Source organism: Rhinoderma darwinii, chromosome 2, assembly GCF_050947455.1.
Source record: "Rhinoderma darwinii isolate aRhiDar2 chromosome 2, aRhiDar2.hap1, whole genome shotgun sequence".
Taxonomy (NCBI): domain Eukaryota; kingdom Metazoa; phylum Chordata; class Amphibia; order Anura; family Rhinodermatidae; genus Rhinoderma; species Rhinoderma darwinii.
The window spans coordinates 78,755,518-79,043,875 of NC_134688.1; the positions used below are offsets into that span (position 1 = coordinate 78,755,518).

The 288,358-nt window shown below is 41.6% G+C and overlaps 1 protein-coding gene across 3 annotated transcripts; it reads right to left on the reverse strand.

Annotated features, from left to right (window-relative positions):
• Window positions 1–9,374: 9,374 nt before the first annotated feature.
• ASIC1 (acid sensing ion channel subunit 1) lies at window positions 9,375–232,654 on the reverse strand. 3 transcript variants are annotated; one of them, XM_075851808.1, is made up of 12 exons: window positions 232,571–232,654; window positions 209,116–209,481; window positions 176,410–176,605; window positions 46,439–46,589; window positions 46,224–46,351; window positions 43,938–44,088; window positions 36,336–36,392; window positions 32,826–32,979; window positions 19,855–19,946; window positions 18,523–18,602; window positions 18,323–18,427; window positions 9,375–15,861 (listed from the first exon to the last, which is right to left on the reverse strand). In XM_075851808.1, exons 2-12 carry the CDS (start codon window positions 209,472–209,474, stop codon window positions 15,757–15,759), a joined length of 1,578 nt encoding a protein of 525 aa, XP_075707923.1. In that variant the 5' UTR covers window positions 209,475–209,481; window positions 232,571–232,654; the 3' UTR covers window positions 9,375–15,756. The 3 variants fall into 3 exon arrangements, with proteins under 3 accessions (XP_075707923.1, XP_075707922.1, XP_075707921.1); XM_075851807.1 differs by lacking the exon at window positions 232,571–232,654 and adding an exon at window positions 231,928–232,551; XM_075851806.1 differs by lacking the exons at window positions 176,410–176,605; window positions 209,116–209,481; window positions 232,571–232,654 and adding an exon at window positions 66,083–66,670.
• Window positions 232,655–288,358: the final 55,704 nt, after the last annotated feature.

Consider the following 288,358-nt stretch of genomic DNA (forward strand, 5'->3'; position numbering starts at 1 on the left):
TTAACCCCTTTAGGACCGAGCTCATTTTGGCCTTCAGCCCCATTGTCACGGTTTGTGGGTATGTGAACCCACTAGGCCACATCGCCGTAGCACAGAGGCAGCTGGCCAAACAACAGGGAACCCCAACAATACAAAGTCCCGCACAAGGGTACCTGGATAGTCCAGACAGTGGCCGCAGCTCTGACACGGGTGCAGCAGGTAACGCCAGACGTGGCGGATGACAGCAGGTGCCACAGGTTGCGCCAGACGTGGCAAATCCCACTGGATGTGGCAGATGACACAGGACATGGCGGCTGACACAGGACGTGGCAAACAACAGCAGGTGCAGTAGACACGACTCCAACTAGTAGGCACAGGAACAAGAACACAGCACGGGATACAGGAACAGGTAACAGGGCACGGGTAACAACTGGAACGGGAAACACTAAGGGACCATTTGCAAGACAGACTTGGGATATACTAACAACGCTCAGGCAAGGATCAGAAGGGCTGGGGCCTTCTTATAGTCCAGGAAATCATGTGAGTTGATGATGATGATTGTCTTCATGTGCGCACGCTGGCCCTTTAAGAGCAGACACGAGCGTGCGTGCGCACCCTACGGGACACAGTGGACCAGAGCAGAAGTAAGCGCTGGCGTCTCCTAGGAAGGAGATGGAGACCAGCGCTCACAGATCCATGGCTGCGGGCGTCAGGAGGTGAGTAGACCCGACGGCCCGTGGCCATGGACGATACTCCCATTTTGTCATATCTGACGTGTCACTTTACGTGGTAATAACTCTGGAATGCTTTTACCTATACAAGCGATTCTGAGACTGTTTTCTCGTGACATATTGTACTTTATGTCAGTGGAAAAAAATGGTTGATAAATTCATTACTCATTTGTGAAAAATACCAAAATGTAAAGAAAATATGCAAAAATTATGATTTTTCTAATTTTAAATGTTTCTGCTTGTAAAACAGATAGTGATACCACACAAAATAGTTACTATTTCACATATTCCATATGGCATCATTTTTTGAACGTCCTTTTTTTTTTCTGGGACGTTACAAGGCTTAGAACTTTAGCAGCAATTTCACACATTTTCAAGAAAATTTCAAAAGGCTATGTTTTCAGGGGCCAGTTCAGTTCTGAAGTGGCTTTGAGGGGCCCCTATATTAGAAAGCCCCATAAAATGCCCCATTTTGAATACTGCACCCCTCAAAGTATTCAGAGTTCAGAGTGTTTTAACCCTTTAAGCGTTTCACAGGAATTGAAGCAAAGTAGAGGTGAAATTTACAGATTTCATTTTGTTTTTGCCAAAATTAATTTGTAATACATGTATTTCTGTAACACAGAAGGTTTTATCCAAGAAATGCAATTCAATATTTATTTCCAAGATTCTGCCGTTTTTAGAAATATCCGACATGTGGCCCTAGTGTGCTAATGGACTGAAACACAGGCCTCAGAATCAAAGGCGCACCTAGAGGATTTTGGGGCCTTCTTTTTATTATAATACATTTTAGGCACCCTGTCCGGTTTGAAGAGGTCTTGTGATGCCGGAACAGTGGAAACGACAAAAAAGTACCCCGTTTTGGAAACTACAACCCTCAGGGAATTTATCTAGGGGTTTAGTTAGCATTTTGACCCCACAGGTTTTTTGCTGAAATTATTAGAATTAGTCTATGAAGATGAAAATCTACTCTTTTTCTGGAAAAACATAGAATTTTCACATTTTTTCAATAAATAAAGGAGAAAAAGCACCCCAACATTTGTAAAGCAATTTCTCCCGATTATGGCAATACCCCATATGTGGTAATAAACTGCTGTTTAGACCCACGGCAGGGCTCAGAAGGGAAGGAGCGACATTTGGATTTTGGAGCACAGATTTTGCTGGAATGGTTTTCGGTGCCATGTCACGTTTGCAACGCACTGGAGGGACCAAAACAGTGGAAACCCTCCAAAAGTGACCCCATTTTGGAAACTACACCCCTCAAGGAATTTTACTAGTGGTATAGTTTGACATTTTGACCCCACAGGTTTTTTTACTGAATTTATTGGAATTAAGCTATATAGATGAAAATCTACTTTTTTTTCTGAAAAAAACATAGAATTTTCAAATTTTACAAGGTATAAAATAAAAAAATCACCCCAATATTTGTCAAGTAATTTCTACTGTTTGCGGCAATACCCCATATGTGGTAATAAACTGCTGTTTGGACCCTCGGCAGGGCTCAGAAGGGAAGGAGCGCCATTTGGATTTTGCTGTGCAGATTTTGCTGAATTGGTTTCTGGGAGCCATGTCGCATTTGCAGAGCCCCTGAAGTGCCAGTACAGTAGAAATGCCCCATGTCTGATCCCATTTTGGAGACTATACCCCTCAAATAATTAAATTAGGGGTGTAGTGAGCATTTTGATCCCTCAGGTGTTTTATAGATTTTATTAGAATTAGGCAGAGAAAATGAAAAAATATTTTTTTTCCAATATGTAGATTTAGCTAATTTCCATAAAGAATACAGGAGAAAAAGCACCCCAACATTTGTTACACAATTTCTCCTGAGTAAGGAAATACCCCATATGTGGTTGTAAACTGCTATTTGGACACACGGCAAGGGTCGAACGGGAAAAGGCACAATTTAGTTTTTAGAGTGGAGATTCTACAAAATAGTTTTTTGACGCCATGTTGCATTGCGCTGAGGTACCAGTACAGTGGAAACCCCCGAGACGTGACCCTATTTGGGAAACTAGACCCCTTTAATGAGTTTATCATGAGGTGTAGTGAGCATTTTGACCCCACAGGTTTTGCAGAAATTACTACACAATAGATGTTGCAGATTGAAAATTGCCATTTTTCCACAAATGTGCTATTTCAGTGCCCAATATGTTGTGCACAGCTTGTGCCACTTTAGACACACACCCCATAAATTGTTAAGCGGGTTATCCAGAGTACAGTAATACCTCATATGTGATCATAAACTGCTGTTTGGGCACACTGTCAGGCTCAGAAGGACCGTCATTTGGCTTTTGGAGAGCATGTTGCTTGGCAGTAGTTTTGTTTAGTGTTTTACTGGTGTTTCAGTTTATAATGTGGCGGCATATGTAATCTGTGCGGAGTACATCAGGGTATATGCAAGGCTTTGTTCACATCTGCATCAGGGCTCCGTTCCATCGGAGCTTTCCGTCCGAACGGAGCCCTGACTGACACAAACGGAAACCAGAGGTCGACTACGCTATTGATTCCGTCAAAATGACGGAACACCTACACAACTGAGACAAACAGAAACCATTGGCACCGGGTCCATCACCATTGAAATCAATGGTGATGGAAACGGAAACCTCTGGTTTCCGTTTGTGTCAGTCAGGGCTCCGTTCCGACAGAAAGCTCAGACGGAACGTCAGAACGGAGCCCTGACGCAGATGTGAACAAAGCCTAAGCTGGGCGTAGTACAACAGGGTATATGTAAGCTGTGCGGAGTACATCAGGGTATATGTAAGCTGGGTGGAGTACATCAGGGTATATGTAAGCTGTGCGGAGTACATCAGGGTATATATAAGCTGTGCGGAGTATATCAGGGTATATGTAAACTGTGCGGAGTACATCAGGTTATATGTAAGTTGTGCGGAGTACATCAGGGTATATGTAAGCTGGGCGGAGTACATCAGGGTATATGTAAGCTGGGCGGAGTGCATCAGGTCATATTATGATGATGATGTAATGGGGTAAATTAATAATAAAATTAATTATCCATGGATAGCGACGTACGCTTTCAACCAATCCTTTATGCACAGGCCAGTTTTTTGGGGGCATGAGTCGCACTTCTAAAGGGTGTCCGTGGTAATGTGCAAAATATCCGCACTCCAGCATTGCCTAATCTTTGACTTCACTAGCCCCATATGTAGAGGCGTAGCTAGGTTCTCCAGCACCCGGGGCAAAGATTCAGTTTGGCGCCCCCCCCCCCCGACATCTCCTTCCCCCTCACCGTGTTTGTTTTCTCTACCAATCTACCAATTCTTTTTATGTAACGCGAGCATAAAAACATTTGTACATTTTACAAGCAATATGGTTCTATACACAACACCAGAACCAAGCTCAGTACATATATACAGCCCCAGAACAAAGCTCAGTACATAAATACAGCACCAGCACAAATACAGCTCAATTTAGTGCAACCACTGCCGTATAGGTATGTACGGCGTAAAACTACAGCTCCCAGCATGGCCCGAACAATGATAAGGATATGCTGGGAGTTGCTGTTTCACAAAAAATAAATCCTATCAATCATACCACCCATCATCTCCCTGCTGATCATACAGTGACTACATTACTGATTAGAGGCAGAATGAACATTTACATTAAGTGACTCACCGGTGACGTCTCAGATTCTAGTTCTTTTTCTCCATCCGGTCCAGACCTCTATGATGACTTCTCCCGGTCACAGCCCATCTCTGCAGTTTGCCGCTCAGATGTCTTCAGCTTCTCACTTTTCCAACATTTCTACACCTATAAATAAAAATAAAGTTATCATTATAACACACATTACGCGCCTAAATATAATAGCGCCATACACTGCACCTCTAATTATAATAGCACCATACACTGTGTCCCTCACACACACTGTGCCCCCTGTAGATAGTGCCTGCCATAGAGCCCCCTGTAGATAGTGCCTGCCATAGAGCCCCCTGTAGATAGTGCCCCCATATAGCCCACCCCTGTATATAGTGTCCCACAAATAACTCCCCCTATAGTGCTCTACAGATAGCCCACCCCTGTATATAGCCCCCTGTAGATATAGCCCAGCCCTGTATATAGTGCTCCACGTATAGCCCAACCCTGTATATATCCCCCTGTAGATATAGCCCACCCCTGTATATAGTACTCCACAGATAGCCCACCCCTGTATATAGCCCCCCTGTAGATATAGCCTACCCCTGTATATAGTGCTCCACAGATAGCCCAACCCTGTATGTAGCCCCCCTGTAGATATAGCCCACCCCTGTATATAGTGCTCCACATATAGTCCACCCCTGTATATAGTGCTCCACATATAGCCCACCCCTGTACATAGTGCTCCACATATAGCCTACCCCTGTATATAGCCCCCTGTACATATAGTCCACCCCTGTATATAGTGCTCCACTAGATAGTCCACCCCTGTATATAGTGCTCCACAGATAGCCCATCCCTGTATATACTATATACAGGGGTGGGCTATCTGTAGAGCACTATATACAGGGGTGGACTATATGTACACGGGGGCTATATACAAGGGTGGGCTTTCTGTGGAGCACTATAGGGGGAGCTATTTGTGGGATACTATATACAGGGGTGGGCTATATCTACAGGGGGACTATATGTACAGGGGAACTATATACAGGGGTGGGCTATATCTACAGGGGGACTATACAGGGGGACTATATCTACAGGGGTGGGCTATATCTACAGGGGTGGGCTATATCTACAGGGGGACTATATCTACAGGGGTGGGCTATATCTACAGGGGTGGGCTATATCTACAGGGGTGGGCTATATCTACAGGGGTGGGCTATATCTACAGGGGTGGACTATATCTACAGGGGTGGACTATATCTACAGGGGGGGCTATATCTACAGGGGTGGGCTATATACAGGGGTGGGCTATATACAGGGGGGACTATATCTACAGGGGGGGCTATATACAGGGGGGGCTATATACAGGGGGGACTATATCTACAGGGGGTCTATATACTATATAGCCCCCCCTGTAGCTATAGCTCACCCCTGTATATGGTGCTCCATAGATAGCCCACCCCAGTATATAGCCCCCCCTGTAGATAGACACCCCCCGTGTGTAGATAAAGACCCCCCCGTATATAAAGTCCCCTCGTCGATTAAGCCCCCCCTGTAGACAAAGTCCCCCCTCCGTAGATAAAGCCCTCCGTGTAGATAAAGTCCCCCTTGTAAATACAGCCACACACTTTTATTACAATTAAAAAAAAACAAAAAACGATTCAAACCTTAATCCCGCTCCCATGCCGTCCGGCAGCCATGGAGACCTGCTCTCTTCTGCGCAGGTCTCCTGGGGGTTGAATGCAGCGTCTATGAAAGGCGCTGATTGGCTAGGCAGGATGACTTTCCCAGTCAGTCAGCGCCTTTCAGCGCCTTTCATCGACGGAAGCTTCACTGGTACAAAAGGTACCAGTCGCTACACTCGTGGAAAGGCGCTGAATGGCCGGGCATGTTCCGGTCATTCATTGCTTCTAATTGTACCTGTGTCCTATAGACACAGGTACAATTATAGTGCAGGAGGAGGTGGCGCTGGCGCCCCCTCTAAGTTGCGCCCGGGGCACATGCCCCGCCTGCCCCCCTAGCTACGCCCCTGCCATATGTAGCACAAGCCCCCAAAATGTCATAGTTTCCACTGCATTTACAGGGTCACCAGTGGGGGCTGCAAATGATGACATGGGGTTTTAGGTGAAGAACTGCTGCACATATAAATTAGTCTAGGTCGTGCTTTTGCATTATTGCGTACCGACAGTCATAACTTTTTATTTTTCAGTTGACGAGCTGTGTGAGTGATTTTCATGGGACGAGCTGTAGTTTTTATTAGTATCATTTTGGGGTACATGCGATTTTTTGATCACTTTTTAATGTGCGGTGAGGAGACCAAAAAGCAGAAGTTCTCTCACTGTTTTTTTTATAATTTTTTAACGGTGTTCTCTGTGCAGTATAAACAACATGTTTACCTTATTTTGCGGTTCGATATGATTACGGCAATATCAAATTTATATAGTTTTTAACTATTTTACTGCCTTTACACAGTAAAAACACTTTTTTCTAAATAAAATAATGTTTTAGCGTCACCATCTCCTGAGAGCCATAACTTTTTTATTTTTTTGTCGACGGTGCAAAGTGAGGGCTTGTTTTTTGCCTGACAAACTGTAGTTTTTATTGGTACCATTTTGGGGTACTTGCGACTTTTTGATCACTTTTTATTACTTTTTTTTTGGAAACAATGTGACCAAAAAAGGAAATTCTACCTTTGTTTTTTGTTTAAGTTGTTTTTTACGGTGTTCACCTTGCGGGATATATAATATGATATTTTTAAAGTTCAAGCCGACCCGAACGCAGCAATACCTATTATGTAGCTTTTTTTATTTTTTCATTTTTTTCTAACTTTATCAGGGAAACTGGGCAATCAGGGCAATTATTGATCTTCAGATCCCCAGTACAATACACTGCACTATACACTTGTGTAGTGCAGTGTATTGCAACTGTTATTTTACAACAGACAGACAGTCTATTAGGTCTTGCCTTTGTCCGGACCTAATAGACTTCCATACCTGGCTGACCTGGAAGCCGTTGCTAGGCTTCTTGGTTGCCATAGCAACCATCGACACCCCACAATTTTTTGCGGGGGGCCAATGAGGTACAGAGGGAGCCCCTCACTCTGTGTCAATTACTTCAATGCCGCTGTCGCTATTGACAGCGGCCTTTAAGGGGTTAAACGGCGACGATCTGAGAACTTTGATCGCCGCCATAGCACTGGGATGTCGGCTGTATATTACCATCTCCATCGTCAATTTGCGGGAAGGGGTTAAATAATTTGGTATATTTTATGCAATTTCATTAGAACCAGTAGAGTATGTTCCAGTAGTGCAGAATGAACCAGTGATTTATTGACAAAAACGTGTCATATCTATAGTATCAAAATTGCAGGGGTGCTGCTAGGATCACTAAACACCTAGGGCTCCAAGGGGACAAAAGCATGGCACACAATTTTTAATTTTATTTTAGTGTTAGCCCTACACTGTTTTATCCATCCCCTGACTGCCAATATTCAAGAAACATGACATGAGTTGTTTGGATGGTTCTTTTGTGTCACTTTGGGTAGAAAACTGACTCTTTAGATTGAGTTCACCTGTTGTGTTTTTGTTGTGAAACACAAAGTGTTTCAGCTGTAATCTCGTTTTAAATTGACTAGTCATAGCCGTAGGGTGTGCTCACATCAGCGTCACCCTTCCGTTCATGGGTTCCGCTTGACCTTTCCGTTGGAGGAACCCATGAACGGAAAGGCATAACCATAGCTTCGATTTGAGAATAGTTTCTGCTATTGTTTCTGCCCAGAAAACTGAAACCTTACGGAACAGAGACAAATGGAAACCATTTGCAATGGAAGCATTACCAATGAAATCAATGGTAATACAAACAGAAGCTATGGTTTTCGTTTGCCTTTCTGTTCATGTGTTCCTCCGACGGAAAGGTCTAGCAGAACCCATGAACGGAAGGGTGACGCTGATGTGAACAGGCCCTTACAGCTGAAACACTTTGTAAAACGCATGCATAATTTAAAAAAACGCATGTGGTTATTGGATGCGGTTTTCTCCCCAACACTTCAAAAACGCAACATAAACACAACATGGGATCCGAGCTTTAGCAGTTCTACATTTCAGATTCAGGTGTAGTTATTCTGCATTTACTTGGAACACATTCATAAATATGGGGCCCCTTACTTTTTCTAACATACATTTAGCCACTTTTCTGCCATATAATATGTTTAATTGAGAATTCAAAAATTAAATAACTGTTCCAGTGAAGGTTTTTGGTGTATTATAGTAAAAAGTGGTGAATAGTTATGCCCTCAATTATTTTTTTTTAGTATGGATATATCACCTTGTAGATATTTGCTCTCATCGGGACAAAAATGTCAAAAAGTCTAATTTATTCCACTGTGATTCAATGTTGAATGTCAATAAAAAGAAATGTAAAAAAGTCTTATGGGTCGATTAATATTTTTAGCCATTGTATTTCTTGTACGGCTCTGTACAAGTTCTGAGTTGTACTAAGCTATAATATGCCACCTACAGAAGTCAATACTGTATGTCCGCATGCTTCCGAGGTTTTTTCTTTTGGATTTCCAGAGGGACAAAAAAAACAACATGCCATGTTTCATCAGATTCTATATTACTGAGATATTCAACATTATAAGCTATGCAACGTGTGATGGCACGTGACGCCCTACGGCTCTGTACTACTCAACCAAAGTATACCATAATAATAGGTTTAGAACTAGTCAGAACGGAAGATATTTGAATTAGTGTGATTATAGAGAGACATGTTTTCTTACATACACAGATGCCGCCTCTGTAGAAATATTACAATTCCCAGATATAAGTGAGTTAAATATTCGGTGCAAGGGACAATGAGTACTGTATATACTTTTTAATAATTTTTTTCATTTTCTTTGATGCTCCTACTCAAGTTCCCCAAAGAGAATTGCCTTTTAAAACTGGGGAGAAATGGCATCTCTAATAATGGCGACTGAAAGTTTTTTCTGTAACATTTAAACACTAATGTGCAGGATTTCCTCTTATACAACAAAGGATTATTTGGCTGCGTAGAATAAAAAAATGACACACGTTTTCCATAGTAATCATTCTTTATATCAGTTCTGAGGAGTATACATTACTTTGCCATTTTGTGCTCTGTATGTAATATACATATACCTGTGTAGTTAACATTCTTCACAGGGAAACACGGAACAGCGCCCCCTATCCCATCCCAAGATTATATACACTGAATTTTATACATATATATATATACATATACACTAATTTTATCTATTCATATATTTATAGATGATGGAAAAATATAAAAAAGAATTATAAAATAATGAACTAAAAACAGACTCCTCTTTAAATTACCCCAAATGACACACTCTCACATGCATAAACACATACTTTTTTTCTCATTTACACAGTTTTGTTTTCTCCAGAAATTGTTTGTGTTAGGCCACGTGGAAAAGAAGAAAAAAATAATAAGAATAAAACAATTTTAACAGCTTTTCCTGTACGGTTATACCGAATGACAACAGGGTGAATGTCTTTGTATGGGTATAGGCTGTCTGTACAGTAGATGATTTACTGTAGGATTGTTTGTTTCGCTCATCTCTTCTGTACCATGTGATTTTTTTAGATTCATTTTGAAGGTATTTTATCCACTTCCTCCATCTTATTCCGGTATAGTGAGAGGTAGAAAAAACAAGTTGCCTACATGAGGTGATTTTTTTTTCATCAACATTTTCAAACATTTCACATGAATTGTTATATATTTGTATGGTCTAAGCCTTACTGACAGATGGATGCTTAGGGCAACTTTATGTAGTAGTTGGAGCCTTTGGTAAAACACACAGGATGAAGCACTAAGAGCCATATTGAGAGTAGATCCTGCTTTAGGCATTGTGTCTGAATGCACCATCCACTATAATAGACTGTACATGTTTACTTACAGAATAGGTGGTTGGTAAAGATCAAGTCATTAAAAATTAATACTAACATTATTATAAAATATTTAACGCCTGTCTCTGTTTTTAGGTTGTCTACATGCCAAAATGGGTCTTCTAAGGGCACGATGAGAGTGTTGGCTTATTTTGTGTTATATAATAGGTAAGGGTGCATTGTTTTGTATGAGGGATAATTTTTTTTCACCTATAGACTAGAGAACAGTTAATATTTTTTTTGTGAATTCAGGAAGATTAAAGTAAATTACTGAAATATTTAACGTTAAATTTGTTGGAAATGAGAAGCAGGGCTGAACTGAGATGATAAAGAATATAAATCAAATCAGTTTATATTCATGTATGAGTTTAAATCTACTCCCAAAATGTATTCCCAAAATGGGACCCCAACTGATCATCAGAACGGGGGTCCTGAACTCCCCAGTTCTCCTCACAACTGGACCGCAGTGAGGAGGACATTGAATAAAGCGATGGTCAAGCATGCACACTGCCGCACCATTCAAAGTCTTTGGTAACAGCCAATTACAGCGCTCAGTTATTTCAGTAAGTCCCATAGACATTGAATGGAGTGGCTGGTGCATGCTCAACTGCCACTCCATTTAAGCTCCTCCTCACTGCAGGGGGGGAGGGCAGTGAGGAAAAATGGGGGGTTCGGGACTCTTGCAATTGGTGGGAGTCCCAGTGATCAAACAATTATCACCTACCCTGTGGAAAGGGGCTAAATGTTCATTCTGGGACAACACCTTTAAATCTCTAGATAGAGATGTGGAGACCCACAGTTCTATGGAACTGCTGTAATTAAAGTGAAATTCCATGCATATTTTCATAATTAGTAAAAATGGAACTACTAGAGTCATTTTGAGAGTTTTTCCGAGTTCAGGAAAGAAAAGACTAAGAGCAGGTCCCTGTCAGTCTGTTTACTTCACTGCAGTGATGACGTAGCCGTCTACACATGTGACCGCTGCAGTCAATCACCGTTATTGGTTATTTTATTATTTTGAACACATTTCCTGTGCTTAGCCCATTTTTTCCTGATCTCTGAAAAAAAAAACCTTTAATGTACCAGAGCCAATTACATACTGATAGCACTTAGGGTATGTTCACACGGCCTATTTACGGACGTAATTCGGGCGTTTTTGCCCCGAATTACGTCTGAAAATAGCGCCTCAATAGCGCTGACAAACATCTGCCCATTGAAAGCAATGGGCAGACGTTTGTCTGTTCACACGAGGCGTATATTACGCGCCGCTGTCAAATGACGGCGCGTAATAAAGACGCCCGCGTAGAAGAAGTGACCTGTCACTTCTTTGGCCGTAATTGGAGCCGCTATTCATTGACTCCAATGAATAGCAGCGCTAATTACGGCCGTAATTGACGCGGCGTTCAAGCGCCTGCACATGCCGGTACGGCTGAAATTACGGGGATGTTTTCAGGCTGAAACATCCCCGTAATTTCAGCCGTTACGGACGCCCTCGTGTGAACATACCCTTAGGGTTAGTTCACACTGAGTTTTTTTTTACGCGGAAACCGCGTCGGAAAACGCGCCAAAAAACGTCCGAAAATGCCTCCCATTGATTTCAATGGGAGGCGGAGGCGTTTCTTTCCCGCGAGCGGAAAAACCGGCTCGCAGGAAAAAGAAGGGACATGCCCTATCTTCGGACATTTGCGCTTCTGACCTCCCATTGACATTAATAGGTGGCAGAAGAAACGGATTTCGCTGCGTTTTTTTTTCCGGGGCACTCAATGAGGCAGATTTTCTGCCTGCAAAAAACTCAGTGTGAACCCAGTCTTATTATTATCTCACATACAGCTTCAATCAATAGCTGAACAGCAGGAAGTGACATCAGATAAAGGGACGCCATTTTGGCAACTACTCCTGTACATTCCAGTAACATGTAGTATTGGTATTGCCTGTGGTGTATAGGAACCTAAAATGTATACAGCTCTTTGGAAACTTGCATTAGAGGTACCATAATGAAAGAAATAACAATATTGGTATGTTATATGAAAGGAGTCGGTCTATTTTAATTATTATTAAAATTTGCCTGGAGTTTCACTTTAACAAAGCATTCAACAACTGGAAATTACCGATTTCCTAAGAACAAGTTCTGTAATGGTTCGTGCAAGTAGCAAAGCTTATGTTTTCACATTACAGAGCAGTAGGCACACTGTGTGCCACATCATGGTTTCTCCATGAGGCACTGTGTTCTCCTCCAGAGGCATTGAATGCCTCCTTAATACGGCATATGTTGGCACATGCCACAATTTTTTTTCTCAAGGATTCCGTATACATACAGAGGTACAGTATGGGGCCATAGCAAGCAGTGGGCGCCATAGTACATAACTGTACAACACGGAATTGTAATATGGTCATTTGCATGGGCCCTTATGCTAACCTGGTCTGAGCAGTTAATTTTAACAAACATTCCAATTAATTAATTTACATAAGTAATTCTACCATTCCTATTAAACAGTTTATTTCAAATGGAGGATATGTGCAGTCCCTGACATACGTACAGTCATTATATATCATTTTTATTCTGGTCTTATTGTATTTTAGTGTGTTACAAATACAATAGTAATAATTTAAGACATGGCACCAGACTAGGCTCAGACAACCTCTTTGTTTCTGATGAATAGTCATACTGTGATATGTTTCAATTGTTTTTTTTTCCTTATTTTGCACTAAAAAAAAATTCATCCTGTGATACGTGATTGTGGAAAGGTTTAACAATCAGATATATAAAGAATATATGTAAATTCTGTTTTTTCTTTTCATTGTATATGGGGTGAGGAGGTACCAGTGATGATAATGATATAAATAAAGGCAAATAGAAGATTCCTGGTCACAGGAGAAGTTCCAGGTTTCCCAAGGATCATTTTTGAGTCCACTGAGCATCAGCAATTGAAAGCTGTAGACGCTGGTCCACATATCCACATTATTCCAGCACGTTCAGCGCCTCTTCACATTATGGTCACAGTGATTAGTCCTCCAAGGTCGAATATTTAGTTCAGCTTTCTGGGAGTTCAAAAAAATCTGGTCTCCAGCAAGGTACACAATGACTTATCATAGTACAATCAATGTGACCAAGGATAGTAAACACATAGAAAGGTATGCTGTCTCCCATCTTTAAGTCTATTAAAATAATAAAGTGATTTTTTTTGTAGCACCCGAAGGTCAGGCTCAAAGGCCGCCATGTACAACAATCATCTGCTCTTGCCATGGATTTGGAGAATTGGAAGAGATTCACTTCTTAAAATAAAAGAACACTCCCTATCTCCGTTCATATAGTGTGTTGTTTTAAATGTTCTTAGATTGCCCTAAACTAAAAGTTCACATTCACAGAAATCCTATAACTTCTTTCGAGAGTGAACCTCAAATATCACATCCACAAAATAGGGAAATCAGGAGAAAGAGAGCAAGGCAAGAGAGAAATCTCACACAACTAGAAAGAGCACTGACTATCTAAATAACAGGAGCCACTGATGCCAGTCTAATAAGCCAACTGAGATAATATCCATGGTAATAAAGCAGTAGGTTTTGAAATCTGTGGGGAGATTCTAATATTTAACCGCTCTGCTTATCTTTTTGGACAGAAATAAATATCGGCTTATTTAAAGAGAATTAGACACACACACAAATGACATTTCAACCTCACAATAGACAATCTAAATAAGAATGAGAAACATTTATCTAATTTGGGGCAACTGGGTTTGGTAATAATAAAAAAAATTACATGTTCTAATTAAGAGCCTAAGCTCTGATATAATGTATCAGACCCCAGATATAGCCTTTATACGCCTTATGTAGGGAGAAGTATACAACATGTCTGCCCCCTGTTTAATATAGGAGGAAATACAATTTTATGTAGGAATTTTAAATTTTTATTGTTATTATAATGCTTTTTGATAGAATCTAAATGAGAAAAAGATATCTGCAATGCATTATGGTATGTTTACCTGTTAAAAGGCTTATTCTTATTCGAGTCTTAAAGGGTCATTCTCATCTCACACATTTATGGCATATCCACAGTAGAGGTGGATGCTTGCCGTCGCATCATGGTGGAGAATGAAAGCAAAGCGGGTCGCTTATGCGCGCGGCTATCTCCATTCTGTTCTATATGAATTCAGAAACTCCCGCAACTCCCATAGCACAGAATGGAGAGAGACGTGCTCATGCGTGTACATCTCTCCACTTAGTCTAAGCCTGGAATCGGCGGCCAGCGGCAGCCTTTACCAGCCAGACTGAGGATCGGGTAACCCCTGTTCTTGATATAGGTATGGGTCCCAGAAGTGGACATGCCATAATTGTCTGAGGTGTGAGTAACCTTTTAAGCCAGCCAAACACTTAAGATATCTATCTCCCCTGACCTCCCCATATATATGAATGCTAAGCTTTCATGACAATTTTAATGTGGAGAGGGGAATAATAGAGTTGTCTGGCAGCAGAAAATGTCCAGTAGAACAAAGGATCCTTGTTTCCCCCGACATCTGCCATTGTAAGACAGTCAGGAGGCCCTTCATACACATTACAAATTTGTTAGAATCACAGAAGTTGGCAGGATAGTCTGTCAATTTTGGCAGCTTTTAAGCGCCATGTTCCTTTCTTCGTTTAATAAAAGGTATGGATCCAGTAGAGGAAAAATTAAAACTTTCCGAAAAGAAAGCTTTATCCTCATCTCAGCTAGGATCTGTTCCCATTTAATACAAAAATAAAGGAAAATAGAGCTTTATGGGAGTGTTAAGATGTACTATTATAAAGTGCCTTATTTTACTAGCATGGGGACTGCCCAAGTGGACTTTACTGTCCACTTTGGATCTGTTCACGATGTACAACATAGCACTCTCTGGAATTTTAAGATAAAAATAATAATCACAGTTTCTGTATGCTTTGTGTGGATTACATTATCATTGCAGTTTCATTTCTTATTTCTCTTCACTTCAGTTAGACTATACATGTACTGCTCGAAAAGTCTGTTGGCTACTGATATGGCATCCTGTATTGTCGTATGAGAGATCCTATGGAGTTTATTTCCACTTATGTATAATGTACCTTTCCCCGTCTTTTAGATGTGGTTTCCTTTGGAGGACAGAGTGCCTGTTTCTTGTATTTAGTGGTCTCCTTCATGTTGAGTAGTCACTGGTCTGCAGATATTTGTATTTGATAAACTTTGAATTTGTCTAACTTTCAATTACTGGATCCCAAGTAAATGGGTATATTTATATAGGGGTTTTATTCTGCTCACAAAGTCCCTGCTGTCATAAGTAGAACTTGTCTTCTTTGTCGTAAGTACCAGGAGGTTGATGTGGTCTTCTCATTCATCCTCACATTGCCCATTAGGTCATGTTCTCTCACACAGATTTACACTCTTTATAGTTAAGGTGATGCTGTTTTTAGTCATGTCGATTTTCTTCCAGGCTCTTGTGCTCTCTTCTTCGCTTCTCATAAACTCTTGCTACTTTCAGATGATGATTTTGCTCTCTTGGCTGTTTCAGGACATGGTCTCAGCATGTGAAGTCTTCAAATGCTCCACGTACCGCATGGTGGGGGAGAATGTTAGCTGTATAGCTCATACCTGCTGGGTGCCCTCTCACACCCTCACATGGAGCCTGTAATAAAACAGAGTATTCATTATAACAAAGCACGATTGAGAAAATATGTCAAATATTAAAAAATATACTTTATATATATATGTTGCTATAGCCATTGTATAATAGCTTTGTCGAAACACTGTGTACAGATCTTTATGCCCAGCAACCAGCAACCTTTATTGAACTTTTGTACTAGTTAGCTATGTGCCAATAGAATAGGATAATGAGCAAGACAAGGAAAAAAAAAAACGGAAATGTATTCATGAGATAACATGCTGACTTTTTTTTTATAGCTTCTATGTTTTGTTTTGGGTTTTTGCACCTTTTTTGTGGGGGGGGGGGGGGCAATAGTCCCTAGCATCTCTCTTTATATAGAGTATATATTGTATTTGGAAATGAGAAATACTTATTGTTATATTTTTAACTATGTTATTTGGAAATGAACAAGGTAAAAACTGGATCTAATGACAACTCTCCTGCAGCCAGACTAGTATTTATTTGAATAATTAAATCCGATTCAACTTATTGCATATGAAAAAAGTATGGAATCATATGAAACTGGATGCCAGGCCTTGACTGGCAATGTCACAAGTCTGGCATTTGCTCAACAATCTTTAAAAAAGTCATTCTTGTGCCCATACTGCTTATGGTAAAATATATGTAGCTTGTTCTCAATGGGCAATCGGCAAAAACAAATAAATTACTCCAGAAGTGATCTTCCCACCAAGACGAAAGAAGACTTAAGGACAATTATAAGTATTTCTTTTGGAGAAGGAAAAAATGGTCCCATCGTCTTGATATAAGAATAATTATAACATGTTTTAATCACGTTGTAAAATCTAAGATTTAAAAACTAGATGACTGCGTGGATGTTCTGTAAAAACTCACTAAAATGGGACCAAAACTAAGGTCTACACATATAATACAATCAGGGGTGTAACTAAAATTCATAGGGTTCCTTAGTAATTGGCCCCCACCGTGTTGTCAGTAACTTGGACTGTGGTAACGCAAACAGCAATTTCAGAAGGATGGACAGTAGGGTCATATATAAGATATTCTGCACAAAGGAGAAGTGGAGTAGTCTTGGAGAAAAATTTGATATGGGCAAATACTACAGTTTTCCCTTTCACTATTTTTGATAAAGCCCCCCCAATGTTTCTTCATATGAGTGGACCATCCTTACCCTCACGATTTGTAGAAGCTTCTATGGCCGATATGGCTGTACTTGTGCACATTAACTGGTTAATGACCATTTATATACTGTTTATATACAGCGGGCAGTCCAGGTCCTTAAAACCCACGCCATAGTATATCTATAGTGCAGGCTTTAGCTGGCTGCCCGAGTGATAGGGCAGCTGAATATTGGGTTCCTGGCAGTGTGAGACAGCAGGGGTCCCTGCAGAAAGCACAGAAGAGGACTTCTCTGTTCTCAGGTATACTGCGCTCAATAAGCGCTGTGTATAGAATAGAGGCAGCAGCATGACGTTAGTGGGAGGCTGCTGCTGGGTCTAACTAGACGCAGCAGAGCCCTAATAGTGACAATAGTCACTATAAAAGGGCTAATTTCCCCTGTAACTAGGACTTCTGTGCAGCCTCAGTTAGAGTGAAAAGTATAGTTAAAAGAATAGTGTCCAAAAATAAAAATAAATAAAAATAAAATCCCTTTGAGGGACAGACCATAATAAAAAAAAAAGTAAAAAGCAAAAATAAATTAAATAGAAAAATACACATAAAATACCCTTTTAAAAAAACGTCCCCCTGACAATTATTGTCGTAACGATATCCCTGACCCAATTACCCTAAAATATACATGTAATATATCAAAATTTATTGTAGACAATGACGATCCAAAACAAACAGTCTATTTTAGGGTAACACTATATTATTATCAGAAAAAAATTAGCTACAAAGTAAAAAAGCTGATTTTTTTTTACAATATTTTTCTAACTATAAGTTTAAAAATTTGGATGAAAAAAACAAAAAAAAATGAAAAAAGAAATCTGTATTGTTTACAAAATTTTTTACAAAAATCATATTGCTAGCCCAACAAGAAAACAATTATAGCCATTTAACTCACATGTGCTAAAAATGGCTAAACAGTGCCTGGTCCTGAAGGCTGAAAATAGCCCGGTTCTGAACTGTGTACAGTATATCATGCTTTTTATTCGTTGCGGGTCATTGGACGTCAAACACTGCTATATTATTGTATCTTTAATATATGTGATTATTGCATGATATGTGTAGAACCCATTTTTAGTGAACTTTTACAGTACAGTATTTAATTGAATAGTCCTAAGATTTAATTCCTGTATTGTGATGAATCATTTTTATGATTATTCTTATTTATTATATAGCTCAGTCATCGTCTCGTACTTGCGGCAGTTATGATTTATGTGCTGTGGGATCTTATACTTGCTAAAAGTTAGGGAATCCCCCATGATTTCAGAGTTTTGAATATTAGAATATTAGTTTAACTTACATGGCGCTTTACATCGTCCATACTTAGCGTTGCTCCTTTGTCATTGTTGTTACGTTTTGAATCTTTCCCACATTTTGCACCCCCGCACAGCTTGTATTTCAAAACCTAAAGAAAACCATCAGCATTAATTCTGTCATTACCATAGGGCCAGCATACAGGATACAGCTTCAGCTTTCAGTTAGAGTTCCTCTGTCACCTACCTCATAGGCATAGTCAAAGAGCTCGAGAACTGTTAGGATACTCGCTCCAATAAACAGACCCATCTGTCCCCCAATGTCCCCTATAGGAAAAAAATCATACCACCAATAAGACAAGAGGACAAACAGACTTCAATGAGATTGCGCTGTAATCATGTCAGGAATTTTTGCCTATAAAAGTGGAGAACGAATTAAAAATGGAGAAGATGAGACCTAGAAAATAAAAGCCAAAAGGGTCAGAGCTGTTAACATTTTCAAAAAAATATCCCTGGAGACGGAGTGAAGACTGTACAATAATCGTGGTCAAGACACAGAACAAATTCTACTGCAATGAATCCGAGCCTCATCAACTGATGATGTCCGACATAATCACTTGGAGAACCGCAGGTTGTCTAAAGGGCTCAATCACATTCAGTGGCTGACATTTTTCTATTTTTTTTAAAGATAAGATTAGAAACGGAAAAAGGACAGTACTTTCTTTTGGGAAAACTCTTGTTTACTCCTAGCACTAGGGAACACTGGATTTAAAGTGAACATGTAACATTGGCAATGCAGCCCATTTTTCCGGCAGCATGTTACAGAGCAAGAGGAGCAGAGCAGACTAATGTAGAGCTGTGGGTCTAACAAGTACTATATATATATATATATATATATATATATATATATATATATATACACATATATATCCCTGCTCTTCCTGGACTTATGGGTCCTCTTTCAGCCCCACTTGGTGATTGACAGCTTGCTCTCTATGCAGACTGATACAGAGAACTTGAATGGTGAGATGTTGAAACATAAATTATTTTAGAAAGTTGCAGAACTTTGAATTAATTTGATCTTATTAAATTGCAGCCCTAGTCAAGATGGATGCCATCATACTTCTAATGAGATGCACATGACGCATCTACAGAATATTCTTCAGAAAACGGAATTCTATCTATCTATCTATCTATCTATCTATCTATCTATCTATCTATCTATCTATCTATCTATCTATCTATCTATCTATCTATCTATCTATCTATCATCTATCTATCTATCTATCTATCTATCTATCTATCTATCTATCTATCTATCTATCTATCTATCTATCTATCTATCTATCTATCTATCTATCTATCTATCTATTATATCTATCTTGAAAAGAGTGCTTTTGATGTGGGCCACGTTGTTACAGTTTCATGCTGTCGTCACATTTTCCATCTACCAAATATGAGCTCATTATTTCCTATGCCCTGCATTGGCTGATGTAAAACATGTAGTAGGCAGTCATACAGAATGAATGGACACTATTGCGAGAATGGAAGCTAGTATTTGGTTGATGAGATATCTCACCGAGAAGTCCAGCCACCTCATATGCCTTCTTCTGTTCTATAGTTTCATAGTTCAATGCTTCAAAAAAGATATCCAGTACCAAAATGTTCTCCCTGTTAAAGAGAGCGTAAAGAGATAAGAATTTGTAGACTTATGTGGTGACAAAGCAGAAAAACTCCACCAGAAAGACCAAGGCTGGCCATACACATGAGATAACCCTGTTAAGGGGTTAAAGAGGCTCTGTCACCAGATATTGCAGCCCCTATCTGCTATTGCAGCAGATAGGCGCTGCAATGTAGATTACAGTAACGTTTTTATTTTTAAAAAACGAGCATTTTTGGCCAAGTTATGACCATTTTTGTAGTTATGCAAATGAGGCTTGCAAAAGTCCAAGTGGGTGTGTTTAAAAGTAAAAGTCCAAGTGGGCGTGTATTGTGTGCGTACATCGGGGCGTTTTTAATACTTTTACTAGCTGGCCGTTCTGATGAGAAGTATCATCCACTTCTCTTCAGAACGCCCAGCTTCTGGCAGTGCAGACACAGCGTGTTCTCGAGAGATCACGCTGTGTCGTCACTCACAGGTCCTGCATCGTGTCAGACGAGCGGGGACACATCGGCACCAGAGGCTACAGATGATTCTGCAGCAGCATCGGCGTTTGCAGGTAAGTAGCTACATCGACTTACCTGCTAACGCCGATGCTGCTGCAGAATCAACTGAAGCCTCTGGTGCCGATGTGGCCGACACGATGCAGGACCTGTGAGTGACGTCACAGATCTGCACTGCCAGAAGCTGGGCGTTCTGAAGAGAAGTGGATGATACTTCTCGTCAGAGCGCCCAGCTAGTAAAAGTATTAAAAACGCCCCGATGTACGCACATAATACACGCCCACTTGGACTTTTACTTTTAAACACACCCACTTGGACTTTTGCAAGCCTCATTTGCATAACTACAAAAATGGTCATAACTTGGCCAAAAATGCTCGTTTTTTTTAAAATAAAAACGTTACTGTAATCTACATTGCAGCGCCTATCTGCTGCAATAGCAGATAGGGGCTGCAAAATCTGGTGACAGAGCCTCTTTAAGGAGAGTGGTAAGCCAAGCAACTATAACATTTTTATAAAAAGAAATACAATTACCTTAAACTGTTTTTGATGTTCATACAATCCAGAACTTGGGATGTGTCCAGCCCATCAATTAACATGTTATAATTAAAATACATAAAATCTATTCAGACTGTAATTTGTTTGAGAATTTATTTCAGAACTGTATTAAAATGTAAAGAGAATCAGTCACAGCATTATCTGAAGGTCTGTCTGCACGCCAACCAGGAGCTTTATCATCCAACTCGAATCTTCACAGCGTTGTGTAGAACAAAAAGTAACTTCATACAGAGATGCCACAAGGACTATTAGTTCTGGATACTATAATTAGGCTATTCATATCTGCATATGATGTTAGTTACGCCTGTATGAAAAGTAAAAAAATACACAAAAATAATAACCCTATTAGCTAACCAGAGACAAATTATAATTACAATCTTTCGGGGCACAGCGGCCTTTTCTACGCACATATTTGCACTGAAGATTTTCCACTGAGAGAATCATTTTGGATAATGAGACCATAAAATAAAATTCCTGCTTGATAGAAGTGCCTAGAAATTTACATCTAGCTATATCGCGACTTACACTTTGAATAAACTATTCAAAGTTTTTTCCCCAGGTCCAGTACACCAGAGCCTACACTATGGAAAAAAAAAATCATCCACCAACCACAAACCACTAACGTGGTTATTTTACTTTTGTGAGGGTACATACCTACTGTGTATGAGAAGGATGTGCCAAGGACGGTAAGTAAAATGTTGTTGTAATTTGCCAACGTCTTAAGGCCAAATAAGAAAAAAACGTAAATAATGTCGACATCAATGATCTGACAATAATTTGGAGAGGTTCCTTTCCCAAAAATAACTGATGAAGTAACAACTTTATCAAGTTTCATCCAACACCTAAACTCACAATTATGCAGTATCCTGGACACTTCAATCTACCTTGACTTGATATTACACAAATATTATTATATCATTAACCCACATGTCACCCTGCGTATCTCAGTTGGAAAAGATTTCATCCAACTACAGCCAAGCTCTAAAATGTGTTTCAATTTATTTAGCAACTAGTGAAAACTGCCACCGACTTCAAACCTATTTCATGAACAAAATATTCACATCTTCTCAAACAAACAGCCACCGAACCTAAGGAACATGATTGACCGAAGTACACAATCACATCCATGAGAAATTGATACTATCCCCAGCAACAATAAAAGATGTGAGACAAAAAAATAATAGGCATAGCCAACTTGCAAAACTCAATGTATTATTTAGTCCATCCTAAAATGGGATGTATATGGTGCTATTCCAAAAACGCCTCAATAGAGGGAACTACATTAGGCAAATGAAGGAGATACTGCAAGTAAACACATATATCTTGAAGTCTATCTTCATGCTGCAATTTTGTAACACAACCGATTAGGGATAATTGACCCTCAAAATTGTTAAGACCACAAGATCGATGCCTACACTTTTATAATTGTGTATATTACTGTTTGATTTTATTTGTATTACAGTACAGTATGGAAAAGTTAGACTCTCTTCCCATAGCGTTTGAGTCCTATGTTTGGCATATGCACCTGGAAAGCTCCTGGCGCATACGCCAAATGCATCTATAGGACTGTATTCACCTGATGGATGGCAAAAGAATGTGCTTTTGGCATCCCTCGGGCTAGTATACATTGGTAAGCCTTTAGAAAAACACTGACTACGCTTTTCTATATAGAGGCATCCAGCAAAAAAAAAGTATAAAGCGTGATATTAGCCAATGACATATGCCATTGTATGCCTATACATTGACATACATCTCAGCCTTCCATTGGAGGTACAAGCAGGGAAATCCTCCTGATGTATACCTTCAAAGTAAGGCTCAAATACATTGGGAACAGAGCCTAAGAGGACAACTATTGCCATGTTACAAACAAGAATGATCATTTTATCTATATATAATTATTGGACATTAATAGAGAAAAAAAATATAGAAGAAAAAAAAAAGCCAACAATACAATTTCCTTTGATATTGAGATGATATTCCAGAACACCTACAGTCTTTCATTTGGCCAACATATACTGTGTGTAAATATAGTACGATACTATATTTTTATTTAACAAGTCATTTTGCAGTATTAACAATTATTATATCTGCCAATGCAGATAATTACAGCTACTTGCCAAGAATTCCACACTTCTTGTAAAAGCCAGTAAACATAAAAATAGCACATCACTACAGCAGATCAGTAAAAAGCAATTCCTCTCATGACTGATTTTTTTCAGGGGAAAAACAATAGCAAACCAATAAAACAAAACCACAACAACAATGAAGACAGAGGGTCAGAGGCTTTTTTGAATGTATGGTCTAGCAGTTTTATGGAACACGCTGTTTCGGCTGAAGAGGATAGATCTTGTTTTCTGCAATACCAACAAAAATATAAAAAAAAGTCTGAAGCTTGACTTTACATATGAAGATTTACTCAAGATTGAACACATTGTGAATAAGTTGTCCTTCACTGAACTCTCCAACAACAAGGGGGTCCTTGTCAGTGTCTATCCACTTCTCAACATCTTCTTACACCCTCCTGATTAGATTACCCCCTGGTCCATCTGTAAGATTTAGCAAATTGTTGTCAGAACAACTTTGGCCTATGTCAAAACCTTCCAACTCCTCGTCTGATGGACTGTCATAAAAACACAGAGGCAGACCACAACTTAACGTCTGCTTTATTGCCTTCCATTCCAAGTATCATCTTAGATAGCAGACCTGTAGGGCTAGAAGTCACAGTACAGCTGTCAGAATTCATCAGTTTCCGTACAGTAGTTCCTGTTTGAATTCCTAGACGAATCCATTCCTTATCCATCGGTTTCAATAAAAATGTTCTATTTGAAGGAAGGTTGTGAAGATTTACCAGTTTGGAAGTTCTCAAGCTGGTGAACTTGTGCCTTGAAGTTATTCAAAAGTAGGGTGACCTTAAACTCCTCTGGCTATCTTTGACTTCCATGGTTTTCTTCTTCCGATGGCTCAAAATGCTTTCTAGTGATCTGTAGACATCCATGTGTTGTCCTCACAGTTTACCCTGCCGTCCAACCACCTCCTCTCATTATAAGTATTAGTTGACATATTGTTTTTAGTATTTGGATGTAGAGAATACATTGTCTAGTTTAGAATGATGTGTTGTCATTCTGGGTTTAATCTGTAGATTAGACATTTCATCCAAATGTAAATGTATGTATCTATCTTGATCTACACAGGTCAGCTTTTTTTTACAAGAATTGCAAAGCAGTAGTGATAAATAAAATGCAAGTGTGGGCATCACATGTAGATGAAAACGCATCCATTACCTCTGAGGTGAAACCTCCATCAGTCACATATTCCATGGAATTACAAAGTAGATAGACGGCTTCTAATTGATGGGAGAGGAGCAGCAGTTTCCGAAATTGGAACTGTAATCTCTACCCATTTTTTCTTTGACCAGACGTCTATAAGTGTCTTAGATAATTCTCTTTGTGTTTTGAGTTTTTCCCATAAGGCCTCATTCACAAAAAAGCATGAAAAATCTGTACCACTTTATACCATATTTATACTACATGTTTTCATTTGGTTATCGAATGAGTTCCATGTACTTCCGTAGGAGTCCCATATTGTGTTCTGAAATATTTACCGATTCAAAACCAATACTCCTTGCCACTAGATTATGGGAAAAGTCTGGTACCAGCGTAAAGGTTTTTGCATAGATACACAAATGTGATTTTAAAGTTTTCTATGGACTTCTATGAAGTCAAAATTGGCATACATACGACACGATGGAGCACAGGACTTTTACACACGACATCACATGGAGTGCACACAAAGAAAAACAGACGACAACACACAGCGGTTTGGAAGCTTCATGTGTATTACGACTCTTTACCACTTAGAAATGGTGTGGAACTGTAATAAAGTTGTCCAAAGTCTGTTTACTAAAGTCGAGCTACTCCATGAAGTCAAAACAGTTACTGTATGTCATGATCAAAGACTTTTAGCTTCGAGTACAGGGCACACAGATCAACAACTATTTTTTTTCTTCGTTCTGCTTTGCCTATGTGAATCTGTACTGCATGGCCCGGATGATGAAAGTGCATATCTTAAAAGCTTGCCCTTTAAAATGTATCAAATACATGATTTATATACTCCCCCTGTCTGCGCATTTAATCCTTACTTCAATATCTGATTAAAAGTGTAGTGAGGCTGAATTGATAAAAATATGCTTTAAAGGAAAAGAAATAGCTGACCTTTTCCTCTGTGTGCACGCTTACAGCGGAACAGCAAACATCCGAGAAGGGATGCTGAATTACTACTTCCCATATAGCTGAGACACATTTTATTTTACTGCAGAACTCATTTTATATAACAATGTCACACACCCGTCTACATCGAAATATCTGTGCTTAGTTCCTGAAAAATTCATGGCAGACATTCCGGTTTCTTCAAATATCACACATTTGGGTGCATGTGTATTGAAGCCAATCCAGAGCCATTTCATTTCCAATGAGTCTGCTGTGCTATAAACTGCATTGTCTGAACTTTAACACATTGGATTTGGTCTCTGTTCACATCTGCGTTATTTCCGTTTTCTCTGTTCCGTCATAGGAACAAAACAAAACGCTAAAATAATGGAAGTTCCGGATTTGTCACATAAAAAACACAATGGTGCCCAATGGAACCCATTAACTTTAATGGGTTCTGTTGGGTTTCTGTCATGGCTTCCGTCATTTTACTGGACAAAATAGTTCTGCATGCTGCGCTGTTTTGTCTGGGATTTTTGACGGAATCTGTGATGGAGGATTCTAACGGAGAATCCAACGCAGATGTAAACACAGATTAAACCGTCCGGTGGTTACTCTTCTGTTTCTTTTGTTTATTGAAGGTGTTGTCCCTTTATATATCCTATTATATGGAGATCCCATGATTTGGATGTCCCTCTATTAGCTATATGATCATATTCACATGCGGCAGATGTTGCAGAAATTTCTGAGACTGCAAATCAGTTCAGTTTCTTTGAATGAGGTTTTTCGGTGGCAAGTGCATGGATTTCTGCAAGCCACATTCAGATAAATGGGACAGTCACAGAGATGTTTCTAACAAATCTGCCGTCTGTGAATATACAATATCAATAAAGCATTGGAGTGAAGGATTGCTGGGGTCTGATCATGGATTTCACTAGATGATGTTTAATGCCTCACGTCTGACATGTAGAAATTAAAAACGACTCATTTAGATTCCAGGAGAATGTTTATATCTGGGACTATCCTTGGATATTGTATTACATGGCCATTCATTTATTCAGCTGTGGCTTTCCCTGGTGATAACAGCAGATTGATGGGGGTTAGAAAATCTGGACCCGCAGAGATCAGCTGATCACCAGGCCGGCATCATAAGACACCCACTGTTCCCTCTAAGCAGTGTGATCTGGAAATATTAGAGTTAAGAAATCCACACACTGCAGACAGGTAGATCTGTTATTAGGCCTTGTTCACACAGTGCAAATTTGATGCAGATTCTGTATGTGTTTTTTAAGTCAAAACCATGAAGAGAACCTAAGCAGAAGAAATATATAAAGGAAGACCTTGAAGTGTCTCCTTTTCTAGATCCAATTCTGGTTTTGGTTTAAAAAATGCATGCAAAATCTGCATCAAATTAGCATTGTGTGTACAAGGCCTTTAAACTTGTTAATCTTAGTAGAATGTTATTTTAACTCTTTATTTTCCAGAGTGCACAGCTTAGAGAGATAATCACTGGAGACAAACCTTTTAGGGGTATGTTTACACAGGTCAGATACGCTGCGGAAATGTACACAGCGTATCCAACCTAGAACCTGCAAAGAATTCCGGCCGGAAGACCGCATAAAATTGTGGTGCAATTTTTTGGCTGGGAAATGAGTCAATACTTACGTTCGCTAACGTTGCCATAGAGACACGTTCCTGCTCGCCCCCTCTGTTCTCCGTGCAGCCCGGCCTCCTGTGATGATGATGCAGCCCGGCCTCCTTTTATGATGATGCAGCCCATGTGACCGCTACACCCTGTGATTGGCTGCAGCAGTTACATAAGATGAAACGTCATCCCAGGAGGCCGGCAGCTTGAGAACAGCCAGGGGAACAAGGAGCCATTGCTATGGCACTGCCAGGGAACTAAGTATAGACTTTTTAAATCAAATTTAAATTATTTTAAAGAAAAAGGTGGTTTTTTTTCAATTTGCGATTATTGTGGCGGAATTGTAGCTATTGCTCCTCAAAAATCATAACATTTACTATTTAATGTGGCTCTTACCTCCCCATTAAACCCAATGTGGAAAAGTCGCAACTAAAATGCAACGATTCCACAGGATAAATTGACATGGTGCGGATTAAAAATCTGCACTGCAGGTCAATAGATGCATGTTTTCTTTGCAGATTTTTTTCTGTAGCGTGCGGATGAGATTTTTTCAAATCTCATCCACTTTGCTGCTACAGTAATACGCTGCGGATTTTCCGCAATGAAATCTGTTGTGAATAATACACAGCTAATCCACCCCGTGTGCACATACCCTAAGGGATCTTGAAAGCTGTATTCCGTTAATAGACAGAATGTTGTAATCTCAATCATCTCGGAACAAACTCAAGTGTTCCTTAATGGCATGATAATAAATTTTTCCGAAATGGATGATATTCCATAGAAATGCACATTAATCATGAGAAAAGAAGTCATTTTCTGAAGGATCCATCACAAGTCACAAGTATAACCTGTTGGTGGTGCTGTTGAATATGTCAGTGGAAATAAGTAAGAAATTGTAAGGAAAGTTCAGATGACTCAGTGATTCTACTCTCGAAACTGTTACTACAGAGGTAAAGAGCCAATAGATAGGCTCTGTGCACACTACATTTTGGTACCTCCTTTAGCGTGTACTATGGGAAAGCTCCCGACGTAAACAATAAAAGTGTCCATAGAGCCCATCAAGCCGACGAGGCCAAAAGTGTATGCTTTTGGCCTCCGTCAGGCTGTTAAACGTCAGAATAACTTTTTTTTGGAGGATGGAATAATGTAGTAGGCTACGCTTTTCTATCCCCAGGGATCCAGAAGAAAAAACTTACACCACACAGTTTTTAGGTATAGGCTTTTCAATAGCCTTTCATGACATATGTGTTAAAACGAATACCATTTTAGTCTATGGGTGACGTTTGGGTAAACAGATGCCTATACCAATATACTCTATGGTGACAGAAGCCACAGCCACAGCCTAAATGAAGTATACACTTTTACCGTTGTATACATTAACATAGGCCAAAAACATGATGTGCACATAGTCTTAGAGGCATGGCTACATGTTAAACTGTATGTTCAACCTCGGTGAATGTATACACATATTAGGAAGCTGTGTAATTAGAAATTATACTTATGGGAATTGCTCTCTTTTTTACCACTATTGCCCTGAAAAAGTCTTCGGTGAAATACAGGCTACAAATGTAGCTGTACCTGTAGCTACCGGCTCTCTTATTGAATGACTATTGCTTGTACATAGAGAAATTCTCACAATAAGGGTATATTAGGGCACTACTGTTCATCCAATTTCCTAATATATAAGTATTGCTTCACCAAAGTTCAAATTCTGTAAGTTACACATGCATGGTCACCTCTCCAGTCAAAGGTCCTCTGTTCTCAAGATCCTGGGACCTGGACCTATCAGACATTTTTGGTATATCCTGTGGATTTGCCATAATTGTCTATTATGGGAATAACCTCTTAATGTTCACACTGAGTATTTTGGGGGAGGAATATCTGCCTCAAAATTCCGTTTGGAACTTTGAGGCAGATATTCCTCTCCCTGCACGCCGATTTTCGCAGCAATTATGGCGCCGTTTTTCGCCCGCGGCCATTGAGCGCCGCGGGCATAAAACAGCGAGATATACGCTTTCTCCTGCCTCCCATTGAAGTCAATGGGAGGTCGGAGGCGGAAGCGCCCGAAGATAGGGCATGTCGCTTCTTTTTCCCGCGAGGCAGTTTTACTGCTCGCGGGAAAAAGACGCCGACGCCTCCCATTGAAATCAATGGGAGGCGTTCTCGGGCCATTTCTGCCGAGTTTTGCGACGCGGTTTCCGCGTCAAAAAACTCGGCAAAATACCCCGTGTGAACATAGCCCAAGGATCCAAAATAACCAGTGTCATGCTGGGCTTTTACAGCTTTCAGAGCTCTACTTAAAGAGGTATTCCCATTTTATAAAGTTTCATAGGTAGACGACAGATAGCTGGCACTGCTCAATACCAGAAAAGTAACTGCGCATGTACAGAGTTTCTCCACGGTAAGTCCACCCAAAAAGCAGACTCAGCTGCGATATTTGTCAACGGGGTGCTCAACGACTAGGACAGCACAAACGCATGTAAATAACTTTGATAATAGAATAAATGTTGCGGCACTTACCGATAATGCAAAAAAGTTCCTTTATCCAACAATCCTGGTTAGTAGGAATATGAAAAAGACTGGCCTATAGCCGTTTCGCATGACCCCACGCTTTGCCAAGGCCTTGACAAAGCGTGGGAACACGCGAAACTGCCGTAGGCCAGTCTTTTCTACATCCTACTGACCATCTTATAAAGTGATGGCATATCACTAGGATATTCCATCACTATATGATTGGTGGAGGTCAGACCTCTGGGACCCCCACAATCATGAGAATAAAGGGGCAGAAGTGCTGATTTGGTGCTGCATCCCAGACACCCGCTGTGCAGGGAACTGCAACACGGCTCCAATCAAGTGAATAACCCTTTAATTCTATAGCAATAGAACTTATGATTTATAAAACCTTCCCTACCAAAGACTTGATGGCAGAGTCACACTATGTGTAGGACATTGCTAACGAAAATGTGTTAAGGCCCTTTTACACGGGCCAATTATAATACGTTCGTACAAATGCTCATTCCCGATTCTTGCCATGTGTAATGAGGGCAGCAAGCTGCCGACAAATGAACAGACGCTCGCTTATTGGCTGATCGGATCTATTATGCGGTCCAAAAAATTGTCACTTGTGTCGACAGCACATCTCCCCGTCTAAACAGAGGATGTGCTGCCGACAAGATGCGAAATGTATGAGGATGAACGATCGTATTAACGATCGTTCGTCCCCATTTATTCCAATCGTTGCTCCATTTAAATGGAGCAAACGAGCGCCGATTGACATGCTGCATCGTCAATCGGTGCTCATATACCGGGCGAAAATCTGGCAGTGTAATAGCAGCTTTAGGTCCTGTTTAAACATGAAATATACTGGACATTTAATTATGGTATGGGTCATATTCTGATATTCCACCTTTCATGAAAGGTACATTTTAACAAGGAGACATACGATATGACCGTAAAGGGATAACCTATTTGGCATTGAGCATGCCCACTGTAAAGCTGTAATGATCTTATGGACAGTATAATATAAGAAAGCCCGGTGGCTCTTGGCCAATCAGCATCATAAGAATCGAGGGAGTCTTTACAGTGGTCTTTGTCGGTGCCCAATAGGTCATCCTCAGTGCCCAGTCAGAAGTTACCGTTTTGCGTAAATCTGATACATTATTAATCTATAATGCTGTTTTTTTTAATACAGAGCCCCAATCTTCTGAATCTGGCTCCTGTAGACGTGACAATGTATAGCTCTGCTTCCTATTTGCCTGTCACTATCTGTATTCAGGAGGGTGCTAGATTATTCTACACTCCTGTTAGCTTGAATAGCATCAGAACATTTCTGATCTGTATTAAAGAAACGGAGCAGCACAGCTTGAATGCTCACTGACACATGGGTAATGGTTAAAGTTTGCTGGATTTGAGTTTAATGTAGGAATGGAATGTATACTTTAAGAAAAAGGACATAATTCTACAATTCCTTTTTTTAAGGCTTTCTCACGTTTTTAGAATTTAATAAAACATGCGATAAAAAGATCTTTTGTACATAGTATTTCCACTGTCTATACCCATGCTAGTTATCTGACAGATGAATGATTTATGGATTTACTTAAGAAAATTGAGGCTTTTTTTATTCTACCAACAATGCACATCTGCCAACAATAAAATCACAAAACCACTACAATGTCTATCTTACATAGTTTTACAGCACAGCTGATTGAAAGGCTATTCCTGCCACCCAGAGCAGACTTGGATCTTTTCCTATGCGATGGTTTATTAATTCACAATAGTTTATTCATGGGAAATTCATATTGAGCACTGAGCGTGCGGTAACTCTGCACTTTGAGTTTCTCATTGTCAAGAGAAGATGAAATGTCCTATAAGTTAAATCTTTAGCGGCAGATTAATAATGGATGGCTTCTTTCAGCATTTTACAGAAAAGGGGTTTATTCAGTTCCAGCTGGACATGAAGTGTCAATCTGAACATGAAGCACTCGGAAAATATTTATTTTAAACTTGTCAATCGATTTTAAGATCCATACTGCGGAGAATAATCCCCCTCTTGGACTTCAGTAGTTCTAAAGTTACAGTCTGTTATGGAGATGTTAGGCTGCTTTCCATAAAGAAAGTCTTCAGTCACAAGTGGCCATTAGTATGGTACTCGTGTTTCGAGAGATTCTAAATATTCTACAAAAAAAATCATTTTGAAGAGTTGGTTAGACAAATAAAATGAGACTTTGCATGTGTCTTAAAAGCCAGATTAAAAGCAATTGAGAATTAGGAATTATATTTGAGCTCATGACTGATCCATTGAATGCCACAGCATGGGTTCATGAAATGGTAACACTCATTTTACTTCTATACAAAATCTATCATAGGTCTGCAGAGACATAAACGGCAGCAAAATTGTCATTCATAAGCTCAGCTTGGATGTTCTATAATGGGCACACCATCCAGCTACCAATGAATTCACATGCCACTGTATCTAATGTGGGGTGTACATAGAGTTAAGAGGCCCCATAGTAATTAAAAAAATGATGCTCCTTTTAAGTACTGTTTCACACCACCTACCTCACCCCTAACAGCATGGACAGGAGAACTTGATTCTTGTGCAATGCAGAATCTTTATACATTATAAAATATGTGCAGTTGTCTATTAAAATAGATCTTTCTGGCATGATTACATTAAAGGGATTTTCCCATTTTGGACATTAAAGGCAGGATATGCCATAAATGTCTGAAAGATGCGGGTCTCACCGCAGGGACCAGAATCTATCTCTAGAACGGGGCCCCATGACACCCGCCTTACCTTTCCCGGCTCCCACTGCTCCCAGGCCTCTATCTGACTAGGTGGTCGGGAGCACTGGAACAGCCGGGCCCGCTGAGATACACTGTTTTTGTAACACCTATCCAAGTGAATAGAAGTTATAGAAACAATGCAGCACGGCTAGCTACGCTGTTTCCGTAGATTCCTATTTCCCGGAAACAGCGTAGCTCGTCGTTGTATGATTTTTACATAACTTCAATTCACTTCTATAGGAGTTACGGAAACAGCGTAGCTCTGCAAGCAAGGGCTGTTTCCGTACTCCCGAACACACCGTCAAACAGTTTCCGGGGAGCAGCAGGAGCCAGACAATGTAGGACAGGGTTCAGGGGGCCCAATTCTCGAGATAGCTGAGAGTCCCCAAAGCATCTATGGGGCATTTATGGCATATACTGTGGATCTGTGCCATTAATTTCCGAGATGGGAAAACCTCTTTAATGTGCATTGAGTAGAAGGCATTCCACTACCAAATCATCTTCTTATAAACCGGCTTTCTTATGTGGCTGGGTGGACTATATGCCCCATAGTGTTGGTGGGCCACTTGCAATTATTTGCTCTGCAATCTCTAAAACACTGTTGGAAACATATGACATTCATCACCAGTACATGGATTAAATACTGCATATATAAAATACACACATAGAGCGAGTTATATGGTATAGTATACTTACGCTATGTATTGCTCGCTTTTGTTGTACTTCTTAGCCAGATATCGTGCTGAAGCTTTGCTGGGGATTTTCACCATGGACATTTCCTTCCCATACCGTGTCATGTTACATGGAGTCTCACATACACAGTAGTCATTATCCTTTTCTACTAGGAAATCTGAGGGAGTAAATAAAATAGTAAGAACAATTAAGCAAACTCTTTTAATGGGGTTATCACACAGTATATGCTATAAATGTCTAGGTCTCTTACCGCTCACCAATCTCTGGCTTACTAAGGACATTGGGGGTCAGACGATCCACGTTCTTCTGATAGTAGACATTTATGGCATATCTTATGTATATGCCATTAATGTGGGAAAACTCCTTTAAAGGGGTTATCCGGGATGTGAACATTTTTTATTAGGCGCTGGAAATGAAATAAACCAAAAATGCAATACTTACCTTTTGTTGCTCCGGCGGTCCAGCGCTTATGCGCCAGTGGTACTCCTGGTGGTTGTCTACATGCACGTAGCATATGACTGCTGCAGCCAATCAGAGAACTTAGCGGCCATATGTTGTATTTCTGGCATTATGCCAGAAATATGATTGGTCAATTGTGAGCCCTGCTAAGCCCTCTTATTGGCTGTAACGGTTACATGCTACGTGCATTCAAAGAACCACCGGGTGTGTTGTTAGAGCGACAGCGCTGGATCGCCAGGGGCAAGCATAGGTAAGTTTTGCTTTTTTGGTTTATTTATTTCATTTCCAGCCCCATATAAAAAAAATTCACATCCTGGATATCCCCTTTAATGAAGAAGAAAGAAAGAAATCAATAACATATCAAAATGTTAAAACAATAGAGAAATTCACTGTGGAATATGTTGTTTCTAATGATAATACTGCTGTTGGCATCAAGGGGAAAGTTAAACATCTGTTTGTGTTTGTGTTTTACAAAACTAATGATATTCTTGAAATCAGTTCATCCACTTTCTCAAGCTGCACACAGAATAATTTTATTTTATGACCCACAAAACTGCCAAGGTACAATGCAATATTTTTCTTATTTTCTGCTGAAGATTTCAGTTGCACAGAGATCTACACTGTAGATGGAGGAAGTAAGGATGTTCGCTTATAATTGTGTTATATTTAACAACAGCGGACCTGATTTTCAGATCCCAGAGAAAGAAGTCCATTTGTAGAATAAAATGATTAAAGGAGATGAAAATATGTCAAAAGCAAAACATCGCCATTCAAACACTTGAGCTTTGGACCAGCTTATAAGTGGTGATTGGGTCTTATTTCTACATGTAGAAGCAATTTTTTTTTTAAAGAAGCCAGGTAGGCTGGCAGGTATATCTATGATCAATAGTACTAACAATTTGCCAGAAGGCAACTAAATACCCTTTTCTCACTCTACTTACAGAGTATATTTTTTTTAAATTAATAAATCATAACTTTTATTACATTTTTGTCAGATGAATTTAAAAATTAATTGCCTATAGCTCAATGTAAATGTAATAAATCCAAGTATAAATGATACAACAAGGTAGCGGATTCGGATTCACTGCTACACATATGATAATACCAATCGCTGGATGCGTCTGCAAATCACATCTTGTAACTATATAGAGTTAATAGACAGTGATTTAAAAAAAATAAAAAATATGCCTCCTGACATGTTTCGCCATATATACGGCATCCCCAGGGGTATATGGGGCAATGGAGAAGAACAAATAGAGACACAGATGCTGCAGGCCATAGAAGTCTACGAAGAGAGGAGAGGGGAGAGAAGAGTGGGGAGCAGGAGTAGAGATGCTTCAGCCCATAGAAATCTTTGGTAGAGAGAGAGGGAAAGTGAGAGACACTGCTGCCCATAGATGTCTATGGAGAGATAAGAGGGAGGGGGAACAGGAACCAAGAGACACAGACACTGCTACTCCAAAGTAGTCTATGGAGAGGAGAGGGGGAAGTAGGAGAAGAGTGACAAAGGTACAAACTCTGCAGCCCATAGAAGTCTATGGATAGGGGAGGGGGAGCAGGAGGAGGGAGCAGAAGCACAGAGAGAGACACACGGCTGCTGCCACTAAAAGTTTATGGAAAGGGGAGGGGGAGCAGGAATAGAGAGAGAGAGAGAGAGAGAGAGAGATAGACACACAGGCACAGACACACTACCCATAGAAACTTATGAATAGGGGAGGGAGAGCAGGAGGTGCGAGCAGGATAAGAGAGAATAGACACAGGCTGCTACTAAGAGTTATATGTCCCTCCAGTGGTGGATTCTCAGCTACACTGCTTCTTATTGCTGTATGATGTCCTCCATGCTCATAGTTGCACAAAAATTGACAGGGAAATTTAGAGTGTGGCATCTTTGGTGGGTGTGTCTTATGGGGTGTGACTTATCTGTTGGATGTGGCTAGCGGGGCGTGGCTTTCTTTCCAGAATTTCTGCATACAAATAAACGGACAAAAATTACTGCACTAGTTTGGCTGACAACTACTATGGTGGCCAGTATCTCTCTCTGGTTATCCGGTTGTTTACAGGCAGGTGATGTCCTACTTTATCACTAGGGCTTCACAATATGTGCTGACCTCTTCTGGTAGTGTAAAAACCAGCATATATAGTGTCACACTCAATGCCTCTTGTAGATGGTGCTCCACACTGCACCCAGTAGATAGTGCCATGCACTGCTTCCTGTAGATAATGCCACATGCCCCCCCTGTAGATAGTGCCACACAGCCCCCTCTGTAGCTGGTGCCACGCTCTTCCAGTAGCGGAATCCACGACCAGAGCATCGGCAACACTCTGGTCAAGAAATTCCGCTGCAGGAAGAGCCCCTGACTTCACTGTCCATACATGGACAGTGACGTTGTCAGGGGTTTCCTCTATGAGCAGAATCCCCGGCCAGAGCATTGCCGACGCTTTGACCAGGGATTTTGCTCATAGAGGGAACCCCTGATGACATCACAGTCCATTTATGGACAGTGAAGTCAGGGGCTCCTCCTAGAGCGCCGGTGTCCCCGGCCAGAGCGTTGCTGATGCTCTGGCTGGAGATTACGCTCCAGGAGGAGTGAATGGCAGAGCAGGAAGCGGATAGTTTACTGCTTTGCCATAGTATTCAATTGTATCTGCGTCCTGACTCCTGAGGATGCAGATACAATTAAATCTGGCAGTTGCCGGGACCCATCCCGGGACAGTAATTTGCCGCGACAGTCTCTGTAAATTCGGGACAGTCTCGGCAAATTTGGGACTGTTGGCAGCTATGCATGCTGCTTCTGCTTCTAAGGGTGTGCTACAGAGGGAAGGTGGACCTGGGTGTTCTCTGCTTTGTGTGTGCCAGTTATGCCAGCAGTTAGGCTCTACCCTACAAAAATGCCATATAAAAGTTATTTAAAGTATTCTGTTATTCATCATGTACACACATATGACAGATTATTCTGAAAAGTCATCTGAAAAGTTAGGTACGTGTTAACATTAAATATTTACTAATGATCAGCAATTCGATTCAGAAAAGCACAGAATAGAATTAAGACTCACCTAGTGCAGGATCGGCACATTCCTTGTACAGCTCTGGCGTACAGTATGCAGCATCTCCTGATTAGTATAAAATGCATGAAGTCACTTTTTTGTATTGTAATTATTATGTTACTCAGAAAGCATTATTACAAGCTTTATAGAAACAATATCATGGTATAATTTCCCAGTCATGTCAAGTTCTCTATTTTAAAATGTTGTGGGAAATGCAGTTATTACTTTAACTCTTTACATTTGATGGAAAATGAGAAACAATGACAATATTGCTTTCTGTTAAATATGGGCTGCGTAGTTTATATAAGCAGAATACAAGAGTAGATAGATTTTACTATTTCTTTCTTTTGGGCACGGTGATTTCAATGAACGTGCCATCACCAAAGTTATCCTACGTACTATTAAAACTAAAAGTCTAGACTCATTTCCAATTCTTATTGACCTCTCCTTAGCCTTTGACATTGTTATATCTTTATTACTGTAACTTTGCTTCTTCTTTGGTATCAAAGGTATAGGATATTCTTCTCTACTTGCCCTACAGTATGTCTGGTTGGTGAGCTTAAAGGGGTTATGTGGAGACCGAAAAGTATTAGCAGTGTACTCACTGCAGTATGTGAGTACACTTGCTAATGTACATTCAAGTCCCCCGTCACGCTGATTATGAGACTTTGATAGATTTTTACAGCGCTGGCGGGGGACCGGAAGTTTTGTGGCACAGTCTTCCTTCATGACCTCATGACTCGTCATCATGTGATTGGCCCTGCTCTACACTATGTAATTGCTGTACTACTGCTACAGCGATTACAGCGGGGCCGGTCACATCCTCCCAGGTGCCCCCTGCCAACCTGGCCCGTAGAAGATGGCAGTGGCACATGCAGTGACCCGGACTCAATTGTATCCGCGTCCTTAAGACGAGGCAAGGGAACCATCATTTCCCTTCTGGTAAATTCTAGAGTGTTTGTCTCCTTGGAGGTTCTCACATCATGAGGTCACATGTCGCTCTCATACTTCTTCCTGCTTCTTCCAGAGCGCACAGAGAGCAGGTGGGAGACACTGTGAATGGCCTGTCTGTGCTGGAGGGGGGTCTGCTCTGGGGTCTGCTCTGGGGTCTGATTGGGAGGGTTTGGTCTGGGGTCTGTGTTGGAAGGATGGTCTGCTCTGGGGTCTGTGTTGTTGGCCGGGTCTGCTCTGGGGTCTGTTGGAGGGTGGTCTGCTCTGGGGTCTGTTGGAGAGGGGGGTTTGCTATGGGTTCTGTTGGAGAGGTGGGTGTGCTCTGGGGTCTGTTGGAGAGGGGTGTGTGTTCTGGGGGTCTGTTGCAGAGGGGGGTCTGCTCTGGGGTCTGTTGGAGAGGGGGGTCTGCTCTGGGGTCTGTTGGAGAGGGGGGTCTGCTCTGGGATCTGTTGAAGAGGGGGGTCTGCTCTGCACTCAGTTGGAGAGGGGTCTGCTTTGGGGTCTATTGGAGAGGGGGTCTGCCCTGGGGTTTGTTGGAAAGGGGGATCTGTTCTGAGGTCTGTTGGAAAGGGGGATCTGCTCTGGGAACTGTTGGAAAGGGCGGGGACTGCTCTGGGGTCAAGACCCCAATTAGGACTAAAATAAAAGCTACAAAAAACGTTTAAAAATGTTAATTAATTTTTTCATCATTAAAAACATTTATTACGTCCAAATAAGAAGCATAACTAGTATTGTCACATCTGTAACAACCTGTGCTCTAAAATAATTTCTAGTTTTTGTTCAGCAGGCCCAATAAAAAGGTATATGTACTTCGAATTGGTACCAATTAAAATGTCAACTCATCCTGCAAAAAACAGTCGCACCACCACACAACATAAAAAAAGTTATGGCTCACTGAATATGGTGAGACAAAGAAGGGGGCATCTTGTGCAAAATAGTAAACCATGAGACTTTAGAGATTTGATATGACTGATTTCTAGCACACTCCTGGATGTGCTAGATATCACAGATGCAGTTCTCTACACACCGCTTTCTGAATTGACTGCATTATTGACACAATAATTCATCATTAACTTTGCCCAGGGCCACACTTTGTCTAAACCGGCCGTGGTGCTAGAGGGGCAAACTGATCAGGTTTATTAAAGTAAAGCCGGCCATACACATAAGCTAGGTGTCGACCTAAAACACATTTGGCCAACAGCTATCTCTGCTGACCTCCTTAAACACATATACGCTCACTGACTGTGCATCTTTATTCAATAGGAGAGAGGAGACAGACTGCTGCCAGCAAAACAAAGAATCGGTCTTATTGAAATTCAACATGCCTAATCCTTGGTTCCCCTACATATGCCATGGAGAAACAGGGTAGGCCCATATTCATATTAGCTTGTCAGCGGATGGGCAGCTTTATTCTGCAATGGTTATGCTTATAAACTATAATATGTGAATCAATAAAAAAAAGACTGGTTCTAACCATTATTTTTTTTATTTTTTTTTACCGAATAGAATTGCAATGACTTAAGGCACCTGTTTCCTAGGGGCCCCCCAAGGGTGGAACACCTTAGAAGCAAACGGAGAGTTGTGCAGAAAAACATGCTGCTCTACTTCCAGTTCCAGTATTCTGCAGATTGCTCATTTTAACTGAGCGACGTGCCCAACAATTTAATTACAACTGCACAGTCTCTGTGTTCTGCTCTGCACTGATATATATGACGGCATTATTTGGGCTGTATATGCAGTATTATGTGGACACTGCAAGGCAGTTTTATTTGGGCATTCAATGGCAGTTTTGTGTGTGCAATATATGACTGTGTTATAAAGGTATTATATAATAACATCTGGATACCATTTGGAGGTAATTTTCAGGCATTGTATGGTGGTATAATTTTATACATTCAGCTTATTAAATCACATGAAAAACTGTCTCCGTGTAGTGAGCAGGGTGGAGGGGTTTACTTTGCTTGCTGCTCAAGGCCAGAATTTCTGTAAAGTCAGCCCTGTGTGGTGCAGTCTTGAAGCAGAACAAATTTGATCATAGGCAAATAGAAACACATTTTACATTAAATCAGACTTCATTGTATATACATACAGAAACGATGGTTTGGTACAGGTGCTTGGCATAGGTGTGATATATATCGCCCAGAAATTGGTGACAACATTGTTGGCGCATCCAGTTATTCATTCAGAAAATTTTTACTTTTCATAAAAAATCCCGTCAATAATTGTATTTTAGTTTGTGAAATTATTGAATATATTGCGCTGTAATTTTATTTTAGTTTTTTCCTTACTTATGTATGAAGCATGGACCACTATTCTAGAATTAGAATCCTTAGCTATTACATTACACGCTTTTCAATCAAATCTTTTATGTAGCATGTTAGTTGGAATAGCTCAAACCTATGATTAGCAAATATTAATCTCATCATTAAGCTGCCAAGACAAATGCACCCTGGTTCTTGTATTGATTCATTAAGAATTCTTTGCACTTTCCAAATTCTATTATTATAATTCATGAAATTGCTATATTCAGAATCATTTTTCAGCTTCTTATAAATGCTCCTTCCATTAGTTTCAAATTCCTCCCATTTCATCCTAAAATAAAGGTAAACAGCTGTATTTTTTTTCAGAGGTTATGAGAAAACCATAATTCAGCTGAAATAATTAAAATTTAGTATTTTCCATTTACTCAGACTATATAGCAGCCTAATAATTTTGTGGTATCTCATAGTGATAAAGGGTCACTTAAAGTTTGCAATGTAGATATTAATCGAAAATGTAATAGACAACAGATCATAACGTAATAAAGCAGAACAGTTTTATTTCTATGTTTAGCCTCTACACTTCAATATGAAGTTAGCTACTCACGAGTAAACAGCCCAGCTAGAAGGACATGCTCACTGTGTCCCAAGCAAGACCTGAAGAAGCCATCAGCATATTGGTTCTGAATGACTATGTTATAACTAGGGTTGGTTTGTGCCAAGATCATCCACTGGCCTTAGGTTACGACATGTTGAGTGGCCTTAGTACAACAATGCCCATAAGATCCAGATCCCTTTATTAGCTAAAAGTCAGAGCTATAATTACCCTGTATTCTCAAATTTCAGTTTGGTGACAGGCATGAGTATGACATTTAAGATTCTTATATGTTTAAATATAGATATGTAAAGTTATTACCTTACATCACAAACACTATATTACTAAAGTTGCACTATTAGGGCTCAAGCTAAATGTACACCACAATTTAACCGTTAACATGATATGTTATGCAAAATTGTAATTTATTAAAAGAGTTGTCTCAGGGACTCATTTCTATGTTCCAGATGGAGGGACCACCCTGTAACAATATCTCCCGCTCTACTGGAGCCTATACTACCATGCATTGCATGGATGGCTTTTCATTTGAAATGCAGGGAAAATGTATACCTGGATGTCACTTTCCCTGTTGATAACAGCTGATCGCCGAGGGAGGGTGAAGCCGGACTGCCTGCCTAATTTTAAAAAAGTGTTCTCTTCTTGACAATCCTTTTAAACATATACTTAAAGGGGTATTCCCATCTTAGACATTTATGCCATTAGCACAGGACATGGCAATAATGTCTGATAGATGTAGGTTTTTCCTCTGGGAACCATACCTATCTTCAAAATTGGGGTCCCCCGACTAGAGCTGCTGTCTGCCGCATATAGTCAGGGAATCAGTGGAAAGGTGGTTTTGGAATTACGGAAGCAGCTGAGTTCACTGTGATAAATTGTTCCGTAACTCCCATAGATTATTTTATCACTGATTGCGATCTTTTAGGGATATAATGTTTTTCAAATATCGGTGTTACTGTATATTGGTTAGTAAGTCATCTCTGCATGTATTGATAGATGATGCAGATGTGATAATATTTGTTACTAGTGCATTGTGCACTTACATTGTCACTATCACCTCGGTAATATAATGGTCGAGATATATATACAGAGTCTGCCTATTATTGCTCTTATCTCTATATAGTTGTGATATCCTGATGTGGTATTATTTTATATTGTTTTTGTTATTTTTATATATTTATGTTTGTATTTTTGTATATTTTTTATGCAAGTTATTTTTAATAAATATGATATTTTATTATTTTATTATCCACATCAGATATGTTTAGGCACTTCCGTTTCCAAGGGTCACCCCCTCGTTTATAAGTTTGTTTTCAAGTTCACAGTGCATAGAGGGAATGTACCCTGTGCACTGCCATTTGTAACTTGAGCAATTGTGTTCATTCCGCAACCCAAGATAGCCGTGCTGCATTTGTTGCAGGGGAATTGATATTTGCTATATAGCACGGTCGGTGGTGTGATTTCCAGGTTGTTGTGCTGAAGTACTCTCGGTCTCAGGGCATGACCACACGTGGCGGATTTCCTCCGCAACTGTCCGCATCAATGCCGCACAGAATCTGCGTTGCAGATTCTGCTGCGGATCTGCACAAAATGTGCAGTACATTGATGCGGACTAGCTGCTGCGGACTGCGGGAAAAGTGCTTCCCTTCTCCCTATCAGTGCAGGATAGAGAGAAGGGACAGCACTTTCCCTAGTGAAAGTAAACGATTTTCATACTTACCGGCCGTTGTCTTGGTGACGCGTCCCTCTTTCGGCATCCAGCCCGACCTCCCTGGATGACGCGCCAGTCCATGTGACCGCTGCAGCCTGTGCTTGGCCTGTGATTGGCTGCAGCCGTCACTTACACTGAAACGTCATCCTGGGAGGCCGGACTGGAGACAGACGCAGGGAGTTCTCGGTAAGTATGAACTTATATGTTTTTTTACAGATACATGTATATTGAGATCGGTAGTCACTGTCCCGGGTGCAGAAACAGTTACTGCCGATCGCTTAACTCTTTCAGCACCCTGGACAGTGACTATTTACAGACGTCTCCTAGCAACGCTCCCGTCATTACGGGAGCCCCATTGACTTCCTCAGTCTGGCTGTAGACCTAGAAATACATAGGTCCAGCCAGAATGAAGAAATGTCATGGTAGTAAAACCAATACGCTCCGCAGCACACATAAGATCTGCGGACTTCATTGCGGAATTTTGACTCTCCATTGAAGTCAATGGAGAAATTCCGCCATGAGTCCGCCACTGCTCCGCAACAGACAGAGCATGCTGCGGACACCAAATTCCGCTCCGCAGCCTATGCTCCGCAGCGGAATTGTACGCATCGTCTAAACGAACACTGCTAAATTAAAGTGAAAGTCAATGGAGAAACGGCTCTGCTGCGGATTAACGCTGCGGAGTGTCCGCAGCAGAATTTAAGTGAAATTCCGCCACGTGTGAACCCGCCCTAAAAGGTGTTTCCTACAGCACACTTGATAGTGCAGTTGCCGTAGGAGCCCTAATAAGGGCTATTAGCTCATACCAGTTACCAAGTATAAAGCCCTAAGAGGCATCTATTCATGCCTAATGTGGGTCCAGATTGCTAACTGGTACTTGGCGAAAGCTGTAAAAAATAAGATAAAAAACAATGCCAGAATTGCTGTTTTCTGTGCATCCTGCCTTTAAAAAAATGTGATAAAAAGTGATCAAAAAGTCGCATGTATTCCAAAATGGTACCGATGAAAACTAGAAGTCGTCCCGCAAAAAAAAAGCCCTCATACAGCTGTATCGGCGTAAAAATAAAAAAGTGGAGACACAAAAATAAATAATTTTGAAACTGTGTTTTTACTGTGTAAAAGTAGTAAAACATATAAAATCAATATAAATTTGGTATCGACGCAATCGTAACGTCCCGCTGAATAAAGTTATTATGTTATTTATACCACACGGTAAATGGCATAAATTAAGGATGCAAAAAAAGAATGGTGAAATTACTGGGTTTTTTTTCTATTACCCCCAAAAAAAGTTAATAAAAGTTAATCAATAAATTATATGTACCCCAAAATGGTGCTATTAAAAAAATACAACTTGTCCCGCAAAGAATAAGTCCTTATACAGCTATGTTGATGCAAAAAAAAAATTTTTATAGCTCTTGGAATGCGACCATGGAAAAACGTAAAAAATAGCTTTGTCATTAAGGTTTAAAATAGGCTGGTCATTAAGTGGTTGAAGACCTAATTTTTCCAATGATTTCAAGTTCTATCATATCACTTAGATGTGCCATTACTTCCTGATTGATGGGGGTGCAAATCGGATACCCATGAGCATTAGAACAAAGTCGCCACGGCCTAGCTCATGTCTTATCAACGGGTCACAATACTAAAACAAGCTCGCATTCAGATGGATGGGGCTGAGTTGCAGGTATTTGTAAAGTGCCAGGTTGGGAGCAGTAATGCAAAGTGCTGTTGGGGGTCTTAGCCCCTTGTTAAAGGGATTGGTGGGGGTCCCAGTGGTTAAACCTCACCAGTCATGAAATTCCCCTTTAAAGGAAAACACATTCCAAATATTTCAACAAATGACAACATTGGTTTGAAAGAAATAGAGGGAGTAACTAACATTTGGGTATTGTATTATTCTATTTTTGTCAGAATCTTAGTGTTGCTGTTTACTTTAGGGTATCTCTCCATCATCCAGAATATGTACGGTTTGTTAGCTTCATTTTTTCAGCATTGATTTGGTGGAAACAGACAATGAATAACGCCAACATTTCTAATTCCAATTTCTAATAATGAAAGAAAGCGATAAGATACAGTACCTGGCATGTGCACCATGCGACAATTACAGTTCTCCACCAGATACCGTGTCTCACAGTCAATCCGACATGCAGATATACTGTATGTATCAAAGAACTCTGAATCTATGGCACTAGATTTGCAGTCTCCCCATGGTGGAGGCAGGTATGTTAGCTGAGGAATAATATGTATGAAAACGTTAGAGAAATTCTGAGATAAGGACTGATGAAAAGAGATAAGCTGGTAAAATAATCTAATAAAATCTGCCCAATGATACATACAGTACATGCAACGTAACTCATGAAATATTACAAAAAGTACATAACTTATGGAGGAGAGTAAATGTATATTAATCCAGCTGGGCAATACCACAATCCTGGCATTCTGTATGTTTTAAAAAAAAAAGGTTTATCTGGAATGTCAATAAGTTCTGTATGGGCTTAAAACTAAGAAATACTAAAACTATTGACATATACTTTACCAATTTTCCCCTGTTCCACAGAATAGTCTCTTTGGTGCCCCACCACTCCCTTGTTTAAAATCCAGTGTCAGAACGTGTCATCCATAGGATTACATTTATGTGGCGACTAATGGAATCTTTGTCAATTAGGATATCTGCCTTCCCCCACAAAATACTATACAGTATATTTACAATATTGTGCAAAAGTTTTAGGCGGCTGTGAAAAAATGCTGCAAAGTAAGAAAGCTTTCAAAAATAGAATTGTTAATAATCTAATTATCAATTAACAAAATACAAATTGAATGAACAGAAGAGAAATCTAAATCAAATCAATATTTGGTGTGACCACCCTTTGCCTTCAAAACATCATCAATTCTTCTAGAGACTTGCACACAGTTTTTGAAGAAACTTGGCAGGGAGGTTGTTCCAAACATTTTAGAGAACTAACTACAGATAATCTGTGGATGTAGGTTTCCTCAAATCTGCCTCTTCATGTAATCCCTGACAGACTCGATAAAGTTTAGATCAGAGCTCTGTGGGGGCCATATCATAATTTCAAGGGCTCATTGTTCTTCTTTACGCTGAAGATAGCTCTTAATGACATTAGCTATATGTTTGGGGTCATTGTCCTGCTGCAGAATAAATTTGGAGCCGGTCAGACGCCTCCATGATGGTATTGCATGATGGATAAGTATCTGCCTGTATTTCTCAGCATTTAAAATCTTTGCCTGCGAGAGACCTTGCTGATGCAGTATAACTACCTTGTTGCTGTGTGGACCTGTGACATGAAACGGTCTTCGACAACCTCACCTTTGTAGCAAAGTTTGGCTGTTTCTCACCGTTTAAAGCCTCCTACATATCTGTTTCTATTACAGTTAATGACTGTGTTTCAACCTACATATGAAAATAATGATCATTATCACCTGTTTGGTATAATTGGTTAATCATACACCTGACTATAATCCTACAATATCCATGAATTTGTGCAAGTGTACCTAGAACAATCAATGCTGCTTTGAAGGCAAAGTATGGTCACACCAAATATTGGTTTGATTTAGATTTTTCTTCTGTTCATTTCCTTTGCATTTTGTTAACTGATAAAAACAACTATTAACATTTCTATATTTGAAAGCATTCTTACTTTGCAGTATTTTTCCACAACTGCCTAAAATATACACAGTAGTATTTTGTTAATAAATATTTTGTTAACCAATATCAAATATATTTAATACTTAGGATTATGAAGTAGATGTTAGGGGCTATTTACATCTGCCTCAGAGACTCCGTTAGGTGCTTCCATTACAGATTCCATTTTTGCTGGATAAAATAGCGCAGCATGCCTACTTTTATGTCAGGCAAAATGGCGAAAACCACGATGGAGACCCGACTGAAACCATTAAAGTCAATGGGTTGGTTTCCGTCATGCAACAGATCCCGAGCTTCCGGTGTTCTCATTGTTCTGCTCCTACGATGGATGTGAACGCAGATGTGAACGAACCCTTACTATATAAACATGTATACAGTACAGATATATGCTATAATATGCCTCCATCGAAAGCCTAAATACGATTTATAACTTGCATATGATGCTTTTAACCAAGAAGTAATGTTTTTTTTAGGTGTCCAATTAAAACATTTACACATGTTAATAGGAAATATAAAATCAAACAGAAACTCTAATACATACTCCTATAGTACTATATGATATTATAGAATAATATGCTTCAGTCCATCTGTGTTGACATAAATTTGCCAACCCATTGCCTCAAACACTGTCTGGAAGGCACCAGTCCACTTATATAAGGACTATTTAAGGGTATGTACAATGTAATACAAATGATGTACTCACTCGCTGTTCCTGACAAGACACAAATGTCTGGAATCCAGGAGCCACACCAAACCCCAACTGGTCAATGAAAGGAGGTTCATCCTGACTATGAATCTGAACCTTGATTCCAGCCTCAAACGAGGTCTCATCTGCAGAATAGATAAACAGAATATAATCTGCTTCTCTATGAAAATTCATCATGTCAACAGAAAGAAAAACACATGAGATTTACTGACCTGTTTCTCCCCAAACGGGCAAATATTCATCTTGTTGGATATCCAGCATTAACTCCAGACCATTTCCTGTGCCACCTTTGGTAGTGATTAATGGCGTACGTCCATTCTGTCCCGAGTTAAAAGTGTAGCACTTCCCATACCTTGTAAAAACCTGAGAAAGAAATAAAAATGAAAAATAAATAAATCATAAAACAGGCTGAAGAATGGCCCTTCTGGGATTCTTCTCACAGTGTTTAGGAATTGAATCAGTGATATATTTTTTGGCAAAATCATGACTTTATTATTCTCTCAAGTTTAATAATCCATGTTCCTCCTGATACTCAGAAAAGAGATATGTCAATCTTTCACAAGACAAGAAGAAAAATCTACTACTAAGTAACAAGAGGGGAAGTAAAACAGGGGCCTACAAAATCCTAAATATCATATAACACTGAAAAACGACAATTCACGTGCCACAAGCCAAATTGACAAGCAATTCATGGAATTTTCAGATGTAATCTTCTTGTCCTGAAGAGTTAACATTCAGCCTCGGAGGCATTGAAAGATAAAGTGGCCAGTCCAGGTTCACAAAGAGAGCCAAGTCATATTATTAAAGCACAAATAATAGAAAACACTTCTTTACTGTTTGTGCTCAGTTAATCCATTGCATTCATTACCAGGGCTTATTGGGATTGAAGGGGTCATTAATGGGTTTTAAATAGAATCAGACATATTCTTGCAAGTCAAGTGTATAAATAGCTGTTTGCAAGATGGAAGAATTCCAGCCCTCATACAGTCGACTATGCACAATTACCAATATTTGTACCAAGAAACAGATAGCAGGGTAATATAGCTCAACATATATTGCTCCACACATTACTTACAAAGCTATCCGTTTAAGGGGACATTAAAACCATAAAAAAACAATCATTGGGAAATTGCTACACAGTAAAATTAAATGCCTTCCATATGCTTTGCTTGTGCAACGCTTCTGTTATTTGAAAAGGAAAAAAAAAATTTCCTTTTTTTTATGAAGATCGCAAGTAGGTGGTGGTATTGGTGCATTTGCTTATAAACAATTTGCCTCCACATAGTAAGAGAAATGTGCTCATACTATATTTCACATGTTGTATAGATACAATAGATATACACTGAACTCCATGCACCATTGAGGCCTACAATTGAATGTCCCTACATCAAGCATGCCCACATAGCGATATTCATGGGAGGATAGGATGTATTAGACATAACATGTGTTTTTTTATGCATTGTCACACATATGGATAACAGGTAACATTGATTTAATGGTTTCTGTTCATTTGAATATTATTAGTGATGTATATATATTTCCAGAAATGCAAGGAAGACACAAATTGTGTCTCTCTTTATTCCCCATCTGCTTTTTAATAACGATAGTAGCAATTGATTAGAATTTTTTTGGGGTTGTAAAGTGCACCACTGCTGACACCCATCTTGGTCTTTGTTGAGTAATAGCATTGAATCGCAGAATTTTTTTTATCAATAACAACATATTGTACAAAGTAAGGCCCCCACACACTACCGAATTCAGTATCTGGGTCACAGGGATAGACTTCTATGGGCTCATACTAAAGCGGTGTGCCTCACGGAGGTACAGAAAGCCTTTTTCGTCATGGATTTCTTTAGAATCTGTGAGTAACTAAATCATAATATGCTGCAATGTATGTTGTATTAAGAAGGTACTCATGGTCCCGTGAAGAACAATGGGAAAAAGTTGGAGTGTACACAGGGCTGAGCCTATCACACAGAATAAAGGTTGTAATTGATTCCAGAGTTACCTTTACCAAATACTGACTTGACAGGTTATGAATAGTTATACATTCAGCTATTTTATGTTTATTAATTGTAATGAAAGTAGATGAATTCATAGAGGGGCTTTTTTACTTTGACATTAAAGAGGGTCCCTGCTAATTTTAAACAGTTACAAAATGTATCTTCACACCATATATCTTGTTAACATCTTGCTGCTGAAAGCGGCTACACAAAAGCAGGTGTGAGGAGCGAACAGGTATACAATGTATTGCTGCATCCGTGCTAGAAGCTTGCTGACATAAGCAGGTCCACCCATACCAGTATGGGTGCCGCTATAGAATGCACCACTTCCCATTCTCTCTTAACACCCACTCCCTTATAGATTCTCTGAGCAAAATAGTGCAAAATATGGGCTTTCTTCAGATAACCATGTAGCTATATGTATCCAGTTCATAAATTGTATCTGCATATAATTGATGATGCAGATGTAACAATGGGGGCTCGTCCCGGACTTTTCAGCATTTTGTGCTACAGTGGCTCTTCTGTGGGATCAAACCAGACAGACTAACATTCTGTCCCCACGCGCATCAAGGAGCCCGGGGCGCCCATGACCCTGTCGCCGGTTCACTAGTTGACTTTCCTTGAAGCACTTTGTATTATCCAACTTGTACTGTATGTGTGAGATTTTAGCCTTATGTGGTGGAGGAGGGGCACTGACAGGAGCTTATCAGCTATAGATGGGCAGAGATTAAGTTTAGCTCATGAATACACTTGGACTCTCTCAGTCTCTAACGACTCCTAAAATGCTTATTATAATATTGGGCAGGAAAACTTTCGAAAAGCATTATACAGCCATTCTGACATGAATTTTCAAAGTAAGTACACAAGCTTTATCAGGTCTAGAGATCTATTTAATAATGTATGAAGTTTATATTGTGAAATCTGACAGACCCTCTTTAATTATTAAATAATGAAAAGTTATGTAACTTTCTAATATAATTTGTACTTTAATTCCTCACCATTTTCAATATGTCAGTTTGCTGTCAATGAATAGGAACATTCTTGTTTATATCCAGAGGCTCAAATAGATTTAATAGTACAGCTGATATTTTTCTGTCCTTATAATTTTTCTAGCGACACATTCCCTTTAACCCCTTCAGGACCCAGCATGTTTTGGCCTTCAGAACACAGCCGATTTTTTTAAAATCTGACATGTGTTATTTTATGTGGTAATAACTTCGGAATGCTTTTACCTATCCAAGCTATTCTGAGATTGTTTTCTCGTGACATGTGGTACTTTATGTTAGTGAAAAAATTTGGTCGGTAAATTTGGTATTTATTTCTGAAAAACACCAAAATGTAGAGAAAATGTGCAAAAATTAGCATTTTTCTAAATTTAAACGTATCTGCTTGTAAAACAGATAGTAATACCACACAAAATAGTTACTAATTAACATTTCCCATATGTCTACTTTATGTTTGCATAGTTTTTTGAACGTCCTTTTATTTTTCTAGGATGTTACAAGGATTAGAACATTAGCAGCAATTTCTCATATTTTAAATCAAATTATAAAAGGCCATATTTTTTCAGAGACCAGTTCAGTTCTGAAGTGGCTTTGAGGGCCTTATATATTAGAAAATCCACATAAATCACCCCATTTTGAAAACGGCACCCTCAAGGTATTCGAATCAGCATTCACAAAGTGTTTTAACAATTTAGGCGTTTCACAGGAATTAAAGCAAAGTAGAGGTGAAATTTACAAATAATTTTTTTTTTGCCGAAATTCATTTCTAATAAAAAAAAAATTGTAAAGCAGAAGGTTTTACCAGAGAAATGCAACTCAATATTTTATTTTCCAGATGCTGCAGTTTTTAGAAATATCCCACATGTGGCCCTAGTGTGCTAATGGACTGAAACACAGGCCTAAGAAGCAACGGAGCACCTAGTGGATTTTTTTAGGCACCTTGTCAGGTTTAAAGAGGTCTTGTGGTGCCAAAACAGTGGAAACACCCCAAAAGTTACCCCATTTTGGAAACAACACCTCTCAAGGAATTTATCTAAGGGTATAGTTAGTATTTGACCACACAGGTTTTTCGCTAAATATATTGGAATTAGTCTGTAACAATGAAAATCTACTATTTTTTCTGAAAAAACATGACATTTTTAATATTTACAAGGAATAACGAAGAAGATGCACCCCAACATTTGTAAAGCAATATCTCCCGATTACGGCAATACCCCACATGTGATAATAAACTGCTGATTGAACCCACAGCACAGATTTTGCTGGAATGGTTTTCGGTGCCATGTCGCATTTGCAACGGCCAGGAGGTACCAAAACAGTGGAAACACCCCAAAAGTTACCCCATTTTGGAAACTACACCTCTCAAGGAATTTATCTAAGGGTATAGTTAGCATTTAACCACACAGGTTTTTCGCTAAATTTATTGGAATTAGTCTGTAAAAATGAAAATCTACTATTTTTTCTGAAAAAACATGACATTTTTAATATTTACAAGGAATAACGAAGAAAATGCACCCCAACATTTATAAAGCAATGTCTCCCGATTACGGCAATACCCCACATGTGATAATAAACTGCTGATTGAACCAACAGCACAGATTTTGCTGCAATGGTTTTCGGTGCCATGTCATGTTTGCAACGCCCTGGAGGGACCAAAACAGTGGAAATCCCCCAAAAGTTACCCCATTTTGGAAACTACACCTCTCAAGGAATTTTTCTAGGGGTATAGTTAGCATTTAGACCCCCCAGGCTTTTTGCAGAATTTATTAGAATTAGTGTAAAGGATCTGCCAGACACAGCTTCTGTGTCGACGCCCGTGGGTAATCAGTCTACACCTGCTCCTATGTCTGTGAGACTGATTCCATCTTCCACCACTCAGGATGGCAGGCTTAGGAGTGGGAGAGCATATCACAGCCTGGTCAGACGGAGCTAGCTCCCGCCCACTGTCTATTTATACCTGCCTTTCCTGTTCCTCCTTTGCCTGTTATTCTTCTCTGCTTGTTTCCTGGCTCTGCTGCTGCTGCTTGAACTACTAATCCTCTGCTTGTTATTGACCTTGGCTTACTGACCACTCTCCTGCTCAGCGTTTTGTACCTCGTGCACTCCTGGTTTGACTCGGCTCGTTCACTACTCTCGTTGCTCACGGTGTCTCCGTGGGCAGCTGCCCCGTTTCCCTAGCTTCTGTGTACCCTTGTCTGTTTGTCTGTCGTGCACTTACTGAGCGTAGGGACCGTCGCCCAGTTGTACCCCGTCGCCTAGGACGGGTCGTTGCAAGTAGGCAGGGACTGAGTGGCGGGTAGATTAGGGCTCACCTGTCTGTCTCCCTACCCCGTCATTACAATTAGGCCGCGAAAAGGAATATCACAATTTTTTTCCACTAAAATGTTGAATTTTCTCATTTTCACAAGGGATAAAAAAACAAACAATTTTTGTAAAGCAATATTTCCCGAGTACGGAAATACCCCACATGTGGTCATAAATTTTTTCATTAGAAATTAATTAACCCTTTCTGGACTGATCCATTTTTTGCTTTCTTATTTTCGTTTTTCACTCTCCGCCTTCCAAGAGCCATAACTTTTTTTTTTTTCCATCAGTAGAGTGTTGTGAGGGCTTATTTCTTGCGGGAGGAGTTGTAGTTTCTATTGACACCATTTATAGTACCATAAAATGGGAACCTGAAAAAAAATTATTTGCGGGCTGAAATTGGAAAAAAATCTGATTCCATTTTTTGGGGGTTTTGTTTTTACAGTTTTCGCCGTGCGTTAAAAATGAAAACTTTACTTTATTCTGCGGCTCAATACAGTTACGGTGATACCAAATTTATATAGTTTTTTTTTAATATTGTACTACTTTTACAAAGAAAAATCTAATTGTTAAAATAAAAATTGTTTTGTTTCACCACATTCTGAGAACCGTAACTTTTTTATTTTTCGGTTGATAGAGCGGTGGGAGGTCTTATTTTTTTCAGGACGAGCTGTAGTTTTTATTGGTACCATTTTTTGGTACATATAAATTGATCAAAAAGTTGTATTACATTTTTTTTGAGAGCTAAGGTGACAAAAAAAATTTGATTTTGGCGATTTAAATTATTTACGTTTTTAGGGTGTTCATCGTGCGAGTTAAATAATGGTATATTGTAATAGTTCGGCCTTTTACGGACGTAGCGATACCAATTTTGTTTCTTTTTTTTACATTACTTTAGAAGAAAAATGGAAAAAGGTTTTTTTTAACTTAAAGAGGCTCTGTCACCAGATTATAAGTGCCCTATCTTCTACATAATCTGATCGGCACTGTAATGTACATAACAGCAGTGGTTTTTATTTTGAAAAACGATCATTTTTGAGCAAGTTATGAGCTAGTTTAGATTTATGCTAATGAGTTTCTCAATGGACAACTGGGCGTGTTTTTACTTTTTACCAACTGGGTGTTGTACAGAGGAGTGTATGAGGCTGACCAATCAGTGACTAATCAGTGTCCTACACTTCTCATTGTTCCAGCCCAGCATGATCCACAGCACAGTGTGCCACCGGAGCTGTGTGAGGGCTTATTTGTTGCGGGACAATCTGTACTTTTCATTGGTACCATTTTGGGGTATATGTGATTTTTTGATCACTTTTTATTCAATCTTTTTGCAAGCCAGATGACCAAAAACAAGCAATTCTGACAATGTTTTTTAGTTTATTTTTTTGCGGCGTTCACCGTGCGCTATAAATGTCAATTTTACTTTATTTGCGGGTCGATACGATTACGGCGATACCATATCTATATTGGTTTCTTTATGTTTTGCAGCGTTTGCGCAATAAAATCACTTTTTTATAAAATTATTTATTTTCTGTGTCACCATATTCTGAGAGCCGAAACTTTTTTAGTCAAAAAAGCGGTGTAAGGGCTTATTTTTTGTGGGACGGGTTGTAGTTTTTATCGGTACTATTCGGGTACATGTGACTTTTTGATCACTTGTTATTCTCTATTTTGGGAGGGGTGGTGACCAAAAAATAGCGATTCTGATGTAGTTTTTTACTGGGTCCAGGGTGACAGTACCATGCTCGGCGCGCGGAAAATAAAATGTTAATGTAATAAAAAATTTTTTTTTAAAATAAGTGCATACTTACATTCCTCCTGTCCGGCCTCCAGCGATGACGTTCAATCCATGTCGCCGCTGCAGCCAATCACAGGCTGCCGCGGCCGCTGCAGCCAATCACAGGCTGCCGCGGCCGCTGCAGCCAATCACAGGCTGCCGCGGCCGCTGCAGCCAATCACAGGCTGCCGCGGCCTCTGCAGCCAATCACAGACTGCCGCGTCACAAAAGAAGGTCGGACTGGAGGAAGAAGAGGGACTCGTCACCAAGACAACGACCGGGTACGTATGAAATGCTTTTTATTTTATTTTTAATCAGCAGCCTCTTTTCTCTATTAGTTATTGATAGAGACAAGTGGCTGCCGATTAGTGTAATATTTTTCTAATGTTTTTCTGCCCGCCCGGCGGTTGCTAGGCAATGGCTCCGTCACACACGGACAGCAAACGGATGCCTTTCGTGTGCCTTCAGTTTTTTTGACGGCCCCATTTACTTGCATGGGCCTCACGGTCACGGAATCGCGGACCAAAGTAGGACATGCTCTACTTTGGATCGGAAAGGAGCAACGGACCGTCAAAAAAACTGACGTGTGCATGGCCCCATTGAAATGAATGGGTTCAGGGTGCTATCAGTGACAAAAACGGATAGCACCCTGAAGGAAAAAACTGAAGTGTGCATGAGGCCTAAGACTCCACCTAACCATAAGAAAACATAAAATGTAATGTTACCCATCTAAGTAAGACACTTCTCATTGCTGTTAATATTTATTTACATATTATAATCAGGATGACTACTTGCCGTGTACAAGCCAACTCATATTCAATACATTTATATGAAACCTCTCCCAGTTTGCTTCCAGATACCCAAAATGCTCTCATAACAGTATACCATTATACCTATGTGCCGACTTACACAACAGATGTGTCACATAATAGTGATCTTTTTAGCACGTTATCTCATAATAGTACAATATTCCTCACACAATGGTGCAACATAGGTTTTTACAATATAAGTGCCCATACATTAGTTTCAAGCACAAAGAGTCTATAGAGCCTATAGGCACAAAATGTTCAGCACCTTAGGCCCCTTCAATTAATAAAGTCACACCAATACCAGACCCAATATACAGATAAACACACAATTTTAGCCTGAAATACATTTATATTATTGTACAAGCTCCATACCTAGTACATACTTGCATAATAGCACATGACCAAACAGTGCAACTAGGTTTTTTCACAGTATACAGGTACTACACATCTATAAGTATTGAATGGTCACTACTGCACTAATTCCCACTGCATGAACTACAATTCGGCACTGAACCCGAAGACCCGGTGCTCTTAACCACAGGGGCTCCCCTATGAATGAGCCTATTGTACCGAATGGGAAATCCGACCCTTTAGTTTCCGTTAAATAGCTGTGGCTGCACAGCAGTACCCATATATGAGTGTCATGTAGTTAATGCCCACAAAATAATGCTTAGACTTTCACATAATACCATCTTGTATTTAGAGGCAAGTAAACGTATATAAGCTGGATTAATGCCCCTATTATTTTTCTGCCAGGTAATTCATTTCTTTACCTACCAGTAGTATCCATTGCCACCTCTTTTCCTACATTCTTGCCCAACCCTGTTTGAGGATTTTTGATAAGGAGCAGGAAAGTTAGAAGATAGATATATTAGTCGAGAGATTGGAAAACAAGAACAGCTTGTTTTATCCTCATTTTGACTTTCTATGACTCACAAAAATTAGGGTACTTTAGGTGTTTTTATTACACTTGGCACCAGGGGCGTAGCTAAATAATCATGGGCCCCAATGCAAAAGTTCTTATTGGCCCCCCCCACAAACTTCTTATGGCCCGACAGCCCGCAGCTTTCAGTTGCATCGCTGGGTCTCCTAAGTGACCCAACAATGCAGCACTAGCAGCCAAGGGCGTCACTAAGGTCTTAAAATGTCAGGGGAAATAGCCCAAATACATATGTCCCCCCCCCAAGAAAATGTGTGCGTGTATATGTGTGTGTGTGTGTGTATGTGTGTATAGGAGACAGCATATCTATAGCACTACGACCCTATAAACTATGGATAGGATTAGATACAGTAGCTCAGCAGACAGTATCACACATTATAGGATTAGATACAGTGGTTCAGCTGACATTGCGGCTCCAGCGCTGGACCCAGGAAATGTAAGAATAATAATTGTTTTGCTTCTTTATGTGTTACTAATTATTTTTGTGTGTTTGTGTTATTTTACAGGTTCAGTTGTTGGACTACGTCGGATTCGAGGACTACTTGAATGACAGCGTTTTTTTTATTCTCAATAAAGTGGTTAATGAGGGTTGTGTGTTTTTTTTTCAATAAAATATTTTTTCTATGTCCTTGTATTTTTTTAAACTTTATTATTACCACCTTAGTAATAGCTGCTGGCTGATTGACAGCGTCCATTACTAAGGCGGGGCTTAATGTTATGCTGGTGCAGAGGCTAACACTAACCCCCATAATTACCCCGGTACCCACCGCTACCAGGGGTACTGGGAAGAGCCGGGTACGAACCAGTACGCAACCATCTGTAGTGATGGGCGGCCATTGGGGTGACCGCAGGCTGGTAGTTTTAGGCTGGGGAAGGCCAAAAACGGTGGCCCTTTCCACCCTGGTAATGCTAGGCTGCTGCTGCTGTGTTGTGTCTGGCCGGTTATGAAAATTGCAGGCTAGCATTACCAGGGGGGGGGGGGGTGCTTTTTCTGGTCTTTTCCAGCCTGATAATACCAGCCTGTGGCCGCCCCGGTATCCGACCATCACTACAGATGGTCAAGTACTGGATCAAACCAGGCTCTTCCCGGCACCCCTGGTGGCTGTGGGTACCAGGGTAATAATGGGGGTTAGTGTTAGCCTCTGCACAGGCTAACACTAAGCCCCGCCTTAGTAATGGATGCTGTCAATCAGCCGGTGACCATTACTAAGGCGGTAGTAATAAACACACATAGAAAAAATATTTTTTTTTAAATAAAAAATGCCCACACAACCCTCATTAACCATTTTATTGATTAAAAAAAGTCGTCATCGAAGTAGTCCTCGAATCCGACGTAGTCCAATGACCGAACCTACAAAAAAACCGATTAGTAACACATGTGGTAGACTTAGATACAGGGCCCATGTGTGATACACTCTGTTGGACCCTGTATCTAAGCCTACCACAAGTAGGCTTAGATACAGAGTCCAGAAGACAGTAATCTTATACAGTATAAGATTACTATCTGCTGGAGCCTTGTATCTAAGCCTACCATGTGGTATTCTTAGATACAGGGTCCAACAGACAGTATCACATATGGGCCCTGTATCTAAGCTTACCATGTGGTTATGTAAGATGCTTAGGCTACAGGGCCCCAACAGAGAGTATACTCATACAGTATAAGATTACTGTCTGCTGGGGCCCTGTATATAAGCCCTGTATATAAGTGTGGTAGGCTTATATACAGGGCCCATCAGACAGGATCACACATGGGCCCTGTATCTAAGCCTACCATGTGATTGGCTTAGATACAGGGCCCAGCAGACAGCATCACACAATCTGTGATCCTGTCTCATGGACCCTCTAAGCCTGCTACATTGTAAGCTTAAAGGAGTTGTCCACTCCCTAAACATTGATGGCCTATCCTGAGGATAGGCCATCAAGAGCTGATGGTTCGGGGTCAGACTGCCGGGACCTGCGCAAAGCAGCTGTTTTGAAGGGGCCGCAGCGCCCGTACGAGAGCTGCTTCCCCTTCATTTCCCTTACTTGCTCACACTGTGAGTCTCCGACACGGATTCACTGTAAAGGATCTGCCAGGCACAGCTTCGGGGTTAACTCCCAGAACTAATCAGTCAGCACCTGAGAATACATCCCTGAGACTGACTCCTGCTTCCACCATTCAGGCTGGCAAGCTTAGGAGTGGGAGAGCCTATCGTAACCTGGCCAGACTCAGCTAGCTCCCGCCCTCGGTCTATTTAAGCCTGCACTTCCTGTCCCTCTGTGCTTGTTATTGCTTGTGTTTCTTTCCTTGTGGTTTCCTGGCCCAGCTACAGCTCCTGCTATTTTTGATCCTGCTCCATACAGACCCTGGCTTACCGACTACTCTTCTGCTTTTCGTTTTGTACCTCGCACACTCCTGGCTTGACTCGGCTCGTTCACCACTCTGGTTGCTCACGGTGTTGCCGTGGGCAACGGCCCCTTTTCCTTGCTTGTGTTCCTTGTATGTTTGTCGTGTTTGTCGTGCTCTTACTGAGCGCAGGGACCGCCGCCCAGTTGTACCCCGTCGCCTAGGGCGGGTCGTTGCAAGTAGGCAGGGACAGAGTGGCGGGTAGATTAGGGCTCACTTGTCCGTCTCCCTACCCCCTGCCATTACATAATAACAAGCCCATACCTACTCTACCCCTGCTCCCTGACACCACTATGGATCCCCGTGAGACCCTGGCTCAGCAAATGCAGGGTCTCTCCCTACAGGTCCAGGCCCTGGCTCAGAGGGTCAACCAGCCTGATGCTACCCTGGTAGTTCCCCTCACCGCACCTCTTGAACCCCACCTCAAGTTGCCCGACCGGTTCTCAGGGGACCAGAGGGCTTTTCTCTCCTTTCGGGAGAGTTGTAGGCTTTACTTTCGTTTAAAGCCTCATTCCTCAGGTTCTGAGAGCCAGCGAGTGGGTATAATTATGTCCCGGCTCCAGGAAGGGCCCCAAGAGTGGGCCTTCTCCTTGGCTCCTGACGCCCCTGAACTTTCCTCCGTTGATTGTTTCTTTTCTGCTCTCGGACTTATTTATGACGAGACTGACAGGACTGCCTTTGCCGAGAGTCAGCTGGTGACCTTAAGTCAGGGTAAGAGACCTGTTGAGGAGTATTGCTCTGACTTTCGGAAGTGGTGCGTAGCTTCTCGGTGGAATGACCCTGCCTTAAGGTGCCAGTTTAGGTTGGGTCTGTCGAATGCCCTGAGAGACCTGCTAGTTAGCTATCCCTCTTCTGACTCCCTAGACCAGGTTATGGCTTTAGCGATACGACTTGACCGACGTCTCAGGGAACGACAACGTGAACATTTATGTGTTTTCTCCTCCGACTCCCCCATGATGCCTCCCGAAGCTCCGTTGCTTCGTTCCTCCCCGAAAGATTCAGAGATACCTATGCAACTCGGGGCCTCCATGTCCCCCCAACAACGTAGAGAATTCCGCAGGAAGAATGGTCTCTGCTTCTACTGTGGGGACGACAAGCATCAAGTGAACAACTGTCCTAAGCGTAAGATTGCAGCCAGAGAACTTCCGCGTCTAAGTGATCATCGGGGAGGTCACTTGGGCGCACAGGTATTTCCCGTAAATATGAAACATACTAAGATCTTGCTTCCCTTTCAGGTCTCTTTTGGTGGTAGGTCTGCTACCGGCAGTGCCTTCGTGGATTCAGGGTCCTCTACTAATATCATGTCTGTGGAATTTGCTATGTCCCTTGCTATGCCTCTTATTGATTTGCCTAAACCTGTCCCGGTAGTGGGTATCGACTCCACTCCTCTTGCTAATGGTTATTTTACACAGCATACCCCTGTTTTTGAACTCCTTGTTGGCTCCATGCATTTGGAGCAATGCTCTGTACCGTTGATGCAGGGATTATCGTACGATTTGGTTCTAGGTCTTCCCTGGTTGCAGTTGCATAATCCTACGTTTGACTGGAATACTGGGGAGCTAACCAAATGGGGTAATGAATGTTGTACGTCATGTTTTTCTGTTAATTCTATTTCTCCCCCTAAGGAGGCGAATACGCTACCCGAGTTTGTTCAGGACTTCGCTGATGTTTTCTCTAGGGAGGCCTCCGAAGTGTTACCTCCTCATAGAGAATACGATTGCGCTATCGAATTGGTACCAGGAGCTAAGCTTCCTAAGGGTAGGATATTTAATCTTTCTTGTCCCGAACGTGAAGCTATGAGAGTGTATATCCAGGAATCCCTGGCCAAGGGTTACATTCGTCCCTCTTCTTCTCCGGTAGGTGCTGGCTTCTTCTTCGTGGGGAAGAAGGATGGTGGTCTTAGGCCATGCATTGACTACCGTAGCCTGAATAAGGTCACGGTAAGGAACCAGTATCCCCTTCCTTTGATTCCTGATCTCTTTAATCAGGTTCAGGGGGCCCAATGGTTTTCTAAATTGGATCTACGGGGGGCGTATAACCTTATTCGCATCAAAGAGGGGGATGAGTGGAAGACTGCGTTTAACACGCCCGAAGGCCATTTTCGAATACCTCGTCATGCCCTTTGGGTTGTGTAATGCCCCTGCGGTCTTCCAGAATTTCATAAATGAGATTTTGAGAAATTACCTGGGGATTTTTCTGGTAGTGTACCTTGATGGCATACTGGTGTTTTCCAAGGACTGGTCCTCCCACATTGAGCATGTCAGGAAGGTGCTCCAGGTCCTTCGGGAAAATAAACTGTTTGCCAAAACCGAAAAATGTGTGTTTGGGGTACAGGAGATTCCATTTTTGGGTCAAATCCTCACTCCTCATGAATTCCGCATGGACCCCGCCAAGGTTCAGGCTGTGGCGGAATGGGTCCAACCTGCCTCCCTGAAGGCGTTACAGTGTTTTTTGGGGTTCGCTAATTATTACAGGAGATTTATTGCTAACTTCTCGGTCATCGCTAAGCCCCTTACGGACCTCACTCGCAAAGGTGCTGATCTCCTCCACTGGCCTCCTGAGGCTGTCCAGGCTTTTGAGGTCCTTAAGAAGTGCTTTGTCTCGGCCCCGGTGCTGGTTCAGCCCAACCAAATGGAGCCATTTATCGTGGAAGTTGACGCATCTGAGGTGGGAGTGGGGGCTGTCTTGTCCCAGGGTACCAGGTCCCTCACCCATCTCCGCCCCTGTGCCTACTTCTCCAGGAAGTTTACGCCAACTGAAAGTAACTATGATATTGGCAACCGCGAACTCTTAGCCATTAAATGGGCATTTGAAGAGTGGCGCCACTTCCTGGAGGGGGCTAGGCACCAGGTAACGGTCCTTACCGACCACAAGAATCTGGTTTTCCTAGAATCTGCCCGGAGGCTAAACCCGAGACAAGCTCGATGGGCGTTATTTTTTACCAGATTCAATTTTTTGGTTACCTATAGGGCTGGGTCTAAAAATATTAAGGCTGATGCACTGTCGCGTAGCTTCATGGCCAGCCCTCCTTCGGAGGAAGATCCTGCTTGTATTTTGCCTCCAGGTATAATCATTTCCTCGATCGATTCTGATTTAGTCTCTGATATTGCTGCTGATCAAGGTGCAGCTCCCGGGAACCTTCCTGAGAACAAGCTGTTTGTTCCCCTGCAATTCCGGCTAAGGGTACTTAGGGAAAATCATGACTCCGCACTATCTGGCCATCCAGGCATCCTGGGTACCAAACACCTCATTACCAGAAATTATTGGTGGCCTGGGTTGCCTAAAGACGTTAAGGCCTACGTCGCCGCTTGTGAGGTTTGTGCTAGGTCCAAGACTCCCAGGTCCCGACCAGCGGGCTTACTGCGTTCGTTGCCCATTCCCCAGAGACCTTGGACACATATCTCCATGGATTTTATCACCGATTTGCCTCCATCCCAAGGCAAGTCGGTGGTGTGGGTGGTGGTGGACCGCTTCAGTAAGATGTGCCACTTTGTGCCCCTCAAGAAATTACCCAACGCCAAAACGTTGGCTACCTTGTTTGTCAAACACATCCTGCGTCTCCATGGGGTCCCTGTCAATATTGTTTCGGACAGAGGGGTACAATTTGTTTCATTGTTTTGGAGAGCCTTCTGTATGAAGTTGGGGATTGATCTGTCCTTCTCCTCTGCCTTCCATCCTGAAACCAATGGCCAAACGGAGAGGACTAATCAATCTCTAGAACAATACTTAAGGTGTTTTGTCTCTGACTGTCAATTTGATTGGGTCTCTTTCATTCCCCTCGCCGAATTTTCCCTTAATAACCGGGTCAGTAACTCGTCAGGGGTCTCTCCTTTTTTTTGTAATTTTGGGTTTAATCCACGGTTCTCCTCCGTTTCACCTGGTAGTTCCAACAATCCTGAGGTAGAGGTCGTTCATCGGGAACTGTGCACAGTCTGGGCCCAGGTTCAGAAAAACCTAGAGGTGTCCCAGAGCGTACAAAAAACTCAGGCTGATAAAAAACGTTCTGCTAACCCCCTGTTTATGGTCGGGGATCTGGTGTGGTTGTCGTCTAGGAACTTGCGTCTCAAGGTTCCGTCCAAGAAGTTTGCTCCCCGGTTTATTGGGCCGTATAAGGTCATTGAGGTCCTCAATCCTGTCTCCTTCCGGCTGGAGTTACCCCCGTCTTTTCGGATACACGACGTGTTTCATGCCTCCCTCCTCAAACGCTGCTCCCCGTCCTTGGCTCCCTCGAGGAGACCTCCTGTTCCCATCCTCACCCCGGAGGGGGTGGAATTCGAGGTGGCCAGGATTGTGGACAGCAAGATTGTCCAAGGCTCCCTCCAGTACCTGGTCCATTGGAGAGGATACGGGCCCGAGGAGAGGACTTGGGTACCCGCCCGGGATGTTCACGCTGGGGTATTGGTCAGGAGGTTCCACCTGCGTTTCCCCAGTAAGCCAGGTCCACTTAAAAAGGGTCCGGTGGCCCCTCATAAAAGGGGGGGGTACTGTAAAGGATCTGCCAGGCACAGCTTCGGGGTTAACTCCCAGAACTAATCAGTCAGCACCAGAGAATACATCCCTGAGACTGACTCCTGCTTCCACCATTCAGGCTGGCAGGCTTAGGAGTGGGAGAGCCTATCGTAACCTGGCCAGACTCAGCTAGCTCCCGCCCTCGGTCTATTTAACCCTGCACTTCCTGTCCCTCTGTGCTTGTTATTGCTTGTGTTTCTTTCCTTGTGGTTTCCTGGCCCAGCTACAGCTCCTGCTATTTTTGATCCTGCTCCATACAGACCCTGGCTTACCGACTACTCTTCTGCTTTTCGTTTTGTACCTCGCACACTCCTGGCTTGACTCGGCTCGTTCACCACTCTGGTTGCTCACGGTGTTGCCGTGGGCAACGGCCCCTTTTCCTTGCTTGTGTTCCTTGTATGTTTGTCGTGTTTGTCGTGCACTTACTGAGCGCAGGGACCGCCGCCCAGTTGTACCCCGTCGCCTAGGGCGGGTCGTTGCAAGTAGGCAGGGACAGAGTGGCGGGTAGATTAGGGCTCACTTGTCCGTCTCCCTACCCCCTGCCATTACATTCACAGTGTGAGCAAGTAACCGGAACGAAGGGGAAGCAGCTCTCGTATGAGCCTTTCAAACAGCAGATTGTCGCAATCCCGGGAGTCGGACCCCGACCTATCAGCTTCAGCAGACAGGGATATTAATCTTACCCTCCTCTTCAGCAGCAGTGGAGGTCCTGACTCTATCCAGGGTCGGGATGTTGTGTGTGGCGCACAGCGCTGTGACGTCAGGACCTCCGCTGCGCTCCCGAACAAGGTGGGTAAGTACTGTCAGTTACTATAGTAACAGGGGCCCGCGGACCCAGTTACTATAGTAACTTTTTATTGATGTGGGCCGTGGGCCCCTCTGGCATCGGGGCCCGGTCGCAATTGCGACCCCTATAGCTACGCCACTGCTTGGCACCTTTGTTTTCTTAAGTCTTTTAATTAATCTAATTGGAACATCCCCATGAATGTAACCTCCTTTATAGTGCAAAGGAAAGCAATTTAATATTATTAAAAGTAGAGGATACAAACCAAACACCTTAGGCCCTGTTCACACTGAGTTTTTTTACACGTTTTTTGACGCGGAAACCGCGTCGGAAAATGCGGCAAAAAACGGCTGATAACACCTTCAATTTATTTCAATAGGAGGCAGAGGTGTTTTTTTCCCCACGATTGGTAAAACCAGCTCGTGGGAAAAAAACGACATGCCCTATATTCGGGCGTTTACGTCTCTGACCTACCATTGACATCAATAGGAGGCAGAGAAAGTGTTTTTCGCAGCATTATTTGCCCGCGGCGCTCAATGGCTGCGGGCGAAAAATGCTGTGGAAAACGTGGCAAATGGCGTGCAGACAGATCAGACATTGACACAAAATCTGACACAATCTGACACAAAATTCAGAATTTTCTGCCTGCAAAAAACTCAGTGTGAACAGGGCCTAAGAAGTCCAAGGACGAGCAAAGAAGTCTCATAAAATGTGCCCTGATTTCTATTCTATGTGAATGATTTTCAACTGGAAACTATGCAGTGCTCTTAAAGAACCTCCACTACTCCTAACCTCTAATTCACTGGGTTTGCTGCCCTCTCATCAATCTCCTCTCATCATCCTAAGGACTTACATTTTACTGAGTACCTCATATTACAGAACATTTATTTTGCCCTGGAATATATTAAAGGTCTTTGCTACATAACTCGTTTCGTAACCTTTCCCTGCTACTTATACTTTTAGTTCTCTGCATTAAAATTCCTCAGAAAAAGATATACTGTATAAAAGCATTCCCAATATCCTATAACAGGTGAATAGACAGATACTGTAATTACCCTAGGTCGATAAATAAATATCATTTGTTGTGGAAAGTGAATGGGGACTATACTGAGAATTTATGAATCGTTCCACAATTGCTGCAACTATAGGTACTGGCATTTTCAAAATGATTATGGTTTATTAATAATTTATAAGTAAGTGGTTGAGAAGTGTTAAGGTAGGTGTGATCTCGATTTCATAATTTGTACTTCTCTAAACCGATCTGACATTAAACATGTTTTCCTGTGATGCTATGACTGCATAGGATATGAAATACTTAAAAGTACAAGACACCTGGAGGTGTGTGGGCATGGAGGGGCTCAGGCATTCAAATATTTCTATGAGCTACATAAAAATGTTTTAGCTAATTCCATCTTAATTGAAATTTTCAAATTGTATCTTTACTGTCTATCTATCTATCTATCTATCTATCTATCTATCTATCTATCTATCTATCTATCTATCTATCTATCTATCTATCTATCTATCTCATATCTATCTATCTATCTATCTATCTATCTATCTATCTATCTATCTATCTATCTATCTATCTATCTATCTATCTATCTATCTATCTATCTATCTATCTATCTATCTATCTATCTATCTCTCTATCTATCTATCTATCTCTCTATCTATCTATCTATCTATCTATCTATCTATCTCATATCTATCTATCTATCTATCTATCTATCTATCTATCTATCTATCTATCTATCTATCTATCTATCTATCTCATATCTATCTATCTATCTATCTATCTATCTATCTATCTATCTATCTATCTATCTATCTATCTATCTATCTATCTATCTATCTATCTATCTATCTCATATCTATCTATCTATCTATCTATCTATCTATCTATCTATCTATCTATCTATCTATCTATCTATCTATCTATCTATCTATCTATCTATCTATCTATCTATCTATCTATCTATCTATCCAAATTTAAAACACCTTGATGTATAACATGAGGCAGAGGCTTGATTTGAATCTTCTGGGCCTAATACAAAATCTGTAACAGGGTCCTCCAACGATCACATATGATTTCTAGTGCTGGCCTCCTAATATAGGGTCATGCCTTGAGGCTCTGGGGCATGGCTGCAACTGCAACCTCTACACCCCCTAAAGTTACGTCCCTCTCCATACTATATATATATATATATATATATATATATATATATATATAAAATAAAAAAACAGATAGCGATAGATAGATGATAGATAGATAGATAGATGACAGATAGATAGATAGATAGATAGATAGATAGATAGATATGAGTTAGATAGATAGATAGATAGATAGATAGATAGATAGATAGATAGATAGATAGATAGATAGATGACAGATAGATAGATAGATAGATAGATGGATGGATGCATAGATAGATAGATAGATAGATAGATAGATAGATAGATAGATAGATAGATAGATATGAGATAGATAGATAGATAGATAGATAGATGATAGATAGATAGATAGATAGAAAGAGAGGGGAGAGAGAGAAAGAGAAAGAGAGAGAGAGAGAGAGAGAGAGAGAGAGAGAGAGAGAGAGAGAAATAACTGATGGCTGGGCAAAGTTTGTATTACAAAAATTCTGCATTAAAGCAATGAAAATCAACCATAAGGCAACATCATTCCTCTGCCATCATCCTTCACATTTGGGAATTATACCTCAGGAATGTTATTTGTGTAATAACGTCTCTGTGCACAACTGAGTCTAATGTGGAAACATCCCCATTTATAATACAACAGTTAATTAGATTACTTCTATTCCATGTACTGAAAGTGCGAAGCCACATACTGTTACCACTGAGTAATAACAGCAGAAGCGCAAAGCTTCAAATAATGATATTCTCCCATGAATTAGCACAGGATAAATAAATGTCTCATGGAAATAAATCCTAAAATGTGAACTTTCATCTTGCACACTCTATCAGGACTTGTCTCTTCTTGATATTTTGTTAAGCATGGGGCCCTGCGCACCCTACGGTACTATTCTCTGATCTTGCCAATTGCTACAGACGTCTTTACAAAAATTCTTTACTTGTTAAAGTGTTACTGTAATAGACTAAGATTCAGGTGAATGTATTCAATACACAATTGAGTCATTCCTTCTCAAGTTTCCACCCGCAAATATTCTAAATGTGAATAGAACTATTCTCGCTATATTATTATTTGTAATCCCAACCCCCCATTCTGCTATAAATGATACTGCCCCCACAAGAGACAAGTTTCACTATTTGGCATTTTGCTCCTCCAACCATTTTGTCCATTGGGGAGTATGTATTATCTTACCGGGATAAAGTCGTCAATGTCACAATCTCTTCCTTGATACGTGCAGTCCAGCATCATTTCATTGAGCTGGTGAGAGGAGCGCTCAGTGATCTGGTACAAATCAGATGTACCAGCACCAGTTTCCCGAGATGGTTCAGAAACCAATTCTATATCCCCATCCTCTGGAAAGTCTAACAGAGGAGATAGGTAGAATATCTCAGAATTAGAGAGTTGAGAAGATCGGAAGCGATTGCAGTTGCATAAAGTAATTGCTGGGAAATCCATTTTGGTTGCAACCATCTCATCGATTGCGGTAAGATGAGGATATGCTCTATAGTAAGCCACACGCTCCCAGACCTGAGATAGGAACAGAAAAAGGGAAACTAAAAAGGCTCCGGCCCAGACAAAACGCCGGACTCCCCAAGGTCCTTCAGTGATAATGTGACTCAGTCCATGGAGAGTGCAGCTGCCGGCAAAGGAAACAGCATCCATAATATCGCCATTCTCCTCAGCTATGTCTATCTGTTCACATTCCACTTTGTCTTCTCTCTTGATTTTAGGTCCTTTGTCTGTAGTCACAGACAATGTGCAGAATATCTGCACTGGCATTGCTTAAGTTTGGATATGTAAGAAGTCTTCGTCTGAACTTCACGGAAAAAAACTAAAAGAGATCTGTGAGATTATTAATGTAGAGATAGATGAAAGGATAACCACTTGGCTCACCGGGTTCTTCCCATGAAAAAGTAAAACTACGTATTCTACTCCACGGAAACAAATGTCTCCCCCCTTCACACACTAATATTTAGTTGTATGATCCTCGGGAAGTCTCGATTAGTTCTTGCCACATTGAAGTTTCCGTTTCTATTCTTTCTGTTCTTAAATGATCTAAGATGCCGGAGCGACTCGAGGAGCACATCTCATATTCCTCTGAGGTGGGATGGTAGACATACAACTGTACGCTAACACTGTGGGATTCCAGTCTAGCTCTGCAACTGCAAGAGGCAGCAAACTGATCCAAGAGAGCAGTCATCAATAATATATCAAGATGCCAGCAGAAAGGGTGGTGCTGTGCAGGACTGGAAGGAACAAGGGCACAGGAATTTGAAAACATGGGACATTTATTTGGTATGTCCGGTTAGAATTGTCATTGCCTTCCATGAGAAATATCATTTGTTGTATTATGGGTGAGAAACGGCATCAAGGACAAGGGAATTCATCCCTCCCTTCTCGCAGGCAGCTCTTAACATAAGTTGTGAAGGTCATTTAGGTCATTTTACACAGGCCCTGGGGACTGATCAAATCTCAGCTTTGCTACTGCATTAGTAAGACTAAATCTAATATCTGAGCTATAGAGATGCATGTACAAAATCCAGACAGCATTATCACAGATAATGTCTAAAAGACAAAGAAAATATGAACACACTAAAGTGGTGTTATAGATTCTTAAAAATAGAAAAGGTGTGATAAAGTGATGACGGCCATTTTGTTATCTAATCTCAGGGATAAACTTATCTCAGGAGCCAGACAGATAGACAGATTTAATGTACAGTGCTTAATAATTTATAGCTGTCACCTAACTTTTAGGAGCTATAAAAAACGTAGGAGACATACTATCACAAATGTAAAAAATAAAATTCCTTATGTTCTCCAAAATATCCAATTGCAAAAAAAAGTCAATAATAAAGGCTACGTAAAGATTTGAGCACATTTTCATTTTATTCAACCACCTATTAGTGGATTTCAGACAACTTTTTAATTGTTGTTTTTTTTTAATTAAAAAATGTTTTACTTTTTGAGATACATCTTCTATTTATTCTGGATACATAGAAGCTGTCTCTTGCACTCAAACCCGAATCTGTCAGGTCAGCGGGACTGACGACGTCTGTGACAGCAGGTCTTGTGTGTCTCCGACAGGCAGGATCCACCTGTTATCGATCACATCTGTCATTATTAATTTGATCTTTTTTTCTAATGGATCCTGTATTCATAGTTTTGAGTAAAGTTTATCAGCAGAGTGATTATTTAAGCATACATATATAGATGGGACTTTAAAGGAGTGCTCCAGAATAGGTGGAATATTTTTTTTTATCTTTACCCTCTACCACCTCCGAAGCAACATTTAAAATTTTTGAATTTCAGGCCTCCATTAGTATGAAAATTTTGGGAGTAGAGGCGTATTTAAAGCTCTTAGATCCCAATGCAGAATATGTAGTAGGGCCCCCCTTGACCATGTATAAATATTGGTACTTGTCTCCTCATATGGGACAGAAGACCCCATATGAGGTTTTTGGTCCCAACAGTCTACGGCAACACAGCGAATTTGTCCGCAACACTGCTGTTTCGCGCAGCCGGCATCACAGGTAATGAAAGTGAATGTAGTTGCTTTCCGACCTGCAAGATGCCGCGACACCACAGTCACAAGGTATCCAAACGTTTGGATAAAATGTCTGCATCAGCAAACCAAATTTAAACCTCAATTTCAGTGACAATACATGCCATGTAAAGTGATGACAGTCATTTTCCTCTGTGATGCCCCCTTCTGTTCCAAGTTATTTCCTCTTTTCTAAATCTATCAATCAAATGACATCACTTCCTGCCTCAGTGACCACAGATTTTTGTCTCCTAACCAACCTAACAATGGTGGTCATAGACATTAATTCAATTAGTGGCTTGGGAGAGAATATGGTAGGGGGGCTCCAACCATGAAGTCGGAAGCATGGATGGAAGTCCAGTGCTGGGCTAAGTTGGGAGGACGTGTGCTTGAAATACGGGACGGAATGAAGATTATTAGACAAAAAGGTGGCAATGTGCATAGTGTTAACCAAGGAAAGCAGCAGAATAATCTTTTTGTTGACAGATTTAGGCCACTTTCACACGGCAGTGTTTTGGTCAGTATTTTGCATCAGTATTTGTAAGCTAAAGCCAGGAGCGGAACCTACACAGATAAAAGTCTAATGGAAATATTTGCACATCTTCCATGTTTTGCAACCATTCCTGGTTTTGGTTTACAAATACTGATGCACAATACTGTCCAAATACTGCTGTATGAACGTATCCTCACCAGACTATATCTTCTGGTCAGCTCAGATAGATTTAAAACCCAACAATAATGCAATGCAATCCCAATAAGCAATGCAGTAACTATTTTTCCACAATGAATGGCTGGAATTTATAATAATTGCATACTAATGCCAGACTTTGTCATGAATTACGATAACGTGGCAAATAGGATTGGGCAGTTCAGTTGGAATATATGGATAAAATGTCTTTTAGAAATACAGCAGCTGATATATTAGTACATGCAGCTATGTGGGAAAATAGACTATTTGTCCAGAGTGACTCACTACTATGTATATCTCTGAATATATACATAGAAAATAAAGGAACATTAAACTGCTTGGTACTCCAGGTTGAAACAGCAAACTAGAACCTTTTTATTCACACTTCACAAAATGTGATTGATGGACGTGTAACGGGGCCCAAGAATAACGATTGATTCTGCTAGGAGTCAGCAGCTAGAGCAGTCCGCAAACAGGAGAAAATTTCCGGATCCTTTGTCAGTACATAAATGTCGCAGACACGAGTGATGTAACAAATCAAATTTCGGCACTGTACGCCTTACACTCTGTCAATCCAGGTGGCCGAGAGTTGTGGTATATCCACCCGCATCTCATGAAAAACAGGCCCTCTTTTGAAAGCACTATGTCACACTCCGCAGCAAGAGGGGAGTGTCTCTCTCTGTTCACCCGATAATGCCCAACAGTTTGGCACCAACATTCTCACCTATTTATACTGTTGGTGTGGATCCACACTTCTCCCAAGATACGTGACTATGTGCCTACATCCCACAATATGGCACCCGAGACTGCCCCTAAGCCATAATGCCAATTACACAAGGAGGCCACCTTGTAAATATTGTCACACCAAAGAAAGCCATCGCCACCCATCACACCAAAACACACACACACACACACACACACACACATATATATATATATATATATATATATATATATATATATACAATTCAAGTATAAGTATACCCCTCTTACCGATGTAAACCCTGTACAGTAGTCGAACATAAAGGGGTATAAGTATTAATGGATCTGAAATTGCATCTAATGCTAAACTGTGTTTCTTGTTCACAGTATTAAGTACCATAAAACAAGCAGCAGAAAAAGTATTGAGTATTGGGGTATATTTTACTCAGGTTTCTAAGTTCCAGGGAGTTCTCAGTGCAATTCCACACCTTCATTTTAATTGTCAATGTGATGAGATCCACCCAATATTTCCCTATATTCAAACAGCACCAATCTCAGCATTTCTCAGGGAAGAATGGTGTTTTTTTTTCTGTCATACAACAGAAAAAAATATGGTGGTACAGTAGGGCTTCTCTGGGTGCCTTATTATGGTTCTGTTCAACTTGGAGGTTTTACAGAGTCGTAATATGGTAATATTCATAATCGCTTATAGTGTGAACCCTGCTCTTACAAGCTTACAATCAAGAAGGTAAATGGATAGAGAGAAGAGGTAAGGAAGTAAATTATCGTTGGGTGGATGACAGTCCTGCTAGTAGTGGGGTACAACGCAGTGTTGAGTCAGCCATTAAAACGAATAGCTTAAAAAGGATTTGTCAGATCCCCTGACATGTCTGTTTTAGTAAATACTTGAATTTCCCATGAAATAAGAAGCCTGGAACATCTTTTTTCCAACTTTGCTTTGTGAAGTTCCTCTGTTATCCCTCATGGAAATGTGTGAGAAATGCAAAACAGACGTGTCAGTAGTGCTGACAGGTCCTCTTTAGGGTGAATTCTGACGTGGCAGATTTGTTGCAAATAAGTTGGTGACCGAAAATCAGTTCAATTCATCGGAATAGGGTTATTTTTGCGGGAAGTACATGGATTTCTGCAAGCTCTATTCATATAAATAGGACAGTCATATAGATTTCTGCAAAAAATCTGCCATGTGTGAATATACCCTTAAGCCATGTTATATGCTCCTTTACATTTTTTATGTAATAAACAGATAAATGTTCTATCAGAGCTCACATTTACCCCTATTATGATGCTGCCACTAAAATGAAAAACTGCCTGTATCAAAGACTTCCACACAAAAGCCCATCAAGAATTATAATATTTCAAATCATCTTTAATATTTTAACAGATAATTAGCAATAGATAGTAATGTAATTTGAGAATTACTTCCCGCGTGTCATGTTGCAAAAAGAAGGTGAGCGGGAATGAACATAATATGGTTTGCAATATCAGTCGGTCCAACATCCCTCAAAGACAATTTTAAAATAAGTTTTGCACATTTCAGAGTGAAAATTTCCATATAAAGTTAAATATTTCTGTAAATACATTTCTTACAGCCTCATGCACTCATATTCCTTCCAGATATCGGTCAGAATCCCAGGGGATGAACCCTCACTTATTACTTATTGGTTATTGAAGTCATTCATTGTTATAAAGCCAAGATAAGTTGTACTGTTTAACCAATTTACTTAAATTCAGCTGAAATGTAAAATGATAAAACCAAAGAATCCAAGTGCCAGGAAATTAGACGCTTAATACATGTCCCAGGTCATTGATGACTTGAATTTTCCATTACACCAGAAGTGTAGTATTCAACATTTGTATGTCAGATGCAAGTCATCTAGGAAGAGCTGGAGTGGGACCAGCTGCTGAAAATGACAGACAAAGCTGAAGAATACAGAATGGCACCATGTCAAGACATGGAAGAGGAGGGCGCTCTACTCATTACCACAATCTCTCAGCCCTGTGTGATGCTGGTTCCACATTTCTATCTGGGATTGACAAATTGCTATGTGGGCAACACACTGTGGTTAACACACTGTTTCGAGGGCATCTTCGGCTGTGAGAAGTATAAAATAATGTGCTGATATGTATGTATAAATATATATATATATATATATATATATATATATATATATATATATATATATATATACAGCACACAAGAAAATGGCGACAGCACACTGTGAAGACTAATGCCACCTAAGCCACTAAATATAAATAAATATGCATTACTGCTAAATCAACTTACAATAGGGAGGTTCTTAGCGCACATTTTGATCAAATTGTGTGAGCCCATGTGATGCATATTTATATATACACACTATATGGACAAAAGTATGGGGCACACCTGTTAATCATTGACTTCAGGTATTCAGTTCCATTGACTCAGGAGTATAAAATCCAGCACTAGCCATTAGTCACCTTTACAAACATTTGTGAAAGAATGGGTCGTTCTAAAGAGCTCACTAAATTCCAGCGCGGTACTATAACAGGACGTCACCATTATAAGTCAGTTCGTAAAATTTTTTCCCTCGTAGATATAAAACAATAAACTGTGAGTGGTATTATTGTAAAGTGGAAGCATTTAGGAACCACAGTAACTTAGCCACAAAGTTGTAGACCACGTAATGTTACATATCAGTGTCGCCGAGTGCTGAGGCACAAAAGTCGCCAACGCTTTGCTAAATCAATAACTGCAGAGATCCAAACATCCTCTGGCATTAACATCCGCACAAAAACTGTGCCCCGGGAGCTTCAGGACATGGGTTTCCATGGCGAGCAGCTGCATGCCAGCCTTACATCAACTAGCACAATGCCAAGTGTCAGATGGAGTGGTATAAAGCAGCCGCCACTGGACTCTGGATCAGTGGAAACATGTTCAGTGGAGTGATGAATCACAATTCTGTCTGGCAGTCTGATGGACGAGTCTGGGTTTGGCGAATGCCAGTAGAACGTTACCTGCCTGACTGCATTGTGCCAACTGTAAAGTTTGGTAGAGGAGAGATAATGCTATGGGGCTGTTTTTCAGGGGTTGGCCTTGGCCCCTCAGTTCCAGTGAAGGGAAATCTTAATGCTTCAGCATACCAAGACATTTTGGACATTTATATGCTTCCAACTTTATGGGAATAGTTCAGGGTTCGGCCCTTTTCTCTTCCAGCATGACTATGCCCCAGTGCACAAAGCAACGTCCATAAAGGCATGGTTGGGTGAGTTTGGTGTGGAAGAACTGGACTGGCCCACACAGAGCCTTGACCTCAACCCCATCTAACACCTTTGTAATAAACTAGAATGGAGATTGCGAGCCAGACCCTCTCCTCCAACATCAGTGTCTGATCTCCCAAATGCTCCTCTGAATGATTGGGAAAAAATTCCCACAGATACACTCCAAAATCTATTTGAAAGCCTTTCCAGAAGAGTCGAAGCTGTTTTAGCGGCAAAGGGGCGACCAACTGCATATTAATGTCCATGGATTTAGAATGGGAGGTCATAAATAGTCTGTAGTAGTAATATGTAGGCGTCCCAAAACTTTTGTCAATACAGTATATGTATATATATAAATATATATATATATATATATATATATATATATATATATATATATATATATATATATAGCAAAAAAGAAAGCAGCAGCACTCACACAGAAATTGTTGATCAGGTGCCCAGCAAAACGTCCCGATCCTCGGACGTAATGTAATGTATAGAAAAATAAACTTTGCAGCACTCCAATATGAAAAAAGTGGTGGTTTATTCACTCCAGATACATGTATCTGGAGTGAATAAACCACACTTTTTTCATATTGGAGTGCTGCAAAGTTTCTTTTTATATATATATATATATATATATATATATATATATATATATATATATATATATATATATATATATATACACAGTATATACATATATATGTGTGTATTTATATATATACTGTATATATATATATATATATATATATATATATATATATATATATATATATAAAAATAAATATCTCCATATCGTTGCTAATGTATTTCAGTTGGAAAGACACATATTGCAATAGATCAGGATGTGCAGGGTGAGGGTGTTTGTTCGGCAGAGGATGTACTGTAATGCTTTTAATAGATTGTGCGTCTTGATTAATTGCTATTATTTTTGACTGGGAGATGAGCCATTTGGGTGATGTAAAAATTCCAGCTAAAGTCTTACATTTGATATGAGCAGTTCCTGTTCTCATTTATCCTCTGGGGAGCATTGGAAGTACAAGAAATGCCACCCTTGCATAAAAAGCTATATTAGTCATTATAATAACCTGTGAGTGGGGGCAGGGGGCACTGTGCTCTGGTGGAAAAACATATATTTCACCAGCTATGATTCGGCTGGGTTGCTAGGGGCGACGAGTCTTAAAAGGCTTGTCATGATCAGCAAGTTGAAGTTCCGCAGCTAAAACTTATGAAATATAGATTTTATTAAATGATTCTATTTTTCTCCATTTAGCACTTCTTTATTTGACAGTGCAGCAATTCATTTACAACTCAAAGTTTCTGCATGCAACTTCTCATCTTAAAGATGGTTGACATTTTCAATAGCACAGTGTTCGACCCTATACCCTATACTCTCTCTGTCTTAGAATATTTTTTAATTAAATCTCGCTGAGATTAAATCAGCTAGTCCTCTTCTCTCTGGAGTCCTGTAGCAAATCAGTAGCTCTGCATGGAAGGGGTTAATGGACTGAATCCCAAGGCTGAGATTGGAGAATCAAATTAAATATACTTGCCCCCTCCTTTCCTTCTCAGTTACATGCTTTAAAACAGCCTTAGTCAGCACTAGAAAAAAAAAAAGGAGACGATGATACACACAAACGTTTCCCCAAGGATTCAGTGCATTTATATATGCTGAGCTGCAGTATGTCCAAGATTTTTAATCTCTACAATTTGAGGTCTACCCCATGAAATTTTTTATATTTGAACCTTTAGATGAAAATAGGTGGGCAGGTGTCTAATGTGGCCAATGGTAAGGACATTAAGAATTAAGACATTAATACCTTGCAGCAAAAAGTCTTTAGAGGTTTTATTTCTATGGTACATCAGATCAATGGAGTATTAATCTCCTGAAGATACTCTAGAGTTGGCTGAAACTCTGACCATTGGCATGTAACAATGACGCAGTAACATGAGACCCTCTCTGAAACTAAAATGACAAGACCCCATCCATCACCCATCAGCGTAAAATATTTAACATAGATTTTTACAATATATGGACAGCTCAATACACAAAGAATACCCACAACCCATCATCATGTGAAGGTGTCCACCATATTAATGTGCCATAGGCTACTGCTCTAGAAGTCCCTATATAATTCAATCTTGGCCTGAAGTCCAAACTTTTTGATGACCAGGATAACTTAGTAAAGCAGGTTACTGACCTAATGTTTTTCTTAGCGACCATGAACCTGACCTGTTAGGCTTCGTTCACATCTTCATTGGAGGCTCCGTTGCAAAGATTAACAGGGAAAATAGCTCAGCATGCTGCACTATTGTCTTCAGTAAAACGACGGTCACCCTGACGGAAACCCGACGGATCCCATTAAAGTTAATGGGTTCCATCGGCCGCCGATGGTATCTGTCGTGCAAGAGAACCGTTGCCTCCGTTATTCCCGTGTTCTGCTCCTCTGACAAAGCAGAAGAATGGAACAGCACAACGCAGGTGTGAATATAGCCTTAGCTATAATTGATATAGCTCTGGTGCTAGAACGTCGCTGAAAGTTATCATGTATTTGGGGGTTGTATTTCACATTAACTATACTGGTCATTGATTCTCAGTCTATGGTCAGGAATGTCGTATTGTTGATCCATATAAAGTTTATGGCCAGCTTAAGCCAGTGTGATTCCACCTCAAATTAACTCTATGGGAGGTCATGTCAGACATAGCTAACAAGATATACAAGATTTCAGCTTGGTATTACAGAGATAAAATCTACAAAGAATTGAAGACTTAGGCTACATTCACACGAGTGTCTCCGATTTGCGTGCGCAAAAAACGGACCGTGTGGCATTTGTTTTTCACGTCAGTGATTTTCCTCTGCAAGCACTTTTTTATTTTTATTTCTCTGCATTTCTTTAGCAACTGATGCGTAAAACACGGACAGCACACGGATGTCGTCTGTGGGCTTTCTCTGTTTTCCACGCACCTATTGACTTCAATGAGCGACAGCATCCGCAAAAACAGACCAGTATAGGACATGCAGTGAGTTTCACGCGACGGACACTCGCTGCGTGAAAATTCCTGCATGTCTGAATAGCCCTTTTGAATTGCATGGGCCCGTGTGCTGTCAGTTATTTTAATGGACAGCACACGGACGCAAAATACGCTCGTCTGAATGAGCCCTAAAGAACAGCTTTATTCTGGGTCCCTCAATTTAAATTCACTTATCATATCCGCTATAGATTACTTCATGGAGAATAAGTTATATTTGAACCACAATCACGTTTGCTGCGCTATTCTACACAAAAATTTGAACAGAAACATTTAAAAAAAATTGAGTTTAAATCACTCGTTATGTAGTTGAAGCCTCAAATGGAATTATGCTGATGTGAAAAATGAGGAGCATAAGAATTAGTGTCCATAATCCCACCAAACTACACAGATTGGATGATTCTTACATCTTGACCACCAGTTCGGTGAAGTTTGGCCATATACTTATGTTACTTAAACGAAAAGGTTCAGCTGACTCTGCTTATGCTTTGCACAGAGACATTGACATTGATATATCCTAAGAGTGCTATAGACAGAAGAGAAGGGGCCTCATAACAAAGATCAAAATAGCCTACCATTATGTTGCTGGGTTTTGCCACCCATTACAAAAGGGTCCAGTCTTTCCTCTGCACCTGTTCCTTGACCCTTGGGTCAATTCCCTACCCACTTATTTTCAATTTGTTGTTCTTCTGGAAAAGGGAGTCCTGCACAGGTTCTCACCACCCGATAGCAAAGGGGATGGAATCAACCAGAACTGGGCCTTCTCTTCCGAAGGACCCTGTAGAGGTTGCATCGGCTGCATCTTTGGTATGTACGCCCTTAAATCCTATTCAGATGCTGCTAAAAGGAGGTAGACTTTTGGACCTATAAAACTACCATTGAATACCACCATCAAAATAAAACATTTTTAACTTTATATTGATCTCATAGATGACAAAGGGCAATCTGTCCATATGTTCAGGAGCAAACATTGGGTTTTTAAAAGGGGGGTCTCTAAAGGGGGTTTTACACTGGAAGATTATCGGGCAGAGGAGCATTCATAGAATGTTTGTTGCCGATAATTTCCCTGTGTAAACAGGGGAACGACCAGCAGATGAACGATCAGAAGATGAGCAAGCAAATGTTCAAAAGTAAAATATTATCGTTAATTGCACCCAGGTAGTATTTTAAAAAAGTGGCTAAGCACCCGATGCGCGTTTCGCCAGCATTCTGGCTTCTTCTAGGGGTCAAACCTGGCGAAACGCGTGTCGGGTGCTTAGCCACTTTTTTTAAATACTACCTGGGTGCAACTAACTGGCTCTTATGTCTAATCTGCAATTCATACATACCTACTGTTGAATCTGCCTCCGTACGGAGCTGACAGCTGCCTCGCTAGTACACTAGCGACATCTCGCGAGAGTTGCACGTTAGTTTGCGGTGCCTCGCTCAGACAGCTGGGCGAGACCCAGCGCTCACTGACTGCACGGCTGCCTCCTTCCCAGACGGGACGCTTTACCTCTGCTTCGTCTCCCTGTTCACCTCCAGGGATATTCTCGAGGCTGTTCACCCGGCTCGGCGGAAAGCTCTCTGGGATTCCCTGCAGGGCTGACCCGCTCTCCACTACAAGCTGGGTTAGCCGCTCAGTTGTGCTCACACTCTGCTGATTCAGTCAGAGTTTGTAGCCACAACCACATTGCTTCACACGGTTTAAATAGCACTATCTTTCTGTAGCGATGTCCCAGTCATCCTGCTGGGGCTTTACTATGGTCAACACAGGGCTCAACATTCACAGCAGCCCCGTTTTAGAGTTAGCTATACCAACTCTTTAGTAATATTAATTGATAGCATTAAGGTACATTTTCTCCATGTACCTATCCATCTTAGGCAGGTTACTTATATAGACAGCAGTTCACCTTGCAGCCTCATATTAATTGATATACCATCCAATTGGCCTTAGGTATGTGAAGTTGGGGGTCCTTCACACATACCCCTTTGCACCACAGGCATCTTAATCACATTTGTCTATTTTAATATACTAATAAAGGTTATTTATTAATAGACCACACACTTGTCCTCATCCCCCTTTTCCTTTCCCCTATTTTCAGGGTATATAGGGGGCAGCAGGGTAAATAGGAGGCAGCACAGATAGCTTCGTTTTATCTGTTCTATTTTAATATTGAACACACACTTTTACAAAGAGACATAAACACATGCAGAGATACACACACACACACACACACACACACACACACACACGCACGCACGCACGCACGCACGCACACACACACACACTGTAACATATACACATACAAACACAGAGACACATACTGTATACATAGAGACACATACTGTATATACAGAGACACATACTGAATACACACAGAGACACATACTGTATACACACACACATATACACACAGACACACATAGATACTCACCATCTCTCCTTGCTGACAGGATCACAGGCTTCTTGCAGGACGGGCTGTGGGCGGAGCTTCCTCCTCTTCTCTTGCTCCTCGGCTCTTACTCCGTGTGTGTAACTAAGAGCAGAGCACAGAAAAGAGGCAGAGCCCAGTGGCACCCCCTACATGCTGGGAGGGTGCAGTGCCCTGTGCGCTCACACAGCTCGCACACCCCTAAGGCTGGCCCTGGGTGTGTGTGTGTAAAACACTGTCAAGTTTCTTTTTTGTTTCTTTCAGGAATACTCGGCCAAATCACGGACAGACACAATTTTAACAGACAAATTTTATAAATAATATATGTATAAATCAGAATTCTAAGATGAACACATTAATAGCATTTACTCTGAACTGTAAAATGGTGATAATTACAATTACATGAATTTGCACAAATCCCTGCAGCTTCCTAAAAATCATGAAATAATCTATTTTATTAAAAACACTGGCCAGAAGTCTTCTATTTTTACAGACAGTCCTTAAATGAATATATTAATGTATATATGTATATACAGTACCGGGTTTACTTTTTGGGGACTGTAGGCACAGATTGGCTGGCACCTCAGACACCCCCTAACGAGACCACACCTTAATGCAAAACCTGTCACCAACATTTGACTGCCCCAAACAAAGTATATAGTCCACAAGTGTATTAAAAATGATGTACCTCAGATTCCAATTGCTTTTAAACAAGCCCTTTTATCTCTACAATCTTTGAGGGAAGTTTTCCCATACTGTATTTTAATCAGGAGAGAGGAGTCATATGGGCGTTCTACAGTTGAAAAGAGTCCAGCGTATTTCACAGTGTCACAGTAAACCTCACCTCCTGTAGCTTGATTGACGCGTTCAAGGGGTACGTCATCACAAGCCAGCTCTGGTGGAATCCGACACACTCAAGGTGTATTGGCCTTGGCATCATCTGCACACTGCGTATTTGCTGGATGCTGTCGGAGCTGACTTGTAATGACATATCCCCATCTAAGGGACATCAATGAGGTCAGAAAGGGGACCGGCTTTAGAGCAGAAACATCACCCCCATTACTCTTTACAGGTCATTTGCATAAACCGTGCACCGTTTTCTAAGTTATTTTTCTAAATTATCCTACATTGGCCAGATTATACAAGGGCCTTATTATCAAAATGTGGTTGTTTGGGGCCTAAATCCTCCTGACAGGTTTCCTTTAAGTCGTGTGTTACCTCTGAGTGCCTACCTGACATAAAAAGACACATAATTCACATATGAATTTACAATGTTGAGAGTATTCATATGTAAATTCCCCCCCCAGCCGTGTATATATTTCCTCACAGATGTTGTTCTGGTTGGATTCAAACCCACGGTCCCAGTCCTGCAGGTCAACACTTTTAACCTCTCCTCATCTTTCGGAATTGGTTGCCCTTTAAAAGCACCCCTAATGTAATCTAATGGTAAATATGGTAGTGTAGCCCTTCCAGCATTTCATTTTCCAGCAAAAAACTTGTACATCATTTTCTGGATTAATGAAAATTTTCCGCCATATACGATAAGGCGGTGTGATTCAGCCGCTCCATATTCATCATTGAAGATAGACATTTGCCTTTGTAAATATACCTATTTGGCACAACAGACTGAAGAGATCAAGCTTCTGATAAGCGGTGTTTATACTGCAATATTATTTCAGTACAGTTCAAAAGAAATGAATCAAGTCCTAATATAATCTGGTGGCAGTAATTCCACATAACATCCAGCCTCCTCTTATTTGATTGTATTTTAAATTGGAATGAAAGATGTAAAACAATATGTATGAGGATGAATATATTGTAACAACATTTACAAACTTGCTGTAGCCGTCTCTCAAGCTGTTCTGCGTATTAGGGAGGATGCAGTCAACTCTGTCAAGGGTTGGAAATCATGCAGTTTAATTTTAAAATGTATGAGGGTATTTATCTAAATCTCCTGTCTTCAAATGTGAATCCATATTAAAATCCAGCGCTGTATTTATTTGTTTTATAAGACTCCTGCCGTTTTTGCATCTAAGCTTGCCCTAGTTTTTTTTTTTTTTAGCAAACAGTCTTTCTTGGTGAAATCACAATGTGAGAAAATAGAGGGGGATTTAAGGTGGAACTAAACACTAAAAATGAAAATATTAAAATATACTCGAGGAAGTATGTGCACGCATATAAAAAAAAAGAAATTTCTAGTGACAGTTCCACTTTCTGGATTATTGTTAGCTTCAATGATAAGGTCTCTTAAGATTATAACACTTTAAGAGTAAGTCATAAGTAGATAATACTGGCCTTTTCCCAACGTCGTATTATGGATCTATTTGGTACGGGTCTGTAAGGCAGCGCCCATAGCATGCAGATTCATAGGGATGCAGCATTGCTTTTGGGGAGAGAATACTCACAATGTCACCACAGGATGGCACAGTAGTGCCTAACGGTCTGTAATAAAGTCCCAAAGGGTCATTGTTTGGCACCTTGCGGGGCACGTGTGCACGAACTCTTAGAGTGGTTAACCGATTTCTGAAAATAAATAACAGCAGCAAATGTTATATAACAAAAAGTTATAGTTGTAGTATGACATGTGACTCCTAAGGCCACTGATTGGCTACAGCAGTCACATGGCAACCACTTGTAAGCAAAACCGGGGGTATGTGTTGGATCAAAGGGGGTTTAGAAAGGTGACTATTGTTCATTTTGTTATTTTATAACATTTGCTGCTGTTATTTTTTCCAGAAGTTCAATAACTTCTTTAACCCCTTAACAACCAATGACGGAGATATCCTTTATAAGCGGGTGTTAGTTTCCACGTTGTGACAAATATATCTGTCATTAGGATCTCGTGGGTACTGCCCCTATGCCTACTGGCATGGTATATCTGTGATTGGTTAATATGTCTGGTTATCTCTTAAAGGGGTTTTGCTATAATAAAGTTTTATAACATGCCAATCATAAAAGATTTTTGGGTGTACAGAGCTGGGACGTACACAGAATTCGAGAAAGAGCCAGTACAGTTTCCAGTAAAGAGGTGGTCATTGATACATAGCTACTCTCTACTGAAATAAATTCTAAGTTATGGAAAGTAATAGACTGCGCTAATGAATTTCATGGCTTGCAAATAGTGGTGGATTGTTGGAGTGACATAAGGAGTGCACTGTTCTGAGCTACAATTGCAAGAAAAAGTAAGTGAACCCTTTAGAATTAACTGGATCATGTATTTTATTGAGTTGTACTGTACATGACTTTTATTATGCACATTCAGTAAACATCCACAGTGCAGGTAGAAAAGGTAAGTGATCCTTTGTGTTAATGACTTATCCAACAGCTAATTGGCAAAAGGTGTTTCAATTAAGGAGATGAGATTGTAAGTGTGGGTTTCATGGATGCTTTGCCCAATAAATAAGGCAGCAGCACGTTATCAGCACCAGGATTAATATTGAAATTAAAATCTATTTATTAAAAAAATTGTCACTTGAACACATACTGAAATATAACAGCGCTGTACAAATGCTTCAAGCAGAACAATATGCCAATTTTTGGTGCCACTATTAGATATATGAAAAATAATGCATTTCAGTAGGCAGCGGCTTGCATTCAGCACCGGGATTAATATTATTGAATATCTGTTAATGATGTGACGAAGACTGGTGATCCACAAATTAATGTAAACTTTGTATGGCTGCAGCATCACTCACTCACAGCAACGGCTACCAGTGCCTGCCTAACTAACACACTGACACTGACTGACTGACTCCTATCTCTCTCTAAATTCTATCTCTTTATCAAATTATTGTAAATCTAACTATTCTCTTCTCCTCACTATAAAACACACTCACTGGCACTAAAGGGCCGATGCAGCGAGCGCCAATCAACGGCTGATGCAGCGAGCGCCGATCAACGGCTGATGCAGCAAGCGCCAATCAACGGCTGATCCAGCGAGCGCCGATCAACGGGACGTTTGCTCCTGTGACATGGAGCAATGGATGGGGACGAGCGGTCGTTACTCCAATCGCTCCTCCCCATACATTATGATCATGTCGGCAGTGCGTCTGCCTGTTTACACAGGGAGATGTGCTGCCGACAACGATAATATTTAACTTTTTTAAAACAATGCGACCAGCAGATGATCGAGTGTTTGCTCGTTCATCTGCTAATTATCGGCAACAAATGTTTAATGAACACTTGTCTGCCCGATAATCGCCCAATGTAAAACCCCCTTAATCCACTATCTATCTGTATTCTGTGTTTTACTGTTGCTCATTCTCTGTCTAATGTCCTCTCTCTCCTATCTGTATCCCCACGAAGCAGCCGCATTTCCTGTTTGGGCCTTTATATATTGGATATGACTTACATGACTGTTATTTACTGAGTCATCAGAGACTCACACCTATACCCAGGGGCGTAACTAGGAAAGACTGTGTGCAATATAAAAATACAGCTAGGCCGCCAAGTATATTCTTAATAGCCCTTAGTTACAGGGTTACAAAAATTGTAACAAACGGTTAATCACGGATGTTATAACTTAATTATATTATTTCTTAATCATAATAGTTATTAAAAAAACTGACCCGAAATTTAAAGCACCGGGACACACCCTTGTAGAAAGTGCCACACAGCCCCCTGTAGATAGTGCCACATAGCCCACTGTAGATAGTGCCACACAGCCCACTGTAGATAGTGCCACATAGCCCCTCTTGCAGATAGTGGCACAAGGCCCCCCGTGTAGATAGTGCCACTTACCCCCTTGTAGACTGTGCCTCACACAAATCTTCTTGTAGATAGTGCACATACCCCACTTGTAGAGAGTGCCACATACCCCCCTTGTAAATAGTGCCACATACACGCCTTGTAGATAGTGCCACATACCCCCCTTGTAGATAGTGCCACATACCCCCCTTGTAGATAGTGCCACATACCCCCTTGTAGACAGTGCACATAGACCCCCTTGTAGATAGTGCCACATACCCCCCTTGTAGATAGTGCCACATATACCCCTTGAAGATAGTGCCACATACCCCCTGTAGGTAGTGCCACATGCCCCCTTGTAGATAGCGCCACATGCCACCCTTGTAGATAGTGCCATAAAACCCCAAGAGCCCTCCCTTGTACCTAGCCCCACTCCGAGGACAAACGAAGCTGCTCCAGAGCCTCCACAGAAGCCTGAGACAGGACGTCCTGCACAAGGATCCTGTCCCAGCACCTTATAGGCTGCAGGCCTAACGTGGCCTCTAGCCTAGTAAGTGGCAGAGCAGGGAACAATTGGACACAGATACAATTGAACGTGGCAGTTGCCCGAGGCCCCCGGTTGAATGAGGGGGTCCATGCCGCCGGGTCCGGCACATATTTATGTGTTAGGCCGGGTGGCACGGGCCTCCTCATGTCCTGGGCCCCGTAGCAGCAGCTATAGCTGCTACAGCGATAGTTACGCCACTGCCTATACCCCTCATGATTGGCTGTGCTAGATTGAGGGCTGCCTGCAAGGCATTATGGGGAAGTCCGCTGGGCCGCTGCCTGATGTAATGTGATCCTTCTTCTCTATCCTTATGTTTTCTTCTGATCTGTAAAATGGCGGTACGAATACCAAAATTTTAGTTTGCTAAAATATGAAACTTTTGGAACATTTCTAGTTCATGTAATGCCTACATGAGGCCAAAAATAACTAGGCAAAACTAGGCAGTCAAAGGGATGCTTTCTTTAGCCTTTCATGATAGAGGATACTGTTGATTGTGACAAAAGACCTTCAGAGAATGTACTACACACAGCATCATTCATCTCTGATAGCCACATGAAGGTAGACATGAACATTATTTGGGAGAGCTCTTATACGGAAGCACCATTGAGCAGGGATTCATCATAGATCTACAGCTCTGACAATAACTAATGGATTTGTACACACTTGTGGACAGCAGGATACACTGATGGTCCTTGTTTATCTCTTAATGAAATCTCCATTTCACTAAAATTATCCCGTTCAAATTGGACTAATGACTGCTTAAAGGGGTTTTTCCACTGATGCCTCAGATGGGCCTTTAAATGCTATGGTAAATCTCTCTTGGGAGATGTCAGTATAATTTAAAGAGGCTCTGTCACCAGATTTTGCAACCCCTATCTGCTATTGCAGCAGATAGGCGCTGCAATGTAGATTACAGTAACGTTTTTATTTTTAAAAAACGAGCATTTTTGGCCAAGTTATGACCATTTTTGTAGTTATGCAAATGAGGCTTGCACAAGTCCAAGTGGGTGTGTTTAAAAGTAAAAGTCCAAGTGGACGTGTATTATGTGCGTACATCGGGGCGTTTTTAATACTTTTACTAGCTGGGCGCTTTGAAGAGAAGTAACATCCTCTTCTCTTCAGAACGCCCAGCTTCTGACAGTGCAGATCTGTGACGTCACTCACAGGTCCTGCATCGTGACGGCACCAGAGGCTACAGTTGATTCTGCAGCAGCATCAGCGTTTGCAGGTAAGTCGATCTTACCTGCAAACGCTGATGCTGCTGCAGAATCAACTGTAGCCTCTGGTGCCGATGTGGCCATCACGATGCAGGACCTGTGAGTGACGTCACAGATCTGCACTGTCAGAAGCTGGGCGTTCTGAAGAGAAGAGGATGTTACTTCTCTTCAAAGCGCCCAGCTAGTAAAAGTATTAAAAACGCCCCGATGTACGCACCTAATACACGCCCACTTGGACTTTTACTTTTAAACACACCCACTTGGACTTTTGCAAGCCTCATTTGCATAACTACAAAAATGGTCATAACTTGGCCAAAAATGCTCGTTTTTTTAAAATAAAAACGTTACTGTAATCTACATTGCAGCGCCTATCTGCTGCAATAGCAGATAGGGGTTGCAAAATCTGGTGACAGAGCCTCTTTAAGTCTCTTTGCAGATAACATTCTGCTGACACTGACCCAACCCGTCATTTCCGTCTCTAATTTATGTTAGTTTTAACAAATTTCCAATGGAACTCAGCCTTCAAATTTAATGTGGAGAAATCGGAGGCCCCTTTACTTCACAAACCGCAATGTGAACATATCCTTTCACAATTCAAGTTTTTCCCAAAGAAAGACAACAGAGCCCTGTCGTCTTTTTGTATCCCGAGTTGCCTGCCTCAAACCTGGAATAAAGAGAAACCTTTTGCAAATGGTGAGTGCCGTGCTGCCTTCTTTTCTACATATTGTCTATAAATGAAATTACTCTCCTTAATTTAGAATACTCAGATTAAACATTCAAAAATGGTCTGGGTAAGGGCCAATTTGGTAAAAATGCTAATTTTACCCTGTTTATTATATTTATTTTGTGCATTCACTATTCCGGTACCCCAGAAGTACCTTTTTCAAATGTCTGTCATGCAGTTTATTTGGAACAATAAGATAAGACGAATAGCTCAATAACTCATGTGTTTCCACAAGAACTTAGCCGGACTGCCAGTGCCACACTTTGCTCATTATTATAAAGCCACGCACATCATCCAACTTGCACTAGTCGCCTCCTTTCTGAACACTCCATGGTGGGTTCTCTTAGAAGATGCGCTACTGTCTACATACACAATTTTAGGTCTTTTGTGAATACCCACAGTTACCTCCTATAAATCACCATTTATTGGTCATAGCTTACAACTTTGGCATTTTCATTACTTCCAATTTAACCCCTTAATGACCAGCCTATTTTAAACCTTAATGACCAAGCCATTTTTTACGTTTTTCCATCGTCGCATTCCAAGAGCTATAACCTTTTTATTTTTGCGTCGACATAACTGTATAAGGTCTTGTTTTTTGCGGGACAAGTTGTATTTTTTAATAGCACCATTTTGGGGGACATAATATTTATTGATTAACTTTTATTAACTTTTTTTTGGGGGGGGGGATAGAAAAAAACCTGAAATTTCGCCACTCTTTTTCGCGTCTTAAATCTACGCCGTTTACCGTGTGATATAAATAACACAATAACTTTATTCAGCGGGTTGTTACGATTGCAACGATACCAAATTTGTATAGTTTTTGTATGTTTTACTACTTTTACACAGTAAAAACGCTTTTTTTTCAAAATTATTTGTTTTTGTGTCTCCATATTTGAAGAGCCGTAACGTTTTTATTTTTTCGCCGATGCGGTTGTGTGAGGGCTTTTTTTTTTGCGGGAAGACTTGTAGTTTTTATTGGTACCATTTTGGAGTAGATGCGACTTTTTGATCACTTTTTATCACATTTTTTTTAAGTCAGGATTCACAGAAAACAGCAATTTTTCCATAGTTTTTTATTACATTTTTTACGGCGTTCACCGTGCGGGTTAAATAATGTAATAGATTTATAGTCGGGGTCGTTACGGACGCGGCGATACCAAATATGTGTAACTTTTTTACTTTATTTTGTTTTTTTAATAGTAAAGCATTTTGTAAGGGGAAAAGCTGGAGTTTTCATTTTTTTTCAAATTTTTTTAAAAATTAACTTTATTAAACTTTTTTTTTACTTTTTTACTAGTCCCACTAGGGGACTTTAATATGCGATTCTCCGATCGCTATTATAATACACTGCAATACTTCTGTATTGCAGTGTATTACTGCTTGTCCGTTTAAAACAATCTGAGACACCTTTAGGCTGGATTCACACGAGCGTGGCGTTTTTGCGCACACAAAAACGCTGCGTTTTGCGTGCGCAAAAGCCACTTAACTGCTCCGTGTGGCAGCAGCATATGATGCGCTGCTGCGTGCTTTTCGCGCAGCCGCCATCATTATGACACTCCATTTGGGTTTGTAAACAGAAAAGCACGTGGTGCTTTTCTGTTTACATTCAGAGTTTGACAGCTGCTGCGTGAATCACACTGTTCGCAATTGGTGCGTGATTTGCGCAAAACGGCCAAAGAACGGACATGTCGCGACTTTTTTTCAGCGGACTCACTCTGAGTAAAAATCACGCACATGTCTGCACGGCCCCATAGACTAATATAGGTCCGTGCAACGCGCGTGAAAAACACGCGCGTTGCACCGACGTAATTCCCGTTCGTCTGAATAAAGCCTTAGAACATTAAAAACAACAGATGAAGATATTCAGTGGCATTGAACTGATATCAGCACATGAACTAACGTTTCTTTACACAGCTAAAAACATTGAAACTGCATGAAAATTGCTGCTATGGATCACATTATGTAAAATAGAAAAGGGAAATGTTGTTACTGTAGAAACTCAGTCAATTAGCAGCTGTTTTACCTAATTGATCGCACTACTGTTGGCACTACCACGCCATTATCAATAGACGGTATCAATAAACAACTTCCTGAACATGTCCCGTCCTACCAGAATAAAAGTCACAACGCAGAATATGTGATCAGTAATGAGAAACTGGGAATTATGTGAAATTAAAGGAGACAAGGAGCACCAATGATCTTTTGGACATTCTTGCAAGAACACTTGTCTATCTATCTATCTATCTATCTATCTATCTATCTATCTATCTATCTATCTATCTATCTATCTATCTATCTATCTATCTATCTATCTATCTATCTATCTATCTATCTATCTATCTATCTATCTATCTATCTATCTATCTATCTATCTATCTACAGAAATCCAAAAGTCCAGCAGCACAGGCAGCATGTGGGTGCAAGCCCTGAGGAACCGACCAGTGTCCCAAATATACAGAATTTAAAAAAACGAGCAGCAACTCCATAGAATCAAGTGAAAAAAGGGGTACTTTATTGCCCTGTGCAACATTTCAGCTCTGTCCACTGGAGCTGAGAAAGGCTCCAGTGGACAGAGCTGAAACGTTGCACAGGGCAATAAAGTACCCCTTTTTTGGCTTGATACTATGGAGTTGCTGCTCGTTTTTTTTTAATTCTATCTACTATCTATCTATCTATACCACTAAATGTATTTGGACACACTTCTTTATTATTGAGTTCAGGTCATTCAGTCACTCCCATTGCAAACAGGTGCATAAAATCAAGCTCACAGCCATGCAATCTTCATAGACAATCATTGGTAGTAGTGTGGGTCTTACTGAAGAGCTTAGTTACTTTAAAGGCTATGGAAACCTCTGTGCATGAAAAATCAATAAACATGCATGTTACTAAGACCCTGCAGGAAAAAAAAAAAGTTGCACTTATGTGTTTTATGCATTGAGCTTTTCTTTTTATGGCTTCAGAAGCTGTCATGACTGATTTGCAACCAGGGGCATAACTAAGAAAGACTGTGCCCCATAGCAAACTTTTGACTGGGGCCCCCCCAGGTGCCACACGCAGCCCCCCTTATAGATAGTGCCCCCTGTAGATTGTGCCATACGGCCCGTATGTAAACAGTGCTATACAGCCCCCTCTAGACAGTGTCACACCCCACTTGTAGATAGCACCCTCCCACCTCCCCCTTGTAGATAGTGCCATACAGCCCCCTGTAGATATTGCCATAAAGCCCCCCTTGTATATAGTGCCACACAGCCCTCCTCCCTTGTATATAGTGCCACACAGCCCCCCTTAGTGGATAGTGCCACACAGCCCCCCCCCTTAGTAGATAGTGCCACACACAGACCCCTGTAGATTGCGCCACACACAAACCCCTGTAGATAGCACCACAGCCCGCCCCCTTGTAAATAGTGCCATACAGCCCCCTAGTAGATAGTGCCACACAGCCCCCCTTAGTAGTGACACACAGCCCCTCTTAGTAGTGCCACACATTGCCCCCTTAGTAGTGACACACAGCCCATTGTATATAGTGCCACCCAGCCCCCTTGTGTATAGTGCCACACAGCTCCCCCTTGTGTATAGTGCCACACAGCCCCCCTAGTATATAGTGCCATCCTGCTTCCCCCCTTGTATATAGTGCCAGCCTGCTCCCCTTGTATATAGTGCCACCCTGCTACCCCCTTGTATATAGTGCCACCCTGCTCCCCCCTTGTATATAGTGCCAAAAAATCATATCAAAATCAAACCACCCATCAACTCGCTGCAGATCATACAGTGACTTCATTACTGATTAGAGGCAGAATAAACATTTACATTAGGTGACGTCTCAGATTCTAGTTCTTTTTTTCTTTTCTTCTCCATCCGGTCCAGACCTCTATGATGACTTCTCCCGGCCACGACCCATTTCAGCAGTTTTTTGCTCAGATGTCTTCAGCTTCTCACTTTGAAAACATTTCTGCACCTATAACCGAAGATAAAATTCTCAACACCTTTAAATATAGTAGCGCCATATATTGCACCTCTAACTGTAATAGCACCATACACCATGTTCCAAATTATTATGCACATTGGATTTAAGTGTCATAAACATTTCATTATTAGTTTTTCAATTAAACTCATGGATGGTATTATGTCTTAGGGCTCTTTGGATCATTGTAATCAATCTCAGACACCTATGATAATTAGTTTGTCAGGTGTGCCCAATCAAAGGAAAACTATATAAGAAGGTCGTTCCACATTATTAAGCAGGCCACAGGTTTCAAGCAATATGGGAAAGAAAAAGGATCTCTCTGCTGCCGAAAAGCGTGAAATAGTGCAATACCTTGGACAAGGTATGAAAACATTGGATATTTCAAGAAAACGTAGGCGTGATCATCGTACTGTGAAAAGATTTGTGGCTGATTCAGAGCACAGACGGGTTCGTTCAGATAAAGGCATAATGAGGAAGGTTTCTGCCAGACAAATTAATAGGATTAGGAGAGCAGCTGCTAAAATGCCATTGCAAAGCAGCAAACAGGTATTTGAAGCCGCTAGTGCCTCTGGAGTCCCGCGAACCTCAAGGTGTAGGATCCTCCAGAGGTTTGCAAGTGTGCATAAAGCTATTATTCGGCCACCCCTAAACAATGCTCACAAGCAGGAACGGTTGCAGTGGGCTCAGAAATACATGAAGACTAATTTTCAAACCGTGTTGTTTACTGATGAGTGCCGTGCAACCCTGGATGGTCCAGATGGATGGAGTAGTGGATGGTTGGTGAATGGCCACCATGTCCCAACAAGGCTGCAACATCAGCAAGGAGGTGGCGGAGTCATGTTTTGGGCTGGAATCATGGGGAGGGAGCTGGTAGGCCCCTTTAGGGTCCCTGACGGTGTGAAAATGACCTCTGCAAAGTACGTAGGGTTTATGACTGACCACTTTCTTCCGTGGTACAAAAAGAAGAACCGTGCCTTCCGTTGCAAAATTATCTTCATGCATGACAATGCACCATCTCATGCTGCAAAGACTACCTCTGTGTCATTGGCTGCTATGGGCATAAAAGGAGAGAAACTCATGGTGTGGCCCCCATGTTCCCCTGACCTCAAACCTATTGAGAACCTTTGGAGCATCCTCAAGCAAAATATCTATGAGGGTGGGAGGCAGTTCACATCAAAACAGAAGCTTTGGGAGGCTATTCTGACATCCCGCAAAGATATTCAAGCAGAAACTGTCCAAATACTCACAAACTCAATGGATGCAAGAATTGTGAAGGTGATATCAAAGAAGGGGTCCTATGTTAACATGTAACTCGGCCTGTTAAGTTTTTTTTGATTGAAAGAGCTTTTGATTTCTGTAAATATGACCTCCTGTTGCTGCAAATTCAACAAATTACCATTTTAGTTCTCTTTACAACCTTTAAAATGTTTTGATCTCTGTTGTGCATAATAATTTGAAACAGTGCATTTTGAGTTTTTTACTTCTAAAAAAAAAATCTGAAAACATTAGGAGATTTGTTCAATAAAATTCGCATTATATTCCAGCGGTTGATGGCTTGAATATTATACTGACTGTCATTTGCATCGACTATTTAGGAAAATCAGTGAAAAATAACATTTGCATGATAATATGGAAAGCGGTGCACATTGTGTCCCTGATTATAATAGTACCATACACTGTTTCACACACACACACACACACACACACACACACACACACACACACACACACACACACACACACACACACACACACACACACACACACACACACACACACACACACACACCGTGCCACCTTCAGATAGCACACCCATAGCCCCCTGTAGATAGTGACCCCCAAAAAGACTTTGTAGATAGTGCCCTACACAGAAGCCCCTGTAGCTAGTGCCCCACAAATAGCCCCCTGTAGATATTGCCCACATATGGAATCCAGAGCTGCAAGACAATAGTGCTAACCACTGAGCCACCGTGCTGCCCTACATATAGCTTTCCCTATAGATAGTGCTTCACATATAGCCCACCTCTGTAGATAGTGCCTCACATACAGCTCCCCCTGTATATATTGTCCCACATATAGCCCACCCCTGTAGACAGTACCCTACATATAGCCCCCTGTAGGTAGTGCCCCACAGGTAACCCACCCCTGTATACAGTGTCCCACTTATAGCCCACCCCTATAGTGCCCTACAAATAGCTCCCCCTATAGATAGTGCTCCACAAATAGCCCATCCCTGTATATAGTGTCCCTGATATAGCGTCGTTGAAAAGGCGCTGATTGGCGGCGCAAGTCATTTTGCCCCACCAATCAGCGCCATTGTAAGGCGGTAAATGGTTCAGCGCTAATGCATGTATTTGTACCTGCATGCTATAGACGCAGGTACAATTACTGCGAGAGGGGGTGGCTGTCGCTAGCACCGGGGCCCCCTACGGTGCTAGCGACGCCAAAAAGCATGAGAGGGCCCGTGCCCACGGCCCATAAATGTTAGAGGCCGGGCGGCGTGGGCCCCGTAGGGGCGTTGCTGCTGCTGTACCAGCCATTACGGCTGCTAGCAGCGCCACCGGGCATGGGGGGGCGTGTAGGTGGGCGGCACGGGCCCCATCATGCCACGGGTCCCATAGCAGCCGCTACAGCGGTAGTTACGCCACTGTTTGCAACTTTTTCTCCATTCAAACTTCTTGTCTAGGTGTGCTCCCCAGCACTGGTCACATGTTCTCTTCTCTAGGGGCGTTCCCCAGCACTGGTCACATGTTCTCTTCTCTAGGGGCGTTCCCCAGCACTGGTCACATGTTCTCTTCTCTAGGGACATTCCCCAGCACTGGTCACATGTTCTCTTCTCTGGCTGTGTTGATTTCTCATGCAGGTGCACAGCCTTCTCTCTGCTCTCCCCTCAGCTCCCCCACCGCCTTCTGCTGCTTCTGAGACTGTTTTGCATAACCACGGACACACAGTATGTATATGTATTTCCCATCACCCCCTCCTCCCCCTCTCAGCTTCTGCTCACGATCTTCTCACTACACTATAGCTCTCTACTAACCTGGGGGACATGTTGGACTGTTCATGCAAAGCTATCTGAGGTTAGGCTATCTGGGCATGCAGTGTAGTCCTCAGTGAAGAGGAGAAAGTGGCTGCTGAATAACTGAATGGGAACTGTTCTCATCTGTACAGCAAACACCAGTGTGGAGGACCTGGCACATGCACAGATAAATGCACACTGTAAATGTCACAGTAAATGCTGTTTCATGAGTTTACAGAGGAGGAGCTGCTGAGTTTGCCGTCAGGGAGCGGGCTGACTGGAACAGAGAGAGAACTGAATACAGCAGCTGGCCATGTACTGAAATACTCTGCAGGTACAGAAGACAAACGGTACACAATTTTTAATCAAGACCAATTAAAAAAGTGCTTTCATTTACAAAAAAACATACAATGCAATTAATAAAAAACAAAAAAACGGTGCAAAGGTGTACATAGCCTTTAAATGTGACACCTTTGCTACAAGTCACTCCATGACATTTTTGGAGATCTGCTAGATCTACCCCAGTCAATTGTAAGTGCTATTATTATGAAGCAGTAGGCTACATAGACTCACAGAGTGGGGCCGCTGAGTTTTAAAGTGCGTGGCTTTGTACAAATGTACAAATCATCATGAAATGGGTTTCCATGGTGGAACAGCTGCATACAAGCCTAAGATCACCATGCACAATGCCAAGCGTCGGATGGAGGAGTGTAAAGTATGCTGCCACTGGACCCAAATCTGGGTTTGGTGGATGCCAAGAGTACAATATCTACTGGAATGTATAGTGCCTACAGTAATATTTGAGAGATAATGGTCTGGGTGGTTTTTCTGTAGAAAATGTGTTCAAACACTGTGTGTGAAACCACCATAAATCGAGCCCCACCTACTATTACTTCATTTACAGGTCTACTCATATGTGGCAGAGAGACCTTTGGGGCCACCGCATGCTCCAAGATCCAGGTGTGACCACTTCCTCTTCAGTCTGTATCCCTGATCATTATGTCCTGATAGTTAGGCCTTATTCACACGAACGTGTTATACGGACCTATTTCACACAGCATATGTGCGCTGAGTAAAACTCACGACATGTCCTATATTTGGCCGTGTTTCACGCTGCACGCACCCATTGAAGTCAATGGGTGTGTGCAAATTGCGCACGGCACACGGAAGCACTTCCGGGTGCCGCTCGTGATGCGCGCTACAGTAGTAAAAAGAATGAATGAAAACAGAAAAGCACCACGTGCTTTTCTGTTTGTCAACATAAAACCAGACTGTCATAATGATGCCGGCTGCGCGAAAATCATGCAGCCACGCACCATATGCTGATGACACACGGACCTTTTGCGCGCGCAAAACTCAGCGTTTTTTGCACGTGCAAAACGGACACGTCCGTGTGAATAAGGCTTAACAGTGATTTTTTTTCTAACTTGTACCAATTTTCAATGTTAAACGGTTTCTAACATTTTTGTTCAACTCACAAAACACGCACTCAAAATAGACACCAACCACCCATATTTGACTTGTCATATAGTCCACCTCTACTGTGGACAACTGCAGTCAATTATCCACAATTGGTTAAGAAGAACAAACACTAAAATGGTATTTTAGTGTATTTTGTGTGTTTTTGTGGTAGACACTGTCTCGTGTCCGTGGGACAGCATCACACTGCATGATGTTAATGCATTCAGTATATTTCACTGAACTGAAAAGATAAACCTATTTAGCATGTCCGTATTAGAAATCTGTAGGGATGAAAGAGGGAAAGGCTTCGTAGTCCTGATTGACAGCACGTGTATCTGCTCTTTACTGCTGTGCTAAACCATTACTAAAACAGTAGCTTGTCTGAGTCCTACCTGTAACAGTTTAACCCTTAGCCATACAACAGTGTCAATGCAATTGCTCCCTGCGGCAAGTCTATAGCACAGCTTTTTGTAACAGTTTCAGCAGCTCGCCTGTGGGGACACTAATCATTATACTCTTGTATCACTTTATCACTGATGCTCCTTTAGAAGAGATATCAGGACTGACATGAATTCAGAACGGAGAAGGATTATTGAGAGAAGAGAATGAAAGATAAAAAAAATCTAAATTATGTGTTATTGTTTTTGGCACCGGACTGGAATCTTCTAAAAGAAGAAAACCTGAGAGGATATGATACCCATACTAACCAGTCAGGTTACCACCATCGTTTCTTAACCGATTCTACAAAAATTACATCTTGAATCTGACATTTATGCTATTTAAATGCAGTATTTTTCATAAATGTTTCATCCTTTCCTCCTTCTCCATTCATCCATTCCCGGCTAATGGCCTGAGGAAGACTCTAGTACAGCGTTGAAACGCGTAGCCACCATTGTTTGTAATAAATAGATATATTTTAAAATATTTTGCTTGCCATTTCCCCTTCTTTCAATCAGCCACGCAGCAGCGCCTTATAAGATCCTTCCTTTTCCATTTTTTCTATTATCTTATTCTTGGCTGTTAGGAATAGGATATAGATCTAAGGAATATGCTGCTTTGCCTATGTATTAGTCTTCACAATAATTCCTCTATTCTGTTCATAAACCAGGAGGATACAGGTATATTTACATGCAAAAAAAAAATTCTTCCACTGAAACTTAGTTCCATTCATCAGACTGGGGTTGTTTCTGCAGCAAGTGCATGGATTTCTGCATTCTCCATTTAGATGAATGGCACAGTTGCAGAAAATTCGGCAACAAATCTGCCGTATGTAAATATACCCTTAGGAATAGTGACCCTGCTGGGATAAGAGAGCCTATTAAAGTGCGCAGAGCATTAAATTGTGGACGAAGATTAAAATATCATAATTTTAATGATCATATAAGCACCTAGGAGTATAATTTCTACTTTTAAAATGGTGATTATGAAGAGAACAGAGGTTAAATCTGAATATTAAGAAATCTTTCCATAACAATTAGATTGTGATGCTTGTAAATCGATCGGTATCTTACCTATTAAGCAGCCAGAAAACTTTGATAATTCCCCCCATGATGTGTGTTAATTACATATCTCCAGGAGTTCTACATCATTGCTCTTGTAATGTTACAGTAACCATGGGACGTGCCGCTCAGACCTTCGGGGCCTTTGCAACGGGATTTCTCTAATCAACAGGTAATTAACAAATTAGCTTTTATGTCACTGAGGAAAATGCTGAGGTTGTAACTTCCCTTAAAAACCATATCCTTTCAGCAGAAACATAATGACAGGAGCTGTGAACCCCTGGCTACTGGATAAATATGGAGCACTTGGGAAAGAGAAAAATAAATTAAAGGGGTTATGTGGGGACCAAAAAGTATTAGCAGTGTACTCACTGCAATATGTGAGTACACTGCTAATATACATTTCGGCACCCTGTTGCGCTGATTATGAGCTTTTAATAGATTTTTACAGCGATGGCGGGGGACCAGAAGTCTAAATTCATGACGACTCAACTCGTCGTCATGTGACCGGCCCCAATATGCGCTATTTAATCGCTGTAGCAGTAGTACACTGCTAATAATTTTCGGTCCCCACATAACCCCCTTTAGAGTATTAATACAGAGGATGAAGGCATGACAAACATAGCACATAAATGTATGTTTATAGGGGACTTGACCCAAGTTCCACCCTTAGGCTAAGTTCAAATGAAGGAGCTTTTGCGGGGAAATCCGCCGCGGATTTTGCCGCAAAATTCTGCCTCTTAATTTCTGCCTCTTCATTTCAATGGGAGGCGGGCGCTTCTTTTTCCCGCTAGCTGATTTTTTCAACTAGCTTATTTTTTCAACTAGCGGACAAAAGAAGCATCCTGCCCGATCTTCGTGTGGATTCCACCTAAACCTCCCATTGAAGTGAATTGGAGTAGGAATCTTCCTGCTGACGGCACTAATAATTCTGCGGTGGATTTTGCTGCGGGACCCGCCAAGCAAAATCCGCCATGGGAAAATAGCCTTAGGGTATGTGCACACTAGGCAGATTAGCTGCGGATTTTCCACAACGGTTTTTATTGTGAAAAATCCACACCATAATACAGTAGCAGCAAAGTAGATGGGATTTGAACAAATCGCATACATACGCTGCGAACAAAATCGGTCAAGAAAACGTGCATTAATTGACCTGTGATGCGGCTTTTTAATCCGCAGTATGTCAATTTATGCTGCGGAAATGTTGCACTTTTGTTGCAGTTTTTCTCCATTGAGTTCAATGTGGAGGTAAAAGTCACAACAAATAGCAAATGTTGCGATTTTTGCTGCGGAAAAGCTATGATTCCACCGCAAAATTGCAAATCTGTAATAAAAAAAGTCTATACTTACCCCCCTGGCATTGTCATAACGACAGCTCCTTGGTCTACCGACTGTTCTCCGTGCTACTGGCCTCCTGGGATGACATTTGATCCCATATGACTACTGCAGCCAATTAGGCTGAGTTCACACAGGCGGATACGCTGCGTAAAAGCACGCAGCTTATTCGCCCTGTGGTGGAATTTTTTTGCCTGGAATGTCCACTGGGGAAAACTGCAGCTCTGCCGGCCTGCTCGCAGGCCAGCTTCATGGGATGATGTTTCATCCCAGGAGACCACTGCAGCCTGTAATTGGCTGCAGTGGGGGTCACATGAGATGAAGCATCATCCCAGGAGGCTGACCCTCGGACGTCATCCAGGCCGGCCTCCTGGGATGATGCTTCATCCCATGTGACGGCTGCTACAGCCTGTAATTGGCTGCAGCGGTCACATGGGATGAAATGTCATCCCAGGAGGCCGGCCTGGAGGAGGAAACACAGACTTCTGGGTAAGTATAAGATTTTTTTTCTGAGTTGCTTTTTTTGTGGCGGAATCACTGCGAACCCACCACAAAAAATGCAACATCTGCTATTTGTTGCGGGATTTACCTCCCATTGAATTCAATGGGGAATACCCACAACTAATAAGCAGCATATACGCAAATACAATTGACATGCTGCGGAACAAAATTCTGCACCGCAGGTAAATTTCTGAGCGCTTCTTCCGCTCCGTATTTACGCAGCCTGTGGATGAGATTTGTTTTATCTCATCAACTTTCCTGCCACTGTATTTGCTGTGGATTTTACACAACAAATTCCGTTGTGGAAAAACCGCAGTATTTACGCAACGTGTGAACTGACCCTTACAGTCTATTGCGGTCACATAGGCTTCAGCATCATCACAGAAGGCCAGGCTGCACGAATACCAGAGGGACGGGTCGCTAAGGCAACACCCAGGGTGGTAATTATTGCCTTTTTTTTCTTGCCTTTCTGTCCGCAGTAATGATTCCGGACGCAAAACAGCACCACAATTTGCTGTGATCTTTCAGACAGAATTCCCTCGGTCATATACACTATGCACTTTTATGCAGCATATCCAATCTGTGTGAACATACCCTTAGGGTAAATTCACAGGTAGTGTAACCACTGCAGAATTTGTGACCGGATTTTCTGTGCAGACACTATACAGCAGCAAAGTGGATGAGATTTGAACAAATGTTATTTACAAGCTGCAGGAAAAAATATGCAAAAAAGTGCAGAAATTGACTTGCTGTGCAGATACTTAATCTGCAGCATGTTAATTTCTCTAGCAATAACGCTGCAGAATTTTCACACAGAAAATCCGGTCGAAAATGTTGCCATGTTTATGCTACGTGTGAACATACCCTGATACGTTAAACCCATGGCAATGTACATGCGCTAAAATCAAAACGAAATATCACCTTACTATTAATATATACTGAGAGTGTGTGAAAGTGAGTAAAATGTGTTTAAGTGATTCCATTTTGTATGAAGAATCCATTTTATATGTTGAAGGATCATCTGTTTCTCTGTAAAACAAAATTTATGCTGGGATTGTCTGAACACTAACATGTTTTATTCCTAGCTTATGTTTACCATTCCTTGTTATGAGAAATGGACCTGACATCTCATACTGTCTGGGAACTCATTTATGTACCATTCTCTGTTATTAGAATTAGACCTGGTGATGTTGTGTGGTGCTGTTGAAGCTCTGAGATTGTTTTGAGAACCTCAACTTATGATTGGTTGAGCCCAACCAATGCCCCATTGTATGTGATTGGCTGAGCTAGAGCCGTCTTCCCATTTGTAAGCGATTAACTGAGTTCAAGCCTACTGCCCTTTTGTGAGATACTATTGTAACTACATTCTAACAATAAACCAGAGAAGGATTTTTGGGTATACAAAGCATGGCTGTGTGTCTCTTACTTCTCTCTGATATATCGATATAACTAATGGATTTAGATCTGGGCAAGTGATTGAAGGGTATCCATTGACACACCCATCTAAAACCTTCAGTCTAATATATTTTTTACAGGATTGCGTCAACAAAGTGCATAAAAACAGATGTCCCATACATACAAATCGTTATGTCAGGAGTTCAGAAAACAGAGGAGTTCTGGCCCTACTTGTCATTCACATCATAATCACATAAGTATTGGCCAGTAGGTCATGCATGACAAGCATGACCAGAATGTGATTCCTCATAACACCACCCACAGACCCTAAATGCATAACAACAGATATGTAAAGCCTATTATTTTTCTATGTGAGTATTAGGTGGTGAAAGTTTATTGAGAGCAGCTGTAGTTTTGTGACTAATAATCCACAGCATAGTGTTCCCCATTGTGTGCGACAGTAACTATTGTTGTATTAACCCTTTCACGACCAAGGACGAAAATGAACGTCATGGTCGGCTGCTAGTTCCCGCACCATGACGTTCATTTTCGTCCGCATTTCAAACTGTGACTCTGTGTAAACACAGAGTGACAGACACGTGCTGACAGCTGTCCTAGACAGCTGAGACATCAGTCTCGCCGGACAGCGGACCATCGCCGCTGCTTTCGGCAGTTAACCCCTTAAGTGCGGCGACGGATTGCCGTCGCCGCATTTAAGTGGTTTGAAGCACATCGGCAGCCCCCACGAAGTGATCGTGGGTGCTACCGATGCTTGTCACGGCAATCGGAGGTCAGATAATGACCTCCGGGTTGCCATGTACGGAAGCCTCGGAAGAACAGCCTCCGGCCGTTCCTCCTCTGCTTCCTGTCAGTGTGACAGTCACGTCACAATGACAGTTAGAGTACATTACACTACGTGTGTAGTGTAATGTACTCTAGCAGCGATCAAAGCTGCAAGTCTAAGTGTCCCCTAGTGGGACAAGTAAAAAAAGTAATAAAAAGTAATAAAAATGTTTTAAAAAAAGTGTAAAAATAAAAGTTATAAGTCCTATAAACAAAAAATGCTTTTTTTCCCTATAATAAGACTTTTATTATAGAAAAAAAATGAACACGTTAAAAAAGTACACATATTTGGTATCACCGTGTTCGTAACGACCCCAACTATAAAACTATAATGTTATTTTTCCCGCACGATGAACACCCCAAAAAAAAACAATAAAAAACTACGACAGAATCACAATTTTTTTGGTCACCACCGCTCCCTAAATAAAGAATAAAAAGTGATCAAAAAGTTGCATGTACCCGAAAATAGTACCAATAAAAACTTCTATCCGTCCCGCAAAAAACAAGCCCTTACACAGCTTTTTTGACTAAAAAATAAAAAAATTATGGCTCTCTGAATATGGTGACACAGAAATTTTTTTTTTTATAAATAAGTCATTTTATTGTGCAAACGCTAAAAAAAAGGACCAAACCTATATACGTCTGGTATCGCCGTAACCGTACCAACTCGCAGAATAAAGTAAAAATGTCATTTATAGCGTACGGTGAGCGCTGCAAAAAGAAAACCTAAAAAACGGTGTCAGAATTCCTATTTTTTGCTCAGGATTGCAAAAAAATTGAATAAAAAGTGATAAAAAAAAATCGCATGTACCCCAAAATGGTACCAATGAAAACTACAGATTGTCCCGCAACAAATAAGCCCTCACAGGGCTCCGGTGGTGAAAAAATAAAAAAGTTCTGGCTTTCAGAATATAGCAATGCAAAATGTGCAGTGTCCAAAAGTGGATAAGATCGGGCGCCATTTATCAGTGCGACACCGGCCACATATCTATGAAATATTATTTATTTACCCCATTATTATACCCTCTTATTATGCCCTGATGTTCTCCGCACAGATTACATATGCCCCCACATTATAAACTGAAATACCAGCGAAACCCAAAACAGAATCCAATGATCGCTAGATCAAGTCCCCTAAGGGGATTGATTAATAAAATGTGTAGAAGAATTATAGTTATTAGTAGTGAGAATTATTTTTTTTAAAGTTAAAAAAACAAAACACCTTTTCGCATTTTTCTTCTAAAGTAATGCAAAAAAATTGGTATTGCTACGTCCGTAAAAGTCTGAACTATTACAATATACCATTATTTAATTTGCACAGTGCACACCTTAAAAAAAAATTAATAATTGAAACCGCCAAAATCGCAGTTTTTTTTTTTTTGTCACCTTCGCTCTAAAAAACAAAATGTAATACAACTTTTTAATCACTTTTTATGTACCAAAAAATGGTACCAATAAAAACTGCAGCTCCTCCCGCAAGAAATAAGCCCTCACACCGCTCTATTGATGGAAAAATAAAAAAGTTATGGCTCTTGGAAAGCGGGGAGTGAAAATCTAAAATATAAAAGCAAAAAATGGATCAGTCCTGAAAGGGTTAATTCATTTCTAATGAAAAAACTTTTGACCACATGTGGTATAAATTTTCGCGCCCTAAGGGCAGATACACACGAACGTTGCGTTTTTGCGCGCGCAAACAACGCGGCGTTTTGCGTGCGCAAAAACCATTTGACAGCTGCATGTGTCATCCGTGTATGATGCGCGGCTGCGTGATTTTCGCGCAGCCGCCATCATAGAGATGAGGCTAGTCGACGCCCGTCACTGTCCAAGGTGCTGAAAGAGCTAACTCTTTCAGCACCCTCGACAGTGAATGCCGAACACAATATCGAAAAACCTGTTAAAAAAAAATAAAAAGTTCGTACTTACCGAGAACTTCCCGGCCGTTGCCTTGGTGACGCGTCCTTGGTGACGCGCCTCTCTTGACATCGGGCCCCACCTCCCTGGATGACGCGCCAGTCCATGTGACCGCTGCAGCCTGTGCTTGGCCTGTGATTGGCTGGTGCTGTCACTTGGACTGAATTGTCATCCCGGGAGGTCAGACTGGAGGAAGAAGCCAGGAGTTTTCGGTAAGTCAGAACTTCGTTTTTTTTTTACAGGTTCATGTATATTGGGATCGGAAGTCACTGTCCATGGTGCTGAAACAGTTTAACTCTTTCAGCACCATGGACAGTGACTGTCTCCTGACGTCGCGGACCGGAAATTTTTTTGCCGGGTTCGGCCAAAACGAGTTCGGCCGAACCCGGTGAAGTTTGGTTCGGTTGGCTGGGTTCGCTCATCTCCAAAACACTCCGTTTGGATGCTTGGAAACAGAAAAGCACGTGGTGCTTTTCTGTTTACATTCATCCTTTTGACAGCTGGTGCGCTGTTTCAGTCGGTTCGCACGGATGTGCTTCCGTGCGACCTGCGTGGTTTTCACGCACCCATTGACTTCAATGGGTGCGTGATGCGCGAAATACGCAGAGTTATTGAACCTGTCGCGCTTTTTGCGCAGCGAACAAACGCTGCGCAAAAAGCACGGACTGTCTGTACTGCCCCATAGACTTGTATTGGTCTATGCGTGGCGCGTGAAAACCACGCGGCCCGCACGGACCGAATACACGCTTGTGTGAATCCCCCCTAATTCCAATAAACTCTGCAAAAGACCCGTGGGGTGTAAATGCTCACTATACCCCTAGAAAAATTCCTTGAAGGTTTTTCCAAAATGGGGTCACTTTTGGTGGGTTTCCACTGTTTTGGTCCCTTCAGTGCATTGCAAATGCGACATGGAACCGAAAACCATTCCAGCAAAATCAGAAATCCAAATGGCGCTCTTTCCCTTCTGAGCCCTGCTGTGGGTCCAAACAGCAGTTTATTACCACATATGGGGTATTGTCGTAATCGGGAGACATTACTTTACAAATGTTGGGGTGCATTTTCTTCGTTATTCCTTGTAAATAATAAAAATTTCTATATTGTTTCAGAAAAAAAGTACATTTTAATTTTTACAGACTAATTCCAATATATTTAGCGAAAAACCTGTGTGGTCAAAATGCTAACTATACCCCTAGATAAATACCTTAAGGGGTCTAGTTTTCTAAATGGGATCGTTTATGGGGAGTTTCTATCGTTCTGGCAGCTCAAAGCCTCTCCAAATGTACAGTGGGGCCTAAAACATTTTCAAGCAAAATATGAGTCCTCAAAGCCTCCGGGTGTTCCCTTCCTTTTGGGTCCTGCCGTGTGTCCAGGCAGCGCATTAGGGCCACAATGTGGGTATTTTTGAAAACAGGAGAAACAGGGTGATGGATTTTGTGGTGTGTTTCTTCATTCTCATGGTCGCTTTACAAAGAAATCGGTCTTCAAACTAATACTTTTATGAAAAAAAGTGAATTTTTTTTTTCTTCACCTGCTATGTATTAAATTTAGCAAAAAACTGTGGGGTCAAAATACTTACTATACCCTTAGGTAAATACCTTAAGGGGTCTAGTTTTCTAAATGGGGTCATTTGTGGGGGTTTCCATCACTCTGAGACCTATGAGCCTCTGAAAACCTGGCTTGGTGCAGGAAAACCAAATGTACTTCTAAATTGATAAAATTATTATTCAATTTGTAAGTCCTCTAAATTGCTGAAAATTTATTTTATTTTTTCAAAAGTGCTGCCAAAATAGAGTAAAGAGATGGAAATATATATTTAATTAAAAAAATTGTACTGTATGTGTGTACATATGTGACATATTGCAGTTAAAAATAGGGGAAAATAGTAATTTTTACAAAATTTCTTCCATTTTTCTATTTTTTTATTAATTTCCGCAAATCGTATCAGTCTACTTTTACCACTAAAATAAAGTACAACATGTGACGAAAAAACAATGTCAGAATTACTTGGATATTCAAAACTTTCACAGAGTTATTCTCTGATAAAGTCACACATACCAGATTTGACAAATCTGGCTTGGTCATTAAGGTACAAACATGCCCGTCATTAAGGGGTTAAATAAAAAATAAAAAAACATGTTTACACAATCTTTGTATGGGGTGGTGTTTGCTTGTTGAACCCCTGCATGTTATGTATAATATATACCATTCCTACAGCATTTCAATAACAGATGGAACTTTTTTCCAGTAATGTAACATGTCTAAGTCACTAAGTAAGTGTCATGACCCACATATTTTGGAGAACTCTAAATACTATTTAGTAAAACCTAAGAATACTTTTTATAAACATTGTTACTATGTCGTAGAAGTAAAAAGGTTTTATCTTCTTGACGTATGTCCTATTAAATGTAAAGATTTGCAAGTCAGTTAGGGTCTAGAGACAAGTCAGATGTTGACCTCTGTGCAATCTTATAATTTTAATGAAGGGCTGGCTTCGTTACACTGACTGGGAAAAAAATGCATAGAAAGTGATAACAATTTAGTTAGTTCTTCATTTTATTTAAAGTGTAAGCCGACCTGCATACATGGCAATTACCTAATATAATGACTGTGGTTGATTCAAATTCCCGAAGGTTATCCAAGGTTGAACATTCAGTATTGTTGCAGTGCCCAACGACCCTTGGCTACATTAGGTCAGTTAAAGTTGCGCTCCAGCAATTTTTTTTGGGCACATATCATGCTAACTTACCAGAAATATTCCAGCAGTGTCATTTGTTTCTTCCCAGCTCAGTTGCATCTACACATTTGAATCCTTTTATTGTGGGCAACTGTGTCATGTGATCTCAGCTGACCACCAAATTAAATCATGCTCTCATGTGTATATGAGGTAGTTTCTCCTGTGTGACTGACTTCCTATGAGATCTCTCCTGAGTGCCCTGAACGGGATCTGTCAGCTCTCCTGACATGTCTGTTTTTATTAAATACTTCTATTCCCCATAAATTAATGATGCTGAAGAATCTCTGCATTGTGCTGTTTCTCTGTTATTCCTCCTGGAAAAGTATTGTTAAATTGACAATTGGGTATCATCACAATTACCCTTGACAATAGGGTGTATCCATACAAAGTCTGATACTGTCCAAATGCGGTTAAGGCTGTGTTCACATATCGCATTAATATTACACTGGGTACCGCTCTGCATACTTCAATTTAATCCTCATGTTTTACATGCAGATTTTCAGTGCGGGTTTTAGTGCTAATTTAGCCATGGATTTCACAACTGCATTGCAATTAATTAAATCCATGGTAAAATCCTTGTAATTTCCGCATTAGATGGGGCATGCTGCGGATTTGAGAATTCACAGAATGCCTAGAATCCCATATGGAGTTTTTATGCTGTTAGTGAATGGGGTTTGTTAAAACACCATTCACTTTCTGTACATTGCACTATACTTTGTTGCAGAATTAATAAATTTACACTTGTAATAATATAGGGATTATTTCATACAGTTTACTTTTTTAAGGAGCAATGTTTACTTGTCTAAACCCCTGCATCTTGTGTATAAAAAGAAAACCATTAGTCATTAATCACCCACCCCTCCTAGCTGTCGGGGAGAATTCATCTGTGGAAATGTTTACATAAAACTACTACCGAAATTAGATTTATGAGTTCTTCATGAAATGTCAGAAATTTTCATAAATGTGTCTTAAATCTGATGTTGTTCAGTAACCCCCGAGAACAGTTTCCATACATGAGTCCACAACATTACCATCATTACATATCTACAAGAGAAAATTCATAAGTGCGTCTTCATAGACTACTTAGATCCAGATAAAGGATTGATCCAGATAAATAATTTATTGTCAAGTGGGTGGGCAGATTTTGGTGAATGATGCTACCAACTCTTCCTATCCACTAAATAGGGGAGACTGTGCTAACATCTAATATTAGACGTCAGCATGGTCCTTGGAGAAAGTTTGACACTATAACTTCCGCCTATGAAGGGAAGAGACAGTATTATGGCAAAATCTAATAAAAATAGATGCCAGGGTTGAATATAGCTATTAGGGTATGTGCACACGCTAGCTTCCTTTTACGTCTGAAAAGACAGACTGTTTTCAGGAGAAAACAGCTGCCTCGTTTCAGACGTAAATGCTCCTCCTCGCATTATGCGAGGCGTCTTTGACGCCCGTAATCTTGAGCTGTTCTTCATTGACTTCAATGAAGAACGGCTCAAATTACGTTTAAAAGAAGTGTCCTGCACTTCTTTGACGAGGCAGTCATTTTACGCGTCGTCATTTGACAGCTGTCAAACGACGACGCGTAAATTACAGGTCGTCGGCACAGTACGTCGGCAAACCCATTCAAATGAATGGGCAGATGTTTGCTGACGTATTGTAGCCGTATTTTCAGGCGTAAATCGAGGCATAATATGCCTCGTTTACGCCTGAAAATAGGTCGTGTGAACCCAGCCTTATTGGCGATATAATTAGCAAATGTGAAATCTACCTTCTTTTACGATGTATCTCATTGTACCCATGTTGCTGTATTTACTCATTTACAGTTTATCCTACCTGAAAAAAATCTACCGGTGCTATATGATAACCACCAACAAACTGCTATTGTCAGATTCATTAAAGTGAATCTGTCAGCACAACCGGGGGATGTCCGTTGCTGTTCTCCCAACCTCCGGGATACGCAACACTGAACAGTGTTGACATCTCGGCCTAGGCCCGTAGCGATCTGCCGGAGTGATAAACCAAGGTCTCTCTGTTCAAGGATTCTGTCCCTCTTAGTTTGCGACAAGTGGCGATAACTGGCACGTCGACGAACAGGAGGCATCGCACAATCATCCCACACCACTTGATCTGATTTGTGAGGTTTGATGTGGCTATAAAACTTTGCTTACAATTTGGCTTTTATGCCTCCTACATGCCACAGATTGGAACTAGGTACCTGAAAATCTGATAATTTGCAAATCTTAGCGACACCTGCTACTTCCTCAATTTGCATAACCTTATGGCTTGACCTTCTTGGTGTTGCAATTTCAATGTTGAGGAGTGTATGTTAATCAGACTATTTTGATGTTTATGTGCTAAAGAGCATTTGCTATACATGAATTAATGAGCCAGGCTATGCTTGGTATTCACAGAAACCATGGTTAAAATAAAAGATCCATCAGCAGCCACTAACCTTCTTGTTGATGTTTTTCAGGTCACAACAGATTTGTTCTGTAATGCACACAGAAATATCAGGCCGAAAAACATGAAATCAGCAAAAAATATAATTTTATATAATGACATATTACAAATATTCTGGATTTAGTTTTTGCTAATTACATAGCCAATGTTTATCACAGACGGAGGTTCACTTTAAGATGAGGTATCCAAAAAAGCAATTTGCAAAAAAGAAAAGATTTCCAAATGGAATTTGGACAACTAATTTCTGCCTTATACTTTGCTCAGGAGTTCACAGGCAATAAAATGTCTATTTGCAGGTACAACTTGTGAAGTCGCCGCTCTCAGGGGTCTGTAATGAATAATGTTGTAGCTCAAATGAGTTTGTAAGTAAGAATAATTAAGAATGCACAGGAAAGGTAATTACTCAAGAATTTTCTCTCCGGTAACCCAATGAGATGTAAGCTAATCTCAGGGAGCTGCTAAGACCAGTTCTACTAATAAGAAGAAAACAGGCTGCAGATAATCAATGCAGTTTGTGAGAGTGCATTTTTTTTTTGGCCTAAATTTCCCTTCTATAGCATATTTGCCATGCTGACTGGCTTTTGATTTTAAAATACAATGTAATAATACACAAAAGGAATCTAAATAAACACATAAAACATTTTTTTAATTTTTTACTGCATTAATTAAAGGAGCCATCACCCATAAAAAAGTAATTGCCCCTGAGCTAAATAAATTTATGTGCCATTTATGTGCCATGGTAGAAATGTGTACAATGAGCACACGCAGAGGAACATGCAGACACTATGGAGCTGTAGGCACGTACGGCACCATATCATGTAGGATATAGAAGTCATATGGATGTACATACAGACCTCTATAGATGCCCTATTATGGTCTTGTACAACTTGGATGTTTATGGAGCCGAAATACAGTAGTGTGCATGAGCCCTACGTACCAATAATTGCAACCCAATTCTTCTTTAAAGGGGTTGTCTCATAAGGACAACCCCTGTTCATATGCCATACTAGGACACATAGACATAACGAATGAGGGACCATCTATGAGCCAGAACAGAGCGGACCGACTACCTTTATACAATACATGGTCAGCTATTAATTTAAATGGGACGCCATGTAATGCTACATTTGGAAAAGTATGGCCAGATGTAGATTCCCCCTACCAATAACAGCTGATCACCGCGGGTTATAGAAGATGGAACCGTGGCAAACAGCTGACAGCCAGGCCGGCTTCTCCAGAATACTGCACCTTTAACTTGATGTCAGTGTTTTACAATGCTGTAGAGCTCTTTTCGCAAAATTGCTGTAATTCAAACACACTGGTAGGTTTTCATGCATGAACAGCACATTTCAGGTCCTACTACAGCATCTCTACTGGGTTCAAACCAGGACTTTGACTGAGCTAATCGAAAGCTATGATTTTTTTTTTCTAAACAGCCATTCAGAAGTGGATTTGCTTTTGTGTCTTGTATTATTGTCTCGCTGCATAATCTAATTAAGCCGCAGCTTCAGCTTCAAGACAAATGACTGAACATCCTTCTTAGGAGTTCCCGTGTACAGTGCAAAATTCATGGTTCCTCCAATAACGGCATATTGTCTACATCATCAGACAGCAAAGCATCCCCACTCCATCATCATGTTTGATTGCTTGTATGATGTTTTTACTATGAAAGCTATACCTGTTCTATGATAGACATAATGGGAACAGAAACCTTTGTGACCTTCCCATATATTTAAAACGATTATTTTTTCTCACCACTTTTTAAATTGGCTTGTTGTTCTTGCAGAAATGTTGGAATGGCTCCTACATTTTTATAGTAAGATTTAATATACAGTGAGGTCTAGATTCAACTTGCGAAATGTAACAACTATATTTGACTGACTTTTTTACATGGATGGTGTGAGAGTTGGATAACTGTTAATTAAAGCATACCTAACTTTTCAGTTGACTTTTCAGAATAAGCTGTCATATGTGTGAGGAGTAACACTATTTCTGGCCGTTATATGACTTGTATACAGGGGCGGACATATCGTCGCTGCAGCCGGTTCGGGTTGGGGGCCCACTCAGCTGCCCTAAACGCTGCGCGCATAGATCGGCACATAGATCGGCACGGCCGTGCGGCGGATGAGGGGGACCCCCTTCCCTCCCTGTGAACTTTCAGCAACTCACAGATCGGGCCCCCTTTCTTCACATATGTTCACATATAACATATGTTAACCCTTTCAGGACCAAGGTCATTTTGGCCCTTGGGGACCAGCCCCATTTTTTCAAATCTGACGTGTCATTTTATGTGGAAATAACTCTGGAATACTTTTGCCTATCCAAGCGAGTCTGAGATTTTTTTCTCGTGTCATATTGTACTTTATGTTAGTGGAAAAATTTGGTCAATAAATTCATTGCTTATTTGTGAAAAACACTAAAATTTAAAGAAAATGTGCAAAAATTATGATTTTTCTAATTTTAAATGTATCTACTTGTAAAACAGATAGTAATACCACACAAAATTGTTGCTAATTAACATCCCCCATATGTCCACTTTATATTTGCATAATTTTTTGAACATTATTTAATTTTTCTAGGACATTACAAGGCTTAGAACATTAGCAGAAATTACTGACATTTTCAAGAAAATTTCAAAAGGCTATTTTTCAAGGACCTGTTCAGTTCTGAAGTGGATTTGAGGGCCTTATGTACTAGATAGACCCCATAAATCACCCCATTTTAAAAACTGCACCCCTCAAAGTATTCAAAACAGCATTCAGAGTGTTTTAACCATTTAGGAATCTCACAGGAATTAAAGCAAAGTAGAGGTGAAATTTACAAATGTCATTTTTTTTGCCGAAATTCATTTGTAATAAAAAAAAATTCTGTAATACAGAAGGTTTTACCAGAGAAATGCAACTCAATATTTATTGCCCAGATTCTGCAGTTTTTAGAAATATCCCACATGTGGCCCTAGTGCGCTAATGGACTGAAGCACCGGCCTCAGAACCAAAGGAGCAACTAGTGGATTTTGGGGCTTCTTTTTTTTAGAATATATTTTAGGCACCATGTCGGGTTTGAAGAGGTCTTGTGGTGCCAAAACAGTGGAAACTCCCCAAAAGTGACATGGTTTTGGAAACTACACACCTCAAAGAATTTATCTAGGCGTATACTTAGCATCTTGACCACACAGTTCATTTGCTATATTTATTGGAGTTTGTCTGTGAAAATGAAAATAATTTTTACAAGGAATAAAGAATAAAAAGCACCCCAACAACTTGTAAAGCTATTTCTCCCGATTACGGCAATACCACATATGTGGTAATAAACTGCTGTTTGGACCCACGGCAGAGCTCAGAAGGGAGGGAGCGCCATTTGGCTTTTGGAGCGCAGATGTTGCTTGGTAGTAGTTCGGTTTGGAGTTTTGCTTGTATTTTAGTTTATAATGTGGGGGCATATGTAATATGTGCGGAGTACATCAGGGCATAATAAGAGGGTATAATAATGGGGTAAATAAATAATAATTCATAGATATGTGGCCGGTGTCGCACTGATAAATGGTGTCGGATGTTATACGTTCTACACAATTTCTGTCGCTATATTCTGAGCGCCAGAACTTTTTTTATTTTTTCTCCACCGGAGCTGTGCGAGGGCTTATTTGTTCCATTACAATCTGTAGTTTTCATTGGTACAATTTTAGGGTACATCACTTTTTATTTGATTTTTTTGGCAAGCAAAGTAACAAAAAAACATACATTTTGACAATGTGTTTTTTGTTTTTTTTACAGTTCTGACCGTGCGCTATAAATTACATTTTACTTTATTCTGCGGGTCGATACGATTACGGCGATACCATATGTATATAGTTTTTTTTTAATGTTTTGTGGCGTTTGCGCAATAAAATCACTATAAAAATTATTATTTTTTCCACCATATTCTGAGAGCCAGAACTTTTTTATTTTTCAGTCAAAAAAGCTGTGCAAGGGCTTGTTGTTTGCGGGATGGGTTGTAGTTTTTATTGGTACTGTTTTGGGGTACATGCGACTTTTTGATCACTTTTTATTCTATATTTTGGGAGGGGTGATGACCAAAAAAATTGTGATTCTGGCATTGTTTTTTCATTTTTTTTTGCGGTGTTCACCATGCGGGAAAAATAATATAATAGTTTTATAGTTTGGGTTGTTACGAACATTTTTATTACTTTTTCCTTTTACTTTTTGGCATGCAGCACTGATAGCTGCTATAACCCAGCAACCACCGACGTGAATTTACTGTGGGCGGTCGGGAAACAGTTAAAAATGGTGATCATATTCTCTGTAGCCAAACCAATCGGGTTAAGGAAGGGGGCCCGATCTGTGACTTGCCAAATGTGCACAGGGTGGGAGGGGACCCCCCTCTGTCTGCTGCGCGGCCGCGCCGATCTATTACTTAGAAAACGTATTAGGAGGGGAGGGGACTGGTGAGGCTTGCTCTGTTTGGTGGTCTTCATCACCTAGTTACCGTCCTCACTGTCAGATTCAGTGCAATATCTGACAGTGACGCTCACTAGGTGACCAAGACCACCAGATAGAGCGCGCCGCACCTAGCAAGCAGCATCGCTATCTTCGGACCAGTTATTGATAGCGGCGCTGCTAAAATTAAGCCTAATACTGGTTGGCTGAGCCTCTCTTCCAATCAGTGTTCTTGCTCCGCCCCCTGAGCCTGCTGTTGCTATTAGGGCATGACCACACGTGGCGGAATTGCTCTGGAATTCCGCTGCGGACAGTCCGCAGTGGAAATCCGCAGCGTACACGTTTCTCCATTGTCTTCTACAGCTTTGTGGTTGGGTTCGTTTACACGTTGCGGACATTTCCGCTGCGTAGCTTAGGCTGCGGTGCGGAATTTGGTGTCCGCAGCATACAATGGTTGTTGCGGACGTGTAGCGGACTTGTTGCGGACTCATTGCAGAATTTCTCCATTGACTTCAATGGAGAGTCAAAATTCCGCGATGAAGTCCGCAGATGTTATGTGTGCTGCGGAGCGTATTTGTTTTACTAACATGACATTTCTTCATTCTGGCAGGACCTATGTATTTCTAGGTCTACAGCCAGACTGAGGAAGTCAATGGGGCTCCCGTAATTACGGGTGACTACGTGTGTGCACCCGTAAATACGGGAGCGTTGCTAGGTGACGTCAGTAAATAGTCACTGTCCAGGGTGCTGAAAGAGTTAAGCGATCGTCAGTGACTGTTTCAGCACCCTGGACAGTGACTTCCAATCACAATATACATCAACCTGTAAAAAAATCAATCACAAGCTGCAGCGGTCACATGGACAGCCGGGGCATCCAGGGAGGTCGGGCTGGATGTTGAAAGAGGGATGTGTCACCAAGATAACGGCCGGGTAAGTATGAATTTCTGTTACTTTTACTAGGGAAACGCCTGTCCCTTATCTCTATCCTGCACTAATAGAGAGAAGGGAAGCCCTCTTCCCCTCAATACGCAACAGCTAGTCCGCATCAATTTAATGCCCATTTTAGGCAAAGCCGCAACAGAATCTGCAACGCAGATTCTGTGCAGCATTGATGCGGACAGTGGCGGAAGAACTCCGCCACGTCTGGGCATGCCCTTACTGTGTGGTGTGTGTGCTGAGCGTCGTGAAGTGGACTGACTGAAAATAAAAAAAACTAGGAGGTAGTTATTGCTGTTTGTAAAATGTTTGGAGTGGAGCTCAGTGGACAGTTAAAGGGGTTTGCCCTTCTTTAATCCGATAGATGCGGGTCCCACCTACGCTGCTTCCGTAACTGGCATTCACTTCTATGAGAGTTACGGAAACAGTGTAGCTCAGCAAGCTTTGCTGCTTTCGTAACGCCTGACCATGTAATCAGGATCTGGCCGGGAAGCAGCAAGAGCCGAGAAAGGCAGAACGGGGTTTAAAGGGTTTAAAGATGCGTGTCCCAGAGGTGGGACCCACATATATCGGACGTTCATGGCATATCCTATGGATATGCCAAAAATGTCCAAGATGGGCAAACCCCTTTAAAGTTTTCACTCACTGTGTGGTCACCTCACTGTGGTGGCCTCCTCAAGCACTGTATGGGGTGCCACCTCAACTTCACCACCACGAATACACAGCATTTATTAAATAAAATAAAAAAATATAACTTTTCTGTCATTACTTCATCAGTTCACGACTATTGCATTCCTATAGGTGAAGTATCGCAAGTAAGTCCTGCTTGATAATTGACATTATATTGAGCAAGATAAAGTCATTATAAGTTAGTTACATGAGTGCTTTGTGTTATAGTCAGTTGTTAAATATGAAAATGATTTGCATTATTTATGTTTGTTAATTGTGTTCTAAACTAGTAATAAAATGTGCAATATATATTTGTATCGTTTTATATGTGCATGGGCATGGTTAGGTTATGGGGGGCCCAGGGACCGTCTGTGCATAGGGTTCCTCTGCAGTCTGTGTTCGCCTCTGCTTGTATATGTCATATTTATTTTTAGCAATTTTCCTGTCTGCAGACTCTCTCTCTAATTCTCCATTTTCCCTGAGCTAGTGGGGGAAACATAGCTGCTATAATGTCTGCCATACATATCACACATAGGGAAGAGGATATCCTGCTGCCCAATCTCTATTCTCTTTGTAGCACACCCTCAGAAGAAGCAGCAACATGGAGGACATCATACAGCAGTACTGAGCAGTGTAGCTGTGAATCCAGCCCTGGAGTGAGATAGAACACTTACTAGAAGCTGCAGCAGCATGGAGAACATAATGCAGCAGTAATGAGCAGTGTAACTGTGAATATAACACTGGGATGAGATACGACTGTTACAGTACTATGAGCTGAAGCAGGATCTCTGTATGTCTCTCTGCCCCTCTCTCACTCTGCTCCTGCTCTCTCCTCCCCCTTCCCTTTCAATAAATTCAGAGTTAAAACTTATTCACACAAACGGGTGTCAAATCACCAATTTTCATCCGTGCGGGACTCAATTTCACAGATCCCTCATAGATTTGAGTCTATTGAGGAATCCGTGAAAAACAGGCAAAATTAGGACATGTCCTATCTTTTCACGGTCCATTCATATGTTCCGTTAAAAAAAACAGCCATCCGAATAGCCCCATAGAAGTACATTGATTTTAATGCTGCCCGGTGACGACTATTAAAAAAACGTCCAGCACACAGCCGATTATCCCATTCATGTGAATAAGCCCTTAGTGAACATTTGGGGATGGTGGTGCGAGTCTGATATGTGGAGAAAGAGGCATTTTTCCCTAATAAGATATATTACAAAGTTTCTAATATTCGCCTGTACCATTAACTTATGTAAAAGATTGTTGAAAAGTTAGTAACCTTTTAAATAAATGCAGTAATAATCAAAACACATGGACATTTTAGTTTAGTATGATATTTTGTTTACAGATCATGAACCCTTCTAGGAGACAAATGTGAATACCATTGGATATATGGTATTATTTAATGACAGATGACAACACTCTTTCAGAGATGGCACCTTAATGCTTCAGCTCACAAATGATATAGCGCTTGTATAATAATGGCCTCCTTCTCTGCATCTGTGGTAATTCTGTGCAAGATTCCTTTCACAACTTTTTTTTTTTTACTCTGCACTTTTAATGAACATTTTTTGTTAAGAAATGTATTCCTGTGGGCTAGTGCTCCCACTGGCGACATACTATTATGATGCTGTGCAAGGACAGGTTAAATGAGCAGGACGTTCGATTTTGGAAAATAAAAAGAGAACAAAAGTGTTGAGGACCTTAGAATTCAAAGTAATTGATGAATGAATCCGATTTGGAATAATAAACATCTCCCTTCTGAAGTGGAGAATTTTCATAATTCCAAATTTTGGTTATCTAGAGGAATTCGACTGCGTAACCATTTTTTTCCCAAACGGTTCAACTAAACCATTTGATTTATTGTCTCATAAGGCCTCCCTATCAATACAGCATATTTTTCAGTCTCACCAAATTAAAGGAATTATTTCAAAGGTAATGGATCAACCGGCCTTTACTATACATGAGTCACACATTATTTGTACTTTGAATCTAACCTTTCAAAACGACTTAACCGCTTAGATGTACAATCTGCTGATAAAGATGAGTTGTAGGGATAACTCCCTGCCGTGTAAAGATGGATAGAACAATGACCTTAATAGTTCAAACTCCATTCAATGGGATTCAGTCTATTAAAATATTGAAGACCAATCCTTTAACACTCCTTATAGAACCTCTTAGTGGTTAGTTGTTAATAGACTACAAGGGACAACTCCAAATGTCCAAAGAGTCATCAGGAAAGAGTAAATTGAATCCATCTCTACTGGCATAGACCCTCTACTGGCGTACCCCTATGTCCAGCCCTCCTTATTTTAGGAGATACAAGTAACCTGAATAGTTGAAACTATTTTAGCTCTATCTAAGACATTAATGTGTTCCTGAATTGTCCTTCTCTATTATTGGATGTCTCCAATATTCCCAACTTTGGATGAATTGAAAAACAAGTTTGTAGAGAATGTAGAGAACTACCACCGCTCATATCCAACAAATAATTTTTTTTGTCCCTCGCAGTCGTGAAGGCTGGGAACATTATGATATAAAGTGCATATGTAATCATATTGTTACTTTTCAAGTATGATTTCTTTGTAATTTTGTCTATGTAAATAAAAAAGAAGACTAAAAGAAGAAAAAAAATTATGATTAAAGTATGACAATGAGATTTGAAAATCACTGGGAACACTATGAAGAACTGATATCAGTCCTACCACCTGGTATTATGACTTAAAAGATACTAGTGTACTTACATCAGGGGTGGACTGAGTGGTTTGTGTTCCTGGGCATTAAAAATCATGAGCCCCTTACTAATCACAGCCACTATTGCCAGTACGGCCCTTTACTGACTTAAGGACTGCGGGGTCCACTCTGGACGTAAGCTCTCTTGCTGCATGCATGCTCGACTGGTCAGTCCACACCTGACCTACATATAACCTACGTATAATACTTTTATCAGAAGACTAAAATGAACTAATGGCATATACATGAAGAACAGAGGGGGCAGTATGTGCCGTACATTTGAGTTCAAAAATCTATTTCTCGGAAGCTACATGCCACTATTACTTTCTCATATTACAAATAACGTATACATTACTGTGTATCTATATACAAATACGAAGGAAAACCATACAATAACTGTGCAGATTTTACAGGAAAACAGTAACATAGTGCAATGGATCAATATATACAATGTGTATTTAGAGAATATCCAAAAAAACATAAATGGTTCAAAACTGGATGTATCCATGGAAATTAGAGACCGCGGTGAATTGCACTGTACAAAGAGCAAATAAGGGTTAAAAGAGAAATAGAGAAGAGAGAGTGAGCTGTTGCAGCGTATACTCATAGTAATTACCCAGACAACCCCTGTCCGAGCAAACGTGACAAGCACAGAGAGGAGGCAATTACTTTAAGGCTGATAAATTCCAGCTTTAGATCACACAAGACGTCTCTGAGACACACACAGAATGCACCATTATATTCATAGTACCACACGCACAGACGTGCACATACAGAACTCATAGGCCCCCGAAACCTGCAAGCAAAGTTATTTGTATTTGGACTAGATTTGATGCATGGTCTCAATTTCCACAGTCACACCTGCAGGCGGGAACTATATCAGCTCTGAGCTGATTGGGGGAAATTACCAGTCATCCATCAAAAGAGGGACAGTCGCGCTTTAAAAGAGACATGTACATGCTGACTGAGACTGCGGACTGATTAGACTCAACTAAATAGTAAATGTTATCTGTAAATGAGTGTCGTGATAATACCCCAACATTTAAGACGGTCACCAGATAGTCCAGAGCTTAAAAAAGTAGAATGTGTATAAAGAGCTGCTAACATCATTTACGCATATGCATGTAGATATCTCAGGAGGTTCCAAGAACTGGAGATATGTGGGATAGCGTGGTGATCGTGAGGACAGACATATTTCTTAGACTTCCCACGAGCAATCTGGTTCAATACTAAAGTCTGCTCCACCCAACCAGAAAAGGCTACTGGCGGCCATAGACGGTGTTCAACTGCACAGACATTGAAGATGAGATGGAGTTCACCTTTAGGCTGGCCATACACATGAGATAGGTGAAGGATGACATCTATTTCTCCTAAATCCACCGTGGTTGACTGTGCATGTTTATTCCATGGCATGAGGGGAATAACCTGTTGCCTCTAGTAGCGCCTTATCTCGCACAGGAACAATGGTTTGGGCAAGTTGAAATCCAACTTGTCCAATCCTTCTTTCCCTTGGCATCTGCCTTTGGGGGACAGTTGGGAATCTGCTTAGTCACTATGGGCAATTCTTCAATTTTTTTAGACTCATTCAAAATCCTGTACAACTATCATACAACAGTATTGTCAAAGAACAGTTATGCATCATCAGTGTCCATATAAATGCTTTGAAGGGAGTAACCACTTAAAGGGGTTCTATGATATTAAAGAAAAGTACCACTCCTGTCCATGGGTTGTGTCTGGTATTACAGCTAAACCCCATTCATATCAAGGGTAGCGCTGTTTCTGGTAAAAACATTTTTTTTTTCTAATTTTCATAGTCCCTTTAGTGTAACTGCAATAATTGGTAGCCCCAATGTGGTAGCTAAAGTATTTGGTGCGACGTAACTTTTAATTTCTTCTTGCAGAGCATGTTGTTCCCATGCTGCCTTCTAATAATAATAATAATAATAATCAGGGGGGTAACTATAGGAGCTGCAGAGGTTACACTTGTACATGGGCCCTCGAGGCTGTGGAAGCCCAAAAGTTCCCTCTGCCCTATTTTAGAAGACCAGTACTCTGGACTGGCTCCAGGTTTATTGCGCTTGGGCAATAGAGTCACAACGGACCCTCTTACATGTCAGCATTTTTCACCCACTACTAATGCCACTAGTTTAATGATCACATGTGACGTTTTTACCAAGTTTTTCGCAAGTTTTTTTTAAATGATTTAAATATATTTTCCTCTAATTTTTACCAAAGATTGCAAACATTTTTTGCAGAAATGAAACATGAACAGACCCTTAGAGGGAGGGAGGCAGCTGCATGCCACAAAGTTTGTAAATTAACCCTTTGACTGATGGAAATATGGGTGCATATATGGGTGCATATATTTATTCAGATTGCAAGATGATTTTTATTATGTTTTTAACTTCTCACTTTCTAACAGCCATAACTTTTTTTTATTTTTACTTAGACAAAGCCTAATACGGTATTTTTGGGAGACGAGTGGTCGTTTTGTTTAGTCATCATTTTGCGACACACATAAATAATCATTCAATTTATAGTTAGGTCAAGAATTATTTGGACAGTGACACAAGTTTTGGCATTTTAGTTGTTTTCCAAAACATATTGAATATACAGTTAGGGTATGTTCACACGAGGGCGTCCGTTACGGCTGAAATTACGGGGATGTTTCAGCCTGAAAACATCCCCGTAATTTCAGCCGTACCGGCATGTGCAGGCGCTTGAACGCCGCGTCAATTACGGCCGTAATTAGCGCTGCTATTCATTGGAGTCAATGAATAACGGCTCCAATTACGGCCAAAGAAGTGACAGGTCAGTTCTTTGACGCGGGTGTCTATTTACGCGCCGTCATTTGACAGCGGCGCGTAAATATACGCCTCGTGTGAACAGACAAACGTCTGCCCATTGCTTTCAATGGGCAGATGTTTGTCAGCGCTATTGAGGCGCTATTTTCAGACGTAATTCGGGGCAAAAACGCCCGAATTACGTCCGTAAATAGGCCGTGTGAACATACCCTTATATAATCTATATGGGCTTAAAGTGCAGACTATCAGCTTTAATTTGAGGAAGGGTTTAGGAATTACAGCTCTTTAATATGTAGCTGCCTCTTTTTCAAGGGACCAAAGGTATTTGGATAATTATCTCAAAAGCTATTTAATGGGCTGCATGGGCTATTCCCTTGTTAATCTATCATCAATTAAGCAGGTAAAAAGTCTGGAGTGGATTCCAGGTGTTTCATTTGCATTTGGAAGCTGTTGCTGTGAATCCACAACATGAGGTCAAAGGAGCTCTCAATGCAATTGAAACAGACCATCATTAGGCAAAAAAAATATGAAGAAATCCATCAGAGAGATAGCACAAATGTTAGGAGTGGCCAAATCAACAGTTTGCTACATTCTTGAAGAAAAAGAGCGCACTGGTGATCTCGTGGACGCCAAAAGGTCTGGACGTCCATGGAAGACAAGAGTGGTGGAAGATCGCAGAATCCTTCCCATGGGGAAGAAAAACCCCTTCACAACATCTACCCAAGTGAAGAACACTCTCCTGGAAGTAGGTGTATCAGTATCTAAGTCTACCATAAAGAGAAGACTTCATGAGAGCAAATACAGAGGGTTCACCACAAGGTGCAAACCATTAATCAGCCTGAAAAATAGAAAGGCCAGATTAGACTTTGCCAAACAACATCTAAAGAAGCCGCCCAGTTCTGTAACAGCATGAAACTAAGATCAACCTGTACGAGAATGATGGGGGGAAGAAAGTATGGAGAAGGCTTGGAAGGGCTCATGATCCAAAGCACACCACATCCTGTGTAAAACATGGTGGAGGCAGTGTGATGGCATGGGCATGCATGGCTGCCAAAGGCACTGGGTCACTAGTGTTTATTGATGATGTGACTGAAGACAGAAGCAGCCGGATGAATTCTGAAGTGTTCAGGGATTTACTTTCTGCTCAGATACAACCAAATTCATCAAGGTTGCTTCGACGTCGTTTCACAGTACAGATGGACAATGACCTAAAACATACTGCGAAAGCAACCCAGGAGTTTTTTAAGGCAAAGAAGTGGAATATTCTGCAATAGCCAAGTCAATCACCAGATCTCAACCCGATCGAGCTGCATTTCAATTGCTTAAGACAAAACTTAAGGCAGAAAGACCCACAAACAAGCAACAACTGAAGACAACTGCAGTAAAGGCCTGACAAAGCATCACAAAGAAGAGAACCCACCGTTTGGTGAAGTCCATGGGTTCTAGACTTCAGTCAGTCATTGTCTGCAAATGATTCTCTACAAAGTATTAACATTTTTTATTTTATTTATGGTAATGTTAATTTGTCCAATTACTTTTGAGCCCCTGAAATGAGGAGGCCGTGTAGAAAAATGGTTGCAATTCCTAAACGTTTCACAGGATATTTTTTTTCAACCCCTTGAATTAAACCTGAAAGTCTACACTTCAATTGCATCTCAGTTGTTTCATTTCAAATCCAATGTGGTGGCATGTAGAGCCCAAATCATGAAGATTGTGTCACTGTCCAAATAATTCTGGACCTAACTATATATTAACCTTTATTATGGGAGAAATGCAGAAAAAAAATTCTACCATTTTAGTTTTTTTACTCAATTTACCAATCACAACAGATACGGTGATAACACATTTTTTTTATGTTATTTGCTGGGGTTTTTTTTATTCAAAAAAGTGTATTATGAAAAACTTGCTCTTCAAAAACGTAATTTTTTTTGGCCCTGTTATTTTTTAGAAGTGAAAACCTTACAATAATGAAACATTTTTTTGTTCTATTAGGGGACTTTTACGTTTCATCTTTTTTCTTCTACCTATAATGTCCTGATATACTGTATCTTTGTACATCCGTACATTATGCCTATGAACCAATGTCAGAGGAGCACAGGGAGAGCCGTGTAGGAAAATTTAGACAGCAGCATCTTGTGTCGTTTCTGGAACAGAAAAACTACTCAGGACTTAAATGTAGACAGCGGTGGGCCTTCCCTCCTTCAATGGGCCGCGGCAGCTGCCTTGTTGGGTGCGGCCGCCAGTCTTGTCAGTACTAGAAATTATGAGTGATAGTTGGAGGGCCTTGTTAGAGATTTTGTATTGGGCTCAGGAGCTTCCACTTACTCCTCTGATAGAGATTGACTGAAGCCTAAAGTAAAGCAAAGGCAATGAATCTGAAGGTATACCACAGCATGACAATAAATATCATTAAAATACAGGAACACGGGACTCCAGGATGAGGAATTACAGCAGTCTCTATAAGATTTATGACTTAAAAATTACTGCTTTGTGCGCAAATTTCTGGGTGAGCAATCATTATTGTGTGCTCATATTTTATGGGTGAGGAATTATTAGTTTGAGTTGATGGGCTGTCACGGGTAGAACTACCTTGTATAAATAAGGGATCAGATCAACATTATTATCTGTTTTATAGAAGACACAGAATAATCGCTCACCATTAACACCAAATGGGGCTCTTGTGCTAAATAATTAACAGCGACTGTGAGATGAATTTCAGTACAATTGTAAACTTATCAGATTTATGAGGAGCGCCACTGTGATATATTATTTCCAGTAATGTATGATTCTACACAATTCATTTGTGGGAATGTTTTTCTTATAGTGTGCCATTAATGTGCCTGACATTGTGGTAAACTTCTGCCAAGTTAAATATATTGCTTAACCCCTTGGTGCCGCATCCAGTTTTAATTTTTTAATTTTAGTTTTTTTCCTTTCCCACCTTCCAAGTGGCATGAATTTTAATTTTCTGTTGACATGGTTGCATGCGGGCTTGTTTTGCGGGACGAGTTGTATTTTTTAATGGCACCATTTAATATACCCTATAATGTATTTAGAAACTTTTTAAAACATTTTTGTGAGGTGGAATTGAAAAACAAACTGCAATTCTGCCACAGTTATTGCGGTTTTGTTTTTATAGAATTTTTCAAAATATATTTTTATTGTTTTTATATTTTTTCTTTATTAGTTTCGGGGGGTTTGCGATTAAAGAGAACCTTTAACCTGCCCATACATGTGCAGCTGAGTGCAGCATGTAATGGGCAGGGATCACAAACCCTGGGGCACTTTACATTTTTCTCCTACCCTCCTCCGTTAATTAGATATCAGTGCCATTATATTTGGCACTCGATATTTATATAAGCCCTGAACTGTCAATGGGGCGTGTTTAGGCAAGGGGGCGTGTAATATATGCCCAAAGATAGGGAATGTCACTTCTTTTTCCTGCGAGTGTTTTTTACCGCTCGCGGGAAATGCCTCCAATTGAAATCAATGGCCGGCGTTTTCGGCCATTTTTGGATGCGTTTTCCAATGCTGCTATGAAGATTTGACCACCTGTCCTCATACTGTGGATAATGGAAAAACAGATGTAAATAAGAGAAAGAGTAAAAAACGATACAACATTTAGTCTGCTCCGTTCTTTTCCGTTCAGAGACATAACTCAGAACAAATAAATGGAGACTTCCAATAAAGAGATACTAATAAAAGCTTAGAACAAAATAATATAACTCACACTTACCTCTTGAAAACTCCCACAACAAACTCTAACCTTGACTATCTGACCTGGGCGTGAACAACATGGCAGGGCTATTTAAGATGATGTTTGTCTGAAATCTATATGCCTGACGAAGACCTCAGCACGAGGTTGAAACGCGTTGCAGCAGCAACTTCTATTATTGTTTTTTAGTATGTTTACAATGGTTCTGTGGAATTACTGAACCACCCACACAAGAGCGCCCGATGCAAGGAGCATTTTTCCCAGGTTCTACAATTCAAGTGACCACGGTAAAGAAACCCCAATATTGGAGCTATCAACTGTGGGTCTGCTCCAGAGGCTTGCAAAGTGTGTCCGAGATCAAGGTGAATTCACCTGACAAGCAGCAAAGTTAAGTTGTGCTGATGATCTTGCACAACCAGATGAGGTGTCTATCAAAACTCACTTTTACAAATAATATCATTTATCTATACGATATCACCTTAGAGGAGCGCCGTCTCTCTCCTTTGTTTTTTTCTCCACATATCAAGCATCACTATATAATGAATGTTCTGCTACTTTCTAATATACTTTGTGTTTCATTATCTTGCCATTTTCAAGATGTCTGCTTACTGTGTGTAAATGAAAAACCGAGGGCATATATACCATAGAGGCAGAAAATTCCGCTGCTATGAGTATCTAGCAGAGACAGAGCCCAGACCAGACCCCATCGCCTTTACAAGAACTGGCTGAGCCTGACACTTAATTCAACTCTATGGGACTGACGGAGACAACCGAGCGCTGTTCTTGGCTATCTCTGTCAGTGGTGAATTGAATCACAAAGTATATTAGAAAGTTCTATAACTTTTTATTATACAATGATTAAATTAACGAGTATAAAACCAGAGAACCAGCTTTCTAAGAGCTTGTCCACACGTAAGGGAATTGCTGCAGAAAATTTCTTGAGCAATTCCGTTGAAAGTAGCAGACTTTCCGCTGCGGCAAAAACGCACAATTTCCTGCATTTTTGACTGCAGAAAATGGTGCGTATTTTGCTGCGTTTTTCAAAATGCTGGAAGATGGTCACATCTTCTCTGAAAAACGCAGCAATTCAGTCAACTTTCCACAGCAGGAATTGACATGCTGCGGTCCGGAAATTACGCACCGCAGGTCAATTTTTATGCAGCGTGTGGATGAGATTTGTTAAATCTCACCCACTTTGCTGCTAGTGTATTCTGCTGTGTATTTTCCCTCTACAGTTCAAGACGGAAAATACGCAGCAATTCCGCTACGTGTGGAAGAGCCCTAATATGCATCCTATCCTGATTTTACCTCTAGCTTGTGTTGTATTCTGTGTCATGGGGCAGACAGAACGGAATTTAAAGTAAATGATTCACATTGGTCCCTGTCCCCAGTGGGGGCAGCTCACAATCAAATGTCCCTATCTCAGACATAAGTCAAAAACATTCGGGGCCAGTTTCATCAAAAAAAATAAAAAAAATGCAGCCTTTGGTAGTTCCGTAGAAATGTAGTCAGAAAGACGACTGTCTATGAAACAATATAAACCATGTTTATAGCCCAAGAAAAGGTTCTGTGTTGGTTTATATGTAGTACGTCATTGGGGAAAAATTTGTTCAGGACACTGCAGGATAAGATGAAAATTGTGGGGGAATCTGGCAGCATGCTTAAATACCCTACAGCAGCCCCACAGGAAAAATGAAGCATTACACATTTCTCATTGAAACCAATGGGCTGTCCATGTAATGCATGGACATGGTGGGTCCTCCAGAGTGAGAGACGCTCTCTGTAGCCGCTCTCTACTTTGGCTAATAGATGAAAACCCCTCTATGAACATAGAATGCCCTAAGGCTGCGTTAACACAGTGTTCACACAGTGCAGATTTTCTGCAGATTTTGCATGCATTTTTTAAGCCCAAACCAGAAATGTATCCAGGAGGGCAGACCTAAAAGGCATTTATTTATATATGTCTTCCATTTACGTTCTGTTACCTGTTTTAGCTTAAAAAATACAAGCAAAATCTGCTGCAAATTTGCACTGTGTGAACAAGGCCTAACAGTGTATATTGTACCAGCATATATTGTACACATGGTCTGCTGCCCTAAGGGCCTTTTCACATCTACGTTGGGGCCTCCATCAAAGATCAGACCGAAAATACCGTAAACAATAGTGCAGCAATCTGAGCCATAATTTCTGGTAAAACGACAGACACCATTACAGAAACCTGACGGAACCCATTCAAGTCAATAAGATCCGTCGGGCACCAGAGGTGCCGGTCATGTAACGGAACCAGCGCTTAGTGTATTTTGGTTGTTCTGCTCCTCTGACAGAAAATCGGGAACAATGACGCAGGTGTGAACAGGTCCTAACACTGCTCTATGTTACCTACACAGTATATGATCCTGTATGACCCAGAGGCAGTGTATGTATACAGGGCAACAGAGTTTACAGTTATGTATGTAATGTTGATATAATTTGCCATAAACGTTTGATTGGTGTAACCCCAACTGCTGGTACCTCCACCTATACCGAAAACCAGAGTCCCCAATGTACAGCAGAGAGGTGGACACAGAGATGTGCGGTCATCCTCAGTATGATGAACTCGAGATGAAGAAACAGCTGGAAACACTCCGTCTTCATATCTCCCACCGACTACAATGCATTTGTCACCATTTGCTGCACGGGAGTACAGGGGACATTGCATGTATGTGTGGCCCACTATTGAATAAAAGGCCGCATCTGAGGGACCCCTAATCTGGTAGGTTGTGCTATAGAAACTTAATCTATATAATATTCTAGGACTAGAATATTTCTTTATTTACAATGCTCCTGGTGGCTGAATCTGCAATAAAAATAACGGATACACGGTATACATAAGCTGGTAATTGAGAACGAGCTTCTTTTTAAAGTCATGTTTCTTCATGAAAAAATATATACGGTATATAAAATTATAGACACCTGTTAGGATAATATACCATCGCCAGTATTGTGTTATTTTACATTGTTAATGCTTCCGTGCTTCCCTGCTTAATTGAATTGAAATGTATTCCCGTTCTTCAATCGCTCTCTGGGTAAAAACTCCTCTCGGAAATCCTTAATATAACATAACCGGTTAAGTGATCATTTCCTTTCAGGCATAACCAGGCATTTATCATTCTACCAACCAGACTTCACTGACTTGATGTCAGGATGCTCTTCACACACAAGCGTCTCTCATTTGTAGTTGGCATCCTCTGTGTTCATGGTGTCGTTCTTGGAGTTAATGCGTTCAGTGTCAGTGCTACTTGAGTGGTAAAATATCAAAACAAGTAAATAGAGCAGGAGAAGGTTGAAGAGTCACTGGGAGACATATGGGGATCTTCGCACAGACGTAATTTGGCCAACAGCTGAGAGACTGAAAGATCGCACAGTATGATGTGTGCAAGATGTCTGCTATTAAAATTCATATGAAATCACATGAATGTATATGAGAATGGATAAACAAGGCTGAACTCAGATTCATCACTACAGCTTAGGCTTGGGCCTAGGGTCTTCAGCCATGAATCAGTCTGTTGTACTACTCATAGATGTAGTATCATAATAGGAGCATTGGCTTTACTATGACTCAAAATCCAATAGAAAATTATCCTTCTGACTTTAATGGTGCCGTAGATTTCCAGTCACAAACATTAGCATAAAATTAGCATATGTAGTGGTTTTATTTAGTCACACAGTTGCACAAACACATGCAATATTTTAAGGTACAAAAGTTGAAATGTCCTATTCTTCATGTATTTGGCTCTGGATATAGTTACTGAAATAGAAAGAGGACATCTGTCTAGAAAAATTCTGAGGTTTAAAGTTTCTTCAAAGTGAATGTCCACCCGAGGTACGCTTATTTTCTATCTACATAGGTCCATTATTATGGGCTGATTAATCTCTTGATATATCTCTATGGTACTTTATAGATCTGTTTTTCTGATATGGAGCTCTAAATTCTCCTCATGGACCTGAAGTTAAATGATAATCTGGCTGTCTTCAGTCACCACTAGGGGGCGGAGGGGTTTACCGCAGACTGTTTATACATTGAACACAATAATAAATAAGTAATCTCTTAAACTCCCCCTAGTGACAGCTGCAAGCAGCCAGAATTTTATCATTTAAAGTAGCACTCCGGCTATTTTTTTTCCTGCCCCCCATTTCAAAATGTAAAAAAATGCCAAGTAGTCCAATGTATTGGATTACCTGATGCTTTATTTCACTGGTAGGCGCTCCATTACGGCCAGCCATTAGGTCATGTGATCTCTATTCTGATTCTCTGAATATTGCGTCATACGACTGCTGTAATGATCGGAAGTCATTTTATGAATGCAAGTCTATGAGAGCCTTGATGTAAGTCTTATTGACGTGCATTGTCAGACTGACCACCGGTTCCTACAGCAGACGTATGATTTGGGTGGTCAGAGAGGAGATCATGTGACTCAACATCGGTACGGAATGGAGCGCCTACCCGTGAAATAAAGCACAAGGCAAGCCAATATACCCGAGTACCTTGCACTTTATCATATTTTGAAATGGGGAGGGGGACCACAAAAAAATAAAATAAAACGCTGCAGTGCTTCTTTAACTTAGTGACAATGTGGGGCATTTGGAGCCCCATATCCGGTTTAAAATGGAGCTCTGATCCCTAATAAGATATATTAAGAACTATGTCAGCATAAAATTTTGGACATAGTGTTAAAAGTGATTGACTGGAGAACAATTCTAACATTATAGCTTTCAGTAGGGATAAGATTGCAGTAGTGGATATACTAGTCTATCTCAATGAATTAGAATATCATCAAAAAGATCATTTATTTCAGTAATTCAATTCAAAAAGTGAAACTCATATATTATATAGATTCATTGCACACAGGGTGATCTATTTCCAGCATTTTTTCTTTTAATGTTGATGATTATGGGAACAGTTAATGAAAACCCAAAATTTTGTGTCTCAGAAAATTAGAATATTATATAAGCCCAATTTCAAAAATTATATTTAATACTGAAAAGTTAGCCTACTGAAAAGTATGTACAGTATATGCCCTCAATACTTGGTCGAGGCTCCTTTTGCATGGATTACTGCATCAATGGTGTGGCATGGAGGCGATCAGCCTGTGGCACTGCTGAGGTGTTATCAATGCGGCGTGGCATGGAAGCGATCAGCCTGTGACACTGCTGAGGTGTTATGGAAGCCCAGGTTGCTTTGATAGCGGCCTTCAGCTCGTCTGCATTGCTGGGTCTGGTGTCTCATCTTCCTCTTGATAATACCCCATAGATTCTCATAGGTTTATGTCAGGCGAGTTTGCTGGCCAATCAAGCACAGTGATACTGTGGTGATTAAACCACTTAGGGTATGTTCACACACAAACTCGAAAACGTCTCAAAATACGGAGCTGTTTTCAAGGGAAACAGCTCCTGATTTTCAAAAGTTTTTTAAGCCACTCGCAATTTTCGCTGCGTTTTTCGCTGCATTTTTTACGGACGTTTTTGGAGCTTTTTTCGATAGAGTCAATGAAAAACGCCTCCAAAAACATCCCAAGAAGTGACCTGCGCTTCTTTTTCGCGGACGTTTTTTTTACGCGTAAAAACGCCGCGAAAAACGCTCCGTCAGAAAGGAACGCCATTTTCCCATTGAAATCAATGGGCAGATGTTTGGTGGCGTTCTGCTTCCGATTTTTCGGAAGTTTTACAGCCGTTTACAGCCCGAAAAACGGCCGAAAATAGGTCGTGTGAACATACCCTCTTTGGTACTTTTGGCATTGTGGGCAGGTGCCAAGTCCTGCTGGAAAATGAAATGAGCATCTCCATAAAGCTTGTCAGCAGAGGTAAGATCGAAGTGCTCTAAAATGTCCTACTAGACGGCTGCGCTGATTCTGGACTTGATCTAACACAGTGGACCAACACCAGCAGATGACATGGCTCCCCAAACCATCACTGACTGTGGAAACTTCACACTGGACCGCAAGCAACTTGCATTGATGCCTCTCCACTCTTCCTCCAGACTCTGGGACCTTGATTTCTTCTGGACAACTGTCCCATCAGCAGTCTTCCCCATGATTGTGTAGCTTCTGAACCCGCCTGTTGGTCCATTTAAAGGCCTAGGAAACCTTTGCAGGTGTTTTGTGTTGATTGAGCTGATTAGAGTGTGACACCACGAGTCTACAATCTTCAACATTTACCCAATATTAAAATTTTCGGAGAGACTAAATTTTGGGTTTTTATTAACTGTCATAATCATCAACATTAAAAGAAAAAAATGCTGGAAATAGATCACTCTGTGTGTAATGAATCTATATAATATATGAGTTGGTTTCGAAAAATAGTTTTGCTTTTAGTTGTCTTAGAAAATTCCTTGAATGCTTTATTTTGCATTATTTGAACTACTCTTCCGATGATCAGTTTACAATAAATATGTATTTACAACATGTATCCTTTTATCAATACATATAGATCTATGTAAGCGAGCAGTGCTATTTTTGGGCATGACTTTTGGTAATAAAATGATCTTTAGTTGTTTGATCTAAAAGTCCTAAGGATTGACTCCCTCATTCCAGCAGTAGATGAAATTCCTGCATTACCTCCAGGCTACAATTTCACAATGTAAATATTAATTTAAAATAAATATCATTTTATAATATACAAGCCAGCGTATTGAAGATTTGTAAGATCGATATTTGGTAGAATATAATTCCTCATTTTGTTCTTATTGGTTGTGAATAGGGTTCATGGGGACTGTTCACTTATTAAGTTATTTGTTTATTTGCAGCATGTGATAGACAGTCTGCTTCATCTTTCTAGAACGCACCATATAATATTAACAAACCGCGTTCATTTTAGTTGTTCAGACTGTCCATCCTCAAGGCAGAAACAAATAAGATTTGTCTGGTACATCATGGAAATGATTTTATTTGTGCGCTGCCTGCAGTGCTGTATGGGGCTGGTAAAATGACTACAATGTGATGTTACTGTATTCGTGTACGTGTGTAACCAAAATGATTGATCTACTAATAGGTGACAATTTAGAGTGACAAACCGAAAACCAGTTATGTCCTTTTCCAGGCAGGTCATACAGAGCAGTCTAGACTCCACAGCTGTCATTGAAGTCTCCAGTAGATAACAATAACATAGAAGATTGATACAAGGCAGCCCCTCTCGGAACACCATTGCTCTCTTAAAGCCCTTTTGCACTGGTCAATTATCGGGCAGACAAGCGCTCAAGGAACGCTCGTTGCCAATAATTGCCCTGTGTAATCAGGGCAGCGATCAGCAGATGAACGAGCAAACGCTAGTTCATCTGCTGATCGTATCGTTTCAAAAAAAACGGAGATATTATCGTTGTCGGCAGCACATCTCCGTGTGTAAACAGGGAGATGCGCTGCCAACATGATAATAATGCATGGGGACGAGCGATCTGGGTAATGAGCGCTCGTCCCCATACATAGCTCCTTGCGACCGGAGCATACGAGCACCGATCAACGATGTCTCGTTGATCGTTGCTTGTTGCACCGGCTAACATTGGCGGGTGTAATAGGGCCTTTAGTATACCCTACTTCAGAGGAGTATCTAAGAGGGGCTGGAGGGCCTGGATGTGCCCCAGGTTCTGGGTGCTGAGGGAGAGGGGAACAGGCCACACTGACTTGGCCAGGGAATAGTAACCACTAGAGGGAGCTCATGAGCTCACTCCATACAGTTTTGTTTTTGAGTTCTATGTAAAAGAAGTACACAGTCATTTCCCCCTACCGGTGCCTGTGGGAAGACATATCATTTAGTTATATATCTATGCAAGGAATTTGAAGAAAAGTATCTGAAAAAAGGCACCAACCGCTATAAAAAGATATTCAAAAATGAATCGGCACAGAATTTGTGCACGTTTTTTAATTTACAGAGAGGAAACTAAAATAAAAACGGAATGTACTTACCCTATATCCCTTTTTATTGTGGTCTGAACACAACATTTGATGCAAGGTCTTTTTGTACATCATGTATACGTCATCCCTTACTCACCGCGTCTATGCACATGCATGTTGTGCTCTCATTTCTGTTAGGTGCAGTGTTGTCATGAGAACTGATGTAGCTCCAAATGAATAAATACATTGATGTTCCCAGGTATAAATACATATTTATCATGATTCAATTCAGGTAGGATGACAATACTGCCCCGAACAGCAACCAGAAGCTCTTGTATCCCTTGTTCCCTCAGTCCCAATTCTCTCTAAAGTCTGACCTTGACCTGATCGCTCTTTCATCAGAACTTCCTAGTGGATATGTGGATGACACTGAATCGATAATGAACAGGTGATCTTGTGATGCAGGTCACTACACAATCAGTAAGGTGACAATGTCATGACTATTTCTTCATTCTACAACAAAATGTCTGAACTATCTGTAGGAATCTGGAAAATATATAAAATAGTCAAAGACCTAGTTCTTTGTCCTTTGACACATATTTTACAGAATGTTGCATTGTATCATACTTAGTATAGTTAATAAAACACATTTGGCCATCAAGTTCAACCAGAGGAGGTGAGGATGGCATTATACTTGTTGATCCAGAGGATGACACAAAAAAAACCCAAACACTATAAGGCAATTACATTAATAGGGATACAAATTCCTTTCTGACCCCATGTTGCGGTCATACGGAGTCATCATTCAACCGATTGATTTTATACCCTTACCTAAGCATTTGCGTTATGAGCTGTAGACTACTCCATAGCTTCACAACTCTTAGGGTATGTCCAAACGTAGTGTAAATATTGCAGATTTTACGCAACAGATTTAATTGCAGAAAATCCTCAGCATAGTACAGTAGCAGCAGAGTGAATATCCCAAAAACATTCATAATAATGTCAATCTATGCTTCGGAATTGCTGATTTTCTGTTGCGGGTTTTCCCTATTGAATTCAATGGAAAGCCAGAAAAAAAGAGCTTATACTTACACAGATACTTCTCGTCCAGGCCGCCCTCCTGGGATGAAGTTTCACCACATGTGACTGCTGCAGCCAATCACAGGCTGTAGCGGTCACATTGGATGAAACGTCATCCCAGGAGGCCAGGCTGCACGGACGTCAGAGTAATGCGTTGCCATGACTACAGGAAAGTATAAGCTTTTTTTTAACCTGTTTTCCACAGTGGACATTCCGGACGAAAAACTGCACCACAATTTGGTGCGGTTTTTCATCCGGAATTCCCTGCAGGGTCCAGGGCGGATACGCTGTGTACTTTTACGCAGTGTATCCGCCCTGTGTGAACATACGCTTACAGTAAAGAAGCCTATTTTTTTGTATGGATCATTTATGTATATGCTTATTCAAGATGAGGTCACACTAATGCATAGTAGCTAACATTGAATTTTTTTTCCCAGTCAAAAATAGGGTGTGGCTTATCTGGTGTGTGTGTGTGTTTGGGGGGGGGGGGGTCATATGGGGCGTGGCTTATATGATGGGTGTGGCTAATGGGGCGTGGCTTTCCTCCCAGAATTTCTGCCTGCAAATAAACTAACAAAAATGTCTGCACTAGTTTGGCTGACAACTACTATGCTGGCCAGTATATCTCTCTGGTTATCTGGTTGTATATAGGCAGGTGATGTCTCACTTTATTACTAGGGTTAGGCGATATGTGCTGACCATTACTGGTAGCATAAAAACCAGTGTAGATAGTGCCACACTCAGTGCCCTTTGTAGAAGGTGCCCCATACTGCCCCAGTAGACAGTGCCACACACTGCTTCCTGTAGATAATGCCACAGTGCCACCTGTATGTAGTGCCAAACCCACCCTTGTAGATAGTGCCACACAACCCTCCTGTAGATAGTGCCATACAGCCCCCATGTAGGTGGTGCCAGACACACCCTTTTTAGATAATGACACAGTGCCCTTTGTAGATAGTACCACAGTGCACTCTGTAGATTTTGCCACATTTCCCCTTTATAAATAGTGCCACACTACCCCGTTTATAGGTAGTGCCACACTCCACCCTTTATAGATAGTGCTACACAGCCAACCTGTATATAGTACCCGGGTGCCCCCCAAATAAATAAAAAAACAAAAACTTATACTCACCTAGCCCCGTTCCTGCGAAGAACGGAGCTCCACTGTCTCCTCAGTCCTGCAGCTTATGAGGCGTGCCAAGATAGGATCCTTGCATATGGCGGTGCGGGATCCAGTCACGTCATTGCGCCCACATGCACAGGGATCCATTCCCAGCTTTTTATAGACTGCAGGCCTAACGTGGCCTGTAGCCTAGTGAATGGCAGAGCAGGGAACAGGCTCCCTTATCTGCCATAGTATTCAGTTGTATCTGCGTCCTGAGGAAGCAGATACAATTGAATACGGTAGATGTCAGTTCAAGTTGCCGGGACACGGTCTGGGACAGTATTTTGCCGGGATTGTCTCTATAAATTCGGGACAGTCCCGGAAAATTCGGGACTGTTGGCAACTATGCTAATGTTTTGTAAAGGGCAAAATTATATCTCTGTCTTTTTCTCTTTTAATACATGACTGTGTTCTGCTGCCTTTAGAAGCTGTTATTTAGGCTATTATTTTTAGTCTATGTACACTTAGATCCTTTTTCACTCTTGATTCTCCCAGTTTTACTCCAGAGAAATCACTACATACAAATTATTAGTCCCCAGATTAATAACATGAAAGTTAAAAGTTAGAAGTAAAAGAAAACAAGACTCCTTTCCCTGTAGCGCTGCCGTGTATGGATTCCAATCAGTGATGTCTTTTAAAAAGTTTTTATTTGAAACAATGCTTTTATGTTACAAAATCAGTGCAAGATGGATCATTTCAGAACTTTTTCCTCCTTTAATGTGACCCATAATCTGTACAATTCCATTGAAAAACAAACTGAAATCTTTTAGGGTGGAAATTAAAAAAACAAAAAGAATGTGGTTGCATAAATATTAGTTGAATTACCCTTTGACTTTATGACAGCATTCAGTCTTTTTGGGTAGAAGTCTATCAGCATGGCACATCTTGACTTGGCAATTGTTGCCAACTGTTCCTTATAAAAGCGCTCCAAATCTGTCAGATTGCAAGTTCATCTCCTGTGTACAGCCCTCTTCAGGTCACCCCACAGATTTTCTATGGGATTCAGGTCTGGGCTATGGCTGGGCCATTCCAAAACTTTGATCTTCTTCTGGTGAAGCCATTCTTTATTTGATTTGGAGGTATGCTTTGGGTCGTTGTTGTGCTGAAAGGTGAAATTCCTCTTCATCTTCAGCTTTTTAGCAGTGATCTGCAGGTTTTGTGCCAATATTGACTGATATTTGGAACTGTTCATAATTCCCTCCACCTTGACTAATGCCCTATTCCAGCTGCAGAAAAACAGCCCCAAAGCATAATGCTGCCTCCACCATGCTTCACTGTGGGTATGGTGTTCTTTTTGTGATGTGCAGTGTTGGCTTTGCGCCAAACATACCTTTTGGAATTATGGCCAAAAAGTTAAACCTTGCTCTCATCAGACCATAACACATTTTCCCACATGCTTTTGGCAGACTTGATGTAGGTCTTTGCCAAACATAGCCAGGCTTGGATGTTTTTCTTTGTTATAAAAAGGCTTCCGTCTTGCCACCCTACCCCACAGCCCAGACAAAACGGGAGATTGATGTCACATGCACTACACAACCAGTACCTGCCAGAAAGTCCTGAAGTTCCTTCAATATTGCTGTAGGCCTCTTGGTAGCCCCCCGGACCAATTTTCATCTTGTCTTTTCATCAAGTTTTGAGGGACATCCAGTTCTTGGTAATGTCACTGTTGTGCCAAATGTAATTTACTTCTTGATGATGGAAATTATTTGGTACCCTTCTCCTGACTGATGCTTTTCAACAATCAGATCCCTTTGATGCGTTGTAAGCTCTTTACGGACCATGGCTTTTGCTGTCACATGCAACAAAGAAAATGTCATGAAAATCCTAATAGAACAGCTGAACTTTATATGGGGTTAGTTTAGAATCACTTTAAATAATGGCAGCTGTGTACGGACTACTATTTAACGAGGTTAAATGTGATTGCCTAATTCTGAACACAACCACATCCCCAATTATAAGAGGGTGTTCACACTTATGCAACAACATTATTTTAGTTTTTTATTTTTCCCCTCTAAATGATTTCAGTTTGTTTTTCGATGAAATTGCACAGATTATGGGTCACATGAAAGGTGGAAAAAGTTCTGAAATGTTTCATCTTGTACTGCTTTTGTAACATGACAAAAACCTGGCATTTAACAGGTGTGGGTGTAGACTTTATATCCACTGTAATATCATGATTTAAAAAATAAGGGTGGGGAAAAGACAACAGAGGAGTGGTCAAATGTACTTAAACATATGTAAAATTTTAAATACCTCAAATAAAGTCTACTTTGTATTTAAAAAAACAACTAATAAAATATATAAAAAGAAATGTGCAGCAAATATTAAACAAATAAAAATATTTGTGGATGAGGTAAGACAAGCTAAGGAAGCCCTAGAGGTATACATTTTCATCTAGCAGCGTTATTGTAATGCGTTTTTGTGGGCTATCTGGTGTTTACATTTTCTATGGTTTCAGATGAGGATTGAAGAAAAGAGAGCAGAGACAAAACGCCTTGTTCGGGTCACCGTTGTCATAGTGATCAAATGATTTTTTTTTTAGCATTAAGGGTTGCTGAGCAACCTCATAGTTGAGGGAGCGACGTCTCGATAGAAAGTCAGGTCTTTTAGCTTTCAGGTTTTAGCGTTATTTGATTGCTTGGCGGTTTTTCGTTATCAAAGCCACAATCGGTTTTAGGACGTGTTTATTGGGGTAACTTAGCATTATTAGGTTGCTTAGGAACTCTCTAAGTATGGAAGCCATTCAAAACATTTGAATTAGTGCTTTCAATAGGTGTCATGCTATCGTAGTCTTCTCCTTGGCGGATGCTAGTTTTCCAAAGGTGCTATCACTGGGCCAGCTTTTGTTTTGTGTTTCTTACAGATGAACACTTATGATGAGGTCAGTTTACTCGTATATAGGGGAACATTGATAAAAAAAGGGGGGTTAGCTGTAATAGTATTGTGATTACAAAACTCTACAATGTGTTTTAATGCATTAAAAGCAAGGGAGATGAATATTCAGGTTTCTAATATGTCAATAATTATTTACAAAATTATGAGTTGTTATTAGATTGTTGTTTTATTTGTTGTTATTGGCATCTTTTTTTTTTATTTCTAGAGTGTTCTATACTTTTTAATTATGTGTTTTATTAGACGTTTTAACAGGAGTCCATCGGGGGTTAGGCTTTCAAATTTAAATATTCAATTGGATTCTCACTTATTTAGGAGCGCCAAGCATTTGTGTTGGTGATCTGAAATCTGTTTCAGAGGGGCAATTTAGACCAGACAGATGCATCAAATTTATTAAAGTGGTGAATGCTGTATGATAAATTTGGCGCATTTTACTTGACCTGCTAGACACTTTTCTCCTTTTCTTATACCACCTTTGATTTGGCTTCGTTTGCAACAGAAATTTGTGTCAGTTGTTTTTTATTAGCGCACAATAGTGCATCTTAAGCCATACCCCTTTACAGTTAAGCCATACCCTTTTGGAACACTTTTATAAGTATCTAGTCAGGCGCAAACATCTGGTTCAAGAAGAAATGCGCCACACTGTGCCAAGATGCAACAGATTTTGGTGTAATTTATGACACATTCCGGCTGCAGACACATTAGTACATCTGTCCCACTATATAATTTTTCCTGGAGTTTACCTTTAACAACACCTCTTTGTAGCCACAAGAAGCAATAGTCGGAATCTTATAAACCCCTTTCTAGAATAGTCAATATCTTCCGAAATGTCAGAATACAGTGGTGAAAAAAAAAAAGTATATACTTACCCGTAGTCATGGCGACGCGTCCATGCAGCCTGGCTTCCTGGGATGACGTTTCATCCCATGTAACCGCTGCAGCATGTAATTCAGTCACATGGAATAAAATGTCAACCCAGGAGGCCGACCTGGGCGGAGAAATATTGAGAACGAGTAAGTATAACCTTTTTTTTTTTTTTGCCTGAGTTGCGATTTTTGCGGCGGAATTCCAGCTTTTCCGCCGCCAAAAAATGCAACATCTGCTATTAGTTGCGAGTTTCACCTTTCCATTGAATTTAATGGAGAAAACCTGCAACAGAAGAGCAGTGATTCCAAAGCATAAATTGACATAATGCGGATCAAAAAGAGTCACCTTCTTGCAATATTGCTTTCAAAATTATATCCTTTTATTGCTTTGTACTTTTAAGTTATATTGAAGCTCTAAGCTCACTGGTACCATAGTAACCTCCCATGTTGCTATTGTCACGAAGGTCCAGCATATCCGCTCGCATCTCCTGTGACGTCGTCATGGTCTTGAATCCACCAGCGCGGTCCATGGCCTGAGCGTACTGTCACGAAGGATCTGTGGACCCACTGGGCCATACCGCCTTGGCGGTAAGGCAGCTGGCCAACAGGGCGCAGGTGAATGTCTATAATTCGTATATGTACCTATGGCAGCTCAGACAGCAGCAAGGCAGGCTCGGCTGGGACTAGGCAGCAGGTGGACGTCAGGCGAGGTGAAGCAAGTTAGACGAGGACCGGGAGAGGAATTTGTGGGTGCTGGCCGTAGACAATGAAGAACGGTGTATTCCTTGTAGACTCGCTGGTGTGATTATTGTAGGAGAATTCTACCCATGGGAGCAACTGAACCCAGTCATCATGCTGCTTGGAAATGAAGTGGCGAAGGTAGTTCTCCAAGATCTGATTGATCCTCTCGACCTGACTATTGGACTGAGGATGGTAGGCTGATGAAAAGTCCAATATCACACCGAGGAGTCTGCAGAGGACTCTCCAGAACTTCGAGGTAAACTGAATATGCTGATCAGACACAATATGCTATGGCAAGCCGTGCAGGCGGAAGATGTGCTGGATGAACAGCTTGGCCAGCTGAGGAGCAGATGGAAGACCGGTCAGAGGAACGAAGTGGGCCATCTTAGAAAATCGGTCCACCACCACCCAGACAGCACTGCATCCAGCAGAGAGAGACAGATCCATAATAAGGTCCATAGGTATATGCTGCCAGGGAGCATTGGGCACAGGCAATGACTGGAGCAGACCAGCAGGCCTGGAGTGAGCGGCCTTGTTGGCTGCACATACAGAACAGGAAGAAACAAAGTCAATAGTGTCTTTGGGCAGCGTGGGTCACCAGAAATGACGAGCAATCAGATCCCGGGTCTTACGGACCCCCGCGTGACCTGCCAGTCTAGAGGAGTGTCCCCAGCGGAGGATTCTTCCACGATCAGCCAGGCGCACAAAAGTCCTCCCTGGAGTAATGTCCCCAACTTGCAGGGGATTGACAGAGACAATGCAAGATGGATCAACAATGTTCTGTGGACTCTCTATGGTGTTTTCCGTCTCGAAAGACCTGGACAAGGCATTGTCCCTCACATTCTTGTCGGCCGGGCGATAATGGAGCTCAAACTGGAACCTTGTAAAGAAAAGTGACCACCTGGCCTGACGAGGGTTCAGCCGTTGGGCCTTCTGGAGGTAGGTCAGATTCTGTAAAAATCAGGATCGGATCTAGTAGATGTCTCCATTCTTCCAGGGCCAATTTGATGGCCAGTAACTCCCTATCCCCAATCGAGTAGTTGCGTTCTGCAGAAGAGAAGAGCTTAGAAAAATATCCACATACTCTTGACTTGCCCTTGGGACCTCTCTGGAAGAGGAGTGCACCAGCACCGACAGAGGATGTGTCCACCTCCAACGAGAACTGCTGAAAGTCATCCGGATGATGGAGGATAGAGGCTGACGTGAAGGCACTCTTCAGGCTATTGAATGCGGACTCTGCCTCCGGAGTCCACACCTTGGCTCTTATACACTTCTTACTAAGGTTAGAGATAGGAGAAGTCAGTGAGGAGAAGTTTGGAATAAACTGCCTGTAAAAATTAGCGAATCCCAGAAAGCGCTGTATGGCCCTCAAGCCTTGAGGACATGGACATTCCAGAACAGACTTTACCTTCTCAGGATCCATCTCGAGACCTCGATTCGAGACGATGTAGCCTACGAAGGGTAGAGCATCTTTGTCAAACACGCACTTCTCCAGCTTGGCGTACAGACGATTCTCCCTTAACCATAGCAGAACTTGACGGACATGTCTCTGGTGCGTTATAGGATCTGGAGAAAAAATCAAGATGTCATCAAGGTAGACTACTACACAAACATAGAGGAGGTCATGGAAAATGTCATTCACAAACTCCTGGAAGACCGCGGGAGCATTACACAGGCCGAAGGGCATTACTAGATACTCATAGTGTCCATCACGGGTGTTAAATGCAGTCTTCCATTCATCACCCTGGCGAATCCGGACTAGGTTGTAAGCCCCACGCAGGTCTAGTTTAGAAAAAATCCTGGCACCACATATACGATCAAACAGTTCAGAGATCAGTGGAAACGGATATTTATTCTACACTGTGATCTGGTTGAGACCTCGATAGTCGATACAAGGACGAAAGGAGCCATCTTTATTTTTTCAAAGAAGAACCCGGCTCCTGCCAGGGAAGAAGACATTCGTATGAAGCTCCTTTCCAAGTTCTCTTTCACATAGGCGGACATGGACATAGTCTCTGGCAAGGAGAGAGGATATACCCTACCACGGGGAAGGGATGCACCAGGAATCAGCTCGATAGGACAGTCATATGCCCGATGTGGAGGCAATGTCTCCGCCTCCCTCTTGCTGAAGACGTCCGAAAATGATGCATAAAGACTCGGCAATCCTGCCAATGACCGAGGCAGCGAAGGCTGAGCCGACCGAATCTGCACAAGGCAACGACCTTGACACTTAGGGCCCCACTGGAGAACCTCTCCAAAATTCCAGTCCGGAACTGGGGCATGTAGTCGGAGCCAGGGAAGGCCCAGCAACACAGGGTTAATAGCTTTGAATAGCAAATAGAAAGGCAGAAGTTCGGAGTGATGGGCTCCCACTTGGAGCCTCAGCGGCTTGGTCACAGCTATAACTGGGTCTGGCAGAGGTAGTCCCTTCACAGAAGCAACTGTCAATGGGTTCTCCAGAGGGGTGGTGGGTAATTGCAGAAGATCCACCAGGTCTCTACGGATGAAATTAGCAGCGGATCCAGAGTCTAGATACGCAGAAACCTGATGTGTTTTCTCGCCGAACAGTATGGTCACAGGTATGGACAATCTAGATCAGGGGTGGGCAAACTTTTTGACTCGCGGGCCACAATGGGTTCTAAAATTTGACAGAGGGGCCGGGCCAGGAGCATTTGGAGGGAGTGTTTGGCCCGGATATACTAAAGCATTAAATGTAGTGTGTGCAAACCTCATAGCACAGTAAGAACACTACAACCCAATTTATTAACTGTCTTTCAAATGTGAAAAATAGCCCTTATCAGTTAATAAATTTGTCTCAAGGAATATGCAAGATATGGCATTTACATACTATTTCGCAGATACTGGGAGGAGGAAATGTAAATAGATTAAAATAACATACGCACTGTGATTTATCAAGATTGCGTCTGTTTTTAATAAGTTTCAATCGAAGGTGCAAAGTTAAAGAAATCAACATTTATTGAAAAATGGAATCACTTTCAACATTCAAAACATATTATTACACAACGAAATACTCAAGCTCAATAATATCTACTTGTGTTAAACTCCGCAAAATCATGGATGGATTGTCCTGACCGCGCGCTCTACAAACTCGCCACGGACACCCTCGCCTTCACGCGCAAACAGTACACGTGTATCGTTGCCAAGCACACAGACATAGGCTGTATTAAATATCCTACCTGCAGCTGAAGGGCTTAATGGTGACGTGAAACGAAGTGAAAATTAAAGTGAAATAAAGAGAAATACGCGCCACATTAACAACGGTCAATGTGTTTTGAGTGCGCCATCTATTGGGAAAACGTGGGCATTGCAGGGAAAGGGGAAAAAAAAGGAGGTTTTTACTATAATTTGGACAAGTTCGGCGGGCCGGATTAAAAAGCCTAACGGGCCGTATGTGGCCCGCGGGCCGTAGTTTGCCCATGTCTGATCTAGATGGAAGTCTATTCTTACCCAAGGTTGTCAATCCTAGCAACCCTAGGTTATTGGGATCTTTGGGGACACAGGCGCACTAGATGGCCACTGAGGCTGCAATAAAGACAGAGTCCAGATGTGCGTCTGTATTGCCTCTCGTGGGTGGATAACTTATACTGGTCCCTTATCACAAACTCCTTAGGAGGATCGACATCTGAGGACAGCAGGGGTTGCTGCAAAGTAGGAGCCAAACTGGGAAGGGCTCCCTCCCGTCGAAACTCTTGGAGGCGTTCTCGGATCCGTATATCAATCCGGGCAGACAGAAGGATGAGGGTAGACGGCGGATCTCGGGCGGCAAGTTCGTCCTTAATTCTAGAAGCCAGTCCATGCCAGAATGCAGCCACCAGAGCCTCATTGTTCCATAACAGCTCTCCCGCCAAGGTGCAGGGTGTAGTCTGAGGATCAACACTGCCAGGAGGTGTAGTAGGAGGAAGAGCAGCCTGGCTCGGCTGGGACTAGGCAGCAGGTGGACGTCAGGCGAGGTAAAGCAGGTCAGACATGGATACAGCACAACACGACATTGGCACAACACAGTGCTTGACCAGGATGGTATGGAATGCTAGGAACAGGAACTGGAACAGGTACAGGAACAGGTAACACACTAGGAGGCCATCACATAGACAAACTAGGGAACAACAACAACGCTCAGGCATTGGAGCAGGGGGCTGGACCCCTCTTATAGTCCAGGATACTCACGGGTCAAAGTTTCTTCAAAAGGTCCGGTGCGCGCGCTGCCCCTTTAAGAGCGGGCACGAGCATGCGCGTGCACCCTATGGGATCTGGCTGAGGTGAGTGCTTGCCGACTAGTGGCTGCGGCTGTCAGGAGGGGACCGGAGCTGACAGCCCGCAGCCACGGACATTACAGCTATTGCTTGCCTCTTGCTCAGTACGCAAAGTATTCTCTCCAGTCTCTCTGGGAAAACTTTCTACCATATGCTCTAGAGTTTACATTACATTACACTAATGACTGCTCGGTATGGGAGCATAGTTGAAGGCTCCATCAACATTTGTCTTAGGCCACATTCAGACATGGCGAAATTGCTGTTGAATTCCCCTGTGGACAGTCCACAGTGGAATTCTGCAGCAGCCGTTTTTTACATCTGTTTATATACATTTTTAGGAAACTTAGTCCAGACGTTGCGTAAATCAGGCTGCGGTGCAGAATTTTCCCTCCGCAGCATGCTCATTACATTGCGTAGAAGCAGCGGAATTTCACTGCGGATTTCAGCCTTTGCAATGCAAAAACTGAAATCTGTGGCAAGTCCGCTGTGATATCTGCAACGTCTGAATTACCTGTCAAATATGCAAATGTTGGTGCAGATTTGTTGCGTAATTGCCCCAAATCTGCACCAACATTTGCAGCGGAAAAATTCTGCCACGTCTGAACGTGACCTAAAGGGGAAACTCTAACTTGATGCAAGTAGTTTTAATATAAATTCCCACAAGTGATAATGTGATAGCTCTTAGTATTTTACCATGTCAGAGATTTGCTTGTTTTTAATACCTCCTCTTGACTGGATTTTATTCCTTTAGAATAGTAAAGTTCAAAAGCATTCTATGCAATACTGAACAATATTTATGAAGTACGACATTCCCATCTTTACAAATATCTTCCAATGTATGACCCGACCCTTCAATGATGAACATTGGGTCAGGGGCAAATATTTCCATCTAGAGCCAGCTTAAAATTAAATTCTGATACAAGTTTAACTTTTTACTCACTGAGAGACGATAAGTTTAAGCAGTGTCTTGTGAAATACCATTTTCGGGTGCACGTGTCTATTCTATGTTAAAATACTACTGGACACAGGTGCCTTCAATCTTTTCTTGATATTCAATTTCTAATTGTTCCCAAATTAATAGGGTTTGTTTAGCCGTCACAGGGCCTCATAACCAGATTATGTCCACCCCCTCACTTCTCACTAAACGTAAGAAGCTATTTAACTGCCTCCGACCGGCAGGCTTGTCCGCAATGTACAAAGCAGCTAGTGAAGCTGCTGTAGGCAAGGTGGACTGTATGAATCGTCAGCTTCCCAAATCCAACGTTTTTTTTCTCTCCCTCCTGAAACATTGGGTAAAGTGGAGAGTAAAGTGGAGAATTAGCAAGGATTGCGGAAGGGATGTTTTGTGTGAGGGGTGCCCAAGCCTGCCATACTGCCTCAATAGTAGTAGGGTTGTCTTCCTTTATGGCACATACACCAAGGCAATTATAGTATTTAAGATGGTTAAAATCTGATCTAAATATCTATTAATGATCAGTAACCTACCAAGGTTGTGTGCAGGTGATGTATTGTACTTGCCTCTGCCTTGATTGTTATACATTGCATTCCCCTGCCCATACCCCTCCTTTCTGTCAGAATGATCTGTTAGATGAGATTACAATATTGACTTTGGCAAGCACGTTACTTGACCGGTTGATCTGCTCATCTCTTGTGAATTATCCCATTAGATGGTCATGTTTTCTGTTTATGCTTTTATTTGATCACATCTGGGAAACTTACTTGAAACGGAAGCGATGCTGGCAACAGTTTTTAAGTAGGTTTCAAGAAAACATTGCTCCGAGGCATATATGTATTTAAGAATGCCACTGCTGTAGTGTCCAGGTTTATTTGTACTGCAATTCCCCAAATGACATTTTATTTAATACATTTATTATGCTGTTTGTATCTTCAATACTCTGCTACAAAATAAACAAACTAGACCTTTTTCTGCCAGGGCCTTACCAGCCACAACATGGTTATTTTTGGGCCAGTGGTCAAAGTACATGCAAAAATAAAATATCTCATCATATAGAATCATTTATATTTCATTTGTCTCCTGAACCCTGTGTAATAAATGGGTAATGATCTACAAATTTAAAAGAGAAACCATGTATTTACATTTGGCAATGATGGGTGAAAATAAGCTATGATATGCTACATAGGGGAAGAGGGTGGTTAATCTGGCCACTTAAGAAGTCATGTACATATTGCATCCTGTTACATTTATTGACTGTTTTGATAAGGTAATGCAAGGTGCTTTGCTTTTTTATATCTAAATTTAGGGCAGCAGGTTATACAGCCCAGATGCCATTTTAAGGTTCCATATGCCGGATGCCTCAGTGTTCGTGCATCAGAGTGCGCTTAGAGTATAAAAAAATGGCGGTGGCTCCGCAAAACAGTTTTCAGTGTTGGGAGGAAGTTGGCATTACCTTATCTCTGCGTTATGGAGAGGTAGAGAGGGCTGTTGCAGCAAGTGGGGCTGCTGAGGAAGTGGAAGGAGAGAGACCGACTGTGAGGAGCTGGAACCGAGGAGCCTGTAGTGGGCTGGTGAGGACAGTACGATGTTAGTATCTATCATTGGGCCTGGGGTAGCAACAGGTCCTGCAGTGTAAACAGAGGGTGGTGTGGCAGATCACTACTCTACAGATAGCTGAACGGGCAGCGGTAAAGGGTGCGTGAGACGTGACCCAAGACAGTCAGAGAGGTGTACCGGTCAGTGACCAGCATAGTGAATGACTAATGGTTGGGAGTCGGTCCATTTTGATTTTTACAGAGTCTTTTACAGAGCTGCCGGCAGCCACCATCTCGAGGGTCACTAGAACTGAAGTAACGTAGATAGCAGCCACCATCTTAAGGCCTACTAGGCCCAAGGGGAGGTGCTCTAGTACCTGTGTCTGCCGGTCATACAGAACAAGCAAGCCAACTTGTCAACCTGATCCGTAACATAGTTTGTGCCTCCCAAAGTGGTAAAATAGTAAATGTTGTCTGTGGTCGAGTGTACCATCAGCACCAGCAAGAATTGTATATAATATAAATTGAAACTAAAGTTTTAAAATTGATACTATAACACCTACTTCATTTCATCTTTCTCCACAACATCTCTGCGGTGTTTCCACCATCTTGCCCCCTCCTTCCCCCACCTTACAAGTATTTAACATTAACCCCTTCGCGCTCAGGTCAGTAATAGTACGTCCTGCTAAGTAGAACGTTCGCGCTCAGGTCAGTACTATTACTGACCTGAGTAAACACGGCGCCATTTAATCCCGGCGCGTGCTTGAGCTGTGATAACTGCTGTTTCTGACAGCACGCTATCACAGCTCAATACTCCGGGACCAATTGAAGTGGTCCCGCCCCGGCGATCGCTGCTATTGGTTAGTTAGTGACTACTAACCAATAGCGGCGATCGCATACATCATTTCCTGCCCCAGACTCCACATCCTGCCGCACCCGCCCTGAACTTCTCTGTTGGCGTAGGAGATTTGTTCAGAGCGGTTGTGTAGGAGAATTGTGCTAAAAAAAAAACGAAAAAAGTTTCAAAAACTTACTTTTTTGTACTTCCCACTTGCTCCATCCACTTCCCACACCTGTCCTCCTCCTCCTCCTTGTGTTCCCCTTGTCACCCCCGTTTTTTGGTCAGTGACCTATAACTGACCATTGCTTAGTCTTCAGGGCCACATTTTTTGGTCCCTGTGGATTATTTTTTTTTTTTTTCTTCTTTATAAAATACAAAAATAAAAAAAAAATATATAAAAATTTATTAAAATTTAAAAAAAAAATTTAGAAAGTTATCATCTAGCTAGTTTAGTATTAGGGTTAGTTAGTGTCAGGGAACAGTCAAAAAGCGTAGTGAGGTTTAGTGTCAGGGAATTTAGCGTCAGGAATCCGTCACCGTAGTTAGTTTTAGCGTTAGGGATCTATCACTGTAGTTAGCTTTAGTGTCAGGGAAGCTCAGAATACTCTAGTTTAGGTTTAGTGTCAGGAACCCGTCACCGTAGTTAGGCTTAGTGTCAGGGAATTTCGGAATTATCTAGTTAGCTTTAGTGTCAGGGAATCGTCGCCGTAGATAGGTTTAGCGTTAGGGAAGTTAAAAAAATCTAGTTAGCTTTAGTGTTAGGAACCCTCGCCCTAGTTAGCTTTAGTGTTAGGGAAGGCCACTTGTTCTCAAAAAAAAACAAAAAATACAAAAAAAAAAGTAGCATCTTATTGCTTTGAGTTAGGGTTTTTTTTTTTTTTTTCCTGTATACGTTATACACGTGTCTCATCACACAAATTACACGTGTCGCACAAATAATAAAAAAAGATGTCCCAAAGGTCATTTTCTGCTGAAGAGGCCTATGCATTCCTTGCCTCCGACACAGACTCGTCGGATGGTGAGACTCTTTTTTATTTGTCAACCTCCTCATCTAGTGATGAAGAGGAGGGACCACCTAGGAGACGTCCCAGGACATCCACCACACTTGAAACCCCCGAGAGAAGTGACCCCGTCGCAGTTGAAGCCCCAGAGCGAAGTGACCCCATATGGATCCCCACACCAGAAAATTATGAGCCCCAAATCCCCGAGTATACGGGCAGTCCGGGGATCAAATTTAACACGGCAGGGCTCAGTGAGATGGACTTTTTCAAGAAGTTCTTCACTGATGAATTTATAGAACTAATGGTCTCCCAGACAAATTTATATGCCCAACAATATATTAGTAAGAACCCCACATCATTTTATGCCCAATCCAACAGGTGGACCCCTGTAGATGCAGCAGAGTTGGGCAAGTTCTGGGGACTTCACCTGAACATGGGGCTTCTGAAAAAGCCGTCCATTAGGACCTACTGGAGCACGGACATCTTGTACCACACCCCGATGTACCGTATGGCCATGTCCAGGATGCGTTATGAGGCAATACTTCGCTTCTTGCATTATGCTGATAATGAGCAGTGCCCACCCCGAGATGACCCCAGTTATGACCGTTTATATAAACTGAGACCCCTATTAGACCATTTCAGTGCCCGGTTTGCCCAAGCATACACCCCCGAGAAGTGTATTTCCATTGATGAGTCCTTGGTACATTTTAAAGGGAGGCTTCAATTCCGCCAGTACCTGCCAAGTAAGAGGGCAAGGTATGGCGTGAAGATCTATAAGCTGTGCGAGAGTGCATCAGGGTATACCTACAAGTTTAGGATATATGAAGGGAAGGACAGCAGTATTCAGCCCCCAGAATGCCCCCCCTTACTGGGAATTAATGCAAAAATTGTGTGGGATTTGGTGCACCCACTGCTGGACCAGGGTTACCACCTCTACCTGGATAATTTTTATACTAGCGTCCCACTCTTCAAGTGCCTTGCTTCCAGAAGTACTGCGGCATGCGGCACTGCTAGAAGAAATATAAGAGGCCTCCCTAAGACTCTGCTTGGGCAAACACTAAGAAGGGGTGAGAGCAGGGCACATTCTAGCACCAACATATTGTGTGTCAAGTACAAGGACAAGAGAGATGTCCTTGTATTGACAACAATACATGGCCACACCAGTACCCATGTACCTGTACGAGGTACCAGTACAGAGACCCTAAAACCAGACTGCATCCTGGACTACAATAGGTACATGGGAGGGGTGGACTTGGCAGATCAAGTCCTGAAACCCTACAGCGCCATGCGGAAATCGAGGGTGTGGTATAAGAAGCTGGCCGTGCACATCATACAGATGGCATTGTACAATGCGTACGTGCTACATCGATGTGCAGGTCAGAGGGGAACTTTCCTGGAATTTCAAGAGGTGGTTATCAAAAACCTAATATTTAGGGACCAGGAAGGGGGGGCACCCAGTACTTCTGGAGGCGAGGCCACACGCATCGTACCAGGGCAACACTTTCCAGGAGAAGTTCCCCAAACTGCCAAGAAGGGAAAGAATCAAAAGAGGTGCAGAGTCTGCACTAAGAGGGGGATAAGGAAGGACACAACATACCAATGTGACACGTGTCCTGAAAAACCAGGGCTCTGTATGAAAGATTGTTTTAGAATTTATCATACATCCCTTGATTTTTAATTTACACCAGTTTTATTACCCTGATGCACTCCGCACAGCTTATCCCCCTCATCTTTCCCTTCTGAGCCCTGCCGTGTGCCCAGGCAGCTGATAACAGCCACATGTAGGGTATTGCCGTACCCAGGAGAACCCACATTACAATTTAAGGGGTGTATATCTCCGGTGGCGCATGCTGGGCACTCTATATTGGACACTGAAATGGCATATATATATATAAAATTGCAAATCTCACTCTGCACCATCTGCTGCGCATTATCTTTTACACAGTACCTGTGGGGTCAAAATGCTCACTACACCTCTAGATGAATGTCTTAAGGGGTGTAGTTTTTAAAATGGGGTCACTTCTCGGGGGTTTCAACTGTACTGGTACCTCAGGGGCTTCTGCATACATGACTTAGCACCAGAAAAGCTCCTGTAGGCCAAATGGTGGTCCTTTCCTTCTGAGCCCTCCCATGGGCCCAAACAATAGTTTATCACCACAAATGGGGTATTGCCGCACTCAGGACAAATTGGGCAACCAAATGGGGTATGTTGTTCCCTGTGAAAATAAGAAATTGTGATAAAAAATGACATCTTATTGGAAAAAATATCATTTTTTTCATTTCACAGCCCAATTCAAATAGGTGTTGTGAAAAAACTGTGTGGTCAAAATGATAACAAAAACCATAAATTAATTCCTTGAGGGGTGTAGTTTCCAAAATGGGGTCACTTATGGTGGGTTTCCATTGCTTTGATACCTCTGGGGCTCTGCAAATGCGACATGGCAACCGAAAACCAATCCAGCAAAATCTGGACTCCAACAAACACATAGCACTCCTTTCCTTCTGAGCCCTCCCATGGGCCCAAACAGCAGTTTATCACCACAAATGGGGTATTGCCGCACTCAGGACAAATTGGGCAACCAAATGGGGTATGTTGTTCCCTGTGAAAATAAGAAATTGTGATAAAAAATGACATCTTATTGGAAAAAATATCATTTTTTTCATTTCACAGCCCAATTCAAAAAGGTGCTGTGAAAAAACTGTGCGGTCAAAATGATAACAAAAACCATAAATGAATTCCTTGAGGGGTGTAGTTTCCAAAATGGGGTCACTTCTGGTGGGTTTCCATTGCTTTGATACCTCTGGGGCTCTGCAAATGCGACATGGCAACCGAAAACCAATCCAGCAAAATCTGGACTCCAACAAACACATAGCACTCCTTTCCTTCTGAGCCCTCCCATGGGCCCAAACAGCAGTTTATCACCACAAATGGGGTATTGCCGCACTCAGGACAAATTGGGCAACCAAATGGGGTATGTTGTTCCCTGTGAAAATAAGAAATTGTGATAAAAAATGACATCTTATTGGAAAAAATATCATTTTTTTCATTTCACAGCCCAATTCAAATAGGTGTTGTGAAAAAACTGTGTGGTCAAAATGATAACAAAAACCATAAATTAATTCCTTGAGGGGTGTAGTTTCCAAAATGGGGTCACTTATGGTGGGTTTCCATTGCTTTGATACCTCTGGGGCTCTGCAAATGCGACATGGCAACCGAAAACCAATCCAGCAAAATCTGGACTCCAACAAACACATAGCACTCCTTTCCTTCTGAGCCCTCCCATGGGCCCAAACAGCAGTTTATCACCACAAATGGGGTATTGCCGCACTCAGGACAAATTGGGCAACCAAATGGGGTATGTTGTTCCCTGTGAAAATAAGAAATTGTGATAAAAAATGACATCTTATTGGAAAAAATATCATTTTTTTCATTTCACAGCCCAATTCAAAAAGGTGCTGTGAAAAAACTGTGCGGTCAAAATGATAACAAAAACCATAAATGAATTCCTTGAGGGGTGTAGTTTCCAAAATGGGGTCACTTCTGGTGGGTTTCCATTGCTTTGATACCTCTGGGGCTCTGCAAATGCGACATGGCAACCGAAAACCAATCCAGCAAAATCTGGACTCCAACAAACACATAGCACTCCTTTCCTTCTGAGCCCTCCCATGGGCCCAAACAGCAGTTTATCACCACAAATGGGGTATTGCCGCACTCAGGACAAATTGGGCAACCAAATGGGGTATGTTGTTCCCTGTGAAAATAAGAAATTGTGATAAAAAATGACATCTTATTGGAAAAAATATCATTTTTTTCATTTCACAGCCCAATTCAAAAAGGTGCTGTGAAAAAACTGTGCGGTCAAAATGATAACAAAAACCATAAATGAATTCCTTGAGGGGTGTAGTTTCCAAAATGGGGTCACTTCTGGTGGGTTTCCATTGCTTTGATACCTCTGGGGCTCTGCAAATGCGACATGGCAACCGAAAACCAATCCAGCAAAATCTGGACTCCAACAAACACATAGCACTCCTTTCCTTCTGAGCCCTCCCATGGGCCCAAACAGCAGTTTATCACCACAAATGGGGTATTGCCGCACTCAGGACAAATTGGGCAACCAAATGGGGTATGTTGTTCCCTGTGAAAATAAGAAATTGTGATCAAAAATGACATCTTATTGGAAAAAATATCATTTTTTTCATTTCACAGCCCAATTCAAAAAGGTGCTGTGAAAAAACTGTGCGGTCAAAATGATAACAAAAACCATAAATTAATTCCTTGAGGGGTGTAGTTTCCAAAATGGGGTCACTTCTGGTGGGTTTCCATTGCTTTGATACCTCTGGGGCTCTGCAAATGCGACATGGCAACCGAAAACCAATCCAGCAAAATCTGGACTCCAACAAACACATAGCACTCCTTTCCTTCTGAGCCCTCCCATGGGCCCAAACAGCAGTTTATCACCACAAATGGGGTATTGCCGCACTCAGGACAAATTGGGCAACCAAATGGGGTATGTTGTTCCCTGTGAAAATAAGAAATTGTGATAAAAAATGACATCTTATTGGAAAAAATATCATTTTTTTCATTTCACAGCCCAATTCAAATAGATGCTGTGAAAAAACTATGCGGTCAAAATGATAACAAAAACCATAAATGAATTCCTTGAGGGGTGTAGTTTCCAAAATGGGGTCACTTCTGGTGGGTTTCCATTGCTTTGATACCTCAACACCTCTTCAAACCTGGCATGCTGCCTAAAATATATTCTAACAAAAAAGAGGCCTCAAAATGCACTAGGTGCTTCTTTGCTTCTGGGGCTTGTGTTTTAGTCCACGAGCGCACTAGAGACACATGTGGGACATTTCTAAAAACTGCAGAATCTGGACAATACATATTTAGTAGTGTTTCTCTGGTAAAACCTTCTCTGTTACAGAAAAAAAATTAATAAAATTGAAATTCAGCAGAAAAAATGAAATTTGCAAATTTCACCTCCACTTGGCTTTAATTCCTGTGAAATACCTGAAGGGTTAAAAAACTTTCTATATGCTGTTTTGAATACTTTGAGGGGTCTAGTTTTTAAAATGGGGTGTTTTATGGGGGTTTCTAATACATAGGCCCCACAAATCCACTTCAGAACTGAAGAGGTACCTTAAAAAAAAGGCTTTTGAAATTTTCTTAAAAATATGAGAAATTGCTGTTTATGTTCTAAGCCTTGTAACGTCCAAGAAAAATAAAATAATGTTCAAAAAACGATGCCAATCTAAAGTAGACATATGGGAAATGTGAACTAGTAACTATTTTGGGTGATATAACCGTCTGTTTTTCAAGCAGATGCATTTAAATTCTGAAAAATGCTATTTTTTCTAAATTTTCTCTAAATTTTGCAATTTTTCACAAATAAAGACTGAATATATCGACCAAATTTTACCACGAACATGAAGCCCAATGTGTCACGAGAAAACAATCTCAGAATCGCTTGGATAGGTTTAAGCATTTCGACGTTATTACCACATAAAGTGAAATATGTCAGATTTGAAAAATGGGCTCTGAGCCTTAAGGCCCAAACTAGGCTGCGTCCTTAAGGGGTTAAAATAAAAAAATGTAGGTAGAGAAATTCCGCGGCACTCCCCATTCAGTAAAACTTTTCATATTTATTGAGGCAAAACAAGTAAAGGCAGTATAGATGTGGAGCACAGGCCTATGGCCGTTTCCACACACGCTTTGTCAAGGCCTCCGACAATCCCTAATAAATCCCTAATGCCAATGCCTTCTATTAGTGTGTCAACTGATCGGATCCCTCAATGTTAGCTAAAGCTGAGGGTCATATCCAATGTGGTTCTAGGCACTGAAGGCATCCAATGTAAATAATGCAGCTGGACGGCCCCTTTAAGTTAGTACACTATCGTGTAGCTTTCACAATAATATTAACACCGGATGTAGAGCATGGCATTGCTGTGGATTGTTACCAGTTCTGGCAATTGTGCTGTGTACATTTTGGACGAGAATTTACTACTTCATTATATCTACCATGGAAAGCAACATAGTTATTTCAATGTCAGACATTGAGGACTGTGCAAAGATTTTTGCTTTGTACTCTGACTTCAGACTTGCATTGTGAACAGAACATTCGATTGCTTCTGAGATCAATTATTTCAATATTGTCACCTGGGTTTTTTTCCTGACCATACGCAGCCTATTATATCAGATTTCACATGGAGGAAATACTCGTGTGTCTAAGCTCTGAGGATTTAATTCACGAAACTTAAATACTTTGTTATACTGATCTCTGTGGAGCTGAAGGCATCGGGAGAGCTATCAGCTTCCCATGGGAGGTGGTGAGATGTTAAAAGTGATTCAAGTGCTGTACTGATCAGACTAAATTACACCGTATTCCATCTCTCAAAAGCAGTAGGAGAAAGAACTATTTTCTGCTTTACTCAAGGGACCTAACAAGGCGCCTCTGTTCAAGTATAGTCGTATTTGGCCGGTATGCTAGCATCTAACAATCCCGCATAGTGCGCTGCTTATGTATTTAATGCTAAATACACAAAAATAGAGCATAACACGAATAAATAAACATGAATAATAAAGTTAGGGTATATTCAGACCTTGCAGATTTTTTCCATCGCAGATTTGCCTGCAAAATAGAGATGTTTCTGTGTTACATGTGGATTTTGCCACAGAATGTGCTGCAGATTGAAATCCACAGTAAAAAAAAATTTGTGGCTTTTCCGCAACATAATAAGCATGCTTCGGATTTGCTCATATTTCCATGCAGAATTTTTCCGCTAAGTGTAAATAAGGTTTTGAAAAGTCTATCCACATGTATTGTGCTTCAAATTCCAATTCATCACGTATGCCTATACCCTAAGTATAAGATCACACTGGCATCATGGCTTCCATTATTACAGGAGCCATGATAAATATGACAGAATCATTGTGTAACAGATCCTGACGGAACCCATTAAAGCCATTATATTTCTATCAGGTTTCATTTTTTTCTTACAGTATAAAATAGCGCAGCAGATTATGCCATGTCGGCCATCAGCGAGCAACCGATATCTGACAGAAAGGATCCTTATACCAGTGTGAATAGAGACAAATCTGTTTTAGAGTAGTCACAGTCAGGTTTGTGACAAAACATAGCTCAAGCTAATGGAGGTGGACAACTGTTGTCCTTAGGCCTCATGCACATGGCAGAGCTTGAAAACAGACAAAAAAAACCTCTATATGTCTTCATATGAAATTGGAGGCATACGGAGGTATATAAGGCCCCTATATAACTCTATGGGAGCCGTATTACAGCTCCGTACAAATTGCACGGAACTGTAATAAATTAGTGCACATATGCACTTAGCAAGTAAGCGGTCCATAATACCTTGCATCAGCCACATTAGTATGCTAGTACTAGGACTTCATAAACGTTAACGGCACAGACAAATCTCTACAGAAATATCCTTAAATAGTGGCATCAACACTGACATCATTTTCCTATGTTAATGAAATCTATCAAAGGTTTTTTTTCCCCCTGGGTAAAAACAAGGTTCTTTCAGGCAAGCGCACTTTACAGTAATTGTACTATCTACTACAGTCATTTCCATATTGAACTAAACAATTCTGCCACTTAAGCAGTGCCACAGGTTGTCTCGTGAAAGCAACCCCGGTCGATATGGTCTTTTTGGGCATATTGACCACAGAGGGTGGTCCCCTGTTCAGGACCCCTCTATATGAGCCAGAACAGAGAGCCGATCTAAAAGAGGGCAGCCCGCTTCGGCGGACAGAGACCGTCCATGCATTACATTTGCGGAGCGATGTAATGCTACATTTCCCCTGCATTGGCCGCGGAACGGCAAATGTCTGGCCACACATATTTTTTCCTGGCGATAACAGCGAAGGTTTGATAAGCCAGAATTTGTAAAAGGGATTTTCTTCATGAGACAATCGCTGTACTGTCTGATTCCACATAAGAAACCACTGTAAATAAATAGAAAAATGATACCTTGCACCACCTGTCAATCATTTCCTGATGATAAAGTTCAAAACACATTTTGACAATTTTATTTTTATTTTTTTACTGTAGAATCAAATACTGTAAGGTTCCTATAGATTTCTTGGGGTGAATGTATGTCAAGAGTAAACATTTTTGTATACTTTACATCACAAACCTTTTTGAATCTACATTTGCAAAAGCATCCATTTTTTTTAAAGTCAAATGGATCCAAATATATGAAAAACATCGAATCCATATTTTTTATTATCTAATATAAACAGCTGCATCAAAAGTACTTATCCAAGAGTGACACCGACCTTATGTGTCTTACTTTTTAATTTAGGCTTGGTCTAGAATTACATTGCGGCTTCCGTTTTAATTAGGAGCCACAACGTAGTGACGGATCTCCCTGTGCGACCGATCTAAACGAAGCCAAATGGATCATATTGATTTACAATGGGGTCTATTGGGGGTTTCTGTCAAGGATTCCATTGTTTTGAGTTCTAGAATAGTGCTGCATGCTGTGCTATTGTTGCCACATTCTTGGCAAGTGACTGAACATTGACAGACCCAAACAGAACCTTGAACAAAGTGTGAACATTGCCTTACAGTGATTTCTTGTTGGGCTTATGCCACCAATTTACTATTAACCACAATTGCTAACATTAAAACTAGACCTCTTGTTCAGTGGTTAAAGGCTATGTCCACCTTTGCCACTAATATTTTTTCTAGCACATTTAAAATGAAAATGAAGCAACTTTGCAAACAGTATTTTAATAAAATTATATCCTACTGTTTTGTGTCTATAGCTTCTATGCAGACCTATGTGTCTCCATGGAAACAGACTACAATCAAACCCTGTGTAGTCTGATCTTGCCATTTACTCCCTTTTATCCCATGTCTGGCTAACATAAATTCAGTTGGTTAGCAAAAACTTTTCATTACTTTTCTTTTGTCAATGATTTCAGGGTCTACGTGTGTGTCTGGTGTGTGTGTGTGTGTGTGTGTGTGTGTGTGGGGGGGGGGGGGGGTTATTATCATTGTGGATTAGGCAACTTCTAATTTCTTGGTAAGGTTTATTTTTTAACTTGTAGTCCAACAAAAGTGGCAGTGCAACCTGATGTGATTAATCTTTGAATGATCTTAAAGTGGTACTTCCGTCTTAAAAAGGCTATTAAAATCTTTGTAGCCATTATTTTTTTTATCAAATGTTGATGTGGTGATTACAAATATTTTTGATGAACTTAGATGTGATCACGATTAGGGTTATCCTGCATGTTAGAAAGCTAAATTGGTGGTTTCAGTTGAAAGCACTTGATGCAGCTTCTATTTCTAGAAGATACATGAAGCTGTATCGCAGAAATTATAGAACATTTTTAATGAATGTAAATGAGAAAAATGTTTATAATCACTAATTACATATATTTAAGAAGAAAAAAATGGCTACAAACATTTTCAGAGCCTTTAAGTACTATGGCATAACCACCGATTATGCCATAAATGCCTGATAGGTGCGGGTCCCACTTCAGGTACCCTCGCCTATTAGGAGAATGAGTCCAGTGGTCCGATTCTTGGCTGCCACATGCTCCATTTAGTTCACTGGAGAGGTGACCATGCTTAGTGGAAGCGCTTGGATATTTTCATAACTCTTACAGATTTCAATGGATAGGGCCTGCATGTAAGCACTGCAACCTCTCCATTGAACTCAATGGAGCATGTGGTGGCCCGGAAACCGAGCCCTTTTTCTCTCAATAGGTGACTCTCCCAGAGGTGGGACCTGCACACATCATGGATTTATAGTACATTATATCCTTTTGATATGCAACGTGCCTAAAATAGGAATACCACCTTAAATTTTCCCAACACAAAAGAAAAATTAAACTGTATAATAACAAAAATCATTATGCCACTATAATTCTACTGCAATTCATTAAACTTCATCCATTATTTCCAAATACACCCCAATGACAATCAGCTGCAGAATTACACTAGTAATGTCCACATTGATAGAATTCTATGGTTTTTGATGAATCAGCTCTAATTAAACAATTTATCACTAACAGCTAATTAGTAGGTTCCTGGGGTGATGTACCATTTCTAGTATTTAAATCCACTAAGAACATAAACAATCTATTTAAGTACTGCATATGTAATTATACAAAGCAATAATTTAGCCCCTTTTACTCTGTTAGAAATTAACAATGTTTTTTTTGTTTGTTCAGAACCTTTCACTGTGAAAATGACTGCCTATAAAGTCTTTACCCTCAATCTCCCATGTTGGCATCGTACTGTCTACACTGTTTGTATGCATTTGGTCTATTTAGATAAAAATAACACCAACAAACTTCAAAATAAAAGTAAGAAAAACAACAAAAAAAAACAATTATTTTTTTCAAATTAAAAGACTAGATATTAATCAAATGTCAGAAAGCACAGGTAGAATGTTAAATGAGCTTGACAAAAACATAACCCTCATAACAAAACCTGAATGGGGCCTCACTTCGCCATGACCACATTCAGCAGGGAAGTTCAGGGGGTAAAAAGTTTACCATTGTTGTGATCTCCAGTTGGTCTGCTGTTTCTTACTTTCATTAGTCTACCAGCAATCTGCATTAAATTTTCTACTGCCCCTTGTCCTCTCCCCATTGATTATCCACTGTGGTCACTAACTGCACCTCAATTTTTAGTGGAGATGGGGCCCAATAAGTACTTGGCCTCATATCAGCTAATATGCCTGCTACCTTGGTACAGTAGTTATGCCATTATGCTTATTGGCTAAATTAACTTTGCTGTTTAGGTGCTACTGAATAATGGTACCAACATGGGTGTAAACACAGAATTGAGGGGCCCTGCTCCACTATATATTCCAACCCTACATCTAGAGACAGTGCTTGTTTGGCCCTTAAAGAAGGGAAAGGCATCATGATCATTGGAACCATTCTTACCTCCATTTTTTCTATAATTGTTGGGACAGGGTACCTCAATGTCACAATTTGTTTGGACTCCTTATATGTTACAGATGTAATCAACTTTATCTTGACTTTTACACATTAAATACACACTGCCAAGAAACTTTAACTTGCCATTTTCAATGGCTTTTCAATGGCTTTTGTTGTTTGATATCACTCTACAGAAACAGATCAGTCAAGATAAACTTGGCTACATCTGTATGTACAACCTTCAAACTAATATATCATTCTTTTAAAAAAACAAACAAATAAAATACAGTTTTCTTTAAGACTTGACCGGTATAATTACCACTTTTCAATAATACCCAAGTTTAAAGGAATTTTTCCTACTAATAGTGATTCCTACTGTGATAAGAGGACAGGGGGACAGTTTTTCATGTTTGGCATTCGCAGACTGAACAGGTCATTGAAGGTTGACGTGACAAGTACACTAATTAAGAAATTATTGGAGACTTTTCTAATTGAGATAATTAATGTACTTTAAGATTCACAAAAGAGTTTGATGAATTTGTCAGACCAAAAGGTCAACAAAGATTTGCTCTTATTCTCTTTCCCTAACCAAAATAGAATTTTTTTCCTTTTTGATGGACAGTACAAAGGTCTAAAGCATTATGGTGAGATGTTATAAATCCTCGGTCTACATTTGAGGAAAGTCCATAACGCTCTGGCTGCAGGGGGTCTTGATTACAAGTTTTGTCACCCAGTTCTTCTAGTGTTTGTAATAAGGAAGAACATGACAGATCGAGCCAATCCAGCACTTTCATGACCTTTGTTCTATCATTTATAAAACTCTTATTTATGCATGTGCAATATTGATCCACTGTCTGTAGACGGCAACTGATCTTATGCCTTACAATACTGTTACTCAATCTTGTTTCAGCGTGGACTAACTCATTAAAGGGGTTCTCTGGTTTAGAAAACTACTTTTAAATACCTTATTAGGGAATTATGAGTGCATAGAAGGGAGGACCCTTCAGGACCCTCATCTAATAGCCAAAGCAGAGAGGGGATACAAAGTGCGTCTCTTACACTGGAGGACCCAGCATGTCACTGCATTATACTGACAGTCCTCTTTTTTCAATAGGAAACGCGTAATACTTAAATTCTCCTGTGGTGGTGCTGCAGGCAAATTGAACATGAAACATCAAAGCGATGATGCTGAAGTGGTGCCCCATTGCAGATTGACAAACACTGACCTACAGTCTAATAGCATTGTATTACTTATTTAGTTAAGATTACATCACACTTATGCCATACCTAAATATGAGAAAACAAAAGTATCCTGAAAACAATAATATTATGAGGAATATATTTAATTTAAAAAATGATAAGTAATAATATGGCTATAATAAAAAGGAGATAGGAAAAAAAGAGGTAAATGTGAAAATACCAATTTTAGGGAAATGTAGCGCTTTTTTTCTATTGCAGATTTTACAGTGGACAAAATATAGGCTTACTCCTGCAATTTGTAAGCACATACAGACAATGTCGGCCTGGGGTACATTTCACACATCCGCTTCTAACTATACAGAACATGTGCATGTCCACCTTTAGTTGAACCCCTTCACGACAGCCATACGACTATATACGTTCCAACTGCCGATGCCCCGTGCAGTTGTCATGTATATAAACGTTGGCAGTCTGGAACGCGGTTTAATGTGTGCAGTGCTGCTTCAGTGTAAGCAGCGCTGCACTTCCCTGTCTGCCGGCTCTCTCCACAAGTGCTGACATCTCTCCCCCTTAGTTTGATCAAGCAATCATGTGTTTTATCACTGCTAGGGGGGTTAGAAGTACAGCGCTGCACACACTGAAGCAGTGCTGCACTTTCCTGTGTGCCAGCTCCCTCCCCAATGCAGGCTCTGGCCGGGGACTCCTGTCTTGGGAAAGCCCTTGATATCACTGTCCATATATGCACAGTGAGGTTAGGGGCTTTGAGAGAACGGAATGCACTCCCCCTGTAGATAAAACCACCCTACCCTGTAGATAGCCCCAACCCCCCATAGATAGCCCCAGCCCCCAGTTGATAGAGCCACCCGCTGTATATAACGGCACCCCCCCTTGTTGATAGCACCACTGAAGCTCCTTCTAGTGGTGGAATTCCCAGCAAGAGCGTTTTTGACGCTTTGGCTGGAGACTCTGCTTCTAGAGGGAGCCCATGACGCCACTGTCCATATATGAGGGAGCTTCAGTGGCTCTATCTACAGGGAGGGGTGCTATCTACAGGGCTGTGCTATCTACAGGGAGGATGGCGCTAACTACAGGGGGTGTGGTTCTATCTACGGGGCGGTGGCACTATTTAGGGGGTATGGGACTACCTGTATGTGCACTGTGGCACTATATGGGCACTATCTACAGGGGACACTGGGGTGCTATCTACATGGGCACTGTGTGTGGCACTATCGATGTGGGCACTATCTACAGTGGGTACTGTGGCACTATCTACAGTGGGCACTGGCACTATCTACAGTGGGCACTGTAACACTATCTACAGGGGTATTGCAGCACTATCTACATAGGCACTGTTGTGATTTTAGGGGTTGGGACAACAAAAACCCTGATAAATATAATTCATCCTCTTTTTTAACAAAAATGGATGAAAATTTCGAGACACACTGATGCAAAACAGCCATGAAAATTTGACAGTTGATCCGTTTTAACAGCCGTTTTTTTCACTGTATTGTGAATATAGCCTTACAGTCTTCTTCACTCTTCCCTCACAGCGATCCAGGGTGATGGAGGGAGAAGACGGCTAATTGTTACAGAGCTGCGACAGTGTATGTATATATATATATATATATATATATATATATATATATATATAGTGTTCTTTTTCATATTTTCAGTGATTTGTCTGCAAATAATAAAAATGTAAAACATGGAATTAATTAAACTAATCTAGAAAATGAAAGCCTCATAAGTATTGTAAAAAAAACAAAGTAAAAATAGTAATGATATTCAAAGCAGTTGCAAAGATATTATCGTTTAAAGATGTGCATATCAGAAATGAAAAATTTGACCTGGACACGGGCATCAATGACCCTTGGTCATGAAAGGGTTAATCATAATCTATGCTGTGTTATCATTGCACACACAAGACAAATCATCAATTGTAAGCGACTATTTGTGTATCAACTCACTTCAATGGCAAATGATTGGCTCTACAGGTAGTTACAAATAGTCGTCTTCTGCTGGACCTTTAGTGCCCTGTTGTATTAGGGCAGGGCCCATCGTTGTGTCAAGAGACTAGGCCTACTGGAAGAACCTCTGGTACCATGTTGGGCCAGTCTGACCCTGCTTATAGTAATGCAATGGGCCCTTACAGCAATTAACACAAAACCAACTTTATCACAGATGTCCGATTTGCTTATTTTGGAGTCTAACGATGTACCGTGACGTGTGTGATGGTTCCTGCTGATATGCGTCGAGACTGGAATTTAAATTTTAGCATCCTGGTACTCCAGCATTTGATTGCAGATAAAGTATCATCACTCTGCCTGTGTGTGTGCACATACTGTGCAGCTTCAGTGCTCATTATGCTTCATACTTTGGTCTCTTTACTATCATCTATGGGCTTCCCTGGTGTTCTTCAGAACATTTTTGAATTATTTTGCCAAGTCAGCTTGAGAGTCCTTTTCTCCATCTTTTTAGAGACAAGTACTTTTTCATGACTCCCCAGAGTCCAAGTTCTCCAACTTTATAACATAACTTATTACTAAATAGTTTATTACAAGAAAATAGTATCGTGATTTTAATTTTTTATTTTATCCCAACCAAGTAGGTACAGCACAAAAAAAGATCTCATGACTTGAGTCTCCTATGCTTATTGGTATACTAGATATGGTCTTAGAAACTCTTCTAATGGGTTCTAAGAGGTAGAAGATATGATTAATTTAATTTTCAGCTCGGAGCAATACCTCTGCCTGTTATTAGGAACAGTACCACCGGGGCATATGTATCAAAACAATTTTCCTACACCACAGTTCTCCAATTTGATAATACTTCTCCAAGCATTCATTAATCAAACTCCTATGAACACAAACATCAGTTACTTATTTAGGGATTTTGACTAAAGGTGTTTTTCCAATATGGTGTGAAGGTCCCATGTCAGCCGTTAGCTTCCAGTGTTTGACAGCTTATTAACATAGCTAGTTGAGCTTTCTTATTAATTACAAAGGGCATGGCTGCTAATCCGTTACCACACTATCAAATTAAAGGTGATTTACTGACTGATATAGTTATGGATTCAGTGCCAATTATTTTTAGCTAAGTGAAGACATCACTAAAATCAATCTGTCGTTTAAGATGGATGGGCATACCATCATGCATGCCAACACGTATAGGCCAGTCACTGCAAAGATAATCCACATATTCTAAATCCAAAATATTACTCAAATTAAAAGTAAGTACAAAACACATTGGACAAAAGTATTAGGACACCTACACATTACACCTACAGGAACTTGTATGACATCCCACTCTAAATCCATAGACATTATTATGGAGTTGGTTCCTTTGCAGCTAAAACGGCTTCCACTCTTCTGGGAAGACTTTCTACAAGATTTTGGAGTGTCTGTGAGAATTTTTGCCCATTCATCCAGAAGAGCAATTGTGAGGTCAGACACAGATAGACATAGCATTCCTCCTCCACCAAACTTTACAATTGGCACAATTCAGTCAGGCAGGTAATGTTCTCCCGGTATTCGCCAAACCCAGACTTGTCCATCAGACTGCCAGATAGAGAAGCGTGATTCGTCACCTCACAGAACACGTTTCCACTCCTCCAGAATCAAGTGATCAAGAATGAAGGTCTTATAGAGCACACAATGAGATGCATTATCAAATGGATGACCTCTATGAGTGGGATCCAGACAAGAATGAATTTGGCCCATACACTGTCAGCTACTTAGTGCCTTCCCAGTTGTATTTAAAAAAAATACTGTAACGTAGGGAAACAAACCCAAGAATAAAAAGTACGTAGAGAAAGGGGGAAAGAGATGTAGAGGATAAGGGGGAAGAAGAGAGGGAAGGGTCACAATCCACCATAGTGAGAGATGTGGAAATGGTTATAGAGGACATTAACTTAAGTTTTGATTGATAGGTACTGTACATGATTTCATAGGGTTGTCTGGTTTTAAAACAAAAAAAAAACATTTTGAAATACACTTTAAGACCTCATGCACACGACCGTAATATTTATATATTTTATAAAATACTGACCCATTCATTTCTATCGGCCACGGACACCTTCCCATATATTTACGGACGTAGAAATGACCCGCAAAGAATAGGACATTTACAGACCGTGCTCCTATACTTATTACTGTGAGTACAGTCTGTAAACACTGCACCGTCGTGTCCATGAGGCCTTAGGGGGATCTGGGTTAACAGAGGGGCATCCCTCATTCTTGACCCTTATTAGCCAAAGCAGAGAGTGACTAGAAAGAGCGCCTGGCATGTCTATGCATTACATGAAAAGTCCATAGATTATAATAGGAACTGTGTAATGCTTAAAGGGTACCTGCCATTTCACCAAAAATCTAAAATAGCTCATCTAATAGGTGGTATGTTACCTGTGTAATACAGGTCGTTTTCATTGCTCCATGTTCTATTTACACTGTTCCCGGCACCCGATTAGTTTGCGCCGCTACATGCAGTTTGCTCAGAAACGGAGGGCATGTTCAAAGGAAGGGAAACTTGCCAGTAGTTTTCTAGATGGACTTCTGTTTCCTTACTACCCATAATGCATAGTGCCTTCTCTGGAGCGTGCATTATGACTGTCCAATCGCAAGCTGTCTGGTCCGAAACCCCTCCTCTCTGTTAACCTAGTGTTAATAGCAAGCTCTGTGCTGTCTGGTCTGTGCAGTGCAGAGTGAATGAAGGAGCGGGGGCGCGCATCAAGCGTGCTATGACACTTCCCTTTCCTATTTTCTGGCCCAAAGCTTGTCAGTAACTAGAGATGGAACAAACCTGACGACGGGGAGTGGATTGCAAATAGCTCACAAATGAGACACCTAGTGGCAGTGTGTTTAGAGTGATTTTTCACATGGAAAACGACAGATTTGGTAATAAGAATATATTACACTTTTGATTTTGGTAACTGTGCCTATATAATCAGCAAAAGTTACAGTTAGGTCCAGAATTATTTGGACAGTGACACAAGCTTCATGATTTGGGCTCTGCATGCCACCACATTGGATTTGAAATGAAACAACTGAGATGCAATTGAAGTGTAGACTTTCAGGTTTAATTCAAGGGGTTTAACAAAAATATCCTGTGAAACGTTTAGGAATTGCAAGCATTTTTCTACACAACCTCCTCATTTCAGGGGCTCAAAAGTAATTGGACAAATTAACATTACCATAAATAAAATGTTTTTTTTTTAATACTTTGTAGAGAATCCTTCGCAGGCAATGACAGGCTGAAGTCTGGAACCCATGGACATCACCAAGCGCTGGGTTTCCTCCTTTGTGATGCTTTGCCAGGTCTTTACTGCAGCCGTCTTCAGTTGTTGCTTGTTTGTGGGTCTTTCTGCCTTAAGTTTTGTCTTAAGCAATTGAAATGCAGCTCGATCGGGTTGAGATCTGGTGATTGACTTGGCTATTGCAGAATATTCCACTTCTTTGCCTTAAAAAACTCCTGGGTTGCTTTCGCAGTATGTTTTAGGTCATTGTCCATCTGTACTGTGAAACGACGTCGAAGCAACCTTGATGAATTTGGTTGTATCTGAGCAGAAAGTAAATCCCTGAACACTTCAGAATTCATCCGGCTGCTTCTGTCTTCAGTCACATCATCAATAAACACTAGTGACCCAGTGCCTTTGGCAGCCATGCATGCCCATGCCATCACACTGCCTCCACCATGTTTTACAGAGGATGTGGTGAGCTTTGGATCATGAGCCGTTCCAAGCCTTCTCCATACTTTCTTCCTCCCATCATTCTGGCACAGGTTGATCTTAGTTTCATGCTGTTCCAGAACTGGGCGGCTTCTTTAGATGTAGTTTCGTAAAGTCTAATCTGGCCTTTCTATTTTTGAGGATGATTAATGGTTTGCACCTTGTGGTGAACCCTCTGTATTTGCTCTCATGAAGTCTTCTTCAAGCATGCTTGAAAAAAGTCCAGTTGGACTGAAACGTCGCATGGGTGAATAAATAGCTCTTGCTCTTTTTGGAAGTGCTGCCTCTGTCCATTCTTTGTCTGCTTGATATCCAGGACCGCGGACCAGGTCTTATTGAGGCGTGCACCCACTTGCAGTCCAGTGCTGTGGAATCTTTTCATTTTGTTCTCTTGATGATAGACTTAGATACTGATACACCTACTTCCAGGAGAATGTTCTTCACTTGGGTAGATGTTGTGAAGGGGTTTTTCTTCACCAGGGAAAGGATTCTGCGATCATCCACCACTGTTGTCTTCCATGGACGTGCAGGCCTAATGTAATTCAGAGGAGATCACCAGTCTGCTCTTTTTTTTCAAGAATGTATCAAACTGTTGATTTGGCCACTCCTAACATCTGTACTATCTCTCTGATGGATTTCTTCATTTTTTTCAGCCTAACGATGGTTTGTTTCACTTGTATTGAGAGCTCCTTTGACCTCATGTTGTGGGTTCACAGCAACAGCTTCCAAATTAAAATGCCACACCTGCAATCAACTCCAGATCTTTTGCCTGCTTAATTGATGATGAATTAACAAGGGAATATCCCATGCAGCCAATTAAATAGCTATTACCTTTGGTCCCTTGAAAAAGAGGCAGCTACATATTAAAGAGCTGTAATTCCTAAACCCTTCTTCAAATTAGGATGTGAATACCCTCAAATTAAAGCTGAGAGTCTGCACTTTAAGCCCATATTGATTATATAACTGCATATTCAATATGTTTTGCTAAACAGCTAAAATGCCAAAACTTTTGTCACTGTCCAAATAATTCTGGTCCTAACTGTAGTTGAAACGACAGTGACTATTTAAATTCTCCACACTGTAATATGATAATTGCCTGGGAACACTTCAAAAAATAATGGATTTTTCAAAGAGCATCATGCTTTTAACCCCTTCCTGCATATGGATGTACTATTACGTGCTAATTACGGTGTCCTTACCACAATAGGACACAATGGTACATCCAATGGATTGTACGGGTACAGGAGCTGTGTCTGGGTCATCAGCAGCAAGTGCCGGCTGTAATATACAGCCAACTTCCCACTGCAAGGGCCAGGATCAAAGGTAATGCCGTTTAACGCCATAAGATGCCACAGTCAATAGCGTTTGCGACGTCTAGGCCACTACAGATAAAATGCTGAGTATACTGAGATCACATTATAAAGTCCTCTAGTGGGACTGAAAAAATGAATGACATAAAGTTAAATCAAGTTTAATACAGAAAAAAAGGTGTTTAGGGAAAAGTAATATAACAATTTTTTTTCCATAAAAAGTAGTTTTATTGTGCATCCTACTGTATGCATATTTGGTATCACCAACACCAATCGTAATAACCCATATAGTTAAGTTAACACGTTATTTATACTGGATCGTGAATTATGTTAAAAATACTAAAATAATCAAAGTTAATTAATAAGTCCTATGTACCACAAAATTGTGGCATTAAGAATAAGACTTGTTCCACAAAAAAAAACAAGTCCTCATTCGGCTACATTGATAGAAAAATAAAAACGTTATGGTTCTCAGAATGCGATGACAAAAAAAAAGTAAAAAAAGCAGGAAAACATAAAACAAACTATACGTATTTGTCATTGCTGTAATCAGATCGACCTATAAAATAAAGTTGACAAATTATTTATGCCGCATGGTGAAGGGCGTAAATAATTTTTAAAAAAATGGTGAAATTGCTGTTTTTTCCATTCTCCCTAAAAAAAGTTAGTCAAATGAAATTAATAAGATATATGTACACCAAAATGGTGCCTTTAAAAAAAAAGACTCATCCCCCCAAAAAATCAACCCTCGTTCAGCTATGTCGATAGAAAAATAAATAAAGTATGGCTCTGCAGCAACATAGAAATATTTAGTTGTCCATGAAAAGTGTTCCTGGTTTGCATAAGTATAATAAAAACTATAAAAACTATACATATTTGTACATGTTTTTTTCTGTTGCCCCCCAAAATAAAGTTAATAAAAGTGAATCAAGTTATATGTACCTTAAAATGGTGGCAATGAAAAATACAACTCGTCCTGCAAAATAAGGGCCCTACAGTTACGTAGATCAAAAAAAAGTTATGTCTCTCAAAATGCGGCAATGCAAAAACCCCAAAAATCCTTAAATTACAAAATAGTCTTAGTCCGTAAAGGGTTAGAGCAAATGTCTACCTGTGAACACAATTTTACCAACAAGATTCATCTACATAAAAATGTTAGTAACTTTGCAAATGCACTATAAATCAATATGAATTAAATGAACAGATTATACACAACCATCAGAAATATGACTAGGTAAAACGAAGTAATAATAATCTATTAATACTCTCACAAGAGAACCCTGCAATTCCCTATTGTTTATTAGGCATTCGCCAAGTCCACTTAAAGGGGTTATGCAGTCGATAAATTTGATGGCCTATTCTCAGGATAGGCCATCAATAGCTGATGGGTCAGGGTCCAACTCCCGGGACCCCTGTTTTGAAGGGGTTGCAGCGCTCGTTGACATGGAAGTAGTGGCTTTTACAGCTTTTTCTCCCATTGAAGTGCCCAATATTCTGTAGGCCCCCTCGTGCTGCCTATCAATGCATGGACTCCACAAGACCTTTTTTTTAAGCCCCATAAAATATGTCAGGTTGACCACCACTGTGGTACCTACAGTGAAACCTTTTTGAGAAGACCTTCCAAAATTGGATTGAAAGTGGTTTTCCAGAGGGGTGGTCTTCCCCAAGAAGGTAGGCAGTGTGCATAGTATATGGTGAAAAATAAAATCTGTCACAGGAAATCTGGTCTGGATAAGGGAGTGGGCTTTATAAAGAGGTAGTCTTTAAGAGAGGTTTCACTGTATTCATTTAGGGTACCATAGACACATTGGTGATTATCAAGAATGCTCTACATTCAGCATATAAAACTATTCATATTCCTCTTACATGGCACATTTTTTTCACATTCTTGATTTTTATATATTTTTTTAACCCTTTTAAACAATTTTAATTTAAGAACAACGAACCAAAAAGATGTGATCTAGATAAACATTATTCAAACTGATATCTGGATTTGTGTATCGTCTAAAACCCATTGCTCCATTGCTTGTTCTGTTCAGTCCACTGTGAATCCGTAGCACCATGCCCGCAGAGCAGTAAACATAACCTATTGCTTATATTTACTTTGTTGTTGCTCATTATATTAAACCGGATTAGAGTGTAAAAGCTCGTAGGCATAAAATATATGATGGAAAACGTGTTCAAATTCGCTGGAACTATTTCACATGATCCAATTTTTTACTTGGTATTACTTTGTTTGATCAAGATGACATTCACTGACTGGCATTGCAAAATGATTTTCTTCCAATGACATGGATGGTATATTTCGACAGAATATTATAGCATTTAGGCTTCTTTCACACTACCGTTAATATACGTTTACCTGTCTTCCGTCCGAGGAAGAGAGGATTGAAAGAATAAACGGAAAGCAACGGTTCCGTCAGAATTACCATTACAGCTGCCTTCCATTTGTCTCCGTTCGCTAGGTTTCCGTTTGTTTGCACAAAAACTAAAGTTCTGCAGACTGCACTTTTGATTCCGTCAAAAAAACGGAAACCTTACGAACAGAGACAAATGGAAAGCAGTTGAAACATAAGAATTACCATTGAAATCAATGGTAATTCTAACCGAACCATTGCTTTCCGTTTAATCTTTCGATCCTCTCTTCATCTGACGGAAGGGAGGTAAACGTATACTAACGGTAGTGTGAACTTAGCCTTATGGCATTTAACAAAAATCATTACACCTATGGCCAATTCAAGGCATACACCCAGTTTCTTTCTCTCAGAAGCACTGTCATGAGATAACACTACGTCTAGATTTGTTATGGTATAACATCTCCATCATAACAGATTCCAGTCTACAAGCACTGTAGGGCCACAAGTTTGATTTGTACATTCATTTATTTTATATATAAAATAGGACCCACAGTTGTGTTTTACAAGGAATGAAAATAAGGATCACCATAATCTAATGCACACTTTCATAGTCATGGCCTACATGTTGGGCGTGAGCAAGAACAGTGGTTGGCAAACTATAACACTATCAGGCCAACTTTATCTGACATATATATTCAATGTTCTGCAGAGGGGTGATGGCCATGCATGCGCAGTCACCCTTAATTCACATCTATGGCAGATACAGAAGCTGGTGTGTGATTATGTTCAGATGTTTTTCTCCGGTTCACTATATTCGAGGGTGACCACGAATGTGCAGCCACCTGTCTGCTCCCCATAGCAGACATTGGAGCCCTGCTCTCAGTAGCAGGGGGGGGGGGTCCCATCCAGAGGCATAGCTAGGCTGTCCTTCACCTGGGAAAAAAGCTCAGTTTGCTGACCTAGCCATTATCTAAATACTCTAGACAAGGCAGCGTGGCTTCTTGGTGCTTACCCTGGCACCCAGCACCCGGGCATATGACTCATTAGCTGCTACCACCAAGCTATGCCTCTGTTCTCAGCAGCTGGTCCCCAACCAATAAAACATTTATGGCAAATTCTATCGGTATTCCATAAATGTGATTTGGGAAACCAATTTAATAGTGCTGATGATGCCCCAAACACAGGCTATAGTTTGATCAATATCATTTTTACCATCTGCGGATGATACATTTTATATACACAGACAATGTGTAAAGGCGAGCACCAGTACCACATGCTACCCACGGTAAATCAGTTGGCCGTCATTGAACTAGACTAACCATACTATAACAAGCTGGATACTTTTCCCAAGCTTGGTCCAAGAACAAATAAAACCTGACTGGAGATACCACCATAAAGTGAGTCTGTCACCAGACAAGTGGACTCTTAGCCACAAAGATCTGAAAGATGACTTTAGAGGGCTCAGCATTGGTCACTAAATATACCCTTTATATATATTTCCAAACTGCAGATGTGGAGGGGTTGCTTTGGAGGGAAATTGACACCTACTGGTTGAACTTTCAGATATTTGTACCCGAAATTCCACCTGTCCGGTAACAGATACAATAAAGCTATATTCACACAGGACAGATATGCTATAAAAGTACACAGCGTATCCGCCCTGAAGCCCGCAGGGAATTCTGGTACAAAAACTCACCAAATTGTGGTGCCATTTTCCGCGTAGAATAAAACAGATTTAAAAAAACCAAGCTTATACTTACCCGTAGTCATGGCGATGCTTCCCTCTGATGTCCTGCAGCCCAGCCTCCTGGGACGATGTGTTATCCCATGTGACCACTGCAGCCTGTGATTGGCTGCAACAGTCACATGGGATGAAATGTCATCCCAGGAGGCTAGCCTGAACGGAGAAACATAGAGATCTGGGTAAGTATAAGCTTTTTTCTTTAATGAGTCGCGATTTTTGCGGCGGAATCACAGATTTTCCCTTGCAAAATTGCAACATCTGTTATTTGGTGTGGGCTTTACGTCCCCATTGCATTAAATGTGGAAAACCGGCAACAGAAAGCAGCGATTCTGAAGCATAAATGAACATGCTGTGGATTAAAAAAACACACCGCAGGTCAATTTATTAATGGTTTTTCTGCTTATTTTTTACGCAGCATGTGGCTGAGATTTGTTCAAATCTCATCCACTTTGTTGCTACTTTATTACAATGCAGATTTTCTGCAATGAAACCCGTTGCAGAAAATCTGATGTGTTTACGCTACGTGTGCACATACGCTTAGGGTGTCTTTTCGACAGGTACAAGCAATCCTCCTAGCTCTTAAAGGGTCATGGGGCAGATTTTCATACTGATGACCTATCCACAGGATAGGTCATCAATATATGATTGATGGGGGTCCGACACCCAGAGCCTCCACCGATCAGCTGTAAGTTATGCAGTAGTCAGTGCCGGAAGCAGATGGCTCCGATCACTGTATAGCGGCCATACTGCAACACTGCAGCTCTGCTCCTATTCAAGATCATATACTGATGACCTATCCGGTGGATAAGTCATCAGTATGAAACACCACCCCATGATGAGACAACCTCTTTAAGTTAGCCATAGACGCAATAAAAAAAACCGTGAGTGTCTGACATAACCAATGATCATTCACTATAATAGTTATATTCATGCCACTGTAATGTTCACTTCGGACTGTTGGAACTTTGTTCTATGGGTTGAGCGGTAATTATTTTTGGACTTTATTGATTAACGCTATGCTTGTACTGCTTCATCAGAGAAAATACATCCAAAGAAAATACAAGTAATGCTTGCTTCAGATTTCAGATATTGCAGATATTTCCCTTTCCTGATGAAAAACCCAATAGTAAAAAATATTGAAGCATTTTTCTAAACTTCTATCATCTACTGATTGATTAAAAAAAAAAAAGGCATAGGGGTAGATTTATCAAAACTAGTGCTAAAGAAAAGTGGTGTAGTTGCCCATAGCTACCAATCACACTGCCCTTTCATTTCCCAAAGGACCTCTGAGAAAAGATCGCCGGATTGGTTGCTATGGACAACTGTGGTTGCTATGGACAACTGCTTTATTTTCCCTTGCACTTGTTTTGATAACTCTCCCATATATGTTTCTCTCATCTTCTATAAGATCCAATCAGAGACAAATCATAGCAACATCTACAACTCCTTTTTCACATTTTTCATTGTTTATTATTACAATATTGTTAATTTTGTAGAAGAATTTAATTCTGGTTTTACAGATTTCAATCTTTTAAAAGACTCGGCTCACCAACTGCCAAATTATCTGAAGACTCAAGATCTTTCATACCTGATGTCAATTAGACTTGTCATTTCTTTATACAATAAACCAATTGCTAAACTTTCTGTAGAGATTATATATTGAATTGCGACAATTTTTCCCCCTGACTTTATTCTTTCCGAAATTCTTCAAACCTCTCTGATAAACGCAATGATATTATGCGATAATGGAGCTTACATTGAAAACATTATTTTGCAAAATCATCCTCAGAAATTCAAAAACTAATTTATCTACATTACACATTGTTCAATTGAAAACTCTGAAAGGTGGCGAGGGATGTACATTAAGCTAACAATTTTCTAAGTAACTGTTTTTCTTCTCTTCTTGTAATGTTCCGGTGCAAAAGGAATTATCTTTTATGTTTCCAGAAACTAAATTGCAGACTGATTTTATCATTGTATGTCTTCTTTGCAGGTCACATTGTGTCTATCTGAAGTTGAATGTAGGAAGATTGTAGTATGCCGGTCTTATACCCAACACATTACAAGAGAGCAAATTCTTAGAAATTCCCCATGCTAGCACTAAAGGGTGTTTTACACTGGGCGATTATCGGGCAGACAAGCATTCATAGAACACTTGTTCCTGATAATTGCCCTGTGTAAACAGGGCAGCGATCAGCAGATGAACGAGCAAATGCTCGATCATTTGCTGATCATATAGTTTAAAAAAAGTTCAATATTATCGCTGTCGGCAGCACATTTTCATGTGTAAACGATGACTCGTCCCCATCCATAGCTCCTTGTGACAGGAGCAAACGAGCGTCAATCAACGAGCTGTCTCGTTGATCGGGGCTCGCTGCACCGGCCAGAATTCTGGCCGGTGTAATAGGGCCTTAACCCCTTAACCTTGGCGTAACTGTACGTCCAGGTGAGCAGTAACTTCGCGCACCTGGGCGTGCAGTTACGTCCGCGCTTTAACAGTTAACCGCCGCGCGGCGCTACACCGCAGCGGCGGTTAACTGTGCAGGGTGTCAGCCCTCCTCTCCCCGTTGCCGATCAGCGGCCTGTCGCCGCTGAAATCGGCAATTAACCCCTTCGATGCGGTGGTCGATTGCGATCACCACATCGAAGAGGTTTACAGCGGATCGGCAGCCAATGACCTCCGGGTTGCCATGTACGGAAGCCTCGGAGGATCAGCCTCCGACCGGTCCTCCGATGCTTCCTGTCAGTGTGACTGTCACGTCACAATGACAGTTAGAACACATTACACTACGTGTGTAGTGTAATGTGTTCCAGCAGCGATCAGAGCTGCCAGTCTAAGTGTCCCCTAGTGGGACAAGTGAAAAAAGTAAAAAAAAAAAGATAATAAAAATGTTTTTAAAAAGTGTAAAAATAAAAGTTAGAAGTGACATAAACAAAGAATGCTTTTTTTCCTATAATAAGTCTTTTATTATAGGAAAAAAATGAACACGTTAAAAAAAGTACACATATTTGGTATCGCCGCGTTCATAACGACCCCAACTATAAAACTGTAATATTATTTTTCCCGCACGGTGAACACCGCGAAAAAAATAAACGAAAAACTGTGCCCGAATCACAATTTTTTTGGTCATCAACCCTCCCAAAATATACAATAAAAAGTGATAAAAAAGTTGCATGTACGCCAAAATGGTACCAATACAAACTACATCCCGTCCCGCAAAAAACAAGCCCTTACAGCGCTTTTTTGACTGAAAAATAAAAACGTTATCGCTCTCAGAATATGGTGACACAAAAATGTATTTATTTTATAAATAAGTGATTTTATTGCACAAACGCTGCAAAACATAAAAAAATTATATACATATGGTATCGCTGTAATCGTATCGACCCGCAGAATAAAGTATAATGGTCATTTATAGCCCAGGGTGAAGGCCATAAAAAAACCGAATAAAAAACATTGTCAGAATTGATGGTTTTTGGTCACCTGGCTTGCCAAAAAATGGAATAAAACGTGATCAAAAAAATTTCTGGTACCCCAAAATGGTACCAATGAAAACTACAGATTGTCCCGCAAAGAATAAACCCTCACACAGCTCCAATGGTGAAAAAATAAAACCGTTCTGGCTCTCAGAATATGGTGATGCAAAATGTGCAGAGTGTTCCAAAAGCAGTTAAGATCCGACACCATTTATCAGTGCGACACTGGCCACATATCTGCGGATTATTATTTATTTACTGCATTATTATACCCTATTATTATACCCTGATGTACCCAGCACAGATAACATGTACCCTGATGTACCCCGCACAGATAACATATGCCCCCACATTATAAACTGAAACAACAGTAAAACCCCAAACAGAACAACTACCAATCTACATCTGCGCCCCAAAAGCCAAATGGCGTCCCTCCCTTCTGAGCCCTGCAGCGTGCCTAAACACCAGTTTACGTCCACAGATATGGCATTGCCATACCCGGGAGAACCCGGTTAATATTTTATGAGGTATTTGTCTTCAGTGGCACAAACTGGGCATAACATATAGTGCACTAAAATGGCATATGAGTGGAAAATTTTAATTTTCACTCCGCACCATGCGCTGCGCATTAACCCCTTCGCGCACCACAACATAGCATGTCTTAGTGTGGGGGGGGGGGTGATGTATGGAGCGTCTCACGTGAAGAATAAAGAATTTAAAACTGCAAAATCGCTGTTTTTTTGGTCACCTTGGCTCTACCTAAAAATGTAATAAAAAGTGCTTAAAAAGTTGTATGTACCAAAAAATGGTACCAATAAAAACGACCGCTCGTCCCTCAATAAATAAGCCCTCATACCGCTCTATTGACTGAAAAATAAAAAAGTTGTGGCTCTTGGAACGCGGGGAGGAAAAAACTAAAAAGGAAAAGAAAAAAATGGATCAGTCCAGAAAGGGTTAATTACTTTCTAATGAAAAACCATTTATGACCACACGTGGGGTATTGCCGTACTCGGGAGAAATTGCTTTACAAATGTTGGGCAGCTTTTACCCCCTTTATCCTTTGTAAAATTGAAAAAAATGCAACATTTTAGTGGAAGAAATGTTGATATTCATTTTCATGGCCTAATTCTAATAAATCCTGCAAAAGACTTGTGGGGTCTAAATGCCCACTATATCCCTAGATAGATTCTTTAAGTGGTGTAATTTCCACTTTTGGGGGGTTTCCACTGTTTTGGCCTCTCAGGGGCTTTGCAAATGCGACATGGCACCCAAAAAACATTTCAGCTAAATTTGAGCTCCAAAAGCCAAATAGCGCTCCTTCCCTTCTAAGCCTTGCTGTGGGTCCAAACAGCAGTTTTTTTTTTACCACATATGGCATATTTCCGTAATCGGGAGAAATTGTTTTACAAATGTTGGGGTGCTTTTTCTCCTTTATTCCTTGTAAAAATTAAAAATGGCTACCTTTTTTCAGAAAAAAAGTAGATTTTTACCTTTACAGAATAATTCCAATGAATTCAGCAAAACAACCGTGGGGTCAAAATGCTAACTTTACCCCTAGAAAAATTCCTTGATGAGTGTAGTTTCCAAAATGGGGTCACTTTCTGGGGGTTTCCACTATTTTGTTCCCTCCAGTGCATTTCAAACGCGACATGGCACTGAAAACTATTCCAGCAAAATCAGAATTTCAAAATCCAAATGGTGCTCCTTCCCTTCTGAGTCCTGCTGTGGGTCCAAACAGCAGTTTATTACCACATATGGGGTATTGCTATAATCAGGAGAAATTGCTTTACATATGTTGGGGTGTTTTTTCTCTTTTGTTCCTTGAAAAAATAAAAAATGTCTACGTTTTTTCAGAAAAAAAGTAGATTTTCATCTTCACAAACTAATTCAAATAAATTTTGCAAAAAAACTGTGGGTTCAAAATGCTAATTATACCCCTAGATAAATTCCCTAAGGGGTGTAGTTTCGAAAATGAGGTCACTTTTGGGGGTCTTTATTGTTTTGGCCCCACAAGACTTCTTCAAACCTGACATGGTACCTAAAATATATGCTAAAAAAAAAGGAGGCCCCAAAATCCACTAGGTGCTCCTTTGCTTCTGAGGCCTGTGTTTCAGTCCATGACCGCACTAGGGCCACATGTGGGGTATTTCTAAAAACTGCAGAATCTGGGCAATAAATAATAAGTTACATTTCTCGGGTAAAACCTCCTGTGGTATATAAAAAAATGTATTACAAATGAATTTTGTAAAAAAAAAATGAAATTTGTAACTTTCACCTCTACTTTGCTTTAATTCCTGTGAAACGCCTAAAGGGTTAATACACTTTCTGAATGCTGTTTTGAATACTTTGAGGGGTGCAGTTTTCAAAATGGGGTGATTTATGGGGACTTTCTAATATATAAGGCCCTCAAAGCCACTTCAGAACTGAATTGGTCCTTGTAAAAATCGCCTTTTGAAATTTTCTTGAAAATATGAGAAATTGCTAATAAACTTCTAAGTCTTGTAACGTCCTAGAAAAATAAAAGAATGTTCAAAAAACGATGCCAACATAAAGTAGACATATGGGTGATGTTAACTAGTAACTATTTTGTGTGGTATTACTATCTGTTTTACAAGCAGATACATTTAAATTGAGAAAAATGCTAATTTTTGCACATTTTCTCCAAGTCTTGGTGTTTTTTACAAATAAATATTGAATTTATCAACCAAATTTTTTCACTAACATAAAGTACAATATGTCACGAGAAAACAATCTCAGAATCGCTTGGATAGGTAAAAGCATTCCGGAGTTATTACCACATAAAGTGACACATGTCAGATTTGAAAAATCGGCTTCGTCCTGAAGGCCAAAACAGGCTCAGTCCTGAAGGGGTTAAAGATCAAAGATTGTACAGATGTGTGGACATATGTCAACAGATGTAAGTTTAGAAGTTATTTTAAAACATCTGCAGTCGTACCAGCTATAAAATTGTGGTGGTTTATCAGGACTTGTCAGGCACTTTAGAGGGTTGTCCAGCCTTATGAGAATAAAATGTAATCATTGCATAATGAATAGTTATGCAACTTGATGATATACTTTGTGTATCAATTACTCACTATTTCTGCTTGTTGGAAACATTAATCTTAGGCCCTGATCACATCCCTACGTTTAGTAAATAGCTAAAGCTCCCGACGTACGCCCTAAATGTGTCCGTAGGGCTTTATTATCCCAACAGAGGCCAAAGTGCGTCCTTTTGGTCTCCCTCGGGCTATTATACGTCAGTATACCTTTCTTTTGAAGGATAGAATAGCATAGTAGATTATGCTATTCCATCACACTGGATACCGCAAAAAAACGTATACTGCGCAGTATGCATTTTTTTTTTAACATGGGAGCTTATGGGGGATTGATGTCACTGTATGGAATTCATTGCAGGTATACATTTTACATATACTTCATGGACTTTTCAGTAGCCTTTCATGACATATACGTTAAACAGATACCATTATAGTCTAGGGGCGACGGATACGTTAAACAGATGCCTAATAGTGGCATTCATCGCTCAAAGACTGTAATGGTATCTGTTTAACAGATACGTCATGAACTCTCTTGACCCAGTTCTCGATGTATCTGTTTAATGGACACCATTAAAGTCTATGGTAATGGATGCCATTGATTGCCACTGTTTGTATGTTTAACATATATATATATATATATATATATATATATATATGTATAGTATATATGGCGGGAAATTTTTCCAGACGTATACGTCAAATGTGGGCAAAAAACTAGATGTCAACATAGCTTTAGTCTGCTGCAGAGCCAGCGTCAGCAACAGACAAACTTGAGCAGATGCCAGGGTATTTGGGGCTTGGAAGGATCCATGGCTATTTGGGAAAACATTCTTTGCACTTGTCGAGCCAAAGGCGGGCAAGACAGGGGGCCCCCTGTTACTCCACATATACTGATCCTGGTCAGTTGGTCATGATAGCAACACGTTTAGTAAGCAGAGATCTTTTCATTAAACAATTAATGAGGAAGACTGGACATCCCTTTTATTCTGTACAATCAACAATGCCAAGTATGAAACAACTTAGAAATCTAGTCTCCAAAATTACCCAAACCAAGATAAAACAGGTATAACAATTAGTAATGAAACAATGAGACGTTAACAACTCAATAAATGATCTCAATAAATGACCAGCAGGTCATGAGTGATTAGCAAGACACTAACAAAGAGGACTGGAACATGGTCTACGAAACAAATACTTAGGGCATCGCTTCTAGAGACATCATATGGGATTAAATATTTTTGCACAATTCTTCAAATTGCTTATAAGTGAAAATAAACATCATCTTACTGGAACAAAGTCATCAGGACCACACTCTTCTCCTCGGAACTTGCAGTTGAGCAGCATCTCCCGGATGTCATGTCCAGATCGGTCATAGAATTCTTTCATATTAAACGGCTTTGGTTTGAAGTTACGGAAGTTGGCTTTATCTTGAAGGACTTCCATGACTTTTTCATCAGCAAGGTGAGAGTCTGGAAGCTCATATCTAGAAATAAAAAATATTAAAAGGTATTAATAATATGTGAGGCAATGGAAGTGAACAATGATGGTGTATCCAGCACTCGTTATAAAAGTTAAATGGTTTATTAGGTCATGTTAAAACCAAAAGATTAAAACAAAAATCCCGGGACCACGCTTACGCGTTTCAGACTGTTAAGGTCCTTAGTCAGAGCTTGATTAATAATATGTGGCAGAGGGAAGAAAAATTAATATTGGAGATTTCTCATTAATAGTACTTAACGCACCTAACCAGTTATGTTATGTCGGTTTTCCTCTACATAAAGAAGTGGGACAGTCAATGATCAAGTAAAATAAATAAAAAAAGCAATCTATGCTTGCTAAGAACTGATCATATACTGTAACATGAACAATTAGATATTATCATCATCTGTCATGGGTAGGAGGGACATAGTGATTCTGCCGATGGATACTTCTATATTGTAGTGGATTGTTCGAAAGTTTTGAAGCTATTCCTAACTTACTAATGATGGAGTTACTGTAATGGCCATGGGGTTTAGTATGCATAAGTACAGCTGTCCAATGTCTCTCTGGATTCTTGGGAAACTATTGCCACCAGGGTATTGTGTCAATTTTTGGTATCCTTACGTTCTCTAGATGAAAGAGCTTTATAATCAGTCAAACTATAATATTAATGTAATGTACTGATATAATGTTCTCTAAAGAACAGGTGAATGCCTTCTCCTTCCCTCTTTATTTTGGTCACCTTGTTTAGAAGAAGCCATGTGGAGTTTCTTTCTTAAATCATGGTGGTCAACCCAGACTTTATTACAGAAGGGTAGGCCCAACTTAGAAGTTTAAGCGTGGCTTCAACTATTCTGTTATTTCTGGCAAAAACCACTACGCCATATGTTAGCTTGAATTTTTTTTTGTGTTGCGTGTTTTTCATTTTGTCTGCCGTTTTTTGGGTTAGTGCCATTTAAAAAAAAAAAAAAAAAAAAAATCAAAGGGTAGGTTTACTGTCATTTTTCAGGAGTTTTTCCATAGACATCTCTTTAGAGAAAAATAAACTCCTACAGAAAAACATACTAAAAATGTATGACTATAAAAAACACCACCCAAAAAACGCTTGTAAAAAACACCTGAAATTCATGGCATCTTTTACAAGCTCAAAAAAAAACTGCTGCACAAAAATGTGTGTGAAGGAGCATCTAGCAACAGGTGATAAGGAAAGTTGGGACTTGGCTGAATCTTCACGCTCTTGTGTAAGAGGTAGTGCACATTGCTTACATACCAACAGCACTTTGTCCCCTGCTTTGTGCAAAAGATCATGTCATCTAAACATTATAGTACATTTATGAAAAAAAATGTCAAAGCCAGGGTTTTTTTTAGCAGCCAAAGTACGGAAGGGTGCATGCATGTGAGACAAATTTCTATAACATCTACAGTGCATCACATTGTGCCATTTTTGCTTGATGTTTGGTCTAAATTACATTATTGTCCTGAAGTCAGCAATATTAAAGACTTTTTTTTTTTATGTGCCCCAATGTCTTCGAGTTTTTCTTTAACTAGAATGATTAAAGTAACAATATTATAACAAGGCTTGGTCATTATATTACAAACATATACAGAAAATTCCTTTTAACAAACAGAATAAGAATCCTCTTATTGAATGCAAGTACTGAACACTGCATGTAGTCACAACAGGGAAATAGTCAACAGCCAATTTTCTTTGTGAAGAGGTAATCATATCTCGAGCTAAGTGAGGACACTGTGGCAGCATCTACAGGAGCACTGTGGCAGCATCTACAAGAGGGCACTGTGGCAGCATCTACAGAGGGCACTGTGGCAGCATCTACAGAGGGAACTATGGCAGCATCTACAGAGGACACTGGCAGCAACTACAGAGGGCACTGTGGCAGCATCTACAGAGGGCACTGTGGCAGTATGTACAGAGGACACTGTGGCATTATGTAGGGATGTGTTGCATTATCTACAGAGGGCACTGTGGCATTATCTAGGGCTGTGTTGCATTATCTACAGAGGGCACTGTGGCATTATCTACAGAGGGCAATGTGGCAGCATCTACAGAAGACTCTGGCAGCATCTACAGAGGGCACTGTGGCAGCATCTACAGAGGACTCTGGCAGCATCTACAGAGGACACTGTGGCAGCATCTACAGAGGGCACTGTGGCAGCATCTACAGACGGCACTTGCGCAGCATCCACAGAGGGCACTGCGGCAGCATCCACAGAGGGCACTGCGGCAGCATCCACAGAGGACACAGAGGCTGCATCCGCAGAGAGCACAGCAGCAGTATCCGCAGAGGGCACAGCGGCAGCATCCACAGAGGGCACTGTGGCAGCATCCACAGAGGGCACTGTGGCATTATCTAAAAAGGGGCTGCCCAATCTTGACATGTGTGTCTGCCAAACGCTGCTAATTGAGCCGACGGACTGCATTTAGCGACACTTAAACTGGAAAACTGGATTGTTGAAATAAGCACGTGGAGAAATATCTCAAATTTTAAACCTAGCGCTATTATTATAGTAATGTAGTATTATTATTATAGTAATATAATGTTATAGTAGTTCAAATAACTAATTTATTAACAATAATTGTGTATTGTATCAAAATTGAAAGTAACTTCCCATTTTTTCTTTAAGTGGCCCACTTACCCGGCCGAATTTGAGACCCCTGGTCTACACTGTATATAATTGTACCCACCTATTACTTGTGCTCCTGTCACCTAACACATTCTTTCAAGTCCTGTATATTCCCACATCATTGTAGATAGGAGTTTTCTAAAGATAGTTCTCAGCCCTTTTTGAACACATATTAGAGCACTGTTTTAGTGGTATTATCAGACTTCTGTCGCCATTTATAGTAGCCATTATTCTGTGAATGGAAAGAGAATATGGTAATCATAGTGTCTGTCACAGTAGCGTAACTACCGCCGCAACAGCAGTAGCGGCTGCTACGGGGCCCGCGGCATGAGGGGGCCCGTGTCGCCCGCCGGCACGGGCGCGCAGCATGGCCGGAGGCTCCGCTAGCAGCCGCTATGGACACTACGGCAGAGCAGGGAGGTATCTCCCCGCTCTGCCATTAACTGGTTCCCGACCGCTGGCTGTATTTTTACGGCCAGCGGTCAGGGTCCTTAAAACCTGAGCCATAGACTTTCTACGGCTCGGGTTTTAACTTGCTGCCCGCGCGATCGGGCAGCAGAATGTCGGGTCTCCGGCTGTCAGTGACTGCCGGGGACCCTGAGGAGAGGATAGAAGCAGCTTTCGCTGCTTCTGTCTTCTCTGATGTCTTTTTACACAGCGCTCAATGCGCGCTGTGTACAGAATAGAGACAGCAGCAGCGGCGCTGTCTCTATTCCTCCCGGTGATCATGTGACTGGTCACATGATCGCCGGGTGCCGTTACTAACAGACTGCTGCTGGGTCTTACTAGACCCAGCACAGCCCTATTAGTGACAATCGTCACTATGAGAGGGCTGATTTCCCCTGTAACTGGGGCTGCTGTTCAGCTCCAGTTACAGTGGAAAGACATGGTGTAAAAGAAAGAAAAAAATATATAAAGTTCCCCAAAGGTCTTTTTTGACCTTTGAGGGACAGACCATAGTAATAAAAAAATAGTAAAGTAAAGTGCAAAAAAAATTTAAATAATAAATACACATAAAATACCCACCCCAAAAAAAAACGTTCCCCCCCCCCGCCAATCATTGTTGTAACGCCAGCGCTGACCCAATTACCCTAATATAGACATGTAATATATAAAAATTTACGGTAGACAATGACGATCACAAATAAAAGGTCTATTTTAGGGTAAAACTATGTTATTACCAAAAAAAATAGCTGAAACGTAAAAAAGCTTATTTTTTTACTATTATTTTCAAACTTTATGAATAAAAATTCTAAAATAGCACAAAAGGTGTGTATAAAAACGATAAAAATTGTCTACGGAAAAAAAACGTCGCAAAAATCATGTCGTTAGCCCAACAAATAAAAAAGTTATAACCATTTAACGAACACGTGCTAAAAATGGCTAAACGGTGTCTGGTCCTGAAGGCGCAAAATAGAGCAAAAGACATGTATCCCCCCCCCCCCTCTCCACAGGACATGTATCCCCTCTCCACAGGACATGTATCCCCTCTCCACAGGATCTCCACAGGACATGTATCCCCTCTCCACAGGACATGTATCCCCTCTCCACAGGATCTCCACAGGACATGTATCCCCTCTCCACAGGACATGTATCCCCTCTCCACAGGACATGTATCCCCTCTCCACAGGATCTCCACAGGATAGGGGATACATGTGTGATCGCTGGCAGCGATAGGGAGAACGGGGGAAGTCCCCTGAAGTTCTCCATCACAAATCTCGGACTTCCGGGGTCTGTGTCGGAAGCTCCGTATAAATGAATGCTGCGCCGGTTGCGTGACCAGCGCTCCTTTCATTTTTATTGAGCTGCGCAGACGCCGGAAGTCAGAGGTTTGTCATGGAGAAGTTCAGGGGGACTTTTAGTCCCCCGTTCTCCCTATCGCTGCCAGCGATCATTCATGTATCCCCTATCCTGTGGAGATCCTGTGGAGAGGGGACACATGTATTTTCTAGGACACACTGTAGGTCGCATTTTTTTGGGAGGGGGGACGCTCTATGGCGTTCCCTACAGGGGGGGGGTGGCTGTATGGCGTTCCCTACAGGGGGGGTGGCTGTATGGCGTTCCCTACAGGGGGGGAGCTGTATGGCGTTCCCTACAGGGGGGGCTGTATGGCGTTCTCTACGGGGGGTGCTGTATGGCGTTCCCTACAGGGGGGGCTGTATGGTGTTCTCTACAGGGGGGCTGTATGGCGTTCTCTGCAGGGGGGCTGTATGGCGTTATCTACAGGTGGGCTGTATGGCTTTATCTACAGGGGGCTGTATGGCGTTCTCTACAGGGGGATGTATGGCGCTATCTACAGAGGGGGGGCTGTATAGCGTTATCTACAGGGGGGGCTATAAAAAAGGCACTATCTACAAGGGGGGGGGGGGGTAGTGTGACACCCAGGGGAGGGGGGGGCCCCAGTCAAAAGTTTGCTATGGGGCCCAGTCTTTCCTAGTTACGCCCCTGGTCTGTCATCAGAATACAAGGCCTTTATGCTGCCGATGGCACCAGGAAAGCAGTGGTTGCTCTTCTGCATAACATAAATCACTCGCTGGCATGGAGGGATTGGGGTGATTTATATATATTATGGAATTGCTCTTAATACAAATTCTCTAATATACTGGTTAATGTGAATCCCGAGGTTGAGCTTTACCTTATGATCTATAACAACAATAATTCATTAAATATGATAATAACCTGAATGAGATAAACAATAAGACCATATAGTGTAAGTCCTTTGCCAGCATTTCTGCGTTGCCTTTATAAAGCTATGGAAGAATCAGTGCAAGAAGACATTGGGGGATGGGTGTCACGGGAGGCCTGGACACAGTGATGGAGCAACATATTAATTAAACTGAACGTTTGGCAATGCAAAGTCGGATGAAAAATGAATGCAATTTGATTTGATAAAAATCAAACAGGTTTTGCTATATTAATTTAGAAAGTAAAACGATTGCCGTAAAATATATATAATCGGCGTGCACATTTCATATCAATTATATCTGAAGCTTCCTTGGGGCATATTAATTTGTTGATTTCTATGTCTTCCTTTCCTCACCCTCTTCTTCTCTGCGGTATCTACACTTTTTTTTAGGCTGAAAGGCAATGAACTGTAGCAGGATGTTCTCTGCTTATAGTCAATATCTCACCAGCATCTTGTATACACTGCACATAGGAAATGTGTGTCTAGGTTTGCACTGGCAATAATGAAGCTGCTGCAATTTTTTTTATTACACATGACTAGGTACTACATGGAAATGATAACTAAGCTCATCTGTAAATATAGTTTATGATTGCTTAGGCTTCATTCACATCTGCATCAGGGCTCTGTTCCGACGTTCCAGCTGAGCTTTCCGTCGGAACGGAGCCCTGACTGACACAAAGAGAAACCATGGGTTTCCGTTTCCATCACCATTGATTTTAATGGTGACAGATCCGGTGCCAATGGTTTTTTTTTGTCTCTGTTGTGCAAGGGTTCCGTCGTTTTGACGGAATCAATAGCGTAGTCGACTTATTACACTTAGGCCTGGTTTACACGAGCTTGTGCGTTTTGCGCACGCAAAAAACGCAGCATTTTGCGTGCGCAAAAGGCACTTAACAGCTCCGTGTGGCATCAGCGTATGATGTGCGGCTGCGAGATTTTCGCGCAGCCGCCATCATTATGACACTCCGTTTGGATGTTTGTAAACAGAAAAGCACGTGTTGCTTTTCTGTTTACATTCAGAGTTTGACAGCTGTTGTGCGAATCACGCAGTTCGCCCGGAAGTGTTTCCGTGTGACCTGCGTGATTTTCACGCACCCATTGACTTCAATGGGTGCGTGATGCGCGAACAGCCCACAAATATAGGACATGTCGTGAGTTTTTTTCAGCGGACTCACGCTGAGCAAAACTCACGGACTGTCTGCATGCCCCCATAGACTTACATAGGTCCGTACGACACGCGTGAAAAGCACGCGCGTCGCACGGACGTGTATCACGCTCGTGTAAACGAGGCCTTAGTAATAAGCAGTTTTATCGTTCCCTTATACTTTCCAATACGAAGTATTGAATCAGCAGAATATAAAGTTACATTTATGGTTTCTATGTAATGTATAGAAATGTATTATTTAAAGTTAAAATTACAGAGGAAAGTAGAGGGGAGCAAATCCTAAGCGCGCACATAGCCTTGGTTAATTTTTTTTTATGTGCAGTACCACTTTTCACCACTGTTGTCCGCAAATATTTTTCATAGACATCAATACAACAGCATTAATGTAGCTCATACATCGCTTCATTTTTTAAATCATAAATTTAGGAATAAAGTATCATTAAAATCTGTCAGACACCTTGTTTTAATTAGCAAGAGCATAACACATAAAATTGTATTGTGAAAGTATCAGCCACGTACATGCATAATGTTGTATATTATCCTAAATGAGGATAGAAAACAGATAAATGTCTGTCCTTGGATAGTTTCAAACCAAAGATGTAAAAAATATATACTAGGATAACAATATTACTTATATTATGCTAAGCTAGCCATCTGTGGATATATGGATATGTGGATATATATATATATATATATATATATATATATATATATATATATATATATATATATATATATATATATATATATATACAGTGAAGGAAATAAGTATTTGATCCCTTGCTGATTTTGTAATTTTCCCCACTGTCAAAGACATGAACAGTCTAGAATTTTTAGGCTAGGTTAATTTTACCAGTGAGAGATAGATTATATTTAAAAAAAATAAAAAAATCACATTGTCAAAATTATAAATTCTATATATTTATTTGCATTGTGCACAGAGAAATAAGTATTTGATCCCTTTGGCAAACAAGACTTAATACTTGGTGGCAAAACCCTTGTTGGCAAGCACAGCAGTCAGACGTTTTTTTTTTAGTTGATGATGAGGTTTGCACACATGTTAGATTGAATTTTGGCCCACTCCTCTTTGCAGATCATCTGTAAATCATTAAGATTTCGAGGCTGCCGCTTGGCAACTCGGATCTACAGCTCCCTCCATAAGTTTTCGATGGGATTAAGGTCTGGAGACTGGCTAGGCCACTCCATGACCTTAATGTGCTTCTTTTTGAGCCACTCCTTTGTTGCCTTGGCTGTAAGTTTCGGGTCATTGTCGTGCTGGAAGACCCAGCCATGAGCCATTTTTAATGTCCTGGTGGAGGGATGGAGGTTGTCACTTCAGGATTTGACGGTACATGGCTCCGTCCATTCTCCCATTGATGCGGTGAAGTAGTCCTGTGCCCTTAGCAGAGAAACACCCCCAAAACATAATGTTTCCACCTCCATGCTTGACAGTGGGGATGGTGTTCTTTGGGTCATAGGCAGCATTTCTATTCCTCCAAACACGGCGAGTTGAGTTAACGCCAAAGAGCTCAATTTTAGTCTCATCTGACCACAGCACCTTCTCCCAATCACTCTCAGAATCATCCAGATGTTCATTTGCAAACTTCAGACGGGCCTGTACATGTGCCTTCTTGAGCAGGGGGACCTTGCGGCACTGCAGGATTTTAATTCATTACGGCGTAATGTGTTACCAATGGTTTTCTTGGTGACTGTGGTCCCAGCTGCCTTGAGATCATTAACAAGTTCCCCCCGTGTAGTTTTCGGCTGAGCTCTCACCTTCCTCAGGATCAAGGATACCCCACGAGGTGAGATTTTGCATGGAGCCCCAGATCGATGTCGATTGACAGTCATTTTGTATGTCTTCCATTTTCTTACTATTGCACCAACAGTTGTCTCCTTCTCACCCAGCGTCTTACTTATGGTTTTGTAGCCCATTCCAGCCTTGTGCAGGTCTATGATCTTGTCCCTGACATCCTTAGAAAGCTCTTTGGTCTTGCCCATGTTGTAGAGGTTAGAGTCAGACTGATTAATTGAGTCTGTGGACAGGAGTCTTTTATACAGGTGACCATGTAAGACAGCTGTCTTTAATGTAGGCACCAAGTTGATTTGGAGCGTGTAACTGGTCTGGAGGAGGCTGAACTCTTAATGGTTGGTAGGGGATCAAATACTTATTTCTCTGTGCACAATGCAAATAAATATATATAATTTTGACAATGTGATTTTCTTTTTTTTTTTATATAATCTATCTCTCACTGGTAAAATTAACCTAGCCTAAAAATTCTAGACTGTTCATGACTTTGACAGTGGGCAAACTTACAAAATCAGCAAGGGATCAAATGCTTATTTCCTCCACTGTGTATATATATATATATATATATATATATATATATATATATATATATATATATATATATATTTATATAAAAAAGAGATCAGAAGCACATCACAGTCCAAAAAAAATGGAGAACAATTTTCAAAAGTATATCCATACGGTGTAAGCAGTGTCGCGCTGTAGCCATTCCAACTCCTCTATAGTCACAAAGCCAAGAAGAACACGTGGACAGTGGTGGATTATCATATGGGCGAACCGCACATCGTCTTACAAAACGATACAGCGCGCTAGCGCTGATAACCGCCGCTACGAAGATGGGGAGGAGCAAAGAATTGGCCGGCTTAGGACACGCCTCCCTGACAGTGCGGGTGCCGCCATTGAGTAACAGAACAGCGACGGACGGCTGTTCTGTTACTCCAAAGCTGGAAGAGAAGAGCCGGGTGGGCGGTCACCGTCGCTGAGGTGAGTACTGGCTTATCCTCCTGCCCAACTGGTTCCCGACCGCTGGCTGTATTTTTACGGCCAGCGGTCAGGGACGGGTCCTTAAAACCCGAGCCATAGACTTTCTATGGCTCGGGTTTTAACTTGCTGCCCGCGCGATCGGGCAGCTTAATGTCGGGTCTCCGGCTGTCAGTGACTGGCGGGGACCCTGAGGAGAAGATAGAAGCAGCTTTCGCTGCTTCTGTCTTCTCCGATGTCTTTTTACACAGCGCTCAATGAACGCTGTGTATAGGAATAGAGACAGCAGCAGCGGCGCTGTCTCTATTCCTCCTGGTGATCATGTGACTGGTCACATGATCGCCGGGTGCCGTTACTGACAGACTGCTGCTGGGTCTTACTAGACCCAGCACAGCCCTATTAGTGACAATCGTCACTATGAGAGGGCTGATTTCCCCTGTAACAGTGGAAAAACATTGTGTAAAAGAAAGAAAAAAAATATATAAAGTTCCCCAAAGGTCTTTTTTGACCTTTGAGGGACAGACCATAGTAATAAAAAAATAGTAAAGTGCAAAAAAAATTTAAATAATAATACATACACATAAAATACCCACCCCAAAAAAAAACGTTCCCCTTGCCAATCATTGTTGTAACGCTAGCGCTGACCCAATTACCCTAATATAGACATGTAATATATTAAAATTTACGGTAAACAATGACGATTACAAATAAAAGGTCTATTTTATGGTAAAACTATGTTATTACCCAAAAAAATTAGCTGAAACGTAAAAAGCTTATTTTTTTTACTATTATTTTCAAACTTTATGAATAAAAATTCTAAAATAGCAAAAAAGGTGTGTATAAAAACGATAAAAAACGAAACCTGCATTGTCTATGGAAAAAACGTCGCAAAAATCACGTCGTTAGCCCAACAAATAAAAAAGTTATAGCCATTTAACTAACACGTGCTAAAAATGGCTAAACGGTGTCTGGTCCTGAAGGCTCAAAATAGCGCTGTCCTGAACTGGGTAAAGTCACTGGCCGACGCTAGGTGGGGGATTATGCAGTAAGGGGGAGGGCTAATCACCTAACTAACAGCAGCTAGCTCTATGGGGGGGATAATAGTTTCCCCCCATAGAGCTCTCTTCAGTCAGTTAGACGCTTAACCCCCCCCTCCCCCTTGCAGTATAGTAACTACTGAGGACCCTATGGGGGACGGCGGGATTATTCCTAGAGCCCTCTGCCTGCAGTCAGATGGTTAGACCCCCTTGCAGTATAACTCTCCCTCCCCCCCATAGAGCTCTCAGCAGTTATTATATATATATTTTTTTATTTTTTTAATAAAAATGTGCGTTTGGTGCAACTTTGTAATTACGTTTTATTTAAAAATATTTTCACTTTTTGAGATACAGCTGCTTGTATCCTGTATCCGTCAGGTCAGCAGGACTGACGGGATCAGTGAAACGGGCCCTGCGCTAAATTATAATCTTAGATGTGATAGATTTGAGGTGGATCCTGCGTGTCACTTATCCTGTCAGTCCTGCTGACCAGACGGATACAGGATACAAAGCAGCTGTATCTCAAAAAGTAAAAATATTTTTTAATAAAATCAATCAATCACACTGATACACACACATACATTATATATATATATATATATATATATATATATATATATATATATATATATATATAATATAAAGTTTTTAAATGTGTACATAACCTTGTGCCACTATATAGGGGGAGCGCTGAGTGGCACTTTATACAAGGGGGAGTGCTGTGTGGCACTCTATACAAGGGGGAGCGCTGTGTGGCACTATATACAAGGGGGAGCGCTGTGTGGCACTATATACAAAGGGGGAGGGCTGTGTAGCACTATATACAAGGGGGGGCTGTGTAGTGCTATCCACAGAGGTATGTGTGTGGCGCTCTTTATAGGGGGGGCTTTTTGGTGCTATTTACAAGAGGGGGAGGGCTGTGTGGCGCTCTCTACAGTGGGGCTGTATGGCACTATCTATAGGGGGCTGTGTGTAATGCTCTCTATGGGGGGGATGCGTGATATATAGAGGGGGCTGTGCATGGCGATCTCTATGGGGGTGTGTAATATCTACAGGGGCTGTGTGTGGCACTATGTACAGGGGGCTGTGTGTATGTTTTACAGTGTGTGGTATTATTATATTCAGGCGCGCAGTGTTTGGTGCTATTATATTTAGGGGTACAGTATGTGGCACCATGATAACTTTATTTTCGTTTAAAGGTGTGGAAATTGTAAAGGATCTGCCAGGCACAGCTTCGGGGTTAATGCCCATAGATAATCAGTCTGCACCTGCTTCTATGTCTGTGAGACTGACTCCATCTTCCACCACTCAGGGTGGCAGGCTTAGGAGTGGGAGAACCTATCACAGCCTGGCCAGACGGAGCTAGCTCCCGCCCTCTGTCTATTTATACCTGCCTTTCTGTTCCTCCTTTGCTTGTGATTCTTTTCGTTTGGTTTCCTGGCCCTGCTGCAGCGTCTTGTACTATTGTCCTTGCTTCATATTGACCCCGGCTTGCTGACTACTCTCCTGCTCTGCGTTTGGTACCTCGTACACTCCTGGTTTGACTCGGCTTGTTTACTTCTCTTGTTGCTCACGGTGTTGTCGTGGGCAACTGCCCCTTTCTCCCCCTAGCTCTGTGTACCCTTGTCTGTTTGTCTGTCGTGCACTTATTGAGCGTAGGGACCGTCGCCCAGTTGTACCCCGTCGCCTAGGGCGGGTCGTTGCAAGTAGGCAGGGACTGAGTGGCGGGTAGATTAGGGCTCACTTGTCTGTCTCCCCACCCCCGGTCATTACATAATCACAAGCCTATACCTAGTCTACCCTGGTCCCTGACACCACTATGGACCCCCTTGAGACCCAGGCTCAGCAAATGCAGGGTCTCTCCCTACAGGTCCAGGCCCTGGCTCAGAGGGTCAACCAGCCTGATGCTACCTTGGTAGTCCCCCTCACCTCACCTCTTGAACCCCACCTCAAGTTGCCCGACCGATTCTCAGGGGACCGGAAGACTTTTCTCTCCTTTCGGGAGAGTTGTAGGCTCTATTTTCGCTTAAAGCCCCACTCCTCAGGTTCTGAGAGCCAGCGGGTGGGTATAATTATGTCCCGGCTCCAGGAAGGGCCCCAAGAATGGGCCTTCTCCTTGGCTCCTGACGCCCCTGAACTTTCCTCCGTTTATCTTTTCTTTTCTGCTCTCGGACTCATCTATTACGAGACTGACAAGATTGCTTTTGCCGAGAGTCAGCTGGTGACCTTACGTCAGGGTAAGAGACCTGTTGAGGAGTATTGCTCTGACTTTAGGAAGTGGTGCGTAGCTTCTCGGTGGAATGACCCTGCCTTAAGGTGCCAGTTTAGGTTGGGTCTGTCGAACGCCCTGAAAGACCTGCTAGTTAGCTATCCCTCTTCTGACTCCCTAGACCAGGTTATGGCTTTAGCGGTACGACTTGACCGACGTCTCAGGGAACGACAACGTGAACGTTTATGTGTTTTCTCCTCTGACTCCCCCATGATGCCTCCCGAGGTTCCGTTGCTTCGTTCCTCCCCGGAAGATTCGGAGGTACCTATGCAACTCGGGGCCTCCGTGTCCCCCCAACAATGTAGAGATTTCCGCATGAAGAATGGTCTCTGCTTCTATTGTGGGGATGACAAGCATCAAGTGAACAACTGTCCTAAGCGTAAGAATGCAGCCGGAGAACTTCCGCGCCTAAGTGATCATCGGGGAGGTCACTTGGGCGCACAAGTATTTCCCGTAAATATGAAACGTAATAAAATCTTGCTTCCCTTTCAGGTCTCTTTTGGTGGTAGGTCTGCTACCGGCAGTGCCTTCGTGGATTCAGGGTCGTCTGCTAATATCATGTCTGTGGAATTGCTATGTCTCTAGCTATGCCTTTGATTGATTTGCCTAAACCTGTCCCGGTAGTGGGTATCGACTCCACTCCTCTTGCTAATGGTTATTTTACACAGCATACCCCTGTTTTTGAACTCCTTGTTGGCTCCATGCATTTGGAGCAGTGCTCTGTACTGTTAATGCAGGGATTATCATCCGATTTGGTTTTAGGCCTTCCCTGGTTGCAGTTGCATAATCCCACGTTTGACTGGAATACTGGGGATCTTACCAAGTGGGGTAATGAATGCTTGACATCATGTTTTTCTGTTAATTCTATTTCTCCCCCTGAGGTGGTGAACACGCTACCTGAGTTTGTTCAGGACTTCGCCGATGTTTTCTCTAAGGAAGCCTCCGAAGTGTTACCTCCTCATAGAGAATATGATTGCGCAATCAATTTGGTACCAGGAGCTAAGCTCCCTAAGGGTAGGATATTTAATCTCTCTTGTCCCGAACGTGAAGCCATGAGAGAGTATATCCAGGAATGCCTGGCCAAGGGTTACATTCGCCCCTCTACTTCTCCGGTAGGTGCTGACTTCTTCTTCGTGGGGAAGAAGGATGGTGGTCTTAGGCCATGCATTGACTACCGAAGCTTGAATAAGGTCACTGTAAGGAACCAGTATCCCCTTCCTCTGATTCCTGATCTCTTTAATCAGGTTCAGGGGGCGCAATGGTTCTCTAAGTTTGATCTACGGGGGGCGTATAACCTTATCCGTATCAAAGAGGGGGATGAGTGGAAGACTGCGTTTAACACGCCCGAAGGTCATTTCGAATACCTCGTCATGCCCTTTGGGTTGTGTAATGCTCCCGCGGTCTTCCAGAATTTCATAATTGAGATTTTGAGAGATTACCTGGGGGTATTTCTTGTAGTGTACCTTGATGACATACATGTGTTTTCCAAGGACTGGTCCTCCCACATTGAGCATGTCAGGAAGGTGCTCCAGGTCCTTCGAGAAAACAAACTGTTTGCGAAGACCGAAAAATGTGTGTTTGGGGTGCAGGAGATACCATTTTTGGGCCAAATCCTCACTCCTCATGAATTCCGCATGGACCCTGCCAAGGTCCAGGCTGTGGCGGAATGGGTCCAACCTGCCTCCCTGAAGGCGTTACAGTGCTTCCTGGGGTTCGCTAATTATTACAGGAGGTTCTCCTTCCGACTGGAGTTGCCCCCATCTTTTTGAGTACACGACGTGTTCCATGCCTCCCTCCTTAAACGCTGCTCCCCGTCCTTGGCTCCCTCGAGGAAACCTCCGGTCCCTATTCTCACCCCTGAGGGGGCAGAATTCGAGGTGGCCAAGATTGTGGACAGCAGGATGGTCCAAGGCTCCCTCCAGTACCTGGTCCATTGGAGAGGATACGGGCCTGAGGAGAGGACTTGGGTACCCGCTCGGGATGTTCACGCTGGGATATTGGTCAGGAGGTTTCACCTTCGTTTCCCCAGTAAACCAGGTCCACTTAGAAAGGGTCCGGTGGCCCCTCATAAAACGGGGGGTACTGTAAAGGATCTGCCAGGCACAGCTTCGGGGTTAACGCCCATAGATAATCAATCTGCACCTGCTTCTATGTCTGTGTGACTGACTCCATCTTCCACTACTCAGGGTGGCAGGCTTAGAAGTGGGAGAACCTATCACAGCCTGGCCAGACGGAGCTAGCTCCCGCCCTCTGTCTATTTATACCTGCCTTTCCTGTTCCTCCTTTGCTTGTGATTCTTTTCGTTTGGTTTCCTGGCCCTGCTGCAGCGTCTTGTACTATTGTCCTTGCTTCATATTGACCCCGGCTTGCTGACTACTCTCCTGCTCTGCGTTTGGTACCTCGTACACTCCTGGTTTGACTCGGCTTGTTTACTTCTCTTGTTGCTCACGGTGTTGCCGTGGGCAACTGCCCCTTTCTCCCCCTAGCTCTGTGTACCCTTGTCTGTTTGTCTGTCGTGCACTTATTGAGCGTAGGGACCGTCGCCCAGTTGTACCCCGTCGCCTAGTGCGGGTCGTTCCAAGTAGGCAGGGACTGAGTGGCGGGTATATTAGGGCTCACTTGTCTGTCTCCCCACCCCTGGGTCATTACAGAAATGTTGGAAAAGTGAGGAGACGTCTGAGTGGCAAATTCTGCAGAAATGAGTCATGGCCGGGAGAAGTCATGAGCGCTGGACCGGATGGAGAAGAAAAGAGGAAAAAAACTACTAGAATCTGAGACGTCGTCACCTGTGAGTCACTAGATTTATAGAGAATCTGTCACCTCTCCTGACATGTTTATTATAGGAAATCCTTGTATTTCACATAAAGTCTTTCTGCAGTCCAGGACTGATAGACAATTCCCCTGGTCAGGAGAATGTTTCCCAGCACAGTGTGATACTGTCAGTATGTAGGGACACAGCCCTGTGACAAGGGAAATCGTAACACTGTTAATGCTTGCCCAAAAAAGTAGTGTTAAAAATAGTTACGGCGCGGCAGGGCGGCGGTGCGGAAGGGGGACCCAAGTTTGGGTAACAGCCCAGGGCCCATGGTCTACTTAATCCGCCACTGCACGTGGATATAGATATATCAACCATGACAGATTTCATTTAATTCAGAATTGTCATTTCACCTTTGTTTCATTTATTCCTCTTTTGTTATCAGTGTCTTAGGCCTGTCCGTTCTCGGTATATTAACTTTGGTTGGAACTCCTTAAAATTCAGATAATATGTAAGTAGTCTTAAAGGTCACCGACAGCTATGACATTTTTGTACCTTCATATTAAAACAAACTGCATCTAAAATGTTGTTTGTAACACTTATTTTGGATTAAACATGCTGCACTTTTTCCTACAAACAGGGAAAAACAGTTACCATAGTGATCCAAAGCTCTCAAAAAAATACCCGTACATGATGGCTCCGACAGCCAATCTGATATAATGGAAATAAACGTATTTCATCCTTATTTATATAGTGCTATACAGAGAATGCACTGGCTTATTAGTATCAGTTTTAGGCCTCATGCACAGGGGTGTATAATGGCTCTATTTTTTCTGTCACGTAGTAGGGGAGAATAGCTTCGTACATGCGGCACCATTGCGCATTGTGTAGCAGCAAAAAAAAATTCTTACTTCTAAACTGTGAGGGCTGTCTCTGTCAATAAGTTTGTTGACTGTCTCCAATGACAACCAGCTGAACTGTGAATGCAGGGTAACCATCATGGCACTGTCAGGAATTGTGCGATATAAGTAATGTGTATTTAAAAAGTAATTTACTTAGATTATATCTATATATTAGATGCTCAAAAGGTGGGCATACCCTTTAAAGGCAGATGTATTAGCCACCCAGCCCCCTATATGTCATCTATACAGACCACAAAAGTTATAAACGTTGAGAAAGTCAGATACTAAATAGACACTAATACTAATATGTTATAGTGTATTTGTCACCAGTCAGACCCTTCAAATGACTGTTTAAATGGTTGTCTGTTTTCTAATAAATGCTGTCCAGATATACTAAAATAAAATGTTATGTATCTAATTCCATGTCTTTTTTTTTTAAACTCTCCCTTCTTTTTATGAATTCCGAAAGGCAACATGGCCACAGGTTAGTGCTGTGTTGAGGGTTTACGTGCACCTCTATTCCATAACATCAGAAAAACTGGACAGAAAAAAATGCTGTAGAGTAAGGCCTCATGCACTCGACCGTAGCCATGTGCACGGCCGTGATTTCCGGGTCGGCCCGCCATGGATTAACATCCGCGAGCCGCCTTAAAATCGCAGGGCTGTGCACATGGCCGCGGCCATTATTTTTAATGAGCCCGGCCGTAATACGGCTTGCCCGTTGTTTCTGCGGTCCGGACTCCGAGGCCATGCACGGACCGTGAAAACCACAGTCGTGTGCATGGCCCCATAGGAATGAATGGGGCCGCAATTCTCCCGTGGATTTTCGGGGGGAATTGCGGCCGCAAAAGCACATTCGTGTGCATGTGGTCTGAGTACGTGGCATAACTTTTTATTTTAGGACATCTGAGTACCATTTGTAAGAAGCCGGACTTTTATTTTATAGCACTTATAACATGATGTAATTTAAAATCTTTCTTATAATTTGTCCTAATGAGACAAGCCCTGTCCATATACCCTATTAAGTCATATGAACATCATAGCGCAGGAGCCCCTACTTGGAATGTCCTTCTATTAACCAGAACTGAGAGAAGCTAAGCAACAGCGGATTTAAAGGGGTTTTCCCATAATTAAAATGTATCACCTATCCACAGGACAGGTGACAAATATCTGATTGTGGGGAACCGACTGCTGGGACCCCCACCAATCACGAGAATGGGCTTAACTTGCCGTTCCTGGGAGCCCCATCAGAATGGAACAGTACTGTGCATGCCTGAACACCGCTCCATTTATTTCTATAGGGCTGCCAAAGATAGTGCTCGGCAGTCCCATAGAATGAATGGATTAGTGGTTGAGCTCCCAGGAACGGCATGGTATGCCGTTCTTGTGATCAGTGGGGGTCCCTATCAGTCAGACCCTCCACCGATCAGACATGTATCACCTATCCTGTGAAGAGGTAATAAATTATTTTCTTGGAATATATTTTATTCTATTGGAAAGGATGACATGTAATATGTACTATATTTCCCCTATATTTATGATTGCAGGGGAAATGTCTGGCCTGCTACCTGGTTGAGAGAATCTCTTTTATTACTCAATTATGGAGGAGTATGTATTCATCAAGGGCATGTATTCCCATGAACATACATGTACAGACTCTTTTATACATGTCTATGGCCTTCGAGATGTAAAATATCACAAGCAGATAACCATGCAGTAGTTACAGAGTCACCACCATCACCCGAAATGTGTTGAATGTTCTCAACAGAGAGTTGAATGGATGAATCGCCTGCGATTTTTGTAGATTCACCCCATTTCACCCAAGTTCACCTTAACATTATTTTTACTTATTGGTGGAGATAGAACATTAGGTTATGCTATAGAGACCAGATCACACACACAGAAAAGAGTGACAGTACCTTAAATGGATTTTCTCATTATGATCATTTATCACCTTTCCACAGGATAGGTGATAAATGTCTAATCGGTGGGGGTCGTACGGATCTAACCACTGGGACCTCCACCGATACCGAGTAGGGGGTCCCGGAGTTCCCTATGTGAATGGAAGGGGACTGCACATGCCCAGCCACTGCTTCATTCACTTTCTATGGGGCTGCAGGAGATAGATGATTAGACATTTATCGCCTATCCTGTGGGTATCTGATAAAGTATCCTAATAATTGTAGCGCCCATGGCCGCGGGCCGTCGGGTTCACTCACCTCCCGACGCCCGCAGCCATGGATCTGTGAGCGCTGGCCTCCGTCTCCCTCCTAGGAGATGCCAGCGCTCACTTCCGCTCCGTCCGGCTGGGTCCCGTAGGGTGCGCGCACACGTTCGCGCCCGCTCTTAAAGGGCCAGCGAGCGCACATGAAAACAATGATCATTAACCCACATGATTTCCTGCTCTATAAGAATGCCCCAGCCCTTCTGATCCTTGCCTGAGCGTTGTTAGTCTTTCACAGTCTGTCTCGCAAATGGTCCCTTAGTGTCTCCCGTTCCAGCTGTTACCCGTGCCCTGTTCCCGTTCCTGTATTCCGCATTGTTCCTGTGTCTACCCGTGTTCAAGTGCCGTCTGCCACGTCAAGTGCCATCTGCCACGTCAAGTGCCATCTGCCACGTCAAGTGCCATCTGCCACGTCAAGTGTCTTCTGCCACGTCAAGTGTCATCTGCCACGTCAAGTGCCATCTGCCACGTCAAGTGTCATCTGCCACGTCAAGTGCCATCTGCAACGTCAAGTGTCTTTTGTCACGTCAAGTGTAATCTGCCACGTCAAGTGTCATCTGCCACGTCAAGTGCCATCTGCCACGTCAAGTGTCTTCTGCCACATCAAGTGCCATCTGCTCATCGGATACTGCCCGCCACGTCTGGCGCCACTTTCCGCACCTGCCTCCATCCGTGCTGAAGCCACAGCCACCGTCCGGACTATTTCAGGTACCTAAGCATTACTGTCTGCCATCTTACTTTCACATAGACTGTGACCTGGTCAGCTGCCTCCCCGCTACGGCGGAGCGGCCTAGTGGGTCCACAAACCCAGTGTCCATGACAGTACGCTCAGGCCATGGAACCCGCTGGCCAGCCCAAGACCCCAGTACAGAAGATTCAGACAGAGATGCATGACCTACGCACTCGTCAGGATCAACTCCTTGAGGCGGTGAATTCTATTCTGGTCCACCTGGATCTACTCGCTGTTCCACCCTCGGTTCTTCCTCCAGAGGCTGTTGCCGTGCCACTGCTTGTTGCTCCCCCTGTTTGTTCCGGATCCTCAGTTCCTCTGCCTCCGCGCTACGACGGTGACCCCAGAGCATGCAGAGGATTTCTTAATCAATGCACGGTGCATTTTAGGCTACGGCCTCATCTCTTCCCCTCCGAGGAGGCTAAAGTAGCGTTCATTATCTCCCTCCTCGCTGGCAAGGCCCTCGCATGGGCAAACCCAATCTTGGAGCAACAGGGACCTGTATCCTCGGACCTAGCCTTGTTCCTGCAGTCTTTTCGTGCCGTGTTCGAGGAGCCGGGTCGAACATCCTCTGCCGCAGTCACTCTGTTGACCCTCAAGCAAGAAGGCTCCACAGTAGGGGAGTATGCGATCTCCTTCCGTACCCTAGCAGCCGAGCTGGCATGGAACAATGAGGCACTGGTGGCGACCTTCTGGCAGGGACTGTGCTCTCACATCAAGGACGAACTGCCAGCCCGCGACCTTCCTTCTACCTTGGATGCCCTCATCCTGTTAGCCACCCGGGTTGATATGAGAATCCGGGAGCGCTCTCAAGAGGTTCGTCAGGAGAGCCGGTCCCACAGACCAGCACCCCCTGCCCAGAGACCACTATTGTCCACTCCTAGTGCGCTACCTGAGGAACCCATGCAGGTAGACAGAGTGCGGTTATCTGAACAGGAGAAGCAGCGCAGACGCTCCTCTGGACTTTGCATGTATTGCGGCCTCAAGGGTCATTTTGTGCGTCAATGCCCACAGAAACCGGGAAACTCCAGTACCTAGGGTTGGTTGGAGAGGCAACTCTAGGTGGAACGTCTCCAAACGTTAAAACCTCTTCCAAATTATCGATACCTGTGACCATCGTCACCGGACAGACTTCACATCCTTCCTCCGCCTATCTTGACTCTGGAGCGGCTGCTAATTTTATCCACCAAGATTTAGTGGATCGGTTTCAACTACCCACAGTCCGTCTGGAGAGACCCCTGGCAGTTGCCTCTGTGAATGGTCTACCGCTGCCTGATCCAATCATGCTCATCACTGAGCCGGTGACATTACGGGTCGGAGCTCTTCACTCAGAACAGATCTCCTTCCTGGTACTACCCAAGGCTATCAATCCTATCCTGCTGGGTCTGCCATGGCTCCGTCTACACGCCCCGACACTCGACTGGAGGTCTGGAGAGGTTCTTCAATGGGGCTCCAGATGCCATAGCCATTGCCTGTCACAAGTCCGTCCTGTTGTGCCCCCTCTGCCTCAGTCACTCTCCGATCTACCTTCTCAGTATGCCAGTTTTGCGGATGTCTTCTGCAAACGAGAGGCTGAGACGTTGTCTCCACATCGGAATTATGACTGTCCAATTGAACTGGTTCCCAATGCTTCTCTTCCCCGTGGACGAGTATATCCTCTCTCCTTGCCAGAGACTTTATCGATGTCAGCCTATATCAAGGAGAACTTGGAGAGGGGTTTTATTCGAAAATCTTCCTCCCCGGCCGGGGCAGGATTCTTCTTCGTTAAAAAGAAAGATGGATCTCTCCGACCCTACATTGACTACCGTGGTCTCAATCAGATCACGGTCAAGAACAAATACCCGTTGCCACTCATTTCCGAGCTGTTTGATCGCATACGAGGAGGCAAAAATTTTTCCAAGCTAGATCTGCGGGGGGCCTATAATCTAATCCGGATTCGCCGGGGTGACGAATGGAAGACGGCATTTAACACCCGCGATGGGCACTACGAATACCGAGTGATGCCCTTCGGACTGTGTAACGCTCCCGCAGTATTTCAGGAGTTCGTTAATGACATCTTCCGAGATCTCCTCTATACTTGTGTTGTAGTTTATCTCGATGATATTCTAATCTTCTCCCCAGATCTGATGACCCATCGGAGGCACGTTCGTCAAGTTCTTCTGCGACAAAGAGAGAATCGCTTGTATGCCAAGTTAGAGAAATGCACCTTTGAAAAGAGGTCTCTGCCCTTCCTGGGCTATGTCATCTCGGATCAAGGCCTTAAGATGGACCCTGAGAAGTTAAAGTCTGTCCTGGAATGGCCACGTTCTCAAGGCCTAAGGGCCATACAGCGGTTCCTGGTTTTCGCCAATTTCTACCGGCAGTTTATTCCGAACTTTTCTTCTCTGACGGCCCCCATCTCTACCCTTACCAAGAAGGGTGTGAACGCCAAGGTGTGGACTCCGGAGGCAGAGTCCGCATTCATTAGCCTCAAGAAGGCCTTCACTTCAGCTTCGATCCTCCATCACCCTGACATATCTCGGCAGTTCTCACTGGAAGTGGACGCTTCCTCTGTTGGTGCAGGCGCACTTCTGTTCCAGAGGAGCTCCAAAGGAAAGGCAGTAGTGTGTGGCTACTACTCAAGACTGCTTTCCTCTGCTGAGCGCAATTATTTCATTGGAGATCGGGAGCTACTGGCTATCAAATTGGCCCTGGAGGAGTGGAGACATCTTCTGGAGGGCGCTGCTCACCCCATCCTGATCTTCACCGACCACAAGAATCTCACTTACCTTCAGTCCGCTCAAAGACTGAATCCTCGTCAAGCCAGGTGGTCACTGTTCTTCACCCGTTTCCAATTTCTGCTCCACTACCGTCCCGCTGACAAGAACGTGAGGGCCGATGCCCTGTCCAGATCATTCTAAATGGAAGACACGGTGGAGTCCCTTCAGACGATCATAGACCCATCCTGCGTTGTCACCGCCAATCCTCCTGCATTCCGCATTGTTCCTGTGCCTACCCGTGTTCAAGTGCCGTCTGCCACGTCAAGTGCCATCTGCCACGTCAAGTGTCATCTGCCACGTCAAGTGTCACCTGCCACGTCAAGTGTCATCTGCCACGTCAAGTGCCATCTGCCACGTCGTCAAGTGCCATCTGCCACATCAAGTGTCTTCTGCCACGTCAAGTGTCATCTGCCACGTCAAATGCCATCTCCCACATCAAGTTTCATCTGCCACGTCAAGTGCCATCTGCCACGTCAAGTGCCATCTGCCACGTCAAGTGTCATCTGCCACATCAGGGCCATCTGCCACGCCAATTGTCATCTGCCATGTCAAGTGTCATCTGCCACGTCAAGTGCCATCTGCCACGTCAAGTGTCTTCTGCCACGTCAAGTGCCATCTGCTCATCGGATACTGCCCGCCACGTCTGGCGCCACTTTCCGCACCTGCCTCCATCCGTGCTGAAGCCACAGCCACCGTCCGGACTATTTCAGGTACTTAAGCATTACTGTCTGCCATCTTACTTTCACATAGACTGTGACCTGGTCAGCTGCCTCCCCGCTACGGCGGAGCGGCCTAGTGGGTCCACAAACCCAGTGTCCGTGACAATAATATACTGCACAGGACACTTCTCAGTCATGCACATGTGTTTATACAGTCGGCATTCATTCGACGGATCCATTTCCTTTTTTTAAAGGGGGAAGTAAACATGTTTTATCTTTTTTTCTTCAGATGGATTCAAATGTATACTGTGCAAACATACACCCTTACATTTGGATTGGTCTGTCATTGACATGTCATTTTGTTTTGTGGTGTTCTTTATCCCACATTTTTCAATGCAGTAAAAAAAAAGTATCAAGACAAAAACCTGACAGATGAATGCCTATAGGAAACAGTTTTGGTATCGGTCTGCCCCATGGAAGTCTAGGGATACTGTACAGTATACATCCAGATATCTTGTTTTTGGTACCAGTCATATACTGACAACTGTATGCAAAAAACGTGGTGTGAATTGAGCCTTACCTCCGCTCTATGACTTTAATGCAAATAAGAGCGACACATTGAATCTGCTTTCTTTGGCATTAAAAGAGCAATATTGTCATTGACCTTTACGTTACCAGAATAGCACAGTAATTAGAGAGCCCATTTTTACTACACAGTTAATTTAATGAAGACTCAGCTGCTGTTTTATGTAGGAATTGACGGTTTCACTTTAATTGCTTGTTAGTAAATAGTTTTACTTTTGAGGAAAGTGTAAAATATTCTAAGATGTTTTTGCGTATCTTTTATCTATAATTTTATTTCCCACGGGGTAGGCTTAACCTGTTTTATTTTCTGCTTACTGCTATTGGTGGAGACTCATGAGCCAAGTCTTCCACCGATCACTGGAGCAAAAGGGGCTTTGGTGATTTTGTTTTCTGACTCTCGATGACATGTCAAGATGTGGCTGCCCACCTTTGCTACAATCTTTTTTTTTATAGCTCCAATGCATCTGAAATGTAACATAGGGTAACTTCATATAGTCTTAGTTAAAAATCTCTTACTGTTCTGTGTCTCCATGGTAACAGACTACAAACAAACCCTGTGTACACTGATCCTGCATACTCCCTTCCACCTGTCCCCTACTTCTTACTAACATACATTTGGTAGGTTAGGAAGAAGTCAGGGACAGACGGAAGAGGGTATGACTGCAGAATCAGGCTGCAAAGGTTTATCTTTTTTGTAGTCTGTAACCATGGAGACACACACTATATGAGCTGTAGACGCAAAACGGTAGGATATTTTTAACCAAGGACTTGTAAAGTTGATTCATTTTTTATTTAGAAGCAATAAAAAGCTAATTGGTTGCAAAAGGTGGACATAGCCTTTAATGTTAAGTCACGAAGTATGGGGCAACATGTGTCCCTTGTCTACATTAAAAGCAAGACATATTACATATTTACCTTTTTTTCTGATATATGCATATTCTGCCCCTTAGTGACACCTAAAGTTATCATGTTATTTATCCCGCATGGTAAATGCCGTAAAAAATCCCCGCAAAAGACAAAGTCATTATTGTTTTTTGTTCATCCCTCCTCACAAAAAAAAAGGAATAAAAAATGAAAACTTGTACTGCAAAAAACAAGCTTTCGCACAACTCCATGGATGGAAAAATAAAAATGTTTTGGGTCTTGAAGTGGCAGAATTTTATTTTATTTTTTTCCAAAAAGTGTTTTTATTGGGCAAAAGTAATACATCGTCAAAAAGAACTAAATCATTTTTATTTTTTTTATAGAATCCAAGAAACCAGTTTCACCTCTTTCCTCTGCAGTCTTTTGTCGTTTTTTTCATTTTTGCTTTTTCCTCCACATTTTCCACAAATCATAACTTTTTTATTTTTACATCAATAAAGCCATATGAGGGCTTGTTTATTTGCTGGACGATTTGCAGTTTTTTTCACAGCACCATCTATTGTACCATATAATGTATTTGGAAACTGGAAAACATTTCTTTGTGGGGTGGCATAGGAAAAAACAGTGATTCCTTCATTGTTTTTTGGGTTTCTTTGTTACGGCCTTCACCGTGTGCTAAAAACGACATGCTACCTTTATTCTGCGGGTTAATACGAGTACGGTGATACCAAATTTATATAATTTTTTTTATGTTTTACTACTTTTACAGAAACAAAAATCATTGTTTAAAATAAATTTTGTTTTGTGATGCCATATTCGGAGAGTCATAACTTTTTAATTTTTTCCGTCAATTGAGCAGTGTGAGGTTTTGTTTTTTGCATGGTGAGCTGTATTCATTGGTACCATTTTGGGGTACATACGACCTTTTCGATTCTGGCGGTTTCATTTTTTTTTTTTTTACTGCGGTTACAGTGCAGGTTAAATAATGTTATATTGTAACAGTTCATACTTTTTTTTGTATATGTGTGTGTATATATATATATATACATATATATATATATATATATATATATATATATATATATATATACACAGTGAAGGAAATAAGTATTTGATCCCTTGCTGATTTTGTAAGTTTGCCCACTGTCAAAGACATGAACAGTCTAGAATTTTTAGGCTAAGTTAATTTTACCAGTGAGAGATAGATTATATAAAAAAAAAAAAAACAGAAAATCACATTGTCAAAATTGTATATATTTATTTGCATTGTGCACAGAGAAATAAGTATTTGATCCTCTACCAACCATTAAGAGTTCAGCCTCCTCAAGACCAGTTACACGCTCCAAATCAACTTGGTGCCTGCATTAAAGACAGCTGTCTTAAATGGTCACCTGTATAAAAGACTCCTGTCCACAGACTCAATTAATCAGTCTGACTCTAACCTCTACAACATGGGCAAGACCAAAGAGCTTTCTAAGGATGTCAGGGACAAGATCATAGACCTGCACAAGGCTGGAATGGGCTACAAAACCATAAGTAAGACGCTGGGTGAGAAGGAGACAACTGTTGGTGCAATAGTAAGAAAATGGAAGACATACAAAATGGCTGTCAATCGACATCGATCTGGGGCTCCATGCAAAATCTCACCTCGTGGGGTATCCTTGATCCTGAGGAAGGTGGGAGCTCAGCCGAAAAATACACGGGGGGGGAACTTGTTAATGATCTCAATGCAGCTGGGACCACAGTCACCAAGAAAACCATTGGTAACACATTATGCCGTAATGGATTAAAATCCTGCAGTGCCCGCAAGGTCCCCCTGCTCAAGAAGGCACATATACAGGCCCGTCTGAAGTTTGCAAATGAACATCTGGATGATTCTGAGAGTGATTGGGAGAAGGTGCTGTGGTCAGATGAGACTAAAATTGAGCTCTTTGGCATTAACTCAACTCACCGTGTTTGGAGGAAGAGAAATGCTGCCTATGACCCAAAGAACACCGTCCCCACTGTCAAGCATGGAGGTGGAAACATTACGCTTTGGGGGTGTTTTTCTGCTAAGGACACAGGACTACTTCACCGCATCAATGGGAGAATGGATGGAGCCATGTACCGTCAAATCCTGAAGTGACAACCTCCATCCCTCCACCAGGACATTAAAAATGGCTCGTGGCTGGGTCTTCAGCACGACAATGACCCGAAACATACAGCCAAGGCAACAAAGGAGTGGCTCAAAAAGAAGCACATTAAAGTCATGGAGTGGCCTAGCCAGTCTCCAGACCTTAATCCCATCGAAAACATATGGAGGGAGCTGAAGATCCGAGTTGCCAAGCGACAGCCTCGAAATCTTAATGATTTACAGATGATCTGAAAAGAGGAGTGGGCCAAAATTCCATCTAAAATGTGTGCAAACCTCATCATCAACTACAAAAAAACGTCTGACTGCTGTGCTTGCCAACAAGGGTTTTGCCACCAAGTATTAAGTCTTGTTTGCCAAAGGGATCAAATACTTATTTCTCTGTGTACAATGCAAATAAATATATATAATTTTGACTATGTGATTTTCTGTTTTTTTTTATTTTTATATAATCTATCTCTCACTGGTAAAATTAACCTAGCCTAAAAATTCTAGACTGTTCATGTCTTTGGCAGTGGGCAAACTTACAAAAAATCAACAAGGGATCAAATACTTATTTCCTTCACTGTATATATATACATTTTTAACTGTATTTTTTTTTTAAAATCTCTTTTTATTGAATTAAGAAAATACATACATCATTCAATTATGCAGATACAAAGCTCAACATTGCATCATGTGATAAGCATATCATTTGAGAAAAGGCGTGCAGACCTTAAAGTGTAACTAAACATTTGACAAACTTCTGACATGTCATAGTGACATGTCGAAAAGTTTTGATTGGTTGGGGTCCAAGCACTGAGACCCCATCTCTAAAATGAAGCGAAAGAAGCGCTCAGCCGCTTAGTTTCTGTTCGGCCTTTTCCGGAAATCAATGTATCGTAGTATGGGCTCAATAGAAAGTCCATGAGCCCGTTCTCCGATACATCAGGTACCCAGAAGAAGCCGATCAGAAACGAAGCGGCTGAGTGCTCACAAGAGCGCTTCTGCCGCTATGATTTAGCGATTGGTGGGGGTCTCAGTGCTCGGACCCCCACCAATCAAAACTTCTAACACGTCATTATGACATGTCAGAAGTTTGTTGAAACGTTTAGTTACAATTTAAGAAATAAAGCATTGAGAAACGTACAAGCATCTGTAGTTTTTATCAAATAAAGAACATTAAAACTATATACAAAGTTCCCTTACAAAGTACACATTTCTTAGGGTATGTGCACACGGTAGCAGGCTTTTACGTCTGAAAAGACAGACTGCGAGGCTTCTCTGACAGCCGTAAATTTTGAGCTGTGCTTCATTGAGTTCAATGAAGAACGGCTCAAATTACGTCTGAAAGAAGTGCCCTGCACTTCTTTTGACGAGGCTGTATTTTTACGCGTCGTCGTTTGACAGCTGTAAACGCGTAAATGACAGGTTGTCTGCACAGTACGTCGGCAAACCCATTCAAATGAATGGGCAGATGTTTGCCGACGTATTGTAGCCGTATTTTCAGACGTAAATCGAGGCATAATACACCTCGTTTACGTCTGAAAATAGGTCGTGTGAACCCAGCCTTAGAGGTACATACATATGAAAAATAAAAATAAAAGAAAAATGGATTGCAAAGTTAAAGAAACAAATGGCATGTAGTGACAACCCTAATAGTGGATAATATAGGTTGAGAGGTAGGCTAAGGGCGGGTTCACACGTGGCGGAATTTCACTTAAATTCCGCTGCGGACACTCCGCAGCGTTAATCCGCAGCGGTGCCGTTTGTCCATTGACTTACACTTTAATTTAGCAGTGTTCGTTTAGACGAGGCGTAAAATTCCGCTGCGGAGCATAGGCTGCGGAGCAGAATTTGGTGTCCGCAGCATGCTCTGTCTGTTGCGGAGCAGTGGCGGACTCATGGCGGAATTTCTCCATTGACTTCAATGGAGAGTCAAAATTCCGCAATGAAGTCCGCAGATCTTATGTGTGCTGCGGAGCGTATTGGTTTTACTACCATGACATTTCTTCATTCTGGCTGGACCTATGTATTTCTAGGTCTACAGCCAGACTGAGGAAGTCAATGGGGCTCCCGTAATGACGGGAGCGTTGCTAGGAGACGTCTGTAAATAGTCACTGTCCAGGGTGCTGAAAGAGTTAAGCGATCGGCAGTAACTGTTTCTGCACCCGGGACAGTGACTACCGATCTCAATATACATGTATCTGTAAAAAAACATATAAGTTCATACTTACCGAGAACTCCCTGCGTCTGTCTCCAGTCCGGCCTCCCAGGATGACGTTTCAGTGTAAGTGACGGCTGCAGCCAATCACAGGCCAAGCACAGGCTGCAGCGGTCACATGGACTGGCGCGTCATCCAGGGAGGTCGGGCTGGATGCCGAAAGAGGGACGCGTCACCAAGACAACGGCCGGTAAGTATGAAAATCGTTTACTTTCACTAGGGAAAGTGCTGTCCCTTCTCTCTATCCTGCACTGATAGAGAGAAGGGAAGCACTTTTCCCGCAGTCCGCAGCAGCTAGTCCGCATCAATGTACTGCACATTTTGTGCAGATCCGCAGCAGAATCTGCAACGCAGATTCTGTGCGGCATTGATGCGGACAGTTGCGGAGGAAATCCGCCACGTGTGGTCATGCCCTAAAAGTGATGAGTGAGTACTAGGAAGTGGGAATACAACTCTCCTGATAAAATAATAAAGTAGAGTAAGCGAAGGCCCCCTTCAAAACTACTATGGGAATATTGTCCAAATTCTGTGGAACTAAGTTGGGAATGAGAAGTAAACCATGGATTCCATAAGTCCAAAAATGAGTTGCGTCTGCGGAGTTCCCAGATTAATAGTTCCTCCATTCTGCACAACATGTCGACTTTGGCCGTCCAATTTTGAATGGTCAGGGGTATGTAAGATTTACAATATAAAGGGATAAGCATTTTTTATGCTATAAGCAAGTGAGCAAGTCATTACATTTCGGAGGGAAGTTGCCCGACGGTAGCCATAGGGAGAATCAGCGTGGGAGTGGGTGGCACTTGCTGTTTGGTCATTGTTTCACAAATGGATTCAATGGTTCTCCATAAGGTTTGGATAAGTGGGTAAAACCACCATAAGTAGGAGGAGAACCTTTATGTGAATTACATCGCCAGCATCTATCAGACACCGTAGAAAATATTTAACTGTATTTAAATTGAACCAGCGATCATTGAATTATCAGGGGACTTGAACCAGCGATCATTGGATTACTTGCACAATATACTGCAAAACTAATGTATTGCTGTATATCGTTATTTTTACAGCCTCCTATTAAACCCCTTCATTAGGCCCCCAGGCTGCCATGACAATCATCGGCACCCTGCGATCGCGTTACAGGGGGGACGATTAGGCGTTGGAGGGGGCCATCCCCTCTTTCTAAATGTTTAGATCCCGCGGTCGCTATTGACCGTGGCATCTATGTAGTTAAACTATCGGGGTCTCGCTTGTTGCAGTGAAGTGTTGGCTGTAACATTCAGCTGACACACTCAACTTATGGAGTTAGCTCAGCCGTAAGCCCGCTCCATACTATCCCTCCTGGCGGATGTCGGGATGGAGTTAAGCAGCACATTGGATGAAATCTACATCACTAGTACTGTAATAAAAGCTTGTGATATAGAGAATGCAAACTGTCCCCCTATATATACACAATATGCACTAATTATAGTATAGCTTCTGAGGATACTGTATTAACACATGATTATTAACATTCCGCTCCTGTCGGCTCTTGTTTTTTTTGTGAATCAATGCATTTGTCCCTCTCTCTTAGACCATATTTTTCTCTTTATTTCAAGGTGTTTTTCTTTGTGCTATAATACTGTCCCCCGGGAGATATATTGATTTTGTGCCTTGACTTCACTGAGCACATTAAAGCCATTATTATTATTATGAGGCGCCTATTTGTTTCAATGTAGCTTGTTGTTTTTTCTGTCCATTTAATTACTTTCATTTTAATTAATTTCCTATTGCAAATACATACTGTTTAGTTTACAGCAAAATAAAGGTATAGTCCAGGATTGCCGTTTAGTATTCAGTAAAATCCTCCAGTCAATATTGGCCTGAAATAGCAGTGATCTTCATAATGTGTGACTACATGTCTCCATAAAAAGAAAAGGATCTTAGGATATAGAAAGAGAGTCAGTGTCGGCCACGTTCTAATAATATATAGAGATCCTTGCTATGCAGCAGACCCAGACCTGCTTTATTATGACACTTGACCTTCACAGTCTGAAGGGAATGGTTACCTAAATGCCATATGAAATAAATGGTGGTCACTAATGTTATTTAAACAAAAATATACATGAAGAATGTCAGAAATATATATGCTTCATAATTAAAAATAAAAGAAATTTTTTTCTAAAAGCCCATCTAAAAACCTGCAATGTCCCCTTTTTCATTAACTGTTAATGCACAAAGAAATATAATTATGCATCGATTGTAATTACTATTCAGATTAAAAAAAACTTTAAATAGACAATAACTTTCAAACTATTTATGCTAATCTAATCTCTGTTGTTAACTGTTTTATACATGCAAATTCAGTATGAAGTTACTGCCACTAGGTGTCTCCCTACCTGTAATCTGTTGTCTACACCCTATTGTCAACTAAAATCCGTCTCCAGTTACCGAGCAAAGGAGATGTACTGCAGGAAGTGGGGGTGTGCCTCTTCACTGCCTGCCCATAGATGTGTATGGGGAGGGGGGAGCAGGAGGAGGGAGCAGAGAGAGAGACACACACACACACACACACACACACACACACCACACACACACACACACACACACACACACACACACACAGACACGATACTTATAGAAGTCTATGAAGAGGGGAGTGGGTAGCAGAAGCAGAGAGAGACACACACACACACACACACACACACACACACACACTGCTTCCCATAGAAGTTTATGGAGAGGGGAGGGGGTAGCAGAAGCAGAGTCACACAAACACACACACACACTGCTTCCCATAGAAGTTTATGGAGAGGGGAGAGTGTAGCAGAAGCAGAGAGAGACACACAGACACGCTACCCATAGAAGTCTATGAAGAGCGGGTAGCAGGAGCAGAGAGAGAGATACACAGACATGCTACCTATAGAAATCTATGGAGAAGGGAGGGGGACCAGAGGAGGAAGCAGAGGTGGAATGGAGTCACAGGCTGCTGGTAAGAGTTATATCTCACCCCAGTGCTGGATTCTCATCTACACTGCTCTTTATTGCTGTATGATGTCCTCCATGTTCTGCAGCTTCTTTATATATGTGATAGAGATAGGAGAGCAAGATTCTCCTGTTCTATTTTCACAGTGTATAGAAGACAGGATAGCAGTAGGCTCTGCCCACGAGCTCATAGAAAACTGAGAATTAGCGATACCGTTTGTAGGGGGAAAACTGCTAATATAATGCAGAATACAAGTCATATAATGGTCAAAATTAGTTTTATTCCTCATGTACTCACACATGTCAGCTTATTCTGAAAAGTCACCTGAAAAATTAGGTATGCTTTAAAATATATTTGTTCACACTATGTTATGCATTAGCACTCCCCCAATATAACAGGGACTCTAGTGCCCATGATTTAATGGAAAATACTAGTACAGAATGTTTTTTAAAAACAAAACAGGTCAGCTAAGGTATACATTATCTACACTCAATAGTGGACTGGGGTTCTTTGGGCCCACCAGAGTAGATGATTCTGCGGGCCCACCCGACATCAATACAGAACATATGGATCTTCACTTTTAATTGCATTATACTCTTTGTGGTTATTATTGCACATGCTGGAGATATCATCAGATCTAATAGATTATTTATCAATCAAACCATAAAAAATAGACCGTAGTGTCAAGTAATTAGGTCTGAGGTCAGCTCTCAATGCAGTTGTATGTTGCTGGGCCAAATATTGTCAAATCAGATCCTTGGCCCACCAATGGTCCTCTGGTACTCTGGTGGGCCAGTCCAACTATGTCTACACTTGTTTTGCAGCTGAATGCAGTCTATTGATCCTTGTTATAAGTCATTTCAGGCAAAGAAAAAGCAGAATGTAGTGTTCTGCAATAGAATTTTGGACAGGAGGTACATAAAAATGTCTGCCCCTATATTCACTACTGTAACTCGTTTATCTCCAATTCTAAGACACTATCAGCGCTTTTTTATAAGATGCCTTTTTATAAGCTAAGGACTTTAGTGTCAGTGTCCCTTTATAATCAATCTATGTGATGAGAGATAGATATACAGTATGTGTATGTATCGTGACAGGAGAACCCCTGACCGGCAGGTAAGATGATGAAGTATGTTGAGGATTCCCCCTTACCGGTTGTTGAGCAGGCTCAGTAGCTCCCCCGCATGGTAAAGGTCATTCTTTGTTACTCGGCTGAAGCGGAACTCATTGAGGTTACAGAAGGTCACAGCTGGAAAGATCATCCTGGCCGCTGCAATCTCATCCAGTTTGGTGACATGTGGATAATCAAAGTAATAGATGATCCTCTCAGTACACACAAACAGCAAAAGGGACATGGAGCCCAGGAAACATAGTATCCAGATCATTCGCCGACATGAGAAACGCTCATAGGAAAAGATGTGAGCAATTCCATGAAGTGTCGAGCCACTGGCAAAGGCCTGAATTGTGACTGGCTGGGGGTTACCCAGCTCCTCGGCTTCCTTCACATCCATGCGGGCACTGGAAGGACAAAAATATCTGTATAAGATGAGATTTACCATATAGACAAGCTAGACTTGTGGCGATAGCAGAACATAAACAAGACCAAATGCATTTATAGTCTCCACTGATAATATTCTGTTTATTATTATTTATTCATTTTTTTTCATCCACTCACCTACCCCTATGAAATGAATGTGGTAGGGTGTAGGGTTATGATTTGTAATGTATTATTTCAAAATTTATTTTATAGTAGAATTGACATCGAATTAATCTTCATAAAAAGTTGAGTAATTTTGCAAATGCATTGCATTTCTTACTGTGTACTCATCCTGAATTACAGCTAGTATTATAGTACAGAGCTGCATTCACAATTTTTCTGGCTTCAGAGTTGAAATTTCCCAGCATTCCTGGTAATTTCCATTCAGGGAAGTGTACAGAATCCGATGAAGAAAAAGCTAACTATTTCACTGCATTATAGGAGTTCATAATGACTTTCAAAAGCTTGTCTACTGTTTCCAATGACAATGAGCAGAACTGTGAATACAGCTCTGGGCTATAACACAGGCAGTAATACAGGGTTAGTACAAGTTAAGTAATGAAATATTTTTACAAAATTACTGACTTTTGAATGTACGTTATAGCTATTACTTAAAGAGGCTCTGTCACCACATTAGGACATCGGCGCTATAATGTAGTAATGCTTTTTATTTAGAAAAACTATCTATTTTAAAACACTTTATTAGCGATTTTTAGCTTTATGCTAATGAGTTTCTTAATGCCCTTGCTGGAAATCTCACAGAAAAGATTCAGAAGTGTCAGGATTCTGAATACACATGACGTCCAGGCTGGAGGTAATGTATATTCATTATCAGGACACTTGATTAACGTTAATGTCTGTGTATGTGGCTGCACATCGTGTTCTAGTAAGAACGCGATGCTGCTGTGTAAATGAATGGAGAGGAGTGCATGGTCAGCGTCATACACTCCTCTGTACAATGCCCACTTGGTCGAATGTAAAAACACGCCCACTTGGGCATTAAGAAACTCATTAGCATAGAGCTAAAAATCGCTAATAAAGTGGTTTAAAATAGATCGTTTTTCTAAATAAAAAGCATTACTGTCACCTACATTATAGCGCCGATCTCCTTATGTAGGAGATAGGGCACTTATAATGTGGTGACAGAGCCCCTTTAAAGTGACTCTCCAGGCTCACCTCTGCTAATGCTGCCACAATTACCTGATGTTCTTTTCTAAGTAGTCTGTACTGTATAAAGACCAAGTATGAGTTACCTTGGTCTTCTACACTGTTAACAGGTGTTGAGTGAAAACTGTTAATGACCACCATTGCAGGTCTTCACCTATGGCATATACATTTGCTTTACTATCACTATGCATTTCCATGTAGATTTCTATGCATTCATGTTTATGGAAAGCTTAATGGCATACAGTTACCAGTTTACTTAACTAAGATAAATCAGGACAGGTTGGATAACCTTTTCTCAAGGGGAGCCATCTGTTGATCAGACCACAGGTCTTTCTGAGAATGCATTTACTCTAGGGGTTATGTCTGGGGAATCACAGTGGGCCATTTATATCCCCTGAAGGATGATGTCACTGTGCGGTCACGATGAGTCCGCCAAAGTGGCACTGGCTCTTATCAGCAGCTCTTTGCTCTGACAAGTAGAGTGGGTCTAAGCAGGAATTCCGCTTATTAGAACATATAGACAGGGGTTGTTGAATTGGGGCAATCACTTTAATTTATTTCTCACAACCCATTGAGTTATGTTTTGGGGTAATTATTTTGTGTTTTTCCAATAAGATTATTAAGAAATTGTGTTTATATCTGATAGTAAGAAGTATTGTAATTCTAAACACACTAAAAAAGGAAAAAAACAACCTTTTTGTACTAATTTTTGCCACAGGTTGCTGAAACTTTAGTCTGGTTTAGCTTTTGTCTTATTCCACAACTGCCTTAAAGAGGATCTGTCACCAGATTATAAGTGCCCTATCTCCTACATAATGTGATCAGCGCTGTAATGTAGATAACAACAGTGGTTTTTATTTTGAAAAACGATAATTTTTGAGAAAGTTATAAACAATTTTAGATTTATGCTAATTAGTTTCTTAATCGACAACTGAGCGTTTTTTTTTACCTTTTTACCAACTGGCCGTTGTACAGAGAAGTGTATGACGCTGACCAATCAGTGACCAATCAGCGTCATACACTTCTCTCCATTCATTTTTAGCTGTAATTGCAGCACAGCGTGATCTCGCAAGATCACGCGGTGCTGTCACATACTCCCACATTAACCTTACCGAAGTGTCTTGAGAGTGAATAGACATCACCTTCAGCCAGGACGCAATGTCTATTCACACTCCCGACACTTTGGTAAAGTTTCTGTGGGACTTAGGCCTTATTTACACGAGCGTGTTAAACGTCCGTGTGACGGCTGTTGAAACAGCGGCCATCCCACGGACCTTTGTAATTCAATGTGGCCTTTCACATAGCCGTTGTTTCAACGGACCGTGTGAAGGGTCCGTGAGAAAATAGGACATGTCCTATTTTTTCATGCGTCACGCATCCCTCCAAAGACTCTCATCTATAGGGGATGCGAGACATCGCGTCCCGCAGCGCAGAGCACGGATGAACCTCGGACGTGAAAAACTGCTGTTTTTCACGTCCGAGATGCACCACGCTCGTGTAAATAAGGCCTAAATCGCAGCACAGCGTGATTTCGCAAGATCACACTGTGCTGTCATTCACAGAAATTTTACCGAAGTGTCGGGAGTGTGAATAGACATCGCGTCCTGGCTGGAGGCAATGTCTATTCACTCTCAAGGCACTTCGGTAAAGTTAATGTGGGTGTATGTGACAGCACAGCGTGATCTCGCAAGATCATGCTGTGCTGCGATTACAGCTAAAAATGAATGAAGAGAAGTGTATGACGCTGATTGGTCAGCATCATACACTTCCATTTACAACGCCCAGTTGGTAAAAAGGTAAAAAACGCCTAGTTTTTTAATAAACTAATTAGCATAAAACTAAAATTGCTCATAACTTGCTAAAAAATTATTGTTTTTCAAAATAAAAAACACTGTTGTTATCTACATTACAGCGCCAATCAGATTATGTAGGAGACAGGGCACTTATAATCTGGTGACAGAGCCTCTTTAAAACAATGTAAAACATTCTTATTCCACAGCAGCAAGAGAATATTAAAATGAAAATTCATAACAACAACCTATAATAAAATACAGTAATAAAAACCCTGTGACAAATGTTTTTTTTTTGTGACAACAGCTAATGCAAAATAGTCTACAAGACAACATCATTAACAAGAAGATGAGGACAAGAGATGGAGATTGCATCTTTGCCTCGCAGTCTCGTGAGTCAGATTGTAAATGCAAGTCTGGTAATATCTCTAGAGAAAAATCTAAGCCCTTCACCGGTTGAATGTATTTTCTGATATGTCTAGGCTATAGCAATTATTCCCATGCTGTACATATTTTAAAATTTGCCTGAATTAAAGACAGGGCGAGCTTCACAGCGCTGTATACAGCTTAACCAAAGGAAAGCGGTCATAGACTTACACATTTGACTAGATGTTTCGATGTTGAGTGGGAGATTTATTAACCCTTTCCCGTCACAGCCATTTTTTTTGGATTTCTGTTTTCATTTTTCCTCCCCACCTTATTTCCGTTCATAAAGCCATATGAGGGCTTGTTTTTTTGCGGGACGAGTTGTAGATTTTCACGGCACTATTTATTGTACCACATAATGTATTGGGAAACTGGAAAAAATATCTTTGTGGAGTGAAAAAGGAAAAAAACTGCGATTTCTCAATCTTTTGAGGGGTTTCGTTTTTACGGCTTTCACCGTACAGTGAAAATGACATGTTAACTTTAGTCTACCGGTCAATATGATTACGGTGATACCAAATTTATATAGTTTTTTTTAATGTTTTACAACTTTTACAAGGAAGAAACTAATTGCCACATTCTGAGAGCCATGGCTTTTTTATTTTTCCGTCGATTGAGCGGCATGAGGGCTTATGTTTTGCGGGGCGAGCTGTAGTTTCTATTGGTACTATTTTGGGCTACATGAGACTTTTTGATCACTTTTTATTTCATTTTTTGAGGGATATGAAGTAACCAAATTACTGAGATTCTGGCGTTTTATATTTTTTTATTTTACGGCTTTCAACGTGCATGTTAAATAATTCTAGATTGTAATAGTTCCGACATTTACGGACGCAGTGATACCAATTTTGTGTATATTTTTTTTATACATTACTTCAAAAATCGAAAAAGGTTTTATTTTTAAAAATTTTTTTTTTTTACACTACTAAAAACTTTATTAAACTTTTTTTTTTTTACAAATTTTATTAGTCCCCCTAGTGAACTTGAACCAGCGATCGTTAGACTAATGTATTGCAATATATTGTGATTTTTACAGGCTCCTGTTAAGACCTGCCAGAGGCAGGGGTTAACAGGAGATGAAGAAAGGCAGTCCTGCAAGCCTTTATTAAAGAGGCTCTGTCACCACATTATAAGTGGCCTATATTGTACATGATGTGATCGGCGCTGTAGTGTAGATTACAGTAGTGTTTTTTATTTAGAAAAACAATAATTTTTGATGGAGTTATCACCTATATTAGCTTTATGCTAATGAGTTTCTTAATGAACAACTGGGCGTGTTTTACTTTTTGGCCAAGTGGGCGTTGTACAGAGGAGTGTATGACGCTGACCAATCAGTGACCAATCAGCGTCATACACTTCTCTCCATTCATTTATACAGCACATAGCGATATAGCTATATCACTATGTGCAGCCACATAAACACACTATAACGTTACTGCAGTGTCCTGACAGTGAATATACATTACCTCCAGCCGGGACGTGATATGTATTCAGAATCCTGACACTTCGCTAATACAATCCTGACACTACAGCACTTCAAGTGTAATCTCGTTTGAAATGACAGTTTACAGCATAATCTCGCGAGATTACGCTTGCTGTGCTGTAGTGTCGGGATTGTATTAGCGAAGTGTCAGGATTCTGAATACACATCACGTCCCGGCTGGAGGTAATGTATATTCATTGTCAGGACACTGCAGTAATGTTATAGTGTGTTCATGTGGCTGCACATAGCGATATAGCTATATCGCTATGTGCTGTATAAATGAATGGGGAGAAGTGTATGACGCTGATTGGTCAGCGTCATAAACTCCTCTGTACAACGCCCACTTGGCCAAAAAGTAAAACACGCCCAGTTGTTCATTAAGAAACTCATTTGTATAAAGCTAATATAGGTCATAACTCCGTCAAAAATTATCATTTTTCTAAATAAAAAACACAGCTGTTATTTACATTACAGCGCCGATCACATCATGTACAATATAGGCCACTTATAATGTGGTGACAGAGCCTCTTTAACTGGTTCCCGACCGCTGGCTGTGTTTTTACGGCCAACGGTCAGGGTCCATAGACTTTTTGCGGCTCGGGTTTTAACTTGCTGCCTGCGCGATCGGGCAGCTGAATGTCGGGTCTCCGGCTGTCAGTGACTGCCGGGGACCCTGAGGAGAGGATAGAAGCAGCGATGTCTTCTCTGATGACTTGTAGACAGCGCTCAACGAACGCTGTGTATAGGAATAGAGGCAGCGGCCACGCCGCTGTCTCTATTGCTCCCGGTGTTCAAGTGACTGGTCACATGATCGCCGGGTGCCGTTACTGAGAGACTGCTGCTGGGTCTTACTAGACCCAGCACAGCCCTATTAGTGACAATCGTCACTATGAGAGGGCTGATTTCCCCTGTAACTGGGGCTGCACAGCAGCCCCAGTTACAGTGGAAAAACATGGTGTAAAAGAAAGAAAAAAAATATATACAGTTCCCCAAAAGTCTTTTTTGACCTTTGAGGGACAGACCATAGTAATAAAAAAATAGTAAAGTCAAGTGCAATTTTTTTTAAATAATAAATACACATAAAATACCCACCCCAAAAAAAAACTTTCCCCCCCCGCCAATTATTTTTGTAACGCTAGCGCTGACCCAATTAGCCTAATATAGACATGTAATATATTAAAATTTAAGGTAGACAATGACGATCACAAATAAAAGGTCTATTTTAGGGTAAAACTATGTTATTACCCCAAAAAAATAGCTGAAACGTAAAAAAGCTTATTTTTTTACTATTATTTTCAAACTTTATGAATAAAAATTCAAAAATAGCAAAAAAGGTGTGTATAAAATGATAAAAAAAGAAACCTGCATTGTCTACGGAAAAAAAGTCGCAAAAATCACTTTGTTAGCACAACAAATAAAAAAGTTATAGCCATTTAACTAACACGTGCTAAAAAGGGCTAAACAGTGTCTGGTCCTGAAGGCGCAAAATAGCGCGGTCCTGAACTGGTTAAGCCCCTAGACAGCCATGACAACCATCGGCACCCCCTGATCGCGTCACGGTGGGGCTGGTGAGCTGTCGGAGAGGGGTGCCTCCCTCTTTTTAACGTCTTAGATGCTGCAATTGTGATTGATCGCAGCATCTAAGGGGTTAAATGGCCAGGAACAACGCGATCACTGTTCCTAGTGGTTAGTCCCGGGTGTCAGCTGTAATACACAGCTGACGCCCCCTGCGTACGATGAGCCCGCTCCAAATTTCACTGCCCCGCACTACGACGTGCTAATACTGGCACACCATACAATGCACTCCCTCAGTGCAGAGTGAACCAGATTCATTAACAGGGTGTACGTCCTGTTGATGGACCTCATAAACTCTACAGGTTGTAGACTTTTTCTGCAAATTAGTTAAATATGGATTTTGCTGCAGATTTGCCACAGATTTAACCCTATGCATTGCAAAAATCCACAACAAATCCGCAGGAGAATTAACATGTTGCGAATTTGAAAATCCATAGCAGTCCCTCAATTCCACAGTGATGTTCCACCACATGTGGATGTGGTTTCCAAAACCTCTCCACATGTATTGTACTGTCAATTGCTGCAGAATTTCAGTGCAGAAATCACACAAAAAAATTCACAGCAATTCCGCAGCGTGCGAATTCACCTTTAAGGCCCCATACACAACCGTAATTTTGGTCCACAATTGCAGATCAAGATACTGTTACATTAATTTCTATAGCCCACGGACACCTACCCGTATATATTTACGGGAAGGTGTCCGGGCCATAGAAATCATCTGTAAAAAATAGGATGTGTCCTATTTTTTTAATTTTACGGACCGTGCACCCATACTTATAATGGGAGCACGACCCGCAAATGCAGATGACTGTGCGCGGCTGGCCGCGCCCGTAATCTCGGTCATTACGGGCACGGTCGTGTGCTTGGGGCCTAAAACAATGCCAGGTTGAAAAGTGCTAATAAATGCATTATGCACAACGCAGCTCTGAAGCCCTGACTATTTTTTCGAACACAGTCATATAGAAAAAGTTACATAGGGGTTTAACAAATAAGGCATTCAGACTAAAAAACATGTTTCTCAATATATTTATGTATTTAAAACTGATAAATCTGCTCCATTGTCTTTAAAGGGGACCTCCTGACTTGTCTGTTATAACCATAAAATCATAATTTTTAAGCATCTTTTCTTAGAACTCTGCGTTGTGCTGTTCCTCTGTTATTCTGGGTTTTAAAATCCATGTGCTTGATGCCGACTCAACCCCATTCAGATGAATGTAACTGATTTTTCATCGCAGAAATTTTTGCAACAAATTTTGCTGTGTGGGAATCCACCTTTAGGCCGGGTTCCCACATAGAGTAAACGCTGCGGAATTTCCGCAACGGAATTCTGTACGGAAATTCCGCAGCATTTACAGTAGCGGCAAAGTGAATGAGATTTAGAAAATCTCATGCCCTTGCTGCAGGCAAAAACCACAGCATAAACGTTAATAAATTGACCTGCGTTGCAGAATCTAAATCCGCAGCATGTAAATTTATGCTGCGTTTTTGTTGCTTTTCTGTTACGGGTTTTCCCCATTGAATTCAATGGGGATGCAAAACCCGCAAAACAAAGCCAAGTGTTGCGACTTTTGCGTTCAGAATCCCAGCGATGCCGCCTCAAAAATCGCAACTCAGGAAAAAATAAGTAAATCATACTTACCCAGAACTCTCTCCTTCTTCCTGCAGTCCGGCCTCCTGGTATGACGTTTCTTCCCATGTGACCGCTGCAGCCAATCACAGTCTGCAGAATCACATGGCCTGCAACGTCATCTTAGGAGGCCAGACTACACGCAGAAAAGAGGGAAGAAAGTTGTTTCCCCCGCACTGCATTCCGCAGGGAAAATTTTGTTTGAAAAAACGCTCTACAATGTGGTGCGGTTTTTCGGACGGAAGGTGCTGCGGGCTCCAGGTCAGATACGCTGCACAGTTTTTACATAGCGTATCCGACCCCTGTGAACCTGACCTAAAGGCGCTTTTACATGGGCCAATTATGGGGCAAACGATCGTTCATAGAACAATGAAATGTGCTTCCAACATGATAATAATGTATGGGGACAAGGGATCGGAGTAACGAGCGCTCGTCTCGATACATAGCTCCTTGTGAAAGGAGCAAACGAGCGCAGATCAGCGAGCTGTCTCATTGATCGGCGCCCGTTTCCATGGCCCAGGGCGGGCCGTGTAAGAGGACATTTAGGGTATGTTCACACGCTGAGTAAAAAACTGAAAATTACGGAGCTGTTTTCAGAGAAAACAGCCTCTGATTTTCAGCCGTTTTTGAAGCTGAAAGTTTTTTCAGGTGTTTTTTAGAGTCGTTTTTGGAGCTGTTTTTCTATTAACACAATGCTAACACAATGCAAAACAGCTCCAAAAACGGCTCAAAAAGTGACATGCTACTTCTTACGGGATGTCTTTTTACCCGCTGTTTTTTAAAACGACGGCGTAAAAAAACTCCCCGTCTGAATGAAACGCCATTTTTCCCATTGAATTCAATGGGCAGATGTTTGCAGGCGTGTGGACATACCATAACTCTTGTCAATGGGGTGTGGTGTCCCTACACAGTCTGATTTTGTTTAGTTAGTGCTGACATACCCTTTTGTCAAGGTTAATAGTAGCACCCAGTTGTCCATTTATTCATACATGTCCAGGAGGAATAACCGAGGAATGGCAGAATGCAGGGATCCAGGAAAATATGCTCCAAATTTGTTATTTCATGGGAAATACAAGTGTTTATTAAAACATACATATCAGGAGAGATGACAGGTCCTCTTTAAACCACATACATTTTGCTTTGATCACAAAATGTTCCCATTTACATTTACATTGATAGGAACTTCTCAGCCAAACTGTAAGGGCATGACCACACATGGCGGAATTCCTCCGCAACTGTCCGCATCAATGCCGCACAGAATCTGCGTTGCAGATTCTGCAGCGGATCTGCACAAAATGTGCAGAAAATTGATGCGGACTGGCCGCTGCGGACTGCAGGAAAAGTGCTTCTCTTCTCCCTATTCAGTGCAGGATAGAGAGAAGGGACAGCACTTTCCCTAGTGAAAGTCAAAGAAATTCATACTTACCGCCCGTTGTCTTGGTGACGCGTCCCTCTTTCGGCATCCGGCCCGACCTCCCTGGATGACGCTCCAGTCCATGTGACCGCTGCAGCCTGTGCTTGGCCTGTGATTGGCTGCAGCCGTCACTTACACTGAAACGTCATCCTGGGAGGCCGGACTGGAGACAGACGCAGGGAGTTCTCGGTAAGTATGAACTTATATGTTTTTTTACAGATACATGTATATTGAGATCGGTAGTCACTGTCCCGGGTGCAGAAACAGTTACTGCCGATCGCGTAACTCTTTCAGCACCCTGGACAGTGACTATTTACAGACGTCTCCTAGCAACGCTCCCGTCATTACGGGAGCCCCATTGACTTCCTCAGTCTGGCTGTAGACCTAGAAATACATAGGTCCAGCCAGAATGAAGAAATGTCATGGTAGTAAAAACAATACGCTCCGCAGCACACATAAGATCTGCGGACTTCATTGCGGAATTTTGACTCTCCATTGAAGTCAATGGAGAAATTCCGCCATGAGTCCGCAACCAGTCCGCCACTGCTCCGCAACAGACAGAGCATGCTGCGGACACCAAATTCCGCTCCGCAGCCTATGCTCCGCAGCGGAATTGTACGCATCGTGTAAACGAACACTGCTAAATTAAAGTGAAAGTCAATGGAGAAACGGCTCCGCTGCGGATTAACGCTGCGGAGTGTCCGCAGCGGAATTTAAGTGAAATTCCGCTATGTGTGAACCCGCCCTAAAACTGTAAGATTGTAGTGAAGATGATAATGATTAGACCAAGAAATACAGATATACAGATTCAATATATTCTCTGAGTGATCATTTTGTCATCATAGACACTCTTATTATCACACAAGCCCTTGTTTTGTTCACATTGGGTAAATTATTGCTTCCATCTACATGAGATGCTGAGCTGCTCTGGTAAATCACAAAGTATTCTGACATTGCTCAGTAAACGCCGTCAAATTCTGTGAAAAACATTCCCTTAGTCTGGGATATTTCCATGATGTCAAGTATAAGATTAAGAGGGAGGGTAGAGAATACCAATATTAAACAGAAATAGCGTAGACTTGAACTTTCATCACCAAAATGTCAAACCTAAGACTTGATTTTTGGTCCAGACAAGGTGAATACACAAGATATATGGATAAGAATACCTCTACTCTATCAAAGACTAGTGCATGTAGCCAACCTGGGGATTTGCAGATGTTGTAGCATAGGAAATCTCAGTGTCCAACCACCTGTAATATGCTTGAAGGAATTTTCCACTTTACGACAGTGACGTTCTCCAACACAAGATTGTACTTCTAGGGGACAATACAATGCCTGGTGGAGGCACCATACGGCAGCATGTAGAATGTCTCTGGGTCAGTATTGCAGAACCATAGCGGATCCTTTGACTTAAAACAATGAAGGTTCCTATTAAATGACTGCAGACATTAATCCTATACAGAATAATGCCTCATGCACACTATCATGTGTGCCGGCCGGGTCCCGTCAGTGATACGTGGAAAGATAGGACATGTCCTCTTTCCACGGACCGGAAAGTAGGGTGCGTTTTCACAGACCCGATTCAGCCGCTAAAGTGAATGGGCCCGTGAAATTGGGTGCCACTCGGATGCCGTGAAAAACGCCCCAAGTGGCACTTGGTTGTGTGCAGCGGGCATTAGAAGGGATGTGCTGTATTTCAGAAAGTTGTATCTTGTGATGTTTCCCTGCAAATCTTATCCAAAATCCCCACCAACAACTATAACAATAGTCTATAGAACTCTAGCTCGTGTCATGCCTTTCGACTTCATTGATAGATTTCCATGAGGAATGCTGATGGGGCACGAATGTACAGTATATTATCAAGAAGTAGGGGACAGATTAAATATGACTGCAGAATCAGACTAGACAGGGTTTGTTTGCCACTTGTCACCAATTGGTCTACCTAGGACAAGTAGATACATAAAACAATCGATTTTTATTAAATCTATTTGCAAAGTTGTTTCATTTTTTATATTAAACACATTAGAACAATAAAAAATAAATTGGTTGTGAAGGTGGACTTCCCTTTAATTACAGAAAGTGATGCTTGATCTTGACTTTATATAGATAACAGAATATTTATATTGTTCTTGGGCATATTACACATATTATAGCATATAATAACATTGATTATGTCCCTGCATGATAAGGTCATGCAAGTTCAAGTGTATGTGCCCCTTTAAACCTCTTCTTTGAGAAATTTCAGAAGATGTTATTGGTGTGATCCATAGTCTGACAACACCATTGATTGATGAAATGAAGGGTCTTTGGTGCAGTACTGAGCATCTGACCCATAAGTGATTTCATATGTCAAAGCAAAGCTGAAGGTACTAACATTGAAATCATTGAAACGTTCGGTGGGTTGACAAAAATTAGGGGACAGAGGGAAGAGTGACTCCAGGATCAGAGTACACAGGTGAGTCTGTTACCATGGAGATGTAGAGAAACCTAATGTTAATGGTAGTTGCGTAAGTGGACCTTCCCTTAAAGGGGACGTGTCATCAGAAAATTACCTATTGTTTGAATCAAGTTTTTATGTTAAACATATTTTTTTATAGAACTTTTGGTAATTTTTTTTCAATTTTATTTTCTATGTCATTATCTTTATTAAAATTTAATTCTGAAATTTTGCCATTTTCACTCTGGCTGCTGAGCTTCATAATAGTCTGACACTTCCTGTTCTGCAGAGATCAATTATCAGCAGTCATATCATTATCATCGCAGGCAGAATAACAATGAAAGGTAACACCTCTATATAGATAACACAGGATCCATCATTGACAACAGATAATGGACACAGCTCGCCTCCTCCCCCTCCCTGCACAATGACCTCTGCACAGGTCACAGGGCAGGCCTAGACAACTCTCCCATAGAAGACAATGAGTCCCCTCCTGTTCACAGGTTCCTATAGTCCATGTGGCTGCTGTAAATCATATCTCTAAATGACGTTTACAGCAACTCAGGCAAGGTGGCTGCCCCATAATCATGTACAGAAAATAGAATTAAAAAAAAATCTACAATCAAAAAATAAAAACAGATTAGAAAAAAAGATTGTTTTAATTAGGAAAAAAATATTTAGTGGATACATTCCCTATAATTCTACACAACATAAGGTGTATATGTAATAATCTACACAATTGAAGATAATAAGCCCTTGCAGGCACTGTCCTCTCTCCTTCTGTACCGATTTGTCACTCATTAAGCTCACATTCATTGTTCTTATTGTCTCATGTTATTTACTCAAACACTGTATTCATATGTACAGCACCTTGGAGTTAACCCCTTCAGGACTGAGCTTATTTTGCCCTTCAGGACCAGCCCCATTTTTCAAATCTAACATGTCCCACTTTATGTGGTAATAACTCTGGAATAATTCTGAGATTGTTTTTTTGGTAAGGCCCTGTTCACACGGAGATTTTTGCAGCGGTTCAACGGGAGATAGAGGCATTTTTTACCGCGAGCAAAGAAAAAAACGCTCACGGGAAAAAGAAGGGACATGCCCTATCTTGAGGAGTTTTCCGCCTCAAAAACCCCATTGAAATCAATGGGATACGGAAATAAACGCATTTTTAATGAGTTTTTTTGCCGCGATTTTTGATGCCAAAAAACGCTTGCGGTTATGCCATCTTTCTGTTGAAGAGATAGCTAAAAAAAAAAGCCTCAGTAAAATGCAGCAAGAAAACACGGAAAAAAATTGCGTCAAAAACGCGTCAAAAACGCATGTGGTGCAAAAAAACTTTAAAAAAAAACTGAGCTGATTTTTCCAGGCAGAACTTTCTGCCTGCAAAAAAACTCAGTGTGAACAGGGGCTAACACATTGTTCTTTATGTTAGTGGTAAATTTTGGTCAATATGTTTACTATTTATTTGGAAAAAAATCTAAAAGGTAAAGGAAAATTAGCATTTTCCTACATTTGAAATCCTCTGCTTCTAAAGTGGATACTTGTACCACACAAATGAATAATTAAACAAGGTTTACTTTATGACTTCTTTATGTAGGCATCATTTTAAAAAAAATATATATTTCAGGACGTTATAAGGGTATGTTCACACGCAAACTCAAAAACGTCTGAAAATACGGAGCTGTTTTCAAGTGAAAGCAGCTCCTGATTTTCAGACGTTTTTGTAGCAACTCGCGTTTTTCGCAGCGGATTTTACGGCCGTTTCTGGAGCTGTTTTTCAATGGAGTCAATGAAAAACGGCTCCAAAAACGTCTCAAGAAATGACCTATACTTCTTTTCACGGGCGTCTTTTTACGCGCCATATTTTGAAAACGACGCGTAAAATTATGCCTCGTGGGAACAGAACACCGTAAATCCCATTGCAAGCAATGGGCAGATGTTTTAAAGCGTAATGCTGGCGTGTTTTAAGGCGTAATTCGAAACGGCCCGAATTACGTCTGAAATCACTGCGTGTGAACATACCCTTAGGGCATGTTCAGACGTGGCGGAATTATGCAGACTGCCCGCATCAATGCCGCACATAATCCGCGTTGCAGATTCCGTTGCGGATTTGGCTAAAATGTTAAGAAAAATGCTGCGTATTTGTCGTTGCGGATTCAGGTGCAGATCACACACTGCTTTCTTTCAAACATTCCATCCCAGTATGGGTATAGACCTCGACACACATAGGTCCTGCCAGAATGATGAAATATCCTGTTCCTGAAAGCAATCCGCAACGCAACACACATAACATCTGCGGATTTCCTTGCGTAATTTTGAAACTCCATTGAAGTCAATGGAGAAATTCTGCAACAAGTATGCGTCAAGTCTGCAACAGACAGTGCATGCTGCAGACAAAAAATTCCGCACTGCAGCCTATGGTCCGCAGCGGAGTTTTCCGCAACGTCTGCACGAAGATAACTAAAAAGGTGTGGAAACCAATGGACAAACTGCCTGCTGCGGATTTCCACTGCGGACCGTCCGCAGCGGAATTCCACAGCAATTCCGCCACGTCTGAACGTGCCCTTAGGTTATAAGTTTACTAGCAGTTTTTCAAATACTCAACAAAATTTGCAAAACATATTTTCTTAGGCACCACTTCAGTTTTGAAGTGGCTTTGAGGGGTCTATATATTAGAAACCCCTTATAAGTCAACCCATTTCAAAAACTACACCCCTCAATGTATTCAAAACAGAATTAAAGAAGTTTGTTAACCCTTTAGGTGTTTCATAAAAATTAAAGCAAAGTAAAATGTGCAAATTTTATTTTTTCTATCAAATTTTCCACTTAATCCATTTATTTCAGTAACAACAGAAAATACAACTCAATATTTATTACTTCAGTTTTCAAAAATATCCCACATCTGGCTCTATTTTGATAATGGACTCAAACACAGGCTTCAGAAATGAAGGAGCATCTAGTGGATTTTGGGGCTTCCTTTATATTAAGATGTTTTAAAGGCACCATTTCATGTTTGTAAAGGCTTTGAGGTGCCAAAACATTAGATACACCCCAAAAACCATCCCATTTTGTAAACTACACACCTTGACGATTGTATCTAGGGGTGTAGTGAGCATTTTGATCCCACAGGTTCTTCATAGCATTTTTTCCCAATAATATGTAGATTTAAGTCAAAATTTTTCATTTTTACAAGGAATTCAGGGGAAAAGAAATCCCAAAAATTGTTAGTCAATTTCTTATGAGCATGGCAATACCCCATATGTGGTCATAAACTACTGTTTGAGGCAGGGCTCAGAAGAGAAGGAGCACCTTTTAGCTTTTGAAGAGCAGATATTGCTGGAATAGTTTTCTGATGCCATGTCGCATTTGCAAAACCCCTGAGGTACCAGTACAGTGAAAACCCTCAAAAAATGACCTCATGTAGAAAACTACACTCCTTAAGGAATCTATCAGGAGTGTAGTGAGTATTTTGACCCCAGAGGTGTTTCAGCAAATTTATTAGGATTGGACTGTAAAAATGGAAAACATTTTTTTTTTTGCCAATAATATGTAGTTTCAGCTTAAATTTTTTATTCTCACAAGTACTATAGGAGAAAAACCACCCTAACGTTTGTAGAGCATTTTCTCCTGAGTACAGCAAATACCCATATGTGGCTATAAGCTGCTGTTTGGCGACACAGCTGGGCTCCGAAGGGAAAGTGATCCATTTGGCTTTTGATGCACATATATTGCTGAATTGGATTCTGGGGGCTATGTCGCATTTGCAGAGCCCCTGAAGTACCAGTACAGTAGAAATTACCCAGGTGTGATCCCATTTTGGAGACTATACCCCTCAAATAATTAAATTAGGGGTGTAGTGAACATTTTGACCCCTCAGGTGTTTTATAGATTTTATTAGAATTGGGCCGTGAAAATAAAAAAATTGCATTTTTCAAATAATATGTAGTTTTAGTCCATAATTTTTCATTTTCACAAAGAATACAGGAAAACAGGAACACAAAATTTGTTACACAATTGCTCCTGAGTAAGGAAATGGCTGTAAACTGCTGTTTGGACACACGGCAAGGATCTAAAGGGAAATAGCGCAATTAAATTTTTGGAGGGAAGATTTTACAAAATTGTTTTTTGACGCCATGTTGCATTCAGCTGAGGTACCAGTAAAGTGAAAACCCCCGAGAAGTGACCCCATTTGGGAGTAGTGAGCATTTTGACCCCATACGTGTTTTGCAGAAATTAGTACACAATGTATATTGCAGATTGAAAATTGACATTTTATCACAGATATACTATTTCAGTGCCCAATATGTTGTGCTCAGCTTGCACCACTGGGGACACACACATGATACATTTTTAAGCGGGTCCTCCGGAGTACAGTAATACCCCATATGTGATCATAAACTGCTGTTTGGGCACACTGCCAGGCTCGGAAGTACCGCCATTTGGCTTTTGGAGAGCGGATTTTGCTTGGTAGTAGTTTTGTTTAGGGTTTTACTGGAATTTCAGTTTATAATGTGGGAGCATATGTAAGCTTAGTGGAGTATATCAGCGCATAATAAGGTGGTGTAATAATGGGGTAAATAAATAATAAAATGAGTAATCCATGGATATTTACGTACGCTTTGAACCAAGCCTTTTTGCACAGGCCAGTTTTTTTGGGGCAAGTGTCGCATTTATAAAGGGTTCCATGGAATTGTACAAAAAATCTGCACCCCAGTATTGCCTAATCTTTGACTTCCTCACTAGCCTCATATGCAGAGCAAGACCCTAAAATGCCATAGTCTCTGCTGCATCTACGGGGTCCACCTATGGGGCCTAGCAGATTATGACGTGGGGTTTTAGGTGAAGAACTGCTGGACATATAAATTAGTCTGGGCCGTTGTTTTTCATCATTGCGTTCCGAGAGTAAATGTGATTTGTGATCAGTTTTTGTTCAATTTTTTTGAGAGGTGAGGAGACCAAAAACAGCAGTTCTTTATAATTATTTTACGGCCTTCACCATGCAGTATAAATAACATGTTTACTTAAGGCCCCATGCACACGACAGCAAAAAACCTCAGTTTTTGCGGACCGCAACTGCGGTCCGCAAAAACGGAGCCATTCACTTTCATTGAACACTGACACCTTTCCGTAGCACTACGGAAGAGTGTCAGTGCCGTGCAAATGTTCCGGGAATTATGGAACATGTCCGTTCTTTCGCATTTTGCGGGCCGTGCTCCCATACCTTGTATGGGAGCACGGCCCGAAAATGCGGCTGTCAGTCAGCGGCCGGCCGTGCCCGCAATCGCGGGCCGCGATTGCGGGCACGGTCGTGTTCATGGGGCCTTATTCTGCAGTTTGATACAATTGCGGCGATACCAAATTGATATAGTTTTACTATTTTTACACAATAAAAAGACTTTCTTCTACATAGAATAATGTTTTGGTGTCACCATATTCTGAGAGGCATAATTTTTTTTTTTTGTCGACAGAGCAGTGTGAGGGCTTGTTTTTTTTTTTGCGTGACAAACTGTAGTTTTTATTGGCACCATTTTGGGGTACTTGCGACTTTTTATAGAGTTTTTTATTCCATTTTTTTGCAGACAAGGTGACCAAAAAAGGAAATTCTGCCATTGCTTTTTATTTAAATTTTTTACGGTGTTCACCATGCGGGATAAATAATGATATTTTTATCGTTTAGGCCGATACTAATGCAGTGTTACCTATTATGTATAATAATAATTTTTTTCAGGGAAACAGGGTGATTATTGTTTTTATTACTTAAAACTTTCATTTATTTCTTTTTCGAAATCATTTTTTTTTTAAACTTTTTTTACACTTACTAGGAGACATGAAGGCCTGATCTTCTGATCCCCTGTACAATACACTGCACTACTTATGTAGTGCATTGTATTGTAACTAATTTTTCAACTCCCAGTCAATCTATTAGGTCCTGCCTTCGGCAGGGCATAATAGGCTTCCGCATATGGCCGACCAGGAGGCCATTGTTAAGCTTCCTGGTTACCATAGCAACCATGGGCACCCCGCGATTGCGAGTGGGGGAGGGCTATGGATTTCAGAGGGATCCCCCTCCCTCTGTGGCAACTGCTTAAATGCCACAGTTGTTATTTACCGCGCCATTTAGAGGGTTGAACGGCGACGATTGGAGATAACTGTGATCTCCGCCGTTGCAGTGGTATGTCGGATGTATATACAGCTCCTGTGCCCGCTTCATCCTCAGGGCGTAACTGTACGCTCATTTGCTTAAGGCATGGTTAAAATGGGCATACAGTTACACCCATATGCGGGAAGGGGTTAATGGCCCTTAAATAAAAAATAAATAAAAATAATAATACTGAAATAGCATTATCAACTTGTTAGCATCCAGCAGCCAATCCATACAACGTTCAGCCAGCGACGTACCTCCAATGGAGTTATAGCACGCAGCTGCTATAGGGCCCGTGCGCTGGAGGTGCTTGGGGCTGAATGGCTTTGCGCCCTGTCTTGCCCCATTAATGGCGCCCGACAACTGCCCCCCTATGCATCACGTCCCCTGCTTCCGCCTGGCTGGCTGTCTATTTCTCTGTTCAGCAAATTTAGCTGGTCAATAAGCAGAGGGGTTGGCTCTCCTCATTATCTAGCCAAGTCTTGTGACATTTGTGTCCCACCCCGGGCCTTCACGCCGCACGCTCCTCTCTGCTGCAGCCATGACAAGAATGACTGTCTACACTGCAGGAGAACGAGCTGAGTGGTAAGTGCATGGGACGCACTTGGCTCAAGACTGTATCTTGCTGTTTTCAAGTTTTTTGTTTTTCTTAAATTATTATGATTTTTTACTTTTTTTTGGGTTGTGCAAGGGGAATGGGTTGTAGCATGGGAAGGGGCCCTCTTCTAACTTTTGATATGGGGCCCTCCGATTTCTCTTTATGTCCTTGCGTACACCCTTTTAATCATAGTAGACATATTTCATATGTAATATTCACTTTATAGCATAGTCTTATTTAGTTGGAATAATCAGAAAATCCTGATAAAAGTCACAATCACAAAAATAGGGTAAGAATGTTATTAGTGCTGTATAAATGAAAGGAAACACCATCATAAACAGAAGTTCCCATTGTAATTATTCATTAGGGAGTCATTTGGTCTCTCATAGCTGTGTTGGCTTTGGCTTGAAGACGATACACAAGATCTCCACTCTCTTAAAGCGAACCTATAATACAGGGGCGAGTCTGGTGTATTCATGATCAGCTACAAGCTCCGCCCTCTTTCCGCTCACTCTGCCCACTCTTCGCTGATTGACAGTGGTCTCCCTATGCACAGTGACTGTAATATCTATCTGTCTATTGAAATTTATCATGTAATATTTGTTGGCCTTCTACATACAAATACAGGACCCAGCTGTGATACATTTATATTTCTATCACAGATACATGTAACACATTTTGCTTTATAAAATGATTTAGATAGATAGATAGATAGATAGATAGATAGATAGATAGATAGATAGATAGATAGATACTAAACTGATAACGCCCTAGCCCTCATAATATATATATATACCTACACAAGTTTTCACAAAACTGTAGCCCCAGCAAGCTGGTAAAATGGAAGCACATTACCACATATTGTCATGATCTAAACATTTTATGGGTTATTGGTAAATTACAAAGGTAACTTGTGTAACCCCCCCTTTTATGTACAAGTGAATGGTCCACTGCTCGCTCTCCTTGTATTACTCCCCTCATCTCTTATAGATTGCGAGCTTATGGGCAGGCTCATTTCTCCTTTAGTTTCATTGTTGGTAGCATATTTTAGTAATTTTGTATAATTACTGCTTTCCAGTGGTGAAGTTATAGGGGGTGCAGAGCTACATGTCGCAACTGGGCCCCTACTCTTCAGACTGCCATAGATGCCCCCAATTCTACCTAGAAACACAGCAGCGCTATATGAGGGCAATGTGCAGGCGGAATAACTTTTCATGCTAACTATTTAGTGATCATGATATATAGAGCTATATAAGTACTGTATATAAATTATTGGATCATTTTGAAGTACATATAGATTCTACATACATTAGCCATTACAAACAGGCACCTGTTATTAGAAATGATGCTTCTCCTGCCACTTACATCTCGCTGCCCTATACCCTGTGCTTCCTAAAAAGTGGTTAGTAAAACCAAGTGGTAATATAGGAATGTAAAAAAAGAGAAAAAAAGTTAACATCCTCTGAATTCTTTGCTGCCCACTGAACTGTGTAGGCAGGTGCCCGCATTGTTCTGAGATACATGGTTATATATTGCTATTGCCCACATTGTCTTTATTGTAAGCGTAAACCTGATCACTACCTACCTACTCATTTTACAAGTCAATGTCAAGGTATTTATTCTTGAAAAGTCCAAACTATCATACATACTCTGCAAGTCATACACAAAAAGTCGCTGTAAGCAGCAGCTGCTATATGTAATATTCACAAGAATACAAAGGCTGTTGTACATATTGCCCGTGTTATACAGACGTAAATATAAAGAGGTAAAAAGATACTGTAGGAACTGATGACTAAGCATCCTACATATTGATCCTTGTGGTATGTGTGACCGTCATTTACTGGTATATGGCATTGTGCAATGAGTAACTTACTTTTGAGCATAATAACCCACTTTATTCAACTCTATCTAAAAAAAAAAATCTAACTATTTAGTTACAATTTTTTATTCATATGCAATAGTTCTTTTATAGGTTTTACTATTAGAATTTACCATCTTTAAGTTTAGGGCTCCTTTAAATTTCACTTTTTTTTTTGCTCCATATACTGACCCTGTGCCTCGCCACAAAATACCAGTACTTATCAGGATGATGTTGTGATTTATTTTCCATGATCTCTTCTAATGCCCTGTCGTTTATCACTGGACAAACTGATCACCACCAGTTCTATCCACATGCCAGGAAATGCTAACCCAGGCTGCCCACACAATACTACATGTAAGTGGCTAAAGACTACCACAGTGAGGTATGAAAGATTGGGACACAATGACTTGTCCAGGATAAAAGCTTAGTTCAATATGTGACTCCAACTGGATATTGCAGCAATGTGAAACTGCAAATTAAGAGCTATGATAGAGGAGCAAGCCTGTGTGACTGTATCGATAAATGTATATACACTATATGTAGAGGAGCTGAATTCATTTCTTGTGCATGTCGTAGAAGAGTTAAGATAACTAAATAGGTGGAGCTGGTTAACCCGTAGTCTTATGGAAAACCACAGATTACACATCGTGATACAATGGTGAGTTATGCCAAATGACATACTCAGCTCTGCTACACCTGTACATAAACATATTCTTATAAAAGTAGCAGTCTTACAAATCACCATTTATTCCTTATAGATTTGTAGTATTTTATCAATTTTCATTGTTAAATTTGATATAAAGGACTTTAAATAATAATAATAATAATAATAATAATAATAATTAATAGCAACAACAATATTAATCATAATAATAGTCATTAGTGGAGCTCTCATACATTAATAACAATAAAATGTATATATTATAATACATGAGTCATTATTATAGCTCAAACTAATACACAATAATCTTATAAAACAGTACAACACGTTGTAACATACAAACATACTACGATGCTAGTCATATCTAAGAAAGAAGAACAGATACACATAATGAAGAACAGGAACACATAATTGTATAGGCATAGCAATAAGTGCATAGAAATAAAGGAAGAATGGGCACACAGATACAGAACCATATCCTTAGTCACCAGGAGAGACCGGTACAGCGTACTGGCAGCCTGAATATGACAGATATGAAAATAACACTAATGTGGACGGGACGCTCTCCCCGTCATATCACTATGAGAGACCTAGATACCCTCCTGTAGGCACTGGCACACCTACCCAAAACCATATCCACATGAAAAACTCAGGTGCCACCTATATTAGAATGATCCCAATCCAGCTAGTAGTGACTCTATACATGGTATATATACATGAAAGAAGAAATGCTTGTGTTAGCCAACACATCGATATCGTTCTCAACAGACAAGCACAAGGACAGTGTCTACATGTGATACTTATTATAGCTAAGTAAAATAAAAGAGATGCCAACTACCCACATACAACCCAAAGGACCATCAATAAGCAGGGAGCCTAAATGCAGACTCATCACTAATCCTATATAGTGAAACAACTACTAATACATCTGCGTGGACTCTTCGCATTAACATTATAATGGCCATAATATAGATGTGAACATAGAGAGGTACAGAATCAGGAGCGAGCCTTTCCTATGGAGAGCCTAGAGCTGGCTGCATGCTACCTATGCTTCACTCACAGATACATATGCAGATGTTTGACTCATAGACTTGGGTTTCCAATGACATGTCTGCATGCTGGATGAACATTATGGATGATTTCCATGAATAAAGATGAGGCTCACATGCTTGGAGAAGGCGATCAATGCTGAACATACATTATTGCATGCATTGTGTGCTAGACATTAGAGCGCAGCACTCACCTGCAGGCAGGGCCAGTCTGATCACACTCTGCACTGATGAGACAGATCGCATATAGCAGCACTCCCCCCTGCACCGCAGAGACAACACAGGACCCCCACACCTTACCGCAGACTCACACACAGCACCCTGCTGCAGGCGCTCATTCACACACAGCACCCTGCTGCAGGCGCTCACTCACACACAGCACCCTGCTGCAGGCGCTCACTCACACACAGGCTCCAAGGCACAAAGAGAGAGAGAGAGATAGTAGGCAGTGATGTCCCTGTCAGGCTCCCAGCATCAGTGTGTGAGATGTGAGCAGGAGCAATGCTCTGTCTACTCCGCTATCCCTGTGTGTATATGTCTGTCCCCTCTCTGTGTGTTGTATGCGTCTATCTCCTCATTACTGGGATGTGTGTGTGTGTGACCAGCTCCCTTCCCCCAAAACCAGCTGCTTCCCCATAGCAGCAAGAAGCCGCTACTGTTTAGGACCAATACAGGGGGGCGATTAACCCATTCCGTCTTGACTAAGAGAAGTCTGATCACACAGCATCAGTTCCGTCATCCATATCCCCTCATAGAGAGAACTGCACACCCGCAGCTCCGTCATCCGTGCCCCTACCCGGAGACCTGCCCAGCAACACTTCAGTCATTCATACTCACAGGGTAAGAGCTGCAAAAAGCCACTTCTGTCATTCACACTTCCATAGGAGCACGACTTCAGTTTGGCTTGGTTTACCCATCGAGATTTTCGCTACAGTTCAACCGTAGATGACCGGTCATGGAGATGATTACTGTCAAAAGGCAACGTGATCAGATCGGATAAATAATTTTACAGGTTTTTTTTTTTAATAAAATGTTTCCATAGTGATCGCAGCTATTGGTATTACCGTTTAGCAGCGTTTTCTTTCAACACGCTTTTAGGTGTAAATGAGCGTTTTAGAAAATCATCCCCATAATCATAGCCTACATCATACTGGCATATAAAACATGGAACTTGTCACTGACGTCAATAATACTTCTCTGGAAACATCGAAATCTATAGTGTTATTCCTACCTTTATACTCCATAGACATCACATAACTTTTGGATTTCATACACAGCATTGCGTTCACTGTGAATACTGCTATTACAACTGATGTATTCTTACCATTCATACTTTTCGGGGAAGGATCACATTTTTCATTAGAAGAACGAAAGCGAAAAAGCGGAAACATATGGCCACAGAGAGATTTGCATACCACCTGTGTTTTTCATAGTTCCATGAAAAGACCTGCACATCACGTCCGTCAGTCCGATAGTAACACCTGCGGTCCACTTCTGTGATTTCTACTCTTAGAAGGACTGTCACACTACTACTTCTGTTAGTCACACTTAAGGAAGGCCTGCGCATCACTTCAGTCATTCATACTTCTAGAAAAGATCTTTCTATTACTTCTGTGATTTATAGTCCCATAGAAAGATCTTGCCTCAATTATTCACAATCCAGAAGAAGACCAGTAAAGACTATACTATACTCCCTTAGGAAATTGCTTTCATTATTTATAATTCCATCTGCACACCATGTATGCAATATGGCCCCCACCCCGCCTAAAATATCTGCACACCCACTGTCATTTGCAGTCCTATGGAAAAACCTATTTGCATAGCAAATCCTTCACATTACTTCTGTCAGTTATTCTGAACATTACTCATTTATATTCCCATATCAAGTCCTGTACATGACTAATGTAAACTCCAAATTAAAGACCTGCACAACTCTTTAATAATTCTAGCTCCAATATAAAGACCTGCACATCACTTTACTCTTATCTGCTCCAATATAAAGACCTGCACATCACTTTACTCTTATCTGCTCCAATATAAAGACCTGCACATCACTTTACTCATATCTGCTCAAATATAAAGACCTACTCATCACTTTACTCATATCTGCTCCAATATAAAGACCTACTCATCACTTTACTCATATCTGCTCCAATATAAAGACCTGCACATCACTTTACTCTTATCTGCTCAAATATAAAGACCTACTCATCACTTTACTCATATCTGCTCCAATATAAAGACCTACTCATCACTTTACTCATATCTGCTCCAATATAAAGACCTACTCATCACTTTACTCATATCTGCTCCAATATAAAGACCTGCACATCACCTTACTCATATCTGCTCCAATATAAAGACCTGCACATCACTTCACTCATATCTGCTCCAATATAAAGACCTGCACATCACCTTACTCATATCTGCTCCAATATAAAGACCTGCACATCACCTTACTCATATATGCTCCAATACAAAGACCTGCACATCACTTTACTCATATCTGCTCCAATATAAAGACCTACTCATCACTTTACTCATATCTGCTCCAATATAAAGACCTACTCATCACTTTACTCATATCTGCTCCAATATAAAGACCTGCACATCACTTTACTCTTATCTGCTCAAATATAAAGACCTACTCATCACTTTACTCATATCTGCTCCAATATAAAGACCTACTCATCACTTTACTCATATCTGCTCCAATATAAAGACCTACTCATCACTTTACTCATATCTGCTCCAATATAAAGACCTGCACATCACCTTACTCATATCTGCTCCAATATAAAGACCTGCACATCACTTCACTCATATCTGCTCCAATATAAAGACCTGCACATCACCTTACTCATATCTGCTCCAATATAAAGACCTGCACATCACCTTACTCATATATGCTCCAATACAAAGACCTGCACATCACTTTACTCATAACTGCTCCAATATAAAGACCTGCACATCACTTTACCTGCTCCAATATAAAGACCTGCACATCACCTTACTCATATCTGCTCCAATATAAAGACCTGCACATCACCTTACTCATATCTGCTCCAATATAAAGACCTGCACATCACTTTACTCATATCTGCTCCAATATAAAGACCTCCACATCACTTTACTCATATCTGCTCCAATATAAAGACCTGCACATCACCTTACTCATATCTGCTCCAATATAAAGACCTGCACATCACTTTACTCATATCTGCTCCAATATAAAGACCTCCACATCACTTTACTCATATATGCTCCAATATAAAGACCTGCACATCACTTTACTCATATCTGCTCCAATATAAAGACCTGCACATCACCTTACTCATATCTGCTCCAATATAAAGACCTGCACATCACTTTACTCATATCTGCTCCAATATAAAGACCTCCACATCACTTTACTCATATATGCTCCAATATAAAGACCTGCACATCACTTTACTCATAACTGCTCCAATATAAAGACCTGCACATCACTTTACCTGCTCCAATATAAAGACCTGCACATTACATTACTCATATCAGCTTCAATATTGTTTGGAGCATATATGAGTAATGTAATGTGCAGGTCTTTATATTGGAGCAGATATGAGTAAAGTGATGTGCAGGTCTTTATATTGGAGCAGATATGAGTAAAGGGATGTGCAGGTCTTTATATTGGAGCAGATATGAGTAAAGGGATGTGCAGGTCTTTATATTGGAGCAGATATGAGTAAAGTGATGTGCAGGTCTTTTAATTGGAGCGTATATGAGTAAAGTGATGTGGAGGTCTTTAAAGACCTTCACATCACTTTACTCATATCTGCTCCAATATAAATACCTACACATTACTTTACTCATATCTGCTCCAATATAAAGACCTGCACATCCCTTTACTCATATCTGCTCCAATATAAAGACATGCCCATCACTTTACTTATATCGGTTTCAGTATAAATACCTTCACATCACTTTATTTATAACTGCTCCAAAATAAAGACCTAGGCCTGCATATCACTTTACTTATACAGCACATGCTCCAATATAAAGACCTGCACATTACTTTATTCATATTTGCTCCACTATAAAGACCTGCACATCACTTTACTCATATCTGTTCCAAAATAAAGAGCTGCACATTACTTTACTTATATCTGTTTCAGTATAAAAACCTTCACATCACTTTACTCATATCTGCTCCAATATAAAGACCTTCACATCACTTTACTCATATCTGCTCCAATATAAAGACCTGCACATCACTTTACTCATATCTGCTCCAATATAAAGACCTACTCATCACTTTACTCATATCTGCTCCAATATAAAGACCTTCACATCACTTTAATCATATCTGCCCCAATATAAAGACCTGCACATCACTTTATTCATATCTGCCCCAATATAAAGACCTGCACATCACTTTATTCATATATGCTCCAATATAAAGACCTTCACATCACTGGTTTTTATATATGCTCCAATATAAAGATCTGCACATCACTTTACTCATATCTGCTCCAAAATAAAGACCTTCAGATCACTTTACTCATATCTGCTGCAACACAAAGACCTGCACATAACTTTACCCATATCTGCTCCAATATAAAGACCTGCACATCACTTTACTCATATCTGCTGCAACACAAAGACCTGCACATAACTTTACTCATATCTGCTCCAATATAAAGACCTGCACATCACTTTACTCATATCTGCTCCAATATAAAGACCTGCACATCACTTTACTCATATCTGCTCCAATATAAAGATCTGCACATCACTTTACTTATATCAGCTCCAATATAAAGATCTGCACATCACTTTACTTATATCAGCTCCAATATAAAGATCTGCACATGATTTTACTCACATCTGCTCCAATATAAAGAGCTGTACATCACTATTTTCATGTCTGCTTCATTATAAAGACCTGCACATAACTTTATTCATATCTGCTCCAAAATAAAAACTTGCATATCACTGTTTTCATATCTGCTCCAATATAAAGACATGCACATCACTGTTTTCATATCTGCTCCAATAAAAAGACGTGCACATCACTTTACTTATATCTGCTCCAATATAAAGACCTGCACTTTACTTATATCTGCTCCATTATAAAGACCTGCACATAAATTTACTTGTATCTGCTCCAATATAAAGAACTGCACATTGCTTTACTCATACTTACTCCAAAACAAAGACCTGCAGACCACTGTATTCATATCTGCTCCAATATAAAGACCTGAACATCACTGTTTTAATATCTGCTCCAATATGAAGACCTGCACATTCATTTACTCATATCTACTACAATATAAAAATCTGCACATCACTTTACTCATATCTGCTAAAATATAAAGACCTGCAGACAGGGCCGGACTGGCCATCTGGCAGCTCTGGCAAATACCAGATGGGCCAGTGAACAGTGGACCGCCTGATGGCCACCCAAACAATCAGTATCTGACAGTGTCTGTGTCCTGCTGCCCCCCTGAGGGGCGACGGCCCCACTGAAACTAGCTGCCACCACCCCCTTCTGCACTAATTGTACATGCCTTACAATGACATTGATTGGCAGTGCAGAATGACTTGTCCCGCCAATAATCGCCTTTCAACGAGACTAGCGGCGCGATTACATAATTGCACAGCTTCCGTTGTTGAAAGGCGCTGATTGGCGGGGTAAGTCATTTTGCCCTGCAGACCTGCTCAGAAGAGAGCAGGCCTGCATTGACACAGGACGGCGTAGGAACGGGATCAAGATGAGTATGTAAAGTTTTTTTTATCCACTTAAAAGTGTGAGTGGCATTATCTACAGGGGGAGCTATATGTGGGACAGTATCTACAGGGGAGGCTCTATGTGGGGCACAGTCTACAGGGGGGCTGTATGTGGGACACTAAGAGGGGTTAAATGTGGGGCACTATATATAGGGGTAGCTATATGTATTGCACAATCTACAGGGGGGCTATATGTGGGACACCATATACAGGGGGGCTATATATGGGACACCATATAAACGGGGGCTATATGTGGGTCACTATCTACAGGGGTGCTATATCTGGGACACCATATACAGGGGGGCTATATGTGGGACACCATATGGGGCACTATCTACAGGGGAGGCTATATGTGGGACACTATAGGGGATGTTATATATGTGGGTCACAATCTATAGGGGAGGCTATATGTGGGACACTATCTACAGGGGGGCTGTATGTGGGGCACTATATACAGGGGGCGCTATATGTGGGGCCCAAACTACAGGGCAGGCTATATGTGGGTCACTATCTACAGGGGGGCTATATGTGGGACAACATATACATGGGGGCTATACGTAGGGCACCATCTACAGGGGGCTCTATGTGGGGCACTATATACAATGGGCGCTATATGTGGGGAGCTATCTACAGGGGGCTTTATGAGGGGCACTATCTACAGAGGGCCCTATGGGGGGCACTATCTACAAGGGGCTCTATGAGGGTCACTATCTATGGGGAGCACTGTTTGTGTGGGACACAGTGTATGGTGCTATTATAATCAGGGACTCAGTGTATGGTGCTATTATAATCAGAGGCACAGTTTATGCTGCTATTATAATCAGGGACACAGTGTATGGTGCTATTATAATCAGGGACACAGTGTATGGTACTATTACTGTATAATCAGGGACACAGTGTACGGTGCGATTATAATCAGGGACACAGTGTATGGTGCTATTATAATCAGGGACACCGTTTATGGTGCTATAATAATTAGAGGTGCAGTGTATGGAAGTATTATATTTAGGGGTACAGTGTGTGTCACCATGAGAATTTTATCTTTGTTTATAGGCGCAGAAATATTTGACTAGTGAGTAGCTGAAGACATCTGAGCTGCAAACTCTACTGAAATGGGCTGTGGCCGGGAGAAGTCATCATAGAGGTGTGGACCGGATGGAAAAGAAAAGAGAAAAAGAACAACTAGAATCTGAGATTGTCACCAGTGAGTCACTTAAAGAGAACCTTTCACCTGCTCATAAATGTGCAGCTGAGTGCAGCATGTAACAGGCAGGGCTGCACAAACTCTGATGCACTTTAAAAAAAAACTATCCTCCTCCGTTATTTAGATATCGGTGCCGTTATGTTTGGTGCCCGATATTTAAATAACCCCCTGAACTGCCAATGGGGAGTGTAATTGGCAAGGGGGCATGTAACATTGCTGTGACACTGTCCAATCAGCTACGGACAGTGTAACAGCGAGAGCTGAAGAGAGAAGGGCATATGTGCGTGCATGCGCAGCTCGGAGCTGTGCGAGCATGCGCACGCGCGCTCTCACTCTTCAGCTCTCGGCAGACAGGGACAAGACTGTGTAATCTTTTGCGAGAGATCACACAGTCTTGTCCTTGTCTGACGAGAGCTGAAGAGTGAGTGAGTGCGTGCGCGCACCCGCACAGCTCCGATGCCACTGCCGAAGATACTCCCACCACCATGGAATTCACATTCTACTTATCCTCTTAGGTTCTGTGGTGACGGCTGAGCTGCGCATGCATGCGCACATGCTCTTCCTCTCTCCAGCTCTTGCTGTGATATTGTCCATAGCTGATTGGACAGTGTCACAGCGATGTTACATGCCCCCTTGCCAATTACACGCCCCATTGACCATTCAGGGGGTTATTTAAATATCGGGTGCCAAATACAATGCCACGATATCTAAATAATGGAGAATGACAGGAACATTTTTTTATAGTGAGAGAAGGTTTGTACATCCCTGCCTATTACATGCTGCACTCAACTGCACATGTATGAGGAGGTGAAAGGTTCTCTTTAATATAAATGTTTATTTTGCCTCTAATCAGTACTATAGTTACTGTATAATCTGCAGCGAGATGATGGGTGGTATGATTTTTTTTTGGGGTGAAACTGCAACTCCCAGCATATCCTTACCATTGTTCGGTCCATGCTGGGAGCTGTAGTTTTATGCCATACAAACCTATACGGCAGGAGTTGCACTAAATTGAGCTGTATTTGTGCTGGGGCTGTATTTATGTACTGAGCTTTGTTCTGGTACTGTATATATGTACTGAGCTTTGTTCTGGTACAGTATATATGTACTGAGCTTGGTTCTAGTGTTGTATATATGTACTGAGCTTTGTTCCGGTGCTGTATATATGTACTGAGCTTGGTTCTGGTGCTGTATATATGTACTGAGCTTGGTTCTGGTATTGTATTTATGTAATAAGTTTGTTTCTGGTGTTGTATTTATGTGTTGAGCTTTGTTCTGGTGCTGTATATGTGTACTGAGCTTGGTTCTAGTGCTTTATATATGTACTGAAATTGGTTCTGGTGCTGTATTTATATACTGAGCTTGGTTCTGGTGCTGTATTTATGTACTGAAATTGGTTCTCGTGCTGTATATATGTATTGAGCATTGTTCTGGTGCTGTATATTTGTACTGGGCTTGGTTCTGCTGTTGTATATATGTACTGAGCTTTGTTCTGGTGCTGTGTATATATATATATATATATATACATATATATATGTACTGAGCTATGTTCTGGTGTTGTATAAATGTACTGAGCTTGGTTCCGGTATTATATTTATTTGCTAAGCTTTGTTCTAGTGTTGTATATATGTACTGAGCTTTGTTCTGGTGCTGTATATATGTACTGAGCTTGGTTCTGGTGTTGTATTTATGTACTAAGCTTTGTTCTGGTGCTTTATATATGTACTGAGCTTGCTTCTGGTGTTGTATATATGTACTGAGCTTGGTTCTGGTATTGTATTTATGTACTAAGTTTAAAATCTGGTGTTGTATTTATGCATTGAGCTTTGTTCTGGTGCTGTATATGTGTACTGAGCTTGGTTTTAGTGCTGTATTTATATACTGAGCTTTGTTCTGGTGCTGTATTTATGTACTGAGCTTGGTACTCGTGCTGTATATATGTATGCTTTGTTCTTGTGCTCTATATGTGTACTGGGCTTTGTTCTGGTGCTCTATATGTGTACTGGGCTTGTTCTGGTGTTGTGTATATGTACTGAACTTTGTTCTGGTGCTGCTCTATATATGTACTGAGCTTGGTTTTGGTGTTGTATAAATGTACTGAGCTGCTTGGTTTCAGTGTTGTATTTATATGCTAAGCTTGATTCTGGTGCTGTATATATGTATTGAGCTTGTTTCTGGTGTTGTATTTGTATGCTGAGCTTTGTTCTAGGGTTGTATATATGTACTGAGCTTTGTACTGGTGCTGTATATATGTACTGAGCTTTGTTCTGGTATTGTATTTATGTACTGAGCTTTGTTATGGTGTTGTATTTATGTACTGAGCTTTGTTCTGGTACTGTATATATGCCCTGAGCTTGTTAAGTAGCACTGCAGAAATGAAGTATAGTACAGGCTGGACCCGGCAGAATGCCATAGAGGGAGGCCACCATGATCAGGGATGTTAGGAAGGGAAGGAGTTAAGGAGTTAGGGGTGTGGTTAGGAGGGGGCGTATGTGAGGGGGGCGAGGTCAGGTTACTTAAGGGTAGGAGAGAGGAAGGCGTCGCCATCTTTAGTAACAGCACAGGGAAGCTTGTAGCAGCACGGGCAGCTTGTCCAGGACTTTACAATGGATGTACTACTTACCCAGCTCCGGGCGGCAGTAGCAGAAAGAGGCATGGCCTGGCTAGCGCAGGGGCTGGGGCTTTCCGGCCCGCTGTCTGGGGCTCCGAGCTCGGCGGTGAGCGGACGAGGAGAGGAAGATGGGGAGCCCCCTGGTTCGGGGGCGAGTACGGAGGACGCGGCTGTGTTTGGATCTGGGGCGCGGGCGGTGCCGTCCTCTCCTCCCCGGCGGCGGTCACGTCGCACGAGGCCTCCAGAGAGGTTGAGCCCGGAAGTGATGCCACGAGCCAGGTGCAGGGTAAGGAGCCCCACGAGGGACCCTCCAGGCCGGGCCCCTCGCTCGGCTGCATTGAGCAGGACGGCCCGGTCTGAGAGGAATCCTGGAAGCCGGCCTGGCTCAGCGGAGGTGGTAGGGCAGGCGCCCGTGCAGCTGGGACCTCCCTCTGCCTCCAGACGACTGGACCCAGGACTTGCGGTGGGCCGTGCTGGCGATGCTCCAGTCGGGCGGCCCACCTGTACCCAGGATGATGCAACCAATTCCAGGCGTGTGCCACGGTCGGTGGTGACACGGCGGGCAGGAGGGTGGCTACCTGTGGGCCGCGGGGTGGACGAGGCCCCCAACAGACGGGCGGAGAGGCCCAGTTCATCAGCGCAGGTCCGGAGCGCTCCATCAGAAGGTCGGGGATGTCATGCGTGCGGCGCTTGTCCTGGGCCGTCTGGGCAGGATGAAGTGGACGACTGGGAGTTCGGCGACCAAGAGGGACGTCTGGATGGATCCTTCGCCCCGGCTGGTGGGGACACAGCACCTGCGAAGCCCGGTGAGTCGCTGTCTCCTACTTTTTCATTGCCTGCTGTATTTCGGTCCCCGGGGATAGGAGGTGGGGGTTCACTTTCGCCTACGGGGTTGCCGGGGTGTAGCGGGGGGATTACAGGAAGTACGGGTGGTGGGGGTGAGATGCGGAGGGGGGGCCATGGGTTCTCCATCCCCGGTTGTAGCTTGGGTGGGGCCGTCGGGGCCTGCAGTGGTGGATAGCGCGCTAGTGCTTGTTGGCCGAGCTACAGCTAATCAGCTCTAGACTTGTTTTCTGCACTGATGCCTGGCTCATTAGCGCACATCTCTGGCGCCGAAGAGGAAAAGGAGAATCAGTATCTGCCAAGTCTGCATGTACAAATGAAACCTAGCGCTGGTTGGCTGAGCATCAACCATTCAGTGATGGGCTTGCTCTTTCTACTGCCCCCTAAGCACAGCTTCAGTCTGGCTGCCAAGGAGAAAAGCCAGGTATGTTGCTGATGGCTGTAGCGCCAGCAGTTTTATTTCTTTATCTGGTTCAGCTTGATGTAAACTGCAAGCAGCCTTGTAGGAGCTTTGTAAAGGGGACGTGGCTTCGTGGGCACATGGATGGGGCTTAGTGGTGGAGGGGGCATCTCAAGTATAGATGCCTATGTACTGCCAGCATTCTGCATGCCAGTGCCCAAGAATCAGCAGTCTACAAAAAAAAGCAGGTACATATAGCAATGTGAGTGAACTGTTGGATTGATTTTTGTAGAGTGACTGGTTGATGTAGTGTTAACAGTGTATGTCAATTTTATGAGTGAAATATGCAATTTGTGTGACTTTTGTCTCTTCTTCTAATGTAGTAGTGGCATTTGTGCGCGTGTTGTTTTTAATGTGAGTGTGAGTGGTATGTGTTGTATAGGTCTAGTGTGTACATTTTATGTGAGGTATGTGTTTAGCATTTGTGTGGTGGGTGCGGTATGTGTCTAGTGTAGGTATTGAGTGCGGTATCTGTCTAGTGTGTGGTACGTGTCTAATGTGTGAGTGGTATGTGTCTAGTATGTGAGTGGTGTGTGCAGCATCTGTGCCAGGTGTGAGTAGTGCGTGTTCAACATGTGTCCTTGGTGTGGGTAGACAACGTGCGGCATATGTCTTACATGAGAGTGGAGGATATACGTGAGTCGTGTGCATGCGCATGTGTCCTAGGTGTGGGTGGTGCATGTGCGGCATATGTCCTAGGTGTGAGTGGGGGATGTGTACTAGGTATAAGTGATGTGCGTGCGCATTTGTCCTTAGGTGTGCATGCACATGAGTCATAAGTGTTAGTGGTGTGCGTGCGCATGTGTCCTAGGTGTGAGTGGTGTGTGTGCGCATGTGTACTCGGTGTGAGTTGCATCTGTGCGTCATGTGTCCAGCATGTGAGCGTGTGCATATATTGCTAAATATAAAATTTAAATCATACGATTTAGTTACAGTATAGTGATATTCTAGCATTGTATAATGGTATAATTTGCAATCTTTATAGGTCAGTGATCAGACCATGGGGTCTATTTTATACCCCATTCACATACATCGGAAATAAGTCTGCTTGAATTTTTTTAAACTCTGCAAAAAAAATCCGCTAGCTTAATGTGCATGTTCATTATTCTCGTGGAAAAGCAGTGGTTCATTGGAGTTGGAGCTATCAGGAACTATTCCTCTTTTCATTTACACCTGTTTTAATAAATCTCCCCATGTCTTGTATAGCTGAAAGGTGGTCCCATGTACTCCAGCCCAACACTGTGTATGGCCTGCGGTGGGCCTGTGTGCTTAAAAATGCCAGGGCTGATTGTAAGTCCCAGTTCGGCCCTGCCTGTACATCACTTTACTCATATCTGCTCCAATATAAAGACCTGCTGTCACGTAGGGTTCGAGGACCCACTTGGCCGTACCGTCTTGGCGGTATGGCAGCTGGCAAACAGGGCGCAGGTCAAAGTCTATAGTTTGTAAAGGGTACCAGTGGCAGCTCGGACAGTAGCAAGACAGGCTCGACTGGGACTAGGCAGCAGGTAGACATCAGGCGTTTCATGCGGTCAACCGCCAGCAGGACGGAGGATCGAGTCTGCTGCCAGATCTGCAGAAAGTCCCTAAAAGCCGTGTCAGCAGCTGGTACCTTGGACGTATCAGGCACCGGGAGAGGAATTTGTGGGTGTTGGCCATAGACAATACAGAACGGTGTATTCCTTGTGGACCCGCTGGCATGATTATTGACTGCACCCAGACATCATGCCGCTTGGAGATGAAGTGGCATAAGTAGTTCTCCAAGATCTGATTGATCCTCTCTACCTGACCGTTGGACTGAGGATGCTAGGACGAGAAAAAGTCCAACTTTACACCTAGGAGTCCGCAGAGGGCTCTCCAGAACTTTGAGGTGAACTGAACCCCCCGATCAGACACAATATGCTGCGGCAAGCCGTGCAGGCGGAAGATGTGTTGGATGAAAAGCTTGGCCAGTTGAGGAGCTGAAGAAAGACCAGTCAGAGGAGCGAAGTGGGCCATCTTCGAAAATCGATCCACCACCACCCAGACAGGACTGCATCCAGCAGAGGGAGCAACCTTGTTAGCTGCACACACTGAGCAGGTAGAAACAAAGTCCATAATGTCCTTGGGCAGCATGGGCCACCAGAAATGACGGGTAATCAGATCACGGTTATTACGGGTACCCACGTGACCTGCCAGTCTAGAGGAGTGTCCCAAGCGGAGGGTTCTCCCTCTGTCAGCCAAGCGCACAAAAGTCCTCCCTGGAGGAATGTCCCCAACTTGCAGGGGATTGACAGAGACAATGCAAGACGGATCAATAATGTTCTGTGGAATTTCCATGGTGTCTTCTGTCTTGAAAGACCTGGACAAGGCATCGGCCCTCCCATTCTTGTCGGCTGGGCGATAATGCAGCTCAAACTAGAACCTGGTAAAGAACAGCGACCACCTGGCCTGACGAGGGTACAGCCGTTGGGCCGTCTGAAGACAGGTGAGGTTCTTGTGGTGGGTAAAAATCAGGATAGGATGAGCTGCGCCCTCTAGTAGATGTCTCCACTCCTCCAGGGCCAATTTGATGGCCAGTAACTCCCGATCCCCAATCGAGTAGTTGCGTTCTGAGGAAGAGTAGAGCTTAGAGAAATATCCACATACCATTGACTTGCCCTTGGAACTTTTCTGGAACAGGAGTGCACCAGCACCAACAGAGGATGCATCCACCTCGAACGAGAACTGTAGAGAAACATCTGGATGATGGAGGATGGAGGCTGACGTGGAGGCACTCTTCAGGCTATTGAATGCGGACTCTGCCTCAGGAGTCCACACCTTGGCGTTCATGCCCTTCTTAGTGAGGTTAGAGATAGAAGATGTTAGTGAGGAGAAATTTGGAATAAACTGTCTGTAAAAATTGGCAAATCCCAGAAAGCGCTGTATGGCCCTCAAGCCTTGAGGGTGTGGCCATTCCAGGACGGACTTTACCTTTTCAGGATCCATCTTGAGACCTCTACTCGAGACAATGTAACCCAGGAAGGGTAGAGCATCTTTTACAAACACACACTTCTCCAACTTGGCGTACAGACGATTCTCCCTCAACCGCAGCAAAACTTGACGGACATGTCTGATGCGTGTAACGGCTGCCACGCCGTTCCCCGCTGTTTCCATGGCCTGTGCTCCAGTTCCTGCACCCTCCATTCCCTCATGCTCGTCCCGAGCTCTACTCACCCGATCCGCACGCTCTGCAGGCTCTGGGCGTCGTCAGGTAACTGCATCTCTCACCTCCCTCCACGGCCATCATCCACTATGTGCGGCTGCAGCCACTAGAGGGCGCATACGCTGACTTTTCCCTTCTTAAAGGGCCGGCGTGTGTCTAAATCCTAAGATTCCTATTTAAGGACCCGCCTCTCTCAGATCTTTGCTTGTTCAACCAAGTTATCCCTGTGAGCTTCCCTGTACCCAGTTTTCCTTTTTACCTTGCCTTCTGCCTTTGTCTGGATTTCCCGTTGTGACCTCTGCCTGAACTTGTACTATCCTTGCCTGCCGCCTGCCTTGACCTATTGCTATCCATACCCGTAACGATATCTGTTGCCTGTCCTGACTTCTGGACTATTCATCTGACTGCCTCTAAACCTGCTGTGCCAAGCATTGCCCTGGGTTATAAGCACCATCTTCCAGACGACACAGAGGATCCACAAACAAACCGGTGAGAACCGTGATAATGCGTCATAGGATCTGGAGAAAAAATTAAGATGTCATCAAGATAGACCACAACACAAACATAGAGGAGATCACGCAAAATGTCATTTACGAACTCCTGGAAAACCGCGGGAGCATTACACAGGTCGAAGGGCATTACTAGATACTCATAGTGTCCATCACGAGTATTAAATGCAGTCTTCCATTCGTCACCCTGGCGAATCCGGACTAGGTTGTAAGCCCCACGCAGGTCCAGTTTAGAAAAAATCCTGGCACCACATATACGATCAAACAGTTCAGAGATCAGTGGCAACGGATATTTATTCTACACTGTGATCTGGTTGAGACCTCGATAGTCGATACAAGGACGAAGGGAGCCATCTTTCTTTTTGACAAAGAAGAACCCGGCTCCTGCCAGGGAAGAAGACATTCGTATGAAGCTCCTTTCCAAGTTCTCTTTCACATAGGCGGACATGGACATAGTCTCTGGCAAGGAGAGAGGGTATACCCTACCACGGGGAAGGGATGCACCAGGAATCAGCTCGATAGGACAGTCATATGCCCGATGTGGAGGCAATGTCTCCGCCTCCCTCTTGCTGAAGACGTCCGAAAATGCAGCATAATAACCAGGCAATCCTGCTAATGACCGAGGCAGAGGAGGCTGAGCCGAACGAATCTGCACCAGGCAATGGCTGTGAGACTCAGGGCCCCACTGGAGAACCTCTCCAGAGTTCCAGTCCAGGACTGGGGCATGTAGTCGGAGTCAAGGCAGGCCCATCAGCACGGGGTTAACGGTCTTGGATAGGACATAGAACGATAGAAGTTCGGAGTGGAGAGCACCTACTTGGAGCCTCAGTGGCTTGGTCACAGCTATAACTGGGTCTGGCAGAGGTAGTCCATTTACCGATGCAACCATCAACGGTCTCTCCAGAGGGGTAGTGGGTAATTGATGAAGGTCCACCAGGTCTCTAAAAATGAAATTAGCAGCGGATCCAGAGTCCAGATATGCAGAGACCTGATGCGTTTATTCACCGGACACTATGCTCACGGGTATGGACAATTTAGACGGGAGTCCTTCTTTGCCCAAGGTTGTCTCTCCTACCAACCCTAGGCTTTGAGGCTTTTGGGGACACAGACTCACAAGATGGCCTCCGAGGCCGCAATAAAGACAGAGTCCCAAAGTGCATCTGTGTTGTCTCTCCTGGGTAGATAGCTTACATTGGTCCATCCTCACAGACTCCTTAGAAGGATCGGCATCTGAGGACAGCAGGGGTTGCTGCAAGTTAGGGACCAGACTAGGAAGAATTCCCTCCCGAAGAAACTCTTAGAGCCGTTCTCGGAGCCTTCTATCAATCCGGGCGGCCAGAAGGATGCCATCATCCAGGGTAGATGGCAGGTCTCAAGCGGCAAATTCGTCCTTAAATCTAGGAGACAGTCTATGCCAGATATTAGCCACCAGGGCCTCATTGTTCCACAACAGCTCTCCTGCCAGGGTGCGGAAGTGGATGGCGTATTCGCACATGGAGATGTCTCCTTGGCGTAAGTTCATCAAGGATGCGGCTGTAATACCGTGCAAAATGTCTGGAGGAACCCCTGGAAGTCACGGGTCTCTGGTCCTTGTCTCTCCCAGATAGGGTTCGCCCATGCAAGTGCCTTGCCAGTAAGAAGAGAGATGATGTAAGCGACCCTTGCGCCATCAGACGAAAATGCCCTTGAATACAGGCTGAAGTGGATCTGGCACCGGTTCAAAAATCCACAACAGGTACAAGCGTCTCCTTCATAGTGGTCAGGAAGTTACAAAGAAAAGCAAAGATTAACACTGCCAGGAGGTGTTGTCTGAGGACCAGTACTGCCAGGAGGTGTAGTAGGAGGAATGGCAGCTTGTGCCTCCTGCCGACGTGCGAGAATGTTCAAGGCCTGGAGGAGTTGGTCCTGTTGAGACCGGAGGTCTAGCATATCCGTCCGCATCTCTTGTGATGTCATCTTGGTCTTGGATCGACCAGCGGGGTCCATGGCCTGAGCGTACTGTCACGTAGGGTTCGTCGACCCACTGGGCCATGCCGCCTTGGCGGTATGGCAGCTGGCCAACAGTGTGCAGGTCACAGTCTATAGTTTGTATAGGGTACCTGTGTTAGCTCGGACAGTAGCAAGACAGGCTCGACTGGGACTAGGCAGCAGGTAGACATCAGGCGTGAAGTAGCAGGACAGGCATGGAATACAGCACAGCACGACTACAGCACAGCACGGCACTTGATCAGGATAGCACGGGATACAGGTACGGGGAACACTGGGAACTGGAAAACACTAGGAGACCATTTGCTTAGACAAACTAGGATACAACAAAAAACGCTCAGGCAAGGAAGCAAGGGGCTACGCCCTTCTTAAAGACCAGGGCACTCATGGGCTGATTTGACATTAATGTCCGTTGCGCGTGCTGCCACATTAAGAGCGGGCACGAGCGTGCGCGCGCACCCTACGGGACCCGGCCGAGGTGAGTAGAAGTGAGCGCTGGCGTCTCCTAAAGAGGAACTATCTAAAAAGCACAAAAGCGCAGGGGACATAACACGCCAATAGAGTATAAGGATAAATCACTGCCACATATCTTAAAAAATATAAATCTTTATTAATACATAACAATACATGGTATCACAGTAATAAATATAATGGAATAATGCGGGTCATACATGGAGAGCAATAACGATCAGGTATAGATGACAGCATACCATGAGGAGAACAGAGACAACCAATCTCGAGAACGTCCCATACCTAGCATACCATGAATATAAAAAATATAAGCAAAAATATTATAAAAGGCTGAAAGGCAAATATATGCAGAATAGCTATATATGTCCAATAGATATAGCCTATTGAAATACATGCATAGCAGTCATACGCTGCAAAAATACCGCATATACAGAGAAGTTAATGCATGTAACATCAAAGATATCATAGAAACAAAATACCTATAGACATGGTGAAGGCAGGGGACGTGAAGAGATATGGCACAAGAAATGCCTCATCGAGCGTTTAGTGCTGCCACATTAAGAGCGGGAACGAGTGTGCGCACGCACCCTACGGGACCCGGCCGAGGTGAGTGGAAATGAGCGATGGCGTCTCCTGAGGAGGAGACTGGGGCCAGTGCTCGCAGACCCATGCCTGCGGCTGTGAGGAGGTGAGTGAACCAGACGGCCCGCGGCCTTGGACATGATACCTGTACATCACTTTACTCATGTCTGCTCCAATATAAAGCCCTGCACATTACTTTATTAATTTATACTCCACTAGAAATACCTGCACATGACTTTACTCATATCTGCTCCAATATAAAGACATGCACATCAATTTATTCATACCTGCTCAAATACAAAGACCTGCACATCACTTTACTCATATCTGCTACAATAAAAAAGACCTGCACATTACATTACTCATATCTGCTCTAATATAAAGACCTGCACATCGCTTTACTCATATATGCTCCAATATAAATACCTGCACATCACTTTACTCATATCTGCTCCAATATAAAGACCTGCACATCACTTTATTCATATTTGCTCCAATATAAAGATGTGCACATCACTTTATTAATATCTGCTCCAATATACAGACCTGCAAATTACTTTACTCATATCTGCTCCAATATATAGACCTGCACATCACTTTACTCATATCTGCTCCTATATAAAGACCTGCACATCACTGTAGTTATATCTGCTCCAATATATAGACCTGCACATAACTTTACTCATATCTGCTCCAATATAAAGACCTGCACATCACTTTATTCATATCTGCTCCAATATAAAGACCTGCACATCACTTTATTCATATCTGCTCCAATATAAAGACCTGCACATCACTTTATTCATATCTGCTCCAATATAAAGACCTACTCATCACTTTATTCATATCTGCTCCAATATAAAGACCTGCACATCACTTTATTCATATCTGCTCCAATATAAAGACCTGCACATCACTTTACTCTTATCTGCTTCAATATAAAGACCTGTACATCATGTTACTCATATCAGCTCCAATATAAAGACCTGCAATTCACTCTACTTATATCTGCTGCAATATAAAGACCTGCACATCACTCTATTCATATCTGCTCCAATATAAAGACATGCACATCACTCTATTCATATCTGCTGCAATATAAAAGACCTAAACATCACTTTATTCATATCTGCTCCAATATAAAGACCTGCACATCACTGTAGTTATGTCTGCTCCAATATATAGACCTGCACATCACTTTACTCATGTCTGCTCCAATATAAAGACCTGCACATCACTTTGCTCATATCTGCTCCAATATAAAGACCTGTACATCACTTTACTCATGTCTGCTCCAATATAAAGCCCTGCACATTACTTTATTAATTTATACTCCACTAGAAATACCTGCACATGACTTTACTCATATCTGCTCCAATATAAAGACATGCACATCAATTTATTCATACCTGCTCAAATACAAAGACCTGCACATCACTTTACTCATATCTGCTACAATAAAAAAGACCTGCACATTACATTACTCATATCTGCTCTAATATAAAGACCTGCACATCGCTTTACTCATATATGCTCCAATATAAATACCTGCACATCACTTTACTCATATCTGCTCCAATATAAAGACCTGCACATCACTTTATTCATATTTGCTCCAATATAAAGATGTGCACATCACTTTATTAATATCTGCTCCAATATACAGACCTGCAAATTACTTTACTCATATCTGCTCCAATATATAGACCTGCACATCACTTTACTCATATCTGCTCCTATATAAAGACCTGCACATCACTGTAGTTATATCTGCTCCAATATATAGACCTGCACATAACTTTACTCATATCTGCTCCAATATAAAGACCTGCACATCACTTTATTCATATCTGCTCCAATATAAAGACCTGCACATCACTTTATTCATATCTGCTCCAATATAAAGACCTGCACATCACTTTATTCATATCTGCTCCAATATAAAGACCTACTCATCACTTTATTCATATCTGCTCCAATATAAAGACCTGCACATCACTTTATTCATATCTGCTCCAATATAAAGACCTGCACATCACTTTACTCTTATCTGCTTCAATATAAAGACCTGTACATCATGTTACTCATATCAGCTCCAATATAAAGACCTGCAATTCACTCTACTTATATCTGCTGCAATATAAAGACCTGCACATCACTCTATTCATATCTGCTCCAATATAAAGACATGCACATCACTCTATTCATATCTGCTGCAATATAAAAGACCTAAACATCACTTTATTCATATCTGCTCCAATATAAAGACCTGCACATCACTGTAGTTATGTCTGCTCCAATATATAGACCTGCACATCACTTTACTCATGTCTGCTCCAATATAAAGACCTGCACATCACTTTGCTCATATCTGCTCCAATATAAAGACCTGCACATCACTTTGCTCATATATGCTCCAATATAAAGACCTGCACATCACTGTAGTTATGTCTGCTCCAATATATAGACCTGCACATCACTTTACTCATATCTGCTCCAATATAAAGACCTGCACCTAACCTTACTCATATCTCCTCCAATATAATGACCTGCACATCACTTTACTCATATCTGCTCCAATATAAATACCTGCACATTACTTTACTCATATCTGCTCAAATACAAAGACCTGCACATCACTTTACTCATATCTGCGCCAATATAAAGACCTTCACATCACTTTACTCATATTTGCTCCAATATAAAGGCATGCACATAAATTAACTCATAACTGCTCCAATATAAAGAACTGCACATCACTTTTTTCATATCTGCTCCAATAGAAATACTTGCACATCACTTTACTCATATCTGCTCCAATATAAAGACCGGCATATTACTTTACTCATTTCTGCTCCAATATAAAGAGCTGCACATTACTTTACTCATATCTGCTCCAATATAAAGACCTGCACATCCCTTTACTCATATATGCTCCACAGTGGCGGATTAAGTAGACCATGGGCCCTGGGCTGTTACCCAAACTTGGGCCCCCCTTCCTCACCGTAACTATTTTTAACACTACCTTTTTGGGCAAGCATTAACAGTGTTACGATTCCCCTTGTCACAGCGCGGTGTCCCTACATACTGACAGGATCACACTGTGCAGGGACACAACCTCCTGACAAGGGGAATTGTCTATCAGTCCTGGACCGCAGAAAGACTTTTTGTGAAATACAAGGATTCCTATAATAAACATGTCAGGAGAGGTGACAGATTCTCTATAAATCTAGTGACTCACAGGTGACGACGTCTCAGATTCTAGTAGTTTTTTTCCTCTTTTCTTCTCCATCCGGTCCAGCGCTCATGACGACTTCTCCCGGCCATGACTCATTTCTGCAGAATTTGCCACTTAGACGTCTCCTCACTTTTCCAACATTTCCACACCTATAAACGAAAATAAAGTTATCATGGTGCCACATAGTGTACCCCTAAATATAATAGCACCAAACACTGCGCGCCTGAATATAATACCACACACTGTAAAACACCATACACACAGCCCCCTGTACATAGTGCCACACACAGCCCCTGTAGATATTACACACCCCCATAGATATCGCCATACACAGCCCCCTCTATATATCACACATCCCCCTCGTAGAGAGCGTTACACACAGCCCCCTATAGATAGTGCCATACAGCCCCCCTGTAGAGAGCGCCACACAGCCCTCCCCCTCTTGTAAATAGCACCAAAAAGCCCCCCCTATAAAGAGCGCCACACACATACCACGGTGGATAGCACTACACAGCCCCCCCTTGCCTCACAGCGCTCCCCCTTGTATATAGTGCCTCACAGCGCTCCCCCTTGTATATAGTGCCTCACAGCGCTCCCCCTTGTATATAGTGCCTCACAGCGCTCCCCCTTGTATATAGTGCCTCACAGCGCTCCCCCTTGTATATAGTGCCTCACAGCGCTCCCCCTTGTATATAGTGCCTCACAGCGCTCACCCTTGTATATAGTGCCTCACAGCGCTCCCCCTTGTATATAGTGTCACACAGCGCTCCCCCTTGTATATAGTGCCACACAGAGCTCCCCCTTGTATATAGTGCCACACAGCGCTCCCCCTTGTATATAGTGCCACAAGGTTATGTACACATTTAAAAACTTTATATTATAATTATATATATATATATATAGTATGTCTGTGTATCAGTGTGATTGATTGATTTTATTAAAAAATATTTTTACTTTTTGAGATACGGCTGCTTTGTATCCTGTATCCGTCAGGTCAGCAGGACTGACGGGATCAGTGACACGCAGGATCCACCTCAAATCTATCACATCTAAGATTATAATTTAGCGCAGGGCCCGTTTCACTGATCCCGTCAGTCCTGCTGACCTGACGGATACAGGATACAAAGCAGCTGTATCTCAAAAAGTGAAAATATTTTTTAATAAAACGTAATTACAAAGTTGCACCAAACACACATTTTTATAAAAAAAAATAAAACCGACGTTATTTTTGCGACGTTTTTTCCGTAGACAATGCAGGTTTCGTTTTTTATCGTTTTTATGCACACATTTTTGCCATTTTAGAATTTTTATTCATAAAGTTTGAAAATAATAGTAAAAAAAGAAGCTTTTTTACGTTTCAGCTATTTTTTTTTGGTAATAACATTGTTTTACCCTAAAATAGACCTTTTATCTGTGATCGGCATTGTCTACCGTAAATTTTAATATATTACATGTCTATATTAGGGTAATTGGGTCAGCGCTAGCGTTACAACAATGATTGGCGGGGGGGGAACGTTTTTTTTGGGGTGGGTATTTTATGTGTATTTATTATTATTTATTTTTTTTGCACTTTACTATTTTTTATTACTATGTTCTGATCCTCAAAGGTCAAAAAAGACCTTTGGGGAACTTTATATCTACTTTCTCTTTGTTTTACACCATGTTTTTCCACTGTAACTGGAGCTGCACAGCAGCCCCAGTTACAGGGGAAATCAGCCCTCTCACAGTGACGATTGTCACTAATAGGGCTGTGCTGGGTCTAGTAAGACCCAGCAACAGTCTGCCACTAACGGCACCCGGCGATCATGTGACCTGTCACATGATCACCGGGAGGAATAGAGACAGCGCCGCTGCTGCTGTCTCTATTCCTGTACACAAGCGTTCATTGAACGCTGTGTAAGAAGACATCGGAGAAGATAGAAGCAGCGAAAGCTGCTTCTGTCTTCTCCTCAGGGTCCCCGGCAGTCACTGACAGCCGGAGACCCGACATTCAGCTGCCCGATCGCGCGGGCAGCAAGTTAAAACCCGAGCCGTAGAAAGTCTATGGCTCGGGTTTTAAGCACCCGTCCCTGACCGCTGGCCGTAAAAATACAGCCAGCGGTCGGGAACCAGTTGGGCAGGAGGATAATCCTGTACTGACCTCAGCGCCGGTGACCGCCCGCCGGCTCTTCTCTTGCTGCTTTGGAGTAACAGAACAGCCGTCCGTCGCTGTTCTGTTACTCAATGGCGGCGGCCCGCACTGTCAGGGAGGCGTGTCCTACCCCTGGATCCCGGCGAATTCCCTGCTCCTCCCCATCTTCGGCCGTTAGCAGCGCTAGCGCGCTGAATAGATTTACGAGATAATGTGCGTTTCGGGCTGCCATGGGCCCCCTGGAAGCCTCGGGCCCCGGGCGGCCGCCCGAAACGCCCATATGATAATCCGCCACTGATGCTCCAATATACAGACCTCCACATTACTTTACTCATATCTGCTCCAATATATAGACCTGCATATCACTTTACTCATATCTGCTCCAATATAAAGACCTGCATCACTTTACTCATATCTGCTAAAATACAAAGACCTAAACATCACTTTACTCATGTATGCTCCAATATAAAGGCCTGCACATTACTTTACTCATATATGCTCCAATATAAAGACCTGCACATTACTTTACTCCTATCTGCTCCAATATAAACACCTGCACATCACTTTACTCATATCTGCGCCAATATAAAGACCTGCACATCACTTTACTCATATCTGCTCCAATATAAATACCTGCACATCACTTTACTCATATCTGCTCCAATATAAAGACCTGCATATCACTTTACTCATATCTTCTACAAAATAAAGACCTGCACATTACATTACTCATATCAGCTCCAATATAAAGACCTGCACATAACTTTACTTATACAGCACTTGCTCCAATATAAAGACATGCACACCACTTTATTCATATCTGCTCCAATATAAAGACCTGCATATCACTTTACTCATATCTGCTCCAATATAAATACCTGCGCATCACTTTACTCGTACCTGCTCCAATATAAAGACCTGCAGATTACTTTACTCATATCTGCTCCAATATAAAGACCTGCACATTACTTTACTCATATCTGCTCAAATACAAAGACCTGCACATCACTTTACTCATATCTGCTCCAATATAAAGACCTGAACATCACTTTATTCATATTTGCTCCAATATAAAACATGCACATAAATTTACTCATAACTGCTCCAATATAAAGACCTGAACATCACTTAACTCATATCAGCTCCAATATAAAGAACTGCACATCACTTTTTTCATATCTGCTCCAATAGAAATACTTGCACATCACTTTACTTATATCTGCTCCAATATAAAGACCTGCACATTACTTTACTCATATCTGCTACAATATAAAGACCGGCATATTACTTTACTCATATCTGCTCCACTATAAAGACCTGCACATTACTTTACTCATATCTGCTCCAATATAAATACCTGGACATTACTTTACTCATATCTGCTCCAATATAAAGACCTGCACATTACTTTACTCCTATCTGCTCCAATATAAAGACCTGCACATTACCTATCTCATATCTGCTCAAATACACACACCTGCACATCACTTTACTCATATCTGCTCCAATATAAAGACCTGCACATAACTTTACTTATACAGCACTTGCTCCATTATATGCACATCACTTTATTCATATCTGCTCCAATATAAACACCTGCACATCACTTTACTCATATCTGCTCCAATATAAATACCTGCAGATTACTGTACGCATATCTGCTCCAATATAAAGACCTGCACATTGCATTACTCTTATCTGCTCTAATATATAGACCTGCATATCACTTTACTCATATCTGCTCCAATATATAGACCTGCACACCACTTTACTCATATCTGCTCCAATATAAAGACCTGCACATCACTGTACTCATGTCTGCTCCAATATATAGACCTGCACATCACTTTACTCATATCTGCTCCAATATAAATACCTGCACATCACTTTACTCATATCTGCTCCAATATAAAGACCTGCACATTACTTTACTCATATCTGCTCCAATATATAGACCTGCATATCACTTTACTCATATCTGCTCCAATATAAAGACCTGCATCACTTTACTCATATCTGCTAAAATACAAAGACCTACACATCACTTTACTCATGTATGCTCCAATATAAAGGCCTGCACATTACTTTACTCATATATGCTCCAATATAAAGACCTGCACATTACTTTACTCCTATCTGCTCCAATATAAACACCTGCACATCACTTTACTCATATCTGCGCCAATATAAAGACCTGCACATCACTTTACTCATATCTGCTCAAATACAAAGACCTGCATATCACTTTACTCATATCTTCTACAAAATAAAGACCTGCACATTACATTACTCATATCAGCTCCAATATAAAGACCTGCACATAACTTTACTTATACAGCACTTGCTCCAATATAAAGACATGCACACCACTTTATTCATATCTGCTCCAATATAAAGACCTGCACATCACTTTACTCATATCTGCTCCAATATAAATACCTGCGCATCACTTTACTCATACCTGCTCCAATATAAAGACCTGCAGATTACTTTACTCATATCTGCTCCAATATAAAGACCTGCACATTACTTTACTCATATCTGCTCAAATACAAAGACCTGCACATCACTTTACTCATATCTGCTCCAATATAAAGACCTGAACATCACTTTATTCATATTTGCTCCAATATAAAACATGAACATAAATTTACTCATAACTGCTCCAATATAACGACCTGAACATCACTTTACTCATATCTGCTCCAATATAAATACCTGCACATCACTTTACTCATATCTGCTCCAATATAAAGACCTGCACATCACTTTACTCATATCTGCTCCAATATAAATACCTGCACATCACTTTACTCATATCTGCTCCAATATAAAGACCTGAACATAACATTACTCATATCAGCTCCAATATAAAGAACTGCACATCACTTTTTTCATATCTGCTCCAATAGAAGGACTTGCACATCACTTTACTCATACTTGCTCCAATATAAAGACCTGCACATAACTTTACTCATATCTGCTACAATATAAATACCTGCACATCACTTTACTCATATCTGCTCCAATATAAAGACCTGCAGATTACTGTACTCATATCTGCTCCAATATAAAGACCTGCACATAACTTTACTCAGATCTGCTCAAAAACAAAGACCTGCAGATCACTTTACTCATATCTGCTCCAATATAAAGACCTGCACATTACTTTATTCATATTTGCTCCAGTATAAAGACATGCACATAAATTTACTCATAACTGTTCCAATATAAATACCTGCACATCACTTTACTCATATTTCTCCAATATAAAGACCTGCACATCACTTTACTCTTATCTGCTCCAATATAAAGACCTGCACATCACTTTACTCATATCTGCTGCAATACAAAGACCTGCATATCACTTTACTCATATCTGCTACAATATAAAGACACTTTACTCATATCTGCTCCAATATAAAGACCTGCACATCACTTTACTCATATCTGCTCCAATATAAAGATCTGCACATCACTTTACTCATATCTGCTCCAATATAAATACCTGCACATCACTTTACTCATATCTGCTCCAATATAAAGACCTGCACATCACTTTACTCATATCTGCTCCAATATAAAGATCTGCACATCACTTTACTCATATCTGCTCCAATATAAATACCTGCACATCACTTTACTCATATATGTTCCAATACAAAGACCTGCACATCACTTTACTCATATCTGCTCCAATATAAAGACCTGCACATCACTTTACTCATATCTGCTCCAATATAAATACCTGCACATCACTTTACTCATATATGCTCCAATATAAAGACCTGAACATAACATTACTCATATCAGCTCCAATATAAAGACCTGCACATCACTTTTTTCATATCTGCTCCAATAGAAAGACTTGCACATCACTTTACTCATATCTTCTCCAATATAAAGACCTGCACATCACTTTACTCATATCTGCTACAATATAAATACCTGCAGATTACTGTACTCATATCTGCTCCAATATAAAGACCTGCAGATTACTGTACTCATATCTGCTCCAATATAAAGACCTGCACATCACTTTATTCATATCTGCTCCAATATAAAGACCTGCAGATTACTGTACTCATATCTGCTCCAATATAAAGACCTGCACATAACTTTACTCAGATCTGCTCAAAAACAAAGACCTGCAGATCACTTTACTCATATCTGCTCCAATATAAAGACCTGCACATTACTTTATTCATATTTGCTCCAGTATAAAGACATGCACATAAATTTACTCATAACTGCTCCAATATAAAGACCTGCATATTACTTTACTCATATCTGCTCAAATATAGAGACCTGCAGATTACTTTACTCATATCTGCTACAATATAATGACCTGCACATCACTTTACTCATATCTGCTCCAATACAAAGACCTGCAGATCACTTTACTCATATCTGCTACAATATAAAGACTTGCACATGACTTAACTCATATCTACTCAAATGCAAAGACCTGCACATCACTTTACTCATATCTGCTACAATATAATGACCTGCACATCACTTTACTCATATCTGCTCCAATACAAAGACCTGCAGATCACTTTACTCATATCTGCTACAATATAAAGACTTGCACATGACTTAACTCATATCTACTCAAATGCAAAGACCTGCACATCACTTTACTCATATTTCTCCAATATAAAGACCTGCACATCACTTTACTCTTATCTGCTCCAATATAAAGACCTGCACATCACTTTACTCATATCTGCTGAAATACAAAGACCTGCATATCACTTTACTCATATCTGCTACAATATAAAGACACTTTACTCATATCTGCTCCAATATAAAGACCTGCACATCACTTTACTCATATCTGCTCCAATATAAAGATCTGCACATCACTTTACTCATATCTGCTCCAATATAAATACCTGCACATCACTTTACTGATATCTGCTCCAATATAAAGACCTGCACATCACTTTACTCATATCTGCTCCAATATAAAGATCTGCACATCACTTTACTCATATCTGCTCCAATATAAATACCTGCACATCACTTTACTCATATATGTTCCAATACAAAGACCTGCACATCACTTTACTCATATCTGCTCCAATATAAAGACCTGCACATCACTTTACTCATATCTGCTCCAATATAAATACCTGCACATCACTTTACTCATATATGCTCCAATATAAAGACCTGAACATAACATTACTCATATCAGCTCCAATATAAAGACCTGCACATCACTTTTTTCATATCTGCTCCAATAGAAAGACTTGCACATCACTTTACTCATATCTGCTACAATATAAATACCTGCAGATTACTGTACTCATATCTGCTCCAATATAAAGACCTGCAGATTACTGTACTCATATCTGCTCCAATATAAAGACCTGCACATAACTTTACTCAGATCTGCTCAAAAACAAAGACCTGCAGATCACTTTACTCATATCTGCTCCAATATAAAGACCTGCACATTACTTTATTCATATTTGCTCCAGTATAAAGACATGCACATAAATTTACTCATAACTGCTCCAATATAAAGACCTGCATATTACTTTACTCATATCTGCTCAAATATAGAGACCTGCAGATTACTTTACTCATATCTGCTACAATATAATGACCTGCACATCACTTTACTCATATATGTTCCAATACAAAGACCTGCACATCACTTTACTCATATCTGCTCCAATATAAAGACCTGCACATCACTTTACTCATATCTGCTCCAATATAAATACCTGCACATCACTTTACTCATATATGCTCCAATATAAAGACCTGAACATAACATTACTCATATCAGCTCCAATATAAAGACCTGCACATCACTTTTTTCATATCTGCTCCAATAGAAAGACTTGCACATCACTTTACTCATATCTTCTCCAATATAAAGACCTGCACATCACTTTACTCATATCTGCTACAATATAAATACCTGCAGATTACTGTACTCATATCTGCTCCAATATAAAGACCTGCAGATTACTGTACTCATATCTGCTCCAATATAAAGACCTGCACATAACTTTACTCAGATCTGCTCAAAAACAAAGACCTGCAGATCACTTTACTCATATCTGCTCCAATATAAAGACCTGCACATTACTTTATTCATATTTGCTCCAGTATAAAGACATGCACATAAATTTACTCATAACTGCTCCAATATAAAGACCTGCATATTACTTTACTCATATCTGCTCAAATATAGAGACCTGCAGATTACTTTACTCATATCTGCTACAATATAATGACCTGCACATCACTTTACTCATATCTGCTCCAATACAAAGACCTGCAGATCACTTTACTCATATCTGCTACAATATAAAGACTTGCACATGACTTAACTCATATCTACTCAAATGCAAAGACCTGCACATCACTTTACTCATATCTGCTACAATATAATGACCTGCACATCACTTTACTCATATCTGCTCCAATACAAAGACCTGCAGATCACTTTACTCATATCTGCTACAATATAAAGACTTGCACATGACTTAACTCATATCTACTCAAATGCAAAGACCTGCACATCACTTTACTCATATTTCTCCAATATAAAGACCTGCACATCACTTTACTCATATCTGCTCCAAAATAATGACATACACATCAGTTTACTTATATCCCCTCAAATATAAAGACCTGAACATCACTTTACTACTATAGCACCTGCTCCAATATAAAGATCTGCACATGAGTTTATTCATATCTGCTCCAATATAAAGACCTGCACATCACTTTACTTATATCTCCTCCAATATAATGATCTGTACATAAATGTATTCATATCTGCTCCAATATAAAGACCTGTACATCACTTTACTCATATCTGCTCCAATAAAAAGACTTGCACATTACTTTACTCATATCTGCTCCAATATAAAGACCTGCACATCACTTTACTCATATTTCTCCAATATAAAGACATGCACATAAATTTACTCATATCTGCTCCAATATAAAGACCTGCACATTACTTTACTCATATCTGCTCCAAAATAATGACATACACATCAGTTTACTTATATCCCCTCAAGTATAAAGACCTGAACATCACTTTACTACTATAGCACCTGCTCCAATATAAAGATCTGCACATCAGTTTATTCATATCTGCTCCAATATAAAGACCTGCACATCACTTTACTTATATCTGCTCCAATATAATGATCTGTACATAAATGTATTCATATCTGCTCCAATATAAAGACCTGTACATCACTTTACTCATATCTGCTCCAATAAAAAGACTTGCACATTACTTTACTCATATCTGCTCCAATATAAAGACCTGCACATCACTTTACTCATATTTCTCCAATATAAAGACATGCACATAAATTTACTCATATCTGCTCCAATATAAAGACCTGCACATTACTTTACTCATATCTGCTCCAAAATAATGACATACACATCAGTTTACTTATATCCCCTCAAGTATAAAGACCTGAACATCACTTTACTACTATAGCACCTGCTCCAATATAAAGATCTGCACATCAGTTTATTCATATCTGCTCCAATATAAAGACCTGCACATCACTTTACTTATATCTGCTCCAATATAATGATCTGTACATAAATGTATTCATATCTGCTCCAATATAAAGACCTGTACATTACTTTACTCATATCTGCTCCAATATAAAGACCTCCACATCACTTTACTCATACGAATCACAGTTTCTCGGCTGGATTCTAATTGGTTTAATTGCTTAATCTATATTTCTTTTAAAGGTTTGCACCATTGCTGTTCTCCTTTACGTTATCTGCTCCAATATAAAGACCTTCACATCACTTTACTCATATCTGCTCCAATATAAACACCTGCACATCACTTTACTCATATCTGCTCCAATATAAAGACCTGCACATCACTTTACTCATATCTGCTCCAATATAAAGACCTGCACATCACTTTACTCATATCTGCTCCAATATAAAGACCTGCACATCACTTTACTCATATCTGCTCCAATATAAAGACCTGCACATCACTTTACTCATATCTGCTCCAATATAAAGACCTACTCATCACTTTACTCATATCTGCTCCAATATAAAGATCTGCACATCACTTTACTCATATCTGCTCCAATATAAAGACCTGCACATCACTTTACTCATATCTGCTCCAATATAAAGACCTGCACATCACTTTACTCATATCTGCTCCAATATAAAGACATGCACATCACTTTACTCATATCTGCTCCAATATAAAGACCTGCATATCACTGTACTCATATATGATCCAATATAAAGACCTGCATATCACTGTATTCATATATGATCCAATCTAGAGACCTGCAAATAGCTTTACATATTTAATTTCTCATAAGAAGACCTGCACATTACTCATTTATACTCTCATCGAAAAACCTGAACATTACTCTATTCATTTATACCCCCAAAGAAATACCTACACATTAGACCACATTCCCACGGACACCATTATGGTCAGCATTCTGCATTGGTATTTGCTTGCCTATAGAAGAGTGGAAAATAAAGAAAAAGTATAATGTAAAGATTTGCAACTCTTTTGTGTTTTGGATTCACTTAAAAACTGATGCAAAATACTGCCAAAAATACTAAATAGAGAGTTAGGCATAGTCCTATCCTACAAAGGCTCTGAAGAAACTCCGTAATGAAATACATTAGCCAATCAATTACTACCTTGTGGATGTGATTGACATTATCACACCGCACTTGAACACAATGTTACCCCACGTCATGCTGAGTGTCCAATAACTTGGTGCAAAACTGGGATGCTTGCCGCATGAACTGGGAGTAACTAAGAGGTTGGAAGAAGTGCCTACCTAACCTTTAACCCCTTAGTGACCAGCCTATTTAGGCGCTAATGACCAAGCTATTTTTTTTAAAATTTTTCTATAGTCACATTCAAAAAGTTATAACTTTTTTATTTTTCCGTCGACATAGCTGTATGAAGACTTGTTTTTTTATGGGATTAGTTGTACTTTTTAGTGGCACTATTTTGGGGTACATATCATACTTTGATTAAATTTTATTAACTTTTTTTGGGGGGAATAGAAAAAAACCCTGAATTTCCGCTCACTGTGCGGTGTAAATAACAAGTTACTTTATTCTATAGGTCGGTACGATTACGATACCACATATGTATAGTTTTTTTTAGGTTCTACTACTTTTGCACAATAAAAACTAGTCTGAAATAAAATTATTTGTTTTTGCATCGTCGCTTTCCAAGAGCCGTCATTTTTTTATTTTTCTGTCAATGTAGGTGTATGAGGGTTTGTTTTTTGCGGGACGAGACGTAGTTTTGATTGGTATTGTTTTGGCATGCATGGGACTTATTGATTAACTTTTATTATGACTTTTTTGGGAGGCAATGGAAAAAAATAGCAATATCGCCGTTGTTCTTTGTGGTTTTTTTTACGGCGTTCACCTTGCGGTATAAGTTACCTGTTAACTTTATTGTTTGGATCATTATGGTCATGGCGATATCATATGTGTGCTTTTGTTAAATGTTTTAAACTTTTACTAAATAAAACGACTTTTTATGGCAAAAAAATTTTTGTTGTTCTTTACTGTAATCTTTATTAATAATTTATATTTCCAATTTATTACTTATTTTTTTAGTCCCACTAGGGGACTTCACTGTGTGATATTTTGATTGCTGCTATAATGCTTTGGTATACTTAGTATACTAAAGCATTATTGCCTGTGTGTGAATTTGGTAGGTATATACCCAGGGCAGACCTGGGGGCCTTTATTAGGCGACGGCTGCCATGGCACACCATCGGAAGCCCGCGATTGCATTTGTGGGCAACTGATGGGTGAGAGAGGGAGCTCCCTCCCTCTGCAAAAGATTTAAATGCCACGGTCGCTATTGACCACGGCATTTAGTGGGTTAAACGGCCTCTGTCGAAGCAAACTTCGACCACTAACATTGGAGCAGGAACCTGGCAGTCATCAGACAACCGAGCCCTGGCTCCAGCCTGCACGGGTCACCCGTACAAGACTCAGACTAGGCCGCCGTGAAAACGCGATGGCCTAGCCTAAGGCCCCTTAGTGACCGCCGTGAAAAGGCGTATTGGTGGTGTAACTGAAAGAATAATAGTATGAGGCCATGGAAGATATCCTTGATCAGTTCAGTAACAGTCTATGATTTCCCTTACATATGCATTGTACCTGGATTAACCAATGCCCTAATCGTCGTGAGACAAACTGTCATTGTTTTGCGTGGATTCAAGGGATGCTTTAGAAACCTGTATAAACCAACTAACGCAGGACTGATCAATTTATTTATGACTATATGCTCCCATCCTGTTTACATCATGTTTGAGAGTGAATGTAATTAGTTTTTCTTGGTAGGTTAAACGTATGCATTTCCATGGGGAATATCGATTCAGTGTTCAAATAATTGCTGCTTCTACCATCAGTTATAATCACCCTGGCCAGGGTATCTGGGTACTTTATATTTTGATGAAAAATAGATGTACGGATTATATGTATTATAGATAAAAGAGGGAAATTGTCTCTAATTTATGGGTTTTAAAAGTAATCAGAATAATTTTATTTATTTTTACTACATTTTGTAGCGGGACTCTGGAACTGTTAAGGGGTACACTCTGGCCCGGTTTAGTGGGGTGCGTTGCCAACTGTTATGGAAAGTGGCCGGTATGTGAGGATGGGGTTTACTTGCACAAATCCTTCTGGCACATGTAAAATCTTCATAATAACTATTCTCAAAGGTTGGCAACTATGGGATCACAGTGTAATTGTATTATTTTCAATGTCATTGTACCAGTTCTGCAGTTCACATTGAAAAATTACTGTAGCAAGACTTATGAAGGCGGCATGAAAAATAGTTGAGTTGATAGGAGGACCCTTTCTTCTGTTGTTTCATTCTATGCCAAGGCAGATACATAGGTTTATAAGCACCCATGAAACAGCACTGAATATGTTATTTAGGTGTATTTATTGTGTAATGTGACGACTCATGAGACAGGTGCACTTTAAATAGAGGCATCTACAAGAACCTCGTACAGAATTAAACCAGAGCGCTGTTCAGGTAACAGTTTCATTAGTTTAGGTCTAGACACCTTTGCACTGAATTTTTTTAATTTTTCATTGGAATTAAAGGGATTTTTGTGTTTTTAAAAATTGTGTGCAGAGGGTTTAACTGCAGTGATATTTATCACATACAAATCTACTGTCTGTAGCTTAAATAACTCTGTCTCACATGTAACCACATGCCCATGCTTCTGGTTTTAATCTACTGCTTGTGTCATGTTCGGAACAGCAGAACAGCAGACAAGTGGCAGAAAGGGAGTAATTACAGCACTACTTTACACCTTGTAGAGGGGCATGCAGGCAGAAGTAAATAGAGGCAATGCCTGTGAAAGGAGAGAGGAATCATCGGAACTGTAGCCCTTTACAATGGTAATCCCACCTACAGCAAACCCGAGCAAAATGTAAATAACAGTGCTGCACAAAGCTGGGCAACAATTAAAATGAAAAATAGATGCCTCTTAGCTATAGTGGCATCATCTGGTGACCATTCAGATACATATACTATAGATATTTTTCTGTGTTTTTCATGAGTTAAGAAAACCCCTTTAAGCAACTTTTTAAACAGTCTTCTTTAAAATTGCAGACAATGTCCTACCATTTGCTCCTGTAGAGTCTGTGTAACTCCCTCACCTAGCTGGCTGTGATGCTGATTCCCTTCTCTTAGGGTTAGGGATCAGGGCCGGCCTTAGGGGTGTGCGAGCTGTGCGAGCGCACAGGGCGCTGCACCCTCCCAGCATGTACTGGGCGCCACTGGGCTCTGCCTCTGCTCTGTGCTCTGTTCTTAGTTACACACACGGAGTAAATAGCCGAGGTGCAGAGGAGGAAGCTCTGTCCACAGCCCGTCCTGCAAGACGCCTGTGATCCTGTCAGCATGGAGTTATGGTGAGGTGTGTGTGTGCGTGTGTGCGTGCGTGCGTGCGTGCGTGCGTGCGTGTTTCTGTGTGTGTCTCTGTGTATACAGTATGTGTCTCTGTGTTTGTATGTGTATATGTTACAGTATGTGTCTCTGCATGTGTTTATGTCTCTTTGTAAAAGTGTGTTTTCATTATTAAAGTAGAACAGATAAAACAAAGATATCTGTACTGCCTCCTATATACCCTGCTGCCCCCTAAATATACTTCTGCCCCCTATATAGCCTTCTGCCCCTATATATCCTGCTGACCCTATATACCCTGTTGCCCCTATATATCCTGCTTCCCCCTATATATCCTGCCGCACTGCTGCTTCCTATATACCCTGCTGCCTCCTATAGATCCTGCTGTCCCTATATATCCTGCTGCTCTGCTGCTTCCTATATACCCTGCTGCACTATATACCCTGCTGGCCCTTATATACCCTCCTACACCCTATATATCCTGCTGCCCATTATATAACCTGCTGCCTCATATATACCCTGCTGCCCCTATATATCCTGCTGCCCCTATATACCCTGCTGCTTCCTATATACCTTGCTGCCCCTATGTACCCTGCTGCCCATATATATCCTGCTGCCCCCTATATACCCTGCTTTCCCCTATATATCTTGCTGCCACCTATATATCCTGCTGCCCTGCTGCTTCCCATATACTCTGCTGCCTCTTATATATCATTCTGCCCCTATATATCCTGCTGCCCCTATATATACTGGTGCCTCCTATATACCCTGCTGCCCCTATATATCCTGCTGCCCCTATATATCCTACTGCCCCTATATATCCTGCTGCCCCTATATATTCTGCTGCCCCTATATACCCTGCTTATTCCTATATACCCTGCTGCCCCTATATACACTGCTACCCCTATATATCCTGCTGCCCCTATATACCCTGCTGCCCCTATATATCCTGCTGCCCCCTATATATCCTGCTGCCCTGCTGCTTCCTATATACCCTGCTGCCTCCTATATACCCTGCTGCCCCCTATATATCCTGCTGCCCCTATATATACTAGTGCCTCCTATATGCCCTGCTGCTTCCTATATACCCTGCTGCCCCTATATACCCTTCTATATACCCCTGCTGCCCCTATATATCCTGCTGCCCCTATATATCCTGCTGCTCCTTATATAACCTGCTGCCCCTATATACCCTGCTGCTTCCTATATACCATGCTGTCCCTATATACCATGCTGCCCTTATATATCCTGCTGCCCCTTATACATCCTGCTGCCCCTATATAACCTGCTGCCCCTTATATAACCTGCTGCCCCTTATATACCCTGCTGCCCCTATATACCCTGCTGCCCCTTATATAACCTGCTGCCCCTTATATAACTTACTGCCCCTATATACCCTGCTGCCCCTATATAACCTGCTGGCCCTTATATGTGGCTGTGGGTATAGTTATCATCTACTACATTATCTGTACTCAGAGATTTATCGCTGTGTTATCTGTGGTGTTACATTGGGCTGCAGGTAAAATCTACTACATTATCTGTACTCAGAGAGTTATCACTGTGTGTTTTCTGTGGTGTTGCATAGGACTGCAGGTAACGCTACTACATTATCTGTACTCCGTTATTACTGTGTGTTATTTGTGGTGTTACATAGGACTGCAGGTAACGTCTACTAAATTATCTGTACTCTGTTATTACTGTATGTTATCTGTAGTGCTACATAGGGCTGCACATGAAATCTACGACATTATCTGTAATCACTGTTTTATCTGTGGTGTTACATAGGACTGCAGGTAACATCTACTACATTATCTGTACTCAGAGAGTTATCACTGTGTTATCTGTGGTGTTACATAGGACTGCAGGTAGCATCAACTACATTATCTGTACTGAGGGGGTTATCACTGTGTTATCTGTGGTGTTACATAGGACTGCAGGTAACATCTACTACATTATCTGTTCTCAGAGAGTTATCACTGTGTTATCTGTGGTGTTACATAGGACTGCAGGTAACATCTACTACATTATCTGTACTCAGAGAGTTATCACTGTGTTATCTGTGGTGTTACATAGGACTGCAGATAACATCTACTGCATTATCTGCACTCAGAGAGTTATCACTGTGTTTTATCTGTGGTGTTACATAGGACTGCATGTAACATCTACTGCATTATCTGTACTGTGTATATATGGGTCTGTTTGTGAATGTGTCTTTGTGCATGTATATGTGTCCCTTTTATATATTTGTATATGTTCCCGTCTGTGTATTTATTTGTGTGTGTATATGTGTCTGTACGTCTATATATTTACCTGTATGTATATATTCCAGATGTGTGTATGTATATTTGCCTGTATGTCTAAATATCTGTCTTTATGCATGTACAGTACATATGTTCCAGTATGTGCGTGTCTATATATGTGGTTAATTTTTGGTTTGCGTAGGGGGTGGCAATAGAGAGTCCCGCACAGGGCGCCATCCAACCTAAGGCCGGCCCTGTTAGGGATAGCAGCTGTGAGGGGGAAGAGGTTGTGCACCACAGATCAGTGTGAAGAGGTAGGAATGTATTTATGGCTTCAGGAAGGGCAGAATACACAGGTTGTCAGTATCAGAGTGAAGATAGGATGAAAAGCACACACAGCACTCTGCAGGGGAGGGGAGGGGGAGATCACACTAGCTGTGTTGCTGCAGGGGGAGGAAGGGAGGAATCACACACTTCTCAGCATCATTGCCAGACACCACAAGTAAGAAGAGATCCCTCAAGGGCTGTAGAAGAGGAAATCAGTACAGGAATGAAGCTGTGCTGATCCATGAGAGCTAGAGTAGAGAGCAGCATCCTGGACACACAAAGCTCACATCCAGCATGTATTAATCGGAGGGAAATGCCCACATGAGAAAAGTTTGAAACTAGGAACAGGTCGCAAACTGAATATCAGGGGATCTGAAAGAGCTTTCCCAGTGCATAAACTGAACATAATTAAATAAAGAGGTGTGAACAGAAGCTAAATTGCATGAAGTATAGTTGTACCTGTACAAAATTGAATATTTATCTTCATAAGGAAATCTTTAACAAACTCTCTTGTCTCACTGCGAATTTAAATGAAAGCTTTATTAAGAAATAAAAGTAACAATAATAGGAGAGAGATAGCAAAGTAAGAAATAAAAAAGACATGGCCACGGAGATATTCCCAAGAGTTTGACAGATCTTTTTTTACTTTCCCTGTTTGTCTTTGTGTCTCAATAATTTTGTTGAAACGTGTGGGGTTGGAACAATCTTCACACACCGTGGCTGTCTAGGACAGGCAGTAACGTGTCTCCGGGCTGTTTTAGCAAGTGGTCTCGGGCGTTCTGAGATGTCATTGAGCAACACAGTCCCATAGTGTGCTAATAATGCCTCCATATGTTAAATAAGTAGCTCTTCTTGTGTTTAGTATTCCAGTGCAGCTGTCTGCTTTACTCTCTAAATCAGGGCCGCCATCAGGAATTTCAGGGCCCCCTACAGCAAAATTTTCTGGGCCCCCCTACCGTGGCACCGCCTGTTAACGGTACTCCGTCCAGCACTATATTATGGTACCCAGGGCCGCCATCAGGGGGGGTATTATGGGTACTGATGTGAGAGGCCCGGCCAAACCTAACTGAAAGGGGGGCCCGGCAACTGCCGCGACTTGCCTTTGGTAGAAAAAAAACAGGCCCCTGCAATGGGGCTTGTTTTTTTCACCAAAAGAATGTCGTGAGCTGCGGGCCCCCCTTTCAATTAGGTTTGGCCGGGCCTCTCACATCAGTACCCATAATACCCCCCCTGATGGCGGCCCTGGGTAGCATTGGGGTCGTCAAACACTGCCGCCCGTGCGACCGATCGCGCACACCCGCAAACTCCCGCGCATGCGCACCCGCCTGGAACTGCGCACCGAATTTTGAGGCAGATTTTGACCTGCCCACACTATCTTGCCGCGTTTTTTGCCTGCGGCGATTGATGACAGCAGACAAAAAACGCAGCGAAAAATGCATTTTCTGCCTCCCATTGATTTAGATGGGAGGTCAGAGGCAGAACCGCGGCAAGAAAGGACGTGCTGATTTTTCTTTTTTCCGCGACTGGCTCCCATTGATTTCAGATTAAATCAATGGGAGGCAGTTTTGGAAGTTTTTTTGGTGCTGATTCTGACGCAGTGTCCGAGTCAATATCAAGGCCCAAAAACTCTGTGAACTAGGCCTTATTGTTAGGGCTTATTCAGACGAACGTGTAATACATCCGTGCAACGTGCGTGATTTTCACGCGCCTCGCACGGACCTATATTACTCTATGGGGCCGTTCAGACTGTCAGTGATTTTCACGCAGCGTGTGTCCGTGTGTCCGCTGCGTAAAACTCACGACATGTCCTATATTTGTGCATTGTTCGCGCATCACGCACCCATTGACGTCAATGGGTGCGTGAAAATCACGCCCAGCACTTCCGCAGCAGTATAAACTATGAATGAAAACAGAAAAGCACCACGTGCTACAAACAGAGTGTCATAATGATGGCGGCTGCGCGAAAATCACCTAGTCACGCATCATACGCTGCTGACACACGGAGCTGTTATGGACCTTTTTCATGCGCACGCAAAAAGCACACGCTCGTGTAAATCCGGCCTTAGGGTAGGAACACACTAGGCATGAACGCTGCAGATTTTATGCAACACATTTTATTGTGGATAATCCGCAGCGTATGCGTATTACAGTCGCAGCCGAGTGGATGAGATTAGAACAAATCTCATTCACACGCTGCAAAAATAATGGACCTGCAGTGTGGCTTTTTAAGCCGCAACATGTCAATGTATTCTGTGGAATCGCTGCTCCTCTGTTGCGGAAATGCTGCGGTTCTGCCGCAAAAATCACACATGAGAAAAAAAAAAAAGGCACTTTTTTAAATTTATAAAAAAGTTTAGACTTACCCCGGCCGTAGTCCTGGTGACGCGATCCTCTATTCCGGGCTGCGCTAATAATAGAGGATCGCGTCACTTGGTCTACGGCCGGGGCAAGTCTAAACTTTTTTATAAATGTAAAAAAGTACCTTTTTTTTCTCATTTGTGATTTTTGCGGCAGAACCGCAGCATTTCCGCAACAGAGGAGCAGCGATCCCACAGAATACATTGACATGCTGCGGCTTAAAAAGCCGGTCCATTTTTTTTGCAGCGTGTGAATGAGATTTGTTCAAATCTCATCCACTCTGCTGCGACTGTAATACGCATACGCTGCGGATTATCCACAATAAAATGTGTTGCATAAAATCCGCAGCGTTCATGCCTAGTGTGTTCCTACCCTAAGGCCGGATTTACACGAGCGTGTGCTTTTTGCGTGCGCAAAAACGTGGCGTTCTGCGCATGCAAAAGGTCCATAACAGCTCCGTGTGGCAGCAGCGTATGATGCGTGGCTGCGTGATTTTCGCGCAGCCGCCATCATTATGACACTCTGTTTGTAGCACGTGGTGCTTTTCTGTTTTCATTCATAGTTCATACTGCTGCGGAAGTGCTGGGCGTGATTTTCACGCACCCATTGACTTCAATGGGTGCGTGATGCGCGAGCAATGCACAAATATAGGACATGTCGTGAGTTTTACGCAGCGGACACACGGACACACGCTTCGTGAAAATCACTGACAGTCTGCACGGCCCCATAGAGTAACATAGGTCCGTGCGAAGCGCGTGAAAATCACACACGTTGCACGGACGTATTACACGTTCGTCTGAATAAGCCCTAACAATAAGGCCCAGTTCACACAGTTTTTGGGCCTTGATATTGACTCGGACACTGCGTCAGAATCAGCACCAAAAAACTTCCAAAACCGCCTCCCATTGATTTAATCTGAAATCAATGAGAGTAAGTCGCAGAAAAAAGAAAAAGCAGCACGTCCTTTCTTGCCGCGGTTCCGCCTCTGACCTCCCATCGAAATAAATGGGAGGCAGAAAATGCATTTTTCCCTGCGTTTTTTGTCTGCTGTCCTCAATCGCAGCGGGCAAAAAAAGCAGCAAAAAACGCAGCAAGATAGTGTGGGCAGGTCAAAATCTGCCTCAAAATTCTTTAAGGAATATTGAGGCAGATTTTTTCGGCCTGCAAAATACTCTGTGTGAACAGGGCCATACTTAAACAGCACTTTGACACACTTTACTCACCATGTCAGAAGAGCTGCTCCCACTCCAGTCCTCTTCAGGCGATGTCTTCGGTCCAGACGTCGTCCTTCACCTCCAGGCTCCAGAAAATGGCGGGGATCGTAGAACTGCCGCCGCGCAAGAACTAGACTCCTCCCCCTCTCCTTACGCAGCTACGCTCTGGAGAAGGAGGAGGAGGCGGAGTCGGACGAGGAGGCGGACGAGGAGGCGGACGAGGAGGCGGATGAGGAGGCGGAGTCGGAGGCGGAGTCGGACGAGGAGGCGGAGGAGGACAAGGAGGACGAGGAGGACAAGGAGGACGAGGAGGTGGAGGAGGACAAGGAGGAGGCGGGCCAGCAGGTAAGTAACCGTGCGCCGCTGTCCCTGTGTGGCTGTCCTTCCCCGTCGATGTACTTGTGTTGCTCCCTCTCGGCGGCGCGCCTAGTCGTTCGCACGTGGACGCGCACTTGTGGTCGTGTGCGCTCGTACGCGCGCAAGCGGTGGTGTTTCGCGGCGCGGCGGCGGTGATGAGAGGGGGGCCCGCAGCAGCTCACGACATTGTTTTGGTGAAAAGAACAGGCCCCATTGCAGGGGCTTGTTTTTTTCTACCAAAAGCAAGTCGCGGCAGTTGCCGGGCCCCGCTTTCAATTAAGTTTGGCCGGGCCCCCTACAGTACTACCCCTAATACCCCCCTGATGGCGGCCCTGCTCTAAATGCAATATGGCATAGATCTCTGGGAAATCATTACTCCACAAGCAGCTACAGTTTCCTGCCTAAATTGCATGCACAAAAGAAGGCATGGGAGATATGTCTGGGACATATAGGAGGTGGTGAAAATCTAGGACTACGGCCACCGATGCCAACAAGGGTGTGAATGCCAATGCTTCTTGACCACATTATGGGTGGCACAGGAGCGCAGTGGCTGTAACACACCAGATGAAGGAGGTGTTTGTAGACAGTGAACCTGAATTTAAAAGTATATAACCACATAAAGGTGTCCTTTATTACCAATAATGGAGAGCCTGTGGGGGAACTAAGAGGAAGGGACAAAAGTATGGAGAGGCATATTTCAGAAGATATTAGGACCACCAAGACTGCAGCATTAGTGAGCCAAGCCAATAAGCACACTGTTTATAGCTACATAGAATGGAGTCCTTCTAATCTTTGTTATTCCCTTAAGGACACAGCCTGTTTTGGCCTTCAGGGCCCTGTCGATCTTTTAAAATCTGACGTGTTACTTTCTGTGGTAATAACTTTGGAATGCTTTTACCTTTCCAAGTGATTCTGAGAGTGTTTTCTCGTGACATGTTGTACTTTGTGTTACTGAAAAAATGTGGTCGATAAATTTAGTATTTATTTGTGAAACACACCAAAATTTAGAGAAAATGTGCAAAAAATATAGCATTTTTCCTAATTTAAATGTATTTGCTTATAATACCACACAAAATAGATACTAGTTAACATTTCCTATATGTCTACTTTATGTTTGAATAATTTTTTGAACATCCTTTTATTTTTCTAGGACATTACAAGGCTTAGAACTTTAGCAGCAATTTCTCAAATTTTCAAGAAAATTTCAAAGGCTATTTTTTCAGAGACCGGTTCAGTTCTGAAGTGGCTTTGAGGGCCTTATATTTTAGAAAGTCCCCATAAATCACCCCATTTCAAAAACTGCACCCCTCAAAGTATTCAAAACAGCATTCAGAAAGTTTCTTAACTCCTTAGTTGTTTCACAGGAATGAAAGCAATATAGAGGTGAAATTTTACAATTTTTATTTTTTTTGCCAAAATTCATTTGTAATACATTTTTTTCTGTTACACAGACGGATTTACCAGAGAAATGCAACTCAATATTTATTGCTCAGTTTCTGCAGTTTTTAGAAATATGCTACATGTGGCCCTAATGGACTGAAACACAGGCCTCAGAAGCAAAGGAGCACCTAGTGGATTTTAAGGCCTCCTTTTTTTTTTTAGAATATATTTTAGGCACCATGTCAGGTTTTGTTGTGCCAAAACAGTGGAAACCCCCAAAAAGTGACCCCATTTTGGAAACTACACCCCTCAAGAAATGTTTCTAGAGGTATAGTTAGCATTTTGACCCCACAGGTTTTTTGCTAAACTTATTGGAATTAGTCTGTAAAAATGAAAATCTACTTTTTTTCTGAAAAAAATAGACATTTTTAATTTTTACAAGGAATAAAGGAGAAAAAACAGGCCAACATTTGTAAAGCAATGTCTCCCGATTATGGAAATACCCCATATGTCATAATAAACTGCTTTATGGACCCACAGCAGGGCCCAGAAGGGAAGGAGCGCCATTTGGATTTTGGAGCGCAGATTTTGCTGGAATGGATTTCAGTGCCATGTCGCGTTTGCAACGCCCTGGAGGTACCAAAACAGTGCAACCCCCCCGAAAGTGACCCCATTTTGGAAACTACACCCCAAAGGAATTTTTCTAGGGGTATAGTTAGCGTTTTGACCCTGCAGGTTTTTTGCAGAATATATTGGACTTAGGCCGTGAAATTGAAAATCGAATTTTTTTTCTAATAAAATGTCGTTTTAGATCAGATTTTTTCATTTTCATAATAGATAAAGGAGAAAAAGCAAACCAACATTTGTAAAGCTATTACTCCTGAGTACAGCAATACCCCATATGTGGTAATAAACTGCTGTTTGGACGCACAGCAGAGCTTAGAAAGGAAGGGTCCCAATTTGGTTTTTGTAGCTCAAGTTTTGCTGGAATGGTTTGCATGGGCCATGTCACATTTGCAAAGCCCCCAAGGGCTTAAACAATGCAATAACCCGCAAAAGTGACCCCCATTTGGGAAACTATACCCCTCACAGAATTTATCTAGTGGTATAGTAAGCATTTTTTGATCTCACTTTATTTTTTTGCTGAATTTATTGGAATAAGGCAGTAAAAATGAAAATCTACATTTTCACAAGGAATAAAGGAGAAGCACCCCAACATCTGTAAAGCAATTTCTGTCTAGTACGGCAATACGCCATATGAACTGCTGTTTGGACACACTGAAGGGCTCAGAATGGCAGGAGTGCTACTTGGCATGCAGCTTTTGCTTGATTGATTTTGGGTGCCATGTCACATTTGCAGAGCCCCTGAGGTACCAGTACAGTAGAAACCCCTGAGAAGTTACTCCGTTTTGGAAACTATACCCCTCAGGGCATTCATCTAGGGGTGTAGTGAGCATTTTGATCCCACAGGGGTTTCATAGATTTTATTAGAATTGGGCTGTGAATATGAAATTAAATCTTTTCCCAAAAATATGTAGTTTTAGCTCCCAATTTTTTATTTTCACAAGGGGTAATAGGCATTGGCGGATTAAGTGTACCATGGGCCCTGGGATATTGACACAACTTGGGTCCCCACCTTCCCCCTCACATTCAACCCCCCCAACCCGCTGACACTGTACCCAAAAGTGCCACTGACCTGACGGATACAGGTTTTAGCATTAGATACAGCTGCTCTGTATACAGGATATAAAGCATCTGTATCTCAAAAAAAATCGAGCTATGCTGTTTCCGTAACTACCATTCAGTTCTTTGGGACTTAGGGAAACAGTGTAGCTCAGTGAGCTACGCTGTTTTCATAACTCCCGACCATGAAGTAAGGAAGTGGCCGGGAGGCAGCGAGAGCAGAAAGAGGTAGAACGGGGTTTAGGGAGCCCCGTTCTAGAGATAGGTGCTGGTCCCAGAGGTGGGACCCGCATCTATCTGACATTTATGACATTTCCTGTGGATATGTCATAAATGTCCCTGGTGGGAAAACCCCTTTAAGTAGTCAGACAGCCCTCCCCTTGTAGTAAAATAACTACTGTGAGCTGTATGGTGGGATTGTATTGCAAGGGGAGGTCAGATTGTCTGACTGAATGCTGAGGACTGACCCTGACGTCTCTGTGAGGGGGGGGGGGGTATTTCTGCCATAGAGACCTCAGCAGTTAGTCGCTCAGATCCTTCTATTTAGCCCGCAGCAGTCAGTCTGACCTCTCCTTGCAATATATTAGTAACTACTGAGGGCTCCATGGGAAGGGGGGGATTATACTAAAAGGGGGGTCTAACCATATAAGTGACTGCAGAGGACTCTATGAAGCCCTCAGTATTTATTATACAGCAGGGGGGGTTGAGCGTCTGACTGCTGAGTGCTCTATGGGGGGATATTATTATTGAACCTGGCCATTCAGCACTTATGCATGTAATTGTACCTGCGTTCTCTAGACGCAGGTACAATTAGTGCAGGAGGCGGTGGCGGCGGATGGTTTCAGTTGCCCTGCCGCCCCCTCAGAGAGGCAGCAGGCCGGACGGTGCGGCCTTGCCCTCCCCATTAGCAACGGCCCTATTCCCCCCAGCCCGCCCCTCCTCCCCATTAGCGGCGCTAGCGCGCTGCAATGCTGTTTTTTTAAAATGATGTGCAGTTCGGTCATATCATGATCCACCACTGGTAATAGGAGAAAAAACACCACACAATTTGTTACCATTTCTCCCGAGTATGGCAATACCCCATGTTTGGCCCCAAACTGCTGTTTGGGCACATGGCAGAGCTCAAAATGGAGATTTTGCTGGTCTGGTGTACAAGATCCATGTCGCATTTGCAGAGATCCCTTAGGAACCAGAGTAGAGTGGAAAACCCTTAGAAGTGACCCCATTTTGTAAACTATACCCCTCAAGGCATTTATCATTTTCCTGGACATATGACAGGGCTTAGGAGTAAAAGAGCACAATGCGCATATGAGGTCTGTTTTGATGATTTTCCCAGTATTGGCCCACAATAGCGGGGCTCTGGTGTCAAATAGTAAACTAAACCCCCAAGTTGCGACCCCAATTTTGGAGCCTGCACTCCTCAAAGCATCTTTTAAGGGTTATAGTGAGCATTTTGACCCCACAGGTTTTTTTTTTATTAGAAATGAACGCTCAATGGATGGTGCAAAGTGAAAATTGCAATTTTCCACTGATATGCCATTTTGGTGCACAATACAATATGTTGTGCCCAGTTTGTGCCACTGGAGACAAATACCTCACAAACTGTTAAGCTGGTTCTCCTGGGTATGGCGATGCCATATATGTGGACGTAAACGGCTGTTTGGGCACAGTGTTGGGTTCAGAAGGGAGGGAGCGCCATTTGGCTTTTGGAGTGCAGAATTTGCTTGGTAGTTGTTCCGTTTGGGGCTTTGTTTGGTATTTCAGTTTATAATGTGGGGGCATATGTAAGCTGGACAGAGTAAATCAGGGCATAATAGGATGGTACAATAATGCGGTAAATAAATAATAATTTGCAGATGTGAGGCCAGTGTCGTTCTGATAAATGGTGAAAAAGAAAATAAAATATAACTTTTAATAATGTAAGTTTAAAATGTCCAAGGAGAGACATACAACATGTAAGGTAAATAAAAATTAGCCAAGGCTAGCACATCATATCAAGTCAGAGTACGTTGCTGTAGCATATGAATGAATATTTGTGGTGACTAGATGTAAATGCTTTGGCCAACAGCTGCAGACTGCTAGACTACCCACTATATCACGATGGATTCCAGTGAAAGTGCTAGTGTAACAATGATGTTAAAAACACGATAGTCCCCCCCGACATGTTTAGCCACAAAAACAGCATCCGCAGGGTATTAAATGGGGCTAATGACCGCGCGCTCGAGTTTCCCTTCCTTTAAGACCTCGGGCATCCAAACAGATGAGTACGCCAGTGTTCAGAACCAATGGAATTGCCTGAAACGAGACAAGCCCCCATCCAGTAGGATTGACATAGGAGCTGTCCAATAAGGAGCACTGGAAAGTACACCAATCAGTGCATACAAGGCGCGCATGCGTATCACGACGAAGCTGATAAATGTATAAATACACAGACTAGGAGAGGCAGCTGATCAATGAGGTATGGGGAAATATGGTATATCATATCATATCATATAGCTGCATCTATGTCAGTGTTATTGAACAGAATTGCAAGGTTAGATACATACTGCATAGAAAAAGGAAGGGAAAGGAAATTGATAATGTTGTAGATTAAATGTCAAACCAGATGGACATAGTATGAAAATTATATATGTAAATATATAAGTAAATATAAGTACCATATTTGTAATCACGATGATAATAACGGTACATATTAGGGACGAGGGTCGACTAGGCCCGAGGAAGCATAAGGGGGACCAGGGCGTCCCTGATAAGGGTGGTTAGGTGAAGCAGGGGTTATAAAATGGTGCTCGCCGCATGGCCAACAGCCCCAGCATGTCTGGGGGAGGAGGGTGAACTCTTTGTTCACTGGGAGATGTGTAAGAAAGTGGTGTGATGGTGGGAAGAGCCAGGTGAGCGCATAAGTAATGAGCGATAGGGGAGGGGGAGCAGTGTAAGGGTTTATAAGGGCAGAAGCAGAGAGGGGTAAGGCATTACTTGCCAGGAGAAGGAAAGACCCACCCAACCCTCCCTTGTTAGAAATAATGTTATGTTATGCTATGTTATGTGATGTGAAGCCGGATCGGATCGTGCCACTGCACTCCTGATAAGAGCGGTTTCGGTGGTGGACCACGGTGAGTTTACCACTACCTATACGGCGGGGTGAACTCGTACGTGGGGGGACACTAGTTATACGGCAGGTCCCCAGGATGTTTTGGGCCTGGGCAGTCACGAAAGCCGGACTCCCACTATGGGAGTTGAAGGCATGAAGCACTTACTATTACTAATACACTACACTACCTACATAGTGCAGTGTATTAGAGCTGTCAGCTATTTACTGACAGCAAGCCTATTAGGCTTCGCCTACCAGCGTGGCCTAATAGGCTTCCGTACTATTAAGCCATTGTTAGGCCTCCAGTTGCCATAGCAACAATCAGCACCCCCGAGGGTGCTGATCGTTGCCATTAGAAAACATTGGGTGTAATCTAACCACCTAGATGCAGGGATCACTTTTGATCGCTGCATCTAAGGGGTTGATCGGCCGGATCAGAGGCTAGCTCCGGTCCTGACTTTACAGTGGGATGTTAGCTGTAATCTACAACTGACACCCGGCGGTGATGGCGCTGGTCAGCTTCTGAACCAGCTCCATCCCCATCACGTACAGTTACAACAGAAGGCGCTAACACACTAGCGCCCATCACGTAACTGTACGTGATTTTGGGGGTAAGTGGGCACACTTTTACATATCCGATCTCCTCACTTTCACACTGAGAAGATCAGACGCTGTGAGGCTGGGTTCACACGACCTATTTTCAGACGTAAACGAGGCGTATTATGCCTCGTTTTACGTCTGAAAATAGGGCTACAATACGTCGACAAACATCTGCCCATTCATTTGAATGGGTTTGCCGACGTACTGTGCAGACGTTTGACAGCTGTCGTCGTTTGACAGCTGTCAAACGACGACGCGTAAAAATACAGCCTCGTCAAAAGAAGTGCAGGACACTTCTTTGGACGTTTTTGGAGCTGTTTTCTCATAGACTCCAATGAAAACAGCTCCAAAAACGGACGTAAAAAACGCTGCGAAAACGGCGCGAAAAACGCCGCGAAAAATGTGAGTTGGTCAAAAAACATCTGAAAAGCAGGGTCTGTTTTCCCTTGAAAACAGCTCTGGATTTTCAGACGTTTTTGGTCACTACGTGTGCACATACCCTTAGGGTATGTTCACACGGCGGGGGTCCGTAACGGCTGAAATTACGGGGATGTTTCAGCCTGAAAACATCACCGTAATTTCAGCCGTACCGGCATGTGCAGGCACTTGAACGCCGCGTCAATTACGGCCGTAATTAGCGCTGCTATTCATTGGAGTTAATGAATAACGGCTCCAATTACGGCCAAAGAAGTGACAGGTCACTTCTTTGACGCGGGCGTCTATTTACGCGCCGTCATTTGACAGCGGCGCGTAAATATACGCCTCGTGTGAACAGACAAACGTCTGCCCATTGCTTTCAATGGGCAGATGTTTGTCAGCGCTATTGAGGCGCTATTTTCGGGCGTAATTCAGGGCAAAAACGCCCGATTTACGTCCGTAAATAGGCCGTGTGAACATACCCTAAGAGTATGTTCACACGAGGGCGTCCGTTTCGGCTGAAATTACGGGGATGTTTCAGCCTGAAAACATCCCCGTAATTTCAGCCGTAACGGCATGTGCAGGCGCTTGAACGCCGCGTCCATTAGGGACGTAATTGGCGCTGCTATTCATTGGAGTCAATGAGTAACGGCTCCAATTACGGCCAAAGAAGTGACAGGTCACTTCTTTGACGCGGGCGTCTATTTACGCGCCGTCATTTGACAGCGGCGCGTAAATATACGCCTCGTGTGAACAGACAAACGTCTGCCCATTGCTTTCAATGGCGTTTGTCAGCGCTATTGAGGCGCTATTTTCGGGCGTTATTCGGGGCAAAAACGCCCGATTTACGTTCGTAAATAGGCCGTGTGAACATACCCTAACAATGTTTACAGACAGTTTTGTTGTGAAGGAGCTGTGATTGGTCAGTCTGTTGTGACTGACCAATCACAGCAATCGCCAACAGGGGACCGCTGTGATTGGTCCCCTGCCGTCTTACTGTGCTGATCAACTGTCATAAACAGTTGATGGCACAGTTCTCTCACCTTGTCCTTTAACAGGGTGACAGTTTACATCCATGACGCACAAGTACGTCCCGGCGCGCTAAAGCATTGCAATGCATGACGTGCCGCTGGTTAAACTTGCTATGTCTTTATTTTCAACCGTACTATGTACCTGTAACTATGTAACCATCATAGTAAATTACACTGTTTATCATTTAGCCTTTCTGGGATGCATAGTGCCTCAGCAGCAATGTGATAAGAGACAGGAGGGGCATGTCTTTATGGTGCGAATGAATGATTTAGGATTAACTTTAACTTTACTTTTCTCTATAAATGAAAATCTAAAAGTACTGTTCAAATTGAATTCCTAATTGGCACCCAGACTGAAAATGGCACTTAACATGCAGCGCACATAAGATTCCTTGCTGTTATAAATGTAACAGAAAACACTACATTACATACAGACTTATCACTGTGTACACAAACACTACACAGATAAATATATTGTATAGGGAGAAAAAAAAGAAACTCTATACCAATGATGTCAGGTAACATATCCTGTGAAATGTTCTGAAAGTGAATGTAGAGTTACGGCTGCTTGCAGAACTTTTCCCTAATCTTGATATTTGCTTTGATTAGTAATCATTAATTTATATTACTTTATGACAAATAGTTGTGTTCAGGATGTACAGCTGTAGCAGGGCTGATTTTGCACAAATCATAGCACTATCATTGTCTGTTATCCTATGTGGGTTCTTTTTGTGTTATCATTTGTGTTATGTATAGTAAACAACAGTCATCATAATGTAAATGATAAATGATATTGCTGAAATTAAAATTATGCATTTCCCCAATGCAGTTTGTGTAAAAGCAGTTTGTAAAAAAATGTGTGTCCTAGGATAACTATCTATTGGCGTAAATTTCTGAATGTGTCACAGCTGGACTAAGGTGGCCCTGAAAATGTTCTCAGGTGGGTTAGGGTATGTTCACACATAGCAGGCATTTACGGCTGAAATGACAGCCTGTTTTCAGAAGAAAACAGCTGCGTCGTTTCAGCCGTAAATGCTCCTCCTCGTAATATACGAGGCGTCTGTGACGCTCGTATATCTTGAGCTGCTCTTCATTGAGTTCAATGAAGAACGGCTCAAATTACGTGGCAAAGAAGTGCCCTGCACTTCTTTGCCGAGGCAGTCAATTTACGTGTCGTCGTTTGACAGCTGTCAAACGACGACGCGTAAATTACAGGTCGTCTGCACAGTACATCGGCAAACCCATTCAAATGAATGGGCAGATGTTTGCCGACGTATTGTAGCTCTATTTTCAGACGTAAAACGAGGCATAATACGCCTCGTTTACGTCTGAAAATAGGTCGTGTGAACCCAGTCTAACATTTAGAAAACTACTGTATTATTTTTAAAGACTGAAAATGAGAAATTTAGAATTTTGTTTTTTAACATTGGTACTGCATGGGTGTGGCAGGGAAGTGATTAAGAAGTGGCTTATATTTACAGGGTTTGTTTTAGAGGTCAGATACATGTAGGATAGGAAAAAGCCAAACCTGTCCCCATTAAATCTCCCCAAGTATGTTTCTACTCTATATGTCTGTAAGATTGTATAGGAACTTCCTATTGTTCTGTACCATAGCAGTAATCATTAGCAACTAATGCTCATTTACATTCCTTAATATATGTCTGTAGCAGGTTATACCATGAGGCAGAGACATGGTCAGGAAACAATCCAAGTTCGCTACACAGATAAGCAGTAACAAGCTATAATGTGAGGCAGAGACATGATAAGGAAACAATCCAAGTTCGGGAAACAGATAAGTGGCAACAAGTTGTAGTGTGAGGCAGAGCCATGGTCAGAAAACAATTCAAGTTTGGTACACAAATGAACAGCAACCGTTTATAGAGGCAGCAAGGAACTAGACTACAGACAAGAAACTCAACAGTCTTAAAATCAGGAAGTGCAAGTGTCAGACATTTATAACAATCAGGGCAAAGAATCCAGAGGCAGGAATCAAAGAGAATCTGGACAAAATATTCCACAGTTGAGCTGTCCAATGTTTCAGATGGCTCAATGAGGAGAACCGCTTCCTGCAATAGAGGAGTCTCTAGGTTCAATTACTGACAATAACTTTTTCTGTGTTCCATATTAATCTCTGGTGGCTGAAAATGGCAAGACAATAATTCACTACATGTTATTATTTTAGAAAATATTGTTTTGGGCCTACATAATTAAATAGGGTGTGGGCAATAAAACCGCCCAGGCAATCAGCTGATTGCCGAGGATCCAGCCTCTCTAACCTGTTATGATCAGATGCAGACGGCCACTTATTTCCCCTGCTGTGGCTACTGCAGACCCAATGTAGTATAAGGCACCATGCACACGACTGTAGATTTCGTCCGTAATTACGGACCCATTGATTTCTATGGCCGACGGACACCATCCCCTATATACAGGAAGGTGTTTGTGCTGTAGAAACTTCAGTAAAAAATAGGACATGTCCTATTTTTTTTATTTTACGGACCATGCACTCAAACTTTATAATGGTAGCATGGTCCGCGACGGTCCATGATTACGGGCACGGCCAGCGGTGGACGGCCTTTCGCATTGGCGGGCCATGAGTTGTCCGTCGGCCATAGAAATCAATGGGTCCATAACCATAATTACGGACTAAATCTAGGGTCGTGTGCATGGGGCCTTACATAGTGCTCATTCAACTGAGTCTGCCACAGTGTGAACCAACTTTTTCTGCTGCTCTTCACTATAGCTCATGGAGGAGCTCCTAAGCGGGGAACCCCCCTCTACAACGTTCATATGCCCTAATGGAATTATCCCAATGGGACTACCCCTTTAATTTTGTACAACTAAACCTTAGACATGTATATGTGATACTATTAGTATGACTTTTTTTTATATATTTTATCGCAGATACTATACCCTTGACAAAATAACGTGTTATATATTGGCATATATTCAATACCATCACAAAGCAATAGCAGGTGCTTTTTTCTTTTTGCTTCTTTTGTGTTACTAAATAACAGGTTTCTTTATGAAAGGTACCACACCTGAGCAGTCTCCATATACTTAGTATGATGGCAGTATTTCAAAATGAATGGTATTCCCGCCTGCTGTCTGTGTCTTGGTAATTAGAATAGGTTGGTATGGAAGTCTTAAACTACAAAGACATTGACTTCTTAAGAAGAAGAGAGACTGGGAGCTTTTTCCGCCATCTCAGTGACCAGATTAGAAACTAAAAGCCTTAAATCCCATGAGGCGGCCCCCAGGCCCATTTTCCTCAGCAGAAAGACTGGTGCTCATTAGAGCATTGAAATGAGCATATCTCAAACTTGTAATGACAAAGTCACAGCCATGCTCTTGGCAGAAATAGCCAGGCCACTGGTAAATTAAAGGTTAACTTTGCCCATTGAGTTCATTAGTGGAAGCCAAGAGTTTCAGCTTTCAATATATATGTGGCATGTACCAGCTAATGTGTTCTCAGAAGAGCAGCCTGAAATACGTTTAAAATAAGTCATTTAATTTTTTAATCTTATATGAATAAGAATAAATGGGCAAGTGTCTCAGCACTAATTATAAGAAGGAATAATTTCCAATCTTTGTGCTGGAATCCAAGTATACTTTCATGTTAACATTTTTTTTTAAAGGATAGCTATTATTAAATTGAAAATTAATACATGTTCTACCTTTTTGAGTTTTGTCATTGTCTAAAGGAGTTTTACAAGGACTAAAACATAGAGTTTATTGCAGTGATCACCGACAGTGGCAGTATAATGTTGAAGTTTCGAAAGAGGAACTTTTTCGAGCGTTACCACCACCTAAGGGCCTCCACTAGCCCATGACTGTGTGCCCTAGGGGCCTGGCAGTAGACTATAATGAAGAGTGAAATAATTTTCGCTCCACTGACAGCCTATTCCCTACAGCTAACAGACTTAATTATCTGCTTGGTGCACTAAAGATGGCAGAATTATTTAGGCACCATATGGCAGTATTATTTAGCTGTATACATATCAGCTTTTACCTGTAGTTTGATTTTTCTGAGCTACTGAACTGTTTCTCTTCTTCCAAATAAAAACAGGAGGGGGTCACCACAATGTTTTGCCCAGGGGCTCCCAAAAGCATTATAGTGGCCAAAAATGCTTTTGTATTTGTTTACATGGAGTGTTTCCATGGATGAGGAATGCACAAAGCCATAAGTCCTATTCAGAGTTATAACTAGGCTTTTCGTCATCTGAGGCAAAGATTACGTTTTCTGTCCAAGCACTATATTTAAAAGCTCTGACCCCCCCCCCCCGCACGCAGTATCCGGGGCATATGCCCTGCCAGCCAGCCCCCATAGCAACACATTACTCCTATATAGCTATATATGTAAGCTAGCAAAGAAGCGCCTGTAGTGTTTCAAGGTCTGCTTTCTAGGTTTGAAATGCTAGACAGAGTATACTGCCACATTGTGTAATACCTTCAGTGAACTGTTCCTGGTCTATTAACGCTGCAATTTACAGTGTACGTATGGAATATGCATCAAGAACGTATCAATAGGGCCCCATTCACCCGGCGGATGTTAAGAGTGTACTTTTGCAACACGTTGGAGAGGTATAATTAGACAAAAGAGTCTCACAGGACACAAGAGTGTAACGGTGGGATGCAAAGAGTCTCAACCACCCACAATATTTCAGAGATACGGACTCTAAACCATAATATATAAACTTGAGAAAAAAGAGTCCAAAGATATCTAATATTAAGAAAATACAAAAATCTTTATTGATCAAATACATAGGAATCTAAAACACATTAATAACTGGATCAAAATATGAATATACATTGAGTAGAAATTAAGTATAGGTAATATATGGCACAAATGAGAGTTAGGTATAGACAATATATGGCATGGAAAGTCACTCATCTATTGTAACACATGTTAGTAATATACTCATATAGGTCGGCATATGTCAAAGCAGAAAAAGTGAAAAATTTAAAGTGACGATTATCATCTAGTTAGCACAGACGTCACATTTAACTGTGTGTAAGGCCTGACAGGGCCGTTGCCATATGCTTAACCATAATCAGTAGTGTAGTAATATGACCCAATGGATAAAGTGATGCCCCAACGCGCCTTTCGCGTGCAGCTTCTTCAGGGCGTCTTTGGTCGTTGGAGAGGTATACATCGTTATACCTTTTTTCCAACTGTATGGAATAGTGCAGTTGGCTATGCTATCCATACAGAGGGATCTAGTAAAAAAAAAAAAAAAACATACTGCACAGTATACATTTTTTTTTGTTAAATGGAAGCCTATGAGCAAAGTATGCCACTGTATGCCTATTATGCTATACTTGCTTGAGAAAGGCTCACACTGAGCTGAAACGTCGCACACGAGTGGAATAAACGGATCATTATTTTCACAAATTTGGTAGTACTGCCTCACTTTCCTTTTTATGTATATTGAAGGGTCACTGGACTATGACCTCAGAGGCTTGCACCCAATGTATATCCTTTTGTCTAGTGCTGCTGATATTTGCTTGTTGTATGCCTATTGTAATGAATCGGGGTGGGGAGACAACAGGTGAGCCCTAATCTACCCGCAACTCAGTCCCTGCCTACTTGCACGGCCTGTCCTAAGTGACAGCGTACAACTGGGCGACGGTCCCTATGCTCAGTAAGTGCAAGACAGACAACACAAGACAAAGGCACACAGAAGCAAAGGGGGAAGTAGGGGCAGTTGCCCACGGAGAAACCGTGAGCAACAGGCAGTGATGAACGAGCCGAATCAAACCAGGAGAGTACGTAGTAGCAAAACAGAGCAGGAGAATAGTCAGGTAAGCCAGGGTCAATAAGTTACAGCGGTCAATCAGGTAAATAGCAGAAATAGCAGAGCCAGGAAACCAGAGAATCACAGGCAAAGAACATGCTGCAAGTGAGGGTATATATAGAACAAGGGCGGGAGCAGAACCGTCAGGCCAGGCTGTGATAGGTTCTCCTTCTCTCCAGTCTGCAAGCCTGAGTGGTAACAGATCGCGTCACTCTAGCAGACCTAGGAGCTAATGAAGGCCGATTAACCCCGGGCGTCGACACAGAACCTGTGTCTGTCAAACCATTTACAGTACCCCCTTTTATGAGGGGCCACTGGACCCTTCTTAGGTGGGCCTGGCTTTTTGGGGAACCGAAGATGGAACTTCCTGAGCAATATACCGGCGTGAACATCCCGGGTGGGTACCCAAGTCCTCTCCTCAGGCCCGTATTCTCTCCAATGGACCAGGTACTGGAGGGAGCCTTGGACCATCCTGCTGTCCACAATCTTGGCTACCTCGAATTCTACCCCATCAGGAGTGAGAACAGGGACCGGAGGTTTCCTCGATGTAGCCAAGGACGGGGAGCAGCTTTTCAAGAGGGAGGCATGGAACACGTTGTTTATCTGAAAAGATGGGTGTAACTCCAGCCGGAAGGAGACAGGGTTGAGGATCTCAATGATTTTGTACGGCCCTATATACCGGGGAGCAAATGTCTTGGACGGAACTTTAAGGCGCAAATTTTTAGAAGACAGCCACACCAGATCCCCGACCACAAATAGAGGGTTAGTTGAACGTCTTTTATCTGCCTGAGTCTTTTGGATCCTCTGGGATGCCCCAAGGTTCTTCTGAACCTGGGCCCAGACTGTGCACAGTTCCCGATGAACGACATCTAACTCGGGATTGTTGGAACCACCAGGTGAAACGGAGGAGAACCATGGATTAAACCCAAAATTGCAGTAGAAGGGGGTGACCCCCGACGAGTTACTGACCCGGTTATTAAGGGAAAATTCGGCGAGGGGAATGAAGGATACCCAATCATTTTGACAGTCTGAGATAAAACACCTTAAGTATTCTTCTAGAGACTGATTAGTCCTCTCAGTTTGGCCATTAGTTTCAGGATGGAAGGCCGAGGAAAAGGACAGATCAATCTCCAGCTTCTTACAGAAAGCTCTCCAAAACAATGAAACAAATTGTACCCCTCTGTCAGAAACAAT

Bases quoted from the DNA above. Each gene is read 5' to 3' on its own strand.
- ASIC1 (XM_075851806.1), bottom strand. From the start codon at position 66,670: ATGCCAGTGCAGATATTCTGCACATTGTCTGTGACTACAGACAAAGGA. The intron at 44,089-46,223 runs GTGAGTACATCA...ATTATTCCTCAG, and splicing joins TGTCTTGTCAGGAACAGCGA to CTAACATACCTGCCTCCACC. The intron at 15,862-18,322 runs GTAAGTTAAACT...GTTTTATTACAG, and splicing joins TGGACGATGTAAAGCGCCAT to GCTCCATGTGAGGGTGTGAG.